The sequence below is a fragment of the Emydura macquarii genome, unplaced genomic scaffold (assembly GCF_026122565.2).
Source record: "Emydura macquarii macquarii isolate MOO-44397 ecotype Brisbane River unplaced genomic scaffold, CSIRO-AGI_Emac_v2 contig_2457, whole genome shotgun sequence".
Classification (NCBI taxonomy): domain Eukaryota; kingdom Metazoa; phylum Chordata; order Testudines; family Chelidae; genus Emydura; species Emydura macquarii.
The window spans coordinates 3,881,339-4,146,491 of NW_027132594.1; the positions used below are offsets into that span (position 1 = coordinate 3,881,339).

Consider the following 265,153-nt stretch of genomic DNA (forward strand, 5'->3'; position numbering starts at 1 on the left):
GAATGATAACATGTTCTTAAAGTGTTCCAAATGATTATGCAAAAAAAAAAAAAAATCGCAATCAAGAAAGAAAGCCATTGGTTTAAAAACAAAAACAAAACAAAACAAAAAAAAACCCTGGTATAGAGGGGAAATGAAAGCAGCTAGATACACACACACACCCCCCAATAGAAGAAAGGGGAAATTTATAATAATGAATTTAAATTAGAAACTAGGAATTGTAGAAGACTGATAGGGAAGCAAAAGGACACAAGGAGAAATATATAGCTAGCAGAACAACGAGAGTCCTGTGGCACCTTAAAGACTAACAAATGTATTTGGGCATAAGCTTTTCGTGGGCAGAAACCCAGTTTGCCAGATGCAGATAGCTAGCAAAGTGTTCAGTAAATATTTTTGTTCTGTATTTGGGAGAGAGCCAGATGATATAGTCATATCCTGTGATAATGAAATTATTTCCATTCCACTAGTATCTCAGAAGGATTTTAAACAGAAGTTACTAGAGCTAGACATTTTCAAATCAGCAAGTCCAGATAACTTGCTTTCAAGGGTTTTAAAAGAGCTGCTCAGATGACACAAAGATTGTGGGGAGTAGTAATTAAGAGGATGGGTCACTGATACAAAATGATCCAGATTGCTTGGTAAGCTGGGCACAAGCAAACAATACACCCTTTAATATGACCAAATGCAAGGCCATACATCTAAGTTCAAAGAATGCAGGCCACTTACACAATAAGGGACTCTATTCTGGGAAGCAGTGAGTCTGAAAAATATTTGGGGGTCATGGTGTATAATCAGCTGAACTTGAGCTACCAATGCAGCACAATGGCCAGAAGGACTAATGTGATACTTGGATATATAAACAGGGCAATCTTGAATAGGAGTAGAGAGGTTATTTTGCCTCTGTATTTTGCACTGGCACTACCATTGCTGGAATGCTGTGTCTAGTTCTGGTGCTCACAATTCAAGAAGGTTGTTGATAAATTGCAGAGGGTTCAGAGAAGAGCCACATGAATGATTAAGAATTGGAAAACATGCCTTATAATGCTAGATTCGAGAAGCCCAACCTGTTTAGTTTAACAAAGAGAAAGTTAAGGGGTGACTTGCTCACAGCCCACAAGTACCTACACAGGAAGCAGAAATTTGACAGAGCTCTTCAGTCTAACAGACGAAGGTATAGCAAGATCCAATGGCTGGAAGGTGGACAAATGCAGACTAGAAATAAGGTGCAAATTTTAACAGTTACAGTGACTAACCATTGGAACAATGGTTGTGGTAGATTCTCCATCACTTGAAAAATTTTAAATCAAGATTGAATGTTGTCTAAAAGGCATGCTGTAGTTCAAATAGGAATTGATTCAGGGAACCTTTATGGCCTCAGTTACACAGGAGGTCAGACTAGATTCTCCCTTCTGGCCTTATAATCTATGACTCTTTCACTCATCTAACTGTAATTGGAATAAAATGGAAAAATGAAGGCAGACCAAGACTTCAGCCATGTTCCCAACACATTTTATTGTCTGCTTCCCCCTCCCCCAAACTTGGTACCTTGCAATATCAGGTCCTTAAACTATTGCTTCTGGGACAAATAACTCCCTGACACAAGAGACACAGATGGATTATAAGCAATTTGTACTTGAAGTGGAAGTACTAATGCTGTCAATGTACCCATTTGTTTTTCCTTATCCTTCAACTACAACTGCACAGTGCCAGAAACAAAGTAGCTTGTCTTCAGTACTGAGCTCTCTGCGAAATGTGACAATGACTTGCAGAAGTGATTTAACTGAAATGGGAATGTCAGAGAGTGCAAGTATGCACTATTGCTCATCAGGACACATGAAAGATGGTTACTTAGCAGAAAGTAGTAACACAAGCCTAAGACTGACTTTTAGAGCGGGCATAGCTACATTCTGATTATGCAGGGGATTTGGTCAGGGAAAAATAACAATGCTATCATCTGAAAAATGAGCACACAATAGAATTACACTTCTCTTAATGCTACCACAGCTGTGTTTGCTTATAAAAATATGGGACAGACTATGCCTGTCAGAAAGGGAGGGAATGTGGTGTAGTGGATTAGACATGGATAGAGTCAGAAAACTTGAGTTTAAAGCCTGAGTCTGCCACTGATCTCCCGAGTGATCTTGGGCAAGCCATTTCATCTCTCCGTACTCCTGTTTCCTCTCCCACCCTGTGTTGCCTATTTAGACCATTCCTCTCTAAGAGCTTATAATGTATTTGCTCACTATCTAGCACAATGAGGCTCCATTCTTGATCCTATGACCCTTAGTTATACGTATAATCAATTATTGTTTTCCTACATGGTGGAATGGAATCTAAGTCATTCAATAAAGCCTTTTAGTACTTCAGTACAGATCCTCAGTTGTAAAATTAACTAAATGAAACAACCAAACATTGCATGAATATGTTAGAAGAATTAGTCTGTAAGAGTGGATTTCTGACCATCTGTAAAAGGAGAAAAACAACAAGCCTAATTTGCATGCTTCCTTTCAGATCTGAAACTTAGCAATCATTGGCTGGGGAATTCCAGAAATTCTATTTGGATGTAATAGACTTTAATTAAAAGTCTACAAAGCATCATAGATACCTGTATCTTTACCAAAAGAAAGAGACTTTGGAAAAGAGAGTTTTTCAATATTTACATGCAGGACATTTGTGTGTGATGTGATGCTCAGACATTTATGAGCTATGCTTCACTGTTTGACAGTTTCTAAGTTTTATGGATCATAAAATAATAGGATCAAAGAATTAAAGGTGAAAAAAGGGCTGTTAGATTGTCTCACTCTTTCCTCTGCTAGCGAAGGCTTTAGAGTCATGGCTGAGACAAAGTTTAGCATTAGTTTGATATCTGATGCAGTATGCATGCAGTTGCAGCTAACCTAGAAGTGTGCAATAAACTAAGATAAGTCAAGCCTTTTTAACCCTTTCAAAGATAACCCCCAAAGATATCAACATTACTTCAAGAATAGATCATGAGATGATGAGTTGTGTGTTTATATAACAGAGTCTGATTTAGATTTAAAATTTCCTTAGAGTAATGACCACGCTTTTGTGTTTTTAGAACACCAAACATCATGAGCTCTTAAGTATATAATAAACAAAAATGGTCTTTTTCTGTCACTCCTAAAAAGTTCACCACTTACCACACTGCTTCCTGAATGTTGGAAATTCAATGTTTTGTTGTAATTTCAGGACTGACAGCCAAACATTTATGTAACTTCACCCATCACCGGGGTATCTGAGCTCCAGACATGGTTGTAGCACGGTGTGCTGGTTAATTCACATACACTGAGTTCTCTTGTGAATACTGAACATTCAAATCCCAGATTATCTCAATTATTTTACAGCCAGCAAGTCATTCCTTATCTTATGTTGAGAGGAATCTGAATGTCTATAGTAATTCTTCGAATCCCAAACCCACAACTCCTTCAAGATCATTATTAATCAGATGACTTTCACGTGGGCTACTTGTGCCACTCAATGCCTCCCCACCCCCCAGTTTTTTACTCCAGTTTCTAGCTGACCATTTGACAGAATGGTAATTAGCAGCATATCCACAGCAGCAGCATTTTAACTAGTGAAGACTCTACTTTAAAAAGTTTTAATTGTTCACCAGAACTATGTTCAAATTAAGCCAGCCACTCAGTTGTTTTACCAGCCTATCTGAAGATCCCTTCATTTCAAGCAGTTTGATAAAAACTTTCAGTCATGCAGTAGTAGAATCTGCTGTATTCCTAGAGAGAAATGTTCCCCCCACCCATGAGCCCATTAATGAGGCAGACCTAGATACTCCTGGAGTAATCAGCATTCTGTGTTTATAATACTGAAAACTATGTACAGATGTTCCTTGTGTTCATCAGTGCAAGATGCCTGAAATTTGAGTCTTAATGCCTATTAGAATCTTTCCTGGGGGAATCCAGAATTGGCTCAAACTGATTCCCCACAAAGAAGTACCTAATTCAGATATACTTATGACTATGAATCATCCTGTTTTGAACAGATATAATTAAATACCAAAGAGTCCAAAACGTGTTCTCCATTTGGAAGCAGCTATCATTCCTACCAACCTCAAATTAAATCATGGATATTTGAAAATTACTAAGTGACACTAAATCACTGGGTGGTATTATGCATGAACTCACACCTGGGATCTAAGGGTAGGCATTTATAATTGTAATATTGTCTCGGCTTTTTTGTAGATGGTGTTTCCATGCGAACATTAAAAGTCTAGCTGTACTTTCTAGGTGCAAAGTTCTGGAAAGTCAAAAGTAGTGGCATAGTACTAAATAGGTCTAATAGGAAACCATTTGCTGTAGGAGCTGTTAGCCGTGGGTTAAAGATATATAGTTCTCTTTCTTCATTTCATAAATGCACCACAGGATATTTTTAACTGTGTCTTTCTGTCACTTTGACCGTGCATTTCAAACGTTCCTACGGTGAGGGTGGATGAGCAGGAATGATGGATGGCCAAGTATCTGATGGATACTGTTAGTATTTTCCATCCAAAAATCTGTGCCCAAGTTTCATTTCAATTTTTTTTCCTCTCCAGTGCTCACTGACTTTGATTTTTCCCCAACTATTACTATTCTTTCCAATATACAATGGGCACTGTTTATAAAAAATGACATTTCTAGATAAAAGTAGCTCCAGAATTTAAGTACATAGTCTAAAACATACAGCCTTCATTCCAACTCTGCCTTGGCCAGGTCTTCTAGGTAAACCCTGGCTGTCACTATAGATCATTTGATGCCTCTTACACTGTATCTGCTGCTATCATTTCTGTTGCCAAAAGTTGTTTATTCTATAGGACTCGTCCGTGTACAGTGACTGATGCTAAAAGCTCCAACGGTGTTTCACTGACAGTTTGTGACATGGCTAATTTTCTCCAGCTTCAATATCACAAACTGCATGCAACTGGACAATGCTAACTTTTCCCCCCTGTTGTACTGCTCCTCTCTAGACTCTGCAGAGGAGACCTTAGGAAATGTATCTTTTCAATGTAGCACTGTATCTCACAGGGAGCCCATGGAAAATTTATCAGACAGTTGTGGGATTTTTATTCCTCGAGATTAAGAAGGCAAAATCACCACCATGGAGAACACTGCTGTTGACTAGGGTATTTTCCTCTCTGTAGATAGAAAACTGTATTTCTCACTTTCCTGAAGCAATTAATGGCCACTGCTGACAGGATGCTAAGACCTGTATTCTTCTCTGCTCTCCTGTAGAGTCTATGTGCAGCTACGAAAGCTGGTGGCGAAAGCCCTCTACTACACCCCCCCAATGCCATACAAGAGATTTGAATGCCCAGCCAAAAGGAGGATCTGTTCATTCCAGGACTGTTTCCTTCCATCTCCAGCAGACACTGCTCAGCTGCTTCCGCAGCAGCATATGCACCACGACTCTCAGCTGATCAGACTGGGAGAGGAAGTTACCTCTTCTCCCAGTTACGGTTGAGAAGAGAATGCTGCAGCAGGAGTGCAGCAGCAGTGGTTGCTTGCTGTCCAAAGCTCAGACGGAAAAGGATGTTTGGTCCTATTGCCAGACCCTGTAGGCAGGGGACTAAAGGAGTTGATGAGAGGAAACTACTAAAGAGAGGACAAAACTATATTTTTTTCTATCACTTGGAGGGCTGTACAATCCTGTTTCCACCATCTGCATCAAAGCATAAAAGGTCAGTATTCAGGGTAATTTGCGTCTTTCTGGTGGCTTCATTTCAGTGTTTCTCTTATGTTCAGTGGCTGCTGCCCTTCCTTGGACTTTCCTGTGGTATTTTCCTCCCTCTCCTGTCTCCACATAGTGTATAGGAATTGGGTAGTGTTGCTTTAAGTAGCTGGTGAGCCCTCGAGGGTATGTCTACACTGCAGCCGCGAGATGCGATTTCCAGCATGGACAGATAGACCCCGGCTAGCTCAGCCAGCATATTAATACTAGCAGTGCAGATGTGGTGCCACTGGTGGCAGCAGCTCACACTAGCCTCCCAATCCAAGTCTTCCTAACCTCCTGGCTCTGAGCTCGGGCAGCTAGCCCAAGCCGTCGCCAGTGCCACTATGTCCACACTGCTATTTTTAGGGAGCTAGCTTGAGCTGAGCGAGTGCAGGTCTGTCACCCATGCTAGTCCCAATCCTCTGCCTTCAACCCAAGCTTATCCTTCCACCTTAGCTCTAATACCCCTTTTTTGTTACCACTATACTGTGGTCTTACTCCATTGCAGGCAGAATCTATCGACAAACTTATTGTACATGTTGTTAAAACTGTACTAACGGCAACTCAGACAGGAAACAAAGCTTTAGTGTGTAATATGCTGCCTTTTTATCATTGCCCACTGTGCAGTGTTGGTGAGACACTAGGGGGTGTTGAACAACCCACACACACACACAACCAATCCCACTTCTACTCTTGTTCTGTGGAAAGAATAGATACTGCCAGTCAGATACCTTTCATATGCATCAAAATTCATTTTTCTTATATTTAAATTGCAGACCTATGATTTCAGTTTTCTTTCAGCAACCAGAAACCAAAATATTTTGGCCAGAAACTTAAAAAAAGATGAGATTTTTGGATGGAAAATTTTCACCAGCCCAAGCAAATTGCCATGTGTTCAAATACTGTAATGTGGAAAATGGGTTATCGCGTGCCCTCCAATCTTTCGGTGGCAGCTCTACCCTCCACATCAAAAAGGTTCACGGGCCGGATGTTTGACACCCCTGCATTAGGGTGTGCCTGGGCACACCCGGCACACCCCATACACACACCTATGCTGCCCTGCTAACTGGGTAATTATTTATTTGATGCTATAGGCTCACTAGGACTTGTCCTTCTCCTCCACTTTGCAGTGTGCAGAGATCATTTTAAGCTTGCAGATGGAAGCAAGGTTTTTTCCCCTTCCTAAGCCTGTAGCTGTTGGTTGTTTTTGGAGTTGTTGGAGCCAAACTCATCCCTGGTTTAACTTCACTGAAGTCAAGAAAATGAAATTAAAAATTGTCAGAAAAACATCCACATGGTCTTCTATGTATTTGTTGTATTGACTCTTGGGGGTTGGGTGATGAGTGTAATACACAGAGCACTGCTGCCTACCACTGTCATATTGGTAAAAGTTCAGTGGAATGACTGATCACTAAAATGCTGAGATACTCTGTTGAGAAGCATGGCACATGATATGGCCTGCACAGCAAATCAGGATCTAACAGGTAGCAATATTGCAGAGTCCAGGAATAGGCTGGGCATGTCTGTGGGGTTATATTATATCCTCTAAAACAACCAAGGTATTATACAAGATGGTAAGGTAGCCGGGCAAAGTGACAGGAGGTGAAGGAATGCATCTTAGAAGGCAAGAAGATTCTCCTGAAAGAACAAGCTGGCAGCTACTGCACAAGAAAATTGACTTGTGAGAGGTCTGTTCTTGAATGGAATTTTGTCATATCAGGAAAGATTCTCTTGGTGTAACTGTATTGTATTGTGGACAACACACAAAACTTTCTCCAACAGCTCAGTTTATATCATTCCTGTGAATCATGGTACAATTTATTTTATTCCCATAATTGGCAAACTATTTATCTAAACAAATCACTTAGACACTTCTTAACCCTTCTCTTTATCCAATTTCCCGATATGATCAATTCTAAGGACAGATACCTTTCCTCAGCCATCTCCTCTATAGTCCCACATCCCTCTCCAATCTCATTGGCTCCTTCTTTCCAATTTGCTCCCTAAACCCTTCCCAGGCCTCTGGACTTACTACACCCTTCATCTTTTTCACTGACTCAGGACCATGCTTTAGCTCATCTTTGGAAGTTTCTACTTTCTCTTCACAAATTCCCGCCCCACACACACCCTTCAGTTGCCTCTTTAAAATTCATTTCTTCCAGCAAAGAACTGTTGTTCAGAATTTGCTCCACGGAAAGGTGCTGAGTAGAGCTGGGTGAAATTTTTCATGTGAAAAATGCAGATTCAGCAAAACAAACACTGTGAATTCATGTTGATTTTGCCAAATGGTTTGTTTGAAAAACACAAATTCCAAAAAATTAACAAACACCCAAAATATTTTGTTTCAGCATTTTCAAAATCTTTTTATTCATTTGAACTGATTTCCTTCAAAATTACCTTTATTTTTATTATTTTTTAAATTCAAAAACAGTTAAAAATGGGTCATTCAACCCACAACTATTTTTTTCAACTTTTTGAAATTGCCAGCAACTACCAAAAAATCTGTCCTTCATGCATCTTTAGTGCTGAGTACTTTCAACCCTCACTGGCTTCTGTGGAATTTCACATGTTTTATAGTTCACTACACTTGTCTCAGGATTTAGATCATTATTATTTTAAATAAACTTCCTATTAATGGATTCAAACACACACAATACTTTCCAAAATAAAATCCCAATCCTGCAAGATCCCACTCTCTTCTTAGGAGGTATTGCAAACCCTGAACATTGATATATTTTGCAGTATTGGGATGTCATCAGAATGAGAGAGGCTGTTAGTCTGAGAAATCTCTGTTAGAATTCATCACCTGCTTCTGTTTCCTTTTGCTGTACCTTAAGCACATATTTCTTCAGATGCTGTTTCTATTTACTGTGCCTCATTTCATTCATTGTCTAACAAGTACTCAAGATTCAAATCCCTTTGTGGTGATTTTTTTTCCCCTCAATCCCATGCAGAGTCTATTTTAGCAGTTCTCACTGGAGTTATGTGGATGTGTGTGTTTTAGCAATGTTTCAGTGTACCATCAGTCAAAACAATTGTTACTTTGAAAACATGCTTGCTGAGATTTTCCTCGCTCACACTTTTCAAATATGGGAAGTGTATTTAAGTAAAGCCGCCAGTCGAATGTTGCTTGCTGTTAAAGAAAACATTCACCTTAATACTTTAATTTTGAGTGTGACCCACAACATCGCGCTAGCAGCCACTGAGGATAAGAGGAGAGCACATAATGGGCTATACAGGGAGAGGGCTTATTCTTTGCAAATATGGAGAGCAAGGCAGGAGGTGAAGGTCAGCTCCCTTAAGGGAGAAAATTGGGCTGGATGTTTTGTGGGGAAACCCGTTATTGGGGAATACAAGAGTCCCATTTGGAGATAATGCTCATGAGCCCATCCAAATATTGTTGCTTTTGTGCATAGTTATTTCCCTATATATCTTGAGAGGCAGCATTCTCCAGTGGCTAGAACACTGGTGCTGGGATCTGGATTCTACTCTTGGTTACACCGTGCAAGTCATTTTTCCTCTTTCCTATCTTATGATTGTATACTGCTGCCCACTGCCTCAGTATCTGAGCACATAAAATCAACAGCAATAGTAGAGTCCTTAGTAAGCTTCATAAAGTCTCTGGAACTCCTCCTATGTTGGGGTAAAAATTCTGTTTTGGGCAGGCGGTTGATTTTCAATTTTATTAATTTACTTGTATGGCTTTACTCCTAAAGTTGATTTGTTTTGGGGTTTGTTTCCCCTTCCACCTTTTGTCTGTCCTGTTTACTTAGATTGTAAAGTCCAGATTCTCAAAGATATTTAGGTGCCTAGCTTCCAGTGGCACTGGTATGGGAAGGGTTTGATAAATGTTGAATTTTTAATGATGACCACTGTGTTTATAGGAGTTCAGTACATTACCAAGATTTCAGTATCTCTCTGAACTAACCGACATTTAGCCTTCCTAGACCTGTTTTATTAGGCTCTGATCCTGTAAAGATTTACACAAATGGGACTTCAATGGAACTTCTCACAGTATGGAAAGCTAAGCGCATATATAAGTCTCTGCAGGACTGGGGCCTAAGCCTTCAACACATGAATTTATCTGCTAATGCCTTTGTTCTTTCAAACTGTTGTTTGATTCCTTCTGTTTTTCAAGTCTCATCAGTATCACCAGACAACATATCAGGGACTGATTGACACATGAAGAAGGATTGTTGAAGTCTAGCTTCATGTTCTGCATCTAATTTAATTCACAAAGTGTCTTATAAACCTGCATTTGACTTTTCAATTTTTCCCCATTTAAGAGTTAAAAGGTTTTATCTGTATTACATGAAAAGTTATATCTTCAAAAGAAGACGATAGAACCAGAGGTGAATTTAGTCTCTCAGGGCACTTTTAGCAGGACTAGAGGATTTAACTAACTCCAGTGTGGGTAAATACATTCTCTCTACCCAAATTCCCTTCCAGCTTCAAGGGGTATCATGTTTTATGTTTGTTTGCTTTATTTTGTGCACTGTCGTTGTACTCTATTAAATAGCTATAGTATTTCACTTCAGAGATGGCTGTATTTAAATAATGGTCAAAGTTATTCCTATATGTGTAGTCTGTAAAGAACTTTTCCATGTTTCAGGAATAAAACTATTATATAAATGTAAATATAACAGCAGTAATGCATTTGACAAGATTTTAAAGTGTAATATAACTTTTTTTAATCTCAAACTTTACAGGATTAATATAATAAGTAATCTATATATATAATATATAATAAAGTAAAGTAATATAATAAGTAGTAAACTAAGATCATGGCAAAGGACGATGATTAGGATATTTCAGAAAAAATGTATAAGCAGACAAGAAGTTGATGAGTTGGAATTAAACAGAAGTTGTTCCAGGTAGCGGAAGCCCTAGACAAGAAAGTGCTTGCAGGAAGAGTGGTGATATTCTTGGGAAATAATAGACTCAGGGTGCCAGAAACAGCAGTGAGATGGGATCATTTTTTTCTAATGGATGTGCTAATGGAAAATATTCAAACATAGCCATTGAACAGTCATTGCATTTGAGATCATTACTAGAATAAGTGAGGGAAGAAAAGACATCGACAATAATGAGCTCATAGATATAGCCAGGAGTTGTGGCAGAAGAGGTGACAAGGCAAACTGAATTGGACAATAATGGACAAGGATATGGGAATCAAGAGTGGAAAGGGAATTAGAAGGAAATGGCAATAGGGTCAACTTGCACAATGAAATCTCTGTTGAGAAGGAGGAAGAGGAGGAGGAAGGAGGGACAGAGCAGAGAGAACAAATAAGAAAAACTGGAAAAGTGTGAGGGACTGCCGCTGATAATCCAACAAAGAAATCCAAAGGTGGAAGTGGATCATTTGTATACAGCCTTAGCTATGCCTGTGACACCACTTTCCTGGTGCAACAAGAGGATGGTTTAAAGGAGGTACCAGGCAGGCTGATCAGAGTAATGTAAAGGATAAGTCTTGGAGACTTTCAGATAGAGACAAGGACAGGGCTACAGAATAATTAATTGAAATAACCTTATGGGGCTTCCCTGGAAAATATAATACAGAGCACTCCTTTTAGGGCCAATAGGTTAACTGGAGAAAAATGTGGGTATCAAAGTCAGGGAAATAAGTTGATAGGAATAGGATGAGGATACAGTGGAGTAAAGAGAGAAGAAGTGGAGTTGAATGGAAGGGGATCATGAAAATAAGCAAGGTCAGGGAAACTAAAGAGGCTGACGAGCAAAGCAGGATCTGAGAAGTTGTAGAATGGGTGGGAGTTGTCATTGAATAGGGAGGTTAAAAGATGGTGCAACAATGAAGAGAAGGAGACGAAGGAGGAGATGGAAGATGGGAAGCTGTAAAGGGAGAGGATGATGGAGGGATTGATTGATAGAGGAAGGAAGGACCGGGATCACCTCAGTGCTTGTTGGTCTGCATACTAACTATTGCAGTTTTGGCTTCTGTGTACAACACATTTAAATTTTTTATGAATATTTCTGTCTCCAGGTCAGATGCCATTTTGTGGGGCACAGTTGGTGTATCACGTACATGGGGAAACATACACACACTGCTCTCATACAGAGTTCACTTTTGTTCTTTTCCTTACTCTAAAAAAAGGGCCACTTAGACTACGCCTGCTCTTTGAATATGGAACACACAACATTCGTGTATACAGAGAGAGCACAAAGATTAAGTAAAGGTGCTGTTCTTTAACGTATGACATCAGAGAAAGGTAACTGAATGCTGGACACACAGAGGAGGAGAGAGGACAGTACTGAACAAAAAGGTAAATTAATAGTGTTATGTGCTGAGTGAAACCTTGTTATGGGTTGAGTTAAAACCTCATTCAAATGGCTGTGTGAATGAGTTCCCCCATTTAAGACAGTTGTAAGAGACAGTCAAGAGGCCACACCTAAACCAAAGGCAAATAGAGATTCTGCTCACAGACATGTACCAAAAAGGTGGGGAAGAGGGCTCAACTGGGCATTGTGACCAGGTGGGTGGGGAGGGAACACACAGAAAATTGAAAGCTACAGTGATGGGGAGGCAGCCTGAAGGAGCAGCTTAAAGCATAGTGTCTGACTCTGGAAGAAATCTGGGAAGAGTTTTTTTGAGCCAAAGGTGCAGGCTGAAAAGAGTGCTCTTGGTGCTGTGAACAAAAGAAGCTGTTTCCTGATATTTTAAGATTTCTGCATTCAGAGACAGAGGACTTTATACATTCTTTGTAAATAAACAAAACTACATCAAAGAAGATAGCAGACTCCATCAAAGTCTACTTCCAACTGGAACATCCCCAAGACCCCACAATTCATCTAGCCACTTGGGTTGAAAAGAGGCAAGAGTATACGGAGATTACTAAAACAAAAAAAGAATACTAAATACCAATACTTTAAAAAAATTTCTGGCAATATATAAGAACAGCCATACTGGTCAGACCAATGGTCCATCTAGCCCATTATCATCTCTCTGACAAAGGCCAGAGCCAGATGCTTCAGAGGAAATGACCAGAACAGAGGCAATTTCAAGTGATCCATCTCCTATCATCCAGTCCTATCTTTTGGCAGTTGGAGGTTTAGGGACACCCAGAGCATGGGGTTGTGTTCCTGACCATCTGGGCTAATAGCCATTGATGGACCCTATCCTCCATGAACTTATCTAATTCTTTTCTGAGCCCAGGTATACTTTTGGCCTTCACAACATCTCATGATAATGAGTTCCACACGTTGACTCTGCATTGCGTGAAGAAATACTTCCTTTTATTTGTTTTAAACCTGCTGCTTATTAATTTCATCAGGTGACTGCTAGTTCTTATGTTATGTGATGGGGTAAATAACACTTCCCTATTCACTTTCTCCATACCATTCATGATTTTATAGATCACTGTGATATCCCCCCCTTAGTCATCTCTTTTCTAAGATAATGAGTCTGTCTTTTTAATATTTCCTCATATGGAAGTTGTTGCATACCCCTAATCATTTTTGTTGCCTTCCTCTTCACCTTTTCCAGTTCTAATACATCTCTTTTTGAGATGGGGTAACCAGAACTGCATGCAGTAACCAAGATGTGGGTATACCATGGATTTATGTAGGAGTAGTTGGAGGTTAAGGGACACCCAGAGCATGGGGTTGTGTCCCTGACCATCTGGGCTAATAGTCAATGACGGACCACATCCTCCATAAACAGATATTTTCTGTTTTATCATCTATCCCTTTCCTAACGGTTCTTAACACTGTTAGTCTTTTTGACTGTCACTGCACATTGAGTGGATGTTTTCAGAGAACTATCCATGATGACTCAAAGATCTCTTCCTGGAGTGGTAACAGCTAATTCAGAACACATCATTTTGTTCATATGGTTGACTATTTTTTTCCTCCAAAGTGCATTACTTTGCGCTTATTGCCATTGAATTTCATCACCGTTCTGTTGCCCAGTCACCCAGTTTTGTGAGATCCCTTTGTAACTTCACAGTCAGCTTTGGACTTATCTCGAGTAATCTTATATTATCTGCAAATCTTGCCACCTCGCTGTTTACCCCCTTTTCCAGATCATTTATGAATGTTGAACAGCACAGGCCCCAGTATATATACTTTGGGGACCCTGCTATTTTCTTCTCTCCACTTTGAAAACAGGCCATTTATTCCTACCCTTTGTTTCCTATCTCCTAATCAGGTACTGATCCATGAGAGGACCTTCCTTCTTATCCTATCACTGCTTAGTTTGCATAAGAGCCTTTGGGGATGGACCTTATCCAAAGCTTTCTGAAAGTCCAAGTATACTATATCCACTGAATCACCATTGTCCACATGCTTGGTGACTCCCTCAAAGAATTATTTTAGATTGAGGAAGCATGATTTCCCCTTACAAAGCTGTGTTGACTCTTCCCCAACGTATTGTGTTTATCTATGTATCTGATAATTCTGTTCTTTACTATGTTCTTTACTGTTCAATCAATTTGCCTGATACTGAAGCTAGGCTTACCAGTCTGTAATTGCGAGGATAGTCTCTGTAGACTTTTCAAAAATAGGTGTTATATTAGCTATCCTCTAGTTATCTGGTACAGAGTGTGATTTAAATGATAGGTTACATACCACAATTAATAGTTCTGCAATTTCATATTTGATTTCCTTCAGAACTCTTGAGTGAATACCATCTGGTCCTGCTCACTTATTACCATTTAATTTATCGATTTATTCCAAAACCTCTTTTACTGACACCTCAGCCTGGGACAGTTCCTCAGATCTGTCACTTAAAAAAGAGTGTCTCAGGCATGGGACTTTCCCCTCACATCCTCTGCAGTGAAGACCAATGCAAAGAATTCATTTAGCTTCTCCTTAACAGCCTCATCTTCCATGAGTGCTCCTTTAGCACCTTAATAATCCAGTGGCCCCACTTATTGTTTGGCAGGTTTCCTGTTTCTAAAGGAAATTTTTTTCTAAGTTTTGTTAGTTTATATAAACGCATCTCAAAACATAAATCAGTAATGTTTATGCATCCAAAATATTCTGTTATAGAAATGAAGATCTTAAAAAGTGTGGAAAGAAGAAGCACAGCTCTAATTGAACAAGTCATTCCAACAATGAACATGAGCAATGAGCAAGCTCTGCCAGCTACTATAGGAGGTCATAGAGGAGTTAATAAAGTTTGTTGTTTCCATGTTTGAGAAAAGAAAGCCATGGCTCTGTTTTTATCAGAAGCTGCTGTTTTAACAGGTCTTTTAAGATTCAGCCTCATGAAAATGACTTATTCTTTTATTTACCCAGACATATTTGTTGTTCAAGCATTGGGTAACCTTGCCAATGCTTTGACTTCTTCAGCAGCTGGACTGTGTAGCTCCTGTACAACCTTTTCTGTTTCTATATCCTGTCTGGGCTCCATTTTTGAAAATGCATTTGCTCCTTTTGTGTTTTCATTAGTCTTATTTATAGAAATGGAAGTTTGGGGATTTTGTTTTCATAAAGCGCTCTGAGATGCTTGATGTTATTACTCCATGGGACTGCTTAAATGAGCACAATCATTTTTCCCTACTCTGTTACATGTCATTTCAGCTGGACTTCAATGAGTTACAGTTATGATTGCTATCATTTCCTGTAATATTGAGGGAAAGTTACCTGCAAGTAAAAAAGCACAGACATGATGACAACTTTTCCATACCAAAATGTCTCAAGTCTTCAAGTCAAGTCATATAGGGAATTTACATGCTTATTTTTTTGGAAGGGCAGAGCCACAATCCTACAGGTTTTAACCCCTGTTTACCACTAACAGGGAAAAGGATGAGAAAAACTTGTCTAAGGGAAAATGTGAATTCAGCCAATCCAAAAAATAAGCTTGAAAATTATACCAATAAAAGATTGACATGAGGAGTTAAGATACCTCTTCTGTGTAAGAAAGAGAGAGTGTGTCTCACAGTCCCTACATTTCTTTGTCATACTTCCTAACCTTCATGGTATGTCATTACTTAGTACTATCTCTCTGTACCCAGAACTGGATTTAGGGGCTTGCAACATAGGCAACCGCCTGGGGTGCCGGGTTTGTGAGGTGCCAGGTTCAATGTGCTGTTTTTGTTGTTAGTGACAAAAGGGAAAATAGAATGTTTGAAGTAAAATGTTTCAGGTATTCCGCATATGGATTCATTTTTCACTAACCTTCTAGAATGTTCTGGATCTTTGTACAATCTTTTGGAACCTTCCTGATTTGGAAAACTACATTTTCCTCAAACCTCCTAGAATGTTGTCAGCTATGCTCTTGCAAGTATATAAGGGGCAGGGCATTGCCAGTTAGTCAGTGAGATATAAGAATGAACTGAAGTGAAGTGAGGGACTAGCTATGATATTGTGAGCCGTGTTTTATTGTGTAATTGTGAGAGTGTACTTGTGTTTTAAGTCTGGTCCACCCAATCTTGGTACACAGTTCAATTTCTTGATGTTAGTACATTTCAGTTATTTTTAAAATTAAAAAGTTTCTATAAACTTAGAGGAAACAATTGTTTTTATTTGCTTATATATGGCATTAATAAATAGAGATTTACAGATCCTAGTGTGCAAATTTATCATCCTCTATGCAGCAGATCATGCATCAAAGTTGTGAAATGGGCTACAAATGCAATAAAAAAATAAGGTATTCAAAAGTTTAACAAATGGGGAGAGGCGCCAAAGATGCTCCTCACCTGGGGCACCATTTGGTCTAGGGCCAGTCCTGATCCCACCACCATATCATTGTTCATCCTTCCCACTACAGTGGAACATCCCACTAATTCCCCGTGTCTTCTGCATTTTTCTTCCTCCCCACCTTTAAATCACTGCCTTCACACCAAGCTGTGTTTTTTGTCTTTGGTCTTATTGCTACTTTCCCTTTGCCATATTTTTTTAACTCATTTACCACTTTTTGCTCCCAGCTCATCAGGCCTAATCCAAAACCCATGGAAGTCAATAATAGTCCTTCCATTGACTTTTATGGGCTTTGGATCAAGCTCACAATAAGCTTCACTTTCTTCTTGATACAAATCATATTTTTTCTGTTTCTCTGACAGTCTTGAAATATAATCTGGATAAAATCCAATCTGCCACCTCTGATATGAGCCGTTTGTCATCTCCCTAGCCAAGCCTCAAGAGGGTTACTCTGAAAATTTGTCATTCAAACCAGGATTGTTGTATTTATAGTTTCAACTCACATTTTATTCATGGATATCATCCATAGATAATCAAAATGCATCAGATCAGGAAAAAGCCCCCAAGATATTCATGAGCTAAACTTTTTGAGATCGGTAACTTCTAGGCTATTTCACCACCTCAGTGCTATTAATCCAGGTCTATTTTCATCTCTTCTCTTTCTTCTTTAGTAATATCCACTCCGAAAAATGTGTCTCTTTCAGGAGGTTTCCATTATGGGCATTTTCTCCATAAGCCCAGAAAGTTTTCTATTAAGAGTAGTATAATTGTCCAAAAACAGGATAATCTTCTGATGCGCCTCTCTTCTACAATTAGCTTTCTTCTCTAGCATAATCAATCCTCAATCAACCACATAATTAATTGAAGCATCACTGGTGGAAAGAGGCTTATCCCAAGACAGGGAAACTGAATCTGAGAACCAACGACTGCTGTGTTCCTGCCTTAACCATTGTCATAATTGAACTTATATTAAGCATTCCAGCTTCTTCCCAGTGAAGAAAAGTTACACTTTTTGCAGGAAATAATCCTGGAAATTTGGGAATTAACAGGTCCTATAATAAGTGGCAACAGTTTTTTAATCTTCTGTGTACCTGATTCCCTTTTCCTCTCCTATTTGCTTAACAAATATCACAAGTGGTAGATTGACAACCATTGGGTACTGTACTCCTCTAGCCACAGAAGATGGATAGAAGATAAGCAGCAGTGAAGCCTTCCCTATGCTACCATGTCAAAGGCATCACAATTGACCTATAGAAGGGAAAGAGCACTTTAACATCCAAACCATTTCAACCTTGGACCTCTCTACCAAAACCACTAACAAAATCTCTCATCTTCATTTGTGGATATTTATACATTTACCGTTGCTGCCCATGAATCTAGTTTAGCAGTGTAATCTTCACAAGGATTTAAGTCAAAAGCCCCAAGTTTCTTATATAACACAATGAGATGTCCATTTATCCTCCAGTCTTTCTTAAATACTATATTGATTTCTATCTATAACCTTAGGACTGTAGAACAGTAGTTCACCTTTTTTTTGTCTGTGCACCATTTTTGTCAGAGAGATCCTTTCATAGATGCTACTCATAAAGTATTTAAACTGGTAGGCCACCAGAATAAACTCTGTGGAGAACTTGGCATTTGAGAATCTCTGCTAAAGAGTAGGTATCACAAGTTAATAGTTCACTGTAGTTATATTTTAAGGGCCAGATTTGGATCTTCATTACCCTTGTGTAAATCCAGAACCACTCCATTAATTTAAGTGATGTTACTCCAGATTTGCACAGGTGGAAGTGAGATTAGAATTTGTCCTTAGACCAGTGTTTCTCAATTGGTGTTCTGCGGAACCCTGGGGTTCTGCGGGAACACTGTTAGGGTTCTGCGAGAAAGTGACATCACGCCGCCGAAAAAGGAAGATGTCCCGGATTTTTCGGTGGAGGGTATCGAGTATGAGTGTAATTTCCCCGCGGAGCCTAAAGGGTTCCGTGGGGAAATTTAATTGAGAAACGCTGACCTAGTTGTTTGTATATCATTTGCTTATTTCGACATTTTTTTTGGCCCCATATGTAAAAATACTGTTAAGAGTTTGGGGGTTTCCGCAATTATTTATCGAGTTCAAAAGGGTTCCGTGGCCAAATTTAATTGAGAAACATGCCTTAGACTGTAGTAAAATTCCCTTTGGGAGCTGGGAGTGGTGATACTAAAACTGTGATTTGATTAGCTGCAGGAGTCATCTTTGATCTGTTGGGTCCCACTCTCCCTGCTCCTAGTAGAATTCTATCAAACTTTCAGTACACACTTGTTTGTTGCTATGCTGAACTGACATTATTGGAACTATAACTTTTTTGGGGGGGCTAGAAGAGGAGGATGTAAAAGGATATTTTTCAGCCTATCAGAGAGAGAGTTGGACCTTTAAGAGGAATTCAAGTGCCAACTCTGAACTAAATCTGGTTTCCACCCATTTCAAGGGGTTTCTGGGACTTGTAGTCCAGGAGCCATAAGAGTTATGGATCTTAGAAAAAAGCCTGCTGGGAAAGGAAGTGGAATAAAGGTAGTGCACTTCTTCAGTGTGGAAAGAGACCTGGAGAGAACAGTATCCTGCTGGCAGGACTCAAGTGAGGAGATGATTGGAGTATGGATTGCACCTGTGGTGGGTTCCCTGCTGGGAAACAAGCCTGGGTAAAGGCAGGCTGGCAATCATAGAAGCCATCGAAGGGAACAGCCTAATGGGAGAAGAGTGAGGGGGGAATGCCTGAGGCTGGAGCAGATGGCTACTTTACTATTTAGAGGATCAGGTCAGAAGCCTGGGGTAGGACAGCTCTCCTTTACCACAGGTGAGCCACCTTGAGCTGACGTCTTGAAGGCCAGTGGGTGAAAAAATAATTAATACTGTTATTATTACCATAGTCCCTAGGTGCCCTAGTCATAGGCCAGGACCTCATTATGCTCGTCATGGGACAAACACAGAACAAGATGATGGAGGTCCCTGCCCCCATTGTGGAACCCTGTGACCAAGGCATGATTTGAAGGCAGCTGGGCCTGGAAGGGAGAAGGAGTATCTGTGCAACCAAGAGCTAAAGGACTGGTTTGCAAAAGGGTAAACTACACAACTTACAGATGGAAACTGAGGCACAGTTGGGCTCTGAGTGCAAGAGGTAATCTGCTTTGTCTCACAGCCCTAAAAATGTGAGTTCATCACATTAAAAGTTATACTTTGAGACTCAGATTCAGTATGTGAGGGAGTATCAGCATGGGGAATGCAGCTAATATGGTACATAGCTACTACAGTATGCTAGCATGCATAGCATACTACAGTATGCTAGTTTCAATGTAATATGAAAAGATCTGCCTACAGAAAGAGAGGTGCCTATAGCTACAACTCACAATAGTTAGGTTCAGTCATTTCTTTGCTTCAGCTACTTTCTAAATCCCCATGTAATGCATCAGAGGAATTCAAAAAAGATCTTTGAAACATTTGACCCTCTGTGAAATCTTAAACAAAGTTCAACCGGATAAGTTTGTCTAGCAGGATTTGTATGGATTCTCTCTTTTCTTCTAGAATTTGTACAGCTCCCAGATCAATGCCACATGCTAAAAAACACTCCACCAAAACTGAACATTCAATTGCTAGCCTTACTGTTCTGTCTTAAACACTCAATATTGGGAGATGCCAGTTTTTTCTAATTGAAAATCTGATTTTTGAGGGGATGCATGCCCATTGTCCATGAGATTGTGAGGAAGCTTATGTAAATACCACACATGGATATGGATTTACAGAACTCACTGCAAATAACTTGAGTGCTCATTTTTCACATAACATAATTTAGACAAATCTCTTGCACTGAAGGAGATTTTCTGAAATCTGTTAATCTTTCTTTCAATTTGGCATGCTTCCGTTTAAGCAAGACTCCCTCACACCAAATCTATCTTTCCAATGTATTTAAAATTTAAACTTCTGTTTACTCCGTTTTGTACCTGAATGAACAGAAAACAAAACAAAATCGGAAACCTTTTTCAAGAGAGGTCACAGTGCAGAAGCTCAAGGTTGTTGTGCAACGTTGTTTGAAGTTGGCTACTTGAACTTGCACTGTACCAGTGCTTTACACATCGGGGTTATATAGGATTTTTTTTTTAAATCTCCACACTTCAGAAGCTTTTTCTAGCTTTTATGAAAACTCCTCTGAAATTGCTTATTTTTCAGATCAGTGGAGAGTGATACCAAAGGTTCTCAGATCATTATAGAACATGAAGAGCCTTACACATCTGAATATATTGTGAGTGACAGCAGTACACAGAATGAGCCTCAACAACAGTCAGAAATCAGAGTTAAGAAAACGACATCTGCTGGAATTTTTCCTACTTAAAAGATGTTTTCTGACTTCTATGTTGACTTAGTAATCTGGTATGTTTAGAGCATTCAAAAGACCTGTTACATCAGCTCTGGTTCCTGTGATATAAATACGGTGGAAGGATCATCCTTCAGAATCCAAACACAAACGGTTCAGATCATATATGGAAGTGGAGGCCAGCTGCCTTGACAATCCCACCCTTTCTGTCACTGGACCCACAGAGAGCCTTTTGTGGGTTCAAGAATCTGCAGTTAGGGAAAGGATGGAGATGGAAGGAAAGTGCTTTGGTTATAGGTCTTAGGGACCATATCCATCATTCCCTTGGCAAGCACAGATCATCTGCAATAGCTGAGGCTTTGAGGCTATTTCTAGACACAGCAAGAGGCAGCAGAGTCCCTGGTATCACAGCCCAGTGAAGCTGGAAGGAGAAAATGGGGACCCTGGAGCAGAGCCAACCCTAGACCAAATGGCACCCCAGGTGAGGAATGTCTCCAGTGCCGCCCTCCCCCCATATTTGTTAAACTTTTGAATACCTTATTTTTATTGCATTTGTAGCCCATTTCACAACTTTGATGCACGATTTGCATGCATGATATATCCCTGTCATCTAAAACCATACATTTGCATGCTAGGATATGTAGATCTGTATTTATTCATGCAAATAAAAGAATAAGCAAATAAAATTCATTTCCTCTACACTTATAGAAACTTTTTAATTTTAAGAATAACTGAAATGCCCTAACATCAAGAAATTGAACTGTGCACCAACATTGGGTGGACTAGTATTAAATAATGTTACAGTAGGTGACAGCCTTAGAATGTTAACTCTAATCCTTTAGTTCAAAAGGTCGCTTTTCTCACCTTTGCGCTAGCAAATTAAGTTTTTAGAAAGTCTGGACGGTTCCATAAGATTCTACAAAGGTCCAGAACATTCTAGGAGATTAGTGAAGAATCCGCTTCACATGCGGAATACCTGAAACATTTTACTTAAAATATTCTATTTTCCCTTTTATCACTAACAACAGAAATGACACCCGGCACCCCCCAACCCCGACACCCCAGGCTGTCTCCTGGGTCACCGACCCCTAAATCCAGCCCTGCCCTGGAGCGACCTCAGAGGCACAGTGCTCTGCATGGATGGCTAGGCCTCAACATTTTCACCTGGATTTCAGAGGATCTGCAACTAACTCGCCTGCTAATTCCATGAATAACAAATTGCAGTGTTGCCATCTCTCACAACTGTATAGCAAGCCTAGTGACATTTTCTGCCTTTATTTAAAAAGGCCCCAGCTCCTAGATTCATGTGATTACATGATTTTTTTTTTAACTGAGATTTTAAAAAGGACGCATCTAGCCTTTGGGATTGCACAGAGAAGCTTGAAAATGTCACACACAAGCACCCCTCAAAGGCTCGGACACCAGAAGAAATATAAAAAAGAAACGCAAAGGATTTGGTTTTGTTTTTTAAAGATTCTCAAGATTTTGGGTGGCTTGCCTCATAATTTTTGGGGGTTGGCAATAACGAAAACTCACTTCCTACAGAAGTGTCTGGGAAAGTCTCCCTGAGGGAAGTCTTAGAGAGTTTTAAACACCCAGTAGCTCCAATTTTTCCTACCATGGGAACAGATGAATGAGCTCACTTTAAATTAGTAACACAATATATTAATCAGAAGAAACAATGGGGTGGATTCATATCTGACTTACACTGTTGTAGCTGAAATGGACTTCAGTGAAGACACTCCCAATTTACACTGGTATACAAGAGGAGAGAGTCCCATTACCTATAACAGGATTTAAGTCTATGGAAAGACTTCCAAATATTGTTTGTTTGTCTCAAAAGCTTTAAATGGGAGGCTTTTATTTCACTGTTGAAGGATCAAGCTGAAACATTCACCGCAGGCTAAGTCTAAAATAAGGACATCCACTGGGCAGTACTACTGTATCTCCTTGAGTTCAACTTTGAAAATAAATACAGAACTTGTATCTTAAGAAATGGCACATCCAGTACTGTATGTGGTCACAAGTATTTACTGTTACCACTTTGAAAGCTGCAACCCTAGACACGCAGTTGTGAATTAGAGGAAAGTGGGGGGGGGGGGCACCTACTTGAGTGATGGGGGAAAAACCCTAACAATTCAACACGAAATTATGGTGCTGTAAGAATAGAAGATCTAAGTGAAAAGTAAGGCCATGTCTATGTGATTCCCAGCTTGAGGGGATATGCTCTAGCTCTGATCAAGCTAGCATGCTAAAAGTAGCATATAGCTACAGCAGCACAGGTGGCAGGAGGTGCTAGCCACTCATGTACCCATCCAAGATGCTAGGCATGTGCTCAGGGCGGCTAACCCCTCACATAGTATGTTCCTAAGGCAGAGTTGACAAAAAGGTTTCTGTCAGATGACAGATGTTCATTCACTTGTCTCTCAGTCAGCCTGTAAATGAAGCATTGTAAGACAATACAATGGAGGCCCCATTTACTGACAAAGTCAATGGTGGGCTTTGAAGTCAACAGGGAGGCAGGCAGCTCATCAGAGAATAAGCTACAGGAGGTGTGATGATCTGTGGTTCACCAATAAGGGGTTCAGTCAATGTCTGCATTATAACCCCTGGGTATCTTGTGACAGTGCAGCTTTGGTTCAGAGCTCTGACCCCAACAACCTGCAAACAGCCACAAGCCTCACCCTGGCTTTGCCCAACTTGATTTACTCCTTCCAGGCTCACCTTAGTACCCCTTCCAGCCCTGAATTAAGCCCCAAGTCATCCTCCCCGATGAGAGGGACTGGACCCTCACAGAGAAGGTGTTAGGTTTGCTGCTTCTGCAGAGACAGATAGTACAACACTCCAACCTGTCAACTCACTTGAAGCACACACTCTGACTTTACCCAGCGGTCAAGTTTATTAATGAAAGCCAAGCAAGTTTAGTAACAAAAGAGCCTGGATTAAGTGATACCAAATAAAAGACAGAAGGTAGAGATGGTTACAAGCAAATCAAAGCGAAAACATGCATCTAAAAGTCTAAAATTTAATCTAGCATGACACAGTCTTTGTTCAAGATGGTTTCTCTCACCCACACTTTCCTTTCCAGTCTTTTTTACTGGCCAGCCAAGCCAGGCCCCATCTCAGAGATCAAATCACTTGATTTCTTTGTCTTCTTAAAGTGAGGGATAACTCCCTCTTCATAGTTCAGCAAATCTTTTAAATGTATTCTTCTGAAGGGTACTCCCAGATAAAGTTCATTAGTTCGTGCTGAGTAAAGGAGCCACGAGGTCTGGAAGATAAGGTTCCATGCTGGCTCCGCCCCTGCTTGTAGTTGCTACAAAGCAAATTCTCTCTTCCTGCTGCAACCTCCAATACAAACAAATATGGGCCACACATAGTTTGAAGTGTCAGCCTCTCTCCTTTGTGTGGAGAAAACCTGTTTATCAACTCCCTCAACATGCCGGGTTTCAACACCATTTAGTTACAGACTTTAAAGCACAATATTAGTGAGTATCCTGTAGTGAGGAGGGAGGAACCATCACCCCTGCCCAAGTGGGCGGAGATAAACCAACCTCACCCCTCCCACCAGAAGTGGGCAGGTGGGACAGGAAATATAACAAGCAGGGCTCCAGCTCGGTAGGGCCTGAGGCAGCAAAGGAGGCAGATGTATCTGGCTTGCTCCAGGCTGCTACCTTTGCTGACGTGCCCAGAGGCCTACTGAGGAGGCTGTGCCTGCCGGGGAACTGCCCGGACTGCCACTGGCCACCTACTCTGGGGTCACCGGTGCTGCTCCGTGGACCCTGACGGATGCCATTGCTGATGTGCCGCCCATCGAGAGGTCCCTGCCCACTGGGGAACTGCCGAGACTGCCGCTGGCCACATATCCCATGGACCCAGGTACACACCTTGGAGGGGGGTCGGAAGTAGCCCGGGGGGCTGACCGCCATTTGGCTGTGTTGTGGCCTGTGGCCCTGTTGGCGTGTTATGGTTGGGCTCCCCACTGACCCAATGGTGAATCACTCCCCCACTGTTAGGGCCCTGGGCTGGGATGTGGTAGAGATGGGCAGGCCTGGGTCCCCCTGCCACCTCCTGAGGTGGCAGCTGACCCCTACCTGAGCCTCTGACTACAGAGGTGTGCAAACCCCTGCCATAGTTATAGACGGCTTGCTTGCCTCTCCCTCCCTGAGGGCCTGGGCTACAGATCGCTTGCTGGCTGAGGGCCGGGACCCATAGACTGTTTGCCTGCCTGCCCTGCCCGAGGGTCAGGCGCTACAGACTGCTTGCTTGCCCCACCATACCCAGAGGCCTGGTCTATAGACTGTGTGCCCTACCTTGCGTAAGCAGACTATAGCCCTGGCCCTTATCTACCCCGCCCTGCCTGAGGGTTGGGGGGCTATGGACGGTGTGCCTACTCTGCCCTGTTGAAGCCCAAGAGTAATTCATGGTTTACTGGCTAATTCCCCCTTCCAATAGACCATGACTGAGTGAGGCGGCATGTCCTCTGTCCAACCCAGATGGGGAGGAGCGACCTGTACCCCTCTACAATCCATAATGTCACATGTAGCATTGTTAGCGGACATATTTTACAATGATATTATTGACCAGTGTGGTGTTACTTTTCAAATGATACCTCCAAGGCATATGCTGTCAATTCAGTAGCGTATAGGGTGTGAGCACAGGGGTGCCTAGGGTCACAGAGGGGTTATCCTGACTGTGGGTACAGACAGTGGCATACCGTGACTCTCTGGCGCCCGGGGGCCAATACTTGCATTTGCACCCCACTCCCCTCCCGTCAGTGGCAGCAGCGACAGTGCCCTGCATGGTGGGGAGCGGTGTCTGCGGGCCTGTTTCCTGTTTTCGCCCACTCCCCTCCCACACACACACTGTGGGTGTGGCAGGGAGCGGGAATGACGGGGCAGATGCCCCCGGGCTGATGCGCCTGTGCTGCTCAGTGGTGGGGGGAGGAGGGTATGATAGACTGTGGCCCGGAGCCCTGACGTTAGGTCGGCTGCCTGGTCCCTATGCGGCCGGGGTCCCTGCAACTCCCTGGTGTAGTTGCACCCAGCGCAGGGGCAGAGAGGCCAGGAGGACACTTGCTGGGGTCAGCGCGTGCTGGGGTCAGCGCGGGGCTGAGCCGGGGTCAGCGCAGCTGCTGGGGATGTCAAAACCCGGCAGCCTCTGGCTCCTCCAAGGAGGGCCCAGCTGACACCCCCATCCCGTCGTATGCCACTGTACAGACAATGAGCTTTGGGGGATATAAGGGGTAAGCCAGGAAGACAACCTGCACCTGGGATGTAAACAGGCAGTGCGTTTAAATTCATGAAAACAATCAGGCTTGGTTGAAACACCACAGAGGACATTTGCAGTGAGAAACTCCTTTGGACAGGAGGTTAGCCTATTACATTTAGTCTCTGGAAAGCATGTTATAATTTGGTTTTATATGTAACCTGTTTCCATTATCCTTATTCAGTAACTATCTTTGATAATAACCGTACTGTTGCTTTACTGTAGCTGTGTATAACTGCTGTGGTGCTGATCCTGAGTTGATTCATATAAAGCTGGTGTGTGCCCTGTTCCCTTGGGGACAGCAGACTTGGTATTTCTGTGAGTGTTCAGATGAGAAGGGGCTGGACACCACAGGGGAATGCTTCAACAGGGCTGAGGGACCAGGGTGCACCTATTTGTTAACCTGCAAGGCAAAGGAAGGACTGGCATAGCCCAGAGGAGTGCTTGGGTGGCTAACAGACCACTGTCAGAATGCTGGCACTCAGTTAAGAACAAATAAGCCTTCCTCTTGCTGGAGGCTAAAAGGTGACTCACAGTCCTGGACACCCCAAGAACCTTCCTTCTCCTACCGCCCACCCTTACCTCCGTGTCTGATGGTGTGCACTAATGTTTCCTAGTTTTCCCATCTTGTTAATGCACATCCTTTCGATTGGTGTAAAGTGCCTGTTTTCTCACATCTGTCCTCCCAGCTCTGATCTTTAAAACCATCCTCACATCTGAATACTTAGCCCCACATTGACCATTCCTGTTACAACAGCGAACAGAGGCCTCAACTCAGCAAAATATTTAAGCACGTGTTTAACTCTGTGAACATAAGTGCTTTGCCTGAATAGGAGTGGGCTGCTGAGTCAGGGCCAAAATGCTAATCAGAGGGGTGCTGGTGTTGTGCACCTGTGATTTGGAACAGCACAGCCAGCTGAGGGAGTGGCCCAGGCCATCAATGGCACTTGTAAAATATAGTCAACAGGAGGTTGCAGAGTAGAAGATACATATACCTATACATGGTGGTCCAACTTTCCCTTTTGCACATAGGTGCATGCAAAACAGGTAATTGCATCCCCAGGGACATCTACACTGCATCTGGGAGCACACCTCCCCACACAGATAGACAGAGCTCCAAGCTAGCATGTGTCTGTCTATCCAGCTGCAGTGTAGACATACCCTAAGTATCCATTTTAGCACATACTTTATTTAGTCCCCCAGTTTTTATTGAAATATTGACACTGCAGTTTTACTCCAGGATCACCAATAGATGGCTGGGGAGCACACAACATTGCAGGAGCTGGCCAGAATTTTTTTCTCCCATCCTACATAAGGACCAAGTCAAAACACAACACTTTTCAGGGAAAAGGATTTCCAGAAAAAATCCCTTTTGTTCCAAGCCTGCCATCCCCAGTTAGTCTACAAAGTAGTGCATTTGCCTTCATGAAAAGGAGAGGCAATTTCTTTCCTGATCCTACAGTAACAAATAGCCCTAAATGAGAGGGCTGTCTGTGCTCTTAAAGGCATATTGTCACATGATTAATCTGCATTTTAAACTTGACTACCAGATTTGAGTACGATTAGTTCATACATCTGTACTGTTTACTCTCTATTATACTAATTTAAAAAAATCTTTATTTAAAACCAAAAGGACCATCCTGTGTCTGCCCATTTTTTATTTTCAAAGAAAAAGACAATTGTTTGTCCTACTTAATCTACCTTAATACAAATGGGGATATCTATTTCTATTTTCCTCAAGTCCTTCTCCGTGCTTGTAATTTCCCCCACCCCTCCTCAAATTGCTGTCTGGGAAGATGATTAACAGAGAAAGGAGAATTGTGGCACCTAGTGATTGATTACAACTTTTCTCCCAATTCGCTGTCCTCATCTATTTCACTGCTAACATGATGTTGAATTCATCACTTTCTACCCAAAGAAAATGCCTAGCAATGGGAGATCAATTTGTTTTTATCAGGAAAAGCTCTATTTCTTTTCAATCTATCATTGGGTAGTATAATGAATACTTCAGCATATTTCCCAGATGCAGATGACACGCTGAATGTGTAGTTGTCAGCCATTATCTGTTAAGCTTTGTGGGTTTTTATAAAGCTGGTTTTTCCAAATCCCTCCTTTACCGGACCCTACAAACGCCGGACACAGCATACACTCCTCTATTTACTGCTTCCGGCCACAGAAGAGTGGAGCAAAAGATCAATTTGATGTACTTGTTTTATGGACACAATGGAGCCCCAGAGCATGGCCCTTAGCAAGGGGGGTGACACATTACTTGGCTGAGGCAGGAGCCACACAGGAAGGGAGATATGACTCAGGAAGACAGTAATTTACTGCTGGCATAGAGGTACTCTAGCAATAAATTACTATCCCCAGTGCACCACTTCAGTACAGTTCAACCGTGCAGGCTGGGATATTGGCAAGAAGAGGCAAAGCTAAAGCTCCACTCCGTTGGTTCTCTGCTCTACCCATTCCCAACACCTCCCTGCCCACCTGCTCTTAAGTGTGCATGCAGTACCCTTACTTCTCCAAGATCCTGGGAGCCCATGCAGGGCTCTAAGAAGAAAATCTTCACTCTGCTGCGTTGGAGCATAGCCTCTCTCACAATCTAGCTCTTGGCGAATAAGCAGGATTGTGATCAGACAGACATTTAGAGCCCAGTGCAAAGCGTCTTGAAGAAGTCAGTGGAAAATGTCCTTACTGAGTCTGCAAAGGACTTGGAAGCTATCCATTCATTGGATTCTTGGTCATGTTTGGCCATTATTAAATCCCTACTGCTTCACCAAAATGGGCTATGTCCGTAGAGAGGTGCAAATGTGTCAGGTGACCATTCCCCTGAGCAGTAGTCAGTGTACTAAAGAACAGGAATTGGCTAACCAATCAGGACTAGATTCAACAGCAAGCTGCATCTGGCCAAGGAGATGTTGCTTATCTCTAGGATGGTTTGTCTGGTGGGTGTAAAACAAGGGAAATATTTTGCTTTCTTTCCATTGCCAAATGTGAATAAATTGCTATTTTCAATCTGTGCTAAAAGTCAGGAATTCGGGGCAGTGTGTGGCCGCTGGGTTGTACACAACATTACGTATCTGATTCTAAGGCTATGTCTACACTAACACTTTCTTTGGTAAAACTTACCAGTCAGGGATGGGGGGGGGGAGGAATCCACACCCGCCCAACATAAATTTCACTGACAAAAGCACCAGTGTGGACAACGCTATGTTGGCAGGAGATGCTCATTGGGGGTGGTTTGATTATTCCGATGGGAGAGCTCTCTCCTGTTGGCATAGAGTGGCTACATGGGAGACCTTACAGCAGCACAGGTGTACCAAAATCTGTAGTATAAGCCTAGGTAATGCCACCATATTGTTAACCATGACAGAAAGATCAAAAAAATCATTCTACAAAATTCTTCCGCAAAATGCAGCAGCTATAACAGTGATAGACACATATTTAAGATAATGAATCCTTTAGTAATAGGAGACAGAGACTAAGATTTTCAAAAATGGGTGCCTAGCATCAGGCTCCTAAATCCATAGTTAGGCACCTAAATCAGTGGGAGCTTCCAGGGGCTTAGATCTTTTGGAGATAAAAAAATTAAGCTACTGAGTTAGGACACTAATTTTGGCCAAAATCACTACTTAAGAAATACAGATGGAATTATTTTTTATTTTTCTGTCAGACTTTGTCCCAGTATAGCTGTTTGGTTTTCCATTTTACCCATTTCTGGGTGTGCCCTAGTTTGCTCTCACTAACTCTGTGTTGGTGACTATGGAATGTTTTTCTAGGTTTTTTTGTTGTGGTTGGATATAACCTCCTTTTTCCATTAAGTAAGTTCCCCTGAGCTTCCCAGTAGAATAGCACCTGCAGCTCTGCCTGGGACTGGGAATACAGATGTGGAATTGTTTGTTGAGAGCTGCCAATGTCTGCTTTTGAATATTGCAGGCACAAATCCCTGGGTGACAGCATTTAGTGGATCCAAGAGCAGTTTTATGAATGGGAAACTGAATGTCTTGCTGGTGCGCAAGATGTAGTGAAAATACGGCTCTGAGGAGCCTCCCAGAATATCTGTATTCAGACAGTCTCTAGCAGCAGGTGGGGGCTGCAGCCATGATCACACGTACTCGGTCAGGCAGGCTGCTGCAGTTTTATCAGGTATCAGTCAAGATCAAATGGACAACTCAGGTAAGGGGGACAACTACGAGACAAGGACCACCTTACAAGACAGGAAAGCTATACATGTTTCCCATCTCCAGCTAGCCAACAAAACCTCTGAGTGCAAGTTGAACAGCCCCACTCATACCATTGCTGCAGTCCACTCATAACCAGTGCAAATTGGTTAAAACAGTGCTGCTATTTCATCTCAAACACATGCAAGCCTACTACACGTGGTTTTGTTCATGTAAGGAAAAAACAAACTAGCTAAGCACTTTTCTATGCTGCTTTCTCTGGACAAGTGCCCAAAAACCAAAGAGGAAAACAGACTAGTCCTGCTGATTGGCAGAGGGAGAAGCCAAAAGGTAGGAATATAAACATGTTGCCTGTGTGCTGTTCTTATGTCTCCAGCATATTGAACTAGAGAAACTCTCAGGTGCAGGCTGAGGACAAATAGTTCCTGAGGAGCTCTCCTCTCTTGCAGTTAGACTGTTTAGAAGTATACTAAATAAAGCTGGTGTTCTGCTGGGGAACATGCATGAGGGCCTAATTCAAAGCCCATTGAAATTAGTGGAGAGAGACTCATTGATTTCAGTGGGTTTGGATCAGGCCCTGAAACATGCATACACTAAAGAAGCTGCAAGATGGAAAAATATGGTTTTTGTAGCTATAAAGAAACTTTGCAAGGAAAATACTACTCACACCTTAGCTGCCAGAACAGCACTGTATGCACAGCTCCAAATCCTGCTCATTCTCCTCCAGAGGCACATGGCCCATAATGCAGCAGTTCCAGAGGAGATCCACTGCATGGAAGCTGGGGAGGCAGGCTACAGGGAGCCGATGCATGGAGGTATACAAAATACAGGTCAACAATTAAACACATTGTTCAAAGTTCCTGGGCCTGATTCTCCACTGCCCTGCAACATGCAGTCTTGACATTGGTGCACATGGGTGTGAAATGCTACCAGAGCAAAACGCAAACAAACAATTTACATCCACTTTGCATTGGTGTAAATGCCGATGCAAGGTGCAGTAGTACTGATTGCCTAATGAGCCAGTCAGGTATCTAGAGCAATGTGCTTCAATATCATAGTAACTCATGATGGATGATGATGTGACGTTTTGGACTGTTTATAAAAAAAAACAAAAAAAACAAATGTAACTGGACTCTACTGGAACAAATCAATGGAGCACTTGTTAGCTAAAAATCAGTAGAAAACAAAACTGGAACAGAAGATGCAACTTACAAATGACCAAAGAGGTGGCTGAAACAAAACAAATAGCCAGGGAAGTTTTTTAATCCACAGGAGGAAGTGGGTTAAAAAACAAACACATCATGTTTTAGCATAGTCTAGTTGTGTGCACAGTTCTAGCTAGTGGGGAGCAGTAATCCCATTCACCAGAAAGTGGCACTGCATTCCCAGCTACTAGAAAAGCCCAGGAGACATTAGTTCCTAGAGACCATTTTCAGGGAGTGACAGGGGGTCACCACAACTAGAACACAGACATTGGTTTGTAAAGAACTAAGGCCCTGATCCAGGAAAGCACTCAAGTATAAACTTAACCATAAACCCAGATTTGAATTCAGTAGAATTACTCACATTCCTATAATTAAACAAGTGCTCACATACTTTGCTGGACTGGGGCCTATGTGAGTACTCCATTATGATTACCACTTCATGAAAAATAGATCTGCTAGGAATATTAAAAGATACTGTCTTACCTGCTCAGTGTACTGTGTAATTTGTGTATTATTTATGTTCTGTACATGATGTTCTGTTTGAACATGCTCTGAGATGCTGTCTCTGTGACTCTACTTAGTGCTGGGAACACCATCTGAAGTCAGTGGGAGCAGGATTGGCCCCTGTATTTGTATGGAGCATTATTAACCCGGGGGGGAGAGGGGGAGGGAATTGATGTCAAGTAAATGGTTAGTCAACTCTACTGTGAAACAGTCAATTTTATTTCCTTTGGATTCTGAAGTTCTTTATCAAATGTAAGAGCTTTAAATAAAATTCTGTGGAGATTGTGTCACCATTGGCTGCAGCAATCATTTGCCAGTGCACAGCAATGTTATACAGGAATTTAGAAATTCAGCTGAGAACCCCCCATTTGAGGAGGAACATAGGAATGGCCGTATGGGAGCAGATCCGTTGTCCAGTATCCCATTCCCAACAATGGCCTGCACCAGATGAATGAGAGGAATGTGTAAGAAATCCCACAGTAGGCAGAAATGGGGTAATCTGTCTCCCATGAAGATTGCATTCACATCCCATAGTTAGAGATTGTTTTAAAACTCAAAGCATGAGATTTTACAAGGGATATAAAACTATTTAACATGAACTATTATAATTCCAGCTTCATGTAGCAGTGGGTCCCACAGTCTAAGTTACACATCATGTGAAAAAGCATTTCCTTTTATTGAATTTCCTATCTTTCATTTTTATTGAAAAACAAGTGAACATTGTGTTATCAGAAAGAAAACAGATGTGACCAATCTACCTTCTTTAGGCCATTCACTGTTTTATATACTTTTATCATGTCCCCTCTTATGTTCATGGCATACAAACAAAGAAGTTATGTTTTTATCTAAGATAAAACCTTCCTGAAAAAAAGTAACTTACCACTTAAAATCAAAACCCGACACACAAAGCCGGCTTCTCTGTAAGACAGAAAGGCACAACTCACTCCATCTTACTATAGGCCGACTGCTGCTAAACCCAGATCACTTGCTTCCCTATAGAGCCTCCTACCCTGAAGGTAGGACCAGAAAAAAAACCCTGAATTTGAAGTGACACCCTACAATTTTAGTACAGTTTTCAATACCCCACACCCCTTTATGTTCTTTCTGAAGTAGTTATGCCAGGCTTTTTCAGTCTTTCTTCATAGGAGAGGTTGTTCCAGGCTTTTGTTCACTCTCACTCCCCTTCTCTGAAGGCTCTCTTTCTGCAATATGCTTTTTGAAAGGGGGTAACGCAATATTCTGGATGGGGCTATACTATTGAATTAAATAGAACATAATACAGAAAATGTCACTATCTGACGTCTTCTGCATCCTAACATCTTGTTTGTTTTTTTGACCACAGTTACAGGTTAGGCAGATCTTTACTAAGCTGTCCACAGTGATGCCCCTTTCCTTTTCTGAGTTGATATTGTTAATTGCGAAACCTGTAAGGTGTATGAGTAATTCAAAGCTTTCCCTCCAATGTGCATTTCTTTGCATGTATTCAGGTTCAGTTTCATCTGCCATCAGCAACACAAACTGTTGCAGCATGGATAGAGAGCAAAGGACTAGAAGTCCTAGACTTTGCTAATATTGCACTGAGCAACACCCCCAAAAATTACAAATAAAGACACACAGCCTGGTAAAAACAGCAGGCCAAGCAGGGCTCAAAATTAGTTATGCTAAAATATGTATCCTGGGCACCCAGAAGTCAAGAAGTAACATCATATTAGATTTTAAAAATATCAAGAAAGTAGAACAGTTTGTCTACCTGGGCAGCACGCTTATTAGCCAAGAAGAAAGTGACATCAAGGATAGGAAAGGTATCCACTGCATTTATGAAATTTAATAACATATGGAAATCAAAAGTATACAGCATCAGAACAGGACTGAGAATTTTCAATTCAAATGTAATCTCTGTGCTAATATATGGCTCAGAGCTGGAGATCTACCAAAACATCAGACAGAAAACTAGATGCCTTTGAAAATAAGTGCTTATGAAAGATTCTGGGCATTATTTGGAAGGTCTTCATTACCAATGAGGAGATACTAGAAATCACCAACCGCTAGCTTATTTCCATCCAAATCAGAAGGAAGCACTGGACATATTTGAGGCAATTACTATGGATGCAAACACCGCTGTCAAGTGGAAACCAACTGGTCTGAGGAAATGAACGTACTCAAGAAAAGCTTTAAGCAGAACCCTTAGGAGGGAGGGCAGAATAGTTAATCAACACCATGTCAGATGGCAACAGCAACAAATGACATTGGAATCAAAGACTCGTGCACTAACTTTGGCACGAGAAGGATGTAATCATCATCATCATCATGTTGCTCATTCAACTTGAGTTCCTCAGTCTCTTCTGCACTTAATTAACCTAAATACTATTGTGTCCTCTGCAAACTATGCCACTTCACTGCTCACCTTCTCCAGGTGACTAATATATTAATGAACATGAGATCTCACTGTTACCCTTTAGCCAAGATGAAAATTGACCATTTATTCCTACTCTTTGGTTTTTCTCTCAGGCAGTTTTTGATCCAGGACAACATTTTGCCTTTCACCCCATGACTGCTTAAGTTTCTTAAGAGGAATCTTGTCAATGGCCTTTTAAAAGTCAAAATAAATTATATGAGCCAGTTCTTCTTTTAGAAATACCTTATTGACATGTCTGAAGAATTCCTATAGATTAGTGCACAAATCCTGCTTGTTATGTTCTTTCTTATCGTGCTCTCCCAGGTGTTTTTATTGTATTTTTAATTATCTTTTTGAGCAATTTGCAGATTTAAAGCTCACCAGGCTATGATTTCCTGTTCACAAACAAGTCAAGGCATGAATTAAAAGCACTTTACCCACCAACAGGGGCAAAAAAAATTGTCCAGCTTCTAGAGTCATGCAACATAGTCGTTCCCACACATGCCACTTCAGATGGCATCTCACTTCCCTAGTAGACATGTTATCCTGGGGTCAGATTGCTGCTTCCCATGGAAAAAACCAACAGGAGGATGGGCCAGTGGGAAGAAAAACCAAGAATGAGTACCACTGAATGCTTCTATTTATATACCCTGTAACTCTCAGAACATAAGGACTCTGGAAGACTAGCTAATATGTATATTAAAATACCTGTTGACTGCTAATTGTTTAGGAATAAAGCAAGCTGAGCTCTGTTACTAACTTCAGTGAAATTACTGACTTTAGCCAACAGCAAACTGCTGGATCAGACTGAGAGGACTATCCCATCATTTTATTCCGCCAATATACCTAGTAAACCAACCATGAATAAAAAGACATTTGATATTACCATATAAATGCCTGGCCCCAAGTCATCTCACATGCACTCTTTCAGAACATGTTTCTTTTATTACTTGAAAGAATTGTTAACACCCAAGAGCTTTTGAAATATGCTGGCCTGCCCACAAGGCTTAAGTATAAAAAGTCATTTTATTACCGAGTGTAATACAAACAAAAACTATATCCTCCCACAATTACAATACCAAATTCTGTGCATAACACAAGCATTTTGTGACCCCTTCACTCATCTCATTTAGAAGTGCAAACACTTGGGTCTTATTTCCATTTTTACTTCTAAATAATATTAGATTAGATTTAGGGATCAAAAGAACTTTGTTACTGGACAGATGTAGGCTAATTGCCAATGTCTTGACCCCTAGAGGGGTCCATAGTCAGTGTTGTGTATAAGGAATCATTATAGTTAATGGGTTGGTTCTAATTGCACCTCATTTCCCAAACACCACACGGAAAATGTATCCTAGAGAGACAGAATGTGCTTCTTGGCCATTCATACAAAACATGGGCACTCAAGGAAACTAATAGATTGCTGTGAGGACCAGTACATACAGCTGGGATGTGACCTGTTAAACTGAGAAGATAGTAAATACGTGGGAGGGAGAGCATATTGATACAAACTTAGCTTTTCTTTTAACTTTTACCTTCACAGAAACCACAGATTTTTAGATTGGAAATTTCCTTCTTCTCATAAATAGTCCCTTTCCCCTACATTGTTCTTCCTGTAGACTATTAATCCCCAAAAGTGTTCAGTTATGAGAATGGTGTATTCAGAAAGGGATTAGACATTTTTCAAACACTGGTATTTACATAAGATAGGATTTAGAAGTATAAGAGATAAGATTTAAATATACAAGGAATATAAATCTTCATGCAGCAGGGCATAAACCAACAACTAATAATGTGCGCTGTGAAAGAAACCTCCCCTATGGGCAAGCAATTACATCAGTACCCATTGTGCGGTTTCTTGCACCTTTCCCTAAAGCAGGAGTTCTCAAATATTTTTTTGCCGGGATCCCCTTTGAAAATATTTCAGGCTATAACACCCTGTGCCACTCTTCTGTGCTGCTACAGCGCTGCCTTCAGAGCTGGGCGCACAGCCAGCAGTCACCGCTTTGCAGCCATTCAGCTCTGAAGGCAGCACAGACATAAGGGTGGCAATACCACAACCCCCCTATAATAGGCTTGTGACCCCTTTTTGAATCAGGACCCCCCAAGTTTGAGAAATGTGCCCTAAAGCATGCACTTCAGAGACAGGACACTTATCAGTCTGGGCCATTGGCCTTGTCAGGCAAGGTGGTTTTTATGTTCGCAGGCATCGGCTTCATATCCCTGATGATTTTTTTTCATGTATCATATGAGTAGGCCCAAGGGGCTATATTTCATCCCTGAGGTAAATTTGTGAGTTACATCAGCTATGGCTTTAACCCATTGGGACTAACTCACATGAGTCAGGGCTACAGGGTTGAGCCTTGTTTCTGCTTTCCTTTCAGCAATTTCTTCTACATATTAAAGGAGGAGGAGTGTGAAGCATACTTAATCGCTGTGTTGGCTTTTACTGATGTTTGGCAAATGAGACTGGAGGGCCATTCAAACTTCAATGGAGTTCCCCAAAGGATTAGGGCTCATGGGGACAGATCTGGGCAAAGATCTTACATGAAGCACCTCACACACTTCTTTGGGCACTACAGGTAAAATTTTTGAAGACACCAGAGGGACTCAGGAACCTAAGTCCCCATGACTTTCAATGGGATTTAGGTGTTTTTGAAAATCCCATTATATTCAAAGAAGAATTAATAATGGGAAAATTCAATAGTTTTTCTTTTTAAAGCATTTCCTTGTGCTTTGAGGAGACAAAACTAAGCTTCTTTTACAAGAGGATCAGCTGGGGTCTAAAATAAGTTGTCTTCATGCATTTGAATAAAAGTATTCATGATAGCAAGATTTGCTGTCTGCCTCTAAGCTTCCACCACAGAGCACAAATGTTTCCGGAACATATTTTAGTATTCAAGCTGTGCTACATTCCCTGTTGCCCAAATACACAGAAGCAGCTCCATTTTTCAGGATACCTCTGGTTGCAGGCAAAATGTTTAGGTGACTGGAAAGGAGTAAGTAGTTCATCTATTTCCCACAAATCCTTCTCATATAAAGATTTTTTTAAATGGGAAAATTCCATCATTTCCTATAATAGTTATTTACACCTCTAGCTAAGAGCCAGATGAAAACAGCTCAAACTGTGCCCAGAGGCAAAAATGATACTAAATCTGAGATCTTATAGCTCAGTTCTTGCCAGGGGCCTGTCCAGCTTCCATGATCAAGAGAGATTTCCTAGTAATTCTTGGTGGGTGGCTGTGAGAATGCATAGGATGATGAGGAGACATGATTCCTTTTCCTGAGGCTTATTTCTGCCATCATGTCAAAAGCAAAAAACTATCATCCTGTAGGACTACTCATTAGAAAAGAGGCTGACATTCATGTCACATATCTATAAGACTATGGGGCTCTCTTTTTAAACCAGAAATGCTATAAAATTAACATGATTTGTTGCTTGGTTATTTTCACAGGCAAAATTTGATTGTTAATTTGTTTTGCTAACAAACAGTGCTCAAATTTGAGACCCATCAACCAAGGACAGAAAATTCTGAGTTAATGTTGTTTTTAACTCACCCTTTTTTGCCTACAACCGTGATGTGCCAGTCCATCTTTTGTTCAAAGAGCCAAATCAGTAAAGACTATGTGCTGCACATCCTAGCTACAATCATGCTGTTGGAAGTTTCAATGCCATACTATCCTCCATTCTTCAGTACGGGGGGAATGGAGAAGGCAAGCAAGAAGCAGAGTGAAAGCTGAAGTAGTATCTTCCCCTAATCCCCCTATTCCACTCTGTATGAGCCCAGAGCAGAATGTTTTCAAAGAGACTTGCCAGCTACTCTACAGGGCATCATTCCTCAGCAAAGACACAAAATCTCCAGCAGGTTATAAGGCCTGATCTCACAAACCCTTGCCTATGAGAAGTCACAATGACGACAATGACACTACTTGTGTAAGGACTGCTGTGCAAAGGCTTGTGGGATCAGGCTTATGATGCTGGTAGCTTCAGGGTGTAGATGTGGGTCGTCAGCCAATGGCAGCACAGCTCACCGAATGAGCCATAGGGCCAATGGTCTGAGATCCACCCATAGCTCAGGATATCTAGCAGATAGAAAGCTAATCCCAATGCCACCCTCCTGGATACCTGCACCCTCAGAGGGTATTATATGGTGAGATGGTCTCAGCTTCAAGGCCATGGAGGTTTCATTTTATCTTTTAATCTTCTACATGATTTCCTATGGGTGCATGTTGGGGGGGACACAGGGGTGAGGGTGGGGGCAAGAGAGACAAAGAAGGGGATGAGATTGGGGGTGATATAAATTTGAATCCAGAAGGAATTTGTTTTTCTGTCTTTATGGTGCAACCTTAACATTATTTCAACACATTCTTTTTTTTAAAATGCAGTTTTGTTATTTCCCATTCATTTGCACCTACTCAGATGCTATTTAAAATATATGGCCAAGGGTTTGAACAACAGGAGGTTCAAGCTAGTCTGGGCCGTACTGGCTCTGCCATGGACCTGGTGTGCAACCTGGGGCAAGTCACTTTGTTTCTTACCCTTTGTTTATTTAAGGTCATAAAATCTTCAAAGCAGGGATTATCTCTTGCTATGTTATTTGGTGGAGACACTCCAGAGTTGGTTAAGTAGATCCTAATCCCAAACCACCTATCTGGGAACACACCGTTTGCCTTCAAGTAGACCCAAACCCTTTGGTTCCCTTACAGCAAACAGGTATTGATCCCAGAAACAAATGCTGCATTCAGCAATTATCTGGGAAGAGCCAAACCTCAGTCAGTAATCAGAAACTATTGGGAGGGAGGATTTCCCAAGAGAGAGTTCCACATATACCCACACCCCACTAATATTACACCATACCCAGTACCCAACACTGAACTATACAAGTTAATATTTTCTAACCCAATGAAGAGTCCAATCAACCTTCCAGCCCCTGTGCCTCAGTCCCAAACAGAGTACCTTCTGCCCCTTGCACAGCTCACTGGTGCTTGGGCATGGCACCAGTTCAACTTTCAGAGTTCTGGCCGCAGTCGCTTCACCTCACATCTATTCCCACAGCCACTGTGCTGTGTGAAGGCTGCCCCTGCAGCCATGCTTGCTGGGCTGGTCCTTTCATCTTGGGATCAGGCTGCCCTGGGCCCACCACCTCCCAGCAACAGCCATAAACATGCTCTCTCTACTCCCGCCCTCATGCCAGCTGATTGGCCTTGAGCCAATAAGGGGGCCTACTGTTAATCCCCTGTCCTCATTTAGCCAGGGCTCATCTGTTGCACATAAGGTGACCAGATAGCAAGAGTTAAAAATCAGGATGGGGGTGGGGAGTAGCAGGCACCTATATAAGACAAAACCTGATTATCAGGACTGTCCCTATAAAATGGGGACATCTGGTCACCCTAGCTGCACTGGAGTGAGAGTCCTCTCTGGCCAGCAGCAGGAAGTCAGGGGCAGGATTTCCTCCCATTCCCCTACCTAGCTAGGTGAGGATCTGGGACTGGCTCCTCTCTCTGACTGGCCCCTAATTTAATCAAAACTCCTGGGATTAGTACTGGCACTTTCAAACTGCTGCTTCTCTGGGGAGTGATGGTTCCCCATGTTTGTACAGCACCTAGCATAATAATAATACCTAGTTCTTATATAGCACTTTGCATTTGTAGATTCCAAAGTAGCTTACAAAGGAGGCAAGTATCATTATCCGCACTTGACAGAGGGGGAAACTGAGCACAAAGAGTCAGTGACTTGCCCAAGGTCACCCAGCAGGACTTCAGGAATAGAAGCCAGATTTCCTAGTCCACTGCTCTCTCCACTAGGCCACCTTGCCTGTTCTACTGGAGCTCCACTCCTCATGGAAGATTATAGGTGCTACTAAGATAATAATAGGCACCTAAATAAATATCCTGGTTTTCAAAAGTGTGAAGTGCCCAGAAGCTCCCAGTGAAATCACTGAGTGCTCCACAGTTTTGGAAATCAGGATGCTCATTTGGATGCTTAATTCACTTTCTCACAAATTCACATTTGGATGCTTAATTTATTTTGTACAACTCAACTGATTTTGGTCTAGACTCAGCATTTAAAGAATCTGAAGCTTTGAAAAGTTAGCAACTCTCTGTCGCTTTATAACTCAAAAAACAGCTTAACAGATCAAAATAATTTTGTATTAAAGAAGATCACGTATTTGGACTGACAACTTGTATATTAAATTTCATTCCAGTGGGATTTAAAGTAACTCTGAGCCTAAATCTCCCAAATCAAGTAATGTTAAAGCTGATGGGCACAACACAGCCAAGCTTTTAGCATCTCCAGGGCGATTCTGCAATATCTAAGGGGCACTGGGAGACACTATGCTTATTAAACAATGCATTCTGTTCATCAGCATGCAGGGTTACTATTAATAACAGTTAAGAGATGAAGTAGAACAAACAATCTGTGCAACATCTTGACTTTTAAAGGAGACAAGATGATAATACCATCAAAAGAATAGCAAATCCTTATACAAAACTATTAATCTGACTTCAGTGCTCAGCAGCTGGCTTGCTTAATGATGTGTTTAATGTAAGTTATACTTCTTGTCAAGAGGGTTATACTTTGTTTATTTGTGTGTTTAATCACAAAGAAAAGGAAGAGTGAATGGAGTCATGGTGGCTTAGTGGATAACACTTTGGCCTTTATCTCCTGCTCGCATTCAAACATGTGACCTGAAACACGAGCTGTTGATATCTCCTCCAATTTAATACTGACTATAATTAGTTACAAGGATGTTGGGAGAGCAAGACATTTGCATAATTCACCATAGCCAAAGAAGGTGCCTCTTTTCTATTTATTTCTTGTCTACAGTCACACTGTAAAAGAAGTACAAATCATTGCAGAAATGGGTTGCTAAGCTCCTGGATAAAAATCTACCCGCTTGAAAGACCTGGGTTTTAAATTAGTTCTCAGTCTTGAGCCATCTTGTTTAAAATGCTCACCCTGGAGCCAGTAGCTGTGCAAATACATTTCATGAGGTTAGGCATCTCTTGCTTACATCTTTGTTCATGAAGAAACTTTACACAGAGATATATGGGGCCAGGTTCCGCCCTGGTGGAAGTAGGTAGAATTCCAGTGGAGTTACACCAGGGCTGAATTTGACCCAGGTCCTCCACACATTAAAAGTGATTCATTCTTGTATCATTAGTCTATTCAAACCTTTCTAGTCTATTTTATAGTTGCCTTTTAGGATTGTAAATCAGCCCAGAATAAATCTTTAAAAGACAGGGAAAAGAAAATGATCAATACAAAAGGAAAACGCTAATCTTGTTTTAGGAGCCACCTGTGGAAAGAACAGGTTGTGACTGAATACCCAGGTATTTCACTGCACTATAGAAATCCTCAGCACGGCTCTTAATGTCCATCCCCATGCTGCTATTTCAAGAAACTAACTTGGCATATCATAAAATGTTAATTTCCCAGGCGTTTCCTTCCAAGAGAGACATGACTCTCTTCTTTAAAAGACCTGCTGAGGCTTCAAGCCTTTTTTTTAAAACAAGACACTGTTTGCTAGGCACTTACGATCAGACAGATTAGACAGAATGTAAAGCCAAAGCAGTGGTGGGTGACCACCTCTGTACTAAAACTCTAGCCCTCATGTCAGGAAACAAATAATAAGAGCCTCATGAACTCAGAAAGAGATAATTAAGCACTTAGAGGAATGATGAAAGGCAGAACATAATTTTTCTTGCCGCCTCAGGGGATAAAGTTGATTCCTTATAAATACTGTGTTGCATCATCTGATTCAGAGGCACAAGGAGCCTTGTTTTTGTACTATGTTGCCAACGGACTGAGACTGTCAAAGGCTGCTTCGGCGCTTGAGACGCCTTCCCCGTTGTAACCAGTGCAGAGGGGAAGTGTCACTGCAGACTTTGCACTCCCCTGAGCTCTAGGTTGCTCAAAGTCAGTAGGGAGGCGTGGGTAATGACAGGGTTCTGGCCTTGCCTTTCCACCCAAATCAGCAAGCAAAGCCAGCCCCACACATGGAGGAGCACGTACTATTACCCTTCAAAGGGGGGAATAGCAATCATGCTCCATCTGCACTTTAGGAGCTTCACAATGCTTCCAGAAGCTCCCACTCCAGTGGTGTGCCTAATGCAGACAGCAGCTGAAGACCTGCAATTTAGCCTTGAACATTTAGCAACATCATATTCACACCCTGAATGAAAAGTGCTCTGAGCCAGATCCTCACCTGGTGTCTATCTGTGTAACTCCTTTGGGCCTCTATCCTTGATCACAGATAGCAATAATTGTATTTAATCTTTATAAATAATCTCCCTTCAAAAGGTCTCCTCTGCCTGCTCTTTTGGACTAGAGAGTGATAATGGTGGGTGAGTGTGTGTGCGAATGTGAGAGAGAGAAAGAGGCAAAATTTTAGACTGAGACAATATTGGAAAATATGGAGGAGCAGGGGGGAAAGGAAGAGTGAAAAGGCACGAGAATCAGCTTCTTGATTATTCTTCTGGAGAAAATCTGTCCTAGGAAGCACAACTCACTGTTACCTATTTGTATTTTATCGCATGCATGTCCGGCTTCTTTAATTTATTATATACTTGAATAGCTATATTTGTGTTAGGCTACATCTACATCAGCACTTTTGTCGGTAAAACTCGTTGGTCAGAGATGTGAAAAAAAAAAAAAAAACACCCCTGACCAACATAAGTTTTACTGATAGACATGCCAGTGTGGACAGCGCTATGTTGGCTACTGCCGCTCATTGAGGGTGATTTAATTATGCAGGCAATAGAGCTCTCTCCTGTCAGCATGGAGTGGCTACACAGGAGACCTTACAGTGGTGCAGCTGCAGCCGTACAGCTGTGCCACTGTAAAATCTGTAATGTAGACATAGCCTTAGTCAACACAATCAACTTTGCTTGTTAAATGTAGGCTATAGTGTTTCCCCATATATCAGCAGCACCAGAAGCTAGAAAGCAAATTCTGACTCTGGATTATATACCAGGGCTAATAAATTATACAGCAGAACAATGACAGCTTGAGTTCATTTTTATTGCCTTTCAAGACAGAATAGCAAACATGTTTTTGTTATTCATCTGGGCAAGATGGCAAGGACCACACTAAAGGAATATGAATGGAGCACTAGAAGACACTATCTTAACCACATGACTTTTTCCTAGAGGAGGTAGTATACATGCTTGAAAAGAACAAATGTGTTTCACTTCATACAAGAAGGCTACAAAATCCTAGGGTTCAATCCTGCATTCTTTGTACAGCGAAGGCAATGGGAGTTTTGAGTGCATAAGGAATGCAGGATCAGGCCCTGATGTTAAACCCCGTATAATTTTTCCATTCCTGTTATAGAGTCTCCTATGTTAAAAACACAGCTCCAAGTACTCCGGAGATTATCTAACTAAAAGTTAAGCTACACCACAGCCCAGAAAAAACAAATCTAGCACTGTTCCCCCACAGACACTGGAACCCAGCCTGTCTTCATTCATGTCACTCCTTGTGACATGTGCCAAATTAAAAAGCACTGAAAATAGAGGTCTCTTATTTATCCATAAAAAAAAGACATGCTTTAGGAATTATTTTGGGGATGATCACAGTGGCCTTAGAATCTGTGAATCTATGAATAAGGGTCCTCTACCGTCCATGTCATTCCTTTTCTACACCCACCCACACACACCCACACACACCCACCCACACACACCCACACCCACACAGAGTCAGTCAGTCATTTTAAAGACCCTTCTTTAATCAGTTATTCAGTATTCTAAATATTTCTATTGAATTATGCTTTTGCTCCACCTTCTTAACTGTCACATAATAAATGACTATACCTCGTGTTTATATGGCACTTGCCATATAAAGATCTCAAAGAACTTTACAGATATTGATGTTGCTCGTTTAGCCCAAGTGGTTAGCCGGTATTCAGGGCACAGCAGGATTGGTTCCATTAGGATAAGAAATCAGTGACATGACTCAGATATATTTTTCTTAGTGTAATCTTGTTTATTTACAGAGGACATACACACAGAGTCCTCTTTCCCTGAATACAGTAGAAACAAACCAAAATCTGCCACTCCAGGGAGCTTTGTGCCCAAGAAACTCTGTCCCCTGCTTCCTCTCAGGGTCATGTCCACAACCCCTTCTTTCTGGCTTTCTCTACCTCTTGTTCACGCAGGTTGGAAACCAGTCCGAGCCCCTAAATTTGCAACCAAGGAAACCCCTCAGTCTACACAGCTTAGCTTTGACCTATCATGTAGCCAAGTGCCTTAGGCAGTAGCTCCACAGCTTCCACCGGTTTTGACTACAGAAAGGAGCTGGATTGCTTTTTCTGTTGAGCCTGAAAGAGTGTGCTTGGTACAATCATTGACTCAAGACTCATCTGCTCGCAGCCATTAGCACTTTTCAAGATAACATTAATGAACTGAGCCTCATGATGCCCTTCTGTAACAGAACTATAAAACTTCCCATTTCAGAGATGGGAAGACTGTGGTAAAGATTGGTTAAACAGTTTACCACAGTATGCACGGTGAGTCTCTGGCAGGAATAGAACCTAGATCTCTTGACACCGAATTCCTGTCCTTAACCACAGAAGCATCCTTCTGCATTTACCGAATAATACAAGAAACAAAAGAGTCTTACCACATTTAAACACTCACCAAGGGAGAGGACAAAGATACTTATCTGGTTTGTTGTAAGATGGTAATCACCACTATTGCTTTTGGGGCCTACTTGCAATAAACTGTTTTTGCTCCTAGTTAAATGTCTCAAATTTGCCTCCACATTCAATCGATCACAGCATCCGATTGTCTCAGCATGAAATGGACTGGTGTAATCAATTTAACTGCTGTGGACAGATTTCCATGGTTTTAAATGGGTAAAAATAAAAATGTCAGACAACATAGATAGTCACTTGGTAATGAAGGGAAGCTCTTGTATCCTTTTCTCATAGGCTTTCTACCCCCATGGGAGGTCATAGAGATGTCACCAGTCCAGTTCAGTGCATGCTTGGACACCTAAGCCCTAGTTCTGACCTCCATTGCATCTGTGTAACTCCACTGAAATCAGTGCAATGACACTGGTGTAAAACCTGTGTACGCAAGATCAAAATGAGGCTCAGTGGAGTTACAAAAGTATAAAACTTCTGCGAGAGGAGAATCAAGCCCGTAAGTGGAAATTCAACTACCTGGGGCATCCGCTACCAAAGTATGCATCAGAAGGCTTAAAGCAGAGCTCTTTAAGGATATGCTGCAATTCCTGCGTTTGAAGTATATTTGTGCATTCAGCTGGTGATGGCAATGGAAGGCTATTTTGGGAGAAGGATAAATTTTAATTTCTGCTCTCTTTTGAAAGATGACCCATTCTAAAAATCAAAGGGCTCAGTCCTGCTCTCGCTGACATCAATGGAGTTTTGCCAGTGACTTCAACCAAAATAGTTGTTACTTTGTACTCACCATGTTGGAATTTGGGCTGATTAAGATTTTAAGGGGTCGCTTCATTAGTACCAAACACCTCAGGCTATAAAACCGTTAATGCATTATTATTTGTATTACTGTAGCTCCTAGATACCCCAACAGCAATAGGAGGCCCACCGTGTGCAAACACACAGGGAAAGGCAGTGCCTATCCTAAAGGAAACACAGACTAAAAAGAGAGGACAGACCGATAGGGAATGGTGGCACACAGAGAGCCACCCACAGTGAAGTCTGTGGATGAGCCTGGATTTGAACCCATGTTTCTTGGATCCCTGTCTCTAATGCCTGTGATCTCATAGTTTGGATGCAAATCCACCATTTGACATAAACCTTTTCAAATGAAATACAAAGTGTCCCTTTGGAGGGAGAACCTCTGCCTCTACTTGCATTTGTCTAGTCTGACTCCCGACCGAATGATGATCCCCAAAATCACATGTTAAATAAGTGTTTACATGCTGCCGCTCCCCAAAGCCTAGGCTGATAAATAGCCAGAACCAATTATGCTTCAAGACAAGGTTATCCTCAGTGGATGCAGCACTGAAGCAAACTTCAGCTCTCGACCTTTAGGCGAGTGGAGGGCTCTTCCCTGTGGCTGGCTGGGCAGACTCTTGTCCTCCCCACACATGAACATGGAAAAGAAAGAGGAAACCAGATTCCAACAGGTGTGGCATTTCCATTATTATTTCAGGAAACATTGGAACATGTTTCTAAATATTAAGGCTCAGGGCCTGACACTGAACAGCTGCCTGATTTCTACAGGAATTTTCCTTCACAAGGCGTTCAGGATCATGCCCTTGGAAACATGACATATCACCCATTTCAGATCATCATGTGTCATACAGATTACACGGAGAGGGCTAGCTTGTGACTAGCCCTTTGTGAGAGTGCAAGTGGGGACAGATGGTGTGTGGAGAGATCCTCCCAGCCCTTAACACCTGTGTGCAGGGGCCAGGCAAAATCTCAGGGCCTGAGTCTCCTCTCCAGTGCACAGGTTATAGAGGGGTGGCTGTCTGTTGAAGCCAGTGGACTAGCATTAAACCAGTGTATAAAAGAGCACGGATTCAAGATCTCAATCTTTGTGCTTTTGATCTGCAAAGATCAGAGGGAGCCTCACACTGACAGCAGGGCAAGGCCCCCATAGGAACAAGGAGGGGAGGGACAAGACTGAGTCCATAGCTGGGTTACTAGGTGCATGATGGTGACTCAGGCTGTTTCAGGGTGCAGCAGATGCCACTTCCATGTGCACTCCCCCAGCAATTCTGAAGACTATTGTGCCTACCTCAGGCACAGTGCCTCTGGGAGCTGCTGCCTAGTGCATGCCCTTTCTACACCCTCTCCAATGCAGACAGTGTTTTAGAGTCACAATCCAGCCCACAACATTGCACGTTTAGGTGTTGGAGCCTTAGAGCATTTTAGTAATATTTGACAAGCCTGGAATTAATTTACTTAATGATTTAAGTCACTACTGCTAAGAAACAGTTATTTTAATCACTGCTCCTGTGCTCATTTTTTACAGTACCACGGGGAAATTATTTCTCTCCCCATACAGGTGAGTACATTATTATTCCACTTAGCTTTCAACCTTTATGTTCAGCTTTGAAAGGACAATATGGTACATGTTTTGCCCACAGGATACTGTATCCTCAATTAACTGATCGAAATTAGATCAAAGGTTCAGCCCTGGCTTTGACTAGTGCTCTGTTTAATCTCTTTATACATAGATGTTACTAGTTATCTGGATCACTTCTCTAGGCCACACTGCAGCCCTTTTATGATGACCTGTAAAAGTGAGATTCCCTCTCTTCCTCTCTAGTGACTTGCAGGTGGAAGACTAATTTACCATGGCACTTGCTGAAAGATTCTGCTAAGAGATATAGACTAAGCCCTGGCTCTTAATACAATCAGCTTGACCCAGAATCCCTGATCAAAACACCCCCAAAGTTGGTGTGGGTAGAGTTGGGAAACCAGATGTGATATCTAGCTCCTTTCTCTGTAATAGGCTGACTCTAAGCCCCAGATCAAACCAAACCTGAACTTCTAGAGGTTCAAAATCCTGACTGGAATCTAAAGCCAAACTTTTCAGCACAGGTCCTATGATGACAAAATAGGCTCCTTTAATCTTATCGCTGTGTGTAAGATATTGCAAGATAATTGTCAGGTTTCCCTATCTGGTTAAGCTGCACACTACCTTTATTTAACTTTGAGATAGCTTAGCTCTGAACAGTACTTGTTAAAATCACACTCTGATCTAAGGTCTTCAGTGAAGCCAACATAGTCCACCAAAGCACAAGGTCACTGTTTTAAACTAAACTTAATGTTTCCATTCTTAATGATTACAGTTTGGTGTTATAAAAAATATGACATGCTTATTTCATACTTCAGTTAAGATACAAATTATTAGTGATCTACTGGTTAAATATCAAACTAAAGTAATCCTTTTTCCAAAAATGCAAACTATTGACTTGGGAAGCAATTCAGAGAGCTCAACTGCTAACTATTTTTGTTGGTGTTAAGTTCTCCCAGTACCTCTGAATAGCTTAGAATGACTAAGAGCCCTCTATAGGGTTTTTATCTCATTTCTGAGATATAGATTGTACAGATCATAGTAGTGATAATTTACTTCTTAGTTCTAGAAGTGGATACATTATTTCTCCAGGATGGAAGATTCCTTGCTGAGAAACACTGTGTTTCATTAACAAAATATTAATTTTAGCAATAAGTGAAATTTAAAATGTGCACAAGACAAATAAATGTTTGGCTGTGGGATATTGCCATCTAGTGTTTATTTTCAAATATTACACATTCTGACACTATCGTTACAATGTACTACACAGGGCTTCATATGGAGATTGCATTCTGTTACTTACCATAGTATCTGATCCAATTTGTAACAAACAGCATTAGAGAGTTTCATATTCAACTCACATGCTTTAGGTGGCATCAGAGCAACTCTAGTGAGCCAAAATTTGACCTCATAACCCATAGACTAAGCTAAAATTGGCTTATTCTATTCAGAGCCCTTAGCTAATGATGATCCACAAGGAAAGGCATAATAAAAAGTTAGTGTGCAAGTCAACAATGAGTTAAAATACAGGAGAACTGGGAATATTTACACTACCTTTCATTTATTCTGTAATCACAGATTTTAAAACTCAGCAAAAATTAATTTACAGAGTTTATTTCTGTCTCCACAGACATAGCAATGCTGCAGAGATATGTTCAGCCCATCCTGTATTGAAATAAACTGGTGCTAAAATAAACAGTTCTGCATTTTTTTATTTCTCCCCATAATACTTCATTAACATTCACAGGGAGGAGGGAGACTGTTAGTTGTGGGAGTGGGAAAGCATCACCAATAAAGGAATGAGGTCCGAAAAGATTTGGATAAAGAAATAATGTCCACTTTAGTGCTGGAAACAAAATGGAATCAATATAGTAATGGTCTGTAACTGCTGACTGCAAAAAAGTAGAAGTAACCTGTGGCGTTTGAGCACTCTGCAATATTCAGGTGCTGATCTTTAATACAGCCACTAATTACTAATTGTTATTGTATGGGTGGAAGAGCATCCTTTCATATGTTTGTAATAAAGCCAAACTTGAGGGGGAAAGGGGCCTCTGGAATGTATCAGCTTTCTCAGAAAAAAACAAGGTGTATTTTGCTTGTCACAGAAGTTGCTTTTTATTTCCATGAAAGGCTCTCTTCCATTGTGTCCTGCTGGGAAGTTCTTTCTCTCTGCCAAACATGGTAGTTAGAGAATCATCTCACAGGAAAAAGAGTGAGAAGGCATCAATGGCTCAGTGGGACCATATGGTGTACAAGCAGAAGGCTTCTGGGCACAAGGAGATATGGGAGAGGTCACCCCAAACTTTAATACATTCACTCTTTAGTGCACTCTAGGTCAGTTCTGCCATGAAAAGTTTAATGGCTCTGTCTAACAGAAAATAATCCTTGCTTATCTTTTGTTTTTGCAGAGAAGCAGCAGGGAAATCAAAGTCAAGAGTCTCTGTTCCTGTCCAGTCCAGAGTGTGACCGTGAGCCAAAAAGATGTTCAGGTAGCTCCAATGGACTTGGGACATTATATCCAGAAATTGTCTTAACAATCCCTTCCCCTTCTTCCTATTCCCATTAAGAGACAAGTTCTTTCATACCTTACTGGGGGGATCCACAGCAGCTCACCTAATATCAGCTCTGTTACCATCAAGCCAAGTTATTGCTTCCTCCATGTCATGAGATTCAGGACAAAAAGCAAATGATACTATTAATGCACGGGCATGGGGGCAAGCAGAAGACGTAAAGGAAGTACTGGCAAGCTACCTTATTCACTAATCACCATCCATCCCATCCATTGATTGGGGCAGAGATTATGGGGAAAATACAGTGTTTGAACATGTAATTAAAGAATGCATCAGCCACAGTTCAGGGCAACTGCACTTGTATTCCCCCTCCATGGTCCACTAAGGGCCCCCTCCCCTGCCCAACTCTAGACTCCCTGCTCCTTAGCCACCACCTTTCTTGGGCACAAATCTATGTCTCTCTCCCTCCTAACCAGGGTTTCTTCCAGGCTGCAGTTCCCTGCCTACCCTGTGACATTCCCAGCAAGTCAGACTGCCAACACAGTCCAGCATCTGAGCTTTGCTTTCTCTCCAAAGGCTATGAACAGCTGTAACAGCCCACAGTTAAAAGTTACTACACAGCTCTTTATAAGCAAGCATATTTATTCTTAAGGTAAAAGCATTACAGAGAAAACATATTAAAACAATAAAAAAACCTACTTGCATGCTAATAAGCTTCCCGAGATCACCCCAGTTCCAGCAACAGCTCAGGTAGGAGTTAATCCTTCAAACCCCATCAAGGGTTTTTTCTGTGGTTACAGATTCATAACAGCCTTAGCTCACAACTAGCACACCCATGAATACATTACTATTTCCTTTATCCAGCTTGGGCCTTTGATCTTGTGACTCCAGGAACAGATGATCAGCAGACAATGTTCCCCTCCTTGGAGCATAGTTTCAAAAGTCTGGTTTTTTGCATAACCAGGGGTGGGAAATTTTCATTCACCTCCCCTTAGAGGCTCCCCAGGCAATCCACCTGACACCGTTTGTCACAAAAAGCCCTTTTTGTCTGGCACATTGTTCAATATAGTCCTCTGAAGATCATCATAACACTTCCCAGGGTTCAAATCCCATTTCCGTCAGGGAGGTTACAAACAATCCCAACCCACAATAATACATAATCTTTTCATTTAATACAATGAATTCCAAAGATACTTAAACTTAGTTCAGTAAAGGTTTTCAAGGATATTGCAGGAAATTGCAATATCTTTCACAGCATCATAATGCATACACAGATGGGGAAAGAATTATGGTTGCACAGGCAATCTTAAATCTGGCATTTCCTAACATCTGCAATCTTAATAACCTTTTTTTAACATAGGGGGTTTTTTGGTCTGGAATTTCTTATATTTTATTTTTATGTTTTAGAAAAAACTATCAGGTGAAATTATAATGACCCTGAGTGGCTCATGAGCAGTGTGTGGAGCTGGACACTGGAGCACTCCAGTGAATTAAAGGACTAACTACACAGGTTTACAGCATAACTTCAGACTGGTACTCCGAGGATACGCCCTCCAATTTACAGCCTTCCCTCCAAACACCCCCCCACCCTGTCCCTCTTCAGGGACCCCTCTCACAGCTGTTATCCTCTCTGGACCAGCCATAAGAGGGAGGACATATAACATCTTAACGGGTCAGAAACTGGGACTGGAGGACAGGGGATGGATCATTCACAATTGCCCTGTTCTGTTCATTCTTCTGAAGCATCTGCCACTGGCCACTGTCAGAAGACAGGATACTGGACTAGATGGACCATTGTCTGACACAATGTGGCCGTTCTTATGTTCATCTTGAAACCATAGTTTACATATGCAGGAGTAGCCCCATTTTACAGACAGCATGGCCAAGTTCATAGATTTGGCAGCCTGACAGAGTGCAGGAACTTGAGCAGCCAAGCCAGCACTCTGATCACTTAGGCACCAGTCAGTTCCCCTGGTGAAAGCTGATGGGAAAATGCAGCTAAGTAGCTGATCAGGCAGTTTAGCTATCAGCTGAGGGGTATAAAAAGATACTGGCAGGAAGGGAGGAGGGAGTACCTGGGCTATTTGAGCCCAGGATGCTCTAAGCTCTCAAGGAGGGGGAGACCTCTGTGCATCTCTGGTCCTGAAGGAAAGGGCCAGAGACACTGTAAATACTTCATTGCACAAGGCTGTATTGGTGATGGGAATATAAATACATTCACATGAAGTTGATTTGTGGGGCATCAGTGGATGGGGATGGAGCGTGCCCTGTTACAGGCAGGCTGATTCGGAAAGGCGGTGTGCTTAAGTGGCAGAGACTGGAGTCTGCCACTTTAAAAGCCTTATGGAGTCTGTTCTTAGTTCTGCCTAAAGTAATTAGCACACACTGTCTGTTACTACTCGACTGTGTCCTAACGTAGGCATTTGAAACTTTGGTCAACATTAAAGGTTATGAAGTACATGAAATTGTTAACACCAGTTAAGACAAGCTTCCAGCCATAGACCATAGGGTATTTTGATAGGCAGGAATTGGATAATGATAATCATCCTCTGTTGTGTCTGTGTCCTCTCCAGACATTCTGGTCTGTGTGAATGCTTTAAGCTGATGCATGAGGCTCAGTGGGGCCAGGGAGCATCCAATGTGCAGATGGGATGCTCAGATAATTCAGTGGTAATCTAACAAATTCTATTGTTCACAAGCAAATTGCAATTTTCTGTGGCTTTTAACTTGGCCAAATCTGCCTGGATTTTCATGAAGAAAACAAAAGGCACCTCCCTGATCTCAGCAATACTCCCCCAGCCAAATTCCAGTTTCCTACTCCAAACCTTAGAGTGAATAGAGCAGCTCGAAAAACAGTCCAAAAAATTAACAATGGCAAAACTATTACTTTCACTAGCTTTCTTTCCAAAAATAGCTGCATTGTTTTTGTGGAAACTTTCACACATGCAAAAAGAAAATTCAATCTCAACAGAGCCCAAATGTAGAAAATTTAAATCCAAAAAGTTTGACAAAGTTATAAGCAATTGAAAACAAGAAGTTATAATGGGATGAGCTTAATATAGGGGTCACTACCATTTCCCTTGTAATATTTGAACAATTTTATCTGTTTGTACTTCTTTCTTCAAAGGTTCATATCATGTTTTGTGAAAACCTCTTTGGTGGTGGCAAGGGATATCAAAAGTGTGATTTTCAAAAGCATTCAGCAGTGGCCTAACTCTGTTCCTATAACTTACTATTGTCTTCAGGGGGAGCAAAGTTAGGCCAACACGGAGCACTTTTGAAAATCCCTCTAAAGAACAGAGGTTTTTAATCTCTAGGTTGAACAAGATTTACCAGAGATGCTAGATTTGAGAAGCTGCCAGAATTGCCACCATCTCATATCACCAGAGTCAGTCCTTGATTCTAAGGAATAAAGTTCAGCAGCAAGTTTTTATTTCTGATCTTTAAAAATGGTTCTGAAATGATAGTGAAAATCAAAGTACTGAAAGAAAGGGACTTGTGTGTGTGACAAGTTTAAGGAAAAAAGCACGTCAGCTATTTTGAAGCTGTTTGAGGGTGGGGGAAAGAAGGATGACATTGACCACAGACACACAATGCTGTGGATGAACCAATGAACAATTTTTTTACCTGACATCTTGTAATTCTTGAATATTTGACAAAACACTTAACGTCAGCATATGGCTGAATGACTGTTGCACTCTATCCCATGTCCTCTTAGAGACAAGCTCTAATTTTTCATCCTTTTGAGGAAATTCTTACCAGACAAAATGTCAAGAATAACTGATCATCAGCTTTTGTAAACACTCAGCAGAAAATCCATTTATGGGTTTTTGTTTGTGTGTGTCTCTCACTTTTTCTGTGGAAATCTTTGTTCCAATTTGCTATCCTCCCTGCCCATAATTTGAGTTGTTGGTTGTAATGGAAGCATAGCATTTGTCAGAAATAAATTATACAGAAGAAAAGCAAAGTAGCTCTCAATCCCCTGTGGAAAAATGAGTCTGTCTGGTTTTCAATCAGAGATGTATTGAAAAAATGTACACTTAGCACCAGGAAAGAAGACCAATGCTGCTCCCCAAAGCCAGTTATTCCAGAGAAGATAGCACAACAGAGCGTAAAAACATTCATGTTATTCTCCCCCTTCACTATAGCTATAATTAATTCTTAGGAAAAGACTTTAAGAGGACACACACTAGCAATTGGTGAAACTCCACAGCCAATTCTGCTGATCTGTAAATGGAAATATATTTATAGCTGATTCTATACATACTCTTCCCTTTTTACCTTTTTTGTTGATGTTGTTGTTGTTTCCCAGTATGCTGTTTTATTGTAAGTCATTTTAAGGAGATTTGATATCTCTTAGTTCTGTGAAAGTGAGGTCACTCACAATGCCAAAAGCTTTTAGCCCAGGACCTTATCCAAAACACATTGTAAACAATGGAAAGATTCCCATTGACTTTACTGAGCTTTGAATCAGTCCGTTAGTGTTTCTGAACAGTTCTCGCACCTATACTTCAATCCTCACCTGCATTTCCCTTTTTATTTCTCCAAAAGATTGTTTTCCCTATCAACTGTGACAAAACTGGCAACTATGACCATATGTGATGGAAATGTTTCATAGACAAATCTTTTTGGGAATAAAATATCACTTTCTGTGTTTATATATAAATGCTAAACTAATATCATCCCTATCTGGAAGAAAATTCAGGTTTAGCCTCCATACTATATAAAATGCTTCTCTCTTGGATTTGGTTTTTGTTTTGTTTTTTGAGAAGAGCATTAATCCAATACAAGGGATTTAACAATGCTGCTTTCCATAGAGAGACAGAAGGGGAAATTATCTTGTGCCCAACATAATAAAATACATTTTCAAGTCATATAAAGGCCCAAATTCACACCCTTTCTTATGCAGGGAAACCACTTCTTCCCCCCCCCCCCACTTTGTCCTACCATCCTCCCCGAACTCCTTGTCTGTTCTGTCCATTCTGTCTGACACAGACTGTAAGCTCTCTGGAGTAGGGACTGTCTACTTTATCAATCATCTGTACATTGGGATCCTGATCCTTGATTGGGGTTCCAAAATGCTACTGTAGTACAAATAAATAATATAGTAATAACAGGCAAGAGTTGCAGTGGGATCACTCAAAATTGTGAAGAATGATAGATCAGGAATCAGCACACTGAAGCAATTAGATATTTCTTACAACAATCTAGGCCCAAAAGGCATCACTGTGGACAGTTCTACCAATAGTGTGCCTAGTTACCAATCATCTTCCTTTATTTTAAATATACTGAGCTACAATAAACCAACTAAAGAGAGCTGGAATGATATCTGGTCTATGAGCTATTTTATTCAAATATGCTGTATGTCTTTTGTTTTGGAGATTTTATGACTATCCAACAAGATTTTAGTTCTTCTGTAACTGGTTCTGCTCAATACTTCCCAGCTCTTTCTTGAGATCACGCCCCAGATATACAACAGGATCTAGTTAAAGCTTCAGAGAGGATGGAATTAAACCTCTAATTAGACCCAGGTGTGTCTAGGAGTGCTTCCCCAGGAGACCTAGATAATTTCCACTTTAGTTTAACAAATCTGTGAACTATTGAAATGCAGAAGATGTAAATAAGTAAAAATAATTAGTTAGCAGGAGATTAAAGATGTGTTGTTCTGTGAATGAACAACACCTTTCATCCTGATCTAAAATTCACTGAGGCCAATGAAAAGACTCCCATTGACTTTAATGGGCATTGGATCAGGGCCTTAATTTCTGCACGCACCAATAATTTAAAAAGGTAGAGCTGTCCTGGTTTGAGAGAAATGCATGTTAGGCTGAAATGAACAAAGAGCCAAAGACTCACCCAACAAGTTACATACAAGCCCCAAGGAAGGAAAAGGATTTGAGTTGATATGCTTGCAGTTTAGTGTATCTTGCAAGAAAGGCATATATAGATTATTTATAATTGAAATCGGAGCTCCTTTGTACTAGGTGCTGTACAAACACATACAGTAGAAACCCATTTATCCAACCCTCCATTATCCGGTTCTCTGTATTAACCGAACAACCAGTGTACACAGGTCCAGAAGTAGGTGATCTCTCCTGTGGCTGCTAGATGGTGCTGCAGCCTCGCACTTTCCCATTCTCCAAATTATCTGAATTTTGATTATCCAATCTGGCCCCAGTCCCAATTAGATCAGATCAGCAGAGGTCTGCTGTAGTGAGAAACAAGCTCTGCCCTGGGGAATTAACAGTTTAGACAGACAAAGAATCAGGAAGAGAACCTATATATTTCTCAATCCCAAAATAGTGACTAATCCACTAGATCATGCTACCTCCGTTTCTAGATCATCTTTACCTTCTCACTTCACTCATCCAATCTCTGATGAAACAAAGCTAGCATACAGTATTGTAGAGTCTGATACAGGGAAAAGCAGGACCTCCCTCTGTTTTAAACTCCTTCAGAGCTAATAGAATATACATGGATGTTTGCCATAACAGATAGAAAGAGAGAAAAACCCCTTCTAAGGCAGACTCTTCTATCTTAGTTAAAAATGTAGCAAAGCATTTGAAGCAAATATAGTATTTTAGGGAATAATGACATTTTAAATAGGTTGCTCCTACCCATTAGGGACAGATAGGGCAGAAGAACCCTCTTGCTAGATCTTTGATTTTGTTAAACTTTGAGTAAAAGTTGCAGGAGTGCAGATCAGAAAACCTACAAGGGCTGAAGACCCTTAGCTAACAAAGAGATTGCCCGAATTGAATGAAAAGAAGCACATGATTGCCCAGACAAGAGAATCCCTGGAGATCAGACAGCTGATACTTCTGATTTTCAACATTAATTCTGAAGCATAAAATCTAACCACATGAGTTGATGAAGGAAATTAAGTTTTGGATGGATGTTTAAGAAGAGAACAAACACTTATTATTTTATTAGCATCACAAGGAGCCTTTCAAGTGACTCCACCCATTGGAACGCCTTCAATGGAACTTGAAAAGCTAATGACCTGTGTTAAAGTTTCTATAAAGCAGAAGTTAAGGGACGGAGATGGAATCTCTGCCTTGTCCTAGCCCTAAAGTTAAATAATCAGTGGAAAAATCATTAGTTTTCACAGCATCTCTGGGAGAAGTACATAAAATCTGCACCAATTTCAAGGAACTTCGTGCACAAACTGAAGTAGGACACCTCCATTCAACCCTGTCAAAAACCTTCTCCACATTTAATGTAGCCATCAAGGCTTGGAGGTCTCTCAAGACACATAGGAGCAAAGATGTACTGAAAATATCTGACACTGAACACTGCAAGGGGGATCCACAAAGGTACTTAGGCACCTAAATCTTTCTTTTGGCTCCACTGTAATCTACAAAACTCCTTCTGAACCCTTTAGGCAGCTAAATTCACTCAGCACCTAAGTTTTCAGGGTAAAATTACCTCACCACCTATGGGCATGCACACTGCTGCCTCCCTCTAAATATCTGGACATCTGTCTCCTACCTAAGAGTGATCTATGAACTGGGGGAAGACAGATGTTCATTCACCTCAATTACATGCGGGGCCCAATCCAGTAGCTAGCTTCTGAGTATACCTGCTGGATCAGGGTCCCATTCAAAATCCAGCTGGAGGAGGAGGTGATGACTACTGTATAACTTTTAGCCCAGTGGATGCACTTGCCTGGAATATGGGAGACCCAGGTTCAAATTGGCCCCACCACCTGCCAGAGGAGAGAAAGGATTTGAACAGGGATCTCTCATCAGAGAGAGAAAGAGAGCTCTAACCAATAGGCTATGTGATCTTATGACATGGGGCTCTCTTAGTCTCAGCTGTTGCACTCTTGAATAAATAATTGAAGAGTTATTGGAGCAGGGGGAATGAACCCAGGGTCTCCCACCTCTGTACCCTAACCAGCAGACTACAGAGTCATTTTCACACTCACTCTCTCTGGCCCAACTTTTTAAGTATTTATCCACAGTAGAACAGTCACTGGGCCAGTGAGAGAGAATGACGGTGCAGTCCAGTGGTTCAGGCACCCAGTTAGGAGGTGGGAGACCCTGGGCTCACTCCCCCTACTCCAATCAATCTTTCATTATTTATTCACAGTGGAACAGCTTCAACAAGAGACAGCGAGAGCACTCCACATCAGACTATCCCATAGCTCAGTGGTTAAAGCATGCTCCTGCATTCTGGGAGACCCCTGTTCCAATCCTTTTGCCCCCCTCTGGCAGTGAGAGGGGGACTGAACCTGGGTCTCCCATATCTCAGGAAAGTATTCTAACCACTAAGCTAAAATGTTATTAGGTGGGAACCAGCCCCATCACCACCTCCACCTGCCCCCATTTCTCTCCCCCCTGCCCCCTAGTTTTATATGGAGTGGGGCAGGCGCCTAACTCATTCACTTAAAAAAAACAGCTTAGGTGCCTCAACACTTGACTCCACACAGCAGGAACCTGTTCATGAACCCTAAGCTGACATAGGTGCCTCAGCCCGAGCTACAGGGAGGCATCTATCTCTGAGATGGGGCAGGACTTACCACACACCCTTCGCATCAGCCTCTCCCATTGGCTATCTTAGGCAGCTCCTTGCCTGGAAATCTGGCATTGTTGGGTTCCTGTCTCTCTTTATTTATTGGCTATGGAGCTTACGTGCCTACCCCATCTTTGTGGATCACAGTGTTGTTCCTGTGCTTTTCTAGGTGCCTAAAAGTTAGGCACGGTGATGCTCTGTGTTGCAATGCCTAAATCCCTTCATGGATCCCATGCAAAGTGACAGCTTGGGACAAAGCCAACATGAGTTAGTTTAACCAAAGGGATGAGGAGAAGAGGCCAACATTTTAGACAAAAAATTAACATCTACACTCAGGAGGGAAATGAGGCCGTAAGAGACGCAACTTTCAGGGTCTCTTCCACATTTTGATATTAAAGAAATAAGGGCTAAATTCAATGAACAAAGGGAGAGGTCTCCCAATAAAAGATTGATTGAATACTTCAAGTGAGACAGAAACCAAAGACTCCCCTAACTGTTTAATATAGTTAATGCAAACCTATCATGGCCTTGGGAAACTTGAACTGGACAATTGCACTGATAATTTTCTCTAGCTGGATAAATTTATTAAGCTATTTCTTCAGCTCTGGGTTCAAAACTGTAACAGTGATATAACTCACAAATTCCTCCATTAAGGTAGAATAATTATCTGAGATGACTAGAGAGGTCATTTTTTTGGCTTGCTTTTTTAAATAAAACTAAGAAAACAGTGTTAATTTTGTTATTATCCACAAAACTACCTCCTTTCACATTCACTGTAGGGATTAATGTAGATATAGCCCATCTCCCTCGTTACTTTGTGAAATAAAAACCTCTTGCTTGGCTTAAAATAATGAATTTTGAGACTTTGTATGAGACAGAGCATTTAAACACCAGTCTGGAAGCATCTAAATCAGATTTCTCTTCCAAACAGTGATGTGCAAGGTTAACTTAAAGCACTTTTGTCTTATCCTGGAGTTCTACAAGAATGATTAATTGAATGCTTTGTCTATCTATACAAATTTATAGATCATTTAGGACAGTTGTTCTCAACATTTTCCAGAACCTCTTTTCCATATCAAAATCCCCTGTAATCTCTCTCCTAGGTAGCTGGATCTAGTCAGGACATTCCCCCCACTGCAATTCCTATTTCTCAGTAAGAGAAGGGTATGGTGGTTGGAACCCCCAAAACCTGTTTGTGACCTTCTCTGAGGGGTGAGGGTCGTGACTCTGATTTATATTCCATAAGTTGTGAAATGAGGATCTTTGCCATCCAGTGTTTCAAGCCCAACATCACAGCAGAGTCATGGACTAGAACCTATGTCTCCTAAATCCTCTTCTGGTGGCTGAGCTACTAGGCCAGGCTGAGTTGGAGCCTCAGCAAAAGTAACAAACTGTGGCATGAGCTAAATTGAAGTTACTGTCAATGTCAGCATCAACCACTTAATAATTAAAACTTGTGAAATAAATTGTTTACCCATGAAAAAAGGATAACTTACTATGAAGAGGGGAAAGGGTTATGATATGCCTTTAAATGTAAGAGTGTTCCAATGTCCACTAGTGCAAGGTCATCGATCAAGCTCATAGAGAGCTCTCACGGGTGCATTTAAGGCTGGACTATTTGTCCAAAGAAGGTGACATTGTACAGTTAAAGTCACTCCGAAAATAATATACCACTGATATGAAGGGATAGACAGAATAAAATCCTGCCAAAAAATGTTGGCCAGGAACATTTGGGAATTGAATAATGGCAGTGGGATGAGGGAACAAATTACTGATATATTGTCTATACTGTATAGGCAGCATTGAGATCGAAGCCTGAAATACACATGAAATGTGCTCTGAATATATAGCAGTGATCAAAGCAAAGCTAATACAGTAAAATATGCATCATTTCAAGACAAAACAAAGTTTTACATCTTTATAACCAAAGAAGCAATATTTTCTTTTTCTCGGTAATAAATTAGGGCCCTGATCCTGCAAATTCTTATGCATGTGCTTAACTTTAAGCCCATGAGTAGTCCCATTGAAGCCAACTTGAATATTTAAAGTTTAACTTTAATTAAACATGTGCATTAGTGTTTGTAGGATTGGATTAAAGAGCACAGTAATATCAATGTCTCACCATTAGTGTGGTGAGCACAATCGTGAAATCACAGCATACTCTGAGTCTTGTCTATACCATTGCTGGACCACACTCCAAAGGGCAAGAGAATGCAGCAGCAAAACCTAGTGGTGAAAATAATATTCAGCAATTTCTGGGAAAGTTGCAATGCAGGAATATGGGACTTTCCACTCTACCAAGAAAAAAGCAGGAGCCTTCCTTGAAATATGGGCTAATTTTAGCTGCCTGTATGGTTAGTGTCTCAATATGCTGGCACTGAGTGACAATTATTTAAAATGACATTTTCACTGCTTTCTGTAGTCATGTAACATCAGTTTCAAAGGCTTCTTGTTTATGAAGCAAGGTAGCAACAGAAATGAATTGAGGATTTAAATATAATCCTATGAATTTCCAGGGCCCAGGGAACACAGTGAATCTGGCTAAAGAAATCTCTGGCCAGTCATAAAAAAGGAGCACTGGAGAAGAAAATGGTCGTCAGGGAAAAGAGCATTTAATTGAAAATATCAGGGTGAACAGCCAAAGACATCCCTGCCTCTCATGGAATGGTAAACGAGCAGATGAGTAAGTAAAAGTCATAAACAGAGCAGCTATCTCACGAAGGTGCCTATACCTTTATTCATATTTAAGCTGGTCTAGCTAAATGGTGAGATATAATAGTATCCTGTGTAAAGGGCTACTTATAGGGGACCTGATCCTACAAACACTTACACATGTGAGTAACTTTATTCATATAAGTAGCCCCACTGACTTCCATGGGAGCTGCAGGATGCTCGACCCTCTTGAACATCAAGCCACTTGTTTAGGCACCTCAATATAGATTCAGGAACTTAATTTTAGGTGTACCCACTTTGGAAAGCCTTGGCCTGGGTGCCCAAATAAGTGGCTTGATATTTTGAAAGGTGCTGGCACTGAAGCAGTGGGTATTCAGTACCTCTGAAATTCAGGCAACTCAGTTAAGTGCCTTAATATGGATTTCGGTGCCTAATGTTAGACACTTCAGGGGGAAGACTTTCAAAGGCACAAAAGGCAATTAGCCGTTCAACTCCCATTGAATGTCAACAGAAGTGGAGTGCCTAACTGGCCTTGGTGACAAAGTCTTCCTCAAAAATATTTGGGCCTAAGTGACTTGATAAAGATCAAAACGGTGAGTCCATGGCAAAGCCAAGAATAGAATCCAGGCCTCCTAAATCCCCTAGCTGCTGGACCACATAGCCTTCCGCTATTGTTTAGCTTAAAAGTGCTTACTTCACCTGAAGAAAAGGAAGGAAAGCCATTTACATCTGCCATTACTTCCTTAAGTCAAATTGGTGCAACTTGTGGCTTGATTCTGCAAACACACAAGTTGTCCCATTGAAGACAGCGGGGATACTTAGCTAAACATGGAACATTCACACAGTAAACACTAATTGCGTGAGGAATGACTTGCACGATTGATCCCAAAGTAATGTTCTGCTCTCAGAAAAGTGTGTGATGTCACTATTTGTGCTACTCATGCCAAGGCACAAGAATCTGAACTTGGAATCCACAAGGTTTTTCTGTCTTAATCAATTCTTAAGTGTTCCTTAAAGATTAAGGTCCAACTTCATCTCTGGTACTCCACTCTGTGCCATAAAATAAATTATAAATTTTCCTTTAATTTTTTTTTTTTTTTTTTTGGTAAAAGGTACTTAGTGTGTTTTTGTCTTTTTTCCAAAATTTTAATAAATTCAAAATACTTTCTATTACTTACTCAGAATATTCCATGTGGCTAATATACATTGGAAGGTGTCAATTGTCTGAAAAATATTTGCTACATCTGCAAGTTCCCCACAAACACAGTTTGATGAATACCAGTTCAACTGCACTCCATTTTGTTGAAAAGTGATTAGAGTTCATATGCAACTCCAGCAGCTGAAACGATCCGAGGATCTTTATCTTAATTGCTGAAAAAGAACCTTCAACATCCATAATTCCATACATGTTGCTAAGAATGGATTTATGTAATCCTTGACAAAAGCCTTTGGCAGTCCATGTGAACCATATGTCAGAACAACACTTGAACCTTTAAACTAAAGGAGAAGAGAGGCCCAGATTCTCAAAGGTATTTAGGCTCCTAACTTCCATGGAAATCAGTGGAAGTTGGGAACCTAAATACCTTTGAGGATCTGGGTCAAACTTCTTCCACACATTTGCAAAGCAAATGTGATATATGGAAAACGGTATTAAAATTGTAGCGCTATCTTTAAATGCTTGGGGCGTTCCTGGTCCTGCTTGGGCTAAGGGGCTCTGTGGGAAGCATGCGAGTCAGCAGACAGACAGGGGATGAGTTGTGCCTTGCTGCCTTAGGGAGCACCCTGTTGTCTCTTTGTGTGTATTTTGGGTTTGTGTGTGTGATCATTCTGAATTCCAAGAAATAAATTAGTGTGATATTGCAACCTTTTTAATTTAATTACACTGTGTGAATGCTGTGAACATTACAGAAAACAAGCAAGCACTTTTGGCAGTAGAGCCACATATGCTTCAAGCAAATAATGCATAATTCTAGTTGTCTAACTCTTGGGAATCGAATGCAGTATCACTTGACTAGGTCTGTACTATATTGATTCAATATTTTCAGTTTTTATTTCAGTAGTCATTAAACTGCTATGGGTTAGGGTGAAAAATTCATCAGGCTAGATTCCCTCACATCTGCTTATTGTGGGGTTTCTTGCAATCCGGTGCTGGCTATTACGGAGACAGGACACGGGAATAGATGGACCTCCTGGTCTGATCTTGCATGGCAATTCTTATGTTCTTAGAAAGGCCAAACAAACACACACAAGCCCACCAGTGAAAAAGAAAACGAGTGTTTTGAAGACAGACAACGGAATGCAAAAACGTTAAAATGAAAATTCAGTATAAGCAAAGAGCTAGCCTCCTAGAAAGGTAAAGCTTGAGGGAAGCCATCTGGCATAGAACCACAATTCTTGATTGGAACTGCAGTATGTTGGAATCTGTGAAAGTTTGGTCTTAAATTTTAACCTGAAATATACTGTACTTTGTGTCCTTGCTATGCAGGGTCCTAAGTCAACGAGTTTTTAAACTCAACCTTTGTTTTATGGGTAGCTAATGTAGGGATGTCAAGAGATAAGAAATGTACTTTTGCTTCCCTCTGTGACATCTGCATAAGCTACAATTCTGAACTAGCAGAAGCATTTTGCAGAAGTGGGAGCTTGGTATTCTGTATAGCAAACCAGAAGGCAGGGCATTAGAACAATCCAGTCAAGGAGAGATGAAGGAATTAATTATTTTTATATTATAATTTCACCCAGAGGCCCCAAATCACAATCCTGGGGCTCATTGTGTCAAGTGCTCTACTTGTATGGAAGTGCCCCAGTCTGTGAAACTGTTTTTCTCCCCTCCATTTACTCTGTATGAAGAATACATATATTAAAAATAAACATTATTGTACTGAATTTATCGATGTTTCCATGGTAATAGAAATGCTCAGTCAAGCTATACTCTATATTTGGCTCTCATTACAACTGAAGCCTAAATTAAAACACTGCATACAAACACACTTGACCTTGGAGAGGGAGTGGCTTAGAATCTGGATCCACTTTTCTTAGTTGGTCACTGGTTCTATAATGGGACAAACCAATCCCCAGATTCAAGTACAAACAATTTAAAGGAATTCACAATCTGGATCTAGTTCCTAATCATGCATCTCGGGCCCATCTTTAGTACTCATTAATATCTTAATAGCAAGCACAAAGAGTTTCTGTATATTAGTAATATGATTTCGTTTAGGTGACTTGATTATGAGTCATGTGCAGTCCATATAATATTTTGAAGAAATTTCGTGTTGAACAAGAGTTATAGTTTGGCCATGAGCCTTAAGCCTTAGTCCTGCTCTGCTAGGCCATCAATGGGCCAGGACCCAGCAACATCAGTGACTGTACTTCCCTCCATGACCTGCCAAGACAGCTGCACTCCTTTGGGACAAGACAGCTGACAAAGCCCAGCATGAAGAATGTGAGAGCTGGAGAAGAAGCACTGTCAATTTAAGGAGGCCAGGGTGTGGAACAAGCTCCTGGAGGAAGTCAGACCAACTCCGCAGCAGACCACTTTTAGGGCACACTGCAAGGCTTTCCTTTTTGGGGAAGCATTTCCACCAGAATCTGACACTTATTAGTAAGGATAGAAATAGTTTTTAAAAGTTAAGGGGAAAAAATTTCCCACCTTACCTCTCATCTTATCATGATTACATGCAAAATCTCCTACGACCATGGAAGGGAAGAAAGAAGACTCCATGTGATCCACTAGGACTTTGTTATTTTGATCTAATACACCTGAGAAGAACTTGTGCCTCAATTCAGGAAAGCCATTAAGCATTTACTTAAAGTTAAGCATGTTCCTAAGTGCTTTCCTGAATAGAGACAGTCTTAAACACATGCTTAAGTGGTTTTCCTAAATCAGGACCTTTGATACTAAGGTGATAGGTCTAAGATGCAGCGAGAGAGAGAGAGAAACATTATCAGCAAAAACCAGTTACCTTCCATTCAAAGTAAATACTGTGGGCAAACTAGGTTCTGAGTGTGTCCCTCTACATGAGCAGAATTTGAAATGAATTTGCTATTGCAAGTGGTGTAATATAATTAGAGAGTCTCTAGCACCAATCTTGCAATATCACAACAGATACTAAAATCCTCCTATGACTAAAATGTGGTCAAATTTCATTAGCAGTAAAGCGACAAAAGTCAGTAAATTCAGTGATAGAAGTAGAGCTGAGGTTAGGTGGTCAATAAACAATGGCTACAACAGTTCCAGCTTTTGTTTGGGGATTAGTAGGACTGATAATGAGAAGTTCATAAGCATGATAGTCTTGTACAAATTGTTCTTTAATATGCTATTGTGTAGAAAAAACATCTGGTGCAGTACTAAACAGATGTGCCTTGTCATATAAATAACCTCTAAATGTTATATGGCTTACAGTGCTGATGACTAGGTATTTGTAGTGTGAAAGACAAACAAGCTAATAACACAATTTTGATAGTCTTGGGCTTGCCAGAATTATGACGTCTTTTGTCACATCCCTACCTTCCAGTTTGCCCTCCTACCTATTTTTTCACTCTCTAATCTCTTCCATAGTCTTCCATTCTCCTCCTTTGCTCTTCAGTTCTTCCTCACTACCTTTCAATTGCTCTCCACTTCTCCAGCCGTAACGATTTTCCCCTGCACACTCAATTTGGGAATGTCCCACTAGATTTGCCTATATTGGCAACCCCAACTCCACAGATATCCTATTCTCACTCTACATAATAGCAGACTTCACATCACATGCTGCTTTGGTAACACATAACCAGGGATCACCTTCACTTCTTTATCATTACAGAGGCAAGGTTTCTCTGAGGAAAAGTAACAGTCTAGCAGGAGATGGTGTAGATTAAGTGACTGAAAACTGTTTTTAGATTTCTAGTTCTCTGATTTGAATCCAGCCCAGGTTGTTATGGACTACAGGTCATTATCATCTAATGGCTGTTTGGTGGTCTCTATGAAATTAATGAATGCTTTTAGTCCATCACAAGAAACATCATTACAATTGGCACTACTAGCCAGTTTTAGGAATGACCAAAGATGTACATGGAGGATGAACTACTTTCTTACCCTTGTAGTTTCCTCCTTCAGTTCAGGTGTAAGGAGCACACATATACCAGTACAGCAAAGGCCATACTAATGGTGACCATACTGTACTCATTCTTGGGATAAATTTCAGGCCCCAGGACTTTAAATCCAGCACCAGTAATTGCACTTAAAAATCTGAAGTAAAGAGATTATCGATAGCAGGAGTAATAGTGTGGAATTCACATACATGTGCCTGAGGAAGTCTTCCCAGTAGTTGGTCAAGGTGATCAAGAAGAGACCTATGTTTGCCATCTTCAGATTACTCTGCAAGACTCGCCTCTTCCATAAGATATTCCCTAAAGAATCAGAAGTTAAAAGGGGTTTGGTATCTAAATCATTTGTCCCTTTGCAAATCTCCCTTTGAGACTGCAGAGGAAATAGAAGGTTCTTGTTGGACACTGGGAATTGGAACTACATAGCTAGTGATATGTACCAGGGATGTCATGTGCGATGCTCCTCATGTGACACTGCCTCATTTGGCAGCCCCCTCATACCTCTCACACATCCAGAAGTGCTGTAGGGATAGTTTCTCCTCCAGGACACTTGGGGCTGCACTGGCAGAGGAACTGCAAGCAACCAGGCTGCCTCTTTTCCCCTACAGTCTCTGCTCCCTCTGTCCTATCTAGTGTGGAGCAACTGGAAGGAGGAGATGACAGTAGTGGCTGCTCCAGGGCCACAGTGACAAGGGGTACACCAAACCCCTAAGGTACCAGTAGCATGCCAGGTGCTGTGATTCAGAGGAAAGCATTGTAGCGGCTTCAGCAGCTAGGCCTATAGAGACTAACCATGCTGGGTCCCAAAAACCACTCAGACACATGGCTATGGAAGAGGGTATTTTACTAGGCTTGCCAGGAAAGGGAAAGGTTGCAGAGGCTTAACCAGTTACAGTTCAAAATGAGCAATAGCAGTTCCTACTTGGGTCCCTGGAGCCGCTCAGCTGAGTCAGGGTCCTTCAAACCTAGTGCCTGGAATGCCTTTGGCAGTTCAGTCTCTATTCAAGCAAACAAGATTTTCCAGACCAGGACCATTTAGTGGTGTCTCTCTCACTGGGGCCCCTCTGCACTGACTCCCTGCCCAGCTGCAGCTGGGCCCCCAGAAGCCCCACACAAACCTGCACCCAGCTGCCATGTCAAACAGTCACAGCCAATTTCACACATGACTCTGCACATAGTTCCTGAGGATTCTTCTCTGCAGCCAGCTTCCTGCAGCTCCTGGCTAACCATGCAGCCACTGCTTCCCAACCCAGGCTGGCCACTTCTAGATTCAGGACCTTGCCTGAATCAGGAAGAAGGGGGGAGTGTGTAGTGGGGAGAAGGTTGATGGAAGTTATAATCCTCTGCTTAGCAAATCCATCACACAAAGGCTGGGAAAGGGCCAGTAGGAGTCTTGGGGGGCCTGAATGAGTGGCACTGAGTGAAGTGGAAGGGTGTAGTAAAGTTGCCATGCAGTGGTTAATTGGATTACTCAGCATATTATGGATTGGAGTCATGCTCCATCTCTGCCTTCTTGTTTAGTGTGTGTTTTCTCCCTCTGTTTGCACGTAGTTGAAAAGAGCATGTTCTCAGCCTGCAATTCTGTAAATAAAGTAAGTTTCTTGTGTACTGAGTGGTCCCATTACAAAAGGGGGAAATGGCACCAGGAGCAGTATAGAGGGGGAAAGCTAGGCTGGGAGCTGGGCAGAAGAGTGGAAACCAATGCAAAACCAGGGCAAAATGATGGAAGATGCTCCAAGAATTCCAAATCACACTTCAACAACCCTCAGGCTGTCCCAGCCTCCTTCCATTGCCTGGTTCCTCCCCGTCCTCTCCCCTCCATTTCCACTTGTCATGCTGGCTTCCTCAACTGCTCTGGCTCCTTCAACCCCTCTGGTTCTGAGTGGGGGAGAGGGAAGGGGCATAGGCTCCTGCCTTCTCATATCTGCTTGGGGTGCAGGAGTCAGTGGGAGGAAGAGCAGGCTCCAAGAGAGAAATAAGGAATTGCTCTCACTTAGCTAAGTGCACCCTGATTTATCTTCAGGGAATTAAGAGTTAGCCCTTTTCTGAAACTAAGAGAATGGTATAATTGGTCTTATATATATACACATGTATCAGCTGGAGATACTTATGAGGATATCTGCCAAATCCTGGGGCAGTCCAAATGGAATTATAGTTTTCTAAATAATTAGTGAATTATTTTTACTTTAAATTCTTCTGTTTCTTAAAAGAAAAGCATTCCGTGCAGACATTTGCTTTCATTAGCAAAGCTTTCATGTGCACTGTCAGAAAAACCCTAAACCTAAGAAAAATAGCTGTGGAAAAGCTAAAGTTAACTCTCTCTAATGAGCAGTAAAAGAAACAGATAGCATCATAGCCCTGTGTGTTCCATGCATATATCACCGAGTGAGTCTCTTCCCAGCAACATGTAACAGCATCCATAGATACCAAAAAGTAGTCAGTTGATGTCGCAGGAAGGTAGTGTTTTCTAGTGGTTTGAGTATAGGACTAGAAATTGAGGGACGTAGATTTGTTCCCAATTCTGCCAGAGGATTATTGTGTAAACTTGAGCCAGTTACGTAGGCCAAATTTTTTAAAACTGGCCACTGATTTTGTGTACCTAATTTGAAACACATATTCTAATCTGTTCTATATAGGTTCTTATACTGCCTTCATGCCATAGTATCTGAGTGCATTCCAGTAGTGCATTAAGCAATGTGACTAACAGCTGCTACATATAGCTCACTTTCTCTATCATCCTTTCCCCAGAAGGCACACTGTGTCTGCTGTGTAGTGTTTTGTTAGATGCTGAGGGGTTTTTTTTTGTTTTGTTTTGTTTTTGGGGGGAGGGGAGGAGCAGGGGGGTTATGTACATGCTACAGAAGGCAGGTTGAAGAAGTGGGCCTTGTACTTGGAACAGAAGGCGGTGAAGTTTGTGCTGATCCTTGTTTCCCATGGGAGTTCATTCCACAGCCTCAGACTAGCCCCTGACAAAGTTCTCTCCTGCACAGAGAAGTTTACGCTTCTGGTAGAAAGTTCCACTGAGTCTGAGGAGTGGAATGTCAGCCATGGTCCTCATCCTGGAGCTTTAATAGTCTTTTAGATAGATGTGCTGAGCCCAGGGCCCTGAGCACCTTGAAGATAAGGACCAAGACCTCAAGCTTGACTCAATATCATATAGGAAGCTGGTGTAGAGCGCAGAGAACAGGTTTGATGTGCTCATGGCAGCCCATGATGGTGAGGAGATGCGCTGCAGTTTTCTGTATTACTTGGCATTTCATAAATGCTGATGTCATCATCCCCAGGTGCTGTTGTCCAGCCAGGAGGTAACAAAAGGCATGTGTAACAGACCAAGTCACTGTCCATCAGGACTTTCTCTGTAACCCAACATCTATGCCCTCTATGATTCAATTAATAGTATGAAAACATTTCAATTCTTGTATGAAATTTCAATTCTTAGTTCTGTTGTGTGTGAAGAAGGTTGTTAGGATACAGATAATCTGATATTAATTGGGCAGCATCATATAATTTTCACTGTAACGCATTTTGATATGGACTTTTGGTATTTTACTTCTGTTTAAGCTTCGTTAAAAATTGTAATTAAATAATTAGAACAAAATGAATACTTTTGAGACTAGACATCCAGCAATGGCTGTGATTGCATGTTACAATAAAAGAAATGCAATAGGAATTCCATTCCATTCCATTCCTATTAATGTCAAAGGAAAGGCTCCCTTGGATTTCAAGGGGAGTTGGATTTGGCTCCAGTGTAGGAATCAATCAGCATTACACCCGGCTGATGCAGCATCTCATGGTGTCGGACACCATCAGGTGGGCCAGGGACATCTACATGGAACATATCATGGGCACAGGCAATACCAGGAGGAATGAGCCAGAGCACACTAGCACAGCAATGCAGAAAGACCTTTGGTTTGTGAATCGTATTTACTGAAGGACTAACTATCCTGAATTTAATCATTCAATGAGGGACAATCAACGCTCACCTTTGTACTTGCCTGCCACTAACCAACCTCAGTATTTCTTTTATATAAGTGATTTACCTGAATGTTTCAATGTTTGTATCTCAACTGTATCACTGAATTGATAACCCTTAATCTCGGATAATGCAGATTATGTACTCTTGGACTGTATGACTTTCGAACCACACCTTGTACTTTTGGATAATCTATGCATTGTTCCCACATATACAAAATCTCGTCCCTTTAAAAACCTCTGTATTTGATTTTATAACATTAGCTTTAATACTTTTTTATATCTGGGTGCAGTTACTGGGTCAAACTCATCCCGGGTATAACTCCACTGATGCCAATGCGATTACAGCAGGGATGATTTTTGTCCCACTACTTTTAAGAAAGTAGAGCAGAAAGAAATTTGGGAGCAGAAAGTAACACAACTCTTTCTTCTTGTACATTTCATTTCAGAAAAGACTTGTGTTCCAAGCTAGAAGAAGTATCTTTTATCATTATAAAAATCCCATCTTAGTGCTGTGCTTTCCAAAGGAAAATACAGGTTTAAAAAAAAAAAAAAAAAAAAAAAGCAGCTCCTATTTAGAGTATTAATTGAATGCCAATGTCATGCAAACAGCATTATAGAATGAAACAGAAAAAGGATTACCAGAAAGATGTCAAGAACATATCCCCTTAGGAAGGATCTTTGGTATTTAAGGGCTCATAAGAAACAATTCATTATATTGAATTTTACCCAATTATTCACAGCATCAGAATGAACATAATTCAAATCCTAATGGAATCCTTCAGAAAGCTGCTTCTGTAATAATTATATAAGCAATTATGAAGGGGCACCAGTGCCAATTGCAAGTTTCAAATGTTTACATAAAGTAGCTATAGTTTTCTGAAGAATTCCATGGCGAACTGAATTACCATTTCTGATGCTGTGACTAATTGAACACCAATCCATTTCTAATATCCTTTTACTTACGTGTAGTTTCTTTTGTCCCTTAAAATGCCATGAAGCCATTAAGAGAAACTTCCTACATAACAACTTAATAATGATCATTGCAAAACATCTCCTTGTATCCGATTAGAAACATACATAAAGAAAGCCCAACCAAACATTACATTCAGATAAATTAGTAAAAGTCTGCAAAAAAAAACAACGTTACTTACCAGTAACTGATGTTCTTCGAGATGTGTTGCTCATGTCCATTGCACTATAGGTGTGTGCACACCTCTTTCCATGGCTACTGGAACATTTTTCCCCTTAGCAGATCCCGTAGAGCCAGCTCTGATGCCCCCTGGAGTCCTGTGTACATGCCGCGGTATATGAGGCACTGGCGGCCCTATGCCCCCTCAGTTCCTTCTTTCCGCCCATGGTGGTTACTGGAACTGCCTGCACTTCCATTGCAAGCGTTTTATTCCCCGTGTTTAAACTTTAAACTAGGTTTTTTGTGTTAATTAGTTACTATTCTAACTAACTGCTGTAGTGCTAGTTAGATACTTGAAGATAGTCTAGCTGAGTTTTTTTTTTTTTTTAAACCGGGAGTGGGTATGCTCCGGTCTCATGGCTTCAAGCCGTGCACTCCGGTAGGAAGGCTTTCCTGCTAACTGACCCCCACTGCCTAAAGCGTGGGGGAGGAGAAAGCTCTTCATAGGTAAGAGAACTGATCGATAAGGCTTTCAGACTCGGGAAAATCCACATGAAAGCCCAGGTCATGGAGCCCTGAGCCAGCTCCGAACCAATCGCTTTGCTGTGGTATCCAGCGCGCTGCCGGTACAGAGAGCACCATTGGCACTGACCCGACACGGCACCGCAGAGACGGAAGCACTCGGACTCCCCTGCACCGTCAGAGCAGGCAGGGTGAAGCACCAATCCGCACTGAGGTTGGATCGCGGAAACCGCTGCTGGAGCCAGCGTCTCCAGCCAGGGAGCCTCCCCTGACTCGAGGAGTGGGGGAGCCCCTCAGTACTTACTGGCTTCGGTGGCCGAAGGGCAGCAAGAGCCTTGTTGGCCTTGCCTACGCCGTCACCGCCCATACCTCCACGAGAGAGAAGGGGCTGGCATTAAGGGGAAGCCCACATTGGGTCCGCTGAATGGCTCAGGAGATCCCCTGTACAGGGAGGAAGATCTCCTGCAGACCAGTTTCCTAGGGTAGAGCAGGATCGCTCCCGTAGAAGTCATCCCAGGTCCTGGTCGCCAGACCGACCTGCATCGAGGCAGAGAGCAAAGTCGCCTGCCTGACACCAGTCTCAATCCCCCAGCACCGGGTGAGGTCCATCCCACCGCTCCGGCACTGAAGAGTTTGCCAGCAAGTACGCGGTGCTGCTCCCGTTCACCAGAGACAGTCTCGGTACCAAGGAGCTGGGGCGGTGCAGAACCCGGTTGCTGGAGACGGACTCGGCACTGAGGAATTGCCCCCCCCGCGCCGAAGCAATGATGAACCCCTGGATGCCGGAGACGGACTCGGCACTGAGGAGTTCAACCCTGCACCGAGGCAAGGCCCAGATGCTGGAGACAGCCTCGGCACCAAGGTTTCACCCCGATACCGGGGCTGTGCCAAGCCTGGTGGCTGGAGACAGACTCAGCACCAAGGAGTTCGCCCTGCATCGAGGCTGGGCAGAGCTGGTCGCTGGAGCTTGACTCAGCGCCAAGACGCATGCAGAGGGGAAAAAAAGTCCTCGGTGCAGGGATGATGCCTGGGTCACCCCAGCTCGCCGGAGCGTGGTCCATACCCTTGCTCCAACCGTGGCACACACGACAAACCTGGTAGTCGACAGGGTTGTCACTGAAGGGTCGCTCTCTGGAGCAACGACACCGCACAGTAAGAGGCTTTGGCCAGCCCGAGTAGTGGTCTGTCAATGGTGCCTCAGTGTCCCTTTGGGGATGCAGTACCTGGGGGAGCAATCAACGAAGGTGCTGGAACCCCAAGCAGATGGCCTCAAAGGCAGTGGTCACCCCAATGGCTGTATGGGGGCCTAACGGGTTTCCCAAGGGGGGGACGGGACCATGGTCCGTCAACCCCTCAGGGATGCACTCAGCGCCTCAAGTACAAGGACACTATGCGTCCTCGGACGACGACTCGGCCTCACAGGCAGTGACTTCTTTGGGGACCGCCTGTCAGCGGGAAGAGGGGCTGCAGCCTGCAGCCCCTCTCCCCTCACCACCAGATGAAGCACGCTCCTGAGCCCTGGTTGTTTCTAGGGCACACCGGGAGCTGCTCAGGAGGTGGCCTCCACCTTGGGGCTGGAGGCGAAGGAGAAAAAGGGGCATTAGACAACCTTTAATATGCTACCAAGGGGCTCCACAGAGCCCGAGCCTCCTGAGTCTGGTGAACGACTCCTCGGGATGTGTGAAGGGGCATTTTGTTCAAGAAACAGGCTCCTTCAGTTACCCTGATAGCGGTCATCTCAAGCAAAGAGTACACTGCCGTATCAGCGCTCACCTCAGCTTACAAGGCATCTGCCAAGGAAGGACAGGCGTCGGCACACCGATGAGAAGACCCACGAAATGCTCGCAGGGCTTGCGGAAGGTTCCTCCGCTTTATCGAAAGCAGGGAGGTACAGGTACTGTCAGTCAGTGCAGTGACCACATACTACACCGACAGGCGGCGGGAGCCCATTCACCGCCTTCTGAAGGGAACCTATCAGTCTTTGGGACCTGGCAGTGATCACCTCCCAGGGGTGAGGAACGGCGAGGCAGACCGGATCAAGGGGTCGCTCTTCCTCACCATGGGGGGGTCGCTACGCCTACTAAGGGCATCTACGACCATCAGGAGGGGGGTTTCCCCAAAGGGAATGAGGCTGTATCAGCCTGCAGCATGAAGTGTCCACGGTGCTGTTCCCTCCATGGTCAAGGGGCAGGGGCACTCGCCAACACCATTCATCCATAGTGATCAGAGAGAGACCTTTATATTCGCTCTCCCACCCTTCCTTCCTGCATACAGTCCTGCTCAACTAGGAAGGGCTAATCAGATGCCATCCCGATTGTTCCGGCTAGCCACGCCAGTGCAGGTGCAGCATGCTGCGGGATTTCTCGATCGCCCGCCTCGGGAGCCTCCAAGCCAGCGCGATTCCAGCTCCCACGATCATGGTCACCTGTGGTGTCCAGACCTGGATCCCTGACATCTCGGGGAGTGATAGATCAGTGGCCAAGAGGCGATGAGCGAGCTGCTCAGAACAAGCTCAGTGTGTACCAATGGGTAGCAGGAAACCCTCCACGCAGGCCGTGTACCAGGTTAAGTGGAAGTGGTTGTTGCCTGCCGGGAGTAGTCCCAAGATACTCTGCCTGGCCTCTTGCCAGTATAGGTGAGCCGGGAAATACCTGCTGCAGCTAAAGCTCCAGGGTCTGACTGTGGCCTCCCTGAAGCCCCACCTAGCAGCCATATCGGCCTTCCATCAGCCACTCGAGGGGGGATTGCGGCCCTCCCATCAGATGGCGATTTGGCCCCTGAAGGGGGTGGGAGGTTCTATCCGTAGGCCCATGACCCAGGGCTTCCCTGGGATCTTGACCTAGTCCTTCCCGGGCCATGGCTCCCCCTCCCCCCCAAAAACCCATGGTGTCATGCCCTCTACTCTGGCCATCTGGGAAGGTGGCCTTCCTGGGGATGTTTACCTCGGCAAGGAAGGTCTCCAGAATCAGATCTCTGACCCCAGAGCTCTTTCCTCATACTGTAGTCTATCAGGTAAGGTTCAGTGAGAACTCACGGGGCCCTCCGGCCCAGTGGGTTGCCCAGTCTCATTGGACCAATCATATACTCTCCCCAGGTTCCCCAAACCACACGGCTCGGAGGAGAGGAGAAAGCAGCACTCGCTACAACACAAGTGGGGCCCTGGCTTCTACATCAGATGTACGAGGCCGTTACAGAGAGCAATGCAGCTCTTCCTCACAGCATCCGACCAGATGACAGGTTCATCGGTCTCCGCCGGCACATTTCCTTGTGAGTAACTCCCTGCATCGCGTTCGGCTATGAGCAGGTGAAGGAGCCTCTTCCGGGCACCACCAGAGCTCGCTCAACGGAGCTCAAGCTCCATCTACAGCCTTCCTAGCGGAAGTGCTAGGGCAGGGCATCTGCAAAGCAGCTGCCAGGCTGGCGGTACATACCTTCACTTCCCACCACGCCTCTGTCCAAGACGCAGGAAGGAGTGGGCTTCAGCAGAGCTGAGCTGCAAGCAGCTCACCGCTAACTCTAGCCAACCTCCAAGATACTGCTTGTTAGTCACCTATAGTGGAATGGACATGAGCAAGCACTTGAAGAAGAAAACAAGGTTACTTACTAGTAACTGATGTTCTTCAAGATATGTTGCTCATGTCCATTCCACAACCCACCCCCTTTCCCCGCCGCCGGAGTTGGCAGAAAGAAGGGACTGAGGGGACGTAGGGCCAGCAGTGCCACATATACCACGGCATGCGCACAGGACTCCACGGGGCACCAGAGCCAGCCCTACAGGACCTGCTAAGGGGAAAAAAGTTCCGGTAGCCATGCATGGAGGCGTGCACACACCTATAGTGGAATGGACATGAGCAATCACTCAAAGAAGAACTCAGCTATACAATATTTCAATTAATTCTAAACAATCCATCTCTACAAGGAAGCAAACTATATGTAATCAAGCCAAAGTGAAGTCAAATATGCAGTGAGGTTGACCATTACAAAGATTAGTTTTATCTACCTCATTATTCTCCTTCAGATCTTTTGTTAAAACTTCTCTTTGCCATGATGCCTACAAAAAAAAATTGACAGCAGTTCAGCTGCTGGTGTGCTGAAACCACTGCCTACCAAGCTGACTAATATTGTCTCATTGATGGGGGAGTACAAGGAAACTGTCTGTATCCATTTGTTGACTCTTGTCCGATACTTAAGCAGTAAGCTCCTTGAAGTGGTGAACGAGTTCGCATACCTGATGTCCACTATTGCAGACAACCTTTCACGTGAAGTGGAACTCAATATCTGCATCAGAAAAGCTGCCACAATAATATCTAAACTGCACAAAACAATTAACTGGCAGAACACACAAAGATCTGTGTGCACCATGCATGTATTATAAGTACACTTTAGTACAGGAGCAAAGCATGAGCCTTTTTTCCTGATAAGAGTATAAGGTCCAACAGCTTTCAGATGGGTTGTCTTTGTTGAATTTTTGAAATCTCCTGGAGACAGTCACCAGCACTGAGGTGCTCAAGCGAGCCAGCATACTCAGCATGCAAACACGCCTTAAACAGAGATGCCTCTGCTGGTTTGGGCATGTGTTCCAAATGAAGGATGGTTGCATCCTAAATGACATCCTTTATGGCATCTGGAAAAAAACAAAACTGCAGGATGCCCAAAATTGCATTGCAAGCAAGACCTCAAAGAAATGGACATGGATACAGATAACTGGGAAGATCACACTCAGGATCGCAGCCTTCGGAAACAAGAGCTCAGTAAAAGTCTCCAAAGCTATGAGAGGAAGCAGTCCAGCTTAGCAGAGGAGAAGAAAAATTGAGAAGACAGAGCCCAAAGGGTCAAAACACCCCCTTTAAATATGACAAATGCAGCAAAGATTGTCTCTCTTCAGTGGGTCTCTTCAGCCACAGTTGTGGCTGCCATAAAACCAACCGAGCAAATATTTTACCTCTCAGGGACACATGTCCATGGTCTCTCAAGATTGATGGATGCCTACTACAAGCTTTTTAGGGCATGGACCATCTTTTTGCTGTGTGTGAGGAGGGGGAGAGGGAGGGGGGCGCTTCTATAATAATTGTACCACAATTATCATCATCATCTTGTTTTTGGCACATCAGATACTGAATGCACACACAGAGTAGATGTGCTTAGAAAGAAAATGCTACTTATATAATCATAATTGTTAGACATGAACAGTTAATACCTTATTTTCCAGGGGAAGAAAAGTAAAAATTTGAGATGCTTCTTTTTACAATTTCTTTCCTCACTTTAGAGTCACAATTAAATTGCTGAACCAAGGCTTTTTCCAACAGAGGCCTCATCCCTAGGGGGAACATCGCCAGAGAGCAGGGCAACCAGCAGCTACAGAATTGGCCCCTTAAATAGGTGTGCTGGGAGGGCAAAATGAATGTATGTGCTGAGGAGATGGAGAGCAGTATTAAGTCATGTGCAGAAGCAGGTAGACCTTTGTGTAAAATTATGTAAATATATGTAAATTTAAGCTATGGGTAAGTACACAAATATAGCTCATCTGGGACCCAGCAATCCAGGCCTATCCTTTGCTTCCTTTTGTTTTAATTTGTTTGATTATTTATTCTCGTTCCTTTGAGATGAGAAGCTAGCGCTTTGTGATGTCTTTTTTCCCTAGTTGAGTTTCTCTATACTCAGTGGATGTGAATTGTCACATTGATTCTTTTGATATGCATTCTTCACTGGTATGTTAGCATTTATCTCCCCTATTCATATTCCAGAAGGCTGCAATATCACAGTGCTGAGTAACACTCTCTTTTCTTCCTTTTACCTTCAGTGATTTTTATTTAATTCTGAAATTTAAAGAGTTTTCATTTTGAAATAAATTCTAGTCAGTTCTATTATAGTTGTTCTGTAGGGTTAGTCACGCTGGTGAATAGCTTTGTATTTACAGCAGTTGATACTGATACCTATTCTACTGCACTGCATAGTTGTCTTTCTATATTAATGCCTGTTTCATCTCTTTCAGTGCCCTTGGGCTTATAGTGCCCAATCCATTTATGGGAGGAGAAGAGGGGGGAAAAAAAAAACCCACCTGTGGGGCCCTATTCTGTAAGGTATACCAAACATTCCCAGTGAAAAATGCAACAACAGGGAGCACTACAGGCTCCGTCATTCATGCACGCAGATGATGAACTCACCCTTGTATACAATGCATACTTTGCCTGCTGTGTTTTAGCTTGTTTGTTTGTTTAAAGAGACACTGTTTGTGGCACTGGATCATAAGAGGCAGTAAATGGCTTTGGAAGACAAAGCAAAAGTGAAACTGACACTTGCTAACTGCAGAGGATTGTTTATTGCCTTGTTTTCTCCTCCACCATGATTATTCCTATTATATGGCAAAACAAAAAGATTGAACAAACCACAACTCAGTTTTTCTGTTCAAGTAAGGGTTTGAGTTTGGTGCAGCAGCTTTTCTCATTATTTCCCATTAACATACCTTTGGGAGGTGACTCTAAATAGCAGGTAGCTGTAAATGATAATCTCAGGAATTAGCTTTCTTCTTTGTATGGAACATATGTATCACACATGAAGCAACTGTTCCTTCTATGCTCATTTGTTCTACCTGTCTCCCTCTATTTTTCCCCAAATGAAATGAATGGTGGATCAGAGACAGGCACCCTTGTTAGAAATCTGTATAATTAAATTTGTGGATTCAGAGGGCAAGGAGGGCCAGATTTACTATTGCCGTACGACCCCTTGGCACCAGGTATGCTGGCAGAAAGGGGCTTTAGGATAGGCATAATTCCACTTGAGTGCCTCTTCATCAGGCATAGAACTGACTGCCATAGGGCTGTCCTAGCCTGTACTGGGGACTGAATTGGCCTTGGCAGCCTCTAAATAGGGGAAATGCAAGCTATTTTACGGCTGGAAGTGGTCCCTCCAGAACAGTGGCACTTGGGTATGGTGAGGAATCATACAAAATAGCTATGGCATAGACAATGGCAATGTATCATTGTTATTTATTTGTATTATTATAAAACACACCATGGACCAGGACCCTATTGTGCTAGGCACTGTACAAATACAGAACAAGGAGAGAATACCATTTCATCATCATCGTAAGTATCCCTCTTTCCATCAAGAGATCTCTGTTGTAACTTACTTTCTTCCCCTCTCTCCAATCCTAATCATATTTCTTTTGACTGCCAGCTCCCCTTTCTCTGGCCCTGCCATCCCCTCTGCTCCAAGAATCAATTGCCATTCTAACCATGCCAGCTCTAGACACTCTAAAGGTTGTTGCCTCCAACCTTTTACCCCATCCAGTGCTCCTGACACAAACAACATGTAACCACCTGCTCCCAAGTTTTCTCTGCTCAGCCTGTCCATTACATTCTGTTAGGCTTGCCGAGTTGGCCGGGGGAGTGTTGGACAAATTGTAATTCACTCCTCTGCTTGCCTTGAGTGTACAAACACAGAGAAAACAATCTTCAAATATTTTTGATCATTTGGGGAATGTTAACTGCCAAAAAATTGTCTAGTGAGAGTACTGGATGCATTTCTCCATGCCACACACATAGCAATCAAATGAGAGAACAATAGAAATTCAGTGGGCCCATTTCTTGTAGAGATGTAAATGGGGTGAAATTAGAAATGGCACCCCTTGGGAAATTTTTCCCATGTAAGGGACCTCCTTGGCTAGCATACAGCTATTGCATTGGTTTTAGGTTAACTCCACCAACTCCCCCTAGAATAAGTATGATGGCTATGGAACCATGAGCAGCCAGAGTGTAATCTAGACCAAGCCTAGTTGTTTTAAAGCAGAGGTCCCCAAACTGTGGGGCATGCCCCCCTAGCAGGGTGCAGAGGAACATTGCAAGGGGTGCAGCAGGGCCCAGGCCAGCACCCATGGGGGCAGGGAGGGAGCCCCATCCTGAGCTCTGCTCTGGCCCTGCCTTCCAGCCATGACACCAGCCTCAGCTTCTGGCCCACTCCGAGCCTCAGGTGCCGTGGCCCTGCTCTTGACCGTGGCCTCAGCCCCCGGTATCTGTTCCCCACTTGGTACCCAACCGCCGCAGCCCTGCTCCCAGCCTCAGACCCTGACCGCAGCCCCATACCCAACTGCAGTTGAGGAGTGCGGGGAGCACAGACAGGGGCATAACCTAAGAAGTTTGGGAACCACTGTTCTAAATTATAATAAGGGAATATTAATGAATACTGGCTGAAATTAAAGTTGCATTGTTTTGTTTTTATTTGGATTGTGGATCTATATACGTAGCAGAGGGAATGTGTTCAATAATGACATTGTTTAGGATTTCTACTTAGATGTTGGTGGCTAATGACAACTAGTCATTTTCCTGTGTTTTAACATTTGTTTTAGTGAGACAACTTATAGGATAGCCACATTAAGAGTCTCAATATTAGGACTGAATCAGAAACATTTTCCCCACGTGAAACCAAGTGACACTCACTCATTCCCAGCTTCTGGCAACAGAGGCTAGGAACACTTCAGAGCATGGTTTTGCATTCCTGCCCATCCTGGCTAATAGCCGTTGATACACCTATCTTCCATGACCTTATCTAGTTCTTTTTTGAACCCTGTTATAGTCTTGGCCATCACAAAATCCTCTGGCAAAGAGTTCCACAGGTGGACTACATGTTATATGAAGAAATACTTCCTTTTGTTAATTTTAAACCTGCTGCCTCTTCATTTCATTTGTTGACCCCTAATTCTTGTGTTATGAGAAGAGAAAATTCTTCCTTATTTACTTTTTCCACACCAGTCATGATTTTATAGACTTCTATCATAGCCCCCCTCAGTTGTCTCTTTTCCAATCTGAAAAGTCCCAGTTTTATTAATCTCTCCTCATACAGAAACTGTTCTATACCCCTAATCATTTTTGATGCCCTTTTCTGTACCATTTCCAATTCTAATATATCTTTTTTGAGATGGGGCAACCAGATCTGCATGTAGTATTCAAAGTGAGGGTGTACCATGGATTTATAAAGAGGCAATATGATATTTTCTGTCTTATATCTATCCCTTTCCTAACGATTCCCAACATTCTGTTAGCTTTTTAACTGTTGCTTTAAACAGTCCTGCCCTCATATGGGGCTATACCCACAGGCTTCCTTCCTGTCTTCACCCTTTCTGGACCCTTCAGGCCTCAGCTCTCCAGCTGGATCACTGAACAGTTCAGGTCCCCTTCTGGGGATGTGTCAAAATCCAATATCACTGGCCCTCTTTGGGGTCCTCAATCTCCTCTCCTAGACCTAGTTCAATTCCCCTCTTCAGGGATTAAAGGCCCCTCTCTGGGGTTAGGCCAGTCCACCTGTGGTTGGGGGGCAGGCCCAACCACTTCTCAGACCAGGGACCCTACAAGTAGCAGCTATGTCCCCTTTGAGTCAGCTGCTGGTGCTACTATTCTCTGGGCCACTTCCTGGCAGCCCCTTCAGTTGTATGAACACTTCACCCTTACCTCAGAGCATTCAGCTACAAAGTCCCAGCAGCCAGCCCTGGAATTCCTTCTTGCTGCCTATCATCAACTACTCCATCCTACTAAAGTTCCTTCCACCATTCAGGAACACTGTTCTTCTTGGTTCTGGGCCTCCCAGCTATTTTTATATGGGCCTGCTGGGCCCAGATTGGCTACTTCCCTGCAGCATCTTCCTGATTGGCTGCTTGCCATGCAGCCTCTCTAGGCTACTTGGAGAATTCACCTCCACTGTTCCTTTCTGGAAAGAGTGTGGTAGGACCGTGAGGTCTCCAGCAGGGGGCCTCTGGGCCAGGTGCACCCCTCACACATAGGCGGTGGGTATAAAAGGCTTGGGGAGGCTAAGCCTCCCCAAACAGCTGCTGCCTGGAAGCTTCCACTCTACCTCTTAGCCCTGCCCATCCTCCACCTACCGCTCTGCCCCAAGCCCTGTCCCACTTAGTCCCCTCCCCACCCTTGCCACTTGCACCTCTTCACCCTCTCCCCCAGCTGTCACTCATCTCTCTTTGCTCCCTCCCCCACTTGCCGCTCACACCTTTTCGTCCTCTTCCCCAAGAGGCACAAGTGGCAGGTGGGGAGGGCCTCAGGGGAGGGGGTGAAGAGGTGCAAGCGGCAGGCAAGATGGAGCTAAAAGGTTTGAGTGGTGGGCGGGGGGCAACGAGGAAGTGGGCCAAGCAGGAGCGGGGCCTGGGGTGGAGTGGCGGTAGGGCCTAAGGAGAGGGGGCAGGGCCACAGTCCAAGTGCTGGAGCCCCTTCACCCAGCCTCCCCAAAGGCAGAAGTCATGTGCCACCCATGCCCATCACACAAAAACTTCAGAATCTTTTTAAAATTCCCATTCTGCATCAGGATGAAACAAAGGCCTTTTCAGGTTTTTTATGAAAAACAAGAGAGACAGAAACCTACCCCAAAATACCCAAGAGCCTGGGTAGTTAGGACAGTCAGCGGGGATGCAGGAAATACAGCTTCATGCCCAGACTCTGAATCAGACCAGTTCTACGCAACAGGTAGGTTTTTTGTTAATGAATTATACTTTCATGTACATCATGTTATCACACCTGACATAAAGGTAATCTATTTATGCTACCTCCTCAATCCTAACTTTTATTTTGAAATTGAATAAATCACAAATCTGAATGTTTCAGATAGTTAATATTCACAAAAAACAGTCTGAACAAGAGGGGAAAACATAGTTGTTTGTTAGAAACACATCAGAAGGAAATAAGTCCATTCTCTAGATAAGTAGCAATCAGCAGAAAACTGCCATACCATCAGGTTTTACAAAGGACATTGTGGAATGTGTTGGAAGATTAGAATGGAATGGAAGTTGTACAAAGCACAAATACCTGACAGAAGAACGAGCAAAGAGCATGGTCTGGTAGTCTGCAGAAATGATTCAAATAAATCTGTGCTTTGGCAAAAGAAATGAAGAAACAGAAAGAAAATAAACCATATGATTCATTTATTTCTCTTTCTTATTTTTTCAGTTGATGTATGTAATGTCTAAGGTGATCTCTCATGTCATCTTCCCTCCAAAAGGAAATAGTTTGCTTTTAGTTATATTGGAAATGTACAGTATTGAAAGTATGGGTTATTTACTTGTTGGTCTGGTTGATATTAAAGTGTACCTCATGAAGTAAAGTAATACATTTTATAATTGGAAAAAGGGTTATATAGTGCTAATGAGTAACAGGTAGGGAAGACAGCTTTACTGGCTTATAAAAAGTAAAACAATAGGGAATACACTAGAAACACAATGAGAATTTGTCAATAAACTCTCATTTTCACAAGAATATAAAAAACTAACTCGAAGGTATCCTATCATTCCCCTACTGCACCATATTTTCTATAAACTCAATAAGCAAGTTTCTATCTTTCAGCATTAAGTCTCTATAAAGTTCTTCCAGCCAATCTTGCTGAAGCAAAATGAGTTGTAAAAACAAATCTGAACTGTCTTCAGAAAGTTTCCATTCAAGGGCAAACTGGACATATGCAAGTTTAAGCACAGCATAGTACTTGGGCCTTTCTACATAGAATTATAGAGTTGGAAGGGACCTCAGGTCATCTAGTCCAACCCCCTGCTCAGAGCAGGACTAACCTCAGCTAAATAATCCCAGCGAGGGTTTTGTCAAGACGCAGCTTAAAAACCTCTAAAGATGGAGATTCCACCACCTCCCTAGGTAATCCATTCCAGTGCTTCACCACCCTCCTAGTGAAAAACTTTTTCCTAATGTCCAACCTAGACCTCCCCCCCTGCTACTTGAGACCGTTGCTCCTTGTTCTGTCATCTGCCACCACTGAGAACAGCCTAGCTCCATCCTCCCTGGAACCCCCTTTCAGGTAGTTAAAGGCTGCTATCAAATCCCCGCTCATTCTTCTCTTCTGTAGACTGAACAAGCCCAGTTTCCTTAGCCTCTCCTCATAAGTCCTGTGCTCCAGCCCCCTAATCATTTTTGTTGCCGTCTGCCGGACTCTCTCTAACTTCTCCACATCCTTGTTGTAGTGGGGGCCCAAAACTGGATACAATACTCCAAATGCGGCCTCACCAATGCTGAATAGAGGGGAATGATCACTTCCCGTGATGTGCTGGCAATGCTCCTACTAATGCAGCCCAATATGCTATTAGCCTTCTTGGCAACCAGGGCACACTGCTGACTCATATCCAGCTTCTTATCCACTGCTATCCCCAGGTCCTTTTCTGCAGAACTGTTGCCTAGTTCATCGGTCCCCAGTCTGTAGCTGTGCATGGGATTCTTCCGTCCTAATGTACATGGTACATACTGTATCAGAAACCTTGGCTTAAAGCAAACAGAGTTTCTATTTGGAAGAAATAACTAGTCATGACCTAAAATGTGACAACATTTATTGTTATATAATATCTTAGGGCAGTGGTTTTCATTTTCATTTGCAGACCCCCAAAAATTTCAGATGGAAGTATTGACCCCTTTGGAAATCTTAGACATAATCTGTGGACCCTGAGAAGTCCACGGACCACAGGATGAAAGTCATTGGTTTAGGGCCTATTAGCTGAAATTACCAGATTTATTAATGCTAGGAAAGTGCTGTAGCAATTAATAACAATTATGTTCATTACCATACATTTATGACCTTAGATAAATAGCATTTTATCTGAACATTTCAATAATGCACTCAAACATTTTATTGACATAATGTGCTGCCAGTCACTATGTTTCCTTCTCTCACTTCCTCTCTACAAAGATCTGGCGTGAGTAACATCCATAATAAACATAAACCAATTCCATTTTAACATCCCAAATATATGTTGCCCAGCTCTGTGTTACAGTAAGAGTAGAATAGAAGGGCAATGAATCTTACCAAGAGCTTTTTAGTAAAAAATTCAGAATAAGGTGTTATTCTTCTTCCCAAAGAACCACTATTAAAGCAAATACAATTGTAGATAATTAGTATGGTAATACAATGGGCATGACTGTATTTCAAGCTCCCCTTCATTATAAATCCATTTGGCATCCTTTCTATTTGCCAGGCTACCCTTTCAAACAATGTATTTGATGTTTGTATGGATGTCATATGTGCCTTGTGCTTTTATGGCACTTCTATTGTAATCCAACATTAATTATATTTCCCATTAATGCCCTACAAAATGCTGCTATATGAAATGCTTGAATTTTGTAAATGAGAAAATTGAGCTCATTTCAGTCTGCTTTGATCACATTTTACCTTTATTACACTTTGGTACTGTAATTCTCTTCCTTTTCAGTCAGGTTATTGATATCCTGAACACACAGAGGGAACCATCTTTCTTATAAAAAATTTACAGTATTGTTTCCCTTTTCCAGGATTTCTAATTTCCACTAGCATTTCAAAATATTTTACTGCTGTATGTTTGTTACTGAGCTCATAAAAGATAAGATGGGAGGAACAGGACCAATGGAGCACTATCTGCTGGTCATTAGAGATGGAGACTACTGATGGATGATACATGTGAGGCAGATTGACCTATATATAAAAACTGAGCCCCAAAACTGTGATCAGAGGAGGAAAAGACGTTTATTCTTTCTGGGTTGAAAAATCTAGCCTTTCCCCCAAATGGGTTGCTGTTCAAAGTTGAGCTGCTGAGTGCCAGAATCTAGAGGAGAAATTATAAGCCACTGTCTGTAGAACAGTCACTGTCCTTCTGTGGGCATGGCTGAGAGAATGTGTGACTGGTGTTTTCCTATGATCTCAGTTCCAATTTTTTGCTAGTTTTGCATTTTTTAATTAATTTTGAGTCAGGACTTTGGTACAATGGTTGATATAATGCCTGTGGACAGACACATGACCTCAAATGCCTGTGGAGTGGCTGACTGACTGAACAGAATTTTGGATTTGTGGACTTTCTGAGCTCAATGTTGCTGAAACAGGAAAGTTCTTTGTTTATATAAAAGGGATCTGTCAAACCCCATTAGCTGATGCCAATGGCCTCAGAAGGAGAGTGCCCCATTCGTGTTTGCCAGTGGAGTCCTGAGGAGGAGTTCCAAGGGCATGGAACCAGACAGACCACCATCTGCAATAACTAAAGGAAAAGAAGATGCCTCTGCCTGCTTGCATGTTGCCTCATGGCTGTTGCTACCACTGTTGGTGGCTGGCCATGCAATGCCAGCAGGTCTGATCAAGAGGTTTGTGCCTCCTCTACCCTCCTGGCAGGTCCGTGAGGGGTAGGCGTCCCGCAACATGCAACATCACAGATTGACCTCTACATGCAAATAAACTCTAGTCAGCCAGCAAGTCCATATCTGAGCCAATAAGACCAGTGGCTAATTTTTTTCAACTTATACCCACTTACTGATGCTGAATGAAACCACAAGAGTCACCTCAGTCATTTTGCATAGATATCACTCTTTTTTCATTTTCTATTAATAGAGGGATGCCTATATATCAGCATCTTGCCCTTGTTCTGTTTTTTGATTCCAGCAGCTGGCTGGTGAGTGTGTGTGGGTGTGAAGTGCAGCACTTTAAAGAGTAGTTCCTCAAATATTTAAACAGCTCTAGGTTAAATAACTTGCTGTCTAAAAGATCACATGCATATAGTCTATGGATTAGGAGATGCATTTTTAATCCTGATAAATCATGTTGTTTTCACCTACATTTGAATATTAAAGGCAACAAGCTGTATCATCTTGAATTGTGTATGAATGTTCCACTTTTACCCACCTCTCCCCCCCACCCCCAGCCTAAAACTCTTCAAACAAACAAAATCAGCTATTTTCACAGCCTCCACCTCCCTCCCTCGTAGTGCAGCATTTGCTTGGCATGTCTAGTGTTTATTTTCTCCACCAGCATTTAGAGGAGGCACATGGGATAAATAAAAAGGATGTTAAAAACCCAACAGCTTGGGGTTTTTGATCTTCAGTGGACTATAGACAGCTTTCCCTACTGAAGTGAACATGGGTGCTACAGAATAAGAAAATAAAAAGGGGACTAGGCCAGAAGGGGAAAAGCCCCAGTTTTTAGGGAGACTTTATAAGAATAGCAGGACACTTTCTAACTATGAGTTGAGACTAAGCTGTCTCAACTATTCAGCTGTCTAAAATACCTTAGAGAGAGGAGCCTCGCTAACGCTGGTCCTTTAGGACTCTTGTGCTGATTGACAGTATTGAGCTGCCAAACAAGGTGGATCAAAGAAGTGTTCATCCATGTCCTCAGAACACAGCATTTGTGGTAAAGCTTCGGTTCTTTTACATGGAGAGGGAGGCTGAAAGCGCAAGCCTATTCCTCTTCACAGTTTAGTTGGAGCAAACGCACCTTCTGCCAGGTCATTAATCTCCCTCACAACAGTTATTTCTGGGACAGAAACTGACAGACACCATCAGAAAAGAAAGTGAGAAAGGAAACAAAGGGGAAGGGGGGGAAGCAATAAAATGAGGTGAGCTCCATCTGACAGTCAGTCCTCTTCATTCTCCAGGTATCTATCTAGGGACTGGGGACAGACTAGCAAATCTAGTTAACTCCTCAGGTCTGCTGTCATCCATTTTTCTCCAAAAACAATGGCAGGCCGTTAGGAAGGATTTATTTATATAGATTGCTTTAGACAAGTCTCTTGGAAAATCAGTTGAATATTGAATAGATTTCCAATGACTTCATCAGCTTTGAATAATGCTAGTACTTACATATTGCATTCTACACAGAATTCTACCCAATTGCAGCTAAAATGAGTTTAAAAACCAGGGACAGACCCTACAATTCTTGCTCATCCAAGTACTTCCATTGAAATCAATGGCGCTAATCACATGGGATTGATAGTTCACAAACAAAATTGTGCATATATATACCTTTTGATATACACTTAAGTTCACAGGCCTGTAGCGTACTACACAATTAATCAAAATTCATGCATTTTCAGAGGGTCAGATTGTGCCCTTGTTTTACTCAGCTGAGCAAATAAAACCCCACCCATCCCCAGCCTAGCTAGGTCTTGGGTCTGGGTTTGTTGTGGAGCTCAACCCCTGCTCTCAGATACTTCCTACTTCAAGCAAGTGGGCAGCAAGGGGAGAGAGTCTTAGCTCTACTCCTTCCCCCCATCACTGGCTGGAGTAGCTAGCTTGATGCAAGAGGGTAAAGTAAACTACACCCTTTCAAATGCTGATGTTTATCTTACTCCTTACCTGCAGCAAATGAGGAACAGGGGAGGAATTGTGCTTTGGCGGGATGACGCTTGAGGGGATGTGCCTAAGGCACAATCTAGCCCAAAGTACATTTTAATAATAGTAGAAACCTAGCTCATTTTCATCAGTGAGCATGTACTGATAACTCCTTGAGTTACAGAAATCAGAGATGGAAAATGCCTAGCAGGTCTAGTCCATCCACCTACCTCTGTAGAATTGTTCCTTATAGTACATGCTCAAGTGCTTTCTCCTGTCTAGTTTTAAATCATGCACATGATAAGAAGCTATAGAAATCCCTTGGGAAACTTCTACAATTAGACTTCAGGAAATGTTTTCTGATATGCACTCTAAGCATCCCTTTCCTCACTTTCATCTCATTATTCCTAGCTATGTCAGCACCTTAATCAATCCCATTCTTTCTATTCTAGCATAATAATAAAGGAGATGCAACAATCTGCAGTGCATAGTTTCACTATTTCATTCCTTATAAATCTCTGATCACTTATGTTGCTCTTCCATGAATTTTCACCAGTTTGGCTAAGTTTTTCTGATATCTGGGTGTACTAAATTGCAGGAGTAACCCTGGTGCAATTTCCCCACTGTCACGCACAGAAGGCATGTCACGTCCATGATACAAAATCTGTGGATTTACAGCCCAAAACTGAATTGGCTTTTTTGTTATAAATGTCACATTACAAACTCATATATCACTTGCAGCCCATCACCACCCTTACGTCCCTTTCCCATCACTGCTTTCCAAGTACCTTCATTCTCTCACTAAATGTCTTCATCCTAATTTACATCTATTATATTATATTGCGCTCATCACTCTAGTTCCCTTTTTATTATTTCTCTGCCGTCAATAGTCTTTGCATAACACTTCTCAATTTAGCAGAAACTGTGACGTGAATTTTTGTGCTGCGCCATTTATGTCTCTCAACTTGCTTACATCAAAATTTCAATCTACACATGGATAGATAACCCTTGTTCATTTCTGCTTCAATTCTACAAATCATGTAAGCATAATTTAACTTAAAAGCAAGTAATCCTATCTCTGTTCAGCAAAACATTTAAGCTTTTGCTTAATTTCTGAGTAGTCCCATTGACTACACTGGGATTTAAGCAGGATCTTAAAGTTAAGCATGTGCTTAAGTGCTTTACCAAACTGAAGCCTGCATGCTGATGCTATGACAGAACCAAACTTAGTAGAAATGTAATCTTACAATATTACACTAACACATTACAAATTACATCTAAGATATTTGTCCTAATTTAACCTATTCCTCTTAGAGTATATAAAAATGAACCAAAAAAGCATATATGGAAATGAGACTTTTCTGTAACTATTCTCAGGCCTTGCAGTACACATTATACTTCAGATTTGCTTCCAGCTTAGTTCCCCCTAAACACTCTTTAAATTTGGCATCCATTTCCTGGCTCTGAGCTTCAGTGAAAAGATTCTTCCAGTCTCCAACAGCACCTGGAATAAACAAAAGTAAGAAAAGGAGACGCATGACTACGATGAATGTAGGGACTGGTTTAAAAGAAGAATGTCAGATTCCTTTATTATGATATTTGGGGTCAATGCATGTTTATGTGCCAAAACCAAACATCTGACCAGAGGAGGAAAGTGCATACAGGGCCCGATCCACCATTGCTCGCACCTTGTGTAGTCATTTACACCATTACAAGGTGAGTATAAAGAGTCAATATAATGCTTCTGTCCTGATTTGGTTATTTTTGCAGTGGTGTAAAAGACTTTACAAAGTGCAGTGCAAAAGTCCAAAGGATTCATGAGCATGACCCGCAACTGCAAGGACAGATTGTCCCTGCCTGCAAAATTTGGATCCAGATTTTGAACACCCCCCAATCTGAGGATGTATGGATCTGGACATTAATCCGGCCCATTCCAAAGATAGTTTTCAACTATAGAGTGTTTAGATCCAAGGTTTTTATTCAGGCTCATAATTAATCCGAGTAATTGCCTAAGAAACTCAAGAAGAAAACTCTATAGAGATTTAATGGCCTAAACCAAGTTTTAGAACCTGTTCCATCTCCCACAGAAGTCAGTGGGAATCACTCCATCGCTGTAATCGGAGCTAGTGAAGGCCATGAATGAACAGAGCACCAGCCGTGCTGTGCTTTTAGGAAATAGAGTGAACAGAAGTGGTCTATTTTATGATTTTGACCCATGTGAAAAAAAATCAAGCAACTCTCTAAAACAGAGGTCCCCAAATTGTGGGGTGTGTTCCCCTAGGCAGGTGCGAAGGAATGTAGGAGGGGGGCAGCAGGGCCAGGGCCAGCCCCCATGGGGGGCGGGGGAGGGAGCGTCGCCCTGCTCTGCTCCGGTTCCAGCCCTGCCTCCCAGCCATGGCTCCAGCCTCCTGGTCCTGGCTACTAGCCGTGGTTCCCAGCTTGGCCCTTGGCCCCACTCCCAGCCTCGGCCGCTGCAGCCTCAGCCGCTGGCTGCTGCGATCCCATTCCTGGCCTCAGCCCCCGATCGCGGCCCTGCTTCCAGCCGCATCCCTGGGCCCGTTCCTGACTCAGCCTTCAGCCACTGTGTTCCCACTCACAGTCCCAGCTGGAGGGAGCAGAGAGCACAGACAGGGGTAAGAGGGAGTGTGACCTAAAAAGTTTAGGGACCACTGTTCTAAAAGTACCATCGGTGTTTCTCAAATCATTTCTAACCTAGATAACTAGAAAGGAAGAAAGGTTAACTGCCTCCTGTTCCAGATTGCTGTCAGAATTAAATGACATGTAATCAAAGACAATCCTTGGATTGTTTTTAAACAAATTTACCTTTACGGAAGAGAATTGGGCCAACTGAGCCATAGATCTCCTGGGATCTCTCTCTCATTGCTTGGAAGCTGCCTCTGTCCACAATAGACTGAATCTGCTCTGCCGCTGGGGAGAATCCAAAGAATTCAGCTATTTGCTTCACTCCAGAAGCCAGGTTCTGAAAGCAATGTAGTGAAAGGGATAATATAATATGCTTGCTCTGAAAAAAGGAGTGCCCTATTTGACAGGTGTGTGACCTTGACCCATAAAAAACACTTTCACACACAGTGCATTTTTCACATTCCTTTGATGCTCACTGCTAGAGATTTGTAACCATGCTCAACTTGTTGCTATAAGATGTCATATCATATCTCATTAAAGTCACAAGAAGGGGCTTTGCTGTTGACTTTAGTAGGAGCAGGATCAGATAAATCTTGCCTGCAAGCTTTACCTCTTTCAGGTCTTCATATGTTATAATCATAACATTTTCATCCTCAATGTGTTTGTTCCAGGCGACTGCATGGTCAAAATAGGATCCCCAGCAGACTGAAAAGGAGACAGTAAACAAATTTTAGTCTGTATGTTTAATAATTATGCCTTTATTTCTCTCTAAGAATCACTTTCTGTTGCCTTCAGGTTACACTCATGCAGATAAATGTAACAGAACACCTATTCAGTTGTGCAGTGTTGTACATTTGAGGAGAGATTTCTCTCTGACTCCTGTAGGCAAGAAGCTTATGTCCTGAAGCAGGAACTTCTCTATCTATACTACTGTTTTAGCTTCCATAAGTACATATTAGTGCTGGTATTACGGATGGCTCTGAGTAGCCCAGTCCATATCTCTATCTAGATCTAAACTTCTCTACATTTTGGGAGTGCTTAGAACTGGGATTTTGGTTTGGCCCCAGATGCAGAAACTGAAATGTCTTCACTAGCACTTTTGATTCTGATCACGTCTTGCTTGAAGCTATCCCTAGTTGGTAGAGATTTTGCACAAGACATTAAACTACTATGCAAGTTCATGACCCAAAGGACAACATAATGCCCAGAAGCAGTGCTATCTTAGAACTTTCATTGCATTCTGGAGTTCAATCCATCTTATCATGAAGAATAACTATCGATTAATCTTAGCACTACACAGCTGTTTTCACATTGGCCCATTTAGTTTGTCTTAAACATTTTTTTCTGAGCCTTAGTCTTTCAGATACATTTGAAAATAGTAATTGTACCTTTTCCATTCATGAACTCTGAGAAGAACTGATCCCAGGAGTTATAACTGGGGACATTTGGGGCATTGCTGTGGAAATGGAAAAATGATGCAGCTGTATCTTTAGGATTTCGGAACAACACCAGTATCTGGAATGGGAGGAAGAGGTTAGCCATTTTTAGATAATTGATTTCCTTGGATAACTACAGTAATAGTATAACCAAACATTCTGTAACTAGTAATGTACAATTAAATATTGTAAAATTAAATATTTTCATTTATGTGTAAGACATGAAATGCTAACTCAAAATGATGGCCATAATAAAGTCCTTGTGGCCACTTTTAAAGCTTTATCTTCTGGTCAAAGAATCAAAGAAAAAATGAGAGACTAAAAAGCCTGTATTACTGTCATTAAATCCTTCCCTGTCCAAAGGGCTTTGCTCCCTATTACCACCTTAGACCTGGTGAATTTCTACTACATGTTACAACCTGTTATTGTGCAAAGCGGTATTGCTTTCTCCCTCGGGAAACTGTAGCTTGCTATCCCCTTTCATTGCCCTTTTCTATGTTATGGCAACAATTATTTTAACTCTTTGGGACAATTATTGTAAGCATTTTTGATCACCTCAGATGTGTATAGATAAGAAAAAATTAACAAAAGATCAACTGCAAAATAGTTACAATCATCATCTCCCTTTGATCACCCTCCTCCTTCTGGTTGTAGCTCCTCTCCTTAATTACCAGTGATGCAATGCTGTTGGTTTGTAGCAAACTGTTAAGGCTTCAACTGCTTGTCGATTTGTATATGGGAATCCACAGGTGTTGCTAAATCAGCATACCCATATTCCCTCCCATCCTCCTGGCACAAAGGACAGAAGGCAGCTGTAAAGCATTGCACCCCATTGATTCTTGGCCAGTGGAACAGCCTCTAGAGGACTGTTACTGCTGATGTCAATTAGAACCCTAATACTGCTTTATAAGTTACATCAGGTATTAACCTGGCCCCAGGACTGGAGGTGTAAAAGTGGCTTGGAGTGACCTTCTCTTCACTACCACCACCCTTGGCCCTGGCCCTGGCCCTAGTGAACGATGTGGGCTCTAAAATGCTGTTCAAATGTTTTTCAAGTGGATATAGACAGACAGACAGACAGGAAGCTCACCTTGGCTTTATTCTTGAAGATAGACTTGGGGAGATTATCATAATGGAGGTGTGTTGCCAAAATCCTTGGAGATGGAAACTGTTTCATCCTCTTTAAACATAAATAGAACAATAAGGGAGAATAGTTTTGTTACATAGGTGCAACAGCGATCTGCATTGTTGGCACTTGTGGAATAGCTCCTCATATTAATCAAAGTGTAGTAGTTATCTAGGGTTTTTCTTGAGGAGAAAAACCCACGCATGCTGGATTATTTCATTTCAATAACTTGTACATGTAGGCATGAAAGAGAAAGAGAGAGAGAAATAACATACTTTAATTGGTCCGTTAGTCACTCCACACTAACCTGATATTTTTCTGGATCTCCACATTCAATAAACGGCAGTTCCATGTTTTCATGTTTAGTCTGAGAAGTCGTAAATACCAAGTCATTTAAGAGCTGGATAAGCCAATTAGCACCTGGACAAACAAACAAAATACAACAGACCAGAAGCTTATCAAAGATCTGAGAATCTTCTCACTACACTGCTTAATACAATATAATACGTGTTTGTCAATGTGAAAATAATACTATTGAAACTCTCAAATGACTAAATACAATAAAATCTTAAAAAACAAAACTAAACTGAAACCTGAACAGCTACTTGACAGCCTGCACTTTGGGCTTTATTCTGCTCAGATTCCATAAGGGTCAGGTTTACTGAGAACTAGTGATGGGTGGAATAGGAATAGAACAGTCATTGATGTATTTCTATATTTTAAAAAATATGTCTAACACAAACAACAACAAAGGGGGCATAGCTCCTTCTTATGCAATAACCTGGGAAAGGGATTAGGGTGTGAGAAGCTCATCAAGAGGCTCAGATCATTCTGTCAGGGACAGCATGTCTGCCACCCCCCCTATAAGAAACAAACAAGGAGCACTACACTCATGGTTTGTCCAAATCCTTCTCTGCTCTGGGTCTGGAGCCCCCTCTCCAGCAACCTGACAGGGTTGCTCTAATGGAACTATATTGTTAGGTCACTCCCCACCCATTTCTGCTCTTTGGAATCACCTCTTCAGAGGTTTCCAGGAATGCTCTGCTCTAAAGGTAATGCAGCATGATTCACTGCCAGTTGTTGTAGAGCGGTGGGGAGAATGGATTATAATAATGTGTGTTCTTGGTCCAGAGCATCATCCCCCTGGTCCTGGTGGAGATCCCCTGGAAGGTTTTCCTCAGGGTCCATGGAGATGGTGCTGTGCAGTTGGCTGAGCCAGGGCCTTCTGTGCACTGAGAAGTCCCCATGCATGCCGGAAACAAGAAATGCACAATGCAAACAGCTTTAACCTCTTGCTTTCTGTGGAAAGCTTTGCCTGAAAGGATGTTATCCTTCCTTGTCCAGTCTTCTTCCTAACTTCCTCACTCTTCAGTTTGTTGTCCTCTTACATTTTCATATTAGCTTTACATTGTTAGCCCCCTTTGGGGTAGAGAGCCTCCCTTTATATTTACCTGTAAAGCACTACAAATGCCTGTGCTGCTTTATAAACAATAATCCCTGCCTCCACGTGATTCTCTGTAAAAGAGAGTTCTCTTCTTAATGGGTGTTATGAGGCTAAATTCCTGAATGGGTGAAATTCACCCCTATACAAGGCCTATGCACCATTTAAATCCTACTTAACCACTAGGAGCCAAAAAAGGACCAGACACTAGGTCTCAAGTGGTTCACAGGGCTTGCATTGGCCCTCTGTCCAGAGGTGAATTCACCATACTTTTTCTAAAATGTCTTGAGATCCCCAGATAGAAGATGCTGCAGAAGTACAAATTAGTTCTTTTTTCATAAAGCTATATTCATCTCATTTAAATGCAGACTCGAGTCAGCAACAGCACTCTCTACAAATCTATGCCCTCACTTGCCCATTACATAACATCAATGAACAAATAAAAATTAAATTCTTAAGGGTGTTACTTGATAGGCCTCAAATACCGAATCTCTAGTTTCCCTACCACCTTTCTAAGGTCTGTGCTAATAGCAGAGAGTATTGCCTTCTGACTCTACATACATTTCCCTTCACCACGTCATAAGTATTTTCCACATCAGTTAACATTTTTTCTTCTGTTGTGGGTACCCAAGATGTAGAGCGCATTTCACATAGTGAGATTTTCTGTAGTTTAACTGTCATGATCCTGAACAAACAACAAGAAATAGAACAACAGTAAGGGTTTAGAAGATGAAGGGAAGTTTAGATTCACATGTGAGAGTTTTCATCAGGTCTAATCCTCTGAGGTGTGGAACATCCAAAATTCCCAGTGAAGTCAATGGAAGTTGTGGGTGTATAGCACTGGACAGAAGGTGCTCAGCTGCTTGCAACACTGGGTTCAATATCAGAGACATTTGAGAAGCTGGCTAAGGAAATGAGAAACCTGTTTTTATAGTGTTACCAAATAGCTAGACTCTATTTGTTCATGTAGTAAAGATGCCTGTAAATAGATGTTTAGACCTGCAGGGCTAACCTGTGAATCTTTAAACTCAATCCTGCCAATTTCCTGTTTCACAGCAAGTCTGTTTCTTAAAACCTTACTAAGGCAAAACTCCCATTTGAGTCATTGGGAGTTTGAGCCTGAGTTAGGATTGAGTGATGAGTACCCATAACTCCTATTGAAATAAATGGGAACAGTGGGTGATTAGCATATCTCACAATTAGCCCTCAGTACGGCCTTTAGGATTGGGCCCCAAATGGATTGCATCATTTATTCATTCTATTCTAATAGGTTTCTCAACAAAAATTGGAATAAAATTGTACAGGTGCTCCTCTAGACCACTTTGTAAAAAGCAGAAATCCTCTTTTAGGTCCACATTATCTCTTAAAATCCTAAATCCCCACCGCTTGGTTCTCAAAATGTTTCTCTCCACAGACCACCAAAAAAAGGAACATGGACTAGTGGTATACTACATTCCGGTCTGGACTGTTTCGTAGTCACTAGGTAAACCATACCAGATCTGCAAAAAAACAACCTGAAACTTAAAGATGTTAAAGTTTAAACATCTGCAAAATCAGCCAATATGCCCTGTCACTTTCCCATTATAATTAACAACAATTATTTTTGTCTTATCACATGTAATTTATTGCTTGGTAGGCTGCACCCATCTTTTCAAATGAAGTGTATCAAATGAGAAGATACATTAAAATAAATACTGTTATAGTATGGAGTCACCTGCAGTACTGAATAAATAAATAAATTATATCCTTGCAGAAAGGCAAACTGTACTGAAAAGAAACAATCAAATAAATGCACAATTATAATGACACAGGATAAAACATTATAGTCTCTGTTTGTATCATCAATGACCAATTTAATATCCCTATAAAACATATGCAGAACTAAAAACTGCAATTGATGTTATTTTCCCTCTTATTACACCATGTGGTTATTTATGATGTTTTATATTTTACATTGTAGCAATAATATCTACTGTATTCACCACATTTGGGGTAAGACACCAACACCATATCATCTCTTCTGGCTTCAAAGTTTTCCAGGGCCTGGAATGTCTCTGCACTACATACAGTGATGGGGTATGGGGTTCCCTGATAGATGAACAGCAGATCGTTAAGGGAAAATCCTTTAGACTTCTCCAATACTTTCTCTATTTCATCAGCTAATTTCTTCTGTTGCTTTGCCATGTTTGTCTCCTTTGAGTGAAACTACTGTGTTAGAGCATCAAGTCCCTTTAAATGGAAATATCTGAAGGGTGGAGTAAGAAATCCTGGCACTACTCCCATTTTTTTTTTCTTGAGAACAAAATACCTCATGTTATTCTTGACATGCAAACCCAACTGGGTACATTTCTCCTCCCTTTCCATCCTCTTGGTAATGGAGAAAGGATCCAATTAGCAATGCTTAATCCTAAAAGTAAGGCTTACTCTTATAGGTAGTCCTACTGAAGACTCAAAACAGTCGCAGGATTAGGCCCACTGAGACAGATACAGGAGATGAAACACTTAGTAAGAATAAAAGGCAAAGATATTAAATTTAATCTTATATAACATTAACAGGAAGCAAGCCTCTCACATCAATATAAAATTGTTTTTATTTTGGCAGCAAGTTATTTCTGTAATTAAAGAAAGCTTTCCAGCCCTGTATCACTGATTTAGAAGAAACAGATAGAAAGTCTATGGGTAACAAATAATAGGAAACAGTACAATAAAAACCATAAGGCAAAAAAAAAAAGAAAAAACTTAAAACAAATTAAATCAAGGAAAGCAATGCTAACATCATAGCTTTAAAATATCATCGTAGCTTAAAATTCCAATGCCTACACTGGAAGCTATTGTACATTAATGTCCCTCTTTTATGGCAAAGAGACAATAAAAAGCTGAAAGCTTACATTTAGCAGGGCTTTTTTCCCCCCATTGTGCCCATAAGATTTAGATCCCTTTGTAATATACTGGATTTATGTATATAATCATGTTTCCCTTTAGTGGCTGACTCAGACAGAGAACATGGGACTTGCTAGTAGTCACTAAGGGATTTTTCCATTAGTTCAAGCAGCAGAAATCTGTGTTTAAGTATATTCTTAATTTTATGCCTCACTCACTCCAGTGGAACTATTCCCATGCTTAAAGTTAGGCCCTTGCTTGAGAACCTTGCTGAAGGACAAGGTTTCTAGCAGCAGTATGTGATTTGTATAGTAATTGTCTATTTGCAGCACCTGGAGCTGCAATCATGGTTGGACTGAGCTGACAAATTTTGTGGAATACAGCCAAGACCCCTGTGAGCCCTACACTAAAAGATGAGAGACATGAAAGGGCAGGTGGATATCACTAATGGCAGGCTCAGCAGTGAGCCCACCAGAAAACAACACACAGTGGCAACTTTCTCCTTCCCCTTCTGATGGGATAGAGACCATGGCTATCCCCTTGCTTTCACCCTGCTAGCAGACTGGGAGCAATGAAGGGAGGTGCACACTGAGTATGTGTATGTGTGGAGAGAGGGCAGCAGGGAATGATAGACATAATTGAGCAAGGGGAAAATAATCATCATTTGTCTGTTATAAAAGCATTAAAACAAAAGATTCTTTTGATTGTTTCCCTGTCCTGTAAGTATGATACTAGTCTGGTCTAGGAACCCTCACCTGTGCCGAGATCATTATCAGAGTCACAGCCACAAGGTCTGAAAAGATAGAAATAGAGCTGAGTAGCATTAGCATATGGAAGACACTGTAATCCATACTTAATTACAAACTCTCCTAGTGGCTCCCAAGAGAGAGCACTCTGAGCAGATGAACAATTGCCCAATGCTACTCTCTAGGGTGGCCCACTTGCAAAGAAAGGAATGGAGCCACTCAAGGACACCTCCATCTACTCCTGCTCAAGTTCTCAAACAGGTCAACAGCATCTCATAGTATTGAATGCTACGTTGAGGATGATTTGGAAATTGAACTCAAGCAGAAGGTTGTAAGCTATTGCAGTATATTTTGCTGAGAATGAAGGAGGGAGTATCTGTGATTTTGTGTGTGTGTTACTGTATTATGGGCTGGTGCACTCCTTTGGGAATTATTGCAGAACATATCATTTGTGAAGTATTAAGATCTTCTGTACAGTACATGCCAAGCCTCTGGGCCACCATTTCTGTTGTTCTACTGATGGAAGCAGTTGCCATAAGAAAAGAAGTTCACAGCTGCCATCACCAGCCCTGGCAGAGCATGTATATTGCTTTTTCCTGGTCCAGTAAAATCCACAAATGCAGAAAAACAACTCTAGTTCACTCACACTGCCACCCACCCCCCCACACGTTATAATTTCAGGGCCTAACGATGGACCTTTACAGGTTATTTGAGGCATAGGTCACTATGTGGGCAAAAGCAACTGCAAGACAAAGCAGCAATACAAAGCAGCAATAGCTATGTATTGTGAGTCTTGCGCTCCCGTTTCCTGCTATATTTAAAAAACAGAAGGTGCAATTTGTGGACATCAATCTCCATAAGAAAATAATCCTTCGGTTCTTGGAAAACAGAGAAAAGTTATTAAAAATATCAGTGGATCTGATCCTGAGCACCCCTCTGGCTCAGGCCCATAATTAGAGCTGTGAAATGCTGGCATTGAAATCTGACAGAATTATTCTAGCTCTAGGTTCTTTGTGAATCTGAAACATACTGAGGACTATGCACCCTTGAAAGAGAGACAGGTCATGGGGAATATTTATATACTGAAACTACCGTGAAACCTAATCAGACATTATTATAGGAAGTCAACATTGGTATGACAGTCACCTCTCTTCATGGTATCCAATACTTCACTTCCTATATACTTTCAGGTGGGTTTCCCCATTCCCAATCAGTTCAATGCTCTCCAGGGACCACAGGCTGTAATGTTTGGGAAGTGGCCCTGCACCACGGACATGAGTGTGGAATGAGCGGATATAATTTCATTAGGGCAAAAATGTCCCTTTAGAAACAAGCCAGTGCTGCCACGCCCAGTCTGTTGGACAATTTTGAGACATGGTAGAGGGTGGTGGTCGTGGTCCCAGCACAGGTGTCAGGACGGGGTATTTGGGCAGGTTCACAGCATGGGTCCAGGCTGTTTGGGGCCAGGATCCCAGTGCAGAGCTGGGGTGGGGTGTTTGGCATGTGAGGCCCTGGTGCAAGGGTGAGTTGCTTGTGTTGGGGGTGGGGTCTGGTGCAGGGTGTTTGGTGTGTACTGGAGGACACGATGCCAGTGCAGAGGCTGGGGCAGGGGGTTTGGTGCCTGCTGCGGACGGGATCCCGGTGCAGGTCAGGGGGTTTGGTCCATGTTGGGGGGCAGGGTCCCGGGGCAGCGTGTTTGGCACATGTTGGGGGCAGGGCCCGGGTGTTTGGGCTTGAAATCTGCATCCTCAGATTAAGCTAATTTAAGAGCCTGAGGCGCTGCCACCCGAGCTAGCGGGACAGGCTCGGGGGTGTTCGGGGCCGGTTCGGGACTCCTGCGGGGCAGGCTGTTCCGGGCGGGCAGCAGGGGTGGGGGGTGCTGGGCTGGGGTGTTTGTCACGTGTGTCGGGGGTGGGGCCGGACCCCGGAGTTTTGGGGGCGGCGGGCCCCGGGCGCTGGGTCCCGGGCTGTGTGGGGCGCACTGCGGGGCCGGGGGTCTCTGGGTGGGGGAGGGGGCGGCTCAGAGCGAGCGCGCCGCTCGGGGCAGCCGCAGGCGCACCCCGCGCCCGGCAGGGGGCGCTGTACCGGGAACAGCCTCTAACCCCCGACGCCGCGGTGGATGCGGCAGGAGAGACGCTGAGCGCGGCCCAGACGGAGGTTGTGCGCATGCGCTGTCGCGGCAGCAACGTCCCCGGACCCGGGTGTACGTTCCCTCCTGTGTACGTCGCACGTTGGGCGCAAAGCCACACCGCGCCTGCGCTGGAGCGCGAGTCCCGCCTCTTGCTCTGCCTCCTCCAAAAAGAACTTAGAACGGGCGACGTCTGAGTGCCCGGCGTGACGAGGTGAGGAGAGCCGCGCGTGCAGGCGCGCGCTGTTTGCTGCTGGGGAGGCCGCCGTCTCGCGGCGCTATGTCCAGTGAGGTGGGGGCTGGTTGCCGGGCGGGTGTCTCGGGGCTGCTGCAGCACGTGTTCGGCGGCGGCGGACTGACCGCCCTGTCCTTGGTTGCGTGATGACGCGGAAACAATCTCTCTCTCGTCTCTGCCCGCTGCTTCCGGGTCACGTGCTCTGTGGGAGCGAGTCGGGCCCGGCCGAGTGGAAGGGGGCGAGGCCGGGGTAACTTTGCGGGGGGGCGGGGCTCAGCGTTGCCTCTTCTCTTCCCCCCTCCCGCCCAGATAAACGTCGATCTTTGTGTGGAGCTATGCGGCCATGCACCGCTCCTGTGAAGCTGTGCTTGAAACGTATCGAAAGGGGGATCTAGACAAGTAAAAACCACTGGGGGTTTAGGTAATATGCGACATGCGCGTTGTAGGGCCTGACCCAGCACCCGCCGAGGAGCTCTCTAGACCTCGGTGGATATTGGATTCATCCCCTCGTCTATAGTCTAGGCCCTCCACACCTGCCGTACTCTGATTAAATGTCTTCACCTTGAGTCCAGCACCTAAGAATAAGCAGAAGTTCTGTAAGATAGCTTTATTATAACTTTAGTTTTAGTTCAGGAATGAAAATGTTGGCATCTTTACTATTTACTGTTTCCTAAGTAAGATGTTTATTCACGTCTGTTTTAAAAAAAAAACAGGATAGGTCTTTCCATGGACCCTGTTACAAGAAAGCTCTTCAAAGGAGTTTTACTTTTGGAAATGGCTGGGTTAGCTGGAGCATATTTACTATTTTACCGAATGGACACAAGTCAAGGTAATAGAGTGGTTTTAGAAATGACTAATGATAATGGCTACCAATGATTCTTTTAATAAAAGTGAAAAGAGTGGATATGTAGCAGAATATTGATTCCCTAAATTAAAAATCTATTCACACCAGTACATAGTGTTTCTCTACTCTAATTTTCCTGTTTTTTCTCCTGCTTTCTATAAACAGAATAGCTTTGAAGAAACAAACTCTACATGTATTGGGGAGCAGGGAGATTGTTCTTAGAGAACAGATAATTTACTGGGATGTGTCCCAAGAACTTAGACTAATAGTAAATGACAAATTTAGTAGGAGGTTCCATATGCTGATGTGGTGGGAGGAAGGTGGTTGATAGAGGAATAGAACCATCATGAAATAACTTCTATTTCAGCAGTGTGTGTGTTAACTTTGCTAATCAGATCTCATCTGTTGTGGAATTACCTGCTCCTTAAGACACCGTACTCTAAGGACAAGTTTCAAGTAGGAAAAATTCATCTAAGCATTTGTTGCTGGAAAAAAAGTTATCTATTAGATTACTTCTGAGGGAATTCTGTGCCAAAAAACATAATTCTATAGTATTTTAAAATTCTGAAAATTTTATGTCAAATGAATGTGGGGGCTGGAGCATAGCAGTGAGCACAGGCCACTGGCTGCATGGAGGTGGGATATCACATTGCGGCACTCCCCACCCCACTTCCCAGGACACAGACTCTGGGGTGAGGACCCTAACACATTGCAAGGGCCTGGCCTCATCCTCCCCAGAAACACCTCAGGGCCCTGCAACTCTGGCTCCAAGCATGGGCAGGCAAGCTCAGCCCAGCGGGATCCAAGTGTGGTGGGGCTTAGGGGAGAGTGATTCAGGTGTGGGTTGAGAAGGTTGTGTGGATGAGTGGCTCAGTGTGGCGGGGGGTCTTAGTGCAAGGGGTTACATGTGCGGAGGCAAGGGAGGTCCAGGTGAAGGTAGTTGGGGCTCAGAAGGGGGGGGGGGTCTGGGTGCTGGGGACTCAGTGGGGGGTGGTTTGGGTGCAAGGCCGAGGTCCGGATGCAGAGGGGTGAGGCTTGATGGGGTGGGGGTTCAGAGGTGTGGGGGATTCTCAGCAGGGAGTTCTGGAGGCACAGGGGTTGGTGGATGGAGGGGCAGCTTCCCCTACACTGACCCCTGCTGAAGAGCAGTTGGGGTGTGGGGGGGATGTGGAACTTCCTGCGGTTGGGGGAAGTTTCTGGGGGTGGGTCTGACCCAGCCCTGGCTGCTCTGCAGGGAAAGAGTCCCATCCTCCCCAATCCAGGTAGGACTAGCAGCTGAGTCCCATACAGCGTAGGAGCTACCCATGGGAGCATCCCCAGGCCCTTTCTCCCCCATGGTGATTTACCTCTCTGCCTGCTGCTGCGGGTGCCTGAAATGACATGCTTGTGCTGCTGTGGAGTGGCGTGGCGCTTGACCGCTCTTGTGACTTCTCTGTCAAAGTCATTTTTCTGTGGGGGAGCAAAGAAATCTGCAGGGGCCATGAATTGTGTGCACACACTGGTGCAGGAGTGATCTATAGCACAATGTAGAGACTAAATTACTGCCTGGAGAAAACTTGCGCTGCCCAGGACAAAGCCCAGCTTACATCAAATAAGCCCTCAAGACCTAGAACGTTAGGCAAATTAGCTGTCAGCTAAGGCTCTTTCATGAGATCCTATTGGGTTTTATACTGACACCCATCACTCTAGTATCTGAGCACCTTCCACATAAAATCAATAGCAAAATTCTAGTTCTATCTAGAGATATTTGTGACTTACGGCACAGCTTCAAGGCAGGTCAGACAGCAAAGATACACTTGTTTTTGTCAAACAGAATGTGAGAGATCTATTGCCATCTGAGTGGCAGTTCCACTCTAGTTCAGAAACGGAGTTATGAAGAACTGAAGAGAAGCTTTGAAAGGAAGGAGGGACTAATCCAGAGAATCACCTTATCCTAGTAAAAAAAACAGGTTGTGGGGAAGCAAGTCTGGCTGATGTAGTAGCCATTGATACAAAGTTTTGGGTGTGTAGTTTTAAGGGATAACATGGGCTCAAATTTGTTTGCATAGAGGATGGAGATACCATTTTCAGCTTCCAGAATGGAATCGATGAGGCTAATCTGCAGCCAAATAAGGGAAGTTGTCCAGAGGAGCCTGGTTATTAAGAGATGGAGATCTAGCTGAATCCTGTAAGGCAGTGTTTCTCAATTATTGGATTGTGGACTGGTGCATCAGTCCTTGAGATCTCCCTGACAGTTTAGAAAGGCAGCAAGCCAGTCCCTGGTATTAAAGGTTGAGAAACACTGCTCTAAGAGATGGTTAATGCTTGAACTTTTAAATAAACTTGGGGCAAGCTCCTTGACTCTAGATTCCACAACCTACTTGATCTGAGGGAGAATGTCTCTTCTGCAAAAGGAAAAACTTTTCACTGTTAAAGCTTAGGGCCAGTTGCCAGGTGTTCAGAGGGGACCATCAGGCTTTTCTTGCCCATTTCACTGTAGTGGGGGTAGGCTCAAAGTGTTTCAACTTGTTATTAAAAGTAGCTCAATTGTGTTGCTTGACAAACACTGCAAAATATTGAAAAATTAAATTACATTCTACTTAATGGTACCTGTAACTAAAAAAGACCAAGACAAAGCTGCCTTTAGAATACAGAAACATGCACTCTATTGTTCACAACTGTTATGTTTGTTTATTTTTTGGGAAACAGTTGTAATTTTTCTTATTCTCTTATCAGATTTCAGGCATACAATGAGCATGAGAGTGCCATCCATTCTGGGCCGTAAGTTATTTTTTGCCAACTAAAAGAAAACACTTGAGAAACCTCGTGTGTCTTTTTGACAGCGAATTATCTCCTAGTTTTGCATTGTAGCTAAGTTTTTCAGACATGCAGAGGCTGTAAAATGCATGTTTAGCTAGAGACAGTTTTCCTCCTCAGAATTGGATGAATACAAATGAAATACCGTAAAATTAAACCTAGAAATTCAGATACACATAAGAGAAACAGATGACACAGGCCTTTTCTTATATTTTCATAGTTTATTACAAATCCAAAGAATGGGGTGGAGTTCCTGGAATAAAGGAGGAGGACCAACTGAAATGGTTAAGGAACAAAGATTAGAAGTAAGTAAAAATAGAAGCAGTGTAAAACAAAATGTGGGATTCATTTTCTTGACTTCTTGCCTTTGTATTTGTTTTTCAGGCCTTTGTATCTGAACTGTTTTTTCTTCTTGATAATATTTTTCATGTCTCTGTTGTGAAGCCAGTTGTCACGCTCTGCTTCCCACTTCAGCTGTTTGACACCTACCAGGGAATAGGAAGATGACAAATAGGAGGTGGTGGAGGATAATTGATGCATCCTTTGAACGTTGTTTGGAATTTGAATAAATGATGTAAAGGCTAATATCTAGCCCCCAAATTCATAAAATACCAATAAAGTGTGAACTGCTTGATTTTTCATATCAAGAAATTTTTCAATTATGCAAAACTATTATACCAAAATTTTTGGACCTGTGGCAAAGACACTCATTTTAGAATTGCTTTCATATATCCTATGTTATAGTTTGCACTAACGCTGTAAGTAGAAAAACTCAATATTTAGGAAGGGTTCCATCAATTTTTCTTAGATTAGAGACTTGCAAATGATACAAAGAATTGATACAAAGCCTTAATTATATATAGGTTTTGTCTATTTGATTGAAAAGTAGGTATTTTATCTAAGTGGGATTGTATGGATTTAGATTTGTGGGGAAAAACTGTTGCTCCATATTCACCAAAGCCGGGGAGTGGTGGGTATGGCTAAACCTTGGTTACATATAATTTCCCCCAAGGATCCAGTACTTCAGCCTTTATAGAAGCAAAATTCCCATTAGGGAGAAAAGCAAATGACTCTAGAAATTTAAAACAAGTTAAGCTATATAATTTAGTATTAAGTTTTTAATTCAAGTAAAAAAGCTGTACATCATTGTGCAAAATACTTGCAAGTACTGTGACCATGAGAGAGTACAAACAAACCTAGACTAGGATGAGAGTCCTTAAAAACAAGTACAGTTGTATACCAATATAAGGTTACACTGAAGCAGTGGCTCAATCATCTTTCTTTTTGTGGATTTAAATTAAACTTGGTGTGTGTTCCATTTCAGCTGGAAAGGTTTTTTTTAAAAAATAGCTGAGAGAAAATATTGTTTTCTTAATGTTGTCATCAAGGATTGTACAGAGGTACCTATTCAAATACTGTAAGGATATAGTTTATTTATAGAACCTGTGAATGCACTTACTTGCGTTATCTTTGTTAGCCATAGCATTCATACCGATGTTGTCAAACTTGGATCCAACATTTTCATCCAGAAGAGAGCCAAACTTTTAAAGAGAGAAATATTAGTATTTTATTTATGGAACGATATAACCAGACAGAATGTGAGATCAAGCATTTTTTCTTAATTATATATACTAATCAGATTTACCTCTTCTGCAGCAGCAAGCATGCTGGTGTCTTTGAGTTTTCTTTTCTTTTGCTGCTTTGATCCTTCAACTAGAAAAAAGTTATTGAAAGCTCATCATGAGCTAAAATCTACATTATTTTTAGCACCCTCACCACCAGAAATTCATCCTTGAATTTAATAATTGTCCAAAATACCTGGTTTCCATTAGAAATTTCCTAGGAAAAGCATCTATTTAATACATCCAAGTATCTGGAATGGAACTAGAAGATAGAGAAATCCTACCTTGTTTCATTGCAGAAACAGGTATGTCTGAACAGATTGCTTAATAATATATGTATATTGCAGAAGCAACCCAAAGACCCAATGAGGATCAAGGCCCCATTGTGCAAGGTGTTGTACAAACGAAGACCTAGTTTCAGTCCTGTACAGCTTTTAGAATGCTTACAGCTTGAAGGGTCAAGGGAGAGGGCTACAATCCAAAATATGTAATTTTCATATCCATGTCAACACTTTCATTTGATTATAAATACTGATTGTCAGATGTCTCCAGCTGTCCCACAAGCAGTCAGTTGACTGACTTAATCAGTGCTGCAGCAGAAATGGGTCTTGAGGAGAAAATAATCTAGAGCCACTGAGGGAAACGATTCTAATCGCACTGACTAGTACTCAGAAGGATCTGAATACACGAAAAAGTGAGCTGCGGACAGGAGTGGGGGGGGCATTTGTAACAAAAATGCATTAGGAAGTTTAAAATCTAAACAGTTTGAAACTGATTTCCTATTTTTTTATATTAGAGAAGGGATCGCGCGCCAGTATGGTTTTCCTCACAGAAAGGATTGCCTCAGTAAAAGCATACCAGGAGTTTGAAGCAGAGGGAATCACAGAACTTAACAACATACAGTTAGAAAAATTTCAGTCTCATTTAAACTAACACCTACTAATTAAAAAAGATGGCAGACAGCCATGTTCTCCCTATGCCATGGCTAGTGGATCGAGGAGAAAACTTATTTTCCCTTTCTGTTGTTCAAGGTTAAATTTAAGTAATTCACATTGTATAGTTGAGATTATTTTTGCCATACAAAATGATGGGGGTCTAAATTAGCCATTACCCATCAAGAAAAATCTTGGAATCATGATGGATAGTTCTCTGAAAACATTTGTAATCAAAAAGTTCGCAGATGTTAGAACCATTAGTAAAAGAATAAATAAGATAAACTATGACACTATATATAAATCCATGGTATGCCCACATGTTGAATACTGCATGCAGCTCTGGCCACCTCATCTCAAAAAAATATTAGAATAAGTACATAGAAGGGCAGCAACTATGATTAGGAACATGGAACAGCTTCAAATGAAGGAGACTAAAAAGAATGGAAGTGTTCATCTTACAAAAGAGAATGGGGAAGAGCAATATGAGAGAGGTCTATACAATCATGAAAGATGTGGAGAAAATGAATAGGGAAGTATTATTTACCTTTCACCTAACACAAGAACCTGGGGTCACTCAATGAAATTAATAGGCAGCAGGTTTAAAATAAACATAAGGAAGTACTTTTTCACACAGTGCCTACTCATCCCATGGAACTCATTGCCAGGTGATATTGTGAAAGCCAAAAGTATAACCAATTTAAAAAAACAGAATTAGATAGATAAAAGAGTAGAAATATCAACTATGATTTTAGCTCTCACACTTTAAGGGGGTGGAGTCTGTTAATCTTTAACACACACATCCTTTATCCAAAATATTAGGCATCAGAGTTAGTCTGATTAAAAATCCCTTCCCCTCTGATGCTCAGCTTTCACTCTTAGTTCTTGTGATTGTGTTATTTTTCTAGCTTTCCAGTCTAGCACAGTAGACGAAACTTGAATTTCTAATGTATACAACAGATTTTTAAAAAAAAAAAACTTTTTAGGTCATCTTTATACATCAAAGTACTAAAAAGGGTTCAACTTCTTTTTCAGGTTGCTTTTAAGATCTAAAGCAGTGATACTCAGACTTTAGTGGCTCAGAAGCCAAATTAGTGATCAACATTACCCAAAAGAGCCCCAGTAATGTGAATTCATTATTTCATTTACTATAGTACAATATATTCATGTGTCAATGGTATGACAGGAAATACTTAGGTTTTTTTTTTATTTTTTTATATATATATATATATATATATATAGTCTCACAGAAAAATGACTGACTAAGTATTATTTTATCAACTACAATTGCTTAATAATATAGTAAAAGCATATCCTGACTAGTTAATAATTAAACCACACAATGTTCTAATATTGTGTTGCAAAGAGCTGCAAGAGACCTATTAAAGAGCCACTTGCCACTCCCAAGCCTCCGTCTAAGTATCAAAGTATCATTGATTTAAAGCAACAACACATAGCTGCCTGATACTATAGGAACTTTTTTTTCTAGGGGAAGTCGAAAAAACAAAAGTGAAGATACCCCACCAAATTGATTCATTCACTCAATTTCCAAGCCTAAAACTCAATTTGTATCAAATTGGTTGTACAGTTTGTGTTTTGTTTTCATTATCAGCAGCAGGCCATAGCTCTAGAAAAGTCTGAGTTTGAAAGAGTTTGAAAAGTTTGAAAGAATTCTAGGCTATAATACCAAGGGGGGTCAATAGCACAAAGTTGTGCTGCATGTAATGTGTCCAGATACTAAGCAATCTGCTCTACATACATCTGCCAGTGCAACTCACTCCTCACAGCCTCTCACGAGCTGTCTATAATACGCAATTGTAGCAGACTGACTGAATTTGTGGACATGGGTGAGACAAACTCATTTTCACGAAAGTGGAATTTGAACTCATGTTTCCAGAGGAAAATGATCAGTGCACTAGTCCCCTACACCACAAAGCCCTCTGCCACTCTACATGTTTCCCACAATGTATATTTGTTTCTCAAACCTAAAATGCAAATATATTTTCTTACCTTCAAATGATCCTGCAAAATCAATATCTTTTTTTCTCTTGCCTTTCTTACTGACAGGCTTGACCTGATCTTTACTGTTTACATCTATTATCAAAGAAAACCAAATAGGTCACTATAATTTGAACAGTATATACAGTTTTTAGAACATACTAACTACAAACACCAACACGTCCATTAAGAGATATTTGTCCCATTATTCCATTGAAATAGCCCTTAAAAAACATTAAAATCATAACGGACATATTCAAATTTTTAATTTAAAACCACAGAACTAGGGAAATGCCAAGTTAAGTTTCCATGTTAGCTTTAAATGCCTGTTTTGCCTATCACGGCATAGAAGATACATAAATAAAGCACTGATCTCAGCTCCATGAGATATGAAGTCCAATGGAATAAGTTCAAAAGGAACATCGCATTATGTAAAATGTATACATTTGATGAACAGTGTGGTATGTTATTAGGCTTGGAAGGATTAGATTTTTATCCCTAAATGTCAAATATAGATTTCACTGTACCCACAAATCAAAAAAAATATTTCTATCGATAATAATTGAAATTTACAGATAGGCACAGAAAGAAATCTGCTTGAGAACTTAAGAGTTTGATTTAAGGATATTTACTTTGTATATTGGATGTTGACAATTTATGTTTTAATGGTTATAAAGCTTTGACTTTTTGAATCTCAACATCTTGTCATTAGTTATTGTCTCATCACCCATAATTTCCCACAACTGTGAAAATTTAAATCTAAAAAACTGCTCAACCCTTAATTTTGCATAAATGTCAAAAATTAAATAAATAAAAATAACTTTAAAATGAACATCAATATCTGTTGGAAAAAAAATCCATCAAGCTTATATATTATGTAATAGTGTCAATATGAAAGACAGACATTAAAATCTATCTCAATAGGTTACTTCAGTGACTAATCATACTCCCCGACCTCAGCAAGCCAATATTATAAAAACTCCCTTAATCTCATGTTTCTTAAATTTGTAAAATGGTTTCCATGTGTCTCTCTGATAATGTAAATAACTCATGAGGAGGGTAAGTCACAGCTACAAATTCTTAGTATAGAAAAGTAAAATTATTAGGCCCATGAACTGTTGTGCTAAATAAAATTACAGGAGTGACAAGTAGTTACTTTTGAGCCACTAATTTAAAAACATTAACTGGTCTCAAATTAACTAGTGGAAAAATTTAATAAATGTTGATTCAAATCATCCATACCTAAAACTAGAATCTGCCAAACACTGATTAATTTATTATTTTTCCCTTAGTGCCACATAATGGCCATTGGGACGTTATTTGTGTAAAAACCTATTTGTTCATTTGGGGTTTTTTTTTGGAGGATTTTTGTTTTGTTTTTAAAGTGCAGAGAATAATGTATCTAGGTTTGCAAAGTATTTCAGACCAGGTTTTCAAAGCAGTGTGCTTAAAATTAAGCATCTAATTCCATATTTAGGCTCCTAAATAAAAGTGGCTTCATTTTCAGAGGCAATGAGCACCTGCAGCTCACTGCCTTCAATGGGAGCTTCTTGGACAAAGAATAACTTCAGTGGAAGCTGCTGGTAGCTCAGCATCTCTGAAAGCTAGGCCTCTGATTTAGGTCCTTAAACATGGATTTAAAAACCTAATCTATGCAACCAAATTTTAAAAAGTGTTGGGCATACTGTCATTTTATGCTTTGATCCTGGTAATGAATGTTACTTTACCTGGACTGTCATCATCTGATACATCCATAAATGCACCTCCATCTTCATCAATGTCATCTCCAAACTCTTCATCCATACTTCCCAGGGAGACCTCTTCATCATCCATCTCATTAAATTCATCTTCATCATCAGAATCTTCCAAGTCAGCACTGGATTCCTCCCCTCTTTGGCTTTTCTTACCACCCTTGGACTTGTTTTTTATATTACTAAAATACACAGTAATAATAGTCAGCACTTCCAGCCTCCTTAGATATCTATAGATAACATCCATCTTTTTCAAAGCACTGTACTAGTAAGGTTAAGTATCACTACAAAGAATTTAAAAAGTGACCCAAGGCTTAATGAATTGGCACTTACAAAAGATAATATTAAAAATACATCAGACTGAATCTAATACTAGGAATGGTGCTAAAAATCCACCCACTTTAAGAAGGTCTGAAAAGGGTCTTGTGATTAAGCTACTCCTTGACAACAGCTAGACGTGTCATCTTCAGTGTTACATGTGCTAATGGTCCCAGTTCGTTTTCAGAAATCCTTTTCCCACAGGAGATGTTAAGCTGCTTTCAAAAACTCACCCAAAATCTTTAGCAAGCCTATTAAATGGAAAAATGAGGATTTGACCTCGTATAGCATTTTAATGGAATAAAGGAGGGGAACTGACCCATCTTGAAACATTACAAGGTTGTTTATTTCTTTTGGTGAAGGGAATGGGGTGGGGTGGGGGGGGTGGCGGCAGCAAGGAGGTGGTGAGAAAAAAGATGAGTTTGAGAGGGAACAAGATCTGGATCAAAGTTTTTCAAGCTTTATTATAAATTTAAGCTATAATTCTTCCCCCTCCTCCCAAAATAAGTTTCAATTTCTTTAGTGAATTTTAAAACTACATTTCAAACCAAATTGTACATTCATTCATTAATGGTGCCAATGAGTTACTGGGAATTAAGATATGTAATGCTGGACTTCTACCATGGAATTAGTATCCCAGTTTCCAGACTTCATATAGGCTGTATCATCACATATCATTCCAATTTATGTTTACACTCACTAGTATTTTCTGACTCTGAAACTGGACAGTGAAACCAAAGAAGATACTGACTCAGCTTGCTGGATCATTCCATAGTATAAATAAATCAAGTGTCCCACTCTCACGCTTCCTGGGCCAAGTGCCAGTGTCACCACACACAACCGAGGGGAGGTGCAAGAGATAGTGAGACACAGCGTTCAACAGTGACACCTAGTGCAAAATGATACTGAGCAGGGTTGACTTTCTTCAAAAAGTTCTGTCCAGTTATGTGGAATAAAAATCTTTAGTGGAGTAGCACTAAATTAGTACAGAAAGAGCGGAATCAAAAATCTTACCCAGCAAAATCAAGGTCATCCTTGCTAACAGTATCAAAGTAACTATCACCTTCAAATGAGTCTGGAAAAAAAGGGGGGGGGGGAATTTTCTTCATTATTCCAACAGAAAGCCCAGTGAAACATTTTGAATAGACAATGATCATGATACAGTTTATTATTTTGAAGAAGTCATCCATTTTTCAAACATACATTGTTTTCATTTATTGACTCGTCAAGGAAGAACCCCTGTGCAGAGTTTTGTACTTCTATGGAAAACTGGTCAATTACCTAACAAACTATTTAACTGACAGGCTGAGTCACAATGCATTTCATAAAGCAAAAACCATAGCATAGGAAATGTTTTAAAAGATAATTCCTTTGCACTGGGGAAACAGGTTTTGTTTATAAAGTCATCTTAAAATTCATTTTGTCTGTTTTCTGGATAGCGTGCAGAGAAATATACATAAATCTTTCCCCCACCTCTGCATCATATGAGAAAATAGTCCCCTATGATTCAGAGTCTGATCTTGTGACACTCATAACCAAGGTATGCAGAGTACAGGGAGTATTGCAAGGATTGCACATTAGACTCTGGTTTAAGAGTATCCACCACAATCCATTACAGAGAAGCAAAACAACCTTGGACTTCAAAGGCCACTCTATCACTGATGGAGTTTAGGAATATATATCTAAACAAGGGAAGACCCCAACTAAGAACAATGATGTGTCAAAAAAAACTATGACATTTCTGTCTCAAGGAGTTAAAGTCTTCTCCCTATAAATCCTTGATCGAAGATAACTTTTTTTTGCCATCCTAACAATAGGGTGCCTTGGATCCATGCCTCAAAATGTGTGAAGCAAACAGCCTAATATGAGCGGCAGAATGTACATTAAAAAGACCAATGGCAGAACACAAAGAAAAGTTACAGTTATTTTGTTAATTAGGATTAAATTCTCAAAATGTGGGTCCAAGTTGCATAAACAAAATATAAAACTGTAAATTAAAAATGAAAATTGCAATATGCAAAAACAAGCTTAGATTCTGGAGCAGAAACATACACCAAATTTTAAAAAAACAGTCATGTAGTCTCATGCAGCCACTGGCAGAGATGAATAATCACATTACACACAGAGCCCTCGATATAGACAATTAAATCAGTAAAAAATTAGTATGCACAGACTGATCCTTGAGGGACTAAGCACTGAGAGTGCTTTACTTCTATGAAAAATACAGCCTTACCCAGTATTCTTTCAAATTCATCATCATCTACATCTTCCACGCTTTCTTCATCCACTGGAGGTTTTCGTTTTAATTTTTCTTTATCAAGCTTTTTATAAAATCTGAAATATTAAAGAAGTTCTTTGCAATCACACTCACTACATTAATGATGTGTTCTTATGACAATTTTTAACAAAGTCAACATGAATTACATGCATTGTATATAAGTTCTGTCAGCTATCAATTAAGTATTAGTTAATGGTTTCCAATATAAATCGCAATTCAAAGATTTATAGTTCATTTATTTTTCAATTAAAAAGTGTAAAATGCTGTTGTAAGATATAAAGCAGTGAAAATGGCTAGTTAGTGGTTTCAGACATTTCTTTGATCACTATGAAATAAAAAAATGACAGGAACAACACACACATGTTATGCATGATTAAATGAACATTGTCAACTTGAAGTCCGGTTGATTGGAAAAAAAAGTTTAAAAGTAGTTTAAAATACTATGCTTTCCCTATGGGTTCCTCTGCCAGTTTTTGTGGGTTTAGTCTCATTTACCTATTTTTTAAAATATTTCCTTTCCTTTATTGCAGCATGAAAGATCCACACAAAAAAAGAGGGAAAAGTGACTAGATGGGGAGAAAATATGAATTTTACTACACAAAGCATTATCAATAGGACATTAAAGTCAACGAACATACATTCTCTAATCTTTCAGTTATAATAATCTTAGGTGTTACTTATATTTTTTCAGGCAGAAGTGTGATTTTTAGATTGGTGTCCTTTTAATATCAGGATCCCATCTAGGAAAAGCATCTCATGTCAATGAAAACTGCTCACACTTTTGCACTGATGTGAAAATGGTATGGAATAGTGATTTATCAAGAGAGAATACAGCAGATCTCCCATAGTTGTGTTAACAGGAAGGAGCATTCCATTTCCACTTGCTACTATTTAAAATTAAAACAAATACCAAGGAATTAAACCACAAAAGCCAAATTCAGAGTGAACATCAACTTTGTAGTCTCTTAAAGAGACACTGCTAAGTTTAGCCCAAATTTTAGGTTTAGTAAAAACAACTGTTTGCAAAACCTGAGACCCCTAGAAAAGATTCTATGAATTAAGGAAAAAAATCTAATGAAAAAAGTTTTTTTTTAAAAAAAGGCATTCCTCATGCAATGTTTGTAATTCAAGCACTGCAGCACTGTGAGCTTATGATTGTTTCATTTTCAGGTTGACTAAAACAGAAAAAATGGTGAAAAACACAAAAAGTAAACAAACAGCTAGTAGATTTTTTTCAATTATTTCATTTTAATAAGCCAAGTTATTACTAGTACCATAATCAGTAACGTATATTTTAAAATAGGATTAATCAACCTGTTGTGCCTAGGTATTACAGCACACAAGTTATTCATGACCAACCAGTGCTTGCAACCCCATGCTGTTAAATCAACTAAATGAGGTTAGGAGCAGACTATAATTTTGAATGGCTTTCCTAATAATTTTAAGATTATGTTATCACTCTCTTCTAAAATATTTTTGACAACTTTCAACATTCCACACAGAGTAAGGGAAGTTCCATCATTTCATTACATAAATCACAAAATAATCAAAATCCCCACAAGCTTCTCAGTGTAAAAATGTCCAGACAAATGTACAAATTTTAATTGTTTTTCTAAAGAGTTACATTTCAGAAACAAAATTTGTTAAGAATATTAATAAATATTTAATTACCTATGGAAAAACACTTCATCAACCGGGATTTTACTTTCATCTTGGGCAAGAAATTCCTTACTGTTGACTGAAAAAATAAGACCTGACATTATAATTTGCTTTACTAAAGAGGCAAGATTTTATAGCAAGTTGAATATCATTACAACATTTAAAGAAAACACTACAGTAAAATTGTTACCAGACTAAATTTCTGAAATATGGTGTATTCTCAATTTTTTAAAATAAGAACTTCACTATATTTACAATTTGAAATGGTAGAATGTGGGCTAAGAATTCAAGAGCATTAGCCCTCACTATCCCCTGGATCGTTGTTTATCTATGTTACTTAAGGTTAGTAACAACCAAGGATGGGTGTATGTTAAAAAAAATTTGGAGGTGGGATAGTTTTATGGACACCATAGCCTCCCCACTTCTCCCACCACAGGAATGAGCCCTTTTCACCCTCCTTTTATGACCCAAAGCGCTTCAGCAGCTGTTGGGAACAGCACCATAGGCCAGACAGGAGTGGTTGGAACAGGATCAAGTATCCCACACTTCCGAAGTCCAGCACTAATAATGCTGGGGAAAGAAGGGTAAGTATCTGCAACCTCTCCTTTCCACAAGGTACTCAACAGGCAGGGCAAAAATGCTCCCTCCCCCAGAGATGGCAAAAACATCTGTGTGACTGGATTAGGAAGGAGGCCAATGTTGACAAGCACACCTCACTCCCTCCTGCCACAGAACCCCCTCCCAAAAAAAACCATTCAAAGTGAGACCAGGAGAGCCATGTACCATTTCACGACATGCAGAAAAGAGATCCGCTCCCTCTGGTAAAGAGAAATGTCACAGCATCTTAAGCCGGTGTCATAGCCTCAGTAGTGAAGTCAGAGGAGATGACTTTTCAGATGAAAGTGGGTGATGGAAATGGGTTTAAGATAACCAAGATTATAGGGGAAAACAATGCACAAAAGCAACTCTAATAAATGAATTGCTCACAAAGGACATAGTTTTCAATTTGTAGGATGGCCTGATTGCAGTCTTAATTAGCTGTGTTCCAGCACTGGAGCAATGGTTTCCAGAGGGACAAATCACAGCTGCTTTTTACTTTAACTCCTCTACACCTCAGTATAGCTTGGTAAAACGTCAATCACAAATGGGATGCCCTGACATATTTTGTAAAAATGTACTATACAAAATAAGGCTTTCTGAAGTGCATAAACTGACAAATTCAATTTTTTAAAAGGCTCAGTCTGCTCCTTGAACCAGAGGAACATAAATTAATGTAATAAATGAATCATCCATTTGAATGAATTCTAGGTAAAAATTGCTTCTCGTGTTCATACTGCCACAGAAACCGTGCGCCATTAGTCACATGGACTACTCTATATACTACCACTATGTAATACTGCCTACAGCACCTCAAAGAGTACAGAACTAGAGGCATAAATAAAAGCCAAAAAAAGTTACAAAAAGCCTTCAGCAGAAGACATGGCAACTATCTTCAGCAGCAAAGGGGTAGACAATTTGTTTGTTTATTTGGGGAGAAGGGTCTTAACTGTAGCCCAAGGATTTAAATGTTGTTGTTGCACATTCAATTAACTAGAGAGAGGATGTGAAGATTAACTATAGTCCCTTTCCCTCCTCATTTTATTACTATCAATTACTGCTGCCAAACTCTGCCCTTAAGCACTGGAAGAAGCAGGGCCAGACAAAAGCTGGCCTATTTTTGGAAGAAGGAAGAATCTTACCAACCTAACATTGACAAAGATGTCTAATCCTAACAATAACTGCAGATTAGGAATTTTATGCAGTAATCACTACTCTTATGGATAGGGTTTAATGCGATTAAAATCATTATATAATCCATTCTAGGAGGTTTAAATCACCTTTCCTATTTAAATCACTTAGCAGAATAAATGTGGTTACATGATAACTTGGGAACAGGAATATGAATGGAAACTAGAAATCAAGGGCACATGCACACACAACCAGCTAAGTGATTACAACCTCATTTCATTTCAAACAGCTTATTATTAGAATGTTGTAGCTAGAACAAAGATTTGTAAAGCAGGAAATTTAAGTTTCTGCAGACAATCTTAACTCTAACACTGTATCCCAATCCCATCTTCCTAATTAGGGAAGTTAAGTTGGGGGATACGAGTATGCTGTTGCACCACTAGCAATTCTGAAGTTATTTTAATGTGTTATAAATTCACTTGCAGGTAGTGATGTAACAACATTCTAAATATGTCTCAGTGATTGCAGCTCTACCCCATCCATTTTACATAAACTGGATCTAAAGCAGCACACAGCAGAGCACTTTCTGAATGCTAGGGTATTAGAGCCAAGTGGAGAGCATGGATGAGGTAGGTACAGTAGAGAGAGGCTAAAGCGCATTGGGTTCTCTAGAATGGTGGATGACAGCAGGTGCTTTTGTACTATACATAGATAAGAGGCAAAATGTACATCAGAGCTGATGAAATTTGCTCTGAATGGGCAAGTGAACTGGAGGATATTTCTTGGAACTGTCAGCAGTGGAAATGTAGATACGGTGTGGTGAAGAGTAAGGGAGTTTCTGTGGGTAGGTACAGGTGTTGATATAAAGATCACCCACACGGCTGTTACTGAACTGAATTTTCTGACTTTAAATTTTATTTCTTTAACTTAATATGAATACAATAGTCAAATAATAATTTAAACATGCTGTGACGGGTGCTGGGAGAGACCAGGCTGATTCAGCCCCCTGCCACTGGTGCCCTAATTAGGGAATGGAAAAGGCTCAGTAAACCCTGCATAGAATGGGTTAATGAGGAGCAGCTGTGGGGCTTGTTAGGCCAGGCACTATAAAGGCTCCCAGGAAGGAAGTGCGGGTAGGACCATAGCCAGCAAAGGGAGAAGCTGCAACAGGAGGGTGCGCTTCCCTTGACCCGTGGCTGGAGCAGGGAGGCCCCTGGAGCTGTTAGGGCAGATTGTATATGAATAGATGGTGTGGGATATAAGTTGTAAATAAAGAGCACTGATGGGAGCACGAAGCTGATGTCCGTATGTGGTTTGTGGGCACAGAGGACCTGACCAGCAGGGGGGCCTGCGTGAACCTGTTACACATACATTTATTTTATAATGGCACAACTTTAGCTTTAAAATGTTTATCTAGGAAGTTCTTTTTTTAAAGTTATCCAACACACCAATATGTGAACATAATTGTATTTTCATGAGCCCCTTAAACTGTCATGAATTCAGCTGGCAGATCTTATAAATACTACATGCTGTGTGTGGGAAATAAGAAGAGGGGAGAAAGGAAATTCATTTTGGTAGTGAAGGTGAATGGGGAAAAAGATGAACGGATATGGCAATAACTGGGTTACACTTGCTGACAAATGAATGGGGGAAAAAAGCAGGGTGAAGCAGGATCTCTGCTATTCCCTTTTCCCCTGCAAGGCCATGAGTAGCCAAAGAGAGGCTTGCCTCCTTTCCAATCTTCCTCCCCACCTCACCTTTTAACTCATCTGCCCCCATTTTTGTTCCTCATTCATGTGCCTCTTAAGGCCTCAGGTACAACTGACTTCTCCCTTATGGAAACTGGAGATCAGAGACATACCCTGGATTTCTGTGATGTGCCACTGTTGGCAGTGGCTGCACCCATCATTTAATAAGCATGGCTGGACATTCTAAATCCCAAGTTACCTTAAAGATGCATGGTTGGCAGAGATGTTTGTCACAAGAGCCAATTATTCTGCTATCGTCCATCTTTTTTCATGAGCTGTGTGACTGTTTTTCTCCCCAGATCCTCTTATTGGAGTAACATCTCATAAAACAAATGAGACAGCTTTGTGCAGCTCGTGAAAACTACAAAAATAAAGCTCCTTTTGCTAGATTCCTACAGGGCCTCTCAGGGCTTCATGGACAGCAAGATTAGCTGTTTCAATTCTACCCCTTCCTTTTCTACTGTGCATTTCTGTGTGATGGCTAAACAGAGGACTGCCTGAGGAAAAGAAACTACTTCAGTAATAAGAAAGTGACGGTGAATGAATTACAAGCACAAAGAAAAGATTTAAAGAACAGAAAAAAAGTGCAATAGGAAATTTGTGGAACTAAGCCATGTGCAGAAGCAAAGGCTAAAGGATTTTCTTATTCATTAATAAAGAAAATGATAGCTGAGACAGTTCTGCTCATTATGCCTCTATCAGATAGGTCTGCACCCCTGCTGATAAGGTGATTTAATGGCCCCAAATTTTGAGCTCTGAACATTCCATACATATTCATGTGTAAGAGGCTTGGACTGAAGAGTAGGGATCACATATCACTTACTTGCCTCTCTTTGTTATTATTTTCTTGTTGAAACAGGAATAATATTCGTGGCATGGGGTATAGATATATATATATAGTGAAGGCAATAACCACGCACAAAAGACATTTACTGCCTTATATTCACCACCATGAACATTATTATTCCTTAGCCATCACAATCTTTCAACTGGAAATGTTTCCACTTACCAGCAAGACTACGCACATCATTCATTAACTGTTTCTTCTTTGGCTGCATTACCACACTGCTGGTGTTCTCTGTGATAGAACATAAATCAATCAAATGTAAGAGAAATGTGTTGCTTCGTGTTCTCACACTACCACTACATGTATCAACAATAAGGTTTAAGTCCTATAATATATAGAAAGGTTCCCACCTTTGCCTTTATGAAGTTTGGGATTTCGGTACACAAAGCGATCTAAAAATCTCATTAGTGTGAAATCCTGTAGCGGATCACCTGCATACTGAATATAATCACCCTGAAAGAAACAAAACCAAAAACCATCAAGGTCTTAATTTCAAACTACAAAAGAAACGAACTCAAATTACATAAAGATCTAGCATCCAAACTTGTATACTGAACAAAAATAATACAATATTAAACTGAATTAGAGGATATCTAATGATGTGAACCTGTAAATTAATACATTTCTTTTTAGTTTCTCAAATTCTGGCCTTTATTTTTCTTCTTAGCTCAAGGACACCCTCACCAGCTGTTGACCACTGGAATAACTCAATGATAAACCTATAACAAGGCTATTGGAAGATATCTGATAGCCTTTGAAGCTCTTGATCAATTACAAACTTTGTAATCCTTTATATAAAAAGATGTATATTTCATAGTAAACACAATTTATGCCCAGCACTAGTTAGCTATGACAGAGTCAAACAAAATGTCTCACTTACAATGTTTTTTAATAATATACTTTTTTTAGGTGTTCACTTTGGCACAGTATCAAACAGCATAATGCCATAAAAAAGCATTTGTTCTGACTACATAGTTATTTTGTGAACAGCACTCAAAATAAAAAGAACATTAGTATTATCCAAGTACTGATTTACATGGAAATGTCCCACCTCTTCTGTAGTTAGTATTTATGATATGCATTTATTTGGCACCCATCACCACACTGTATATGTCTTAGATTAATACAAAACCAGTAGCTAATCCTCTATAATCTCTTCATTATCACATCTTTAAAAGAAAGAAAGACTCAAAGGACACTGTCAGGAGACTAAGTGATAGACAAAACCAGAAAAGCCTGAAGAAGGGCTCTTCGCTCTTGTGCAGAATTTGCAGGAGTGGCAAGCAGACAGTTATGTCTAAAAAGGCCCTTTGACAAAACTGCATCTCAAAAAATAAATCAAGATGGGAGAGCAGTTACAGTGGTACTGCTGGTACAAATAGCTCTGTACTTTCAATTAACACACCTTCCTTTCAAGTTCACAAACTTTTCAGCCTGGTTTGGTTAACTTAAAGGATTCATAATAAGAATTACAACATTTCAATTAGGGATTTGAAACTCAAGTTTAGAGAAGTGGGATTCTTATAGTATAAGCACATGGAGGCATCTTTTTAAAAGAAAGTGCACACTGACTCTCCAAGAAATTAAAGTAAGATTCCTCAATTTACCAATAAATCCAGATAGATCATTTTGCAATCAAAATGCTATCCAAACACTGGTAGGAAGAGGCCCCTAATCCTTGAAATCTATATGCCATCACCAAGCAGGTTAAACATCTTGCAAATGTACACAGCCCTCTTATTCTGTAAGGAAAGAAATTCCATTAACAGATAAATATAAATTTAGGCAACTAAAGAATAACAATGAATCCCCTATGGCAGAAAAAAACACCATGACATTTGGAAAAAAGCAAATTCATCCTCCATCTGCACTGAAATCCAAAAAAACCCAACAGAAAAGTCAGTGAGATGAGACACCTACCAATTTCCATAAAGTTCATGAAACCACATCAGATAAATGTCAGTGCAAACAGTGGAGGATATGGTGCCAGGTCTGTGAGATCTCAGCCGGCCATGCCCACTCAATGTGGAGATGTGCTGAGATTTGGTGAAGAAAAAGAGCCAGATGCTCCTCCTAAGCATTTTTTCATTCAGGTTAAATATTTAAATCCATGAAAACACTCTTTTGAACTTTTATTTTAACCATGTAATTCATGATTTTGCAAAATTTTTAGCTGAGTTCAAGTGCTGTTGCAGAGTTCAAGTGCCGTTACATCCCAGAAACCAGACACCCCTTCTACAAGGTTTAAATTCAGTAAACCACAGACTATTGGGGCCCTAGTTATTCCAGTGAATTTTATACTTGTGATTTACCAGTCTTTGTAATGCCCCTATAAAATGGAAATTTCATGCTATGGAATGGCAAATTACTTACCTCTAGGATAGTTTTTGCAAAAAGAGCCACAGATGGATGAAAATGTTCAGAAAGCTAAAAAAAAATAAATAAAAACATTTGTATACTTCTCCTTAAAAAGATGTGTGCAATCAGAAAACAAAAGCCTCTCCCATTTGACATGTCTTATCAAAATCTTGGAATGTCCCCACTATAAGAATCTAGATGTTTGTTCAGGTACTTGCTACACAAATCATAGCCACTTTGAAATAAAGAAAGACTGATTTGTGCTGCCTGAAAACAGATGAGGAATTTATCACAAAATAAAGATTAAAGCTTTTTATAACTATAGGTACTATAACCTTATTCAGTACAAAACATTATGCAAATGTAGGAGTATGGAAAAGATCTGTTGCTCTCATTCTAATCTCAATCTAAAGGTTGCAATTCCACCCTCCATAATTATTGACATGACATGTAATCTATGCAAGTCAAAGCTGAATAAGTAATATACTTTAATCCAATGTTATCTCACCTGAATATATTTCATAAAATTCAGTAAGATCTAAGAATGAGTCTGAGCAAAGATAAGTCTATATTCCATGACATTAAAACCAAAATTGTTTTCTTGTTGAACGGGGCCTTAGCACAAAAATCAATTAAACAAAGTCATAAGAACACTTTACCTTTTTTAATTCCCAAAGACTTGTGCTATCAGCACCACAGAATAATGGATTTCGGTGCAATGGATCATAGCAACTTGAATTCTTTCCACCTGAAGAAAGAACAAAAGCTTTAAGTTTTTTCTAAACGTATGTGTGTACATAAATATATGGGAACATAACTTATATTCAAAATAAATTATCAGAGAAGAGAACTTCTATTTGAAGGTTGACTCCTTTGGATCAAACTCTAATTTAGAGATTTTTTTAAAAGTAATGTTTTAATTTATTCTTTCATTTTTCCACTAAAAGTTCTGATCAATGTACCAGAAGATAACAGTATTACTGAATATGACTTAGATTTTCAAGTTAATTTACCTCCCATGTTCTGATGATGCACCCAAGAGGCTGCTGAATTTGTATCATCTGCTTTGATAGAACTTTCCATCATGCTGTTTCTTTCTGCCTCCATTTCTTTGTCTGCATCTGTGACTTTTACCTCAACTTCTTCAGCTTCTTCCAAATCATGAAAGCATTCTTCTTCTTCAGACTCCTAAGTAAAACATTTTTTCATTAATTGTTTCATTTCTATATAGTAGTAATAAGGTTATGAATTCAGTCTAATAAGATTACATACTTCTGTTAAAGGTGGCCTACAAAAATAACATGAGCTCAGTGTTAAAAAAATTCAAGTTACTGGGCCTTATGCAGCAATTACTGGGTGAAATTATATAACCTGCGTTATGCATCAAGTCAGATTGGACAATCATGATGGTCTTTTCTGGCCTTCAAAATCTACTAATACTTCAAACAGCGGTAAGAGGGGCACTTGGCACATCAGTGCAGGTCTAACATACCTTATTCTTACCACATTATTTGAAACATAGTATCACTGACTCTTAACACCATGCAGCTAGGAAAACATGCCACTGTTAAATGTCTTCTAACATCCTCTCATCTGGTCTTGAAAATAGTTTGGCTGCTGAAGACAAAACCCTTTTCAGCACTATTATACTAAGCATACTACACACTACATTTCACCAGTAACAAGGGCACTTTCTGTAATGGTATTGAAAACGGTTTGGCCCCTTTCAAAACTAGCAGCCAAACAGAGGGGTGAACTGGGGAAATCTATTGATGATAATTACAACCATCAGCAGATCACTTTCCTAGTATAGGCAGACCTAAGGGAAAGCTCTAAACGTGCACCATTAAGCTGGTAATGTCATAGCCATCAGAGCATCCCACCACAGTATAGGACCAGCTTAATGCTGAGGGCACAAATAGCAGAATAGGCAAAATGATATCACATAATAAAAACCAAAAGGACTTAGTGGCACCGTTCCTCCAGTCCCTGGTACAGAAGAGCGCAGTTCCATGATCTGGTGCGCTTTCATGGTGCTTGCAAGTTACCAGTCTGGCAATATTCAGGGGTTATATTCAAAGTATATCCTTGTTTTACATCATTTTATCAAAACGTGCAGATCACCTTTAAAGTAATTCCATAGCAAACCATAAGCCACTGGGAACTTTCAGTTATTAAGTACTATGAAATATGATTACCTAACCTATTCTAAGCTGCAGATAAAATAATTGTGAAGGCTAATGTTTGACATACTTACCAAACCATGTCTCAGTTATTTCCAGTCAAAATATTGATGCTAGAATATTACTACATATAATTTACAGTGTTTTACAAAATAAAGACAACATACCTGCCTTGAACAGTTTACAAGTAAAAGGCATGATCTTTTACCCACTATAGTCAATAGCAAAACTCCTACTGACTTCAGAGGAAGTAGAATTGGGCCCTAAATTACGCAAGACAAACACATGGCAAGGAAAAATTGTTCAGGAAATGTAAAGATGTAGAGAGATTATTGGGAAGGAGAACAAGGTAGGAAATCTTCCTGGAAAGATTAAGTTTCAAGGAGGAGAGAAGGCAGAACGCTATTCCAAGCACAACTGAAGGGGAAAAGCTGAATCAAGCAACAAAGGTGAAGGTGATAGGACTGGGAGAAATACAGGCTGGGGTGGAAGAAATATGTGAAGCACAAATAAATGTTTATTTAGATATCACTGTGGGTCAGGGTGATTACCAGGGATCCCAGAAATAGGTTTGTCACAGAAAAACATGGATTTTGCATTTTTACAGAGAATCTTTAATATTTACATTTTGTGAAAAAATAAAAACATTAACTATTAACTAAATTTTACTAAAAAAGTTAGGGTGACCAAATTTCCCAGAGTGAAAACATAAGTTCTTCTGTGCCCTCCTGAGAGAGGAGGGGAGCCCCATTTTTTTTGGCAAAACAGGGCATTTGTCCCATTTGCTCTTGCCAGCTGCTGTTCAGTTGGCAAAAGCAAACCAGACAAATGCCAGTTTTGCCAAAAGAGTTAGGACATCCAGGATAGGGCTTAAAAAGGGGACTGTCCAGGCCAAAACAGGACACAGAGTCACCCTAGTTCAACTGATATATATATTGTGACTAGGGAAAGTTCAGCGTTTCATTTTAATCATGGAAAAACATGGATTTTTATATTTTCTTAATCAGAGATTTTTTTTTTTAAAATCAAGGAAAACTAGGATCGCTGATGATTACATAGCACCTAGCATGGTGAGGCCCCTGATCCTGATTGGAGCCTGTTTCATGACATTTTTCACCACCGTAAAATTGTTTGAGGATATTAAGAAAAAGACCAGATGAGAAATCAACTATTATTAGTTACTTCTAGTGAAAAGTTCATGAATACATTTAATAAACCCAAAGGGACAAGAATCACCTGTCAAGAGAAACAGATCTGGAAAAAAAATGGAGGTTTTAGTGTATCAAAGCTTATCAAAGTGGAGGCCCAACATAATATTACAGAAGTTAAAAGTCACACTATACCACATGATCCTGTAGTTGAACCCGTAATCCTGGTTTTATTTTCAGAATCTCAGACACAAGATACAGAGCTCCACAAATGAATGGTGGCATTTGTCCACAGGTGACTTGAAGTAATCTTTTCACAAAAGCCTTCACCCGCCGCAACACTATATCTGCCTTCACAGACTTGTAAACGAGATTAAGAAACATGGACTGTTTTGAACATGCTGCTAACCCTGGATCCAGCAGCTTCCTGTGGAAAACATATGATTATTAGCAATACTTGCTTCTATTTATCTATATATTACAGAGTTATTACCATTAGTATTAACATTTACCTGTTGATATTGCAAAATGGTATCTAAGAGAGTAGTTACTTCTAATTCTACAGTATAGGAAAATACAATAAATACTGAATTGTTAATGATGACAACTGTTGGTATATCTAGATACAATAGGTAACATGAAGAACACATTTCTGAACTGTCAAGTGACAGAGAAACAGCCTGTGTGTAAGAAAAGATTGGGCATGTCTCAACAGAAAGCAAAACTTGATGATTTAATTAGGTTTTAAAATGTCAAGAAGAATCGATTAAACTGAGCTATGTAATCTCCTCACACTTTCAAAGAACAGAAACAACTGTCTTTAAAAGTGGAAAGAAAAGGATCAGTCCACTGGAGCACTGTATAGTCAGGCCAGACACCTGAGGTCAAATCAGTTTCACTCTCTTATTCTTCAGGTCAGAAACAATTAAATGAACTGTATAGACCAGCTTTAAATAGCTTACTGCACTGCAGAGCTCTACAAATATCATGATGCTGCTGCCACAAACACCCCCACCCCTTGCTTAACCTGTTCAGCTTTGTGAAATGCCATCAGATATGGTACATACAGGTGAGGCACTATGGGGAGAAGGGTCTATATCCTCTCTAGAACCCCAATCCTAGCCTGGCCCCCTTCTGCCCATGTTACCTCCTCTGTACGTTCCATGAGCTGGAAGGCACTGCACAGGCAGCATGTTTTGCACAAAGGGGAATACGAGTCCCTTGGATTAATCAGTTAAGAAGTGGCATCTAAGGATTTTGAAGGAAATTCCAAACAATCAGCTGCAAAAAGGATGGTTTTATAACGCAGGGCCTCTAAGGTGGTCTAACGCTGGGATTCTCAACATTTTCATGAACACAAAGGATATTCTTCCCCTCTCCCTCCCCAAAGTATGGATACAGAGTTTAGGCAAAATGTCATTAAAACAAAAATTAGACAGCTAAAATAGAAGTCACAAAAGCAAGTGACTCAATAAATTTCAAGCTTAACTATGGGGTTAAAACACACAATTGGAAAATGATGCATAAACAATGGATTAAGTTTAAATATTCTGTTTGCATGACCCATGTGACTGTCATGTCATTATCATTTCTTTACTATTTGCATTATAGAAGGGATGGACAACTAGGTAAGCATTAAATAACAAACATCAGAAATTTTAGCACGGGAAGATTGGAAAAATCAGAGATGCCATTAATGACAAAATAAAGTGCTTCACGTTTCTATAACCATATTTTTAGTTAATAGTTACCATTTCACAAAATGAAATGTAGATCACCAAGTCAATGAATTTATCAATCACTTACTTGTACAATGCTGCATAATATCTATCTGATATAGTCTGATGAGAGTCCATTACTTGGAAAAGCAACATCAGGGCCTGGACACTGGTGCTGAAGTTCACAAGATGCAGTACCTTAAACAAAGTGTTCATCTGCTCTTTCACTTTCTCATCACCAATCTGAGCATAAGGATAAGCTCTGTTCACCCCAGTCAGAAGAGCACTAAGCATTTTGGATTCAACTTCTTTTTTCTTGATGCAACTCCGAAAAAAGCAAAAATATAGAGTTATCAGTTTGTTAGCCAGATCATTTTCCTCATGGCTGAGGACTATCTGATTTAAAAAACAAACTGCATAATATTGAGCTTTTGGACTAATGTTTGATCGGTAGAGAAGCCTCTCCACTTCATTACACACTACTCCTTTCATGTTTGGATGTTTATGAAGTAAGGTCTCCAAAAGATAAGAGGCTTTGGTGGCTATTTTGTTTTGAGGATCTCCCAGTTTGTTTACCAGCTGCACAAGAAGAGCTTTTTCCTCCTCTGGCTTGTTACAGAGAAGTTCATGAGCAACTGCAAGGGCTCGAGCCTTAGTTGCCACCAGCGAATCATGGGACAGTGTTTCTAATACCTGCACAAACTCTGCCACCAAGTGTTTCAGTTGATGCTCAAAGTACCATAACATCAATCGCCTATCTCTTGAATCTCTGTTGCCACTTGAAAGCTTCTCCAGTTTGTTGAAAGGATGTTGAGAGAAAGTGTGGAGTTTACGATTGTCTGGTAAAAGATCTGAGAGGAGAAGCTCCTTGAAAGTATCCAAAGCCATTAGGCTCTGACGCCTGCTGCCCTTCTTTTTGATAAGGTTCACCAAGTTCTCAACAAATTGGAGAGTGTGGACCGCACCATCCTGGATAAGAAGAGTCATGGCTGCCATCCTGTCAGCGAGTGTACCTGATGATACAACAGTGTTCATCCAAGCTGAGGAGGTCCCCTTCTGAAGATTTGTCTTACTCTTATACAGGTCTGCCTCCTGCTGGTACAGTCTTTGGGCCAAAGCTTTATACTTTGATACAATCATTTGATTTTGTTGCTCAGAAGTGAATTCATTGGTGTATTCTAGATCATACCATTTGCCCCCTGGTTTGATCAGCAGTAATTGCCTTGCATGAAATTCAAATACCTCTTCTTGTTTCTCTTTCTTTACCACTGGCACTGTAGGAATGTGTGCTTCATTACAATGAGCTGGCTTCTTCTTCCCATCTTTGACATTATCTATCTGTGCTTTTCCTTTCTTTTCTTTCACTTGATTTTCTTTCTTTCCTTCTAGTGAAGAGGCACTGATTTCCTTTTTGCTGATTTTCTCTTTCTTTGCTGGCTTGTCTTTTTCTTCCTTCTCCTCTACCACCATGAATTTTTTTGAATATTGGCACACACCAAGTGAATTAATAAATGTTTCCAGTTCACCTTGCCCCAGGTCATCGATTGCTCCATGTTTACCACCATCCACTAGTTCCTCTGTCTCATCCAGAGCAGCAAGCATGATATAATCTTGCTGCATAAAACAAAAAACACAAAGAAAAAGGGCAGTAAAATGTGTAAAAGCAACCAGTGATGCTAACAGGCACCATAAAAATCAGTGGTTCTCAACCTTTCCAGACTACTGTACCCCTTTCAGGAATCTGATTTGTCTTGCGTACCCCAAGTTTGACCTCATGTTAAAAACTACTACTGGCTTATAAAATCAGACATAAAAATGCAAGTGTCACAGTACACTGTTCCTGAAAAATTGCTTCCTTTCTCCTTTTTACCATATAATTATAAAATAGCTCAATTGGAATATAAATACTGTACTCACATTTGAGTGTAATACTTGAACCTGTTTTTCACTTGTGTAGCCTATAGAACTAGCCTGCTTGCTTGCATTATATATAGATATATATCTTTTCTCATAGATTTAAGTATGATTGTGTGATTATAATAGAATTATAAATTTATATATAGTTTGCTGTAATGCAAGGTACCTTACAGGACATCCTGGATGACAGCTATGTTATTATTATTATATACATATTCGGGAACTAGTGTTGAAAGTGTTGACGGTATAACAAAAACAAGACATATATGGTCATGTTTGTCCTAAATGAGTTAGCAGTTAGCATACATATACTCAGGACCTTTGGCCTAGACAAGCGTTGAAAGTAATGATGTCAGGCCTAAACTAGTACACTACAAAACCCACATCGGTGAAGTCATGGAATAAGTGATAATGTCATGGATATCCTTAATATTCATGAACCTGCCAGCCTATAGAGTATGCATACCCCAATAATTTGGGGGTGGAAAATCCAAATATGGACTTAGAAGGAGAACCCATATTCTTGGGATATAAGAAGGGGAAGATCATGCTATTTGGTGCGATCATCATCTACTCTTGCTTGAAGTTTCTTTAGTTTGTGTTAAGATTTTCCTTCTTCATTTTATAGTCTTATTTGTAGTCTTAGTTTATAGTTCTTAGCTCTCTAGCAGTGCTTATTCCACCCCTCTACTCAAGAGTTGAGGAATCAAACATCTCTCTCAACCAGGGAAGGGTGTGAGTATATTAATCCAAAGCATATCATAGAAATATATATATTACATGAGTCTTTAAAATTAAGATTGTATTATCCATTAGATTGTTCATTTTCTCTATATCAGTCATTTGTCTATCATTTTATGTTATCCTAATAAAACTTATAAAATTGTACAAATTTGGTTTGTACAAATTAGAAACCCCCTGTTGTACACCCAGGGGTCCTTATATAAATTCTTCTGGAGCCTGATTTAGGACAAGAATCTTCTAATCCAAGCACTTGGCAAACCTATAACCCTATTAAACAACTCATACATTAAAATCAGGCTATACTTGTGAGCCTTGTCATTCTGGGAGGCAGTGAAGCAACAGCAACAATTAAGTTTTTATTCACATTGGGTCTATTCCGATGGCCTGTTGTAAGACCAGGCAAATACCGCATCTGGACGAGCTGATGTATCTCCTGGAAGACCTCTGCTCACCCGCAGGTGCCCCTGTGCCCCTGGTGGAGAGCCACTGATGTAAAGCACCCACAGAAGTAAAACCTCTCGCCCTGAGTGCCAGGACAGCTGTGCTTTCCCTGCAGGGGCGGCTAGTGCAGAGAGAAGAGGAGTCCTGGCGCGGGACCAGACCGGGCCGGAGCGTGCCAGGGGAGACGTTCTAGCTCGTTACCACTTCGGGACCGCCCCCTCCCCCTCGAGCGGCTCCCACCCGCCACAGGCCCGCGCGCCCCCTGAGCCCCCCTCCCGGGGGGGAAGGAGGGAGGCTGAGCGCTCTCAGGGCCCCACGTGCTCACGCGCGTGCCAGCTGCGCGCTCCCCGTCCCGTCCCTCCCCGGCGCCTCTTCCTCACCTTGGTGCCCCCGAGGCGCAGCACCTCCTGCAGCGTGAAGCCGGTTCCGGCTCCATCTTCCTCCTCAATCTCGTCCGGGTCCCTCAGACCGACCTCCGCCATCATCATCACCACCCGCCCGGCACAGCGATGGACAGACAAGGCAACCCGCGGCCCCCCCCCCCCCGCGCGCATGCGCAGTCCGTCTACTTCCGGACAGGGCCACGGGGAGGTGGCAGGTCCTGCAAGGGAGGTGGAGCGTGAGTGACAGAGGGGCCAGGCTGAAAAGGGGGAGAGAGGCGAGGCGCCCGCCGCCCAGCCCGGGAAACCCGTCACCCCTCCCAGCGTCGTTTGTGCCCTGGCCCGGCCTCAGCTCCCTGCCCGTATTCGGGGCGGCGACGGAGCAGCCAGGAACTGGCAGCGTCAGGTCAAAGGGGGCAGGTCAAAGGGCACGGAGGACTCGTGCTCGTGCTCTGCAGACATGACCCGGCTGCCGGCGCCGCGCTCTCTGCTCGCCGCTGTACTGGGCGTCTCCTGGCAGCCGCGGCTCCTCCGTCACCATGGTAACAGGCGGGCCCCCAGCAACGGTGGCCGGGGCAATGTCTTCCTCCTCTAGGTTCCGCGGGCGCAGGGGAGCGCCCCGCCCCGCCCTGCCCCGCCCCGCCCCTGCTCCGCGCCCGAGGCCCCCCCCCCCCCCCGGGCGTTGGGGAGAGGAGGCGCCCCCGCTCCGAGCTAACAGAGCGTGCCCCTCCCCCCGACACACGGACACCGGCGGAGGGGGGTATCCCGGGGGGGAGGGGCGTCTGACGCTCTGGGATTAACGTGACCGGCTGCTGGGCCAAATCCGCTGGCAACCCCGCCCCGCCCCCCTGCAGCTGGCCGGGCTCGCCCTTACCCGGCTGGCTCGGCGAGCGGCCGAATTGTGTCTCACGGAAAGTAACGCCTCGTGGGGCGCCTATGTTGTGTTGTGTTGTGTTGTGTTGTGTCGTGTCCTCCCCTCCAGCGTTTGCAGGGCGGTGCCGGCCTTTCAGTGCAGGAAGCGAAGCCGAAGAGGGCAGTCCGATTACCCCCATGCTAAAGCATCTCCTGTTCAAAATCAAGTCAACCGGCCCCATTTCAGTCGCTGAATATATGCGGGAAGTCCTGACTAATCCGGTGAAGGTATACGTACTGCACCTTGCATCTGAGTGGTCTTAGCGTGACACAGATAACTTCCCAGCAAGTGGATCTGATGAGCCTTAACGTTTCATAAACTCCTAGCTCGTTCAAAGCATGTCTTTGTTTCTTCTAAATTAGACCTGCTATTACTACAGTTCTTAACCAGTCTGGTAACCTGTTAATGGTTGGCTTTGCACCACACATCACATCACATCATATCATATCATGGATAATAGTAACCAGGACAGCTAACAGTGGCAACTCAGTTAATGCCTTCGTATAACTGGTTTGGCTTGCTCTGGTTTGGGGAAGGTTTATTTGGGATAGAGCTGGGAAGCAGAGGAGTGGTTTGCAATGTAGACAAGACCCCCTAAATGTGCCTATGTAATCGAGTTGTCTAGTCCTTTGCCCCACTCTCTGAGTGGTAGGACAGAACAGACATCCCAGGGGTGCCACCAGTGTCACTTTGTCTGTGTGTGTTTCCTTCTGAGGAATAATGGGATGATATGTGCTGGAATTCTACCACTGCTCTTGAGGAAACCACACCACTAAACTAAAGACTCACTCATGTGGGTCTGTTACAGAAATATTCATGAGTGGCAGATGTTAGGAAAACACACAAAAATTCCCTTTTGGGAAAACGCTGTGATCATTCAGTGGGAGATGGAAGGAGAGTTTGTTAGTGAGATTTTCCCTCATTTCCTGACTACATTTTCCTTTATAATTTCTGATGTACACCTCTCATTTGCATTGCACTGTCAGCAATAGCAGAATTCTCTCTCAAATAAGCATCTGCAATCAGGTTTCTCCTGGCTAGCCTCTTAGCTGTTTAATATCTCATTGGATGTGTGTCTGTTCTAGTTAGCTTGGCACCATCTCCTCCTTCACTTCGTTAATTCCAGTTATTATGGCAATGCTCAATTCCTTTGTGATGTGAAGAATGACGACTTCTTTGGCTGTAAAGTCTGCAAAAGAATTAATTGAGTGCTGTACAAATCAGAGTATCCTCTCTCAAATGGAATTGACAACTATGTAATTTTAACCTGTGCTGATCAATGATCAAAGAACATTAATCTGTCATACAGAACATTGTCAGTTTTAGATTTCTAGGGTCTCATAAAAAGGGGAAGTAATTGGTTGAGTAATAAAAATTAATGTTTTAAGTGTTTTAACACTTACTCATTTTCCTTTACATTTCTTATTTTTTCCTTGATGTAAAATTTGTTGTTGCATCAGTCAAACCCCCACCATTTTCCATAGTTGTTTCACAGGGTATTTTGGATTTGTTTAATTTTTTTCAGCATTAAAATGACTACATTCCTTCAGGAGACTGGAAAGTGATTTACTTTTTAAAGCCCAGTGGAATATGAAGATTTACATATCCATAAACAGAAAATAAATGTGATATTATTCATTTCTCTCTTTCCTTTCCTTTCCTTTAGGGTTACTATATGCACCATAACATGCTGGGAGAGAAGGGGGATTTTGTTACTTCACCTGAAATAAGTCAAATCTTTGGGGAGGTAAAATATAAAATAAATTAATTTTTAAAATGTTCCTTGCATCCTTAAAACATACTGTTACAAATACAATTTATGAGCATGTGGTCATATATGTTACCATGTCGACAACATTTGCTGAAAAGCAAAAATAGACATCTGAAAAGTGACTTTGTTTAAAGAAGAAAGCATTTGGGGGCTTAACATGTATTGGGTATAAATTATTTTCGTACCAAATTTGTTTGGTTCATAAGTAAAAATTGTTCTAACTTCCAAGCTTGAAAACTCAGTCTGGGATCTGGAAGTCCAACTATGTTCTTTCTGATTGATGCATCATCACCAGTAATAAAGACTGTGCAAGCCAAATTCTGTTCTAAGTGAAAATGTATTGTCATCAATGATGTTTGCGTACCGAGGGGGGCCATGTCCCTGGGTGCCGGCCTGTGGGGGAGCACCAGCCTGGCCCTCAGAGGAGAAGCCATCCCTGCTGACATCCCTCGTGGCTCTGCCGTGGGGATCCCGGTGGCGCAGGGGCCGGACAGTCTTCCCTGCTGCCGGGTGGCCTGGGGGCATCTGCCCCTCTCACTCCTGCTCCCTGGGGATGTCAGCAGGGGCAGCTCCTCCAAGGAGGTCCCAACTGGTAGCCCCCTTCTCCCCTCCACCCCCCACAGGCCATGGCGCCTTGGGGCATTGGCCTCTCGGTATGCCACTGTCACTGCACCTGCCGCCCCCACAGGGAGGGGAGAGGGGGAGAGCAAGAAATGGGCCCACAGACTCCCCGCCGGTGTGGGGAAAGGGGGTTCAAATACAAATAGTGGCTCCCGGGCACTGGACACCCAAAGTACACCACTGTGGTGTCCACAAGTGATAATTCTTTTGATACACAAGCCAGAAAAGAATCCAGGTCAGTCTCCTAGATCTGTTGTAGATCTTCAGGGCTGACAGTAATCAGATCTGCTCTCTCTAAAGCAATGGTCTTGAAACGTTTTACCCCATGTCCCCTTCACCTCTGTCTGTGTCCCCGCAGTTGGGGCTGGGAGCAGGGCTATGGGTGGGGTGAGGAGCTAGGCACTGAGGCCATGTGCCACGGCCAAGCTGGGGTCAGAATGGGATTGGGTAGCGCTCCCTCCCTGCTCCCCATAGGGGCTGGCACAGCCATGCCCCCCCAAACATTCCTCTGCCCCACAGTTTGGGGACCTCTGCTCTAGAGGTTCAGAAGTCAGTTGGCTGCTTAGTAAAAGGATGAGATTTTTAAAAAGCCACTTTTCAGGGCAGACATGCTGTAAGACTGGTAAAATAATTTAAATGTTCTATTTTTTTATAGGTGAACTGCAGGTGTAGGTATCACTAATGCTATAAATTCTAGTAACTTGTGTATTTTCTTCTCTACAGTTAATAGGAATATGGTATATTAGTGAATGGATGGCCACTGGCAAACCTAAAACTTTCCAGTTGGTGGAACTGGGCCCAGGTAGGGGCACTCTTACAGATGATATTTTGAGGGTAGGTAAAAAGAATATAATATTCTCTTTGTTTGGGTTTATTAGTTTGGGGTTCTCTTTTGCTCACACAGCTATTGAAACCTGAAATCAGAAATGAAATGCTATAATATGTGTTGAAACTTCCTTATTAACGGAATGCATTTTGGTTACTAGACTGTGACGTTGAATTTCACGTAAGCATATCCATCTGCATTCCTGTTATTTTAGTGAGGAAACTGGGGAGCTCAGAAGTGAGATGAGAACACTGGATACTAGAAGCACAATTATTGTGTAGATCCCTCTCTAATCCACTGTCATACACAACTTCATAGAGCGGTGGCTCTCAACCTTTCCAGACTATTGTACCCCTTTCAGGAGTCTTATTTGTCTTGTGTAACCCCAAGTTTCACCTCACTTAAAAACTGTTTGCTTACAAAATCAGACTAAAAATACAAATGTGTCACAGCACACTATTATTGAAAAATTGCTTTCTCATTTTTACCACATAATTATAAAATAATTCAGTTGGAATATAATTACTTTCATTTCAGTGTTTAGTATATAAAGCAGTATAAACAAGTCATGGTATGTATGAAATTTTAGTTTAGTCTAGTGCTTTTAATATAGCCTGTTGTAAAACTAGGCAAATATCTAGACGAGTTGATGTACCCACTAGAAGACCTCTGCATATCCCCAGGAGTACATGTACCCTTGGTTGAGAACCACTGTCATAGAGGGAGAGAGTAGAGTATCCCATTAGAATACATTTATAGAAAAGATTTACACAGGGTAGTAAGCAGTTTATATGAATGTTGCTGATTGTAATTAGAAGGCCCTAATGTGAGCTTCAGAAACAGGACTAATTACAGGCCTGAACCTCAGATGCTGAGTAGCCTGAATTCCTGTTTACTCCAGTGGGAGTGGCAGAGGTACATCACTTTTTAGGATCAGACCCTTTCTGATGTAATTCCCATTTCTCAATTATTCAATAATTAAATTACCAGCCAAAAGGAAAGTTGTTATTGGAATTAATTACTGCAGGAAATACATTAGGAGCTCCCACTCCTTCAGACGCAAACAAAAGTCTAATGTAACAACAATTGTGGAGTGTATAATATACATTGCTCTCATATGCCCTACTTTGGAAAAATCAGAGATTGCTGGTGAATCAGTACAGTTCAAAAGCAAAATTTGCTTTAAGTTGCAGTGAAATTGCTTCTTTATGCCAGACACCTGTTACTCTTAGTAAGCATTCACTTATTGCCATTTCTTCTTGAGGAGGTGGATCTGTTTTTCCATCCTCTAGCCTGAGGAGTTGTTTTGTAGAACCATAGGGCTTGGTCCTGCTCCTGCTGAAGTCAATGGCAAAGTTTCCATGATTTCAAGGAGAGCAAAAGTGGAGGCCCCTCTTATTGTACAAGGATCCTGCAGTTATGGGGGAGGAGTTTTCATTTAATGATCTCTCAGCCTGGATTGATTGTCACTTTTGGCAGGGAGTGGGGGGAGATAGGGTGGCCAACTTTCTAATTGGGGAAAACTGGACATTGAATGCCGGAACCTCCACCAACCCATGCTCTGCCTCTTCCTCCCAAGGCCCCACCTCTTCTCTCAAGGCCCCAACCTCCCACTCTTCTCCGCCCTAATGACACTGGCTGCTCTCTCCACTTCCCTTCCCCTGCCAGCTGAGTAGGGCTCTAGGGGTGGAGGGGTGATGGGCAGGATGTTGGAGGGAGAGCCATGCTCCATGGGCAAGTGACTGGGGCAAGGCAGGGCAGGGAGAGCTGTGGGCCGGGGACAGAGGGAGGGTGACTGGGGCATGGCAGGAGAGGGAGAGTTGCATTCTGGGGGTGGAGGGAGGTGACTGGGACGGGAAGAAGGAGCCATGCTCCAGGAGGTGGTGGGGAGAGTGGGGCAGAAGGGGGAGCCACCAGTACCTCTCTCTAGGCTCCAGCTGCAGCAGCTGCTCTTCCTGCCCCCCGGTGGTGCAGGCCAGTTATTGCATGCAACAGATATCAGTTTCCCTTTTTGACCAAACTTTCCAGTCAAAAACTGGACACCTGGCAACCCTATGGGGGCAGTTACCGTTTCATTTTGGTCCTCACTTTCTTTGATTTTTCCCATGGGGCCTTGCTGCTATCATAATTTAATATGCACTATGGGAATAAAGATATGCAGCTTCCTGTTGTTGCTGCTGTCTAGTGACCTGAACGTGCCCCAGCTATAATGGTAATACTCACATAAGTTAGGCTGACAGGATCAGTCCTTAGCTTAGATAGCTAGGTATCCTCCTCCCCAGAGACCAAGGATGAAATTCTGGTCCCACTGAAGTCAGAGGGGCCAGGATTTTACCCTAGATATGCTCCCTTCACATTTTTCATAGTCTCCAACAGCACAAATATTTAAAATGAATTCCAAACACAAGTCTACTGCGCTGTAGTACACAATTGTCTCTAACAGAATTCCTCCTTCTCTATTTATAGGTCTTCAACCAGCTTGGCTCTTTACTCAATCAATGTGACATTTCTATTCATCTGGTAGAGGTGAGCCCCAAATTAAGTGAGCTCCAAGCATTGACACTGACAGGAGGGAAGATACAACCAGAGCTTGATGTTACTTCCCCTGTCTACATGAAAGGCATTAGTAAGACTGGAATTCCAATCTTCTGGTACCAAGAGCTGCAAGATGTACCACAAGGTAGTTATGGTTAGACTTATTTTTTTTTAAATTGTAATTGCACTCATTTGTGACTTTTTTTGTAACGGAGAACTTCTCTGCAGTGTAGTTATGCACTGAAAAGTAGTAATTCTATATGAAATAGCCCCTACTTCTTTTGGAATCCTGGACAAGGTTTGGGCCCAGATTTTCTTAAGTGGCCACTGATTCTGAGGTCCTTAATTTTTGGATGCCCATCTTGACACACTATGTGCCTGTTCTTCAGAGGTGGTGAGTTCATACCGGTCCCATTGACTTCAGCTGCACTTTGTGGGTGCCCAGCACTTCTGAAAATCAGGCTCAAGGTAGGAACCCAAAAATGGAGGCATCCAAAGATAGTGGCCAGAAAAATTTGGTCTTTCTGTATCTGTGCCTCAAGTGGAGATAAAATGGGGCTAATAATAATTGCATCTCTCACAGTGATGTTGACTAGCTTCATTCATTCATGTTTATAAAGTACATTTTGATTCCCAAATGGAAGGTGCTATTAGAAATGGAAAATATTACTGTTACTGACTTTTTATGTTGAAATAGTGATGACCTTTTTACTTTCTTTTAAACAGGTAACAGCTTTTATTTAGCACATGAATTTTTTGATGCCTTGCCAATACATAAATTTCAGGTACATCTGGAAGCCTGTTGTGTGTGATTTTCTGTTTAAGGGATGTTTAAGGGACTAAAACGCATTACAGAGTCAAACTAGGGCTTGTTCACTAATCCCATCGCTTACAATTTATATATAATGAAGAGCTTTCATTTCTGAATCTGTCTGAAATATTGAAAATTCTGGAGATCATTGTTCATATGAATTTGAACAACAGTGTTAAATTATGATAAAATGAGAGGTTGCAATCAGCTGATGTACTTAAGTTACAGCCCTGTCTGTTTATATGGGAGGGAGCTGAAGGCAGATTCCTTAAAGTGCCAACTCTTAAATTTACTCCTCCATGGATGTATTTCAGCCTGCATTTATTGACCTTCAGAGCAGTCTAATAACCCAGTCTTCCCCTAAACGCAGTTGGCTGGGGTTTCTGGGTGGATATTGATCCAAGGTACATTTTGATATTTTTATAAAACTGTACAAGCACCTATACATTTTGATAAACCATTAGTTAAATCTAATAGATAAATAGGCTGAATTCTGATGGGCTAGTTCGGAACATCAAGTAAATATTTTTGGTTTATTAAATAGAGAACAGAACAAGGATGGCGTGAAGTGTTGATTGATATAGATCCAAAAGTTCCCGACCAACTGCGGTTTGTTCTGGCACCATCTACCACCCCTGCTACAGAATATTTTATGCAGGTGAGATTGTCTACCTGAATTACATGAGATTCGCACTGCCCTACTCTTTCAAGCATCAGGTCTTGGCTCTTTAGTTACAGTTTCTGAGACTCCCATAACGTCTTCATCTGAGAATATACTACTTCACAGAATATCATTGGGTGATCTTGTTCGCCTCATTAGAAGTTAAAAGTTGTATTGTTTCAGGAAAAGTGTTGAGCTTTGCTCCTCATGACTAATAAGTAGGAGCAGTTAATAGTTACAAAACCTTACTGTCACCCCACCTCTCCTTTTCCAAGCGTAATGATGGCTATGACAGTTCTTGCCCAAGACTGTTTGCTCATGTGAATGTTCAAGATGGCACATCTTTGTGAAGTTAGTAGCAACAACTCTAATGCATTCTGTTGTTTGCATGACAGTAGCTCTTGGCCCCTTGTGTGAAGTGCTGTATGTAAACCTACTAAAAGAGAGCCTCTGTCCTAGAGAGCTTACACTCTAAAGTCCTGCTCCTGAAAAGTCTTGCACCTGTGCTTAACTTTATGCCATCTGAGTGGGGGTGCATGGGACATAAAGTTAAACACATGCATCAGTCTTTGCAGAACTGGGGCCTACATAGACAAAGTATCAGTTTACAGATGGGGAACTGAGGCAGAGGGAGACACAATACTAAATAAGAAATCTTTGGCAGAGCTGGCATTTGAGGCCGACGCTAGCACCTTACCCCCCAAACTATCTCCCCGTCATTGGCTCTGAATCAGCAAAGCTCTTAAGCATATTATTGGTACCCATTAGTAAATATTAATCCTGTTAGTCCTCTTCTTTGAATGTTAATTTTATTTACATGGTAACTGTTCTCCCAAAACCTTTATGGTATTTGCAAAGTGTGTGTGTGTTTGTTTGAAAAGTAAGTCTACAGTGTTTGGTCCATAACCTGTAAGTGACCTGTATTTAGGAATTTCTGATGATTTGAGTATTAGACTATAATCCATCATAGCTGGCACCTCCAAGTCTGTGGGAAAACAGATGTCCAGGAAAGAGACACCCCCCCTCAAATTACTAAAAATGTCTACAGAGATATAAGCAGGACTGCTTGATTGATCAGGAGCAATTGTTATTGCAGATGCTTTCAGCAGTGATGAAACAGGGGTCCATTAAAAGATGTATTTGGGAACTGCTGGTTGTCCCAGCTGCTAGGAATAATGACCAGCATGATTTTGCTTATAAATCATGTAACAAAGATACCATAAAGGAAATTCCATTAGTAATGAAGTAAAAGAAAACATTAAAACATATGGCAAAATCAATCACGGGAAAGTATTTTTCCATTCACAAAAGGGGTTTCTTTGTCTCACACCCTATGAAAAACAGAAGGCTTGAAAAGTAGGTTGGAGAATGCAAAACTGCTGGCATCTCACCATTTATATTGGGGAGAAAGAAACGGCCAGCTCTTTACTTTACACCAAGAATGGCAGTTTATATCTGTCCTTTCTGTATTTTGTATGGTGCTGTACTAATCTGATTATTCATTTTTGATTATGGGATCCTGTTACTTGACAATCTTGAATTGTGGTTAAATTCAGACACACAGCAATATGTTTGAGTGTTCTGCTGAATTGAGGCTGGATTTGCCTAATACACTATTTTCAAGTGACTATAACTGCATTTTTCTAAACCACTGTCACCTTTTAAAATCAAAGCTACATTTTCCGAGTGAAGCAAAATTTCAAACAAACTATTTAAAAAATATTTGAGTTATAATGAGAAATTTCAGCTGAGGGAGCCCATGTGGGAGAGAGTGGATTGAAGTATTTTCAACTTTCAATTATAATGGCATAGTAATGGCAACCTGATGCTAGGGGCTTTTCCACTTCTTCTCTATCACCATGATACAGTTCTCATATAAAATATTAACTAAAGAAAGCATTGGCCAAAACCAATTTAAGAAACCACTAGGATAACCTAGAACAGCTGAATATGGTGTATGACCCACCTAGGACAAAACAATGTGAAAATAGGTACAAGACAAGAGAAACTTAAAAAATGTTCTTACTCCAAATCAGTTAGTTACTTTGTATGTGTTGATTTATGCATTTAATCCTTAAATCCTGCATTAGGGTAAAGAAGCAAGAGATCACGTAGAAGTATGTCCTGACGCTGGCATCCTCATTCAGAGACTTGCCTGTCGTATTCAAAAGGATGGAGGGGCTGCACTGATTGCTGATTATGGTCATAATGGAACTAAGACTGACACTTTCAGAGTAAGTGTAATAACAGCATTTTAACTATCTTTCACTCCTTACTGCATAACTGAATCAATGACTATAGAAAGTAGCCAACGTTCTGAAAGAGATTCATCCATGGAAGACCCATGATTAAGAGTATTATAGCTAAAAGCTATCAATCTCCTATACTATGCAGCAATCAGTGAAACTACTTTTGGGTGAAGAACTGATTGCATGAGTAGAATTTGCAAAATTGGGATTTAACTACAGAGGGGCTTCTGTCATCAGTGAGTTTGTTTATATAATTGCGGAAAGTAAACTTTAAAAACAAATTTCCTCATGTCTTATTCCTTTTTATTTTTGGTCTAAAGACTGCCAGTGAGGAGTGCACTGGCTTAGGTTATTGTGTAACTTCATTTTTCAGAGTTTCCGCAGTCATAAACTTCATGATGTATTAATAGCTCCAGGTACAGCAGACCTGACAGCAGATGTGGACTTCAACTATCTCCGAATCATGACACAGGGAAGAGTAGCCACCTTGGGACCTATAAAGCAACAGGAATTTTTAAAGAATATGGGTATTGATATCCGGCTGCAGGTATCGTCCAGTGATTGCATGTGAACACCATTACTAATGCAAACACAATGCTTCTTCTACTTAAAATAAGCACTTATGAAGTTGGTTTTATGTAAAAAGCTGCTTTTTTCTATGTAACAGCGTGGTTGCGGGTTTTATTAAAATTTAATTTTAAAGTATAAACACCATTGATTGCAGATAATTAAAAAGTAACTTTAGGTAACACTTGATTATATTCCAATCAGCATAAGACCGCATTTGGATCTCACCAGTGTAGAATTGGTAAGTGAAAGGAAGATCAGGAGCACAGAATCTATGTATAGGGTTAGTTGGGGGAGAGGAGGAACAAGAGTAAAGGCATAATTAATGTTCATTATTTCTTTCAGGTGCTACTGCAGAATTCAAGTGACAAAGCAATGTATGAACACTTGCTTCAAGGCTATGATATGTTAATGAATCCTAAGAAAATGGGGGACCGCTTTAATTTTTTTGCCCTGCTGCCTCATCAGAGACTGGCACATTCTGACAAAGTGAATCTACATAACTCAAAATCTCTTTCAGCACCTGTTGCTGGATTTGGTGAACTTGTGTGGAAGTAAAGCCAATGACTAGACATTTGTATAATCAATGACAGCCTACCAGTAACCATTAAAGTCACAGGATAGAAAATGTAGTCTATATGCATTTTATAGTTGTTACATATTTAAGCAAATAAACTTTTTTTGAGCTAGCTGCAATGGAGCATTGTATGTATGCAAGCAGGATCTAAGGGGGTTATGGACTGCCTTTGTGCTGATGTACAAGCATAGGAAGCGTACTATCTTTCTGGCCTGCTGCTTCCCCAGACAGCTTCTTTGTGCCTCATCTGAAATGCGTACCTGTGGTTTCTTTGGGACCTGAGGCAGCATTTAATGCCCAAAGACTTCTCTCAAGCTTCTCAGTGACTTCCCTAGTTATACACGTCTTAACTGCTGCTCTCCATTACACAACAAACAAGCTGCAGTAACAAATCTGTATGATGCTAATCTGTTGACAGTAAGTGGGCTACTTTGACTGACTAGCGTGACCTGTGTATGGGCAAACAGCCAGAAACGGAACAAATTTCTGGAGTTCCTATACAAGAAAGGTATAGACAGTAAATGATAGCAAACTGTTTGCTCCAGTGGACTTTAACTTTTAACACTTACTTTGATTGTGAAGCATATGCCTGTAAAATCAGGGTTTATTGTACTTATTCATTGGCATACAGCCATGAACACCTAATGCCTGTGGGTCATACACAGTCCACCAGAGCAATTCATAAGGCCCACGGCCTGCTAGTGGATAAAAAAGTTAATTACTGCAGTTCTAGGAATCTCTCTTGAGCTCTGACAGAATGGTGGGCATCAGCTCAGTGCAGATGGCCAAAGGTGTAGTGAAAATGTAGCTTTTTAAGGTGCACGTATATACACAACTACTGTCAACTGCATCAGCAGAGTTTTCCACTGTACAGCCAGTAAATAGTGTTAATCGGGTCACATTTTCCTACTTGATGCTACATTCTGGGTGTACTTTACTGTTGAAGTTACATCCATGCTGCAACAGAATACACCTTGATGTTTATTCTGTAGGAGCATTTTACTTGTCCAGATATTTAGTCAATAGTGCACAAAGTTAAATCAAGCCCTAAGAGCTGTCATTAATGAAAGATTAGATTCTTTAATATTTTTTAAACAAGGATCCAACATTTACATCTTTAACAGTACTAAATATACTTGTGATCTGGCCCAGTCTCATGCTACTGATGTAGAGAAAAGTTCTTCTGGAATCAAAATAGATGGTCTTTGACAGCATTAAAAGTAAGTATTGCAAAACTATAAAAAGCTAGACCAGTTACAGAGTACAGTCATGGAATGTATAATCAACTTGAATTCTAACTAGGCTCTCTAAATTTACTATCTATTCTGTAAGAATTTAAACACAGAAATGAAGTGAACAAGAAATAGCTAAACTATTACAATTCTAAAAGGTGAAAAACAGGGTTACTTACCAGTAACTGTTGTTCTTCGAGATGTGTTGTTCATATCCATTCCAATATAGGTGAGTGCGCGCCCCGTGCACTGGTTCCCGGGACTTTTTTCCCCTTAGCGAGCCCCGTAGGGTCGGCTCAGGCGCCCCCTGCAGTACTGCGCTCATGCCGCAGTACAGAGGGCGCCGCCGACCCCGCGGGCCCTCAGTCCCTTCTTTCTGCCGACTCCAACAGCGGGGACGGAGGATGGGTGTGGAATGGATATGAGCAACACATCTCGAAGAACAACAGTTACTGGTAAGTAACCCTGTTTTCTGTCTTCGAATGATTGCTCATATCCATTCCAATATAGGTGATCAAATAGCCATACCTTGGAGGTGGGTAGGAGTCAGCGTTGAGCCGCTCTCGCCAGCACGGCTCTGCCGAAGCCTGCGTCCTCTCTCGCCTGCTGCACGATGGCGTAGTGGGACGTGAAGGTGTGGACCAACGACCAGGTCGCTGCTCTGCAGGTGTCCTGCAAGGGGCACTCTTCCCAGGAAGGCCACCGATGAGGCCTGGGCTCTGGTTGAGTGCGCTGTCACAGTGCCTGGAAGCAGCACCTTCGCCCGCTCGTAGCAGGTCCTGATTCAGGCAGTGATGCGCTGGGTGGAGATAGGTGAGTCCCTCATCTGGTCTACCACTGCTACAAACAGCTGTGTTGACTTCCGGAACAGCCTGGTCCGCTCAATGTAGAAGGCCAAGGCTCGTCTGACATCCAGGGAGAGCCATCTCCGCTCCTCCTCCAAACCGTGCAGTTTAGGAAAAAACACAGGGAGGAAGATATCCTGGTTATAATGAAACTGAGACACCACCTTAGGCAGGAAAGCTGGGTGGGGGTCTCAGTCAGGCCTTATCTTTATAAGACCGTGTAGGGGGGCTCCGAGGTTAAAGTTCTTATCTCGGAGACCCTCCTAGCCGATGTAATGGCCACCAGGAAGGCTACCTTCCAAGAGAGGATGAGCAGTGGGCATGTAGCCATGGGCTCGAAGGGGGGGGTCCTGTCAGCATGGCAAGGACCAGGTTCAAGTCCCAGGGAGGCACCAGGTCATGGACCTGCGGATATAGCCTCTCCACCCTTTGAGGAACCTGACTGTCATGGGGTGTGAAAATAAGGATCTCCCTTCCATCGGCTGATGGCAGGCTGAGATGGCCGCCAAGTGTACCCTGAAGGAGGCCAGTGCTAAACCTTGGAGCTTCAAATGGAGGAGGTACTCCAAAATCGCTTGAATGGGCGAGCAGCTCGGTGGGATACCCCGGGACTGTGCCCAACAGGTAAAACGCTTCCACTTGGCCCGGTGGAAGGTGGACTGGAAGGTTTTCTGCTACTGAGCACAACCTGTTGGACTTGCATGGAACAGGCTCTCTCTCCCTCCATCAGCCACAGATTCTCCATGCTGTCAGGTGGAGGGAGTCCAGGTCCAGGTGGCGCAGGCAACCGTGGTCCTGGGAGAGCAGGTCGTAATGCCTTGGGAGCGGCAGCGGAGTGGCTATGGACAGGTCCAGCAGCATGCTGAACCAGTGCTGCCTCGGCCAAGCTGGGGCGATCAATATGATGTCTGCCTTGTCTCTCTTGATCTTCAAGAGGACATTGGGCAGCAGCGGAATGTGGGGAAACGCATACATCAAGGTCCTCGTCCATTCTATAAGGAACGCGTCGGAGATGGAGCCCAGCTCGCGACCCCGGAGCAAGCAGAACCTCAGGCACTTCCTGTTCCAGGACGACGCTAACAGGTCCAGTTGGGGAACACCCCACTTGCGGAAGATAAAACTTATCACCTCCAGGTGTAGTGACCAGTTGTGTCGGGGTAGAAACGACCTGCTGAGGCGGTCCGCCTCGTCGTTCCTGACCCCCAGGAGGTGAGAGGCAGATATGTGGAAGTCGTGCCTCACCGCAAAGTCCCAAAGTTGAATGGCCTCCTGGCAAAGAGCCCAGGAGCGCCCCCCCCCCCCCCGCCTGTTCATATAGAACATGGCCGCCGTGTTGTCTGTGAGGACCTGCACCATCCTACCCCTCAGAAATCTGACGAAAACCTTGCAGGCCAGGCAGACTGCTCTGAGCTCTCGGACATTGATGTGGAGGTACCTCTCGACTGGCGACCAGAGCCCCTGGGTGCCCAGGTTGCCGCTGATGTGGGCTCCCCACCCCATATCTGAGGCATCTGTAATCAGGGTTACTGATGGTGTCAAGTCTCGGAAGGGAACTCCCTTCAATACCTCCCCTGGGTCCTTCCACCAGTTCAGAGAGGTCAGTATTTGCGTGGGAACCGTGACTATGTTTAAGGGGTGCCTGGCTGGGGCATACACCGAGGTCAGCCACACCTGGAGAGGCCTGAGTTTGAGGCGAGCCAACTTCACCATGTATGCACAGGCCGCCATGTGTCCCAACAGCTGGAGGCAGTGCCTGGCTGTCATCGTGGGGGACCTGTGGAGATCGTCGATTATGGCCGCCATTGCCTCAAAGCGAGGCTGTGGGAGGAAGGCTCTGGCCTGGGTGGCATCCAGGATGGCCCCGATTAAATCTATGCCCTGCACCGGGGTGAGAACGGACTTCTGCTCGTTGATGAGCAGCCCCAGACTGGTGCATGTTGCACAAGTGAGATCCAGGCTGTTCCTTACATGGGCCCTGGACTTGCCCCGGATCAGCCAGTCGTCCAGATATGGGAATATCTGGACCCCTCTGCGGCGCAGGTGGGCCGCCAGCGCCGTACACTTCGTAAAAACCCCGGGGGCGGACGAGAGGCCAAAGGGGAGGGCCGAGAACTGGTAGTGGCAGCCAGCTACCACAAACCGGAGGAACCTTCTGTGACGGGGAAGGATAGAAATATGAAAATATGCATCCTTTAAATCGAGGGCAGCATACCAGTCCCCTGAATCTAGGGAAGGAATGATGGAGGCTAGGGAAACCATGCGGAACCTGAGGCGTCTGATGAACTTGTTCAGACGGCGGAGATCTAATATGGGTCTCAGATCCCCCTTGGCCTTGAAAATTAGGAAGTATCGCAAATAAAATCCCCTTCCCCTCTCCTGTGGAGGGACTTCTTCCACAGCCCCTAGCTGGAGGAGGGAGTAGACTTCCTGTATGAGGAGATGCTCGTGAGAGGGATCCCTGAAGAAGGACGGGGTGGGGGGGGGATCTGGGGGGAAGGCCATAAGCTGGAGGGCGTAAGCCCTGAGGACTACACCGAGGACCCAGCAGTCCAAGGTGATGTTTCACCACTCGGTGTAATATGGCCGGAGTCTTTGGGCAAAGGGCCGGGCGAGATCCAGGGGAAAAGGAAGAGTGCCACCCTCGTGCGCACCATCAAAATGGCTTTTTATTATTTTGACCCTTGCTTGGGCCCTGCTGGGGCCCTGCCCATGAACCCGAGCGGTCGCGGCGGTTAGGCGCCCAGAACCGGTCCCGACCCCTCCTGGATTGAGCGGGTCTGGGGGGCTGCCTCGGGGGAGGCTGAGGCTGTCGCTAGGCCTGAGGCCGAGACTGATGCCTCGAGGCCTGCAGGGTATAAAGCCCTAGGGATCGCAGCGTGGCCCTCGAATCGTTAAGGGCATGGAGTTTGTCGTCGGTTTTGTCCAAAAGGAGGCCAGCACCATCGAACTGCAGATCCTGGATGGCTTGCTGGACCTCTTGGGACAGCCCCGATGACTGTAGCCAGGAGCAGTGGTGCATGACAATGGCCGAAGCCATCGCCCTGCTGGCAGAATCCGCCATGTCACTAGCCATCTGTAAGGCCGCTCCTGCCACTGCAGCGCCTTCCTCGATGACAGTAGTGAAGTCCGCTGCTTGATCCTGGGGTAACACCTGGGGTAAAATCTTAGCAAGCCTCTGCAGTGAGGACCAGAGGTTAAGATTATACCGCCCGAGGAGCGTCTGGTGGTTAGCGATCCTCAGCTGCAGGGTTGCCGACAAATAGACCTTGCGGCCAAACAGGTCTAACTTTTTACAATCCTTGTTCTTAGGGGTGTTACCCTGAGGCTCCAGCCTGTCCCGCTGGTTGGCTGCGTCCACTACCAGTGAACCCGGGGCAGGGTGGTTATATAAATACTCGAACCCTTCAGCAGGCACATAGTACTATTTTTCGGCGCCCTTCGGGGTAGGGGCAACCAAGGCAGGGGTCTGCCAGAGGGCCTTGGCCAACTTTAAGACCCTCTCGTGCACTGGTAAGGCCACCCTTGATGGCCCTGCCGCCCCTGACAAGGGGGTCTTCCTCCTCTGACATCTCCTTGGGCTCCAAGTTTAGGTTGCTCAGCACCCTCTTGAGCAGATCTTGGTGAGCTCGGAAGTCTGGCAGTGGTGCCCTATGGTCCCTGGTGGCCACATCATCCGGGGAGGTGGAGGAGGACTGCGGGAGGGGCCCCGTGCGACACTTGTCTCTTCTGTGCTGCTCTCCGAGGCAGCGGTCATGAGGGTCACTCACGAAGAAAGCCTTCGCACACACAGTGCAGGCTTTGAAGCCAGTTGAGCCAGGCATGGCCCAACCTGAAGCCCCTGAGGGCTACTATCTAACTATTTAAAACACTATTCTTAACGTTAACAGTCTATTAACAACAATAGTCTATGCAAAAACGAGGGGATGCTACTTGTTGAGCAAGAGGCAGATGTTCCAGTAACTGTCACAGGCGGAAAGAAGGAACTGAGGGCCCACAGGGTCGGCAGCGCCCTATGTACTGCGGCATGAGCACGGTACTCCAGGGGGCGCCTGAGCCGACCCTATGGGGCTTGCAAAGGGGAAAAAGTTCCGGGAACCAGTGCACAGGGCGCGCACTCACCTATATTGGAATGGATATGAACAATCACTCGAAGATAGAAGTAAAATTCCACAATAACTTTGGCCATTAAGAGATACTGTCAAGTAGATAATCTCATACTTGAACTACCTTAAAATTGTTTGATGTAGTAAGATATTTGGGGAATGTCCTGTGGATTCTAAATATGTGTATTTGTTTAAAACCCAGCATTCCTTGTCAGTGATTCTCTTCAAATCCATTTTTAATGAGTCAAATGTTTTGAAAGATCTGAGCAAAAAAAAAAAAAAAAAAAAAAAAAAGGTAATACATCCTCAGCAGTAACAGTTAACTAAAATGCTATTCCCACAGCTGTGCTCATGTTATCAATGATCCCGGCACACAAACAAGTACACAGACACGTTGTTTTCAAGGACATTTTAAAACAGGGGAAGCAAGGGAATCCATGTAAATGGAAAAGGACAAATCTGATAGGGAAATAAATTTTATTTTCAAGCTTAGAGGATATTTACAAACAATGGGATGTATAAAAATATAAAAACGTACTTGACAGTGTCCTTTTGAGGCTACAAATTTTACTTGAGCTTTTTCTAGCATCAACATAGCACAATTTCTTGCATGAATGCAACTTCTTAATTCAAAACAGGTTAATAATTATGCAGCATTGGGTACAAATTCATCTGGAGCAACTGACTGTCATAACTCCAAGTTCTTAGTCAGTGATTTTAAGCTGAAATTTAATAAAAAAGGTTTTAGGCTTTCATTAAAAAAGTTAGAGTGCAAGCTGTGCAATTCACTTCATGGCTTGTAAAATGTGTGATAACTATCCAAGTAATACAAATGTTCCAGTTACTTTTTTCATCTTGTTAAGCATCAAGCCACAACAGGGTGTGTATTGCTACGGCACTGGTCCACGCCACAGGTGTTATGAGGCTCGAAGTACTTGACTTACCTTAATAGTGTACAGGAATACCCACACTTGACTTAACTTATTGCTATTAGAATATGGCTACTTAATTCTAAATTTCATTAGTTTTTAAATCAGTGGTGAGGATTTTAAATAACATATCTTACTGCTATGGAAGTTCAGAGTAGAAGGATAAGAGAAAAGGGCATGACAAATTTGGTGCACATTTTTACTAGTAATTTGAATAAGTTGATTTCCAATGTACTGGGGGGCGGGAGGTGCATCAACTTCAACACCTACTTCCATCCCCCAACCCCAGGAGTCCAAATGGCTTTAACAGTCTGTGATCCAAAAGCCAATTTCAATTCTCATTTTGTGTTTTAAAGCAGAACCAGACTTTATGGGGTAGAGGAAGGGCAGGTAGGCCTCTCGCTCCTCCACAGACACCACCTCCAACACTACTATTGTGCTTTTCAAGCAATTGACCTGCTTTAAGCCTCTTTCTTTAAATGTAATTGGAAGTCCTGTAATGCCTCAACTCAATGCAAAATCAAAGTTTAAAAGTCCAACCCTGGCTGAAGCATTATAGCCATAAGAGGCACAGTGACCAAATTTCAGAGATGCTAGAGAAATGGCGGCAGCTAGAAGAGAACGTGGCGCTTCCCTCTCTAAGCCTGGCTGTGACAAACTTTACAGGAAATTGGGCCAATACTAACCCAATGATTTCACAAGTGATCAAGTTACTTCAAAAATTAAAACTACAACCGAATTAGCATACAGGCTGTTTCAATACTCTCAATGGAGGGACCAATTCTGAAATCTCTCCTCAATGGGCTGCAAAGTTAAGGGGGCAGATTCTGTCCCCTACTACAATTCCTTTACACTTTTCCAGCACCATAAAGGGGACAGAACAATCCCATGGAGAATTCCCTGAATGCAGCAGTGGTATAGGCAGCACAATGGCGACTCCCTGCACAAATCTCAGAATAGGGGCATGGCAAGGGAAGACTGTGTCAGTGGCCAGAATGCTTTGACATTGGTGGCTAGAGGGAATCTGTCAAACATTAGAGAAGCCCAGTATCCCAGGTGTGCAAAAGTGGCACCCTAGTAGTGCTTAATTTGTGCCAGGGCTGAGCCCCGGTACCTAAGGACTTGCTGCGTCAGTTATGAAAGTAAAAATATTGCTTGAGCCCTAATTGCTTGAACTCCGGCACCTCTTTCATTACAAATTAAACATTGCACCCTGGTAATTCCCACTGGCAAAGGTAGAGTAAAGAACCTGGCCCTAAGTTTTTAGCTGATAGCAGTCTAGATATCTACAAAATACAGCAGCTAGGGAAAGGAAGGCAAGCTGGAAGAGAGTAGATTAGGGCCCCTGTTCTGACCTCAAATACACTTACAGTTTCCACCAACTTCACTGCCAGTTCACTTATGTATCTAAGAGCAGCTGACAACTCTGAAGCAACCATGCAAGATCATCATGAAAATGCATCAGTCCAGGCACAAAATCTACTCACCCATCCTGATCTTGATAATTATTTTATTCAGCTTACAAAAAAGTTACCTCAACTAGAAGAGTAAGGCTATTACCCCCAAGGTTTTCAGCTGCAAAGGTAATTGAACCTATAGAATTTATATTTATTACAACCCCCCCCCCCCCCCCAAAAAAAAAAAAAAAACCCTAAAGAAAGGACATTACTCAAAGCCATGCTCTGATTAGCTAGTTGGACCTATGGGGATATGCACAGTCTTGCCTCAACTCCCAATAATACATTTCATCAGACACTCACAACTTTAAGTAAATGGGCACTTCCATTTAACATAGTGGGCATGAGGCTTTCTTGAAACATGGCAGACTTTGGCTGCCAAACTATCTTTCTGCACCATAATTTCAGAAGGAAATTTCTGCTTCCCTCTCCATTTGGCCACAGTTCTCAAGATGTGGCTAGGTATATTTAAACTGAAGTTTCTGTTAAAAAGCTGAATTAAGAATTGGTTTAGGACTCCTAATTCAGTTCCATAAACTGCAAAGTTTAGGAAGTGGCAAAGGAAAAAAGGGGTGGGGTGGAATTGCAGGTTAAAGACTGGAAAGCAAAAATTCAAAACTGGTGTCTTCCTCCTGTTAGTTAATTAATCCAGCTGCCCTGCTGCCCACAGTTTGTGGCCCTATAGCCACTTTAACTCACATTCAGTTTTGGTTTTTCAACAGGACTCCTAATTTAATTTGGTCAATAGAAAATGAGGGTTGAGAGTTACTATCAGGGCACAAACTACTGCTGACAGGCTGAGACTGGGGAACCTAAAATGAATGTGAAAATGTTTTATTTTTTAAGTTATTCAAAAAAGTAGAGGAAAGGTGTTTGACCTTTTCTTTACAATTTTTCATATCCTTCTGCTAGAAGCTATTTTTCACAGTGGAAGGATACACTACATAAAAAGTGTGCGCGCTACTTTGGTGGTTTTAAGGCAAAATGCCTTTGGTACACATACAAGGCACATGCCAATCTAGCACATTAATGCACACCCTGTTGTGGTTTATTGCTCTATTGTAAGACAATGTTGAGGGCTACCACAGCTTTTTGATTGTCAGTTAGCATTCAACAGGAATATGAAATCCGATGTTACTATCTTATCTTCAGACATCTGGAGAAAAATCCTGCAATTCTATCAAGGCAAAGAAAGTCAAGCGTTTAACTGCCTAACCAGCAGCAAATTAGCATGTTCCTTTATCTTGATTGTTCTAGTATACCTGTCAAATAGTATTCAGTCTTTTAAGTTATCCCTAATTAAGCATTTTTTGTTGTGATTTGGTCAAGATATATGGTTTTGATTTCTTTTTACAGCCTCCTTCCACAATGTACAAACTAGGAAAGTGGAGATGTATCTAAATACCAGAAAACAGAACTCTATGGCTTAGTAAATAAGGGACTAGGAAACCATAAAAAAATTGTTTTGTTATTGCGTAGGCTACAAAAAAAAACAACAGAAAACTCACACCATGCATTACACTTCAGTAACATCATCTGTAACCATACAGCTAGTAAAATGTTACCCAAGTTGCTTATCTCATTGCCCGATCACATTTCATAGTTCAAGGAATTAGAGATGAAGAAAAATGTGTTAGGTCATTTGCTCATCACCTGCCAGTGCAAGATCCTTCATGGTTTTATAGATTGAATCATCTAAACAACATTCAAAGAGCAACATCTGTCCAGAAAAGTATCAACATCAGTTCCTATCTGGAGCGCCTTTCTGTAATGAAGTTAGCATGGTGACTATTAAGGGTCTTCTTCCATATCATCTGGATTGGGAGCCATAATGAAATGTTTGGGGTACACAAGGTTGTGCTCATAAGCATGTTCTTCCCAGCGAGCATCATCACTCTCATGGGTAATGTAACGTTCTCCAATGCGAGTTTCAAACTCTCTAAGGTCAAGCCAAGTCTGATAATCCTTTTAAAAAAAATGAAGGTAAATGCTTTATGAAGCCCAACAGCAGAACAACAGTCATAAAAATCAAGTTAGCAATTCAATACTTTTACTTTAGTATGACTGGGTGACTATAGTCAACAAGATATATTGCAACGCAAAACAGGATTAGGTTCACATAAAGGGGCTTGAGTTGAAAAGTTAAATCCCTCAGATTTCAGTAAAAGTACTACAAATTTATGAAAATGTAATTATTCCAAGACAGACATTTATCAGATATATGTAAAAATGCTATCCTTTCAATTGAAATACTAATTCCACCAAATAATTGACTGGGTTTTCCCTCAACAGTGTTCTCTCTTCTGTGTGCAAAATTGTGAGATTACGTAGTTGTCAGAGATCAGAAAGTAAAAGGGACCAAAGTGAAAACTGAACCAACACTTCTACAAACACCAACTCATCTTGTCTCTTCTAAAATGAGTCATAATATAAATTCTGCTTTCATTCTCTACTTGAGAACAGAGCAAATAGCTTCTCACTCTGCCATATATTTCAGGTGGAGTTGAGTATTGATAACTGGCAATACTAAGAGGATGAACTCTCCACATCACTGCCAGACAGAGTAAAGAGTAAAAGGTGAGACAGACGAAAAAAATTAACAGTATCCTTGAGAACAAGAGGGCAAGACAAGATTCTCAGTGGCAGGGAGAAGAAACACATAAGGAGATGGGCAGAATCCCCGAGGTGGGAATGGGAGACACGAAGGACGCAGAGGGTGAGCATGTTCAGCGAGGCTCGGTTCTCTCTAATATTAGACAGATGAATTCTTGTTGCCATTTTCATGGATGTCCATTGTAAAACATGTTAATAATGTTGTGGTAAAAACAATCTGCAAAACCTTTGAGCTACTTAATTCAAAATGCGATTCACTTAAAGGACACAGCTACATACAGCATTTATAGAAAATAAGGAGGGCAATAGATCTTACCTGTAGCCACGGGTGACTAAGAGATTTGTCAACACTGTAACGTTTTCTCATCTTCACTTGAAGCAAATTGTTTATTAAATCAATGGCTGGGGTGAGGGGAAAAGCCACAGAAAAACAAATTATCAAAAATTCTACAGCATAAGTACAAATCTTTCATCTCTAATGTAGTTTACATGTGACACTGAAATTTAAATGTTATCTAAAATATACACACAATATATATTACGTGGCGCTTAGCCAAGCCAATGGTCTTTACAATAAGTTTTGACTCATGTTTGGAGAAAGCCAGAAAGGTAGATTGTTTGTTTTTGAAAAACACACTACTCACAACTGTGTTTACTGAATTCAAATATGCTGTTATAAAGAATTTACTAATCTGAAGGTAAAATCCTATTCCGACTGAAGTCAAAGGACGCTTTGACAAATTTGGTCCTAAATTACTAGGGGTAAAGTTTTCAAAATGACTAGGGTACTTAAGAACCTACATCTCAGAAGTCTATGAGATTTAGGCTCCTCAACCACTTAGACTCTTTTGAAAATTTTATCTTAGGTCTCATCTACACTCCCGTCGACATCAATAACATTGCCATACTGCAGCATCTTCATGGCGCTGCATTGACAGGAGATGCCCTCCTGTCAACGCAGCCTTATTTCTTTTGGGGAGGTGGATTACCAGCGTCAACCAGAGAGTCCATATGGGATCGATTGAGCAGATCTCCACTACCCGCTCAATCGATCCTGCTGAATTGATCATCGTGGAGACAGAAGGAAGACATACTCTTACTTCTTTTTAAAGTGCTCTCTCTTAACAGTAAGTTCCCACCGTTACACACTACTGTCAGACATACCTCCCTTAACTATATACACCACTTACTTTATTATTTCACAGCTAGAGATAGGCCCAAGGCAAAACCCCAGATCTGAACAACCCTGAAATCTGCCAACATTTGGATCCAGATCTGAGTATCTTCGCTCATCCCTATTTCACTAATGCACTGGACCAAACTCAAGATCCAAACAATCCTGGATTTAGAGATGTTTGGATCCAGAATTCTAGTTATACATGTACCTAAATTATCAATAAATATGTTTCAAAGTATCGGTCCCAACATATAGCCATGCCAGATTTAACTTGTCATTAGCTTTCATGAAGAATACACATCCTTACCTCCTCCAGCCCACCACTTCCTACACTCAGCAGAAAAAGTTACCTAAACCCACAGTTGGTGAGTTCATACAATAAGCCATTAAGTTGACTTCTATCAACAGCTTTCTAAAATCTAGATATATCTATTGTTTCCCCCTTTTCCCTAGACCAATTTTTAAATGTGATCCCATTTGATATTATTTGTCTTTCACAAATTGATGCTCGCTCACACCAATTATGTTAGCCTTTTACCAAACAGTCATTCAGCTGTCAATTTTCACTTTCCTGTCTGAATCAGAAACTCATAATGCAGTTAAAAAATACCTGAATTCCAAAGAGTTCATACATATAAAATGCTATAAAAAACAAGATCTGAAAGAGCAAAAGGTCTCCAATTTCTTTACCTTCACTAGAAATTTCCTTCCAGGGGTTTGGTGGATACATAAATGCTGCATTTTGGATTTGGTCATTTATATCTTCATCTTCATTAAATGGGAATGTACCACTAAGGCTCACATAAACAATAACTCCCACTGACCACATATCCAGAGAACGATTATAACCTTTACTCCTGAGCACTTCAGGAGCAAGATAAGCAGGGGTTCCAACCACAGAGCGCCTGAAAGACTTTTCACCTATGATGCGTGCAAAACCAAAGTCACACAACTTCACCTGTAAATAAATACAGTATTGTTAACTGACAAATCTCTGGTACATCTCACAGATGTGCAATTGTCCAAACAAAAGTGTGGTATCTGGCATTACATTTGCCATCATTTAATTATTGCTTGTGCTAGACAAATTGGAGCAAAATATTACATTACTTCTACTCAATTAATTCTATTTCTTCAGTGATATGTCCCTTTATATACTTGACCTTGGAAACTTACTAGCAAACTTGAGAAAAACAGTTACTAACCTTTTCTGTAACTGCTGCTCTTTGAGATGTATTGCACACGTCCATCCCACTTCAGGTATGCGCACGCCCACTGCACCAGAGTCAGAAATTTGTCCCTTAGTGGTACCTGTTGGGGCGGCACACGCACCCTTATGATGGCATAAAGGGTAGAGCTGCCCCCAACCTCCTTCAATTCCTCCTTACTGGAGGGACTCTATTATAGAACGGAAGGGGGGTTGTGGAATGGACTTATACAGCACATCTAGAAGAACAACAGTTACAGAACAGTTTTGTAACCATTTCATCTTCTTTAAGTGATTGCACATGAGGTGATTCACAAGTAGTTCAATATGAAGGTGCATTTTGGAGTGTACCTGAACAACAATTGAAGGACTACTCATCCAAACTTGGCATCATCTCTGGAATGCTGAGATATAGCATAATGAGTTGTAAAGATGTGTGCTCATGACCACCAGGCAAGGAAACACTGGAAGTCTGAAGACAGCCATGGCACCAACCTTACTTGCAGGTACATCTTATGAAGCCTGAAGAGCAATTGATACCGGATGGCTTGTCTCCTGCACTGCTGAAGAATCCAGTATTGAGAAGCATAGCAGGTCTTGTACTGCAGCATATGCCTCCAGCATCACTGGTACCAAGAGATTCCCCTGATGCTGATGCTGTTGTTGCATTGAATAGGTCGGCACTGCAGTGGGGGTCAGCCTCAATGCTGCAGGCACCAGAGTCAACATCCCTGGATGAAACAAAGTCAGTACCAGGAAGCACCTCTTCCTCAAAGGCATTCTACCCTGCCTTCCTGCCTGCTAGCTGGTAGATGGCACCAGGGACCTCAGTCTTTTGGAGGAGGCTGTCTCCTTCAAGGTATGCTGTCTATGCTTCTTCCTTGGTACCAGGGAAGGGGAATAATGCAGAGTCTCCGCAATGTCCAGAGGGCACCTCTGACAGAGGCAGAAGTACTCTGTGCCCACCCCAAATAGGAAGGTTCAGACAGTGGAGAAAAAGCAGCTCCCATGAGACAGTAACACAGTCTCCCCTCCCTAATCTTTTTGGTCCAAGGCTTGAAGACTCTGAGCATTTGGAAACAGTCTCAGATGTGACCCTCAACAAGGCACTTTAGACTTCTGGAATGAGAGTCACTTACCGCCCTTCTTGCAGCCAGTGCAAGGCTTAAAGCAGGGGTGTCAAACATACGGCCCGCGGGCCGCATTTGGCCCGCGAACCTCTTTGATCCCGGCCGCCGAAAGTCTGCATTGCCACTTTAAGAGATCTGTGGGGCCAGCGTCTTAAAGCGGCAATACCTTTCGCTCCAGAACTCTGCCGCCGAAAAGGAGAACTCATCCTCAGTTTTTCGGCGGCGAGTATCCCTCCCAGAAATCTCTTAAAGTGGCAATGTCAGTGTCCCCACAGCAAGGCAGCGTTAAAGCTACTGATGCTGCGCCGCTGAAAATGGGCAGAGGAGAAATATTCAATTGTATGGCCCATTCAAAGCAGAGTTTGACACCCCTGGCTTAAAGCCCGGGTACTGGGAGTCAATACCCAGAACAAGCAGGAACTGACAATTTAAACAAAACTAAGTTAAACAACAAATAAAACCTACTCTAAAGGTCTAAATATTGATGAGTACACTAATTATATACAAGAAAAATTCCCTGATAAAAAGAATATTTTTAATACCACCAATCACAGGAGGTAAGAAAGGAGTGAGAAGGATAAGGAGCAACTTCACTCTTTATATCATTGTGCAGCAGCATGGCACACCCCGCCCTGATGGGTATCACAAAGGGAGAAATCTCCAACTCTGGCATCTTTGGCTTGCCCAAACCTGAAGTGAAATGGATATGTGCAATCACTCAAAGAAGAACATCTGTACTTATTCACTAAGTCAGTACACAAAATACATAGAGAATTCATAACAACCTCTTGCCACCAGGTCCTTTTAATTTAACTGTGATAACTTTTCTAGAACCTAACTGTGTTAATACATCTTAAGTTTCTTGGGCAATTCCACTGTAATATCTGAATTTATATTTCAGGGAACAGAATATACTCTTCGGTTTTAGATTAACAGATACTAAGGCTAGAAGGAAGCAACTAATCTGAATGCCTCTATATCACAGGCCACAGAATTTCACTTAGTTATTCCTCTAGGCTCAATTGCTTGTTTGACTAAAGCATGCTTTCCAGAAAGTCATCCAGTGTTGATTTGAAGATGGTGAGACATGGGACACTCCACCACTTCCATTGGTAGTTTTGTCCAATGTTAATCATGCTCACTGATAAAAAAAAATTGTGTCTTATTTCCAGTTTGAATTTGCCTGGTATAAACTTTCAACCATTAGTTCTTGTTATGCCTTTTTCCACTAAATTAGAGCCATTTAATACCTGGTATTTTCTCCTTATGAAGTTACTTACGCACTGTAATCTAATCACCTCTTATTCTTCTAAGATAGAAATCCTTGTGCTTTAGGTATAAGTCAGTCATTAACTGATAAGAATCAGGAAGAAACTTCCCCAATAACAAGATTATTCCACAGTTGTCCACTATTGGGTTTCTTGCACCCTCCTCTGAAGCTTCTACTATGGCCCACCATCAGACACAGGATACTGACCTGAAGGACTTGCTGATCTGATGCAGATTGGCAATTCCTATGTCCCTACCTACTTGCTTTGGGAAAAGAGACGGTTACTCACTTTGTGCAGTAACAGAGGGACTTTGAGATATGTCTCTCTGTGGGCACTCCACTCTAGGTCTTGGCATGCCCTCGCATACTTGATTGGAGATTTTTACTAGCAGTGCTCAGGTCGCACATGTGCCGTCTGCATCTCCGTCCTTTTCAGTGTGCGTGACCCAGCCCTCTCTGTTCCTTCTCTACCGTGAAGCCGTATGTGTAGACTCCAAAGTAGAGGGGAAGAGGTGGGTAGTGGAGCACCCACGGGGACACGCATGGATAAAATGTGGGGAGGTGAATAGGTTGATTTATGTGGAATGATGATGCAACTTTGGGAATACATTTCAGGTGGGGTCTAAGGGTCACTTTATCTTTGTGCAAGATTGTATATGGCGGATGGGCCATGAGAGCTCCGAGTTCCCCTACACATCATGCCAATATAATGACGACTAAAAACAACACCTTCATAGTCTCATGCAGTAGGGAACAAGCTGCTAGTGGCTCAAACAGTGGTTTAGTAATGGTTTTTAGTACTAGATGATTTTGAGATCCCATAGTACTGTGGGAGGGTGAATGTCTGGGTATACATTCAGCATACCTGTCATAAAACGTTTCACTATAGAGTGTGTAAAGACTGATTTATTGTCTATTTGGTTGTGGAAAGTGCTGAAGTCCACTAGGTGTACCTTAAGAGACTTGATTGATAGACTGGTCTCTTTCAGATTGAGAAGATAATCAAGAATAGCTGGGATTGGTGCATCTATGGTGGAGATGTTTTGTTTGGCACCATGTGGTGAACCTGTGCCATTTTTGTAGGTAAGTCTTCCTTGTGGCGGGTTTCCTACTGTTTAGCAATATGTGTTTTACTGGCTCTGAACAATGCAGTTTTGTTTGTCAGAACCAATTAGGAGCCAGGCTGTCAGATGAAGTTTCTTTAGGTTGGGATGAAGAGTACACCCGCTGTCCTGAGATAGGAGATCCCTGAGGAGTGGAAGAGAGATAGGTTTGCATGCTGACATTTGCATTAGGTAAATGAACCACATTTGTCTGGGCCACAGTGAAGCTATAAGAATTACTCTAGCTTTGTCCTTGCATATTTTGTGCAGAGTTCTGGGTATCAGTGGTATGGATGGGAATGCAAAGAGTAGGTTCGCGTTCCAGTCTAGGAGGAATGCATCCCCCATTGATCCTTTCCCTCACTCCGCTCTTAAGCAGAAGCATCAGCATTTGCGGTTCTGTGCTGTGGCAAATAAGTCAATTTTGGGATAACCCCATTGTTGGAATACTTTTTTCAGGACTCTGTTGTGTAACTCCCATTCATTTTTATGGACTCATTTCTTATCATTGGAAGGAAGTGGGAACACGCATTGAGGACTATGCGTAGTTCCAGCAAATTTATGTGAAGCTTTGTTTCCTCTGTGGACCATCTGTCCTGTATGGTGTGTTCTTGCAGATGTGCTCTCCAGCCTAGTAGGGATGCGTCCGTAGTTATCATGATTGAGGTGATTCCCATGTGAATGGGACCCCCGTGTCAAGTTCGTGCACTGTGTCCACCATTTTAGTGACTGCTTGACTTTGTTTGGCATAGTTAGCGTTCTGTGAATTGAGTGCTTTTGTGGTCTGTAGACTGTTGAGAGCCACAACTGTAGGGCTTGCACACGCAATCTTGCGTGTTGCACTACAAAAGTGATGACCACCATGTGCCCGAGCATTTGGAAACATGTGTGGACCGTTATGGTTGGGCTGTTTTTTTATTGTGGATTGCAGGTTTACTATGGTATTGAATCTGTGACTCGGTAGCGATGTCCTGGCTGTGCAGGAGTCTAGATATGCCCCTATAAATTCTATCTGTTGTACAGAAATTAGGGTGGATTTCTTGTTGTTTAATATCAGCCCTAGTTTCCGAAAGAGTGTTCTTGTAATTTGAACTGCCTGAATTGGTCTGAGGTTGGATGTGTGCCCTTATAAGACAATCATCCAAGTAAGGGAATATGGTTATGCCTTGTCTGTGTAGATATGCCGACATGACCATAAGTACTTTGGAGAACACCTTGGGGCAGTGGATAGGCCGAAGGGTAGCACTGCATATTGATAATGGTTGGTTGATAATGGTTGGCTCCTAGCGTGAACCTGAGGAATCTTCAATGTGCCGGATGAATAGCAATATGGAAATATGCGTCTTGGAGGTCGAGGGCTGCGAACCAGTCCCCCTGTTCCAATGCCAGTATTATGGTAGCCAAACTGACCATCCTGAATTTTTGTAGCCTTATAAACTTGTTCAACTTCCTAAGGTCTAAAATTGGTCTCCAACCTCTGTCCTTCTTCTGGGTCAGGAAATAATGAGAATAAAACCCTCTGCCCTTGTGTTGAGGTGGGATATGTTGCATGGCATCTATTTGTAGAAGGTGTTCATCAACCTCCTGTTGTGGTAGGTACTCGTGAGATGGGTCCCTGAAGAGGAACAGGGAGAGGGGTTGAGTAGTAGGTTTGGAGATGAAAGGGATAGTATATCCTGAGCGGACAATCTCCAAGACCCATCTGTCTATTGTGATGTTTGCCCACGTTTGATAGAACGGGCATAACTGATGGTTGAAAAGGATGGTAATTTGGTAGCATTTCTGGCTCTGGAACCTGGGGGAGGTCGAGCAGACCCTCAACCAAAATCTCAAAATTGACGATTTGATGGAGCAGCCTGAGATGTTGACAGCTGCCGGTTTGATTGTCTGCGTTGCTGGGGTCTTTGCCTATTTTGGGATGGATCATATAATCTATACTGTGACTGATGCTGGTATCTGGAATTGTAAGATTAGTACCTAAATGGCTTTCTTCTTGTTGCAGGTGTGTATATCCCAAGGTATTGAGTGTGGCCCAAGAATATTTCATTGGATGCATGACCTCATCTGTTTTCTCTGCAAAAAGCTTTGCCTTATCAAATGGCAGATCTTCAATCATGGATTGAAGTTGCTTAGGTAACACTGCGGAGTGAAGCCATGATGATCTGCACATGACTACTGCGGTTGCGATTGTTCTGGCCATGGTATCAGCAATATCAAGGGAAGCCTGTAATGCTGTCCTTGCAACTAACTGACCCTCCCTTATGCATGATTGAAATTGCTCTTTTTTATTCTCTGGGATAAATTCAATAAATTCTGCCATCTTTGAGTAGCTGTTGTGACCATAATTGGACAACAGGGCTGCGTGATTAGCCACTCTTAATTGTAGGGTAGAAGATGTGTAGACTTTTCTGCCCAGTAAGTCCATTCAATTATCAACTTTGTCTTGTGGGGTGGACTTATGGTGGTATTGTTTAGATCTCTGGTTAGCTGCCTCCACAGCTAGGGAGTTCGGCAGTGGGTGGATAAAAAGAAATTCTGTGCTCTTGGCTGGTATGTAATATTTCTTGTCAGCCTTTTTGCAAGTGGGGGGAATGGTGGCTGGAGTTTGTCAGATGTTATTGGCCTGTTCCATGAGGGTGTCATCCATGGGAAGGGCAATCTTCGAAGAAGTTGATGTCTGCAGAATCTTGAGCAGTTTGTGCTGTGACTCTGGGACCTCTTGGAGAGGGATGTTGAGGTTGTCCGCTACTCTCTTAAAGAGGTCCTGAAACTGCTTGAAGTTGTCAGCAGTCATAGGGAGTGGAAGGATTACGGCCTCGTCTGGAGAAGAGGATGAGTTATTTGCAGGTGTGTAGTCTCCTGCTGTGCATTGTCCTCTAAGGGTTGAGGTTCGACACCCGTAGGAATGGATCTTGCCAGAGATCTGTTCCTAGGCCTGTGAGAAGTAGATGGTCTAATATATGCGGAGTAAGTAGACCTGGCATCCCAACCAGGCCACTGCATATGATAAGGGACTGGTGGTCCAAACCATGGGGGTGCCATCCATGGGTGTGTTGGAGGTCTGTGCTGTGGTCGGTGTCTGGCTGCTCCCTCCTTTGGTGAGGAATGTTGGGGGGAAAATGTCATCTCTTCCCCCTCATAGTCCTCATCACTGGAGAATGATATAGGGGAAATAGGTTCGTCCTGGTTGAAGTACACTGGGAAAGTATCAAAGTGCCATATAATGGTGATATAGCAGAGAATGTTAAAAATTCCTCCTCCTGACTCGTGGTGCCAATATTTCTATGAGCATTTTCTTGGTGCCGGGGTTGTCAATGCAGTCGCCAAAACTGGATCTGTACCGAGGGCAGCTGCCGGCAGTTGACGGTGTCGACGGCCCCGCAGATATTACCTGCGTCAACGGTGCCATAGTTGTTGATGCCAACAGTGCCGGAGCGGTTATCGGTGCCGACGCACCAGTGCCAACAGATGTAGGTGCCGTAATATTTGTCGGTGCTGAGCTGGTGACGGTTTTTACCATTTTATGGACTGTTGATTTCGACAGTGCCATGTCTGAATAGGAATGGTGAGATTTGGCTCTTGGCTCCATAGCAGAGCTATGAGAGTCACTTGGTACCTCCGTAGCCATTGTACCAGAGGAACCTGCAGCTTCTTTGGTACTGGTTATCTTTGCCTTAATGAGTGAGGATTTCCTCTTTTTCCCATGGTCTGTGTCTGTTGGTGTCGAGTTTCTTTTCCTGCTGGACTGTAACACTGGGGCCTGTCTGGCCCCGCAGTTGTGGCCCTTCTTCGGGCCCTGGCTCGGAGGAAGGCCACTGCACGTTCCAAAAAGGGGAATGTTTGCTGCGAAAGGAGTCTATCGCCCCCGGCCCTCAGGCAGGGCGGGCGAGCAAAGCAGTCTATCGCCCCCGGCCCTCAGGCAGGGCGGGCGAGCAAGCAGTCTATCGTCCCAGCCCTCAGGCAGGGCGGGCAAGCAAAGCAGTTTTCAATTCGAGAGTGCAGGGGATGGTGCTCACTCTCTGAGGGGTACGGGGGGAGGGGAGGGGGACACAGGCCCACCCAACTCCACTGCATCCTAGCCCAGGGCCCTAGCAGTGGCAAAGGCATGCCACTAAGTCGGCGGGGCTTGCCCCTGTCTGAGCCACGGTTATGGCCACCCCTGGGCTACTTCCTCCCCATATCCCCAGGTACCTGCATCTGTAGGTTCCTCAGAGTCACTGGGATAGACTGCCCGCGGCAGGCTCGCCAGTCCCTCGGCATCCACAGGCGGCAAGGCCAGAAGCTCCTCAGCTAGGGGCAGTTCCTCTAGGTCCCAGGGCTTGGGGGATGGCTCGGCCTCCGGCAGCTCCTCTAGGTCTTGTCTCGTCTCAGGGAATGGCTCGGCCTCGGGCAGCTCCTCTAGGTCAGGTCCGGCCTCGGGAGGGGTCTTCCAGCCCTCCGGCTCAGGGAACTCAGTCCAATTGCTAGGGCCTACGGGCTTGGCCCAGTCCTGGGGGCCTGTAGGCCTTGGCCAGTCCGGGGGCCTAGGGGCCCTACCCAACCTTTAGCAGTTGGTCTCTTGGGCCGCTCCCAGGGTCTCCGCCCTGGAGGGCGCTCGCTCCTGTCAGCAGCCCGGCCTAGTTCAGGCTTCAGCTGTAGCCGGCGGGGCCGCACATCTTCCTCCGGCGGCAGCTTCCTCCACTCTGAGCTGTGGGGCCTGCTTTTTGTAGTCTCAGCCTTGGCTAAGACGCCACCCCTCTGGTGTGGGACTGGTCGGCCAGCAGGTCCTATCGTGAGCCGGCCTCCTGGTTGCTGGGCAGACTGGGCTGCCAGCCCTTTCTCTGTCTGTCCCCGCAGTTGTAGCCCTTCTTCGGGCCCTGGCTCTGAGGAAGGCCACTGCACCTTTTTACATGGACCTTTCCTGTGACAAGTGTTTACTTTGTCCAGGGTCCGAAGCAGGTCTAAGAGATCTTTCCATAAGAATGAGCTTCAGGCGCAGGTCCCTATCGCGCCTAGCTCTGGCTTTCAGATTTTGACAGTGGGGACATTTTTGAGAAATATGTTCCTCACTAAGATATCTAATGCACTGTGAGTGCCCATCAGACGCTGGCATTGTCTCTCTGCAGGAGGTGAAGCGCTTGAAGCCGGGTGAGCCTGGCATGTCGCACCGACCTGAGGAGGGGGAAGAACTAACCTAATCTAAAGGGAAAGGTAAGTGGAGAAGAAGAAAAAAAAGTTTTTGTTTTTTTTTAAACCAACGAACTGGGGTAACTAGAATGAAGAAAAACTGATTACAATTTCTAAGAAAAGTAAAATTTAGAGATCTCTATCGAGCTTGGAGGAAGTGCTGGAAGCTCCATCTTGGACCATGGATGGTTGAGAAGGAACTGAGGGGGTCAGGTTGCGCACGCTGAAAAGGGTACCAACAGCATCGCAAGATTCAAACGGTGCATACGCAACCCGAACGAGCACTGCTGGTAAATATCTCCTATCAAGGACGCGAGGATTCGCCAAGATCTAGAGTGGAGCATCCACAGGGACACTACTCGAAGAATGCATTTCTCCAGCACTCACTGAGGCAACAAGGAAGTTGGAGGGGTCTTATTCTCTTTGGAGGAGTGAACAGAGGTTCCTACTTACTGAGAGGGAGAGTAGCGTTAGAGCAGGAAAAGTAGAGTGCTGAAAGTGAAAAAGATCATCCTCAGTAGTCTAAGAGTTGTAAGGTAACAAAACAGACAGCTTGCATAATTCTAGGTATATTTTGGGTGAAAACATCAATAGCATTGTCCTATGACAGATCATTTTTAAGGTCTAAATTCTATATTTCTTCTTTAATAGAACAGTGATTTAGAATGAAACATTTGTTAAATCTTCCCTCACCTGAGGGAATGGTTCTGCTGATGCTAGTAGTACATTTTCTGGTTTTAAATCACAGTGCACAATATTCTTGAAGTGTAAATTCCTCAAAGCAACAAGTATCTACAAAAAAAAAAAAAGGAAAAGCATTTTCAAAATGATTAGGACTGCAAGTGTCTAATCACCAAAGATCAGACACACAAAGCTGTACAATAATTTAGAACTGTACAGACTTCTACAATTTTGCTGTGCTTTCATATTGCGCAAGCGCTATTTTTGCTTTCCTAATCAAAATTATCATTATTGTTAATTTTGTTTAGGAGACGGCTGTTTTTTAATGTTTTTTATACCACACATGCACCTTTATGAAGAGTTAGTTTGGGGTGTTCTCCATTAAAACATAACCAATTACACCAATTACAGAAAAAGTGAGAATTGTCACTCAGGATAAGAGTCTGAATTCTCATGTTAGTTCAACTTCTATTACATACAAAGTCTACTGTTAAAGCCTTTCACCTTAAAATAATGATTGAATCTAGGCAATACCTTGGGCCAAATTCTGCTCACACCAGTGTTAGAAACCAAAATCTGGCCCCTTTCCTTCACAGAGGCAGAGAGTAATAGAATACCAACCTGGGTGACCATGAATTTAGTGATTCGTTCTGGCAGCCGACTTTTCTCACTAGAAAGAATCATCTCCAGCATATCTCCATGCAACTTTTCCATCACAACAAACACCCGTTCTGGGGTTTCAAACATACATTCCAGGTTCACAATCCCAGGGTGGTGCAAATTCTAGAGCGTTACAGTGTTCACATGAAGAACAAAAGAGACAGCACTGATTTAACAGTAGGAAAATTACATTTATACTGAGTTACAAAATCAGAAAGCATACATAAATGGAGAGTTAGGGATTAGAAATAAAGGGTATGAGGCAAAAGGAAACATTTCAAGGTGGCAAGATTTAACAAATGAAATATGCCAATTGCCAGTATTAACATTACTTTTGTCTTGAAAAGAAAATTATATTTGAAGCGGCTGATTTTGTATATGATACAAATAGAATAGAAAGGGAAAAAGCAAACATTTGTATAGACTGATGGGCAAGTCGTTCAGTCAATTGAGGACAAACAGAAGTCACATGAATTTCAGCTGCTTCCTGCTACTTCAGGGAAGCACCAGAAAGCCTAAAGCTGCCAGCAATAAGCTGACAACTCTGCTACTAGCTGCTCACAGACTCTGTTTTTCAGAGCCCCCTCTAACAGAGAGGCTCAGATTTCAAGGATTCTGTCTTATGCCCATCTCAGCAAAGCACTTAAGCACATGTCAGAGAATCACAGAAATAACCATCTTTTCCTTTGCTGGGATGCAAAACTCAAATGTGGATTTTATTTAAAATGTATTTTTGTACCTGCAGAATGGCAACTTCATTGCGAAGCTGACTTTCCTGTTTTGTGGGGAATCTCATTTTATCAATAACTTTAATAGCCACATCCCTTCCAGTCTTCCTATGTTTTCCTAAAAGACAAATAGCACCGCCCATCACACAGTAGAAAATCACTTATAACAAAGTTACAGTGGAAAGGTGCCCTTTTTGTGGAAATGGTACATTTTACACAATCATAAAATTTTAATACGCTCCTGAGTTGATAATTATAACTGGGATATGAATATAAGTGTAACAGCAAGTACTCTAAATCCTGAAATGCAGGATTTGTTCTGCAGCATGAACTTAAAGTGACTGTTGCTTTGCTGTCCAATCTGTGCATTGCTACTATATAAGTGAAATTCATCCCATGCAGATTACCTGCAAAAGACCTATAGGCCATTAAGTCCCACATAAACCCATAAAATCCTGGCCTCATCTATGCGATGCTCAGGGTGGGGATGGGAGAAGGTATAAGAATTCTTGTCCTTTTGTCCCAGCAGCCAAATGATACTTCCACAATGTGCAGGAATGTGCTAGAAGGTACATCCAGTTAATTCACTGGCTGACATGCCATAACTCCAACAGGGTGCAGTCTACATGAAGAGGGATATGGCAGCCCCCCAGCAGGAGTGCTGCCATCAGAAAGCTCTAATTGACTGTGGTTAGGGAAAACAGGCTGGTTCCTGCAGTGTGTGTGTGTCTCGATGTGCTATGTTTAATCTCAATGGAAAACATCCCTACACAGACAGGATGTCTCAAATACTGATCATGCCACCCAGTACCCCCCCATCCATGCTCAGTTGTTTCCTGTAATGTTAGCATTAAACCCTCAATGAAGAGGGTATGTTAAGGAGATCAGACACAGAAGGTCCTTAGTAATCTCACACACAAATTAATTTTAAATCTAGAATGAGTTTGTAACAAAAATAAGAGGGAATGTCTGCTCAGTGAAAGTGCTGAAAACTATTTTAGAAAAATGTATAAAATATACAGAAAAGTGCACAGCTATAGTGTAAGAGGCACATAGAATGCTACGGTGAACTGCTAGACAAATACTACAAGGAGGTTAAACTACTGCTATATAAACAACCTAGCTAGACCTCACCTTGAGTTTAGTATTCAGTACTGGTGATCATGGCTTAGTCAGGGTATAGGAAATGCTCCTGAAGGTTGTTGCATGGAGCAATCAACATGATACCGTACCTGCCTTAAAGATTTACATGGTGAATAAAGGGTTTAAAAAAAAAAAAGAAAAGAAAAAAAGGCTTATTTCCACTGGACAAAATGAAGTAGACTTAATGGAGGCCTGACTGAAGTTCCAAATGGCAACAAGGTAGCCAAACAGACTTCATAATTGAAAAGTAAAAATAATAAATCAGATTAGAAGAGCCTAGTATAATGAAAAGGTTGAAATATATCCTGGATTGATAGAAGAAATGGCATAAAGGTTGAAATCCTTCCAAGGATTTTAGGAGATTATTTTGAGTCATTCAGTATCAATACCAAATAAAACCCTGGGATGACATACAGCAATTCTTAAAATGACATAAATTGTAAGGGTTAAAAAATCTAAAATTCAAAGGGAGAGAGTTCTAGCTCCACTAAACATCAAATTATTCCAAAATACCACAGAAATAAGGTCAACAGTGGACTAGACAAATTCCTTCTGGATACAGGACTTGATTAAGGAACATCAAACCAGAAGATAATATTTGGTTAAATAAGGAGAACAGACTAGAGCTGTGCTCTCACACAGCTGAAGGATTAACATTAAATAGATGCATTCAAAACTGCTTTAAACACAGCCCTGTGATATAGTATTGCTGTCAATTCTTAAATCAATAAGAAATCACCCAAATTTCCTCCCAAACCCCACAAAATGTTTAACACCTTTCAAAAATGAAAGGTAATGGGAAATAGAGGGACAAATAGAAATAAAAGCTAGGTATCAATACCCCCAAATGTATTAGATTTTCAGTACCTACAAGTTCAAAATTTTGTCCTACATTCTGCAAAAAAGCAAAAATTTCTCACACTTAAAAATAACTGAATCAATAGGATGCTCTATATGAAATTTTCTAAAAATATAGGAACACGACAACAAAACCAAAAGTATTAATTTATTCATTATATTCTGACTAGAAGAAAGTTGATCCAAGTTTTTATTTTAATAAACTCAGGAAAAGAAAAAAGAATAAGAATATTATGGTTACCAGATCCAAGCTATGAACTGTAGGTAAAAATCACATAGCAGTGTTGGTCCCAGGATATTAGAGAAGGAAGGTGGATGAGGTAATATCTTGTATTGGACCAACTTCTGTTGGTGAGACACACACACACTTTTGAGCTTACACAGAACTCTTCTTCAGAAGACAAAGAGCTATGTGTAAGATCAAAAGCTTGTCTCTCTTCATCAGAAGTTGGTCCAACAAAAGATAGTACCTCACCCACCTTGTCTCATCAATAAAGAGATCAATGTAGTCAGTAGCACTCATATAAGACTATGGTTATATTTTCTTTTCTTGCTCTCTCATTTTCTTTGTGATTTTATTGTCTTAAGAGTGTGCTACACCATACATACATTTTCAAATGGTGGCGTGAACTAAAAAGGAATTTGGACAAAATGATTCATACAAGCATTAAACATATTGACTAAAATAAGTAATTGAATCAAGGAATAATTGTAGTAAACATCAAGAGGGGTTTCTATAAAAAGGACAGAGTAAGTCTGGGAGTAGATCAGAAAATGAAAATGAATACAACAGGAAAATTTCTCTAATTCTGTCACAATCTTTTTCCATCTTGAAAGAGAATCCTTACACAAAATGTCATGTTACCATTTTCCCTGGAGTCCAGAGGCAAAAGAAGTTTTTATCAAGACTCATATACAGCTACCAGCCCATCAACTTATATCTCCATCACAAAACTTTTAGAGTAAGGAGAAAAGTATTAACAGTACAACTAATATACAGAAGAATTAAAGTCTCAATGCTTTCTAGACAATGGAAGCGAAATGGAAAGGATAGTTGCTTTCTTTACATTGACCTTTAATTATTGTTCTTTTGCCTCCTTCCTTGCTTTCTGGTAGATCAAGTCTTAACAAGTAACAATGATTCTGCTCTGGGAAGAGGAGACATGAAATGAAAGAAAACTAGCAAGATGGTTCAGATGATTTTGTCTCATTTCCAGGATTTCATTTGTTCATGCTTTCAACATTATAAACAAATAATATGTGGTAACTTAAGCACTTTAACATAAAGGATTACGGCAGAAGAGCTGTATGTCATTGGGACAAGTAGGCTATGAGTAGACACATGAAATGTGACTGTTAGCTAATGTAGGAACACTAATCAAATACACCTCCAGCATGAGCACATGCATAGTAGAAGTTCACAGTAACTTACCTCCATATACAATGCCAAACTGACCGGAACCTAGCACCTCATCAGCAAAGATCTGATATACAGAACTGATATCCTATTGCATGAAAAAGATAAGCCACAAACATTAGGAGCAATCAGAGAACAAATGGGTATTTGGAGATTCAATGGTGCTATTAAATTGTTAATCATGCTTTTAAAAAACCGTTTGAAAATAAAATTATTGGATTGGTTTTTTTAAACTATGGGGCAGATCTAAAGCTGGTGTAAGTTGACACCTCTCCACAGAAGATCTGCCTCTTTGTGTTTAACGCAAAGTATGGTGACAGTAAAGAAAATTAATGATTTTGTATTAACTGACAGATACAAAGCATCCACCTATTATTCTAAATGTTGGTGAATCTCTGCTGTCTCATTCTTAAAAATTACAGAACATATTGTTAAGTTCAATTTGTTCTGGGTTCTAATAAAAGACAGTCAAACAAAAGGTTAAAAACCTGTCTACTAACATTTATTATTTTTCATTAACATCTCCTGCCCTTAAGTAACGGAAAATATAAAAAAATAAGGTATTTGGAGCATTATTGTATCACCCACAAATTTGTTTTTCACATTTTGTGTGTGTCATTATTTTGGAAAAGAAATAAAAGGGAAGGAACTTTCTCTCAGGAAATTCTAGTCATTGTATTAAATGTGGTGACACACGCTTACCAAAAAATCAACAATGTCATAAGGGAGATTGCTTTTATGTGCCTAATGAGAACAAAGAGTTCCATAGCTGTAAGACCTTTAGATGTTTTAACTCTGACCATTTTATGAGACATTCTTACTTACTATCAATTGTTTTAAAAGAGTTTGGGTACATAATACTGATTTTGCATATGACTCACCACATTCTCCTGGATCTGGCAATTTGAAACAGAGATGCTGAGAGATAACTCCTCTGCAATAAGAAGGAAAATATAACAATATAAGAGAATAGAAAGTCAAGCTTTGCTACTGGTTAAAAATCATTTAATTGACTTCTAGCAGTGTAGCCAGGGTGAAAGGCTGTGCACTGTTGTTCTGCAGGAACAATATATATGCAGACTCAAAAGTCACATGTTGATTTAGACAAAACTGGCCTGGGTTTTGTTTTTTGAAACAATAGTTTGGGATTAGTAAAATGCCAAAATTGGTGGGAAAACAGGTAAAAAGAGTAGAACCATTTATACAAGGCCAGGAGATGGAAACGGAAGACAAAAGTAATCTGCCTACTGCATTATAAATGGCAGCAATTCTCTGATAGTGATACAGAAAAGTAATCAAGTGACAAAGTAAAACATCATTTATCTTAACCAAAGGGATTGTTAGCTGTCTGCAGAGCTAAGGAACAAATATGTAATTGAGTAGATAAATGTAAGTAACTAAGAGAAGGAAAATATTAAATCAAGTCAGATACAGACGAGCATGATCATTGTTTGAGAGAGTTCTATTCTAAACGTTAGTTTTGTAGATCTGCTGTAGGAGGACAAAAATCTCCTAAATTTGACCACAAATCTGGAAGGTTGATCAGAGACCTCTCCAAGTAAAAGAAGCATATGTGGATAGTTGAAAGCACACAGAATTTCTACAGTAAGTCTTCACCAGACAACGAACTTAGACATGAGGTTTAGGAGTATAAACTCAAGATGTACAGGGCAAGAAAAGAGATACAACATAGCAAGAATTGCCTTTTCCTTTGACTTCAGGCTGGAGTCAAGCTTCTCAGACAAAAGGACAGATAAACTATGAAGTGAACTTTCAGAGAATGCTGAACAAATTAATGGACAATATGAATGTTAGGTATATGGTAAGGGGACACCATCATGCCAGATGCTCTAGGAACACAATTCCAGAGCACAAACAGAAAACCTGTTGCTTCCTCTCTTGTCATCAATACTCCACCCTCAAGGCAAGGCTCTACAGAACTGGCATGATAACTAATACCAACTAATTGGGATTAGGTTCCTCTGAATTTTGCACCTGAACCAGAACCTCTACAGGTTCATGCATGCCTAATGATTGTCCTCTTCTACTTGAGACTGGTTAGGCCTCAGCTGGGACAAAGTATTCAATTTTGGCCAAGAAACAAGTGAGTTCAAGAAGTGAGAAACAAAAATTGTAAGAAATGTAGAAAATAAGATCAAAATACACATTGTCTAAACTGCAGCAAGGATAAAGAAGATTAAATGGAAGAGGAAGTTTGTAAAATCACCATTACTGGAGATATTTAAGACTACATGTGACACCCATCTACAGGGATGCTTGGAGAGCGTGAAATCAGTCCAGTTACCATGCAGGTGAATGATGAGCCACTAACTTCCACAAACTGGTTCATGTATAAAAAATAATATGTAGACTAGCAATTCTCCACTGACCATGTATCTGAGGATTAAGAGCATAATTTATGCTACCCAATACTATCATTAATTTACATTCAAAGTACTCGCTCAAAAGCTACCTAGATGAGATAATTAGCAAGACATGGTGGATGAGGTAATAACTTTTATTGGACCAACTTCTGTTGATGAGAAAGTCAAGCTTTTGAGCCACACAGAGCTTGTCAAATAAAAGATATTTCCTCACACCTTGTCTAATACCCTGGGACCGACAAGGCTACAACTATACTGTGTACAACTATATGACGTAATAGTATATTGAATCTACTTCCACTCTCCTTCCCTCCTAACTTAAGTCAAGCTGCACGCACTGGGTAGCTTTGCTATTCTAATTATATTAAGACAAAGACCTGGAGAGCTGTACTTTTTGAAGGATAGCAGTAGTATGTCAGTGATCCATCAATTAAGAGAACAATCATCTGCAAGCTCCTTACATGCATACATAAACCAAAACACTAAATCCACAGTGCAGATATTAAAAAGAGTGACTAGAAAACAAATTTCTAAGAAATTTTCATGTGATATGATAGATGTATGTAGCAGTTGATCTATCTATATTCTTTATAATTTTACTGTGTATAGTCAGACTTATGTTCACTGTAGCTAACAAATACTCTGAAATGACTGGTTTCTAGGATATAGCATGTTATCAGAAGGGTTACAAATAATTACTTTTGGCTTTTTTTAATACCAAAAAGGGCTTTGGTCTACATTAGTATCGTCAGAGTTAATACTGAGAAGGTGATTTATATATATTTAAAAGAAATGGTTACAATAGCTCTTTCACAGAAGCAATACCTCATTGTAGTTAAATACCAATATGGTGTTTCTAGATATACATCACACTAATTTCAGAGCATATTTTGTGTTTTCAAAATCTACCTTCACTCTTTGATTGGGGGCAGCATCTGAGTGCCACTCTGCCATTGACATCCCTACCCACACAGAATAGGCAGGGATTTGATATTGTCAGAGGTAAATTAATTCATCCCAGGCTTCCTTGCAAATTTATGACACCTCTAGAGGAGGATGAAGGAGCAGGTTGGGTCCCAGCAGTGGACAGCACTGAGGGAGAACTCAAGAGTGGAAGCATAAGCCTGAGCAGGGTGAGAGAAGGAATGCTGTTGCCAAGAGGCTACAAGGAGGATCTTGGAGTGACTGACCTGGGATATCTGGTATTCAGTGCACCAGGGTTAGTGAATCTGATGCTCTGTGTGAACAAGAGTGAGGAAGGAAGGGTTGTGCCTTTCTTCTGCCTTTTCACTACTTCAGCGCAGCAGGAGTTCATCCCACCGCTGGTAGTATTTACATCCTATCAACAGCTCCCTTCCTTCTTCTTACAGCTAGAGTGTAACTACAAAGGGGCATTACAGATGTGAAAGGGGTGATGGAGGACAGTACCACAAAGTATTTGAAATCTTGCAAATGTAAAGAAGTTTCACTTAGAGTAAGAACCTATTTTTTTGAAAGTCTGTATTACAAGAAGTACTTTAGTCATGACCTGTATTAAATGCATCAGCCATGTGTGAATTTTACATTCCTAAAATAAAGATTTTGTAATATGCATTCATGATGGAAATGACAAATTCTTAAAACTACTGATTGGTGCAACAACAGATGAAAAGAATTCTTTTCACAGTTAAAATGATAAAATTCTATGTTTCTAAAAATTAAGTAAAGCCCCAATTCAACAAAGCATTTACATGCATACTTCATTTTAAATACATGCTTAAATGCTTTGCTGAACTGGAGCCTAGATCAGTAACAGCTTCAATATATGAACAACAGTGCCTTGTCTGCCTGCTTACTGTGATCTTTTCCTTGTCCTGCTGCAGTGCAAACGCTAGCTTGAGGAGTGACTGGCATCAAAGCCTGACGGATGGCTTTCTCCCAGCCCTGAGCTACGTCAAGTCCAACTCCAGTGGCAGCAAGAACAGGACTGTGATGGCTGTTGCCATTGTTTTCGCCAACAAAGTATATCATGGTGTCAGTGATGATCTCAAAACAGTGTGGGTTGCTGCCCTGCACCATGTTTGAGAAATCTCGAGGCTGATTCACCTGGAGAATTTCTGAAAGTGGAATCTCCTGAAGAAAAATATTAAGTGTTAAAAAAAAATTGAAAATGTACATGTAGCTATAACATACTGGAACTTCAAGAAAGGAGTTAAGAGTCATTACAGTTATTGAACTGGATGTTTTGGTAAGGTCAAACTTTATTGCTACTAACGCCCAAATATGCTCTATACAAGCACAGAGACTTCCCACTTTGCTGCTTATCTTCATACACAGTTAGGGCCCAATCCAGTACTCTTTAGTCAAACGGAACCATCATTAACTTAAAGGGGAGCAAAGATTGAGTAAACAGCATGGGATCAGGCTCTTGGTATTAGGACTGTGTGTTTTATTTCTTTAAATAGCAGTATTATTTTTATTTGAGCCAGGGCCTCATTGCTGAATATACACATAAAATGACATCCTTCTTTTTATGAAGCGCTTACAACTAAGAGCAAAAAACAAGAAGGAATAGGGGGAGACAGGACATGGGCAACAGTGAGAAGAATATGTGGTTGTCTAGGCTAGTTATGTGTACAACTACAAAAAACTAAAATATTCCCTTCTATATAAATATTAGACATTCCCACTAGCACCCTATCTTGCCATTATCAGCTGGCAAATTACCATAGAATCATGGCAGAAGTGGGTCTTGGGGAGAGATTTGAAGGAAGAGAAGGTAGTAAGTTTATGGACCAGTTAGGGAAGGGCATTCCATGCGCATGTGAAAGCACGTGCAAAGACATTTATAAAAAGTGGACAAGCAGGTGAACTAGGTTGGCATTGCAATGAGAAGAGAGGGTCACTCAATAAGAGACAAGAGCAGATAAGTAGAGAGGACAAAATTGTGAATGGTTTTAAGGATGAAGAAAAATAGCCTTCAAATAGTAGAAAAGTGAAAGCAAGTGGAGGGATTTAAAGAGGGAACAACATGATGTGAGCAACGGGTGAAGAAAATCTTAATAGCTGTGTTTTGAATGGACTGGAGTGGGGCAATGTGAACATCAGGGAGGTCTGAGAGGAGAAGATTGCATTGGTCAAGATAGGAAGGAGGAGGACCTGGACAAGAGTTTTAGTTGCGTGCAGAGAAGAGGCTGCATCTTAGAGATGTTATGGAGGAAGAAGCTGCAAGATTTAGACACAGCCTGAAGGTGTTCAGCAAGAGAGGGGAAACCTCTGCTTATATTATAAACACATTCTGAGTACTCCACCACAAAATATATTACTATATTAATAATCTGCTAAGCCTCAACTATTTACTGATGGGCTACACAGCAAAATGAGAATACAGAAATGCATTTAACTGATTTTGCTTAAATTACTCAGAGAACAATTTCAAGTTTTGTCTTAAAAGTAAATTCAGGCGCCCATGTGAACATTTACAGTCAACATCTATCCTAAGAAAAGACCCCAGCTTTTAACAAGTGTCTGAGCAGACAAGTTACAGGAATAAGAGAGCAGATGACAGAAGTAATATGGAGTGAAAATCCCATAGTAAAGCTGAGCAACATCAATGTTAAACTCTTTGTCAAGGCGCAAGACTTTCATAGTTATTTATAGTTTTATAGTTTATTTATAGTATTCATAGTTATTTATAGACTTTTATAGTTATTGTAAAAGAAAAGAAAAGAAATTCTCTTTTTAAAATCTGACAAGTCATAACAGCTTAATCTGCAGTATGGGAGATTTAGGTTATATATTAGGAAGAACTTTCTAACTATAAGGATAGTTAATAGAAGAGTTAATAGAATAAGGATAGTTAATAGAACACTGGAATAGTCTTCCAAGGGAGGTTGTGGAATGATGGAGGTTTTTAAGAACAGATTACAACACCTGTCAAGGATAGTTTAGGTATATTTGATCTTGCCTCAACGCAAGGGCCTGGACTAGATAACCTCTCCAGCTCCCTTCCAGCCCTACATTTCTGTGATTCTAAGCTACAGCCCCATCTGTTCAACACACAATCTACTTCTTCTAAAATAGTGTATATAACAGATTTAAAACTTCTGATCACCAGTTAGCCACACTATCTAATAACTGCTAAGAAACTTCATATACTAAGTTAACTTTAAAGTTTGAAGTTTAACTTTAAACATTTACTTTAAACAACAGTGTAAATATTTTAAAAGTGAGACATTTAGTCCAATAGATTAAGCAGAGGAATGGGAAGCATTAGTTCCTAAGGTTCTAGTCCTGGCTCTTCCCATCTGGGGCCTTTGGCAAATCACAACCTTTCTGCCTCAGCTTTGATCTATAAAACAGGGATAATATTTATCACTCTACCTTACAGGTTTGCTGTGAGAGTAAACTGGATGTCTTTAAAGTAACAAGTGCTATATAACTGCTAAGTATTATTACTTACCTTGTAATATTTTGTTCCAGATTCATTTTGAAATAGCGTAAGACATTTACTATCCAGTCTCCAGTAATGTCTCTTTCTCTACAACACATACCACAGAGCATCATGAGACACAAACAGAACTGCTAAAACTTCAGTTTCCAGACATTTAAAGAACAGAGTTGCTTTACAATATATATATATATATGTAGCACACTGAATGTCAGGTTACCGCTGCTAGAATTTTCAGTTTCCACTGGACGCATGAAGGAATATGTACTTTGGGATACATACACCAATTTTTAAAACTTAAGAACAGATGCATTCCACAAACTGGAAAGAATGATTACTTACCCTAAGGTAACTATGGTTCTTTGAGAAGTGTTGTCCACATGCATTCCACTCTTGGTGCATGTGCCCCATGCAGGCAAGGGCAGATTCTTTCAGCTAGCAATGTCTGCTGGGACCATGCCTGCACCCTAGATGTTCTTGCACACCTCCCACACCAGGATATTAAGGGCTGAAATGGCCCAACTATCCCTCAGTTCTTTTGCCAACTCAGAATCCCAGAGCAGGACGACTCTATAGTAGTGGGGAAGGAAGGTGGATCATGGACAATACATCTTGAAGAACCATAGCTAGTTAAGGTGAGTAACTGTTCTCTCTGTTGAGTGATTGTCCACATGCATTCTATTCTTGGTAACTAACAAGCATCTGTCTATTTGCTTGGAGGGGGGTATTAGGAGTCCTACTTAAAATAATGACTACAGGACAGCCAATCTGGGAATCTCTACCAAGGAGTAGAGTCTTATAAAGGTGTGAATGGAGCTCCATATAGCTGCCCTAAAATTCCAAGTATTGAGACATTTCTCAAATGTGGAATCTAACTTGGTTAACTCATAACTGTTTCTATACAGCTGAAGACCCACTTAGACAACCTTGGCTGCCCCCTAAATCTTATCAGCAAAAGCTATGGATAGTCTGAGTATGTTACTGAATGATTTTTTCCTGTTGATGTAAAAGGACAGTGCCTATACTACATCACCTGGGTTAAGGTTAGCTTCCCCAAGAGCTGAATGAGGACTAAGAAAAAATCTAGGAGGTGAACTGATTGGTTTATATGGAACTCAGACAACTCTGGGGAGAAACTTGGAGCGTGGCCTAAGGCCAATCCCATCACCTTGAAACAAGGAGAATATGTCATGAGGGCCTGACTCTCCCCTACCCTTCAAGCTGATGTAATGGCTACCACAAAGGAAGACTTCATCGATAGGTGGTATAGGGAACATGTTGCTAAGGGCTCTAAAGGGAGGACCCATCAACCCTGCTAATACTATACTGAGGTTCAAAAGGGGGAGGTGGTTCTGAACTGGGGGAAAAATGAATGAATCCCTTAAGGAATCTTGCCACTGTATGGTGGGAAAATACAATCTGGTCCCAGATAAGAGGAAGATACATAGCTACTGCTGCTAAATGCAACCTTATGGAGTTGATGGAAAAGCCTAGATTATTTCAAGACTAGCAAACAGGGAATCGAATCTTGCCATTACACTAGATTTGCTTAGCCATATTGTTATTGTAAAGATCTAAATCCATTCAAATAAAATTCTAAACAAGAACATCAATACATTAGTAAACAAGTATTTTAAATTTTTTAAAATTTCTAAATAAGAGGGAAATTAATTTATTGATTTAAACAAGTAACCCTCAAAAAACAAGCAACCCTTAAAATAAAATAGATATGTGAAGAAACTTAAGTTACTGACCAGGTTGTCTCTACTGGTATAGTGAACCATCCATCCTTCCTTCACCATTGTACTGCTCTTCCTCTTTGTGTGCTTGATTGACTGTACAACCCTCATTAGTGGAATATTATTGCTTGTTGAGGGACTACATTTTAAAAAAAGATTATAACTTAATCAGAAACCATTGGGATTTAACACCAATTATACCAATACTATACTGTGTGTTTTCAGGAACAGACATCTTTTCTTACCTATAAATGCTATTTCTTTGATGGACAAGGTCAGCTTCCAAATAAATTGAATGTCACTAACATAATGAGCATCCAATTGAATAGCAGGATTTTTCAGCTGCAACACATTTTGTCACAAGGCTCCTACTAGTTTCCCCAGTGCAAACGCCAAAGCACTTACAACAGAGTGGCAGGTTTACAAAATTAAAGATAAGACATACCTGATTGGAATGAGAAGGACTAGAGAAATAAGGCTCTCTCAGGAAGATTAACTGAAGTGGTCATTTTTTTCTCCAACAACCTATATACTGTTATTCTATTCCACTGATTATGCTAATCCATAAATACTGCTATTCCACTGGTCTTCTGTGCCTGTACACATGTGACATAAGCTGTCCAGCTAGGTAGAAACTGACTTTTTTCATTTGAGTCATGCCTGCATGACAAGTTTACCAAAAAAATCCCACTAGTGTTAGCTCTACTGCAGACAAGGCTCTGGCTGCTTCTAACATATTTATCTATGAATTAGTTAAATCTGTAGGTGTAACCAACATGGTGGGTAAAAATCACCAACGGCTTGTCCAGAAAGTAGTGGTGGCAGTGGTGGGAATGGCTTGCAAACATGGCTTCAGAAAAGCAGGCTGACACTTTTCAAAGTAATACTGAAACTAAAAAAAAATGACTTAAAAGAAAGTAACCTAATCCAAACTGAACAATGACTGAAATCAAATATTTTCCTGGGCTTGCATCAGACAATCAAATCAGATACCAAATTCTTCCTCTCAAACTGTTAATACCCCACAATTGATGTACAAGCTAAATCCATTTAGATTTATTTACACTAGGAATAAATTTGGTCCAAGGTCAGTAGCATAAAATAGGCATGAAGATCTTGATCTGCAAGGCATTTTCCATTGACTAATCTGTAGTTCTAGCCATTTTTCAATAAGGTGATTTATTTCTAGGCTGACAATCACAGTACTGTAAGTTTTTCAAGAAAAGAATCGCAGCATATATCTATGCTTTTAATTGACTTTGTTTTCAGCTTCATTTGGGACTGAATGTTTTGTAAAACTGCAAATGAAAATCAACAAATTTGGAACTGTGCAAAAAGACAGGTGTTTTAGTATACAGCTTTACTTTATAGTATTGGGGAATGAAATGCCTGTAGCAAAACAATCTGTGTTGCTGCTTACCTAATAGTTTTGACAGCTTCTTCATCTTTGTCCACATCAAGATCAGAAGGGTCCATAAAGAACATTTTGTCCTCTGGAGGAGAGGGCTCTTCTACATCATCCAAACCTCGACCACCATCACTGTTTATTTCACTGCTGTCAACTTCCATTGGCATGTCCAAATCTTGGCCTGGACTAGAAGGTTCTAACAACAGATAGAATTATCTTAAGTAAATGATAAGTCACAGAACTCTCCCCTCTGATCTAGTCTTGCCAAAAAAAAAAAAAAAAAAAAAAGTCAAACAAAAATACTGTTGACCACACACCTGAAAGCATTTTAAAACCCTACATTTTTTTATTACTGATGCACACAGTATAAAGAACAAACACATTGCAGGCCTCATTTCACACCAAGGGAGGTCCAGCCAAAACAGTCCTTGTAAGAAAATTACGGGTAAAATTATATGGTCTGGATTCACTGATATGGTAAAGTTACTTTGTACCACATACAACATGAGTGGGGCAAAATGGCCTTAAAGTGGCCATAGATGGTCAATGGTGAATTCCTCATTTAAAGGAATGCTCCACCAATGGAAAGCTGCCCCCTGTGCCAGCTGACTTCCCACTACAGCATGTGGGTGGGGAGGTGTCTTCACAAAGCTCAGCCATAATGGAAAATCAAATTTACGTCCTCCCTTTTGAACGGGTCAGGACAGCCAAGGGAGAAATGGTATCAAAAGAATAAAACTTCAAGAATTTAGGAAGACACTTCCCCCCATGCTCTTTGAGAACAGAATCCTATTAAACTAAGCAAAGCTCCAACATGTTAAGAAGTTAGTGGAAATTCTCTTTTTTCAGATACACACAAACATTTCTAGCATATTACAAAATATTGTATGGCTGACTAGCCATTAAAATGTGTCATTAAGAGAAAGAACATTTTCCCATGCAGTTTTCCATTTTACTCTGTTAAAAATGGCCCTTTTTTCAACAAAAAGAGAAAGCCATCTTTCATGAAAAACACTTAGTAAACTGAGCACAATTTAAATTAATTTTTGGACATGAAAAAGTGTTCTTAATTCTTGACTTCAAGAGAAACCTCAACTAAAGTATACTGAGCTTGCCAAGATTTTTTAAGTAAGTTTTAAACCACCAGAGACACACAGGTCTAAAAGCCAAACCTTTAATTCTCAATTACCTCATAGAGACAAATTCTTCTCCAGGAAGAAAAAAGGAAGAGTGGAAAAGGGCATTTAATAAAATTCAGCCTTAAAATACTCAGAGTTGAAAGGATCAGAAAGTAATAAAAATAAGGTCTGTGTATTTTGCTAGGCCTACAGAGATATTTCATTATTTGAAAACATGTTTTTCCTACCTCCATTGAACACCACCTCTCCAAGACAGTCTCTAGGTACTTTAGATGCACAACGTTTGTGACAGTTAAATCTGCAATCTAAAGTAGGAAAAAACCCACGTCATTACATATAGTTTAGTTTTACTCATACTCAGAAGAAGCCTCTGAAATGACTTTCACACATTATTATTTTCAACATGTTATTCACTAACTTCAGGCCAAAAAGCACGTCAACAATCTTATCATGAAGTCACTTGCTGAGATGCCTCAACTGCAATTAACTAAATTAACTAGGTAGTTGTATCTATAACTATCATCTCTCCTCTCTTTCCAAGATATAGACTGTTGTTTTCTGCCTCTCTCTGGCTCTCTCATTTATTTTGTTTTTTTAATCCTGATTTATTTTACTACTTTGGTTCTCATCTTTCATACTCTCCCTTCTCCATCCTCAGTTCCCTTTTTTCCACTGTTTTGGCTCCTCCTTACCCTTTGTTCTAACTGCTGCTATGGGACTAAAGTTTTGCCCCAACCTTCATTGCCGCCACCATGGCCACTATGAAACCAAGTCTTTCAACACCAATGTCAAGGTTATAAGACTTCCTCCTGCTATCAGGGCCATGATATTTTTCCCTTCAGTACAGTCATTACAGCTTAAAGATTTCCCATGTCTCCGGGACTGCTTTTGAGCCAACAATCTGGCCCTCCCTGCTGCTGCCCACATGATGCAAGGGTCACCAGGGGTTTCTCATTTCCTCAGGATTAAGAAATGGTTCAGCCTCCTACCTTTTAAACTATGTAGTTAAACACTGGATCCAACCACTTCCCTATTTAGCCTTCTCAGAATCTAGGGTGACCAAATGTCAAACTAGCAATTGTCCCTTTTCTCCAGGGCTGTTTCCAGTAAGGTTTACAGAATACAATCAGTTTCCTGGTGGCGGTGATGAAGATGCTCAGAATCCCAATAAGGAGCTTAGAAGAATGGGTCATACCGCACAAAATGTTGGTTCTCTATATTTTTCATCTCTTTTCCTTCATGCCCATTTCTCACTTCTCTATGCTCTTTTGCTATCTATATCTTATCTACTGAAATTTACTTCCCTGAAACTGGGGATAGAGGACCCCAATGCGTCTGGATGGATTCAGGACCAGCTCTATTTGAAATAGCTGCAGTAAAAATATTTTAACTTTCTAAAGGGTTAAAATAAAAAAATTTCAAGTGTCTTTTTAAGCTTTGTAGTTTGATTACACATCAATAGTGTATACAACAAGACATAGAGATTCAGAATCTTAAATAATCCTGGATGCAACCTACAAGAATTCCAAGCTGTAATACCAGAAGAGATGAAAGATGTGTGGCTGTTACTAAATTCTTCCCAATGCAAAGGAACCTAATGATGTCTGGTGTTCAATTTTATAGTTACTTTTTAGTAACAGATGAGAGAAAACAAAACCAAAAGAAATTTTCAAACAAAAGCTATTTACAAATAGGATTGCTGAAGATTTATTGGGCACCATGTCTTAAATATACTGAAACATGACCAAGTAGTTTAGCCCTCAAATCTGACCTATTATACTCCAGGCAGAAATGTCAGATTGTAAACCTTTTTCTATGTTAAATTTTAAAATTCATCACTCTGGGTTTTTTAGCTTTCTCTATAACAAGCAAAGCAATGATGCACTGAGTAGGTAAAGCTTGTACTGTTTGGTATTCTGCTAATGCAGAGCCAACAGAGAAAAAATGTGATAAAACACTGTTCTGAGAGCTGTGATGATATAATCAAAGATATGTTAAGATGTTCTCTCTAGAAACACAGGTGCACCTAATGGAAAGAAACTAAATTGATACAGGAAAAATGTGATCTTTGCATTCTAATATGAAGAACTGAGAAGTCTTTTTAAGTACTATATTTGACAGTGTCTCTAAGGATTTGGGTGTTTAAAAAAAAAGCTTCTAGTTGAAATGCAAGTGATTTTTAAAGGAGGAAATGTCTTCCACAATATTTTTGAGCTACTCAGAATTATCCTTGGGTGATTACTTTCTTTGCTGATCTACATGTGAACTAACTTATTATTCAAGTGCATTATTCACAAAATTATACACCCAATACATACACCTTTTTTGAATGAAACAAAGCATGAAAACTGCAATTCTCTTAAATGTATATAATTCTGTTATAAATAGAGCTGTTGTTTTTAGATAATGAGATTCATTTAAAATGTTTAAATATTATAACATTCATTGAAATTAATCTTATTGCTGTAGAGCACTGAACGCCTACCTTTACACTGCATTCCTTGGCGAAAAAGGCCCTTGAGCAAACGTTTGCAGTACTGGCATATGGTGGGACGAGTATAGGAATGGACAGCAAAGGTGTGTGGAACCTTCACCCTGCAAAGCACCATCTTTTCCATCCAGATTGGACGCCCACTCCAGGAAGGAATTCTCTTACTAGGTTCTGGGTGACAGCGCTGGAACAGAAGATTCGCATGAGATTCTAATAAGACCATGTCAGACTTATAAACAATTTATTTCAAGGGGCGCTTGGCCCAGAGACTGAGCAAACATGTTTTTGCACAGCTTCTTGGCGAAGCAGATGTAAGAAGTAATTTTGGAGGTGTGAAAGAAGCACCATACTGTAAAGCCCTGCAGAGGACAGGAAAAAGTGTATTATTCTGTATTTTCACAAAGATTATGATACACAAAACCAAAAATACCCATGTATAATTTCTGCAGGCACTGTGGTACAGGCTCAGAGACAGCACGGGTCTATGAGAAAAATCAATTTCACATGCCGACTCCTCCAAAATGCAAGGTATTAGATATAATCAACCCAAAGATAGAAACCCACCTCATCTCACCATCAATTTCAGAAAGCACTGCACTCTGGGATAATTTACTAAATTAGATAAAAATTCAAAATCCAAAATTATTTGTAATTTAAAAACTAAAATGAAAAAATCAAAGCCTTACTGCTGATCTAACTGCATTGTTTATGAAAGTAAAATAATAGTAACTTAGTTTCAGGGACAATCACATGGAAAACTATTGGACATCAGAGAAAGTGGAGGAAAATGGCACTGCAAAATTCAAAGTAACACAGGACCAACTGACAGACTGCAAATCCAGTCTCATATATTGTCAATTTAATCCCCTTAACACTGAAAACCAAGGCAAAGAAATGAAATCTAAGATGCACTGGGCAGATATGCAGAATTCGTATGCAAAAAAGGGGAAATACCCCATTAGGTGGAGAAAAACAGATTATTCTATCTTCTTTATTCAAATGAACTTCTGCAAAGATTTTCAATAACTCACTTGTATTTATCTTCACTGCTCTGAGTCTGGACCAGCCAGTCTCTGGCCAAAAGGTATACTGTGTTCTGTACAATTTATACTGCAAGATCTCTGAAGTTAGGAAATGCATCTCTCTCTACGTACTGTACAACATCAAACACACCAATGGTACATAGTAAATGACAGTAATAATGTCTGACTTTAATGACCAGGACAGTCTCTTAAAGACTTTGGACTAGATCTTCAGCTGATATAAAGTGAAATTGCTTCACTGAAGTCTGGTGTTCCTACAATGGAGCTCAGTCACTCAAGGAAGAAATAGTTTTACCAAACAGCTCTGAAAAGGGCAGATGCCTCACTGTATTCTTTAGGCAAATTTAAAAGCTATTTATGCAGGGGATTACTACAGTAGAACCTCAACTATACGAACACCTCAGGAATGGAAGTTACTGATAACTCTGAAATGTTTGTAACTCTGAACAAAACATTATGGTACAGTACCCTGCAATCAGTGTCTTCCAGCTGAGGCTGGGAGAGATCTCTGCAAAGGTGGCGCTTGGCAGCACTGTCTGGTTTGCAAGTAGCTTCCTGCCCTATTCCTATTTCTTGCCTTTGGGCTGAACTGGGGGGGGCCTCCCCACATCCTTGGCACTACAAGCCCCAGCCCTGAGCCACCTCTCCCCAGGGCTCGCCAGGTTCCAGAGGCAGCATGTGGCAGAGGGTTGGTGCCAGCCCACTGCCAGTGACCCTCCCTCCCCTGCCCCTTGCAGTCCCAGAAGTGCTGGTTGGATCCAGGAGTGCAGCCACAGGAAAAGCTTGGGCCTCATCGGTGCACAGGCTGTGGCCCTTTAAAACTCCTCCAGAGCGCAGCTCCTCCACTCCAGCTCTAGACCAGATTTTTGCAACAGCAGAAGCTCAGTAGCTCCCTGTTGCAGCTTCTTTCTCGGGCTCTGGACTGACCCTTCTGACAGAGGGTGGTGGTGAAAACAGCTTCCCCCTCCCAGTGAGGTGACGGGGGGGGTGAAACACCACCCTTGGCTTAAAGGAAACATTGCAGACCCCAGGCTGCTTCTATTCTGCATGCTTAAGATGCAATATAGGCACAGTATAGTACAGGTATTGGCTTTTTTTTCCCCTTCCTCTGCTGCTGCCTGATTGCTTCCTTCCAGTTTAACATGGTGTTCGGTTGACCCATCAGTTCGTATCTCTGATGGTCGTATTTTTAAGATTCTACTGTATATCTTCTGCGATCATATTGTTGGGAGCGAAGACATATTTAGGTCTGGCAGAAGCCTGCTGTTCATTTTAAGAGTCTGTTCTGATAACGTTTAAAAGTGTAAGAATATGTTGAAGTATGTATGTGTAAGAAACTGCAGAATAATCATGTTTAATGCTGTACATGTGTAAAACTGCAGAGTAATCATATTTGTGAGAACAAGAAAAAATAAAGTAGCTATAAAGCTAGAAAAAGACCAGTTTGAATTAACACGAAACTTATATTGACAGATGAGGACAGTTAACATGGAAATGAGAATAATATATATGTATAAACAAAGATAACAAAAAGTTATAAATATGTTTGTGTAACAAAGGGACATTGAAGCTGTACTGTCTGGTGCTGGAGGCGACTGCGATGAGATTGTCCTAATGAGCTTCCCACTTGTAAGTAGCTGAGCACTACCTGCTGACTATTTTGCCATAAGTATTTGTTATCCCCATCTGTTGAGTAAGTAAACCTCAATCCAACACATCCAACAGCAAGGAAACTTGACAAAAATTAGGATGCAGAATCGTGGTCAAAGACAACAAAGAATAAATTTTGTAACTGCAACAGATCACCTGCCATAACTCTGGCCATAGAATGCTATTTCTATCAATTGCAATTAACTTTTAGATTTTATTTTTTTAAACTGACATTTAGATAAGAACAAGATTAATATTAGTTATATTACTCCCATCTACTTGTCACAATTAGTAACAAATTCAACTGATCTAATGACCTATTGACCCTTGGATGTTCTGTCACCATGTTTGGGATACAGGAGCTTGTGTTAATTTCTCATCCCCTTTAATAGTGGAGGACTGCTATGAGTAATATCTGTAAGAAGAACTCATGTAAGCTCTTTACTACCTACATAGGTGTGTCTGTTGAATTCTGTGGAACATTCTCTATTCTCAGACTATAAATGTACAATTTGTAGTGTGTTGTATCCAATTAACTGTTATAGACTAATATAATAATTGCACACTAAATCTGTATCAAGCAATGTATTTTTTCATATCCTAACCCAAGGTTTTTAAAGAATACACATTACTATGAATGACAAAATTATATATAAAAAGTTATAAACCACCTCAAGTTTCATTTTTCGCAATCCTTGTAACAACACAGAATTATCATCAAATGTCATAGTGTAAAAGATTCACCAGCAATTTAAAAATAAACAAGTATGGTCTGAAACGGTTAATCTGAACCAGTTTTTACTCAACTTAAATCAATGATGATACAAGTCTGATTCTAGTTCTTAGAAACCTGATGTATTTAACTCAGCATTATTGTATATGAAGTGTATTTTGTTTTTACTTTCTGTTACATACCTCTTCAATGGCAGTGACTGTGTATTCAGTTTGCACCGGTCTGGGAATTGAAAGCCCAGTGCTTGGTAAAGACACATTAGACAAACGCCTCTTTCTCACTCCACTGCAGTTATTTGGGATCTTGAAGGCACATCGCTTATGGTAGTTTAATCCACAGCCTGAAAACGTGAGTTTGAAAAATTATATTAAAATAATTCCGTCTTTAGCTCAAATAAAAAAAATGTTAAAGTGTCAAGTATAGTATTAATATTTTTATAAAGCAGTTAGAGGGGAAAATATAAATCCAGAAATACAGCAGACAAATTTAGCAATTTGTTTAGATTCACTTAAGGTAATAGAATAGGGAACATAGTATTCATTGTTAGTGTAAATTTACAATAATGCTTTGCTTTGCACTAAAAGTTTTGGAGTTTCCCATTTAGCTAAACACCAATTTCCCATGACCCTGCCTGATACTTGCTATAACTTCGAAACAGGGTTTCTCTAAGATCTTGTGTGGCTCCTGATCTTCCTCACTTCTTTTCCCACTAGCAGGCTCTGCTGAGGCCACAGGAGCGAAAAGGAAGCCAGTGGACAGGAAGTGCTATGATTCTAGTACCTGGATGGCAGCCTGCAGACAGCAGGCTGCAACACTTTCCATGATCCAACTGGACAAAGGTCATTATGGAAAGGGGTTCCCCTTTGGGACTCTCTCCATTAACTATTAAAAAAGCTGATGCAAGGAACTCCAAAATTCTACACTAATTGAGCCTCTCAAAACTTCTGTAAGTTAAGTAGTATTCCCTTTTCACCGGTAGGAAACAGGAACAGGAAAATTAAGTGTCTTGCACAAGTTCAGACAAAGTTTGTGTCAGAGCCAGGAAGGTTTCTTGATATGCAGTCAAAGCTCCAAGTAGTGATCTATATTCCTTCCCAAATGCTGAATTCATCACTGACCAACAAATTAATTGTACAAAATAATTAAGATACAGTATCTCCTGCCATTGTGCTTTCCCTGTGACTTTCTGTAAAGGCAGAAGCTAGAACATCATGATTCACCTATCAGCTATTAACACTTGGCTTACCTTCACATTTTAATCCTTGTCGTACCAAACCCCAAAGCATCTCCCCACAATAGTCACAAAACGTAGGGGCCTTGTAAGAATGCACATAAAGTGCATGAGGACGAATCTGGAAATCTTCAACTGTAGCCAAAGCTTTAAAAAAAAATTGCAGTAAATGATATATTTGTTACTGTAATATTAATATGTATTTATTGAAACAGTTCACTGTTTTAAAACAATAGTAGTTTCAAAGAACACCGTCAAGGTGTTTAGATAGTAAAATTACATCACAAAATCCCATTAGAGCACATTTGGAGGATTTCTCACACATACTCATACACACACACAGTTTTTAGCCAAACTTTTATTTTTTAATCTGATGGTATCTGTAAGATAATAGAAGAATGAGTACCAAACAATACATGTTACTGAAGAATATTTAGTGATGACAAACCTGGTTAATGGGGGGGGGTGTCATGGAGCTACAAAATTAATGAAGGAAGAAAACCCAGCAGATCAAATATAATTTAATTTTATTAAAACATTTGATAGGGTGTCTCACAAAACATTACTTAAAATATCATGCAAATTAACTTGGAACAATATTATGTGGATAGAGAACTGGCAGGACTGTAATCAAAGGATAATGATAAAGCAAGATACCAAGGTGACAACTCAAATTTTGCTGTCTTCTGAAATACTCTGCTAACAAGAGACAAGGAAGAAAACTGGGTTACTATGTTGAACTTTCAGGCATGAGAGAATGCTTCACTGTGCCATGACATATGGTTCCAGTTTTGTTTGAGACAAGTTAAGGAGAACACTGACCAATGCAGTTCTTATTTCCCTGGCTGGATCTAACACCTGTTTCAGAAACTAGGCAAAAAATTCCTCTTAGTACCCCAGGGCGCATTCTGGGTCTCAGTTATCATACCCCTGCTCTCTATTGTTGATATATGCAAAAGTGCTGGCATTGTATATTTAAACATATATGTCTTGCTTCTGACAAAAGCAAATACATGCATGCATGTTAAACTGCCCTGGTTTGTACTTAGTTGATAGACACTGTCAGAGACTGACAGTTACAAGAAGCCCCTACCTCATCTGGTGACACAAGTGGGCATCCTAAAAGGCTTGTGTCCACTATAAAACAACAAGCATACAAAAAGATGATTCCCTTTGGAACCAACTTCAATACTTAGGACAACAGGAACTTTTGAAATTTTTTTCCATTGACAGGCAATCCAGAAGGAGCCCAGAGTAAACTGATCAGTGACCAAGTAATGACTTATGAAAGTGTGCTTACAGCTAGGTCCTGACAATCATGGAACCCAATCCCAAGACTTTGAAGTGAATAATTTATGACCCAAGTTCCAAACCTAGCCATGTGATAGACTAAAGAGATCTCTTGGTTTAGCACTTACTCCTGAGATTCCAAAGATTGCTCCCTGTGGGTACATCTACACTGTGTTTTCAAACCCACAGCATCAAGCCTCAGAACTCAGGTCTAAAGAATCAGGCTTGTGGGGCTCATACCCACGGCACTAAAAATAGCGGTGTAGAAATTTGGGTTCAGGCTCTGATGCTGCAACATCTTCACTGCTGCTTTTAGTACCATAGAGCAGTGTTTCTCAACAACCAGTCCATGGACCGGCACCGGTCCCTGAGATCTCCCTGACACAGTATAGGAAGCCGGATCCTGGTATCAAAAAGGTTGAGAAACATTGCCATAGAGTGAGTCCTGCAGGCCATAATCTGTAGACCCAGGGTGAAGGACTCTCTGCACAGGTTTTAAAATGCAGGGTAGACATACCCTGTTAGGTTTCCATTTCCAAATTTAGCACATCAACCAACAGTCCATGGTTGTCTTTCCATTGATTTCAATAGGCTTCGAATCAGATCCATAGAGCCCAATACAGCAAAGATTTTTAAAAATGCAAGAGGTTCTTTAATAACCACCACCTTTGTTTTCTGTATCACCTACAAAATGGTTCACTCAAGCAGGAGAATGCCTTATAACACCACATACCTGACAGGTATTGATTCAGAAGACACATCTACATTAGCAATCTTTTTAGCTTAAATCCACCACTGATGGAAGCTGTAAAATAAAAAGGGTGCATACCTACGTATAAACAACATGGTTGAGTGGGAATGGGGGGAGGAAGGAAACCATATCTGAGTTCTATCTATACCACAGCTTCCACAGTTAATACCACCATTTGATGATTAAGACCACAATGTTTGCTAGTGCAGATGCAGCCACAGGGAATCACCAATCACAGGGATTCACCCACTGAATCACCAATACCATTTTGGATCTCTTTGGAAATCTCCCCCAAATACTGACCAGGCCAAAGCCTGCTCAGCCAACTAGCTTCAAGATCACAGCCCATGGTTACATTGTTGTAGACAGTGTACTGTAATACTGTACTATTTTACTCAATAAGAATGGTTTCATTGTAATTACAAAGTACGTACCAGAGAGCACAACCTCAACAAGATCTCCTTCATGTATCTCTTCTGCTGATGTAATCCGCTGCAAAATATTTTCCGAGTTCAGGTCATGGCGAAAGAGGAGAATTTTGTCATACATGCCAAAGAAACCACACTCTGGGAACTGCAACAAAAAAACTCTAAATTAGCACATGCCATAGTTTGGCTAATCCCATAAACTGAATATTTTCAATATGACTAGAGAACTTTTGTGTGCTGCAAGTGTTCCATTAGAGCACCACTGATGCAGTTAATACATCAGCTTCTGAAAAATGAATTATCTAAAAAAAGGCAAAAGTTAAATTGTATATATTGAAATGGAAAATTCCAAAAAACTACACTATTGCTAGAGGAGGAGAAGGCTTTTAGCCCTGTTTTCTTGCAATCATTGATGCTGATGCATCGGTGGAGAATTATGGGTCTGACTTTTGCCAATGTACATGCAGCCAATAACTCTAGAACAAATTTGATCCATTTAAAGGAAAGTAAGACCTGCAAAATCCACATAGCATCTGAAATCCAAGCTTTGCTCTTTCCGAATCAGACATCACCACTAGTAATCCTGACCCAGAAGAGGTGCTATTTAAGTATATACCTCTGTAAACCTTCAGTCCCAGATAAAAGATTATAGAACTAGAACTTAATTTACACTTCTGTTGATATGTGAGCCAAAGAAGAATCCAACTCTTTGTCCTACAACTCTTTAGATAAGCAGGCATAAGAAGAGTAAAATCTTATTTTTGTCAAAGACAGCAGATATGACTCTGAATACACAGATGGAGAAAATATGCTTACAATGCTGTCATTTTTCTGACCATAGCTTACTTGACTCCGTGTCTGCCCATTTTCCAAAGGTACTATTGCCAAGTGTTGGCAATAGGAAAGAAGAGTTTTGTTTTCTTTGGCCCCTGTAAATGAATATATTAGTTCACACAGGAAGAGAAGAACCCAAATGGGTCCTTGAGAGTAGTGAAAATCTATTGGCTCAGCCTCCCCATCCTTGTGCACAGTTTGTACTCAGAGGCTAAGTGAAAGTGAATATACAAAAGCAGTCTGTAGAAGGGAGGAGGGAGAACATAGGAGAAATGTCACAGTATACAACAAAGGACAAAACTTTTATTTAACAAGTGAAGTTTGGATTACAATTTCTGTACAAAGTTAATGATTGTGTCCATTGTTTCTGTATTTCCTTCTTTTGTATGGCATATGAAAAGCAACAGGCTCAGAATATAACCATCTTGAGATATGAAAGCCATTCTAATGCTTCTGGGGTAGCTACGGGGATCCCCCTCGTGCCACCACTGCAAGTATAAATGGGGGATACACGTCTGATGCATCTCATAGTTTGTACCTAACTACGGTCACAATTTGGTGATTCTTTGATTTTCCATTTGTGAGGGGATATCCACACCTTCCGTGCATTGTCCAAACGTGGTCGAATGCAGTCCACTGCCTGTGAGGATGGCAAAATCCTGGGACTTTTTGCTGGATCTTCAATCAGGTCTTTGGGATGTCATACAGTGGCCCAAGAGATTCAAGCCAGTGAGTGCTGGCTTCCTTTCCTTTGGCCGGTAGCACTGACATGCAGATCCAGAAAGGCTTCCTGGATTTGAGTGGGGACAGTGGCAATGAATGGAGGTCTTGGTGTATCAGCAGGTCCAGAGTGGCCAGGATCTTATTGTACTCCTGGACCTCGGCAGCATCTTGCCTAATGTTGGCTGGCACAGTGCCACCAAACCGGGATCCACAGTACTGGCATTGATTTGAGAGAGCCACTAACGATCGTGAGTGGGGCACTGATGTCAGTGTCATTGAGATTGATGTTGGAGCTGTTTTACCAAATTGGCACAAAACACTCCACTGTTGGCAAGGCTGGGCTTGTCCTGATGTTCAAAACGTGCTTACATCACATCTCCAGAATGTGCCTGCGAGCGGCTGAATGATATTTACCTATGTCTTTACCTTGCTTTTGGTGTTGTCAAGGTATTGGTGACACAGCTCAGCATCTGATCGAGGGTCACTCCAAAATATCAAGGATTGTGGTCATGCGATAGAGGCAGACCACAAAAGTCCACTCTCAGGGGCACTTTGGCCATGCCATTATTCAAGTAGAAGGCAGAGACAGGTGTTTTCAAAGCATTGGGTTTCAGTCCCCACACTTGAAATAAGTCTAAAATGTCCAGAAGCCGTCTTTCATGACCTTTTCTGCAGCCTTCGGAGAAGATGCTTGTATCACTAGCGCAATGTCATCTGCATAGATGAATTTACAGGATGATGTGACTGGAATGTCGCTGGTATAAAGACTGAACAGTACAGGTGCTAAAATGGATTCCTGTGGGAGACTATTGTTCCATCTCTGTGATTTGCTAGCAGATTCACTAAGGTGTACAGTGAATTTTGTGTTACTCAGGATCTCAGTGATAAGTCTGATGGTTGATTGGCATGGGAAACCTAATGAGAACTTCAGCCTGAGACCTTTGCACTATGCTGTACCATATGTAGAAGAAAGGTCAATGAATTCTACCACTGCTTTTAATTTTCACTGGTAGCAGGTTAAGGCCAGCAATTGGTCACACCAGTTGCAACTGGTTCTAAATCTGGCCCACTCTTTGGGGACTAGTTGCTCCAGTATCAGCCGTAATCTTTGAAGTAGGAGCTGCTCTAACAGTTTATAGCAACTGCAAAGGAGTGAGAAGGGACAGTAGTTTTAGGAGTCAATGGCCTCTTTTCCAAGCTTCAAAATGGCCATGATTTGTATTTCCTTACTATTTGGTAAGGAAATAATTTCCTTTCTTATGCCAGCATTTCCCCAACAATATTGGTGTGACATCTTTATTTTACTGTGCATACCATGCATGTTTACTTTGGATGACCTTTGTGCACAACACTCAGGAGTTACCAGGCAGTTAACAGTGCACAACACTCAGTATGTACTTGAGTAGTGATGAAAAGAGGCAGCTCTTGTTCAATGTTAGTGGGTCTCTCACACACATCAGGAAGACAAGAAAAGACAGATTTGTGGATACTGGGGCACATTTCATCTACAAAAACTGGTTGAGATTATTCATCTCACATTCCCAGTTAATTGTGAAGCTGATTTATTGTGGTGATGGAGAAGCAGCAGGCTGTTTATTCTTCCTGCCTGGTCCATTCTCGTATGTTCGACACACAAGCTTGTTATTCTTTTCTTCAGTTTTATTCTGGAAAGAGATTATGATACCATGGATGCTGTGGCTACAACCACATTCTCAAAAGCAGAGAGCTGTAAACCACCAAACATGAGTTGAGAGAGAACAAAATTCAATCACTTGTCATGTGATATTATGTACACCTCCCCACTTGTTTGCTAACTAAACCATCTCCAGCACTTATTGTCAATTTAATTCCCTATCCAAGCACATTCATCCACAGATGAATCTTGGTAACCACCATTTGTCCATGAATTATCAGAAAATAGCATTTTTCCATCAATCTCCCAAAGGTCTGTGTCAGGGGGAAAAGATAAAGAGGGTGGGTAGAAAAGTCTGTATGGCCATGTTCTGTGCCTGAATCATAAGAAGAGATTTTGTAACACCCACTGATACAGTAGTAATATTTCCCATATTTGGCTAACCAAACGCCCACCACTCCCTCACCACCTCAGACTAGATACTAGGGATCTGTAACACAATGCTAAGCTGTTTTAAGCCACTTTTACTCAAAATATTAGAATTTTAACATTGGGCTTCTGGACTTGGTTCTTAATGTCTTGGTTGCTGATCATTTGCAGGTGTTTTTTGTTGGCAAGACCAGCTTCTCCACGGTAACCTCATCTGCACTTTCTTTGGCCTCAGAATGTAAGCATATTTTGGCTTCCAATGTATTTTGGTACTGCTCCAGCTCATTACAACTGTCTGTGAGGGAAAATAGGATATGAAGGAATGAATTAGGGTAGAAAACACAGTGTGAAGAATTATGAGAACTGCATTAAGCAGAACGTATGTAATATGGGCTTAAATGCTGTAAATAAGAGCAATACACAGTACCTCTAATTTTAAGATTTCTATCTCAAAATTTTGACTTCTCCAGTGTGTATCACTCAGGACTGCATCTTTGTCATCCTTCCAGGAAGCTGGTATCAACCACATCAATGACAAATTCTTTCTTGTCAATGAAGCAACCCTACACCATAGCAGGTAGACATTTGAAGGTTCTGTTAGCAATAGTGGTGTCTCACAGATGTAGAGCTTTAACACCTTAAACTATTACTTGTCTCCTAGTAAACCATAGCCAGCAGAGAATCTGAGGATTCCTTGAGGAGGGAATGCCTATTTGTGCTTCTTGTTCAGCAGAACATTGTCATACATATCACTACTTATCCAACAATCCTTAGGAAGATTATATCCCTTTTAAGAGAAAACCACGTGTGGTATACGTTTTATATTTTTATTTTATTTTATTTTTCAATGGATGCTGTTTGATGCTCAGAGAATGAGTGCAGGTTAAGTAGACAGTAAAAGTTATGTATTACATGACTATCACTTGTGTGTATGTACAAGTATATACATTAAATATATATTATGTGTGTACAACACACACACACACACACACACACACACACACAGAAAGGGATGATATTCATGTGATATATTACATTTATTGTCTACTTAATCTGCACACATCCTCTGAGCATCAAACAGCATCCAGTAGGGGGGAAAAAAGGCAACCGCATGCCAAATGTGTTTCCATTTTCTTTCTCAAAAAAAATTCTATAGCTTGATGCTGAGAATGCACAATATTCAGTCACAGGCCAGTAACCAATTTGAAGATTGATATCTTAGTCTATCCGTGCAGAAATGGAAACGTTTTTTGCCATTAGAAAGACAAGGATCTGCCCATCCAAAGATATTAATTTTCTGCATTTAGCCATAGCAGAATCTAGATATCAGATCTTATCATGACATTATGTACAGCAGAGCCATTTTATGGCATTATTTAAAGATTTCTGAAATGTACTTATAATTAATTTCTGTCAGAAGCGTGGTCCGTTGAAATCATTTTACTAATGAAATCTAACTTTACAGGCAGAGGGTTACAAAATACAGCTTCAATAAAAATATCTGAAGGCTCTCAAACATAATAAATAGCTTTTCTTTAGAAGGTATGGCATGTAAAGAATACATGATGTTTTATATGCCATAAGGTTTTATTGGCCCTCATTTGGGATGTCTGGATAATTCACAACCTCATCACTTAAGAGAAGTGCACCTATTAGAAACTCATGATAAAACCTTTTCTACTATACCTCGTTTTATATGATACTTTATAGCAGTGGTTCCCAACCTTTTTGGCTCAAGGGCCACAAATATAATTTTTACAACCCTGAAGGGCCATCAGTCTCCCAGCTGCCCCCCTCACCTCTCACTGCAGCCAGAGGGAAGGAGTTCAGCAAGAAGGATCTCCCATCCCTCTGGCTGCAACAGGGAAACTGTGCGCTCCACCTGGGTCCCTAGGCAGCGGCTCCCTTCTGCAGTCAGGCGGATGGGAGATCAGTGCTCCCCTCCCTCTGGCTCCGGCAGGGACCCAGGCAAAGCACTTTGCCATGCTCCTTGCTACAGCCAGGGGGAGGGGAGCGCTGATCTCCCATCCCCTTGGCTGCAGCAAGGAGCCTGCACTGGCAATGCACTCCGCCTGGGTACTTAGGCACTGGCTCCCTTCTGCAGCTAGCGGGAGGGGAGCCGCAAGCCATTCTGAAAGACCCCACGGGCTATGGGTTGGGAACCACCACTTTTTAGCAATGTATTTCAGCATTTTGTACTAGCCCTTAGCACCATAATTATTAGTTAGATTGCATAGCAGAGTTAGGCTTGTGGGTTATAAGAAGCTTTGCTAAAGGTAGGAATTTTTAATTTGGGGGGAAATGGGTGTGCCTGTAAACATTATTCTGATTGGGGGGAGGACTTTCCCCAAGAGGAAGATATTGTAGCTTCACCGCAAGGTGGTCGAACTCTGGATTAGTCATCTCTCATTCCACAGCCAGTCCCCAACTGAGTATGCCTTATCTCCGGCTCTCATACATTTAATACAACTACCATCAATGTTTCAACTGAAGGAAACAGGTTTTCCCCTCATCTTTGGTGCAACTCATCCCCGTCTCTGCATGTTGCTAAACCATCTCGACAGATAATGTATCCCTAACAGAAAAGTAAATACCTTTGGCTTTAAAAGACAATAAATTGCACTATATGACAAATATATTAAATGTTATATATCTTTGTGAGAGTGGGTATCTCAGGACTTCTGATAAAGACTATAAACTCATTCAAATTACTCAGTCCGTGGCCTGCATACAAACAAAAATTGCTTGTGTCACTTGCATAATCAGTCTGGCCCAGATACTTTAGTTAATATAAATACAGCATTGCTCATAGGAACCCTGAGATCCTACAGCTTTTTGACAGCTAGTAGCATATTACCTTCTTCAACATGAGCAGCACTTACCTTTCCACCAGACTATTAACAAGTTTTCATGACTCTAGGAGAAGCCAGTCTAGAAATAGCATATATGGTTTTTGTTTTTGTTTTTTTTTGGGGGGGAGGGGGCGGGGGGGGGAGATGTGGGGGTGAGGAGACGGGACACAAGTGTTTTCTACGGATCAAAGAAGAAATTTTAGAGCACTTTAAAATTCAGATCTGATTCATTGGGGGGAGGGAGTTTCTTCTTTAATGTTGGCTTTTTTGTAAAAATCAGCTTTTCACTTCACCACATCAAGGTCAAACTGCGTGCCAGCAAAGCTAATAGAGTCTATTCAAATTGAAGTAATCAGCTGCTAGAGGTCTCAGCATTTCATTGTGTTGTAAGGCCTCCAGTTCATGTGTTAGTTTAAAATGTAACAAATATAAAATAGGAATGACATTCTCTCTACACACACAAAGAGGACACATTTACAAGCAAGAAGGTGATAAGGCTCATGACATTCATGCTCTGCTTTCAAAATGATTTATATGCACACGGAGAATTTGTTGAAAGTTTAGAGAAAACCTGAAGCTATGGCTCAATCCTATATAAAGTTCCTTATTTAATTACAATTTTTAAATGACTGTCAAAGAAAAAGGGTATTTGTTAACTAACCCCTGAAAAATTACAAGTGATTCAAAGTTATCAGAAACTAAATTTTCAACTGGATGGTAATTCTCAACTCCACCTATAAGAAAGAAAAAGAAATCCAGGAAGATACCTCCTCCAAAATGAAAAGTTATGCTGACAGCTATGCTAAGTGATTGCTCAAGGGGACGATACAAATCAATAGTTTAACAGAGAGTAAGCCTTCCAATAATTTAATTTGATCATTTACACTCTTATTTTTCATCCAGGTGGAACAGAATTAAGCTGAACACATTTAGGACAGACTCTTAAAATTAGAGGTTGCCTAACAGAGATGGGATCTTGGACAGGTTTCACTTTGCTGGATAAGAGTAACGAGGATACAATCCTTGTAAGGTGCTCTAACATTTTTGGGTTAGAGGAGCTATTTAAGTTCAATGTATTAGTTTTTTAAAATGAATGAATTGCTGATAAATTGTTCTGAGTGCAACTGCCATATTTATATAAATATAAAAGACCAATCTTTAGTCTTTGTTAAAAAATTCTTGTACTTTGGTCTGTATTAAATCCTTTTTCTTCCTGATTGTAGAAAGAAGAGCTTCCTCCCCAGTGAAGTTGCTTATTAATTCAGCTGCAACAATGAAGACAAGTGAGACTCAGGGGCTGCAGCACCCAAGAAGATCTAAGACTGGAAGGCCAGGGAGAGAAAATAAAGGAAATATGTGCACCCCAATCCCTAGACAACATATTGCTTCCTCACCCTACCAGAGACATCAAACTAGGCCAGAGGGGCCCTATGGGGGAGATCAGATGGCCACTATGTGCTGATATCCCCACCTCTCCATTAGAAATGGGAACTATTAGCCACGCAGCTACTACTCCTCTCCCAATGGCCACCACCCACAACGAAGGCATTCTAATGCTGTTCTTTAAATCATCATATAATCTCGGTGCCTCAATCTGTAAAATGGGAATTACATTTTCCTGCATCATAGGGATGTGAAGCTTCATTCACTAATGTTTATAAAGTGCTTTATGAGCCTTATTAGACTGCAGGTATTTTAGTATTATTATTAATAGAAAAAGTTGGTATGTTAATGCCTAAATCAATTCTATGCATATGATGACTCCCAGTTAGAGCATACCAACTACACTATGTTATGGAATAATTTATTTCAGCAACAGGGAGAAAATCAGCATGCAGGCACTTGCTATCAGGGTCCCCTATGTCTGCCTGCAACAAAAAGTGAGAATTTTTATTGATGCAACAGCAGTTCTACTCATCCAGGGAGACAACCACTGACTGAGAGAGCAAGGATTCACAGTCATCTCTCAGAACAGATCACACAGAATCAACTATACACCACAGATTTCCAGGGATCCACCAACAAGCAGTTTCCATGACTAGGGAGCAGGAATTCACAAGTCATTTCTACTTCTTTTTGTGAAGGTAGTTCAATTACTTTTTTTCCTTATTCTGTGCTTTTTGGAGCATATATGCCAGAAATTTCCCCCGGTTAACTATGAAGCATGTACCAAGGTGCAAAATATGTTTGGTTATAACATTTAACCTGTAACTAAATCTACTTAACCATCCTCATGTAAAAGACCTAAATTTATGTTATTTTTAAAATGATTTCACAATTACTACCATAGTTCTAAACACTGAAAAGCAACCAGCTCATAGGAAAACTAGAGGTAAGAAATTGTGCATGCCATGTGGAAATTCCCTTTGTAGCAGCAAATCATAAAACATACCAGACTCTCATTCCACATTCAGGAAAGTACTCTTTTCTTATTAGAAAACAGCTTCAAAGTCTCTCACCATTAGGATCTAATTCCAAAGTGTCTGAAGCAAGGTATAAAAGTTACACTATTGGTAAGAACTTTGAGATCTGACTCTCAAACAAATGACATGCTCTATATGATAGGACAAACCAGTTTCTGAAAAGAAAACTATTGATGGAAGAAGTCTATGTCAGATTGATGAAAGCAAGTAATGCACTGTTGTACCTCGTGCATTAGAAATAAAGACTATGTACCATAGATCATATACTGCTTATCTTCATGCTCACTCCCATTAATGTCAGTATATGGTTGTACACACCATATACTGTTGCTGCAAACTAAAAGTTCAGTTTATTTATAGGTATCTGCAACATTATATGCTATATTGTTTCCCCTCTTTAAAAACCTCACTTTTGATTTTAAGCACAGGCACTCATTTATTTTAGGCAAATATATTTTTCAACCTGTTGGTAATTTATCTCTTGAAATACAGACCTTAGGTAAGAGCTGTAAGAATCCCATTACAAAAATCTGTACTATATATGCTTAGGTCAACATCCTCACCTGAGGTCAATTTATTACAGGCCTAATCTTCATTTTCTATAACTGGGTTTGAACCAAACAATCATTTAAGAAACCAAGGTCTTGTCTGTATTAGAGTGCTCAATCACTTGTGCATCTGTTGATGCCTAAAAAAGATTGAGTGCATCCACATTTACCAACTTCAACTGGTGTAAGGTTTGCTGTTGTGTCCTCACCAGGGTTGCTTCACACCAATTATAAAAGAACTGTCACCTTTGACAGCTGTCAAAAGGTAACAACTACCTCAACTAGCTGGCCTCTTTAGATCATCAGCTGAGTCCCCTTTGTGCCCCTCATCATACTTTCAGCATATTAAATATCTCACCAATACTAGAGATGGCCCCCTGAGCCATACCCCTCCATATTAACCTTCCACCCCCTTTGCGCCATCACCAAGTTCAGCTTGCATGTCCTCATCTGGCAATCCTGCTGTAGAAGTCCAGCTAAGGCTGCATACTCTGCCCCTTCCCCATGACGGTATCCTCCTCCAACCTCCAGCTCTGGAATTCCTTAACTAGAGAACCACTGGTTGCTTGCCAACTACAAGCCCTGCTCTGATGAGCCACAGGTGTTTCATCAGCATATCTGCAGCTGGCTAGGCTTCAGCAAAAGGAGAGCAGCTGGCAGCTTAATTCCTCACAGCCTTTCAGCAACCCTCCCCCATCAGACCCAGTTCCCTGTTACGTTTGTAGGGGCAGTGAGGAGCTCAACTACCAGCTCCACTCTTCCTGCTATCATCTCAATTAGCAAGCAGTCTGTGGATCACTGGCCAACAGTCTCACTGGCAAATAAGCTGTGGTTTTATATTCCAAAGAGTGTCTTTTAGAAAAACAGCTTAAAGTTAAACTTTGTATAAATTCTTATTTTCAAGTAATATTAAAAAAAAAAAATCAGAAATTCTTCCTTTGGTAGTGCAATAAGTAGTGCAGCTTTTCCAGTTTACCTTCCTGACAATTACATAAATATCTGAGGGGGAACCATCACTCTTCTTCAATTTTCCTTTTTAAGAGATTCACAAGGTAAATTGAAAACAAAATACAAACCAGAATATTTTATTTGTAAAAACAGTTTGATTTTTCTAGGACTACATAGCTGTTATGCTCCTGTTTAAAGTCCCAAACAATCTGCAGTAACTCAATATATAAAACCTAATCCCAGTATTACTAAATTTCCTAAAAGCAAAATGGAGCCTGTTCAGTTCCAGAAGAGGAAATCACATGGGAGAATTCTGCTATACAACAGATTGTGACAAATTCATCCTTGATGTAACTACACTGACAACAGTGCAATTATATCAGGAATTAACTTGGCCATTTGTTCTGGTGGGACTCACTAACACTTCAGTAAGCAATACTTTATTTTCCACGTTATATAACATTACTGGAATTAAATTGAGAAACAGAAAAGAAATGGTATAAATAAAATACTTAGTTCATATATATGTAGGCACCCTGTACTTCAGGGGCCTTGGAACTTAATTGAGAAGATCCTAGGAGACTATAACTCTCATGATGCCTTGGGGAAAAAGGAGAGAGACTCTTCCCCTTCCAGGGAGTCAGAGAAAAGCATGTGGGACTCCATTTTGGTGCTGGGATGGAGTGCAGCCGAGGCTGGAAGCTGCTGGCTGACTGCTGCCGGCTACTGCCTGCTGCCAGGGTCTCGAAGTTGCTGCTGCCTGCTGCCGGAGTCCCAAAATTGCTGCTGGCTGCTGCTGGGGTCCCAAAGCTGCTGCTGAGAGTCTGCTGGAGTTTTGATCGAGCAGGGAGTTTTGGAGGTTGGTGGCATTGCCCAAGCCAGGGCAGGGACTGAGCCTGGAGCTGACTGAGGTGGGCCTGCAGTGAAGGTGGTGTGAGTGTCCCCTCCCTCTCTGTTGTTTGGGGCAGGGCTTGTAAAGGAAGGGGCACAACAGAGAGACTTTGACTGGGCCTGAGAAGAGGCAGAGAGAGTCCCTTCAAGCAGGGCCAGGACTGCAGACATTTGGTTGGGCCAACTCCAAATCTCCAGCTTGATAACTCGGCTGAACTGGTACACTGAACCAGAGTGCTGTCTCCTTCTTCAGATCTTCAGGCACGCCCACGCAAGCAAAGGGTTAGGGCTCTGAACTCTAGAGGAGTGCACACTGTGGAGATGGGATAAATAGTGGCAGTGTAGATGCCAGTTAGACAAGTTTCATTTATTACTGTATACTATTCTTATTAATTGATTTATTCAACTGCCCCTGTGGATTTAAAATAATAGTGATGTTTAATTTCAGTCTGTTATGCCATTTTCTTTAATCTGTTAAGTAAAGGTGTGTTAACTCTAATTTAAGTATATTGGATGTTTAGTTTCCATAACTGCAATTGTTGGTTAGCCCTATGTCTCAGATTATTATAATTATTAGACTAGGTTTAGTCCTGGAAGCTTCCAAGGCTCGCTATTGAGCATGTGCAGGTGGAGGCACTGCCAATTTTAAATTCCTTTAGAAGTAAAGGGACTGCAGCAAAGGAGTGGATAGAGGATTCTGACCTATCCTACATCATCACTGGGATACTCAGGATCTCCTCTGTTGTCAGCAACCTTAGGCACCCTTGCACACCGGTGAGTGTTGCCTGCTCCCAAGTAAACCAGGAAAGGAAGGGGGTTACATATACACATACGCACACACGTGTGTGCTGCTATTATAATAATATCAAGCCTTTATACAAAATGCTTTACATTTTTTTCTCCCTCATACAAAGTACTTTAGAAAAGGACCTTAAAGCAATGTACAGCAGCAAGTATTGTTGCAGTGAAAAAAACAACAGGGGTTTTTCTCCTATCTTGGCTATAACTGAAAATTATTCTGTTTCAAGTTCCAGGACTTACTTTACACAGTTCTGGACCAATTGCCAAAAACCCTCACACAAGGGACAAGCGTAGGCGGATACTGTTTTAAGGTCCAATATCTCATGACCCACCATAACTCAAAACAAATGCTTACACCATTTGAAAGTTAATCACAACTTCTTTCTAATGGCACACAACATCTGTAATCTTCTCAATTCTCATAATTCACTGAAGTCACATCATTGTGATTACCATCTTGCATCCTCATCCAACTACCCGCTCCAATATTTAAAATTATGTCAGAATTCATGCCATTATCTAGAGAACTAGACTTCAAAATCCAGTACTATAGATATTTTCTCCACCTCCTGCTTTGCCATAGAGTCAATGCTGCAAGCTGGCAGCAGAGTGGATAAAAATTAATGTTTTTGGGGTTTTTTTAAATTAAAATCAGATTTTTTTCATTTTGTTATTTAAATTATAATAAAGTTTTCTTTTTAAAAACACACACGTTTAAAATGAAACCTGAATACAAAATATGTTAAGGTCTAAGTTTATTATAATTTCTCAAAACATTTAAATAAAAAATAAATATGCTGGCTCCATGACTGAGCCATTATCAAAAGCTTTGATTTAAAGCCTGCTTTTCTATATAAAGAAAGAATCATGGGGAAAACATCTAACTTTTGAGATCGAGCTTTATAAAATATGGCACAATAGGTCATGTACTGTATTAAGGGCTTGATCCTGTGGGGGTACCCAAGGGCTGTGCTACTGGGTTCAAGAGACCAGCAAAAGTCAACACAGGCATTGAAACCCTGACTCCAAGAGACATCATCAGCTATCTCATCAGGATCATCCACTGAGTCCACCTGAGTGGTCTCCTACTTCTATTTTATAGCTTCTTTCTACCTGAGCTCTGACTGATCCAGTTCTCAAATCATGAATATTTGTGACTGCATCCACCATGGAAACTTAATCTCCAGCTCCTGGAAAAATACTAATCTGCCCTTGCTTCTGGATGGTTTTGGGCACTTCAGATAAATGGCCTTGAGCTGTCTCCTGGCATGGGTACACTGACAGATACAAACAGAAATCCATTAATTTCTCAGCTGCCTCCCTGTCTCTAAACAAAATACTGAAATGCAAAAGGCATATGGGTTACATGAACATAAGTCTTGGACTCTTATTTCTTTTGTTTTTCTGGGGGTGGGAGTGGGAGTTATGTAACAAGGGAGAAGGAGCAGAATGTGCAACCAAATATAAACAACAATGGTGTCAAAAGCAGGACACTGTGGGAAGAAGCGACAATATTCTTCAGCGTGCAGCCTCTAAGTTCTCATTTCAATATCTGGGAACTGGAGACCATGGCTGTGGAACTTAAAAAGACCTTATTTGGGAATATTTTATATATATTCCTGTACCTCTGAGTAAAAAAGAAACATGTGCCAAATGTAAACAGTGCAACAAAGAGATGCAAGTCCTGGTTGTCTGAATGAAACAACATTATGAAAAATACTCCTCAGAAGGTAATGTCTGAACAATCTGGATCAACTGGTCAGTAAACTTTTGCACCATTTTTATGGACTGCCTACCATGTTTTACTATGCTGGTAAATGATAATCTAGATTAGTCATAAATCTGTGTTTTGAATGGATTCCTTACTTATGAATTTCAAAATGTCTGTTCAAAATATAATTGGTATGTTAGTTTATTGCGGGAATATTTATCAATTATGTTTTTATTGTTACTGCTGGACTTCTAAAATTATTTTTTTATTGTTCAGTATAATCAAATATCCTAGGTGAAAATTTCCTGTTTAAAAGTAAATTTTATTATACATTTATGAATGTATTAATTTTAACATTTAAAAACAATTCCAACCTGTTTGGTTTGTTGGTAGAGATAGGGGTTTAAATAGATTTAGATAATCCTTATGATTAATTATTTTCCCTATAAAACAGGGTTTAGAATAAATTAAATCATTTAAACAGTGGTACAATCAGGAAATCTTTCATTTACAATCTCATTTTTAACGCTATGTACTGAGTGAGTGAGTGAGAGAGAGAGACTTTTTTTTTTTTTTTAAACCATTTTGTTTCAAAGTCCAGCTTAGACATAAAGGGCTATGAACATCAATCATCCACAATATCTAAAACTTTACTTCATAGTTATACTACTGGTACTACCAATAGTGTTACAACTAAATATGTGTCAGACTGTAAATTACCTGTATCAAAAAAGACCTCCTTCATCATCCAGTAAAACCATGGATAAGTTCATAATCAGGACCAGCAAATTCCACCAAGACACCATAGATGAAAAGATTGCTCAGGTTGTTTATGCAACAAATTCTCCCTTTCATCTTGTTCAGAATATATATTTTGTTAACATGGTTCAAGCATTAGGACCACACTACACTATACCCGGCAGAGCAGACTTCGCTGGACGGTTGCTAGATATAGTATATGAGAAGGAAACAGAACAGTGTGCAAAAAATATTGACAAAAAATTCATTAATATGAGTCTTACTGGGAGGAGCAATGTACACAATGATCCAGAAATACATGCTTATGTGACAACAAAAGATGGAGTTATCTATCACATAGAAACTGATATCAGGAAATGCTCATACAGCAGAATACTTAAAAGAAGTAGAAGTAAGAGCTATAAACAAACTGTGAACAAAAATTCAAGTATCAAGTGAATAGCTTTGTCACAGAGAATGCTGCAAATATAGCCAAGGTAAGAAGAATTCCAGAAGATAATGAAGGAAATCTGAAACTTATAACATACAAGGGGAGTGCTCATTTGATGCTTCTTTTAGCTAAAGATTTAACTACAATTTCAGGAATAAATGAAAACGGTGCTGAAATTGCAAAATACTTCCTGAACAACTACTTTGCTTCAGATTCACTGAAGAGAGCAGGAGGATCCAAATTAATTCTCGCCTCGCCCCTTCCCCCAAGCTATATGATGGAACTTAGTAGCTGACTGTTTTGAATTATTTATTAAGAACTGGGCTATTCTGTTGACAATTTGTGAAGAAAATCGTGACAAAATAGATGGAACTATTGCAGCCAAAGTAGTCAACATCTGACTAAAGAGAAATGTAGAAAGTATGCTGAATATACTGAAACCTATTTCCATAGCTTTGGACAATCTGCAGAAAGTTAGCTACTGTGTTGTGCCGCTGTTGAAATACAGAAAGAACTTCAAGAAACATTGAAGAAAGAAATACCCAACAAGGTTAAATTTCAGACAGTAAAGATGTGGATGGATCAAGTATTTACTCCACTTCATTTTCATGCCAATATTCTCAACTTAAAGTACCACTGTAAATACATAGTTGCTGAAGAAGATGCTTCTATGAGATGGGCATCTAATAGTCACACAGCAATCATGCCAACCACAATAAATGTCAGGGCTGGAGGTGAACCATTCAAGCAGTACACATCTGCTGATGATGCTTTAGAGAAATTCACACTACTGACCTGGTGGAAGTCACTAGCTAAACACCTGGAACCAGAGTTAGTTAAGGACTAAACCAACTTTGGATAGCAGTAGCCTCTTCTGCAGAAACACAAAATACTTTCTTCATTTGAACTAATTCATTCAAAATTGAGAAATCACCTGCAAGTTGAGAAAGCAGGGAAAACATGTCTCTCTCTTCCAGTCTAAGAATAAAAACAAAGAGGAAGGGAATGAGTTCTACTGGGCTATCCTTCAGACTTTTAAAACTAAATAATTTAGGAGACTTGAATCATTTTCAAGAGACTTAGGCAAGTAGGAACTTAAAGTTCAATCACATTCACATAGGCATATTTGAAAATTTTCCCAGACCGACCAGAAATGATCAGTTTAATTCAGTGACTACAGTTAATTCCTTTGTTCCCTTAACAAATCATTTAGTTGTAAATGTGAAATATGTTTTTGATAAAATAAGTTTATATATCCAAAACATTTAAGGTTGTTTTGATTAATAAATATATATTTTATATGCTGATTTGTGTGTTGAATTCAATTCCAGTTTCATCCTAATAAGGCTTGACATAAATCACAAGCAAAAAGTTAATAAGTTAATGAGCAATATATCATTCACCATGTTCTAACATACTAAAAATGTTCAATTAATAAGGATCTGAAAATATTAAGCTATATAATTGCTTAAATAAATGTATACAGTTAAAGCAAACCCTTCCAGGTAGCAATAAGATGTACCAAATTTGCTATAAAGACTCTATTTTGTTGTAAATCAACATGTTTTATTAGTCGTACCAACTGTAAAATAACTGAAGTACAAAAGGAAAAGCTGATTAAAATTGATTATTTAAATTCAAGCCTCTCCACTTAGTGATTTAAACTGCTGATTTCAATTGCCTTGATTTAAATCAATCCACCCTGGCTAGCCGCAAGAGAAAGCCAATGTACAGTTGATGGAGCTGAGCAGTTCTATTGGTTAATCCTTGTGTAATTCAAAATGGTTATCTTGAATTAGAACAACTGTGTGTTCCACTTTTAAAATGTCAAAAGTAGTCTACATCAGAGCTATTAGGAAAAAGCATATGTAAATGAAAATGGGAGGGACTTGGAGAAATGGATTGGTGTTTACTTGAAGGGCAAGGAAGAATCCATGATTGCTTAGCTAGAGGAATGCAAAGAACTAAGAGGGAAACGGCAAATTTCTAGAAAGGAAGCATTTAAAAGTGTTTCTTATGACAACTGTAGTAAGTATTAGTAAGAAAATCCCCTATTATGATAAATATGATTGTGATAAATCTGAGGACTTATAAAGCTTGCTTCACTATATCAAAACCACCAGCTGATAAGGCATTTTTAATCAGCATATACCTTACATTTTAATATTTAAATTAGGTTTGAAATTTTACAATCAAACTGTTAATTAGCTAAAGGGAGCCAAAACGAAGTAATTTATAAGCAACTATAATTTGAAAATAGTTTGATAACTGCTTTCTAAATTTAAAAACATCTAGCCTATCCTGAAAGTAATCACCAGAATATATTCCCTGTGCAAAGTTATGAAATAAACACACAGAGGGATTATATGTGAAGCCTGCAAAAGAACTTAATATAGAGTTACAGCTAATTGGCTCCCTATCCAGAGCAATTTTTAAAGACATGATCAATTTTTTCATACTTTGTAGAAGACAGAGTTGAATGACATTCTGCCAGAAAACCACTGGTACAAATAACTGCTACTTAAAACAAAGAAAATTGAGATAAAAATCCAAAACTCTTTAGCTCTCAAAATATAAGCCTTAACCAACTGAGCTAAGGAAAATCCTCTCAGACGCATAGATTTGAAGGCCAGAAGGGACCATCGTCGTCTGCTCTAACCTCCTGCACATTACATGACACAGAACCTCACCCACCCACTCCTGTACTAGACCCATAACCTCTGGCTGAGTTACTGACGTCCTCAAATCATGATTTAAAGACTTCAAGTTATAGAAAATTCACCATTTACACTAGTTTAAACCTGTAAGTGACCCAAGCCGTGTGCTGCAGACAAAGGCAAAAACCCCGCAGGGTCTTTGCCAATCTGACCTGAGGGAAAATTCCTTCCCAACACCAAATATGGCAATCAGTTGAACCCAGAGCATTTCAGCAAAACCCAACAACCAGGCACCAGGAAAGAATTCTCTATGGTAACTCAGAACCCTCCCCATCTTGTGTCCTGTCATCAGGATATTTGCTACTAGCCGTTACAGATTGGCTATATATCATTGTAAGCAATCTCATCATACCAATTTCTCCATAAACATATCAACCTCAATCTTGGAGCCAGTTAGATTTTTGCCCCCACTAGAAGGCTATTCCAGAACTTCACTCCTCTGAAGGTTAGAAACCTATGTCTAATTTCAAGACTCAACCTGTGCATGGCCAGTTTATATCTATTTGTTCTTGGGTCAACATTGGCACTTAAATTACTCCTCTTCCTCTCTGGTATTTATTAATCTGATATATTTATAAAAAGCAAGCCCATCTCCCTTCAGCCTTTATATGATTAGGCTGAACAAGCCAAGCCCTTTGAGTCTCCTCTCACAAGGTAAGTTTTCCATTCCTCTGATCATCCTAGTAGCCCTTCTCTGCACCTGTTCCAATCTGAATTCATCTGTCTTAAACATGTGATACCAGAATTGCACACAGTATTCCAGATAAAGTCTCATCAGTGCCTCATATAATGGCAATAACACTTCCTTATCTCTACTGGAAATACCTGGCCTGATGCATCCTTGAATTGCATTAACCTTTTTCATAGCCACATCACGTTGGCCATTTATAGTCATCCTGTGATCAATCAATACACCCAGGTCTTTCTCCTCTTCCTGTTGCTTCCAACTGATAAATCCAAAGATTATAGCAAAACATCTTGTTATTAGCCCCTAAATACATTTCCTTGCACTATTAAATTTCATCCCATTTCTATGATTCCAGGTTTCAAGCTCATCCAGATCTTCTTGTATGCTATTCTAAACTTCCTCTGTATTGGCAATATCTCCCAACTTTGTCATCTGCAAATTTTATTAGCCCATTCCCACTTTCTGTGCCAAGGTCATTAATAAAAACATTAAATAAGATTGGTCCCATGACCGATCCCCGAGGAACTCCACTAGAAACCTCTCTCCAGACTGACAGTTCATCTTTCAGTATGACCTGTTGTAATCTCCCCTTTAATCAGATCCTTATCCACCTTTCAATTCTCATATTAATCCCCATCTTCTACAATTTAACTAATAATTTCCCATATGGAACTGTATCAAATGCCTACTGAAATCCAGATAGAAAAATCAGTTATCTTCTCAAAGAGATCAAGTTGGTCTGGCATGATCTACCTCTTGTAAAACTATGTTGTATTTTATCCCCATTACTGTTTACCAAAGACTTTAACTACTTTCCCTTTCAAACTTTGTTCTAAGACCTTGCATGCAATTGAGGTTAAACTAACAGGCCTGTAGTTTTCCGAATCACTTCTTTTCCCTTTCTTAAAAATAGGTACTATATTAGCAATTCTCCAGTCATAGGGTACAACCCTGAGTTTACAGACTAAGAACCCTTGGCATTGGGCTTGCAATTTCATGCGCCAGTTCCTTTAATATTCTTGGATGGAGATTATCTGAGCCTAATTTAGTTACAGCTATGTGAGTTTCATTTCCACCTCGGATGTGATCATTTCTACTTCCATATCCCCATTTCCATTAGCCATCCAGCCCTTACCCCAAAGCTCCTTATTATCCTTATTAAAAACAGAGGCAAAGTATTTGTTTAGGTGTTGGGCCATGCCTAAATTATCTTTAATTTCCATCCCATCCTCAGTGTTTAGCAATCCCACTTCTTCTTGCCTTGTTTTCTTGTTATTTATATGGCTATTGTTTTTTTATTTCCCTTGCAAGATTCAACTCTGCTTGGCTTTTGGCATTCCCCCCCCCCACACACACACACTTTCTGACCTCTAAGAGCTATCTTTTCTTGCTGATCCATCCCACCTTCAGTTCCTTGTACGCTTTCTGCTTTCTCTTAATCACCTGTTTGAGATGCTTGTTCATCCAGCTTGGTCTATAACCCTTGCTTACGAATTTTTCCCCCTTGTTTGGGATGCAGGCTTCAGATAGTTTCTGCAACTTAAATTTATTCCAAGCCTCTTCCACATTCAGATCCTTGAGTTCTGCAGTCCAGTCCACTTCCCTAGCTAATTCCCCACCCCCCCCCCTTTTTTTTTTTTTTTTTTTTAAGTTTGCCTTTTTAAATCCAGGACCATAGTTGCAGATCTATTTTTGTTTATCTTTCCATTTAGTTTAATCTGAATTAGCTCATGATCACTCAAACCAAGGTTATCCTCTACAACCAGTTCGTCTAAGAGGTCCTCACTACTTACCAATTCCAAATTTAAAATGGCATCACCTCAGCAACTATCTAGTGAAGAAATCTGTCAGTTATCATATCCAGGAAAATCTGACCCCACTATTATTAATAGCACTTGGCTTCCAATCTACATCTGGGAAGGTAGTCTTCCATAATCCATACAATTCCGAGTAGTTTTTTTTTTCCCATTAAAAACATTGAAGAGGTCTCTATGCATTTCCAAATCAGATCCTGGGATCTATTGCATACCCCAAGCACTATCCCAGGGGAGCCTCTGGTAGCTTTCTTCCCCAAAGTGATTTTGATCCAAACAGACTTTTATTCATTCCATCACGTCTAATTTCTTTACAGTCCATTTCATCATTAACATACAATGCTACTCCACCACCTTTACCTTTATTTCTGTCTTTCCTGAACAGCACATACCCTTCAATCCCTGTATTCCACTCATGACTACTATTCAACCATGTTTCTGTTATCCTATAACATCTGGTTTCACTTCCTGCACCAGGAGTTTTAGTTCCTCCATTTTGTTACCCAGACTCCTCACACTGATGTACAGACACCTTAGTTGTTTCTGCTTGGCTTCAAGCCGATTCCTCACCAATTAGGTAGAGTCATTCTACTGCCAGTAATGCCTACCTGACAGTTAGCTTAATTGGTATTGGCACTATCTTTCCTTTTAATATCCAATCTCCTATCCATTGCTGTTCCTTTCTCCATTGCTATATTCTCCCTGTCTCGATTTTCCTCCCGGTCAATATCAGAATCAGGCGTAGAGATCTCCCAACTGTCTCCCCAAGTCCCTAGTTTAAAGCTCTTTTAATCAGTTGTGTCAACCTCCATCCCAGAAATCTATTTCCCTCCCTATTCAGGCAGAGTCCATCCCATGAGTACAGTCCTCTGTCCAAGTATGTCTCCCAATGGTCAAACATTCCAAAGCCCTCCATATAGCACCACTGTCTGAGCCATCCTTTGATCATCATAATCTTGTCTCGCCTTCCTTCTCCTACTCTAGGGACAGAAAGAATTCCATTAAAGATCACTTGAGCCTCACTTTAAGCGTCTCCCCCAGCCTGACACAGTCTCCCTTAATGTGTTCCAGTAAGAATCTAGCAGTATCATTTGTACACATGTGAAGGACAATTAGTGGATTCTTTCCTGCTCCTATTAGGATCCTCTTCAACTCAGGTCCACATCCCATATCTTAGCTCCCGGCAGACAGCACACCCTTCTATTCTCCAGATCAGCTTTGGTAACAGGTTTGTCTGTTCTTCTTAGTAGGAAGTCCCCAGTCATGTAGATCTGCCTCTTCCTGGTGATGTGATTCACTGGCTTTTCTCCTGTTCCTTCTTGCTGCAAGTCCTTTTGTCTTTTGTTCTCTCTAGCAATCTTCTGCGAGTCACCCTCTTTTCCCCTGGGGCTGCAAATTCTGGCTCTCTCCATTGACTCTTCTCCTCTTCTTATAGGACTAATTGCTCTTCTCTTCTTCCTTGCCCTCTCACCTTGTGTTACTGCCTGCTGTGCCCCTTCTTCATTTTCCAATTCAGCAAACTTGTTTCTGAACTCTATTTCTGCTTCCCTAGCCAGTCTTTTCCCCTGCCTGGTTCTCAAAGTCACATGGCCACTTTTCTCACCCAGCAGTCTACCCTCTCAGTTCTCCAGTCCACCTTGCATCTGCGAGTCTTAACTTACCCTTTCAGCCTCCTCGTGCCTTCCCTCCATCATCTGCTCGAATCCCCTTCAAAACTCAACCATAGTTTCCACCCACATCTCCAGACCTCATATCTTCTCTTCCAACAGCTCTATCAGGCGGCACTTCATACAAACGAAGCTCTTTCAGGTACACACTCCAGGATAATGTACATGACGCATCTTCCACATCCAGTCATCTTCATTGTCTCTTCCTGACTTTGAATCTGTCATAGCATTCCTGCCTAAGCTTGTCTCAAGGAAAAAAACAAAACAAAAAAAGCCAAAAACCAACCAAATACCAAAACAAAACCAGAACATCACACAGTCCCTCGGCCAAACTCTCCTTATAAACTCCCCTTACAAACTTCCCTGTGTTTTGTTCTGATTACCAGCTCCTGTTTTGCTCGTTGGCTGCTTTCGCTGCCTTTATAGGTCCCCTAATCAGGGCAGCTCCTGTCCCTAATCAGGGCTCAGCTGTGATCAAAGGCTCTGCTACTCTCACAGTACCATACCAGCCTCTGCAAACTAGGGGGAAAAAGAAAAGAAAAAACCACAACACACAAAAACACAACAACTCATTCAATGCCCCTAAGGAAAAGAGGCATGCCTCCTCCCATACAACTCCCACTCCAACTCCCCAGTTTTCAGCTGTTTGCTGGCTCCTGTGTACCACTGCTCCTGTTAGTAGTATCCACTTCTGCGTTATGGGAGTTCTGCCATTGACTTCAATGGGAGCAGAATCAGTTCCTTACATTAAGTGAAGTTTGGGACTCTTTCTAAGCTTCAATCAACTATTAGAGAGCGCACTACCTATAAACAGACTAACAATTACAATTAGATCCAACAATAGTTAATACATTGCTAAATTACAATCTAATTTCTTCAAATATATCCTATGCATGAGTTTTTAAGATTTAACCAGGGAAAGAACCTAAGACAGACAATAGTGGTACTCTCCCATGAGCTACCCAGTCATGACACCACATACAGTAGGTCACGCATATTTTCATCATGTGATCTATTTCTAATGTTCTTTGATCGGCAGTGAAATAGTTAATGCTCACATTTAAATTGTCAATTAGGCTTCAGTATCAACTCCTGTTTCCATATAAATAGAGCAACAAACACCACTTATTATGATAGTTTCAGACTGTCTGCAGATTCAGGAAGATACCACTTAACCTTCCAAATGTGAACTGATTATCTTCAGACACAAGGACTAGAGACTTTTTATTTTATTTTATTTTTTTTAAATAAAAGAAAGCTTTGATTCTGGAACAATGACAGCTACCACAAAAAAGTACCAGCTAGTTAGCTACTGTGAGGCATTTCTATACAACCCTGATTTAGCTGTACAGAAAATCTGAAGGGGTCAGTAAGCCATTTTTGACCAAGACACACACTAAATGTTACTCAAGTAGAAATTTCAAATTAGGGTAATTTTTTTTTAAATGACCACTAACTCAAAAAAAAAAAAAAAATCAATCAAGTCTCTTCAAACTTTGCAAAAAATTTCACTTTCACTTTCAAAGTGAACTGGGCGATTTTCAGGCAAAACCAATTTAGGTAGACTCATACAAAGCTCAAAGTAAGATTTATGCTGGAACAAAGCTGCACTATCAGGAAAGGCACAGTGAACTTTCATTTTTCTCTGCTATTATTTCAAGCAGCAGCCACAATTATCATAACAAAGAGTATTTACATTTATTTACTGAAACTGACCATAACAAAGTGCTGTCATGTGCACAGTTTCCCCTGAATTAGTCTATTTCTTCCAGTGTTTGAGTTGGTCTTTCACACAGGAACAAGGGAATGGGAAAAATGTCAAATCACAAAAATGGGCAGTAAGACTTAGCAACAGATGTAGCTGTCATAGTTTCAAGGCAACTGCACCTGTATGCCCCCTCTGAGGCCCACCCACTTTAGGCTTCCGGCCATCACCTCATGTGGACATGCATATCTCACTAACTTTTGACCAGGGATTTTAAGGCTGCATAGCATCCTGCCTTACACTGTAATAACCCAGGCAAGCCAGACTGCCCAAACAGTCCACTGCTTGTGCTTTGCTTTCTTTTCTCTTCGAAGACTACGAACGGTGTATAGCCTGCCATTGTAAGTCACCAGACAGCTCCTTGTAAGCATGCTCATTTATTCTTAAGGTAAAAACATTAGAGAGAAAACATTAAAACAATAAATGAACCTACAAGCATGCTAAAATGCTTCCCAGACGTCACCCCCAACTCCAACCTAGGGCTCTGGTAAGTTTTTATCTTTCAAAACCCACAACTGGGTTTTCCCTGTGATTACAAGTTCATCCATCTTACATCCAGACCCAGAATGAAGGCCAAATGTATTTATACAGCTGTCATGTTGGCCTTCTGTAACAGATGATCAGCAGACAGTGCCCTTCTCCTAAGGGCATAGTTTCAAAAGGCTGTGTTCCTGCATAAACCGAGAGGGGACTTTGCATTAACCTGTCCCAATGGAATCTCAAGAAAATCCATGTAACACTTATTGTCCCAAAAGTCAGTACTTGTCTGCAACATTTTCAATATAGGCTTCTGAACTCCCAGGTCTCATATCTATCACATCTCCCCCTTAGAGAGGTTACCTACAATCCTGGCCCACAATAACACCACATACAATAAGGTATTCCAAAGATATTGCAGGAAATTGACATACCTGTCACTGTAATATCTGAAACTACTTTTCCTTTTGAAAATGACTAGATTTCAAGTTGACTGTGTTCCTTCAATTACACTATCCACCCCAAAATCCTGCAAACACTTCAAGACCCTGATCCTGCAAACAGACAAGAAGAGTATCACATGTGTAAGTTTTTAACAGATTAAGGCCTCAATTCTGATAAGACAAAACAGTAAGCAATAATTCAGGGAAGGATGGAGGAGATTGTTATGCGAAGATATGAAAGACTGCTGGGAGAGGAGGTGGACTATAAAAAGATTTGAAGTAAGCAAAAGGAATCTTGCCAGATGAAAACAGAAAGACTACTCTGAATATGGAGAGCAGAATGATCATAGGCAAAGGCCAAGCCTGCAAGGAGGAGACCAAGGTAACAATCAGTTGAAAGGATAGGAAATTACACAAAGACCCAGAGACACAGGAAGATAATATAGGATCTTGAATTTGATTCTGAGAGAGACGGGAAGCTAATGGTGGGATTCAGAAAGGGGAATCACATAGCTGGAGTGGAGGGAGAGGAAGATGACTTTAGTGGATACAAAATGTTACTGCTAGAGGGGTAAAGAAGTGAGATCAGAGATGCCACACAGTGGAAGGTTACAGTAATCAAGCTGACCCTGTGCTGCACATGGGTTTCAGCTGTGCAGATGATGGGGTAGGCTGGATTTTGAAGATGCTACAGAGGAAGAAATGACAAAACAGAACAAGAGATTGGATATGGGAAGAGAGAAGAGCAAAAAAAGATACTAAGATTGTGAGCATGGCAGACCGAAAGGAAAGGAATTGTTAATAGAGTCAAAGGAGGCAGATTAGGAAGAAAGAAGAAACACTTTTGGAGAATGAATTGGGGATGACATCAGAATCCAAGAGATGTTTGATAGAACAAGAAATATGAGAAGAAATGTAAAGAGCGCTAGATTTGGGAATAAGTGTGGAGGTGGTAGATGAAGCAGAGGAAATAGATGAGGTCAGAAAAAAGAAGAGGACGGGACTGAGAATAGAAACCTCAGGGAGGCTAACATATATGGAGACAGGAGGAGAACAAGAATGATGAAATAAAGATGAGAGGAATCTGAGGGTTGATTAATATGAATAAGGAGTGTCCCTTTGACTTTGGTAGGTGGTGATCATTAGTCAAGACAGTTTCAGGAAATGGAGAGGAGGAAGTCAACTTGAAAGGACCATAAAGAAACTGAGAGGGGTTAGAAATCTAAGTAGTATGAACAAACAGCATACCCTATGATTTTGGAGACAAAGGGAGGACAGTAATTAGAAAGGAAAATGAAAACTCCACATACACAAAAAATAGAATTCTTCAAAGCAAAAGGAAATCAGCCACAGAAGAGATGGCAGGTAAAGACAAAAGAAAGCTAGAATAATAGAGGGAACCAAGGATGACAGGAGTTGAGAAAGGATGAAGGACAAGTTGCAAAGGTAGAGGCAGATAACAGAAGAGAGGCTTCAGAATGAGAAAAAGTGGAGGTCTTGCCAGATATTGCTGTTCTTAAGGTAATAGTACAAAAAACCCAAACTGGTAAAAACATCTTTTTCTCATTTATAATAAATTGATGAGAGTGCTTCCTCTACTTTATCTAAAACAACGCAAATAGCAGCTACAGTTTAGAGAACGCTGTCAGCTAAACACCTCATAAAATGCATTAAAGTACTAATTTGCTAGTGAAAACTGCTAAACAGTTTTACATTTCACTTCATTCCTGACATAAGAGGGTGTACGGAGGAACAGAGCAGTGGCAGTTAGCAGCAGATTTAAACATTAAATCAGGTACTATTGAGGCAGCTTGCAAATCTTATCAGATAGCAAGATCTGCTCTAAAGAAAGCAAGTTACAGATGAATTTGTCTATTTTAACAACATACATATTAAATTTATATTTTTAATTGGATATGCCTAACTTTCTTCCCCAAACCCCACCCTGACAAAAATGTAGCTGGTACAGATAACCTACATAAGGAAAGAACAGAAGAAGTGCCAATTATGGTTTATGCATGGTTACAATGCCACACATGGCTGTAAAAATAAGGCTCATTTGGGAACATCCCTATGACGTTTAAGGAACACTGACATTAAATTAACTAATTTTAAAAAATGTTCTGATCTAGAATATCCTTTACACAGAATACCCTGAATTTCAGTTTGGAAAGGTTTTTTTCTGCTCTCCTGCTGAAGTTCAAAAGGTATTTTTGGGGCAAGTCCAAGAGGAACACCAAATATAATCGGCCCTCCATCCTCTCTCCTCCCCTTCCTCTCAGTGAAAAGGCATGTCCACTGCCTCTTCAATTTCAATTCTGCTGCCGCTACTGCTAAGAACAGAACCTCTACTTTTGAAGAATCTGGATAATTTGAGCTCCCCCAACAGCAGAGCATGAAACAGGAAGTGCAACTGACCATCTTCAAAACAGCAAAACTGACTATACAAAAAGTAAACTGAAAAAAAGAAAAAAATTGTTCTCTAATGTCTTTCAGGTATAGGATTTTTAGGTGTTATCTGTAGTAGCTACAATACTTTCTGATGCAAGTGTATTTTTTAAGTATACTGAGCTGCCATAAAAGAAATTAAAAGGTGCATGAGGATAACTATTTTTAAAAAGAAGGGCAGATGTGAGGTATTTGGAAAGACCTGCAAAGAGATTCTGTCCCTGCAGTTCCAGGTTATGACAGGGGGAAAGTGTTACTAATCAGCACTCTGTGAGGACAGCTGGAACCCCCTAACCAGCATTCTTTAATATTCTACAGCTTGTCCTGAAATATGGAGCTAGTGAAGGTAGGCAGACAATTCAACCTGAGATGCAGAGCTGACTGAGACTGGAGAGATCTGTCAAGGGCAGTTTCCTATATCCCAGCTATACAAAGAAATAATATACAACTGAAATATAACTTAGAAGCATTATTAAGTAGTATAGGGAAGAAATACCCAAAGTAAAAGGAAACTATCAATAGACTTGAAAAATTGTTAAATAAAACAAAAGTTAGAAACAGTTCAAAACTTTTAAGAAAGAAGCAGAAAGTTTCTTTTAAAAGAATCATAAATCCTAAACTTTTACAAATTTACTATTAGCAGTTTTAAAAAGATTGTATCTCCTGAACCTGCATGAGAACAAGCTGTGTACTGTCCTAAAGCTGGAAGAAGCTAACAGGGCAACAGAAGAGAGACTGAGCCAGCTGTGAAATGCCACAGGCAGGGGAGGCCTGAACATTACCAAATTCCAAGACATTCCTGATTGGGACAATAATTAGCTGTGTACAGGAGAATTCTCAGAGAAAAGGGTAATTCTGAGAGCTTTATGTTAATATGAGAACAAATTTATGGATATAATTGTGCCTCTGCCACCTGACCTCAGGACTAGTTCCTAAGTTCCAGGCAGGATATATTGCTGTGAACGGTGGGATAATATTGCCACTTGTGCACTGGCTGCAAAAGTACTTAAGAAAGATAAGTCCAACACACATAAGCATCCCTTCCCCCATTTCCTGGTCCCTTGTCTGCTGCCTGCATGGGGTATGCTCTCACTAAGCAGCTGTCTACTGGCATCATCAGTCACAACAGTTAGTATACAGCTGAATTAACGTAAGTTGGAGAGAGGAAGACCAGAATATTGAAATCCTAGTCAATTACAGTATAACTGGCTCCACATATAATGTACTTCTGAGCTTGAGCTATGAACGGACTATAGATGAGACTACCAAGAATAGACAGGAAAAGCCAAAATAAGAGAGAATGAACAAAGAGAAAGGCGAGGCAAGCATGAAGACTGGAAGAAACAAGAAATAAGCAGATGCAAAAAGATAGAGGTGAAAGAAAAAGAAAGCAGGAACTAAAAGGATTTGAAAGAATAGTGATGCTAACATTTATGTCCTACCTATATTTTTTCCCATAAAAAATTACACGGGTCATTGCCCAAATTAATTTCATAAGAACCTTTGTGAGCTACCAGAAATAATTTTACTATAATTCTAAAAAAATGTAAACACAGGAGGAATATATGAAAAAATCTTATGGGGAAGGAGAAATACAACTAGATTATCTAGATACTAGAGTTTATATAAAGCTTATTTCCACCTTCTCAAAATCCTAAGCAAGAGAAAAGAACACTGCATTCCAGTTCTAATAAGCCAATCTATTCATAAACATAGTTCTGAAAAATAAAAAGAATTACAGACAAGGAAAAGCAACTTGGTCCACAATCCCAGTGTGTTTACTTCCTCTCATGATGTTTTCCCATTCCCCTTCTATAAAACTGTTTAATATAATAACTCATTTGAGGGAATCGACAAAATAAGGTTGTTTTTATATTTGCTTGAAACTTAACATGAACTTCAAATCTGGTTAATAGCATGTAATCTATACATAAAATATAACACATGAACAAAAATAACAAACTGCACATTTCTTTTCTACCAACTCAGAACATTTAAGCATTAGGGTTCTCAATTTTTTTTCACACTGCAGACTCCATGGTAATAGAAAAATTGTCTCATTGATACCTGCCCTCCTACTGAAGAGTATATTGCATCCTTGTGACAACTATAGCAATTGCTTATATGGAAAATTAATATTAGGAAAATATTAGCTGCCTTTCAATGAATTTTTGCAGCTGTAAACAAGGAGAAGAGCCAGTGCCATGTGACCCACCAGATCTCTGCAGACCACCAGCAATTGTTCTGTAAGCCACCACTGGTTCAAGGACTACAGTTTGAGAATTGCTGTGTTATACCAAGAATACTGCTGAACAAAGTTTTCTTCAACACAAATACATAACAGCAATGGCCACAGAAGAAAGCTACTAGAGAGCAGCAACACTGACTACAACCACAGGAGAAAAAATAATTTCCATATTATCAAAACTAATTACTGTATGAAGAGTCCACATTTATTACTGCATTTCTACTATTACTGGATTTCAGAAGCCAGACATAAGGAGAGCGCACTTCCTTTTAATTTAAACTCCCATCTTGGGAGATACTGAGATATCTTTTTGAACCACATGGAATCAACCTTAACACAGTCTCAACACTGGCCTTGTCTATACATAACCATTTGATGCATCCAAATTTACAGCGTGATAGCGATGATAGTAAAATTAAAATAACTATTACAATCAACAGCATTGTATGGTGTTATACTATACCTTCTGGTAAACTATAGAACAGATTAGGTCTTTGACAGATGAGAGGGACAGGTCCTGAGCTTCAATGGTGACAGTCTCCCGAGTGAGACCGATCTGCAGCAGGAATGAGACCCCATGCATAGAGCCCCTGGAGTTGGTAAGACTCTGTGTGCTGAGGCTGCCATTGGACAGCCGGCTGGAGAGCCCCGATTGGGGACTTGATGACAGAGAAGGGGTTGGTGGTGCAGCAGCATGAGATGCAGGAGGAGAAAACTTCTGTAAGGATGGAGGAGAGGAATCGTTTGCTGACATCTGACTTTCTTTAAATTTGTAGAGATCTGCCTAGTTGTCAAATTTTAAGAAAAATATTTGACCAGAATGTTGTTATAATATTACAGTTCAAATGATAGTCTAAAGTTTCCCTTTTTCAGTTCAGTAAGAGGCCCCTGACTGGTACATCATGTTCATCTTCCCTTTCATTCTGTTCAAGCTGATGAGCAAGAGAATTTCAGCCAGAAGTTACTTTAGATTAAAGGTCCTCTTTCCACAGCTTCACTCAGCTGATCAAAGACACAGACTTGCCTTTAGCACCACATCCAGATGTTTGGAGAGGCTTAAATCATCATGAAATTGTCTCCTTCAGAGGAAAGCATCAACAACGCTTTTTCACACGCGTCCTTCATTTTATGTCTTTTGAGAAAATCTTGGGCTGAGATAGAGAACTGTTGGTAGCTCTTTAAAAATATTCCTTCCCTCACTTAACTCCAGACACTATATATCAAACACAGGCTCATCTTCACTTAGACGTCCTTTTCCATTTAAACAAAAAAACATGTGGATAGCATCCTAGGCCAATAATACTGCATATAAGTGTTTATAATGAATCTATTTTTTCTTCGAAAGTTCTTCTCCGAGTTCATTAACATGCGAGCACATGATTAAAAGGTTACCTTCACAGATCTCCACGTTTTCATTTTTGTGAAGTGTTTTATCTCATGAAATGCAGGAACAGCATTTCTAAAAACACAAGCACATTAAATGTAATCTCTAGGTTCACCCAGATAATCTGCAGCATTTTGAAATGTTGTATTCTGCCTGGTAGGGGGGAAAAATTGATATTATTATTTCAAATTAGTTTATAATGTTGCATAATAGCAGTATAATCACATTAGTTTCAAAGTATTTCTGATTACTTACAAATAAGTCTATAGTGTAATCAATCAATTTTACATGCATTTTGTTGGTTAATAACAGATGCTTAACTGTTTCTCTATTGTATGCCATACTATGTACATCGTGCCTAAAACTACATGCTATATCTGCCACATATGACATTTCATGATTGTTTTCCCAGTAATGTCAAAGAAAAAAGCAATTTATACAATAATTATTAATAGTAGGAGGTAGATGGTGGATGGGATAAGAAATACATTAAAATGCAATTGAATATGCACAAAACCACAATATTATCATTAGAATAGTCTTTGGCACTTAACTTGAAATTCCTAATATTATTCATTCAAGCCAATATAAAACTGTGAAATAAGCACCTAGAAAAGTTTAGCTATTTATTTACACAATGTTTTCACAAGAGCTACTGTACACCACATTAATGTTCTTATCCCTGACAAACAGTGAACCTGCCACAACTTTTTATCTGTATTTACTATTATTTTGTGATTATTTTAATTCTTTTTTGGTCTGCATTTGGTGATTATGGACTCAGATTATTTGTTGTAAAATATTGTTGGGTGAACCAGCATTTTAAGCATTCAGTAGGAATGATGAATAATCATCCATTGAATATATTTGTCTACACCAACTGCTCTGACTGAATTTTTAATAGCACTGAGCTTTATTATTTGTCTATATTAATGAGCAAAGTGAGGCAAATTTGCATTTCATAACAGGAACCATTATGACAGATAGCCTCAAATACAGTGAAATGTCCTGTCACACATATACCAATCTTAAGCAGAACTAAGGGCCCAATTCTATGAGATGTTAAGCACAATCTACTCCCACTGACATCCACAGAAGTTAAGGATGCCCAGCATTTTGCAGAGGATGCACAGCATTTCAGAGAAACGCATTCTAATTCACACTTCACTGGTTCATCAATGTCTCTTCCGCAATCTGAATAAATATCACTGGAATGATAAACATTTCTGCGTTTCCCCATGTAACTCTGCTCCCACAAAAAGAAACCATCTGTGAAAGCACCAGGTAACCCAAGTATAAGGATATTATACGTAATGTACTTTTTTCAAAAACAGATCAATATAAGATATAAAAGCTCACATGCTTTTCATCATCTACTCTGTAGATGAGGAAATCCCATAGAGAACATTATCATCTCTAACAATTAAATTAAGCCTTAAAAAGTTAACAAACGACTCCATAATTTCTTCAAGACAGGAAATAAAAACTACCCGAGTAGGAATAATGCTGATGAACATTACAGGCCTAATTTAAGAAATTAAAACTGCTGGTGAATATCTATCCATAATATAATCAAAGATCCACTTGAGAGAAAGAGAGAGAGTGTGTAAAGTGACATGGCAAAAGTTACAAAAGAGATGTAAAGCTGGAGGGGAGAGAATTAGCCCGATTCAGCAATCAAAACTGCTGATATGGATGCCTTGTTCCCATGAAATCAAGGTGGCTGATTGCAAGATTCATATCCTAGCTTCCTAGCAATTATCTCATCCAAAAAACACAAAGTGAATTTTTACCTACTTAATCTTTCAGTGTAACTAGTTACAACAAAAGTATTACTTTTTGCACACCCAGAAGTGTATTAGCCTGGCAAAATAAAGAGAGACAGATGTGCTTTTTGAGACAGGGAGTGGGACTGTCACAACACAAATTAGGGCCTTAAACAGACAAATCAGAGAGGAAGGCTAGAGTGACAATTACTCAGTAAGGCATGTGAACATCTTAATGGTTTCTTTAATTTTGAGAGTTGGCTGTTGTGTGTTTTCCATGTGTTACTTTCCTATCCCTCATTTCTCATAGACGAGGTTACATAAATTAGATTTTAGGAGAGATCTAAATGAAGCAAGAGAAGTGGTTTAGTGAACACATTTGAGGAAGCGATTCCAAGAATATGGAATAGTATAGGAGAAGACATGGATGTGTGTGCAAGAGAAGAAGAAATAATTAATTGAAGTGATGTCATTGGTTGCTGGAAATTAAGAGAAACAGGTCAAATATACAGTGGATGAATGCTGTAGGGTGTAGCCTCTATTTGGCCAATTCCTATACTAAAAACATTAAATGCTTGCATTTAAGTCTTTCCATACCAATTTTTTTATTATCTGCACATAAATGTTTAAAGCAGTTTATTGAAAATGAGGTTGATTGATGCACTACCAGAAGGGTTCATTCAACAAGACTATTCCATGTAAATATAATTTACATCTTTATGCAGTTTTCAGGCAAGGATTATAAAGTGATTAACAAATTCAGTTAGTCCAAATATATATTTTAAATAAATCAAATTGAGGCATCAATGCTCATTCCTGAAATGCTTTAAAATTGTAAAAAATAAAATAATTCACAGAACCTCAGAAATCAAAGCTGGAAAAGGCCTATTAGGTGATCTAGAGTCCCTTCCCCTGCCACTGCAACACTGCTCCCTACACTACTTTCTGCAGTGTTTTGTCTAGTTTAGTTTCAAAAGTTGCAAGTGATCTTCCACCATGTTCGTGCGAGGATTGTTTCACAAAGTATTAGATCTTTCAGACTGTTTTTTCTAATGCGCAGCCTACATTTTTCTCTCTCCTAAATTCATCCCCATTATTCCTACTTAGTTAGCCCTTTAAACACCACGGGGTGGGGGGGTCCGTCCGTGACTGAAACTCCGAGGTGCCACAACACCACAAATAAAACATGACTCCTCTTCCTTATCAGCAAGTCGTTGGCTGGGTTGTTATTAGTTTTCTCACTCTCCTGGAAGTTGTGTTTTGGCCGGAGCGACTGAGAAAGGCCCACGTCATATGGCGTTTGGGGTCCAGGTCCAGCCCTACAAGCCCCTACCCATGCAACGGGGCCCCCTACACTGCACGGGGCTCCTCACACGCGTGGCGAGGCTTGGCCACCGGCTCTGCGCGCTGCCTGCGCTCGTTACCCCCCCGTGGCCCCGAAGAAGGGCGCGGGCGACGGCCCCGCGCGCTGTGGCGAGGAGCCGGTCTGCCCCGGGGCAGCGCGCGGGGACGGCTCGCTCGTTCGCACAGATTTGGATTCGGATGGGGGGGGGGGGGAAGCCGAAAGTTTCCGGACCTCCCCCCCCTTCGGGAGCCACCTTTGTAGTCACCCGCGGGTACGGTCGCCCCCCCCCCAACACAGCGAGCGGCTGCGCCTCTCTCCGGAGATGATGTGGCCTCAGTCCGCCCCCCCGCATCGAGGTGTGTCCCCCCCCGACCTCAGCGGGAGCACGGGACCGCCTGGGTCAACGCTGAGGAAGCCGCCCCCGCAGCAGCAGCAGCAGCAGCAGCGCCCGGGGTCCCGGAGCCTGCGCTGGCCGCCGCCCCCGGCCCACCAGCCTCCCAAGACCGGATCGGGCTGCCCCGCGCACGGCTCCCGCCTCGGCCCTCGCGCAGCCCCGCTACTCACTCGCTGGAGGGACACGGGCAGCCGCTTCACACGCATCTCATTATCCCCGCTGCGCTCCCCGCATCCACAGAGCCGCCCGGGACGGGGTGGGGGCGCGGGGGCTGCCGGGAGCTGTAGTTCCGCCTCCCCTTCCCTGCCTCTGCCCAGCGCCGCGGAGGAACGACAAGCCCCGCCATGCCCTGCGGGAGCAGGGCGAGGGGATGGGGCGGCGCATGCGCAGGGCTCCATCCAAAAGTTTCCGTTAGTTTTCTGCCTGTGGCGGTTGATGCTCTGAAGGGCTTACGGGGCCGCGCGGTGGGGGGGGGGCCGGCAGGGGGCGCCGTGTAGTTACCCTCCCGCCCCCGTGGGGGGGCCCGTTCGCCCCCTCCCTGGGGTACGCCCTCTCCCGGGGAGCCCCGCCCCTCGCACACGGCGCGCGGTCGGGTTGGGCTGGGACCGGGTCCCACCGAAACGTTACGGGAAACCGCCAAACCCGCCATCGCAGGCGGGAGCGCCGAACGCAGGCCGCAAACCGCCCGCAAGGGGTGGCTCCTGCCCGCTCGGGAGCTGGGCAGGTCTGACGTGACCCCCGCCTACCTGAGTGTGTTGCACGCTTGCACTACGGCTACCAATAGCTTGCTCCTGTGGCACGTGTGCACTAGGGCCGCCACATGCCTGCTCACTGTGTTGCACGTTTGCTGCCCACCTTGTGGTTGAGTTGCACGTTCACACCACAGCTGCCCCGTGCCTGCTCGTTGTGCTGCACGTTTGCACCCTGCCTACCACCCACCTGCTTAGCGTGTTGCACATTTGCACCATGGCTGCCGTGCACCTGCTTGCATTGCACACTTGTGCTGCAGCTTCCCTACACCTGCTCATTGTGTTGCATGCATGCAACACTGCTGGTTCCCACCAGGAACATTGTTACATTTCCAAAATGTTTTTCCCTCTTTTCTTACTGTTAGCACAAGAAATCTGCTTCTCAATTCCCCTTCTTTATCTATTAATTTCCAACAATGGGAAAATTGGTAGAACACCCACAATAATCAATGGCATTTTCCAGACCCAAGTTCTTCATCAAGTTGTCACTGTTCAAACTCAGAAATCTAGACAGCTTTCTACTCTCTATCTCCTGTGCTTCCCCTTTACTAGATTATGCCAGTGTTTTCAACCTGGAGTCTGTGGACCTCTGAAGGTCTGCAGACTTTCTAAGATTTCCAAAGAGGTCTGCTTCTCCATTCAAAATTTTGTAGGGGTCCGCAAATGAAAAGGGGTTGACAACCACTGGACTGTGCCATAGATTAGGGATAGTTACTAAGCAGACCACGGGCCAAATCTGGACCGCCAGACACTTTGAATGGACTGTGAAAACTTTTTATTTACCTATTATCATTATTGTTATTGTTTTTGTATTATTTTCTCTGGAATCTTGACTTTGACAAAAATAATTGCTTATCCCTGCCATAATCCTTTCTATCCTTACTCACTCTTTCCATGTCACTATTTCCTTTATAAATTGTAGAACATTCACTCATGATACAAATTGGTGATGCCTGGACCTATCCTTTTAAGTGCAAGGACAAATGGACAAATTGTGCAACAAAATACCATATTGCACAGATTTCCAAAATTGTCCACTGGGCACTTGCTCAATAACTTCTCTAAGGAGAGTTGGCTGGTCACATGGTGCTAGTTCTCCTCATTTTCAGCTGCAAAATCACATAAAAGACAGCTAAGTATACGTTAAATATCTCCCTAGTATATAGACAATTGCTGTAGTTACTGGGGTGTTGTAATTATGAATGGGACGGGAAATAATCCACGGATTTGCAAAAGGAGAGGATCCATGAGACAAGCCTCCCTTTAAGATGTAGCTCATGCTATGAAAATGTTTTAGAGCTCTGTTCTATTAGCATGCTTATTTGGATGGTTGTGTTGGGGCTGGAGTTCGCTGCTACTGATTGGACTCTTCATGGCTGGTAAACTGGCTTGATACATAATAATGTGACTAACACAAGTTCTTGGCCAAATGATGCTTTTGTGTACGAATAGGCTAAAATGAACACAGCCTTAGTGGGCTGTATTCAGGATAGACCCTGGGTTCATTGGGGTCCACATGTTTAACTTTATACACAATGATTAGTCCTATTGACTTCAGTGAGACTACTCACCGGGTATAAAGTTAAGCACATCCCTAAGTCTTTGTAGGACCAGAGCATTAGGCTCAAATTTTCAAAAGTGGTGACTAGTTTTGGGTGCCTGTATTTTTGGGGACCTAACTTGAGTAAAATGGGTATCCAAAAATCAGTGACCACCTTCTATAAAGTGGTTATAATAATACCAGATACTGTACAGAGGTACTATTAAGTTTAATATTTGAAAATCATGTTGAGATCAGTTGGAAGAAGAAAGCTATAGACAGAAGCACAAAGAATTATTAGTGTTGCCAGATTGAGATCTCTGCCTTTCAAGACAGAAATGAGGAGGCTGGTCAATGTGTTTTTTAATTTCCTTCATCTTATGCACATAAGGCCTGATCCAAAGCCCATTGAAGTCAATTGGAGTCTTTCCTCTGACTTCAGATTAGGTCTTTAAGCACTGCAGCTGATACAAAATGCTGCAAACCCGAGTTCTGACTGGAGCCAGGTTATTGGATCATAATTAGCCTAGAGCTTCCTGTTGAAATACAGAATAGTTTTAAACAAAAATTGCAGAAGTGAATGGCTGATACAGCTTTTAACTGGTTTTGAATGCTAAAACACGCTGGGGCTTTTTAGGGAAGAATGTTCCACGAATAGATGATGTTGTTGCCAAAGCACTGTACACGATAATTCTGAGCAGTCTTTGTTTTTCTCTCCCCTAAAGTGGGACACCCACACACCAACATTATAAAACATAAAAATCACTGCTGTAAACATGATTCCTGATTTCTATCAGAGCTAGGAGTCATACTCTAAAATTTTAAGTGCAGCAAGCTTTTCACATGCTGAATGGCAACCCCCAAAAATAGTGGTTTATAAACAATAACAGATGGGTATTAGGTACTACCACAATCATGTGGTCAGCAATTAAGCTTCTTTGTAAAGAAGCTCAACTCTGTATCATCCAGTAGGGTTGATGCTGTTTAATTTGTTGCCCTAAGCCACAATAGTTGCTTTTTCATAAATTAGAATTGAAGATGGATTAGTTAAAATAATTTTTTATAGTTTGTTAAATAGCACCACGAGAAACTACAAATCAGGAGACTGTAAGCACAATATGGCTACATGCTGTATTGACTTGCTGGAACACCCAAACTATTTTGTTCATACTTTAAGAGCTATAAGTAAAAAAAATCTAAAGGCAGCTCTGCATTTCAATATCTATATATAGTAGCACATATGGCTGTATAAATGCTGGGTCTAGTTTATGTGATTATACTGCACAGCAATACTGCAGTATGAGCATTTAGGCACTGATCATCTAGACTAATTGAAAGTGTAAGCAGCCTAATTTACCATTTCTATGACTATCACAATCTCTATTTAACAGACATTTCCTGTGGATTTCATACATTTATATTTGGCTTCCTAATCATCTCTTTTTCAGGCTCTCCCTGAAATATTTAGGCTTCCTCCTCTGTCTTCACAACTCAGATCATTCACTATTAGAATCAGCTGGATTTCCCAACTTGCCCCTTCTTAGGTATCTTTAGGGCCAGCAGGCTAAGCCGTTAGTAATTCTAGCATAATGTCTGAAACAGGGTTAACTGATTCTTTGCTAAAAAAATTTTTGTATTCCATAAGGAGTATCATTTTTGTAGTCAAAGTGCATTTTATAGTAATTGTTTATTAACTGTTAAAATATATAGTTTTTCCAGTTCTAAGTTTGACATAAGGATGTGTTTTTGCACTAAAAGAAAAGTGAATCTATTCCTTTTCATTCTACCTTTCTGTTGTTTAGTGTTCTTCTAGCATCTAAATGGCGTGCAAAAGGAGGAAGACCCTAGGGGATTTGACTTCTGCATTTGTTTGAGAATCTCTGCAAGAACACAATGTTTTAGTAATTGCTTGTTGTGGACCCAGCCCTGCATACTTTGCACAACCTTAGAGTCAGTGGGAATTTGGGGTTTGCAAGGAATTTTGGTTCAGACCCTGAGATAGAAACAGCAATTTACATAAGTAAAATATGGGATTATTTTTCTTCTCTCCAGGTCACAACCCTGTGATATATATTTCTATTCTAATTGCTACAGAACCTCAATGGATCTGGAGTACAGATCTGGTATGGATAAAATCCTGAAATTTGGATGCCTGTCTGAATTTTCTTAACCTCTTGGCTTGAGAAAAGGGTCCACTTTTCCTCCCCACAAAGTTAAACTTTGTCATTAAGAAACCACCTCCAGCAGGAGAGTGGAAAGTAAGGCTTGTGGTTTTAAAATCATGGGGGCAAATTCATTCTGGATGTAAATCTATTGAAAACAATCGATCTTTTGGAATTCACCCACCCACCCACCCACCACTAATAAATATAGTTATGGCCTGATCCTGCAACTCTTATTGACATGAGTTGTTTTTGCTCAGGTGAGTGGTCACATTTAAACCATACTCAAATCCTATTGTCCCCATTATGAAGTCAATGAAAGACTGAGCTATACTCACCTAAGCAAGGGTTTCAGGATTGAACCCTTTATTATTATATTATTGAACCCAGTATTATTCAGTTCCCAGCAATTGCAACTGGAGACAATATTGGTCTAAGGAAACAGGAGCCCTTAAATCTCAGTCACTGTGACGCTTCCCGGGGTAGCCAGGGTTGCGATGCACCTTGTTGCCACCTGCCCTTAGCATGAGGAAGCCTTGTTGTGCCTACAAGGGTCAGCTCTCCAACTCCACCAGCCATGGGGGACATAAGCATTCTCCTCTGATCCCACTGTTAGTCTACAGGTTAGTGATAGGCATACTCCAACCCCCTAGCTCTCCTAGGATGACCAGCTAGCAAGTGTGAAAAATCAGGATGGGGTGGGGGGTAATAGACACCTATATAAGAAAAAGCCCCAAATATTGGGACTGGCCCTATAAAATCAGGACATCTGGTCACCCTAAGCTCTCTAAGCATGTCCCTCGTCCACTGGATACTCACCATATTCACAGATTCACTGCATCCAAAGGAACAGTTTTATCTCAGCTCTACCAGTACTACCTCAAATCACTGCTCTGGTTAACTCACAGTGCTTACATTGGTTTATAGTGAAATCAAATATAAGTTTATTTAACAAAGCATAGAGATTCAAATAATAGCAAGTAGAAGTACTGGAAACAAATCATAAAACAAAATCATACTGCTCATTCTAGAGCCTAGACTTAGTTAATAAGATACTCTCATGGCTAATAAAGTATTGCTCACCCAAAATCCTTGTAGCTCTTTACAGACAGGCAGGCTGTGACCCTTCTTTCATGAGACATGCACACTGTCTTTTTGCCTCCTAAGTGAAGGATTCAATGCGTCTCTTTGCACTCCAAGATATACCAGACCACTTCTTTGGATTTATTAATATACAGGATAGCCCCTGCTTTTTGTTTCTTCCTGTATATTTCCTCTCCTGTAGATTTTACAATATCTCAGTTTGCAGTTGGCTCAATAATCAGTATGCAAACAAGCAGACACTGTGAGGCATACAATACCCAATGCACAAATGGCCACCCAGGGAAATAGATGTCAGTTACCTCAGAGATATTTCTTTGAGGCAGGAGGTATGTCACTTCCTGGTGACCTGCCTTAATTCCAAGATTTTAAGAGCATAATTTTCAGTAAAAATACATAACTTAAGTATTATCTATACATACATGTCTCAGTGATTATGATGACCAGTGGGCTACTTGGTTGTCAGTAGAGACATCACATACTTAGTCCTGCCTTGAGTACAGAAGACTAGACTAGAAGACCTCTCAAGGTCCCTTCCAGTCCTGCAGTTCTATGATTACATGCTCCCCTTTGGTAAAATATTATGTAGATATCTGACCCAGGCGATCCCTATATAACCCCTGGGTCACAGTCACTGTCTATACAGTGCTTACACGGTCTCATAAAGGGCCTGGTCCAATGGCCACTGATATCAATAGAAAGGCTCCCATTGACTTCAGTGGGCACTAGATCAAGGCCACATTGTGGTCATCTATCACAATGCAATCTGGACAAAACAAATTTATACCAAACATGCTTCCTTATGGTACCATAGGTCTTCCATAAGTTTACCTTGAATAAATTACAGGATTTTGTTTTTTAATTGAAAATCCCCACCCAACCCTTTTCTTGGACCTTATATTAAGAAGAGCTGAGCATCCAAAATGACAGTTGAAATCAATAGAATAAAGGTGCATGAGGTAAAAATTTTGATTGGATTAACTTCTATTGGTGAGAGAGAGACAAGCTTTCAAGTTACACAGAGCTCTTCCTCAGATCTGGGAAAGGTACTCAGTGTCACAGCTAAATACAAGGTCAAACAGTTTAGCACAAGAAGATAGCACATATTCTAAGGGACCCTTCAAATCAATGAGAGTGGCTGGTGTTTGGCCCCTCTGAGAGTCAGGCCTTGCATTAAGTCAGCAGCAATGGATGTGTGTTTCCTCAGAGTTAAGAACCTGGGTAATCAAAAAATGATTAGAGAAAGTTCTGCAGAGAGAATCTGGTTTTGGCTAAGATACATGTATGATGTAGTCTAATAAAGAGTGCAAGTCATGCACACAACTTTACAAATATTTTCTCTGTATGATATTCCCAACAATGTGCACCAGATGGCACTGTGACATTACCTGGTTTAAGAAAAGAAACTTTTTAGAGCTGGTAGAATTATTTATTGCAAATATCTGACTAATATTGACATTTTTCTTCAAATAAATTATTTGCAAATACATTTTTCACCATCCTAGGAGACACACTTTTTAAATTAATAAAATATTAACAATTTTAAAGTATTTAAAATATAATAGAATAAAAAAGAACAAACAGGACACTGACATCTTGACAATGTTATAGTGCAAAGTAGGCCTGAAAGAATTGGCTTTCCCTTTAAAAAATAATTGGAAATCAGTGTGGAAATGGAATGTTTCTAAGTTCTTGATATCATTTAACATTTTTGTTGAACCAACTACTATTTAAAAAAAATAATTACAATGTTCATTTGACATCTTTGAAATGTTCTGATGTCCAATACTTTTTGATGGGAAAGATGGTTTTTCCAATCTACTTTGCATCCTCCCACAAGGCCCTTTCAGGGAAGTCTCATTAAGGTCTCCGAGCAGTTAGCATGTGCTTAATGGGACTTAAATTCATGCTTGATCTTAAATATATGCATAATTGCTTTGCTGATTAGGAATTAACTTAACCATATGCAAATGAGCTTTCTGAACTGGGGCCTAACACGTCCACTCTGACTGAGCGAGACAACAACCGGATGCAGAGAATAGAGATACTGAAACAGTGACAGATATATCATGTTTCTAAAAGTTGCTTTAAAGTTTTGTGTTTTATACAACAGTGAAACCTGCACCACGACTCAGATGCCACACTTTCAATTAACTCCAGGCTGAAGTTATCCCTATTTTTGGAGGAGTAGGGATGGGGAAGGACAAGACAAAAGACCTTTAATTTTCCTAAGCAGGATGACATAGTATCAGCTTTCTTTCTAGCCTTCCATCCATACCTTTTAGTGTTGCAGAAATAGTTTTCAGAGGGTTATCTTCAAAGCTTCCCCTAGCAGGTCCTCATCACTCCTGAACCTTGACTGCATGGCTCTCCACTTCTATTCCCCCATACAACCATGTTCCCCACTTTCCCAGCCTCATGGACTAGTATGCAGAGGACTTTTTTTTAAATGTTGAGTTGTGACATCTGTGACTGACAGCTTACCTGTGTTAGAGACAGGAGCTTTGAATGTACTGCTACATTTGATCCTGATTAATTTAGAGAATGATTTGCCTTTCCCTTCTTTGTAATGCTAATGGAACAGATCTCCAATGGATAAATGGGAACTGAAACTGCTGTTTACTGTTTGACAGGCTTTCTCGGGGCATCCTGAACTATAACACCTTGTTATCTCTCTGCCTTAGCAAAACAGGGATTTGTTGGTATTAAACTGTGTGACAGCTCCCTGCCACCCAGGTCCAAAAAACTCCTTAGGATTCTGCCAGTCCTAACTTTGTCTTGCAGGTTAACACTTGGTGTATTTCAGTTCCCAAACTCTCCAGTACCATCTCCCAGCAGCCTCCAGCCCCTGTCACTGGACATTCACAGAAATTACCAAGTCTGTTGTCTCCAAAGAGACAGAGTTCACATGAGCCTGTTGGCTCAACTGAGGCTGCACACCTCACGTTACTATGACAGCACTGAGATAAATTTATCATACAACAAGAATAAGATTAATAAAGATCAGAGATTTAAGTGGTACTAAGCAGAGATAATTGAAACAGAAAATGGTTACAAATAAAAATAAAAATATAATCACGCTTTCTAATGACTAACACTGAATTCAACAAGCTACAGTTCTGGACTAAGGTAAGTTTCTTACCTAAAGCAACCTTTCAGCATCACCCACACCACCTGGTTGGGGATCAACTGTTCATGGAACAGAAAGAGCACTGGCTCCTTTGTTCCCTCAGTGATGAATAACAAAAGGTTCTTTCCCCTTGTTATAATCTAGTAATCCTTTGCGATGTGTTCTTTTGAAGTGTATCCCCAGATACATCTCTTCTCCCTAGTTCCTTGTGCTCCCATGTGCTGACGCCATGCTGTTTTCTTATCCTCCTGATAACTGGCTTTTTCTGTTGACTTAAAATGAAAATGAAGCATCTTTTGTGTTGGTTTCACAATACTTCCCTCACAACAGATCCCTTGGCAGCCAGGTAAATCAACATTCCTTTGTCTGGGGAAGACTTACCAACCCTGCTTGATAACATGGCTTTAAACATATTTTCAGAATACACATACAGCTTTTTCACTAACACCCATACGTACCTCACGCAATGCCTATGATGACCAGTACAACATATGTTTCATCTGATACCTTACACAACATTCTTTGTAGATAACTACCCTGACAGCAATGTGTTGGGGTAGCAAGTTAGTGAGGCTTGCTAGGAGTTGCTGTTATGTGGCAACAAATCCTTTGCTAGTGGGTACTGAGGGGCTCATAGGGTTACACTACTCCACTTCCTTGTTCACTCTACTGCCGTAAATATTCAAATCTGGTTTAACTGGTCTATATCCACTAAGATTTTAGTCAGAACCAATTTTCTTTACAGCTATCATTTGTATTTATACAAGGTCAAGTCAGCTACCTCCAGCATGGCTAACTAGCTTTGTGCTGGTATCGCCCTAGTTCCAGTCTTTCTCCATAGGCACACCTGTGTGCTCCCATGAATTGTGTACACATTTTATTAAATGTTCTGAGCTTATACTAGTTTCCTGCTTATAAGATTACAGAAAAATTCATATATATTTTGGATGCAGTGTGTGTTTTCTTTAAAATTGTTCACAGCATTATTTGTAAACTTTCTGTAACCTATTGTAGATAGTGAAGTGTGGCATATACACTTGAGGGCAACATTGTTTGACTTAAGACAGAATAAAATAACAAGTTTTTTTTTAAAAATCCTGTATAATCTATCTATGAGTTTTCCACCACACCCATCACCATGGTATATATGTGCTTCCTAGATAAATTAGGTCAGCATGATAGTGCAATTCATGACCTGTTTCACAGGGAGTGGTTCAAATACTTCTAAAGGCTTCTTCTAATGCTTCATTATGCATGGTGGGACCAAACACTCTGAGGGTGTGTCTACACTACAGCAGCTACAGCGGCACAGCTAGAGCTGTAGTGCTGCTGTGCCGCTGCTGCAGTGCAGACACTACCTTCATCGACAGAAGGGTTTTTTCCTCAATGTAGGTCATCCACCTTTCCAGGAGGTGGTAGCTAAGTTGACAGAAGAATTATTCTGTTGATCTAGCTGTGCCTACAGTAAGGGTTAGGTTGACCTAATAAGGTCACACATAGTGCAACATTTTTCACCTCCCTTAGTAATGTAGCTAGGCCAATCTAACTTTTAGGTGTAGACCAGGCCTCGGAGATGGTATAGTAGATAATACTACCCAATCCAAAGTCAAGTTTATTGTCTCAGCAAATTCCTCCCATATGTGACTGATTTTTTCTGCCAGGTAGGATGAAAGCTCTTTGCATTGGTCAGTACTTTTGTCCACAGTCCATCTTATATAGTCTGAACTGATTAGTCAGTACACTATGCACAATAGCTCTGATAGTTATGATTTGCAGCTATGAAGGCAGTGCAGCAGAATATTATTTTTGTTCCATTATGTAGTACTGTAAGAAGTCTTTGTGCTATTGGCGGATGAATTTTGTGTGGTTTCCCACCAGTAGTGGCCTAGTCATGTGCCAGTGCAGATGCCTGTCTATGTGCTTACTTTGATGTAGTTTGTGACCTACGTTGGTCTTTGTGGTCAGTCCAGGATGAAAGGGAGACTTTGGACCAGTGCATCAACTGTTGTGATAATGAATGAAATATAAAATTCTCTCTTCGAGTGATTGCTCATATCCATTCCAGATAGGTGTGTGCGCGCCCCGTGCACAGATTCCCAGAACTTTTTTCCCCTTAGCGAGCCCCACAGGGCCGGCTCAGGCGCCCCCTGGAGTACCGCGCTCATGCCGCGGTACATAGAGCGCCTCCGATCCTGCGGGCCCTCAGTTCCTTCTTTCCACCTGTGAAGGTTGCTGGAACATTGCCTCTTGCTGTTGCAAGTAGCACCCTTTAGCATTCTAGTTAGTTCATTGTTTGTTAAGTGGTTGTTAATAGTTATTAGTTTACAGTGACTTAGATAGTTGCCCTTAGTTGGAGCCATGCCAGGCTCCACCGGCTTTAAAGCCTGCACTCTATGTGCTAAGGCTTTTCCGTGAGTGACCCTCACGATCGCTGCCTCCGATGCCTCAGAGAGCAGCATAGAAAGAAAAAGTGTAAAATTTGTAGGACCTTCAAGCCGCGGACCCAGAAAGAGCAGGACGCCCAGCTGAAGGCGATTCTGACGGAGTCCGCACTCTGCCTGGACTCTGAACCGTCTCGATCTCCGGTGGCACTGAGCGTCTCCTCGGTGCGGAGTGCCCAACCGGCACCGGCATTGAAGTTGTCGGTGCCGAAGAAAAAGAAGCGGGTCAAGGCCACCTACATGGACTCCCCCCTGCGACCGATACAGCAAGGGGTAACCCAGGAGATGCCCCAGCCACGTGCTGTGGAGAGGGCTCCAGCACCGGTAACTCCTCGCAGGGAGCCTCCCCCGACTCCTGGGGTGGGGGAGCGCCCCTGCAGGGACCATCGACACTGGAGGCATTCGCAGCGGCACATGCCCTCATGGGCATGCCCACGCCTCCGTCCCCCCCCTCGGCCGAAGGTGCAGGGACTGGTGTCTCAGGGAAAACCCGCACTGGGTGCCCCCCGTGGATGGTGGAGACAGGAATCGAGGTCTCCCCCCAGACGGTCAAGGAGGGTCGAGAGTGCGGGCTGTCTGAGTCGTCGAGCTTCTCGACACCGCGGCACCGAGGGCAGTTGAGAGGCAAACGTGCGAGGCAACGCTGCTCCAGTTCCGCCTTGCGCAGGGGTCACAGCTCCAGCTCTCACACTGGTGAGCAGCCTGATGCACAGATGGCACCGGTTGAGATCTCCAGCATGCAGTCCGCGCCATCAGGCACCGGCTGCTTTGGCACCGGTTGCCACAGTGCCGACTCTGCAGCCTGCCCAGGCACCGACTACAGCATCGGCTGCCTCGGCACCGCCTGCCTCGGTACCGCCTGCTCCGGCACCACGGAGCCAATCGTGTTCGGGGTCGGCACCGCAGCAACATCGGCGACACCACTCCCAGTCCTGAGGTGGGAAGCGTCGTCGAAAGAGGTCGAGGCGGAGGAGGCGATCAATGTCTAGCTCCTCCAGCAGTTCGTCCCCCTGACGGTACCGTAAACGTTGGCACCGTCAATCGTCCTCGTCTTCTCGGAGCCGCTCACCACCCAGGACGTTGATCCAGCAGCTCTGGGTCACGGGGCCACCATCAAGAGGTGACCCAGCAGGCACCCATGCCTGCACCGGCATGGCCCCAAGGGCCCTGGCAGTGGCCGTATTGGGGGCCATGAGGTACCCAGATGGGCCACGGGGCCACCTCTATCCACTCGTCGGTGGCCCAGCCAGCGCCCCCACCTCTGAGTTAGCCAGACCAGGGCCACCCCTCTGACGAGGGTTCGGATCCCGAGAAAGGTCCCTCCATGGGGCCCCTTCCGCGGTCCTTTTCCTCCTCCCCTGACGATGCGGCTGCCAGGGACCATAAAGCTCCCCTATTTGATTTCCATGCTCACCAGGACCTCCCCAAGAGGATGGCGAGCAACCTCAACAAGGAGCTCAAGGAGATGTCAGAGGAGGAGGATCCCCTCTTTGGGGAATCGGGGTTGGCAGGGCCATCATGAGTCGCCCTCCCCGTGCACGACAGGGTCATGAAACTTGCCAACTCCCTCTGGCAAACCTCGTCTTCGGTGGCCCCCACCTCCAAGGGCGCCAAACGTAAATACTATGTCCCAAAGGACGGGTTTGATTTTTTATACACCCACCCTGCCCCGGGGACACTGGTGGTGAAGGCCGCTAAGCAGCGGGACCGCCAGGGCAGCCAGGGCAACACCCCGAAAGACAAGGACAGTAAGACGTTAGACCTTTTTGGCCGAAAGATCTACTCTACTGCAGTCCTGCAGCTGAGGGTCGCGAACCACCAGGCGCTCCTCGGGAGGTACAACCTCAACCTGTGGTCCTCGCTGCAGAGGTTTGCATCGGTGTTGCCCCCAGACCAGGCTGCAGACTTTGCCACTGTGACTCAGGAGGGCGCAGCAGTGGCAAAGGCGGCCTTACAGTCGGCCAGTGATGTGGCGGATACCACCAGCAGGGCCATGGCTTCGGCCAGCGCCATGCGCCGCTGGTCCTGGCTCCAGTCTTCAGGGTTGTCTCAAGAGGTCCAGCAAGCCATACAAGATCTTCCATTTGACGGCACTGGCCTCTTCTCCGACAAAACTGACCAGAAGCTTCACGCCCTGAAGGACTCTCGGGCTACTCTAAGGTCCCTGGGGCTCTACATACCTCAGGCCTCGAGACGCCAGTCACGGCCTCAGGCCCAGAGGCAGCCTCAACCTCCACCCAGGCCACCCCCAGACCCGCTCAGCCTAGGAGGGGTCGGGACCGGTTCAGGGCATCCAACCGCTGCGACCAGCTGGGGTCTTTGGCAGGGCCCCAGCAAGGCCCAAGCAAGAGCAACAACACTAATAAAAGGTTTTGACGGTGTGCATGACAGTGGCACTCCTCCTTTCCCCCTGGATCTCTCCCGGCCCTTTGCCCACAGGCTCCGGCCGTACTACACCGAGTGGGAAACCATCACCACGGACCGCTGGGTCCTCAGGGTAGTCCTCAGGGGCTATGCCCTTCAGCTTACGGCCTACCCCCCGGATTCTCCCCCTACCCCGTCCCTCTTCAGGGACCCCTTTCACAAGCAATTCCTCATACAGGAGGTCAATTCCCTCCTCCTGCTAGGAGCTGTGGAAGAGGTTCCTCCACAGGAAAGGGGAAGGGGATTTTACTCGCGTTACTTCCTCATCCCCAAGGCCAAGGGGGACCTGAGACCGATATTAGACCTCCACTGTCTGAACAGGTTTATCAGACGCATCAGGTTCCGCATGGTTTCCCTAGCCTCCATCATTCCTGCTCTAGATCCAGGGGACTGGTATGCTGCCCTCGACCTCCCCGGTCACAGAAGGTTCCTCAAGTTCATGGTAGCTGGCTGCCACTACCAGTTCTCGTCCCTGCCCTTTGGCCTCTTGTCAGCCCCCAGAGTCTTTACAAAGTGTATGGCGATGGTGGCAGCCCACCTCCGCCGCAAGGGGGTTCAGAACTTCCCATACCTGGACGACTGGCTGATCCAGGGCAGGTCCAAGGCCCATGTGAGGAACAGCCTAGCACTCACCTGCACGACATGCACAAGACTGGGGCTGCTCATCAACGAGCAGAAGTCCACTCTCACCCTGGTGCAGCGCATAGAATTCATCAGGGCCACTCTGGATGCCACCCAGGCCAGAGACTTCCTCCCAAGGCCTTGATTCGAGGCAATGGCTGCCATAATCGACAATCTCCACAGGTCCCCCATGACGACAGCCAGGCATTGCCTCCAGCTGTTGGGACACATGGCAGCCTGTACGTATGTGGTGAGGCTGGCTCGCCTCAAGCTCAGGTCTCTACAGGCATGGTTGGCCTCAGTATACATGCCAGCCAGACATTCGCTGAACAGGGTAGTCACTGTCCCCACCCAGGTATTGTCCTCCCTGGATTGGTGGAGGGAACCGGGAGAGGTTCTGAGGGGCATCCCCTTCAGAGACTTGGCTCCTTCAGTAACCCTGATTACAGACGCCTCAGATGTGGGATGGGGGGCCCACATCAGCAGTGACCTCAGCACCCAGGGGCTCTGGTCGGCTCAGGAGAGGGGTCTTCACATCAACATCAGGGAGCTCAGGGCAGTCCGCTTGGCCTGCAAGGTCTTCCTCAGATTCCTGAGGGCAGGATGGTACAGGTCCTCACGGACAACACAGTGGCCATGTTCTATATGAACAGGCAGCGAGGAGCGCGCTCCTCGGCTCTTTGCCTGGAAGCGATTCGACTTTGGGACTTTGCCGTCAGGCATGACTTTCACATATCTGCCTCTCACCTCCCGGGGGTGAGGAACGACGAGGCGGATTGCCTCAGAAGGTCGTTCTCACCCCGCCACGACTGGTCACTGCACCCGGAGGTCGTGACTTCAATTTTCCGAAAGTGGGGGGTTCACCAACTGGACCTGTTTGAGTCATCCTGGAACAGGAAGTGCCCGAGGTTCTGCTCGCTCTGAAGTCGCGAGCCGGCCTCCCTCTCCGACACATTCCTTCTAGACTGGACGGGGACCCTCATGTATGCATTCCCCCCCATTCTGCTGCTGCCCAAAGTCCTCTTGAAGATCAAGAGGGACAAAGCGGACATCATATTGATTGCCCCAGCATGGCCGAGACAGCATTGGTTCAGCATCATGCTGGACCTGTCCATCGCCACACCAATCCCACTCCCAAGGCGCTACTACCTGCTCTCACAGGACCAGGGTCACCTGCTCCACCCGGACCTGGACTCTCTCCACCTGACAGCATGGAGACTCTGTGGCTGATGGAGGGAGAGAGAGCCTGCTCCATATAAGTCCAGCAGGTTCTGCTGGGCAGCAGAAAACCTTCCACTCAGGTGGTGTACCGGGCCAAGTGGAAGCGTTTTACCTGTTGGGTGGAGTCCCGGGGTATCCCACCGAGCTGTTTGCCCATACAGGCGATTTTGGAGTATCTCCTCCATCTGAAGCTCCAGGGTCTAGCACTGGCCTCCCTGAAGGTGCACCTGGTGGCCATTTTGGCCTTCCACCAGCCGATGGAAGGGCGGTCTCTATTCTCCCACCCCATGTCAGTCAGGTTCCTCAAAGGGGTGGAGAGGCTATACCCGCAGGTCCGCAACCTGGTGCCTCCCTGGGATCTGAACCTGGTCCTCGCCATGTTGACAGGACCCCCCTTCGAGCCCATGGCTACATGCCTGCTGCTCATCCTCTCTTGGAAGGTAGCCTTCCTGGTGGCCATTACATCGGCTAGGAGGGTCTCCGAGATAAGAGCATTGACCTCGGAGCCCCCCTACACGGTTTTCTATAAAGATAAGGTCTGACTGAGACCCCACCCGGCGTTCCTGCCTAAGGTGGTGTCCCAGTTTCACTATAACCAGGATATCTTCCTCCCCGTGTTCTTTCCTAAACCACACGGTTTGGAGGAGGAGCGGAGATGGCATTCGCTGGATGTCAGACGAGTCTTGGCCTTCTACATCGAGCGGACCAGGCCATTCCAGAAGTCAATGCAGCTGTTCGTGGAAGTGGCGGACTGGATGAAGGGCTCACCGGTCTCCACCCAGCGCATCTACACCTGGATCACCGCCTGCATCAGGACCTGCTACGAGCGGGCGAAGGTACCACTTCCAGGAGCTGTGACAGCGCACTCAACCAGAGCCCAGGCCTCGTCCGTGGCCTTCCTGGAATGAGTACCCCTGCAGGACGGCGGCCTGGTTGTCGGTCCACACTTTCACGTCCCACTACGCCATCGTGCAGCAGGCGAGAGAGGACGCGGGCTTCGGCAGGGCCGTGCTGGCAACAGCGGCTCAACGCTGACTCCTACCCACCTCCAAAGTATGGCTATTTAATCACCTATATTGGAATGGATATGAGCAATCACTCGAAGAGAGAAAACAAGGTTACTTACCAGTAACTGTTGTTCTTTGAGATGTGTTGCTCATATCCATTCCACACCCACCCTCCATCCCCGCTGTCGGAGTCGGCAGAAAGAAGGGACTGAGGACCCGTGAGGTCGGCGGCGCCCTATGTACCGTGGCATGAGCGTGGTACTGCAGGGGGCGCCTGAGCCGACCCTACGGGGCTTGCTAAGGGGAAAAAAGTTCCGGGAATCTGTGCACGGGGCGCGCACACACCTATATTGGAATGGATATGAGCAACACATCTCGAAGAACAACAGTTACTGGTAAGTAACCTTGTTTTCTAACAGTTTGCCAGCATCTTGGCCTTGCAGCTGCAAGTTTTACCTGTCTAAGACAGGCTATAAACTCAGAGGATTCACAAGCTTTTCATAGTCAAAGTGGCTTTGCTGTCACTTCATTTCCCTGGTGGAATGCAGTGAAAGCCATGATCTTGGCCTGGAGGAGGTGGTGATCAGACCTGCAACTTCTATGATGTCCCTGATATCCACTCTTAGGCTGAAGATCAGGCCCAGCCTGTGTCTATCTGAATGTGGAAGACTATAGATGGTTCAAATGAACTGCATGTTTCCATGCAGAAGAGAAATTTGGATACTATGTCATCCTTAGTATTGTCTATGTCAAGGTTGAAGTCACCAACAAATGACCTTCAGGAATTCCAGTTCCACAGGGGTAAATATATCCATTAGTTACTCCAGGAAGTCTGCAGGGCCTTTGTCCAGAAGTCTATAGATCAACAAGTTCCTAGGTTCATGTAGACCATGTGGGGATACATTCAAAGGTTTTGATTTCTGAGGCTCAAGGGCAGCCGGACAGCTTCCCATTTTCATCCTCTTTTTGCTTTTTTCTGGGATCTTTCTCAGTTTGTATTGTATTGAGTAGCCCGTGATTATTGAATGAGCAATAATGTGATGGGGGAGGCTTCAAACCAAGTCTCAGTGAGGCAAGCAAAGTTAGGGGTTTAATTCACAATCGGATCAAGGATAGTGATAGTTCAAGGGTCAGCTGACCTTGCATTCATAATATTGGTAAAAATCCTAGAAAAGTGCATAACAGATACTAGTGCAATCCTGGAACTTAAAACATTTTGAAAATAGAATTTGACTCCATTAACCATAAAATTAGTGTCTGTAGCCATTTTTGGCCTAACAACTGATGTAGAACAGCATATATAAGAAGTAACTTCTTTGCATTTATATAGATATTTGCATTTTCAAGACATTCAATCACTGAACACTGATCATCACTAACTAGTTACACATTAAGCCCAAGATTTTCAGGTATGGTGTACCTGAAGTAAGTGGCCTGATTTTCAAAAGTACTGATGCCAACAGGGGCTGTTGAGTGCTCAGCACATTTGAATGACACCCCATCTGTAAAAACAAATAGCCAGCTTTTTAATCCCCACTGGAAAAGAACCTCACAAACCACAACTCTCCACTCTTTTCCCGTTGAGATATAAAAGCCCTCCTAGAGCCTCATTGCAACACTGAGGAAGAAATCAGGGAGGGAACACGTGGGAGAGAAGGAAGAGACCATCCCGCTGTGATCCTTGCCGGAGGACTTGGGGATTAGTCACATGCAGCGCTCCTGATGCTGCTGACGTGGTGCTAGGGATAAGGCTCATTTCACTAGGGAAATGAACTGGGAAAGGCTGGTTAACAAGGTAGATGGTGCTGCATAAATCACACTCAGAGCCAGGCGTCTGCTCTTGCAACAGATTATTAGGAAGCCCCAACCCCTCCTCCAGCACGGCCCCTTTTCCTCCTCCTGCAGCATTGCCCCTGGATCTCCCCCTTCCTTCCTCCAGCTCCTCAGTCAGGCAGAGAAAGGGGAGGGGTGGACTCCAGGAGGAGCCGCCCCAGCTATTGACACAGGCACAGGAAGAAAAGCAGCAGCAGCTGCAGAAGAGAGATGGCAGGGGGAGGTAGGGGTAACAAGGCTGCAGCATCCTTCTGCCTGGCAGGGGCACTTTATCTGGCAACAGCCATCTTCTCTCAGCTGGTGGATGGGAGGGAAGCCAGAGCAGACTGGACACAGGAGAAGGTGGGTCACACTTGTATTTCTCAAACTGTTTCTTGTCTTCTCATCCCCACTTAAATGCAGAGTGTGGCTTTGGGATGTGTGTGTGTGAGGAGGGAAGGGGAGGAGAGATCAGTCCCTGACCTGTGTAATCCAGGCCTGCTTCTCAGTCAGGAGGCTTCTGGAAGAATAAGGTTGCCAACATTGTATTTAAAAAATAAGGGACTGTTTTCTTAGCACCCCCCACCCGTCCCTCCTCCTGATATTATTATTATTAATAAAATAAAATGAAATAAGCAGCCCCTACATTCACCAGGGATGTTTCTTGCTGCTTTTTGCAGCACTCAACAACTTCGGATCTTGTTGTCCAGAGATGAAAAAATAAGGGACGTACCTTGTAATAAGGCACCATTGGCAACCCTATGGATCCCTACTCCTTCCTTATCAAAGAGACATTGACATGAATTGCATCTTTTTGTGCAAGATCAGTGCTCTGTCTTCAATGTGAGAGCTGCTGATGTGATGATAATACAGTGTGGGTGGGTAGGCTGAGTTCTCTGAGCCACTGGTACCAGATCAGACTGAATCTTATCCTGTTATTATTTAGAGAGCACAGTCAGTGTACAGAATACAGACTCAGACAGGTAAAGAGATAACATGGCCTCCATCATAATTAAACGGCTGGAGATAATTCTTTTCCTCAGTGTTATTGTGATGATATGAGATTCACAGCTACCTAACATTGGCAACTCAACAAGAGAAACATATTGCAGAGTTGTTGAACTTGAAAAAAAGAGACAAAATCTAAAACTGTTGGAACTCCAGAAAAGAAATCAGAGAGAGAATATAATTAAAATGATTCAAGAGTATTATATCTTGTTCTGAAGAAATGAAGGGCTCTGTTAAAATAGTAAATCCTGTCTGGCAGGAAAAATACAAGTAGAAGCTATGGCTGATAATAATGACAATATAACTATTGCATAATTATTTGAAAAGACGAAAATATTAGCGTGTCTTGTTTCATCTGGAGTTACTTGTGTTTCTTTAAAAAAAGGTTTGTGTAAACTAATTAAAATAATAAAATCTCAGGATTAATACTTAATGAGATAATACAGCCATGAAAATCTATGCAGACTCTAAAAACATTATCACAGAATTCTTCAGGACTGATTATGAAATACTAACACGGTTTTTTCATGAAGAAGTTATGTGAGTCATATGAAATATAATGGATTGAGGAGCTTTAAGTTTAATTTAATTAAGTGTTCTAAGACTTTCAAATGGAAAAAATGTTCAAGACTCATTTTCAGTTGATCATAAAGAAGCTGAGCCCAAAATTAATCTAGAATTGACTGACTTCCAGTAATCTGATGCAACATCTGGTGATATATATAGGGCTGCAGTCAGAATTTACTAGACCCAGGACAAGATGTCAAACTGAGGCTCCCTTCTGTTCCATTTTTCATTAACTTCTCCTTTGTCATCGTCTCACATCCTCATTTCACCAATTGTTTAATTAGGTTTGTTTTAATTATTTAAATTTTTTAAAGGGGTCAGTATCCAGTAGGATTATCTTTCGGTCATCATCATGTACAGCAGAACCCTGTTTATCCAATCTACTCGCTCTGTCCTATCTACCCAGCAGCCAATCCAGTTGCCATTGATTTCAGTGGAAGCATTAGGTCCTTACACCACCCATCATCACTGTAACCCTTCAAATAAATGGAGTCAGCATTGAGCAATGGCTCTGTTGATGCTGCCTCTACAACTGGCTCACAGCTGCTGATGTTCCACTGCTCCTGCTCCTGCTCCATCTCCTCCATCTCTCTGCTGCCACCATTGGTGTGACATCACGTTCTGAGGTTTGACCATTTAACCGAGCTGTCAGTGATTTCAGCTCTCAGTGATTTCAGCAGATAGGCGGGAACCTCACTGCTGATGTAGTTTCTATATTGCCTTTAACTGCTCCGACACAAGCTCTAAGGCTGAGCCTCTAGACTTGCTCAGCAGTGAGGACAGCTCTAGGAATCACCAACTGGAAACAAAGACTCTTAATTGAGTCTAATCAGGTCCATCCTTAAATGCTGGAGAGGGGCAGGTCAAACAGTATCTAGGATTCGAGGCAAAGTCCACACCCTCAAGCAGGAACACTTGTCCTGATCCACGCTCATCTTCACTTGGATTTGCTGTCCCTCATTCCCTGCTTAATAAGTGAGGTTCAGTTCAGGGTGATCCCCTTAGTCAGGGCAGGCAAAGTACAGTTCTGTTGCCCTTTACTCAGACACTAAGGATAACAACATTTCATTGCCACTGTATTCGAATACTAGAGTGATTTGTAACCCGAATCAGCCAAAAATGATCACTTTGGCAAAGCAGCTCCATCATGCTGTTCATCATGCTGTGCAGACTAAACATATCTCTGCAACCAGGGTCTGCTCCTGAAGTCTCTTCTCTCTAGTGTTGCTAGATGTCAAGGGAGAGTTCATTCAGACCCTGTTTACATTACCAAAGCAACTGAGCACTTCAACCTCCACCTCACAGTCGCCAGCTACCACCTCTAGATTCTTGTCCCCACACGATCTGGAGGATCTTTGTTGCTTCTCCTCCCAGGCCAAGGAAAGAGGAGTGGTAGTCAAAAACAGCAGCAGAAATCTTTTCCTCACAGGTCAAAGTGAAGATTGCTCTTGCTCTGCTCCTCTGCCCACAGAGGGGAAAGAGCCTGGAGGTTTAGGCTCCTGTGATCTGAAGAGCCCTTCAGTGCCCACTGGTAAGAGGTTCACTGCCACAAAACAGCAACTCCTATCAAGACTGACACACTCACTACACCTAACACATTGTTCTCAGGATGTTTACCCATAAAGAACGTCGTGTAAGGTATCAGATGAAAACTTATATCATACTGGTCATCATAGGTGTTACATGATGTAAGTATGGGTGTTAGTGAAAAAGCTGTATGTGTATACTGAAAATGTTTTTAAAGCCATGTTATCAAGCAGGGTTGGTAAGTCTTCCCCAGTCAAAAGAATGTTGATTTACCTGGCTGCCGAGGGATTTGTTGCGAGGCAAGTATTATGAAACCAACACAAAGGACACTTCATTTGCATTTTAAGTTAATAGAAAAGCCAGGTATCTGGAGGATAAGAAAACAGCATGGCGTCAGGGCACAGGAGAAGAGTTGTATCTGGGGATACACTTCAAAAGAACACATTTTATACAGGGTTTATAGTTTCGTTCAATGGCTCTCAGCACCCCCACTATAAAAATTGTTTCAGCCTCCCTGCTAAGAAACATTATACTTTTGTTTTATTTGTAACCATTTTCTGTTTCTAGTTTCTCATCATGGTACCACTTAAATTTCTGATCTTTGTTAATAAACATTGTTTTATGATAAATTCATCTCAATGTATCGTCAGCTGAGCCAACAGGCTTGTGTTGACTCTGTCTCTTTGGAGACATTTGATACTTTTGTGCAGGGAAAGGCATCTGGAGAGTTCAGGAACTGAAGTACATCAAGGACTAACATACAAGGCAAAATTAAGACTGGTGGAGTTCTAAGGAGTTTGTTTAGCTGGATAACTGTCTGGTGTGGAAGGGAGCTGCCATACAATTTAGCATCAAAAAATCCCTCTCTTGCTGAGGCAGAGAGGTAACAGGGTGACTTACAGTTCTGGATGTGCCAAGAAAGCATCACAGCTGCTTCTGACATGTCTTTCTTTTGTCTCCCTGCTATGGGCCAGGTCCCTCCCACATCTTGACACCATGGGGGAGAAATGTAGAAAGGGGCCAGTGCTTGGGAAGAAGAGCCAGTCATGCACCTCATGCTGGTGATGCTTTGTACTTCACAGGTGTTATCAAAGAAAAACCTCAACTGTATCTGATATTCTCATACACCCATGTGCCTATTACAAATCCCCTTTTCCTGAATATATGGATTATGTGAATATATAATTAAAAATGGGACTTTTTCTCCTCCAAAATGGTTTCATGAGTTTGTACTTTCACCATATTAGCTCCTTTCAAAATATTTATGCAGTAATTATGGTCAATGTTAGCAAGTTTACCCCCTACTTGTAGTTTCCCAGCTAGACATAATTCACCATGTCAGCAGAGCCCTTCATTTCCTCCAACCAAGATATAATATTCTTGTAATCACCTTAATTATATTTTTGTCTAATTTTTTTCTGGAATCTGCAGTTTTAGATCCTATCTTTTTATAATGCTCAGCTACTCTCTCTGTTAAACTTTTCTATTGTTGATTTGCCATTCCCAGGTTAGCGTTATTCTCATATTATGAAAAACTTTGCCTGTGTTTTCTTCAACTGCCAAGATGCATTCAGGCATCTCTCTTACAGTCTTAATTTGCGATCACTTTTAGAAGTTCCACTTTATAATATATCAGATCCATTGTGATTTTAAGGGAATTGTTTCACCCTACAATAAGTAAGTCACATGACTTGTATATCGTTGAAGACCCAGCTTTCTTTAATGTTCAGTCTGTTTATGGTTTTAAACTGAAATGTGACAGTAAAAATGACAATTTGAGGGGGTCAACATTTGTTGTGTCTCATTTTCATGTTAATTTTGTTCTGTTTCCAAATAAAATGTGGGGTTTTTTTCTAGCTGCCAGCCCTGTAAACTCAACCTGGGCTCTAAGAGTCAAGCTGGGTTCTAATATTATCACTATTAATAAAGAATCTGCAGGTCAAATGGTGCTCTCACACGCCGATGAAGACATGAAGACAACGAGGTTGCACAGATATAACTGTGGGTATCAGTTGGCTGCAGTATCATTATTACTGGTGCTGAGGTAGAAGAAGGAAGGAAACCCGCTTGAATCACAAGTTGAGTTTGCAGGGCTGGAAGTTAGAAAAATATATTTTAAATTTGTAAACTGAGCACATTCAGTCTAGAAACCAGTGGAATACAAAACCACAGAACTGCACAATGCCTGTTTTAGAATCACTTTTGAGAGAAGAATCACACTCTTAAGGGGCTGTAGTCCATATTACTGGAGGATGCCACAGTAAATAAGACTGGCATGTATTACATTAATAATAATATAGTACAGTATGTTATTTGCATTCTCTTGCATCCCATTTACTGTCATATTGAAGAAAACAACAGAAACTACTTAAATAATAATTGCTAGTTATGTCAATCATACCTCTTTTGCCTTCTGCAGTATTCCCACCAACCAAGAATTTTAAATTCTACTGGTATCCGGCAAGTTGCAGCGCACACAGATGTTTCTCAAATGTGGCAAAATGATCTCCGCCCTATACTGATAGAGAGATACCCAGGAACACCAGGAAGTTATGCTGTGCGTCAGGTAAGACTACATCTTCTGGACACACTAAGTATACCATTTATTGTTTGTATTCTGGTAGTGCCCTCTTTGTACTAGGCTCTGGGCCACCCACATGTGGAGACACATTCACTGCAGTCAGTAAGATGTACACAACCATCAGAAGACTGAGAAATACCATCCATAAAGACACAAAACTGACAGGCCCAAAACTTAATCTACTTTAAATTCCAATACCTAATCTTACACAGCTCTGGCAAGTATTACGTATAAAAGAAAATCAGATGTTTAACATATATTTAAGTGAAAAAGAGTATCCCATGTAACCTAAAATCAACCTACCTGGATGTCTTTGCACTCACACAAACATGCCAAGTTTGGATGTTTGTACAGTTTCCCTTGGAATTTCACATGCAAGGCAAGCCAAATGTCTTCTCTGAAGAGGTCTTGCTGGTTTGGGGGGACCCTACAGAGTTGCTCCAAAGATCTAGCTCTAGTGCTGAGTAGGACCATGTTGCAATTTGATATCTTGCCTGCTCTGGATTACTATAGCTTGTCAGGAATCCACAGTATTTTAAAGATGTACATGGACCAAGAGTCAGGGCTTCCTTTGCTGGTTCCACCACATCGTGCCACCTGGGCAAATCACTTTATTTTTCTGAGTTTCAGGGACCTCATCTGTAATGTGGGGGATATCAGTTCTTTTCTATCTCAGAGGAGTAACATGAGTGTTAATTCATTAATACTTGTAAGTACTTTAGGAGCCCAGGAAGAAAGGTGACACAGAACTTTGAAGTAGAGAACTGAAGGACTGTGGGCAAAATGCAGCCTGGTGTAACTCCTGGTGTAACTCCAAACTTAGGGGAGTTGCATGTGCTAGAATTAGACCCAGTCTTGGTCACCCTTCTAGAAAAGTCCTGTGGAACGTTAGGAAAGGAATAAAACTATAATAAAGTTATATAGAAATCACTCTAAAAACCTACTGAATTTAAAGGGACACTGCCATCAACAATCTAATCAGTTTAAAAAAAAATAAGTTACATGCTGCTAGTCAGAGCTGCTTTCTGCGACAGCTGGACCACGATCAGGAGATGTCCTTGAAGGTAGCAGGAGGATTAAAGAGAAGGACTCAGCCTTCACATGCAGTGCCATGACTGGCCAGATATTGTAATACATTAATTAGAGAGATTCAGTCATAGCTATATGACGACATTTTTTTTTTTTTTTTTTTTTTACAGTTGCCTTATCTTTGGCCTTATTGAGTGAGAGTACTTTTATATAGTTGATCCTCTTAAAATCAGTGATAAGAAGTTAAACAGCACCAGGCCTAGTATGGAACCGTGACTCCCGCATCTTCTGTCAACCTTTTAACGAGGTTGAAAATTGACCACTTACTCCCATTCTTTTATTTTTTATATTTTGTTTTGTCTTTTATATTTTGTTGTTACATTTATGTAAACAGAGTAATTTAAGGGCCAGATTGCAGCTAGTTCTGTCTAAGTGCATGCAAGGGAAAAGGTCTTTCCTCAGCCCGCCTTGTACCCCACTTCAAGGACCAGCACAACCCTAGTCCTTGGGCTATCTGATTGCAAGGACCAGAAGTCTTCTGCTGTTGGAGTTGCCGCTTCACCCTAAAGGGGGTGAAGAGAGTTCAAAGGTCGGTTGTGACCCCATTACACTTCCACACAAACTAGCAGAGTTGAATCTGGACATCAGGGGTATACATGCTGCACCTATTAAACGGTCTCTTTTCTGGGGTGGTTGAGTCAGCCAGAACACCTTTTGGGATTCTCACCAGTGTGGAACCACTCTGTGCTCTCAACCAGCCATGCAGGCTGTGGCTTCACAGAACCACCATAGCACTTTGTGTCCAATAAATGAACTTGCCTACCTGTAGCTGGTGGAGTGGAAAAATGAAGCTTATTTCAATGTCAGTGAGTGTCCACAGTATCCAGTTCTGAGGTTCCTAGGTGATTTACTGGCAGTCAGCCAAACAAAAGGAAAAAATAACAGAGCACAGTCCAAGGCATGGTAACCACACAGCATGCTCAAGTGGGCATCTGTGCTGTTATGGTGTAACAACAATGTACGAAAACTAAGATCCCTACGAAAACATAGAACAATTCTCCATTGTCTGCACACAGAGAAGCGATTTGTTACAACGTAATAGAGCAGCAAGCGTGTCAAACCCATTCTCTGGAAATGTCCAAATTCCACTTTTAATTTAGTCAGTGGACCAAGGTGTACAGCTAAGACTACATACTCCCCTCAAGCCACTGCAGAACAGCCACTGATGTCAATGGCAAGTTTGCATACAGTACCAGAATAAAATACGCATTGCTGCATGAACTTTCAGAAGTACCCAGAACAAAATGGAGACCATTCAAGGGGCCACTCTTGCTCCCACTGCAGTCAATGGCAAAACTCCCATTGACCTTAATAGGAGCTGGTTCAGGTACTGAACTGTCTGCTTCTTATTCCCCTTTTAGAGGTTTTCCCCCACTGTTTATCTAAAGAGAGAGAAATATGTCCTTGAGAGAGTACTTAAGGGACCAATAAAAATAAGTTGCTTATAACAGAGGTGGTCTTCTCTAATAAAGATGACACAGAACTCTCTGTACTGGATCCATGTGGGGATATTTTAGAGGCAATCTCTCAAGGCAGGAAGTTGCCTACTATGAGTGGTCTTTTGTACAGGTTTCACTGTCTTCATTTTTGTTCTCACATTGAATTATATTTTATTTGATTCCATTTTTGAAGTTAGCTGTTCTCCAATGTGCCACTCTTGGTTCAGTTTATAGGGAAGAGCCTGTTAGTTGTTTCCTGTTAAACACTTAAGCCTCATGCAAGTCACTTGACATTTGTAAGGGACATTTCTTGTAGAAAACAAACAACATATTATTATTGGTATTGCAATAGCGCCTAGAGGCTATCGTCAGTGATCATTATGCTAGGCACTTTACAGACATATACTAAAAGACATTTTAGTCCCTACCACAGAGAGCTTACAATCTTAGCATATAACGAGGTGACAGTGGAAGAGGAGAAGGTAGCAATGAAACAGTGACGACGATCATCACAAGTAGAAGTCAGCCCATTACCCACCTAGCCACAGAAAACAGTTTTATTATAAATACGATGGCCCTTGCAGAAAAATGAAAGAGCTGATATTGTAAACTAGCTACTGATAAAGTTTGTTTGCAAACATCTGTTTGAAGCTGAACAACATTAATGTGATTGTTTTTTTTACAATTCCAGCATATCAAGAGCCGTATTCAAAGATTACAGGCTGGCTGGGTAGTGGAAGAAGACACGTTTCAGCAATACACACCCTTCGGATACCGAACGTTCTCAAATATCATCAGCACCCTCAATCCCTCTGCCAAGCGCCATCTAGTATTTGCTTGCCACTATGACTCAAAATACTTTGCTCCACAGTGGGATGGCAGAGTGTTTGTGGGAGCCACTGACTCAGCTGTGCCCTGCGCTATGTTACTGGAGCTAGTGCGTGTCCTGGACAGACAGCTTCAGTCAATGAAGGTACAGTACTTGTTTGTTTTTCTCTTTTGCATGTTTCTGTGATAGTTGAGCCTTATGTGGCTTCTATATTGTCTCTCTCAGTGATCATGGGCTTGATCCTTCTCCTACTGATCTTAATGGCATAACTCCCATGGATTTTAATAGGAGCAGAACTGGGAACCAAGTCTATTACTGCATAAGAGCTTAACTTCACGTAAAAAAATATGAGGCAGCATGGATAGATGCACAATAGTATCAGAGAGGCTTGAGCAATTCCATAATATGCCATGGAAACAATACATGTTTACTTAGTGAAAGACTGGAGACTTAAAATAAGATTTCTAATCACAGGCTATATAGAACCATGACTTTTAAAAAGTTACCCAATTCAGTGAGCTTTTAGGATGTAGGATATATTAATAATCTCTGTTTCTAAATCTGATACCATTAAATGAATGATTAAACAACACAAAGAAACACATTAACAGTTCATAATTATATGTAAAGGGTGGATGATTGAATAGATCATAGCTAGCATCATAAATGCATAGATCTTAAGGCCTGAAGAGACCATTATGAACATCTAGTCTGACTTCTTGCATAATACAGGTTACAGAATGCTACATAGTAATTTCTGCATCAAGCTGAGTCACTTGAGGAGTCATTGAGAAGGGCGTGGAATATTTCCCTCTGTAACTGCTAGGTCTTTGCTTTGTGTGTCCCACATTTTTAAATCTCTAGGAAGTCTACTGTTTTCTGATGGGCAGCCATTTTGAGAGACAGAGTTGCTACAGCCTGTTACAGAGGAGATACATACACCATGTTCTCCCATGGCAACTTCACTTCTGGGTTTTTTTTCCCCCCTTGTTGTTTTCCTTAATCTAAATCAATTATTCAGAATTAAGTATGTGGTAGTCTTGGATTATGGGAAGACGTAATACAGGGAATGTAGTGTATATCTAGCTGTATGGTCCCTGTTAAGAGCCGATGTATATTGGTGCTAGGGCCATCTGCTATGCACAGCAAGTTTCAATAGCCCTAAAAAATCCATGAGCTATGCTACATATCTTTGAGTGCCTTCTACTGGCACCTTATCTACCACTTATGTATATGCAGCTATAAAACACTCCTGTAATATGTATGCCTTGATTTCATATGCAAAGCTGATCCTTCTTTCAGTTTCGAAGTACTGATGATAGATTCTGAATGTGTTGTGTTCTGATGTGAACTATCTAAAAGTGGGGACTAAGTGCACACAGTCTCCCTTCACACTGTTTTTATTGCTGCAATTGTTTCCAGAAAGTTGATATGGTACCTTTTAGGGTTAGTATTGTATTTGGGGGATTGGAATGTTATGAAATGTTCCAATATTTTTATAACAAAACTAAGCATATTTGTATTATATTATTTCCCCTGACATATATTGATGAACTGTCATTTAGACATCTAGATTTTACATGAATTAGCACAGTCGTTTATAGAAATAAACCCTGGCACCAATTTAGAGATCTGAATCTTTAGCAAGTACTAAGTCAGTATTCAATTTCAACTTTTCATCTTATGAAAAGACAGCACTTTAAAGGTGGGTGAAGTAATTACATTGTACAAATGATGGCTTGTGAGATCTGTTAACAAAGTTCTTTGGGATTCATCTGAAAATATATTATCTGTGACCTTTTGACTCCGCTGTTGGTAACATAAAAGGCTATTATGCTTTTGGCCAAATCTCTTTATATACAGTGACTTTGAACTGTGATTTCTATCTCAATGTTCTTTCAATTTATTTATATTTACATAAAACTTAAAATACTGTAGTTCATAGATATCTTTCTACATTATTCAGACATGGAATATGCTAAGCAGAAAAAAAATCATAGGCATAGATACCTCTTTTCTTAAATTAGAATGACTTTAATTCACATTCTCCTGGTATATGTGTGGAGTGATTGAGCTCTGGGATGATTAAGAAGTCTGTCTTGCAGTGGAAATCTCTACAAGATAGCAAATGTTTCATAGCATAGTGGATGTCAATATTGCTCTATCTATACAAGGGAAATTTTCTAAGTTTCCCAATATTGTTTACCCTGGTTCAGCTCCACCAGTGGTAGCAAGGTTAGAAGACTTAGTGCATATGGGCCACTGGATGTCACCACCACTGCCGCCACCACTCCATCTGTTTGGAGTAGGATTAGTGGATACGATGGTTAAGCCATCAGTGGTAACAATCTGGATTAGAGGTCCTAAAGTTACTAATATAAGTGGAACAGAACTGGTATTCGCAATGGTGGGAAATTTTAGATAGTGGCCCCAGGGTAAACAATGCCTGTGCTGGGAACATGGGGGGGAAGGAGAGAAGACATTCCACATGGATAAGCTCCCTTGCAGCCCTAAATTCGAATATCTTCTCAGCAGATTGCAGTGCCTTGGGGTTTTTTTGGTGGCTGAAGAGGAAGGGTGTTTGTGACACTTTTTGGGGTTACCTGAGGTATCCAAGGTGAATCGCTTCCAGCTGCTTACCACAGGAGGGAGCACTGTCTGTGTCCACCAGGGGAAGCTCTTCCCAGGCACTACCTGCCGGCAACACCGGTGTTCTACTCTGGGGTCTGCGAGCCTCTCTCTTTCTCTTTTCAGGATAACAATTTACGTACCCCACTTTGTTACGCTCGAGTGTCCAGTCCCTTTTCTCATCTGCAATGTACACTGATCCGCTGCCTCAGTTGGAAGCAATGCACCTCAGTTCAACACTCTTAGCACAAGTCGCTTACATGTGTCTACAGTAAAACCAAAGTGAGGTTTATTTAAAAAAGCTTAAGATAAAGATTCAAATAAAAGCAAGTATAATGGTTTGGAAACATAAGGTTATAAGTAAAAGAAACACAAACTATAGCCATAAAACACAAGCCCTAGCCTATACTTATTAATAAATTACTTTCTTGTCTAATAAGATATTCTTCAACAAATGATTAGCTCTTACAGCATTTGTCCAGTCCAGAAAACTAGGATCCACCTTTCATGAAATATCCATTATAGAGGAGAGACTCTGCCAGTGGAGATAACAACTTGTGCTTTTTCTTCATCTCTTACAGTGATAGACTACTGTTTCTTACCCCCAGGGGTCCACTACTCAGAGACTTTTTGTGGGTTCTTTTATCTTTGTAAAGCCTCAAGCCTGCACCTGGTCCAGACTGTAAACACCAGGCTGGCTGTATGGATGTCCAGGGTTTTCAACGTTGATTGAGTTAACCCTGAGACCCACCTTGCCCCAGGTGACAAGTTTCACTTCAACAATTTTGAAATCCAATATCCTACAAAACTAAAATTATTTCCTGTATGAACATCACACAGTAACCATAGCACTCAGCAAGTTCTTAACTTTCAGTGGTGCCCATACATGCCTCCCTTCAGTAAAATGTTGAGATGGTCAGACAGAGGGCAATAGACCTGCTTTGTTATGTCTGTGTCACAATGTTCCCTTTCCATACTGTGGCAATCAAGGTCCAGCCACCCTAGAGGGAGAACAGAGGGTCTAAATCCCAAAGAGTAAGCAACTGAATCAACTGGTTGCGTACAATGTTATTACGTGTAAAAATATGTTGAGTAAGGTCTTTTATGAAATCTTGTTACGTTCTGAACTCGATGATCTTTATGATGGTCTTTATGTATACAGACTGTGGTCATGAGTTTATGTATAGCATTGTACAACCCACTACCACTTTTGTCAGTATAACTTATGTCACTCAGATGTGAAAAACACCCCAAGCGATGTAAGTTACACCAACAGAAGCACCAGTGTGGATAGTGCTACATCTGCGGGAGAGCTTCTCCCACCAACATAGCTACCGCTGCTCATGGAAATGGTTTTATTATGTTGATGGGAGCGCTTTCTTCCATCAGCATAGAGCGGCTACCTGAGAGTTCTTACGGCAGCACAGCTGCATCAGTACAGCTGTGCTGTTATAAGCTCTCTCGTATAGACATGGCCTTACCTAATACAGAAATGTAAAGCCTGGAGTTACAGCATTTTTTTTTCTGTGTAACTTGTGTTTGCTTTCTTTCTTCCATCTCTGAATTAGTGATTTTTCTATTAAATGAACATTTTCTTTATTTTTATCCCAAGCAGGTCTCTGGCGTGCAAACTGCGTGCAGTGTTTGCCAAAATGAACTGATAACTGGGGGCTGTTTTCATAACTTCGGGGGAGACCAACCAGTGGGGAAAAATCTGAGTGCCTTGTAGTTAAGAACTTGGGGAAGGAAGATTTGGGAGACTTAAGACTGGAAGGTTGGGGGTCACTCTGCTAGTGCTAGGAGTAACTAGACTGGTAGAAGCCAGGATGAGACCTTTTTGCTTGTGGGCTGGCTATGACGTTAGGGCTCTGAGCCATATAGCTTAAGGCATCCAAAGTTACAAAATAGGCAATGACAAAACCCTTTACTGGTCTGGGTGATCCTCAAAATGACACACACATCCTGTGCTTTGGTTTTAAGATCAGATTAATGCCCTATATTTGGCTGCAGGTCACCCTGAAGAAGAATGTCACCATTTTAATGATTGAAGGTGCCTTGTTCCTCACTGTTTTCAAGAGACTCAATACACACAAATGAGACCAAAAAAAACACCGCTCATTTATGATTCTGCTTATTGAGACAGAACTCATATCAAGGATTATCACAAATGTTATTCTCAGATGACATTAAATATGTCAATCACCTGGTTTTGTAGACCTCTCTCAAGTCATTGGATTCATCCTCATACAAGTCAGAGATGTGAAACTTCTAACCACCCCCACAGTCCTTGTAAAGGAATTGTATCAACACAGGCTGCTTTTAAGGCACATGACAGTCCTTACAGTGGTACCACAGTATAGGTATGGGAGGTTGAAGATGTGGGAAGCTTTGAATAATAGCTTGAAAATAAACTGATTCTTGTGGTCCTTTCATGGAGTACTTACAAAGGGAGTACTCCTGAGAAAGAGCTGCAGGATCAGACCCAGTATCAATGCTGTATCCATATGTATTTCCACACAAAAGAATCTGACATTGCTTTTGAAATTCTTTAACAGACTAGCTCAGACTCCAAGCCAGATCTTTCACTTCAGCTGATTTTCTTTGATGGTGAAGAAGCCTTTGTGCGGTGGTCTCCTACTGATTCCCTCTATGGATCTCGACACTTAGCCCAGAAAATGGCATCTACTCCACATCCACCTGGTGCAACAAACACCAACCAGCTACAGGGCATTGTAAGTGGAAATTCCTTTCATTTCCAAATTAATTGGTAGTTAAACACCATACAACTAATACAAAGAACTACTCTGACATCAGCCATATTCCACCAGGGAAGAACTCCACCAGTTAATGGGAGTGAGCATATGGGTATTTTGAGGGGCCTTACTTGCTTTTTGCTTCTCCTTCCTGTGCACTTCAGCTGGAAAAGCAGGGACAACTGGAGACAGCTTGCTCTTATTCTCACTACAGGAGAAAGTTTGAGTTGCAGCTGCTCACACCAGGTCTGAATCTGGCTAATTGTATTTTGCAAATTACGCTACTCCTTTTTCCCTGGTTAAACATACTGTTGTATATTAAACTTCACTCCTGCCTCTCATTAACTCTCTACATGCATGGTGAGTTGATTACTGGTTCTTTGCTCAGAACTATTGAATTAAGTAGTGACGTCCTACTCTATCACTTGTACTCATGTTTTTAGTATGGTACATTATTTACTTAAAATACTTTTTTATTGAAGCTAAACAATTTTATTTTTGTTTTCGTCCTATAGGATCTGTTTGTGTTACTGGATTTAATTGGTGCTTCAAACCCAGTCTTTCCCAATTACTTTCCAAACACTGTCCGCTGGTTTAACAGACTTCAAGCAATCGGTAAGTAGGGGATTACCATTAAAGTAAGGGCTCTGTCCTGAAAGCTCTCTACAACATGGTCATTCCTCTCCTGGAATTCAACAGGAGGTCTTCATGCAAAAGGGTTGTTGTTTCAGACTCTAAAATTGTGTTAGCCACTTCCAACAAAAGCAAATTTATTAGCCTTTTTAAGGTACTTGGTTCTGGTAAGATTGTCCTTGTTAAACTCCATTTGTTTTACTAACAATTATGGGGGTTTTCAAAGATTTCACAATCTATTACCTAGTTCACATAATTTTATGAATCGAGAATTAATTTTTCCCCCACTCATGAGACTAAAGAAATAAAAATAAAAAATTCTAACATTTAGCAGGATCTTGAAAACTGCAATGAAATCTCTAGTATTTGTGACCTCTAATGAAATGGCCCAATGAGTAACCTAGAAGCACAGGAGCCAGGAACCATGGGTTCTATGACTGTCATGTGGGATCTTGGGCAGATCACTTACTTCCTTTGTGCTTCAGTTTCCCCATCTCCAAAATGGGGATAACAACAGCCATCTTGAAATCCTCCAATGACTGATGCTAGGTGAATACAAGTAATTGTCTCCAACTGTTTTTTCTCCTTTGATGTGAAAAGTATCCTATAGTACATGAGAAAAGATGTTCAGTTGACTATATTATTTGAAGGGTATTATACTGTCAAACTAGTTTAAACTTTGTTTCAATTATGAATTGCAGAACGAAAGCTACACGGCTTGGGTTTGCTGAAGAATCACCCTTTTGAAAGGCAGTATTTCCGGGGTAACTCCAATCAACGGGTTGAGGATGACCATATTCCATTTTTAATAAGAGGTACCGGAATCCATTTTAAATATTCCCTAACAAGCATGCAACTTCAGGGGCAAATGCTTATTTTAGCAATTGTGTATGTGTATAGGCCAGCATTTGCAAACCTAGGTCCTTAAATCTGAGGCTCTGAAATACATTTTCAAAGGGGCTAAGCACTACTGCTTTCATAGCAATAGAACACAGATCTTCCTCGTCCAAAAGCACAGCTCCCCAGCATTTGAGCTAGAAGGAATCCAAGTCAGCAGCATAGGGTCTGTAAGGCAGAGGCACAGTTCTGATTCCATAAAACAGAGGTTCACACAGTAGCATGTTTTGTTACAGCATAACTGGGACTAGTGAAATAATCTATTCTTTTTCACCATGGTATTTCACAAGTATGAAATGGGAACTTGGCTTAGAGATGTGATTGAGTTGATATTAGGAGCCTTTGACAATCCCAGGAACTTTTTCACTGGGTTCTTTAGTGTTTGATCCTCCCTACTTTGATTGATCTCCAGCCTGCTTCTGTTGCCAATCTCCCATTCTTGTGTGTTCACTCTAGCCAGCTACAGGGCTTGGGCAACTGCAAAATTGGGGTTCAGCCCAGCCCAAGTTCCCCTGAAGATTAGATCATGCACAACTGAGCAGCATGGTGGCCACAGTGGGGTACAGCTCAGATTTGAGGAAAGCAGGGCAAATACCGCTGAGGCATAGCCTGTCAAACATCTTCCATGTGTGAGGGTACTAGAAAGGGGCCCCAATGAAAAGTTTTTTTTGTTTTTTGTTTTGCTTTTGGGGAACTGTGTGAACAAGGGGGATGGTAGGGAACAGGACAGAGAAAAAGAGTGATAGGTAGAGAATGTATTTAATTCTCTCTCCCCAGTTCCATACCACAGCCATACCCACTCCTCCAGTGTCTTGGTGCCTAAGGTTTTCACCTAACCAACATTACAGAGCCATTATCCTGGGAATTCTGGTAGCTGAGTATAACAAAGGGTGCTTCGTTTTACAAGGTAGTAATAGGGCCAGGTAAGGCATCCTAGCCTATCCCAGTGAGAGAACTGGATAATTGCTATGGAGAACAGACCAACAATAACATTACACTAAAAGAGGCTCATGCACTCAGAGTTGCCTTGGGGGAAGCTAATGTGGCTACAATGCTCTTTCGCCATAGCTGAGCACAGTAGGAGCGTGACTGCGAGGCTGAGAGCTGCTGTGACGGTTCAATCACAACTATTGTCACAAGTGTTTTTTAAAAAAGAGGAAGAGCAGGGAAGGAAAGGAGACTAATTTTAGGAACTAGGCAGTGTAACTGATGAGCAGCTATAGTCACATGCTGGGTAAGAAGAACAGTGGAAGGAAGCTGTGGCAATACCATCTTGTTATGGAGTCAATGTATTGAGTAATAAATAGTCTGACTGTAGCCCTGGATTCCAAATGGCTTAGAGCCCCCATTTGTACCATAATGTATGCTAATTTGCTCACCCAAAAGGCCTGTGTTGTCATCTCCAAATTACTTCCTCTCTTCCAGGGGTTCAAGTTCTTCACTTGATCCCATCCCCCTTCCCTAATGTGTGGCACACCATGGAGGACAATGAAGAAAACCTCAACAAACCCACCATTGACAACCTCAACAAAATCCTACAAGTGTTTGTGCTAGAATATCTCAATCTATGATAACACAATGGCTCTGAATCACTGCTCTGTTTTAAATACTGCTACCAGCCCCAAGCATGAAGTTCTTAATCATCTCACCAGGAGCTAAGTATGATGGAGAACATTAAAAGCAAAGCATAATATGGTGACAAGTCTCATTAGTCAGAGGTCAGCAGTCTTTGGCTGCATAGTCCAGTGAAGCCAGATAAAAATGCCTCTAAACAAGAATTGTCAGCCTGAAAAAAACCTGCTTCTCCACGTCTCACCTGAGGAGAGAGAAGGGAAACCTGAATTTTTCCATGTCGCTATCACTGTTTTAGTCCAGACATTAAAACTAAACAGAATCCAGATCCTGAATACAAATACTTCCTACTTTAGGATTTAGCTGCAATTTTTAGAGAATAACTTTTAAAAACTCTAGAGGTGGAAATTCAGAGCTCATTACCATAAGTATTCAGAGTATGCCTGCTTTGAGAGTGGTGTGGAGCTACCCCACCCTGGGAACACTTCCAGCATTCCTGGCAAGCAGAGTGAATTCATTCTTTGCACCACAGAATGTGCTTAATCCCTGTGAAGCAGAGAAAAGGACCATAAATACTGTCTTCTCCCTGTCTTTGTGGAGTGGTAGGTTTGTGCTCAAGATGGGGGCAGGGACTACAACTGTGCCTTGCCCTTGCACAGGAGTGTAAGAGATGAGTGGGTATTGGAAGAGAGAAGAGAAGAATTCCCGCACACTGCACATTCAGGCAAGAGTCAGCCATAGTTTGCCCCAAAATAAATAAGCCCTTGCAGAACCCACCAGGGAGTGGTGGTATGGCAGCACAAAGCAAAATCAGAACTGATCACATTTGAATTGTGTGCATTTTTTTAAATTACAGTTTATTTTTTAATACAATGCAAGCTGTAGACTAGTGGTGCTAATGAAATAAACAGAGTACCTGGAGAGTTCCAAAGAATTAGTTTAAACAAAATGAGGAGCAAACAAAAACATCCCAAGAATGATAACAATGGGCTAGATTGTGCCATCCCTTCTCAATGGGATGATTCAAAGAGCATAGTCAGTGTAAGGGTGGCAGAATCTAGCCCTAAAAGGAATAAATTAACGGGGGAAGCAAAGAGAATGAATTAAAGAGACCCCTACAATTATATGATTTCCTTGAGGGAGGAGAGGATCCAAGAATATGGTGAAAAATCAGGTTGGAGGAAGATGAACAGAGAAAGGGCAGGCATGTTAAAGTCACAGTCTTCCCCTACTGAGACTTCCTTACACTAGAAAGTTCTGTTCTAAACAATGATGCAGCACAAACTAATACTCAAAAGGGGCATTGTCATGACACTGGCCTGTATTTTATATTTTGTACAAGTAAGTTTTTCTAAAGCTCAGGCCAATATTTCCATAACTTGAAATTCCAATAGAAACTTTGAAGGCACTGAACATTCCCCTGCAAGTGTTTGCAACCCAATGTTGCAACATTGTGCTATTCTGAAAACCTTAAAATGAACTTTGATCTTCTATTTTCATTGTCCAAGCTGAGAGAAATGCAAAAGGTAAAAAACAGCAGAATTTTCACGTTTAATAATTTATATCACTGTTTGTAAGATAAGCAAGACTTTTTTTTAAAATGTGATTTTTAAACTTCACATCCTCCTATTAAGATGCAATAACCTGGATGCAATCTCTAAAACAGAGCAAAATAAACTTCAAAATTAGATAGGCAAATGTATTGAAGTAAATGTATAGTAAAATTTGTCTTAATAAAAATTATTAGGAGTTTTTGCTAGTGTGTGTGTGTTTTACAGGTTTGGAGAGAATAATTTTAAGTTGTAATCATTTGAGGTTTGAACATTAATGATGCTATATACCACTTGGACATTAGTGTAAGAGACCTATCCAATGCCACTAAGCAGAGAAAAAGTATTAACAAAAGAGAAAGTTACAGAATCTGACATTAGTTTAAAGGCTTCTAAGTTATTCATTTATAAAAAGTGGTTTGTTGAAAACAAAATATATTGGCATTTGTAACATGTATTACAAATACTGTATGTGGAGTTAGAGGCCATTAAGAAACTGCTTGAATTTAAAAATGTCTACAAGAATAATTGTTTTACCCCCAGTCTGAAGCATGACCTACAAAATCAGTATGCAACATTTAAGGGTCACCGCTAATCCTGAAGAAAGTGCTACACTTTTGACCCCATGTTAGCTAGCTGAAAACAGCAACTTTAAGAAGTGTCTGAGGTTTCCTCTGGAAGATAAATTTGTATTCACTTTGCTACCAGCTCCCTATTTAGGGCCTGAACCTGAAAGGCACTGAGCAGATGCAGATCTCATTTACTTCAATGGGTTGTGTTTGCTCAGCTCCAAAGAGTGAGACTATTCTTGGCCATGACAAGACGGTTCAATGGTTCTTGCGGCATGAAGTGACACCCTTACCCTGGGCACATAAAAGAACTAGGGACCCTCCCTAAACAATTTTCAGGCCCTAGGGCTCATCAAAAGAGGCTTACCTGAAATGGCACGTCTTGGATCCAGAATGGAGGAAGGCCCCAGCAAAGGAGATGGTCCACAGTGCACCTGGAAGAGAACAGCTGCTGGAAGATATGGGTGACCCAGAGCAATAGGAGCCTAGATGGCAGCTAACAGCACACACTTAGCCAGAAGAAACCCTAAATTGACTGACAAGTTAAAAGCACAGCTTGGGGTGGGGGCCTCATTAGTCCAGTCAGGCAAGTGACTGGCAGACACCCAGAGATAAACACTTGGGAGAAAAGAGTCAGGGTCATCACATACCATTCATTGCTTCAGAAGACAAATGGCAGGAGGTTGGGGGTGGAGCCAATTAAGAGCACATTGGAGATTGATCCAAAGCCCCACTCAAAGATCTGGCACCGGAACAACATCTCCCTTTCCTTATCTGCCTGGTGAATACTGTGCTCAGGTGGGACACAGCAAAGATGTGAAGGAACTACAGGCAGTCTGCTGATCCACAACTTGTGAAACTGCTGCTTGGACCTCCTTGTATAGAGCTGCTACCAGTCAGTCATCTAAATATGACTGTTCTTGAATCTTCTGTTCCTGGAGGGATGCACGTGGCCTTTATCAGAGCCTTTGAAGAAGTGTGTGAGATGCTGGTCATAACAAAGAGTGAAAAGCACCAAGTGTCATTATACAAAGGTGCTCTTTCTGGTAAGAATGTACCACTTTACTTGTATTGCAGTCATGCCTAGGAGCCCCAGTTATGGACTGGGACTCCATTCTGATAGGCACTATATCCATAAACAGAAAGATAGTCCCCAAGAGTTTAGTCTCTCAGATCCACTCAGGCCATACAATTTGCTTACTTCCATTGCAGCAGCCACTGCCCTGTGAGATGGCCTTTGGAACTAATTTACTGGCTAACCCAGAGTCCTCTGCTAGGTAGAATCCTCCCAACCTCCTCTGTACAACTAAATACAGTCAACACAAACCCTGGATGTCATCCTGTTTGGGCAGTTGCCTGATGGTGATGAGTGTGAAGGCAATTGAAATCGGCATTTCTCATTTAAGATACTTGCTCTTTTTGTGATTACATTCAAAACACATTCTGACTGTGACCAACTAACAGTGATATTTAAAATACTATTAGCAAAGGTGAAGGAATGACAAAAATCCTGGTGAATGCTGTGCTCAGGTGGGACACAGCAAGGATGTGAAGCAAGTCTAGGCAGTCTGCTGATCCACAACTTGTCAGAAGTGTCATATTGTTATTTACAGTATATATTTTGTAAATTCTGTTAACAATCCCCATGGATCTTTTTCTGAAAACTGTAACACTGTCTATTACACATCATGATTCAAACATCAATCAATATACAAAAAGTAACGACAATTCTATACACAAGTTACATTTTCCTCTATTTTTCAGAACCACAATTACCTTTAATTTTTTTCCTTACATCAAGAGTTTTTAAAGATGGGAGTCAAATTATTTTTTCTAATTTTACACTATCATGATTCTACACATATTATGAACACTTTTATAACAAGTCAGCTGAAAAGCTGTATTTCTATTATAGCCTGTTACCTGCACATCTGTGGTATGCATAGTAAATTAGAAATTCAAAAAATACTTAAGTGTAGTAACAGTTCAGTAAAAATACTGAATATCTGATGAGAAGCTATGGATTCAATTCTCCCTTGGGACTTTAAATCAAATGTGTTGCCTTCAATTTTTAAATTAAGCATGGCTTCTACTAAAAGCAAGCAGATCAATGAATACAATAGGTACATTTCACAAAAATGAAAAAAAATCAACATAACTGAAGTAGGGACCATTCTTAAATGTAGGTAATAAAAAGTATACTGTAAAAAAGAGTTTTTATGTTGTTATAACTGCTATATTGAGTGATATAACTTAAGAAGTGCAAAGTTCAATATCTGTACTGGGGTGAATTTCATCCTAAATGAGTGCAACTTTTATTAAAAACTGCATGGTGAAGGTGGGGTTATTAAACAAAGGTGATTACTGAACCAAGATTTCTTCTAGATGAAGAGCTACAGTATTTCAAACTTCATTAGCACTTGTTATGCTTGAATTCCAGATATTGTTATACTTTCTGCACTTTGCTGAGCTGACAGTTTATCATTCATTCATCTACTAGGAAGAATAAGGGCAGGTCTACACTATATACTTACTTTGGTATAACTATGTTGCTCAGGGCTCTGAAAAATCCATACCCCTGAGCAATGTAGGTATACCAATCTTAACCCCGTGTGGACAGTGCTATGTCGGTGGGAAAGCTTCTTCCACCAACATAACTACCACCTCTTGGGGAGGTGGAGTTATTAAGCCGATGGGAGAGCTCTTTCCCGTCAGCTTACAGCATCTTCACCAGAAGCACTATAGTGGCGCAGCTGCATTACAAGTTTGTAGTGTAGACCTGCCCTAAGTGTTAGATACCCATCTGTAACTTATCTGAAAATGTACTCTGTAGCTGTGGTTGTCAACACATGGCCCCCATGCAGTACCACAGAACACAGCCTCATTTGTTTCTGTGGGGGAGAGCAAGGGGAGGGGGAGAGTCTTCATCCATGTGTCAAAGTGGACTGATGTGAATAGTACTGAGACAAAGAGAAAATGGTTTCTTTGAGTGTGGAACTGCAAAACTCCACAACTAGTGTGTGGGGACAAAGTTGCAAACTCCCCAGTGGAGATTTAAGCATAAGGGAAGTGTTTCTTAACTTAACCAGCTCTGCAGGAAAAATGCCTTTATCCTCCTGGTCCAACACATTACCTTCAGATAATACCTGACTAGATTTCAACTTGCGGATCACTTATATACAGACGATAGCAATTGGTGCTCTACAAACATCTAAGATGGGTGGATTGATTTGGTGAACACACAGGCTAGCAAAGGGAGAGCCTTTGCGTTGTGAGATGTGTGTGCTGAGAATAAAGGGAGGGGCAAGGATACGTGGTGAGCTGGGTGGCAAGAAGGACAATGGGAATGGGCAACCTGTTTGTGTAGAGCTGAGAGATGCAGTAGACAATGT

At 41.6% G+C, this 265,153-nt stretch overlaps 6 protein-coding genes across 15 annotated transcripts; 3 read left to right on the forward strand and 3 right to left on the reverse strand.

Annotated features, from left to right (window-relative positions):
* Nucleotides 1-86,476: 86,476 nt before the first annotated feature.
* Nucleotides 86,477-97,305, reverse strand: SULT6B1 (sulfotransferase family 6B member 1). Its single transcript, XM_067562649.1, has 7 exons — nucleotides 97,297-97,305; nucleotides 93,275-93,387; nucleotides 92,932-93,021; nucleotides 91,794-91,920; nucleotides 91,016-91,110; nucleotides 90,586-90,742; nucleotides 86,477-89,266 (listed from the first exon to the last, which is right to left on the reverse strand). The coding sequence occupies exons 2-7, from the start codon at nucleotides 93,317-93,319 to the stop codon at nucleotides 89,136-89,138; spliced, it is 645 nt and encodes a 214-aa protein (XP_067418750.1). The 5' UTR covers nucleotides 93,320-93,387; nucleotides 97,297-97,305; the 3' UTR covers nucleotides 86,477-89,135.
* Nucleotides 97,306-100,233: 2,928 nt separating this feature from the next.
* On the forward strand, nucleotides 100,234-114,556 carry CEBPZOS (CEBPZ opposite strand). Of its 5 annotated transcripts, none has more exons than XM_067562686.1 (5): nucleotides 100,234-100,376; nucleotides 101,111-101,226; nucleotides 103,957-104,001; nucleotides 104,258-104,342; nucleotides 113,467-114,556. In XM_067562686.1, exons 2-4 carry the CDS (start codon nucleotides 101,124-101,126, stop codon nucleotides 104,338-104,340), a joined length of 231 nt encoding a protein of 76 aa, XP_067418787.1. In that variant the 5' UTR covers nucleotides 100,234-100,376; nucleotides 101,111-101,123; the 3' UTR covers nucleotides 104,341-104,342; nucleotides 113,467-114,556. The 5 variants fall into 5 exon arrangements, with proteins under 5 accessions (XP_067418787.1, XP_067418783.1, XP_067418785.1 ...); XM_067562682.1 differs by lacking the exon at nucleotides 113,467-114,556 and adding an exon at nucleotides 104,422-104,671; XM_067562684.1 differs by lacking the exon at nucleotides 113,467-114,556 and adding an exon at nucleotides 104,482-104,671.
* On the reverse strand, nucleotides 104,239-130,229 carry CEBPZ (CCAAT enhancer binding protein zeta). Its single transcript, XM_067562680.1, has 16 exons — nucleotides 129,808-130,229; nucleotides 126,414-127,939; nucleotides 124,803-125,034; nucleotides 122,290-122,464; nucleotides 121,936-122,024; nucleotides 121,292-121,345; nucleotides 119,269-119,371; nucleotides 119,081-119,149; nucleotides 114,608-114,674; nucleotides 112,892-112,992; nucleotides 111,673-111,733; nucleotides 110,317-110,522; nucleotides 108,602-108,685; nucleotides 105,683-105,750; nucleotides 105,497-105,578; nucleotides 104,239-104,522 (listed from the first exon to the last, which is right to left on the reverse strand). The coding sequence occupies exons 1-16, from the start codon at nucleotides 129,979-129,981 to the stop codon at nucleotides 104,383-104,385; spliced, it is 3,231 nt and encodes a 1,076-aa protein (XP_067418781.1). The 5' UTR covers nucleotides 129,982-130,229; the 3' UTR covers nucleotides 104,239-104,382.
* NDUFAF7 (NADH:ubiquinone oxidoreductase complex assembly factor 7) lies at nucleotides 130,138-141,452 on the forward strand. 2 transcript variants are annotated; one of them, XR_010922489.1, is made up of 10 exons: nucleotides 130,138-130,349; nucleotides 130,790-130,947; nucleotides 132,387-132,467; nucleotides 133,836-133,946; nucleotides 136,405-136,618; nucleotides 137,200-137,258; nucleotides 137,829-137,942; nucleotides 140,036-140,179; nucleotides 140,605-140,741; nucleotides 141,107-141,244. XR_010922489.1 is itself a non-coding variant. In XM_067562681.1 (10 exons), exons 1-10 carry the CDS (start codon nucleotides 130,268-130,270, stop codon nucleotides 141,317-141,319), a joined length of 1,350 nt encoding a protein of 449 aa, XP_067418782.1. In that variant the 5' UTR covers nucleotides 130,159-130,267; the 3' UTR covers nucleotides 141,320-141,452. The 2 variants fall into 2 exon arrangements, 1 of the variants encoding a protein (XP_067418782.1); XM_067562681.1 differs by having other exon boundaries at nucleotides 130,159-130,349; nucleotides 140,568-140,741; nucleotides 141,107-141,452.
* Nucleotides 141,453-150,783: 9,331 nt separating this feature from the next.
* Nucleotides 150,784-224,754, reverse strand: PRKD3 (protein kinase D3). Of its 5 annotated transcripts, none has more exons than XM_067562687.1 (19): nucleotides 224,082-224,379; nucleotides 219,486-220,559; nucleotides 189,780-189,918; nucleotides 187,320-187,451; nucleotides 186,256-186,413; nucleotides 182,642-182,831; nucleotides 180,384-180,461; nucleotides 179,030-179,213; nucleotides 177,625-177,748; nucleotides 175,883-175,960; nucleotides 173,277-173,553; nucleotides 169,939-169,991; nucleotides 169,073-169,145; nucleotides 165,651-165,757; nucleotides 164,873-165,034; nucleotides 164,264-164,362; nucleotides 154,385-154,652; nucleotides 152,834-152,919; nucleotides 150,784-151,869 (listed from the first exon to the last, which is right to left on the reverse strand). In XM_067562687.1, exons 2-19 carry the CDS (start codon nucleotides 219,774-219,776, stop codon nucleotides 151,696-151,698), a joined length of 2,673 nt encoding a protein of 890 aa, XP_067418788.1. In that variant the 5' UTR covers nucleotides 219,777-220,559; nucleotides 224,082-224,379; the 3' UTR covers nucleotides 150,784-151,695. The 5 variants fall into 5 exon arrangements, with proteins under 5 accessions (XP_067418788.1, XP_067418789.1, XP_067418793.1 ...); XM_067562688.1 differs by lacking the exon at nucleotides 224,082-224,379 and adding an exon at nucleotides 193,820-193,955 and having other exon boundaries at nucleotides 219,486-219,536; XM_067562692.1 differs by lacking the exons at nucleotides 219,486-220,559; nucleotides 224,082-224,379 and adding an exon at nucleotides 224,658-224,754.
* A 17,566-nt stretch (nucleotides 224,755-242,320) lies between these two features.
* QPCT (glutaminyl-peptide cyclotransferase) lies at nucleotides 242,321-261,465 on the forward strand. Its single transcript, XM_067562696.1, has 7 exons — nucleotides 242,321-242,482; nucleotides 247,641-247,787; nucleotides 251,022-251,303; nucleotides 256,343-256,519; nucleotides 257,056-257,155; nucleotides 257,875-257,988; nucleotides 259,496-261,465. The coding sequence occupies exons 1-7, from the start codon at nucleotides 242,351-242,353 to the stop codon at nucleotides 259,639-259,641; spliced, it is 1,098 nt and encodes a 365-aa protein (XP_067418797.1). The 5' UTR covers nucleotides 242,321-242,350; the 3' UTR covers nucleotides 259,642-261,465.
* Nucleotides 261,466-265,153: the final 3,688 nt, after the last annotated feature.

Excerpts from the sequence above, each read along its gene's own strand:
- SULT6B1 (XM_067562649.1), bottom strand. The coding sequence starts at position 93,319 with ATGGAACTGCCGTTTATTGAATGTGGAGATCCAGAAAAATATCAG. Across the intron at positions 91,111-91,793 it reads AGAGTTCATGAATGGAAAAG|TCTGCTGGGGATCCTATTTT; the intron begins GTACAATTACTA and ends TCTCCTTTTCAG. Across the intron at positions 90,743-91,015 it reads CATATGAAGACCTGAAAGAG|AACCTGGCTTCTGGAGTGAA; the intron begins GTAAAGCTTGCA and ends CATTGCTTTCAG.
- CEBPZOS (XM_067562686.1), top strand. The coding sequence starts at position 101,124 with ATGGACCCTGTTACAAGAAAGCTCTTCAAAGGAGTTTTACTTTTGGAA. Across the intron at positions 101,227-103,956 it reads CCGAATGGACACAAGTCAAG|ATTTCAGGCATACAATGAGC; the intron begins GTAATAGAGTGG and ends TTCTCTTATCAG. Across the intron at positions 104,002-104,257 it reads AGTGCCATCCATTCTGGGCC|TTTATTACAAATCCAAAGAA; the intron begins GTAAGTTATTTT and ends ATATTTTCATAG.
- CEBPZ (XM_067562680.1), bottom strand. The coding sequence starts at position 129,981 with ATGCGCGCGGGGGGGGGGGGGCCGCGGGTTGCCTTGTCTGTCCATCGC. Across the intron at positions 122,025-122,289 it reads GCATCATCAGAACATGGGAG|GTGGAAAGAATTCAAGTTGC; the intron begins GTAAATTAACTT and ends TTCTTTCTTCAG. Across the intron at positions 121,346-121,935 it reads GTCTTTGGGAATTAAAAAAG|CTTTCTGAACATTTTCATCC; the intron begins GTAAAGTGTTCT and ends ATTTTTTTTTAG.
- NDUFAF7 (XM_067562681.1), top strand. The coding sequence starts at position 130,268 with ATGACCCGGCTGCCGGCGCCGCGCTCTCTGCTCGCCGCTGTACTGGGC. Across the intron at positions 137,259-137,828 it reads TGCCAATACATAAATTTCAG|AGAACAGAACAAGGATGGCG; the intron begins GTACATCTGGAA and ends TTTATTAAATAG. Across the intron at positions 140,180-140,567 it reads CTAAGACTGACACTTTCAGA|AGTTTCCGCAGTCATAAACT; the intron begins GTAAGTGTAATA and ends TTCATTTTTCAG.
- PRKD3 (XM_067562687.1), bottom strand. The coding sequence starts at position 219,776 with ATGTCAGCAAACGATTCCTCTCCTCCATCCTTACAGAAGTTTTCTCCT. Across the intron at positions 164,363-164,872 it reads CTAAATTCATGGTCACCCAG|ATACTTGTTGCTTTGAGGAA; the intron begins GTTGGTATTCTA and ends TTTTTTTTGTAG. Across the intron at positions 151,870-152,833 it reads TTAGTCACCCGTGGCTACAG|GATTATCAGACTTGGCTTGA; the intron begins GTAAGATCTATT and ends TTTTTTTAAAAG.
- QPCT (XM_067562696.1), top strand. The coding sequence starts at position 242,351 with ATGGCAGGGGGAGGTAGGGGTAACAAGGCTGCAGCATCCTTCTGCCTG. Across the intron at positions 247,788-251,021 it reads GAAGTTATGCTGTGCGTCAG|CATATCAAGAGCCGTATTCA; the intron begins GTAAGACTACAT and ends TTACAATTCCAG. Across the intron at positions 256,520-257,055 it reads CCAACCAGCTACAGGGCATT|GATCTGTTTGTGTTACTGGA; the intron begins GTAAGTGGAAAT and ends TTCGTCCTATAG.